We start from the raw sequence: 288,358 nt of genomic DNA on the forward strand, positions 1-288,358 counted from the left end.
AACGATCGCTACGTAGCCTCACCAAAAAGCTCTTCTTACCCATTTCCAAGATGGAGGAAAAGCAAAAGACATTTTTTCTGTCATGCTGTCACTACAGGAAAATTCCAAACACCAGATAAATCCTTTTTGTCTTCCCACGTAATCGTAGGTAAACCAAGGGGAAAAAAAGATAATCAGTTGCTTGTAACAGAGGTACAACAGTTATTGGTGGGGAAGGGGTTCTCCACAGTCACAAAGACCTTTGGCCTCATCTTTCTTGTTTCTGCAGCTTGTGTCAGTAACTGCACCAATGGAAACAGTGTACGAAATGCTACTTTTCTAACAGGAATTAGAGTCTGTCCCCCTTGTGCATGAAGCGTGAAATGATGAAAAATGGATAACTTGTTATAATTGCTCATATGGCGGGGTGGAAAAATACAATGCTGTTACATGGTCTGCAGTCCCACGGTTCATGGAACCTCTCAATGTTAAATGCCATCATTCTCACAAGCAAGAAAGGCAATAGTACCATTCTTCATTTAATGATGGCAAACCAAGAAAAGAAGTGATGTGAAAAAACACAGAAATGAAGTGATTCATCTTTGTAAAGTCCTTGGCAGAGCAAGGAATTAAACCCACCGGTTGAAGCCCTGAACACCAAGTCATCCCATCTTAGTAAAGTCTCCAACCATGGTCACAAGATTACCCCTCCTATGCTCTTCCCCTTATTGTCTGCATGTCCTTGCTCAGCAAAATACAATTATGTTTTTTTCAGGTAAGATCTCATGAGATACTGATTCATATGCTTGTTAAAATCCAGACCCATTATACCTCTTTTTACTTTCATTCACTAATTTTATTGTCCTATAAAATAAAAGATTTTCTGGTGAGATACATTCACTGTGCCGCCACTACTGCTAAAGGCACAGAGCTGCCATCATCTTCCGGAAACAGGCTTGTTTAGTTCATAAATCCTCATTTCAGTATTTTGCTAAATACAAAAATTATGCGTACAGGATAATAAATTCCAGGATCATTCTTTCTTAGGATTTGACAAATAGAACTGCAGTTCTTTCCCCAGACCTGAGGTACCTCTTTTAAAGAGCAGTTGGCAACCTGATAACTTTAGATAAACCGTTTAATTTCCAGAAGGAGCCTTGTCTGTATACACATAGTCCATTGGGTGTTCTCCTGTTCTCCCTGATTGCTCTCTTTTGGGAAGCAGAGGCTTTGGGTGAGTAAACTGGCAGCCTCTGCTTTCTGCATCACAAAGTCGTCTCATTCAAAATTTAAGAATTGCTTTCACGAGCCACAAGAAACTGTGTTACATACCTCAGCTGCAATACAAGTCTGCTGTTCTTCAGTTCCACAATCCAGGAGAAGAGACTTAATTTTTTTACCAATGCTTTATTTGTACAAAACTAAGAGAGAAAGTGGGAAATAAAGATAGAATAAAAAATTACAAAGATCGTGAGGAACTGGTGCAGGAGAGAAAACAATGAAATAGTGAAAAAGCTATGCAGCTTTGATTCATGTTTAAATGCTCCAAGAAAGGAAAATAACTTAGAGGTAAATCCAATTGGTAGAACAAAAAAAGAAGGAAGGAAGTTAACAGCCAAATTCAACTAGATCACTAGGAAGAGCCTCCAAGCAGTGTCATTCTTTATGCCATGGTTAATCTTGCCAAGGAAAGGGAGAGAATTCACATTTAAAAGCAACTTAGATAAAAGAAACTAGAGGTGTGCTTACCATACATGAGCACACATAAACTACCTTTACTCTAGCTAAAGCTTACACACTGATAGCAGCAAAGGCATGGACAGCACACCTCAGTGCAAACTGATCATTGGCATCTCCACAACTCCAAACAGAAGCAGCCCTTTGCAATACACACATTTCTCTGAGAGCTCTGTCCAGTGAAATGCATGGAAGAGCAAACATGTCCAAAGGTGACAGAACTACAGGATGTCAAAATTTATCTCTTTTTAACCATCTAATTCTCTTCCAGGCTTGCCCTAGGGCTGAGCACAAGAATGAGCCCTCCCCATGGTGTGCAGGACAGCCCTTCCCACCCACACCTCTTGTGTTCCCTCAGGAAATTTCACAAGGGTAAATCAGCCTTTTTGCACAAGTGCTGCAGCACACGCGTGTCCCACTAATGTGGAGTTGCTGATCATCCCACCTGGAAAGCCAGTCACCTGGGGAAGGGCTTGCACCATTTGGGTTTGCACTGGGGCCCCTTTGCATGGCATACAGATCCTCCACAGACAGCAACTCACTGCCAGTGATAGGAGGGCAGCAGAATTTCTGAGGGCATGAATTTGTCATAATGGCAAAGATGCTTCCTTTTGTCCAGCCAAAGCTCTCTAGAAACAGCCAGTGTTAAAAAGTGCAGAGTAAGACTACCTAAAACCTCCTATCTGTAATCTAGGGACTACTCATCAAGAACATCAATGCTCTTGCACAAAAATATTGTGAGATTTTGTTGTCTGTACTTTTTTACGTATCCTGGGGTAAGGATTTCACCACACTGTTCTCATAGCAGCTAACAGTACTGAACTCCTGAGGAGGAATGGTCACAGAGTGAAGACCCTGACTGCAGAGATTTTACAGTCTTTTTCAAATCAATGACTACAGACACACCAGGCTAATCCTGATTAGTAACAAACACCTTCACTGTGATTACATTGATAATAACCACTTAAGGCTTCTTATGTCAGGTGGACTAAATTTCATTCTCACAGTTGTGTCTGATATTTTAGCCAATTCTCCATTCTTTTTCTCTTTTGTCCATTCTTCCACATACTTTATAATTCAGGGGGAAAAAAAAACCAGGAAAAAAGCTAGGAGCAATTATCAGAATAGTAGACTCCCACTACTGCTACTTCTCTCTCCAACTGAGGATTGCATTCCTGTTGGCTCTCCCTTTCCTTAGCTGAGCTTGGAAGTGCTAAGCCACCCTTAAAATCTTCCTTGTTAGAACAGGCCTATCATGTTGTCTAGGATAGAATAGGGTAAAAACAAAAACCACCAAGGCTAAGTTGCCTAGAGAATGGTGCTATGTAAACATTTCAGGTACCTGCACTGCACAGGTATTTGAACACCTTATGGTCTGCTCCCAGAGACAACAACCCCTGGCTAAGTGCCATTATACAAGCAGTGAGACAGCAGCTAGGCAGGATGAGCAGTATGGTGAGTATGCAAGCACTCAGCCAGACGTCATGGGATAGCAATGGAAAGGGCTGGCATACACAGAGCATCAGTTTTTTGGGAACAGAGACAACTCCTTGGCTGTGCTAAAGCATGCCATACCTCAGTGAGCCCATTTGCAAGGTAGCTTTCATCATATGCAGTACAGCAACGTCAAATCCCAAGAAACATTTCACTCATCTGCAACATACTGTAATGTGAGAGAACACAGAGGTTACTTGCAACAGACAACAAGCATAAAGAAGTATCTGTTTTAACCAGCTGTCCTTTTTGTTAGAAAAGGTCTTACGTCAGAGCTGAGATGACTGAAGGTCAGCCAAGTTAGTCACTGGGCCAGAGCAGGGTATCCTGGCTCCTATTCCCTGCTTGGAAGGGTGCTTTTGTCTCTTAAAAGCAGGTGAACCAGGTTCCTGGTTCAATAGTGACTCACTGCATAACCTTGAACAAGATGCTACACCACACCTTCCCCACGTGGAAATGGTATAATTTACCCATTTCCCCATGCCTGTGTGCATGGTGCAATTGGTGCCCATAAGGTACTTTCAGGTCACTGGCTCAAGGGTGCCAGGCAACCTGGATGTTGTAATATGTCCTGGGCTTATTCCACTCAATGTTAGAGCCCAGGTCAATGTACATGAATTTTTTCCAGCACTCCATGAGTTCTTCTGTATAGCAAAGTTAAAGCAAGCGAGAGAGAGAGGGGGAGAGAGAGAGAGAGACATTCCCTTTTGATTGGCTGTGACTAGCTGCAATTAAAAACTATAATTTATTACCCTGGATTACGAGTATAATTTCAATGCAGAGAATTAAGGTTTTCTTCTGAGATGGAAATAAAGATTAATTTTTAATTTCCTTTCTCACTGCACATTTAAGAGCAATAGACTCCATAGAAAACTACAGGTCAAAATAGTTTTATGGAGGAATGACAATGTTCCATTGCCGAATAATTTAATGCTCTTGCTGCCTTTTTAATATTTGACTGCAGCTCCCTCATGCGAAACAGCGGCAGCAGACGCTGTACACGTTCACTGCAGCACTCAGGTCAAAGTGACTTTGAAACAACAAAGTTTCACTGCTCAGGACTTGGGCAGCTCTTGGAGTTCCCTGATGCAGGCAGCTGCCTTCCCCAAGAAGGGCACAGGCAGCCCTTCCATCAGGGCAGGCAGCTGGTCTGGGGATGGGAAGAGCAAGGATGGAATTAAAGCTTGAGGGAAGAGAAGGAGACCAGAATGGACCGGAGCCTGGGTGGAATAGGTGCACAGCATGTGCATCCTAGCTCAGACATGGACAGGCACAATCTGATAAAGCAGGAGAAGCATTTCCACCCAGGAGTAGGACAGTAGGACTCTGTGGTTTTGCTTGCAGACAGTGTTATTCCAGTTTCCACAGCTCATCAGCAGAACACAAGGGAAAACTGAGAAGCATGAGGTCATGAATTCACTTGGTCCTGGACCAAGACTAGGTCATGGCTTGCCACAACTGCTCCCAGCCCCTGGAGAAAACAGCCTGGGAAAAGCTGGGAAATCCACACCATCACACAGTGCTCCTGTAAAGGAGAATCTAACACAAGAGAGATCTGTGTGCATCCACTCTTCCCAGAACAAGCACCTTTCAGGGTAGGATTTTCTGTTGGTGTTCACAGCAAGATGATGCCAGCACATGGCTTAAGCCCAGTATTTGATCCTGGGCAACTGGCAGTGAACAGAAACATCACTGAAATTCAGGAAGGCTTTAAATAGTTGCTTTGGTAGTAGAAATAAATGAAAAACAACAAACAAACAAACAAAAATCACACCAAGAAAACCCACCCACCAAAATCCCAACTACTTGGATCCCAATTAATTGAACAACCCTTCACTGACAGAACTGCATCCTCGATGGTCTAATAACAGGCCTTTCCATTGCAGAGTTTTGAAAATTTATTTGCATCTTGTAACTGCCATCTTGGGTTATAAATGGAATTATGTGCCTAAGTGATACAACTGCTGCTCACATGAGGGGTTAAGCTGAGCAGAAGGAACATCACCCTCCCCCAGGGATATAGTGGTGACATTGCTTTCAGTGTGGACCAGACCCTCTGAGTACCAAACATCCCCACCTCTCTGTGGCTTTTAGATGAAATCTGTTTAAGGTGGGGAAAGAAGATTTTTTTCTCCTATGTGGTGAAATCCATTCACATAGGGATCTCAGAGGAGATTCAAACAGAATAATGAAGACAGTTCTCGAAGTTTCAGCAGCTCTGCTCCCTCAGGACTCCTAGGAGGCATTTAAAGTACATCCATTTTCAGTGTAGAACATCAGCACAATTAGGAGCCCAGTTTAGGACAAGCCCACACCTGTCTGCTACTGGTATCCTGGCTTATAGACTGATCCTGTGTAAAATGGCAGTTCCATGAGGAATCTCCTCAAAAAAGAGGCAAAAAGTCAAACGATACCACTTGCTCCCTGCAGTCTCTCCATTCCAATATTGACATATTTTCTCATCTCCTCCAAGGCTAACTGAACCAGCCTCCCATCAGGTTGAGACAGAGCTACAGACTAATATCATAAGTTATGAAATGGAGGTTTTATGGGATTAAAGGACCTCGGAAGGTTGCTCTAGGTGGGTAGCATGCAGTGAAGACATGTTTCATCACAGGCCAGGAGAACAAGACAAGCATTTTTCAAGTTGCCACTGTTCAACTTGAGGAATCAGCTCCTTGCTGAGGAATTGAGCCTTTTCCAGGGTGTGAAGGTTTGTTAGATGAATTTATTTCCCTAGTTGGCCAGGAGAAGGCAAAAGCTTGATTGCTTCCTGCCAGATTGGGAATGTCAGAAATCATACAAGCAAAATGTATTCAGACATATTACAATGCCTCCAAAGAAAGCCAGAAGTCTCTACACAAACTATATCTCAACCTTTTCAAGTTAAGTCTCAAAACAGAAAATATAGCTTCCCATAACCCTTGCTGCCCAGGCAGTATGACTGCTCTGAGTCTGCTGCTTCTACAGGGACAGCTCTAGCCTTTTGATGTATATCTGCTCATAGCAACTCAGGGAAAGACTTCTCAAAGCTCATAGGCAAAAGGAAGATGAGTAGTTATTTGGGAGCCCTCTAAAGAAAACTTAAAAGATTAAAAAATTAGGGTAACAGAATAGAGAGTGCTTCTTCCTTCTAGTCAGGACTGGTCTCCAAAGCAAGCCTCTTAGTGTGAGAGCTTAGAAAGGAACTCCAGCCAACTACAGTCACTGGAGCTGCCCCAGCACTTCTTGCAGCAGGGGTGCTAAGTAACACCTGGACTGATTTCTACCTCAGGCATTTATCACATCCTGACACCTTACAGAATTCTCTGCAGATTTCCTTCACTGTCTGTCCTAAACAATTGTGTCCAGACATTGTTCACTTTAATCAATCAAATTTCTATTCCCTTGTGGCTGCCTTTCAGCAGTGACTGAAGCACTCACTAGCTACAACAAGTTTTCTTCTGATGGCTGATGACTCGCAAATCCTGCAAAGGGGATACACACCTCTCTGGATGCAACCAGACTTTGGGAGGGCCCAGTTTTATTCAGCCCAGAGCACACTGCATTTTGGTGGGTTTTTCAGAAGTACTTGACCCTCCACTGCTGGGATGCTTGTGGCCACTTTTGCCAAATATCCCAGATCTTTGGACAGCTTGGAAAGTCTGGGCTCCAGTTTTAGAGCCCCATGGAAGCAAAGAAGACACAGAACCACCAGCTACAATGGAGCATCTTTGTCACAAGACATTCAGCATCAGCCCTGCCTCTAGTTGCCCACCCTGGTATAACCATCTTGAGTGCAAAGACTGGTATGTGTCTCCGGAAATGGAGTTTAGATGTTTGTCTTATCTGAACAAGTTCAGTGACTGAACATGCTGCACAAAGAGCGTGAGCAACCCCGACAAAGCAACTGCCGCCTCCTTATCACAGTCTCCAAAAGGACTGAAAAGAATCAAGCGTCAGAGACTTATCTCTTGAGAGATGTTCAGCACCCATGCTTGGCTTACCAATCAGCTCTAACTCCCTTTTTCAGTAGAGTTCTTTTGCCTTGTTTTTGGCCACAAGGTACAGCCTTGCCACTTCCTGAGTGTGGAGGAGTTGCAAGGGGAAGGGGGGTGAGGAGGATGGGCCCTTTTGCCCATGCTATTGTCTTGTATTTCTGGACAATGGGATGTTTTTACCCATGACAGCTTTACCGTTGTGATAACCGTAACAAATGTCCATCCTAGTATCACAGAAAGTTTCTGAAGTTCTGTGTGATGACAATGAAAGGAAGGCCAAGGACAGGTTTCCTTGAAGCCACATTAACCTGGGGTCCTTCTAACAGCCTACCCATGCACTCAGAGCTCAATGTGGGGTCCTGCTGCCAGTGCCAGCTGTGTCAGGAAGAAGTGCTCACCTTGAAATGGGAGAGGGTTCTTGGTTGTGGCCTGCTGCCAACTCCATGTGAGCCTTTTGGGTTATGGTGTTACACAGCAAGAACAGAGGCATCAAAAGTGTCACTCCATGATAGTGGGACACATCTGTCAATTGGTCTTTCTACATTTTTGGTGCCTGGAAGCAATGGCTAAACTCAGGTCAGAAGCTGTAAAAAACAGGTTGAGGTTGGTCCCACACCAGCCCCATTCGAGATGCTGTTATGATGGTTATAATCCTCAACTGATCTCCTGACATTACCCATATTCAAGATGGTAGAAATTAAAATGCAGAAAACATCAGCTCTAGAGAAGGATGATTCTGACTTTTACACCCAAATCCTCAATCAAAGTATCCTAAACCAGGTCAGAATAGCCTGTATCTCCACTTACTATTGTATTTGATCTCCTTTCATTGCCTCATCCCAAGTTTTCAAGTTTCTACAAGCAAATATGTTGATTTATACAGAACCATAACCTAACATACATGCTTTTGAGGCCACTCTGAGCTTTGATATTTCTTAAACAAGAACTATTTTCTTAATGTGTCTGGCATCCTGAATGCAGAAAATATACATAATTATCATCATACTTTATTCTCAAAACCACCAGCACCTCTCTCCTCAAAAGCTCAAGGTCTAAGACCAGACATCATAAGAAAGATGGTAAAAATAGCAATATTATTGCTAGCTTGCAGGGCTATTCTTATTTGTCATTTGCCCACATAAGCCTCAGGTGACAGCAGTGTTTAAGGATTGGGCAGAGCTAGAAGACCTGCAGCCTGGCCCAGCTTTGTTCCTACCTTCTTGCACGCAGTCCTGAGCAGGTCACCTTAACCCTCATGCTCACCCTCCCTCTGCCCAGCTGTCTGCCATGGCTAGGACTGTCTCAGGCTATTTGCAGCAAGGTGTATTTCCCCAGGCATATTCTGTACCTTGCTCAGTGAAGCCCTACTATGACCTAAGGTCTCTAAGCACTTCTCTAAAACATATATTCAATAATTACATTAAATGGATGCTAACCAGTTGTGCAAATATCTCCTTTTCCCTATTAAAAACATCTTCCCTCCAGAAAACACACATAATCAACACATATATCTGCCTGTAATCATGTAAGGCTGTATTCACAGTAGATGATGTTCACCGAGAAGTCTCACTGAAGGAGCTTTGCACAGGTAAAGTTCCTTTATCAGACATTTCCCCCTCTCATGCTGCGCTCAGCTTAACATATACAACGGGGGTTGGAGGGCAGGTTTCAGCTGCCAGATAATAACTAATACTTGAACTCTGTCTTTCATGCTTCCAATTTTGGAGGTTTGGCACACCAGTCATCACGAGTTCAACGTAGCTCATGGCTTCACCTCAATCTGTACAGGACAGAGTGGAGCTCCACAACAGTTGCTCAAACCTCTCTAGCAACAGTACCAGAATTTAAGCTATGATAAAAACTTCCCAGCTATTTGTCATTAGGCTTTTTCTGTGGGAGGATATGGACAAGGACACATTGGTGAGACAGTGCTCCTCTCCATTGCTTCCCATTTAAATCACAGTCTGACATTTCTCACATTTGTCTGAAACAGAGTGACTTAAGGAACAACTCCAGACCCTCGCGCCCACAGGATCTATGCCCTAGAGCTTTATCCAGTAGCCTTTGCTGCAAGGCCTAACAATATTATTTAGAGATGGGGTAGCTGAGAACTCATTCCAAAAAAGGAAAAATGTAGCAGAGGGTATAGATAGTCCTGGCCGGCCACTGCCCACGGGGCACCCATGTTCCTTGGCAATCAACATGAGAAGAAACTTTATCACAGCTCAGACCCACTGAACAGAGCTCTGAAGAAAAGGACATTTTGTTTTCAAAGATTTTCCTCTAAGAGGCATTGAATGAAGAGCAAGAAAAAAAAAAACAACAAAAAAAAACAAGCTCTGATGAGAAAGATAAATTCTTAAAAACAGTGACAGACGCCCAGAGCAGATACCAGAGGAAAAATGCCACCAAGATCCGATTAACCCAATAAACGAACGCTGTGGACAGTATCTCTAAACCAAACTACTCTTCCCTTTTCCTCTCCCACAGTCGTCTTCCCATCATTGCAAAGTCCTCCCAGCCCAGTGTTCCTCTGCCCACCACTCACACACTTGAACTCTGACCGTGATGCCGTCAGCGCTGGCTCAGACAACGCTCTCTGTTGAAGCTGATGAGGTCAATGCTGGTGTAGGCACTGGGCCCTCAGCTTGGGATAGCTGCTCTCTCCACAAAGACGGGTTGCTGACCCCTGCTTCCAACTTACTGTTAGACTACATTTGGGACAATATCTGTGCCCAATGCAATTGAAAGGGATTGGGTTGGAACATAGGGGAAAAATCTTTATGTGAAGGATGAGAAATGTCTTTTTATCAAAGCAGGACACACAGTTATTAGGTGATGGTCTGATGCATTTTCAGCCCGGGTGCACTGCCTATTACCAACGCAGGTTTACCCCCCGGGGCTTTTTGAATTGTCTTAAGAAGAAAGAGATAAACCTTCTAGAAGGCTTCTTGGCTTCATGACCTTGGGGTCTGGAGGCTTGAGTGAAGAAGTATCCCATTCCCTGCTCCACTGATGTGGCCCTGTGTCAGCAACTACAGCTGAAGACATCATCAAGGTATCTCTATACATCCAGTCTGCCAGGGGCTGTGCACAAATGCATGGTTGTTGGTTGGATGAGGAACCTGTACTGAGCTCTACGAAGCCAGAGTACACAGGTGCGTTAGCTCAGGAAAAATCATGTGATTCAGCCACAGCTACACAGATGTACCTCAAGTGCCTTCCATCAGTTGAAGCAAGAGATTGAGCCAAGTGGTTGTGGAGAGGCTGCCTCTGCTCTCAGCCAGCATCCCTGGGACAAGGAAAAACTACAAAGGATGTGAAGGCAACTGAGGGAATACTGCTGTGTCAGAGCACTGAGTTTCTTCTTTTCCTATAGGCAGCAAATAACAGGCACAGTGAACCGTGGTAGTGATTAGAACAGCAGTCGTGAGAGGAAAAATTATCTCCAGAATAACCAACTGTGGTCAAAGAGTGAAGAGGCAGGAAGAGGAGTGGCAGGAGGATCCTGTCCTGATCTGACAGAGGAATTCAGTCAGGTTTTAGCTATTTACAATCCCCCTGCTAATTAACTAGCAGACCTTTCAGTGACTTTTCCCAGCAGTGAGACAGTTCCCATACTGTAAGCAGTGTCATATCAGTCCCGTGCCGGCCAGATCGAGTCATAGTTTCCAGACCAAAGGGGTATCACTTTGGTCTCTTCAAATTCAAGAGACAAACGCAGGAACAAAGCCTGGAGCAGACGAACACTGCAGCCTTGCCAAACCACTGGCAGCAACGTTACCATGTAAGCATAAAGTTAGCCTCTGTTTGCCAAACTGCAAGGGGGCTGCTCCAGCCCCCGTCCGCAGAGCGAGCCCAGTGCCACTAAGCACAGCAGCTCTCCCAGGCCTCCTTCTTCTTTGTTCTGGGGCCAGGATCAGCAATATCTCTATGGAAATAAGCTCTAATAGTTGCTTCAGGTCCAGCAGGAGGAGCTGGCTAAACACACATTTTTGTCTTAATGTAGGGCCTAAATAAACAGTCAAATAAGAACTCAATTTAAAAAATCCTGTAGTTTAAAGGATTCCCTCAATTCTCAGTATTCCTTTTATTCCCATGGCAACTGATATGACTCTGATCTACAGCCCAAGTATTTTCTCCTGCCTACTTTTCTAGTATAACTGAAAACACACACAAATTTGATGTTGGCTTGTACGGATTTTGCAAATACTGTAACACATTTATCCTAAGTAATTGGTGAAAACATATTGCATTCTTTAAAAATACACATCAACCCCATTGGATGTAGAGGCAGAACATCTACATAGCTGAGAGACAGAACTACTCAAAGGCTTCCTATCCAAAGCCTGCAGTGCAGGGACTCAGTTAACTGTTACTTTCCAGTCATGACAGAGCCCATTCATGCAGACAGTGGTGCACAGATCGGCCCCGTGGTTGCCCACACCAACTCAGCAGTAGCCCAGCTACTTCTACACACAGTTCAGCCAAATGTCACCAACCCCAACTTTTGTAATTATCATCCTCCTTTCAGGCCTTGCTGCTACAGCCACGTCATTTGGCACTCAGTGCTCTGGTCTAGTTGACAACGTGGTGATCAGTCAAAGGTTAGACTCCGTGAACTTAGAGGTCTTTTCCAACCTAAATGATTCTGTGATGTATCAGTTTCTGTTTATCCACAAACTGTTTTCTGGTCCTATGGCTACTGAAGTCCAAGTTCAACCACAATTCACTTGCTACACAGGAACTGGAAGCAAATGGAAAGGCCCTTTCTTTGGTTTAAACAGAGGTGTAGAAAACCATCATCTCAGTCTTCACATCTTCCCTCATGATTTTGTCATCTGCTGGCCAAACTGCCATGTTGAATTCTCTTGAACTCCTACCTTGTGGTAATAAGGAGCTTGCAGGACCAACTCTTTATCTGACGCACCGACCAAATTAATTAGCAGAGTTTGGATCACTTTTCAAAGGCTCCATGCTCCAGTCACCAAAATATACACTTCCTGAGACCCTTTAAAAACTTTGTAAAATATCTTGCTCAGCACCTCTATCCCTCGTGCAAGTTCCACATCCATTAAATAACAATAAAACAGCTTGTTCTCAGGTTGGGAGCATGCTCTTTCAGGGACTAGGAGGCAAGGATTTGTAAAATTGTCAGATATATGCACCTGCTCATGAGTGGATATTTTGTCCCATATTTTTGTAGTAGAAAAAGAAACCTGAGGTTTTACCTGACAGCTTCTTACAATCCGGTCAGTGTAAGGTATAATACAGTCTTTTTTTCCCTTGCTTCTCAGATCTCAGGAGCGTGTGCCAAAAGACTGTCAACTTGTTAAAAGTACATTAATGCAAATTCCAGAGCTTTCAGTTATGTTTATGCTAATAGAAAGCCTCCCGCTCTGTGACAGGCCCAAGTGAAGAGTCAGTAACAGGAAAATTAATTCCAGCTGTTGAAATTGATTTAAAACTAGCTTATTCATAATAATAGTAATAGGGGAGAAAAAAAGAATTCCTGAAATAAAAATAAAAAAGGGAAATACAGAAAGCACAAAATCATGTTTACTGCATGAAAGCAGAAAGGGCTTCTCCTGTTGGGAAGAAATCTTCCAAATTTAATCAAGCCTGGTTAGAAGAAAGCTCTAGCTTGTTATCGGGTTGTAAGTGTAGATTAACATGAAAAGAATTAGCTATGTGCACAGCCTGATTTTGCAAAGGAAACACAGGGGTTTTGTGCATGTATTTTGTTTTATATTCCTTATGTCTAATCCACAGGTAAGGAGACCAAATCCAGACTGCAATGGGACAGGTAGTATTTTAGAGGATAATAGCTGCGTACTGAGAGCACCAGAGCTCTGAGTGCGAAGATTAGCTACCCATGACCGCTGCATTTATTCAGTGCCTTTACATACATTTTTGCTGACTTGAGTTCTGAGCGATTTCCGTGTTTAGACAACCCCAGTCTTGGGATCACATACCCCAACTTTGCTGGTTTCAGAGTTCAAACCAAGATCTGGTGGTGAAACTGCTGGCTGCCCTGCCATTTCTAAAATGATCTCAAATGTCCGTATCCTTGATCTAAACATCCAAACTTTTTTATCTTAATTTTTCCTTTTAATTTCCCAACGATGATCCTCCTAAGTCCTTGACCGTGTGTATGTGTAGCCCTAAAAATGGAAAGAACATAACACCTTGCAAAATTTAGTTTTGACATGGAAGGGGAGGCAGTCTCTAAAAATTTGTTCAGAAATAGACTTTCAAGCATTCAGCATCTACAACTGGATTTGAAAATACACTGGTCTCTGCTGTAATCATCCCTGAGTATAGACTCTGTCCTTTTCCTAATGAGCATTTCTGAAAGACCCAAGGTCTTATTTAGGGTCCTGCTTAGATGCTAAGCCCTATCTTTTGCCACAGTGGTATCATCTTATTAGGACCACATTCCTTGTTGGTTTTGAAGGGACTGACATAAACACATAAACACATAAACCTCTCCATTGGCTCTGCAGACTTCATATCCAGCCTTAAGGCACAGTCTCGCATTTCATTATTGAAATGGCCTAAAAGACTCCACAGACTGTGTCTTCACTGTTCTCCTCTCTTAGTTCCTTATCCCTACCTTGTATATATTTACCTCCATGTTAAACACCACACAGTTTTTAACAGGCGTGGATGAAGGGGTAAAGATGAAGAGATGCCATGACTTACATGGATCCTAACCAACTAATGACACTGAGGAATTCACATGCGTGGGTGGACGTGAGGATAAAGTGTTGGACCAATTTCAACAAGAACCTTGAGAGAAGCCAAGTCAAACCCATGGTTATTCAGGAAGCTAACAAAGGATGCCAGCCCTAACTCTGTAAGAAAAGAAATGGGCTGGTGTGTCTGCAGGAGTTTGCTTCCTTTTGAGGGGGGAAAAGGGGAAGGAAGTTCCTCTAGAAATCCTGCTAGAATTTCAGAAATTTGCCCCTTTATTGTCAACTATAGAGAATGAAGATAAACCTTAGAGCGTGCCACAGCTCAGCTGAACAATGAAACGGGCAGATTAACTGCCAAAATGGAGACGCTGTCGGTCCAGAGACGGACAGTTCCCCTGACTCATGCCATCAGAGGAAGGAAAAAACAACAATAAAGAAAGCAGGGGCTATTTCTTAGAGTGCACCCCATGACTTCTGCTAGCTCATGCCGGGAAAGAAGGACACTGCACATTTTTAACTAGTGTGGGCAGCTAGAACCATAATTTGAACTCTAAAGGGCCATTCACAGCTTTATTTACCAACTACAGTTAATCATGTGGAGAAAAAATAGCATTTCAATTGAATGAAAACCTGATTTGTAAAGGAGAAGGAGGAGATATCCTTTGCAGGAGTGATACTTCTCTCCTGAAAAATGAGGGTTTATGTGTGGAAGCAGGAAGGATTTCTCTAAGGGCTGGTATTTCCCTCCACGGCACTCAGTCCTCGCTCACACCATTTTGCTGGCACTTGAACACCAGGCTTAACGGGGTCAGGGCATTTTCAAGCAAACTGCTGGGTTCTTGGTTCTCTGTTCTAATGCAAGTCAGGCTTCTACCTGCCTTCAGTTCCCTTGGCCCCAAATCAGCAATGCAAACCCAGGAATTCAAATACCATCAGTTTGGGGAGAGGGTAGTGGTGTTTGTTTTTAATAACAATCAGTTATGGGTTGTTTTTCTCTGCCTTCTGGATCCTGAGTCTTTCAGGTATAATCAAGTCACACTTTCAAATTATTGGGGGCTTGAGGGTGGGGTGTGGAGTTCACACAAACACAAGGACTAGAAATATGCCTTTGAAATGAAGCTAAAATTCTCAAGCAGTTATTTAATTCCCAAAGACCAGGCACTAAACAATAAAACAATATCACTATCCTCATTGGAAAAGACTGGTGGCTGCAAATCCCCTCCTCCTACATATTTCTTATTCACATAAAGGAAGTTTGACTTGAGAGCTGAGGAAAAGCAATCAGGATTTAGCCCTATGACTTAAAGAAACCATTACTATCCAATATCTGTAACAGAGAGCAAAATCACAAATCTATTTTCCCCAAACAAATGGGGTTTGCTTGAAGCAGGCAGGAATCATGTCGTGTAAAAATTCAGGAAAAAGTCTGGATCAAAGGCCCGAAGGAATACACACACACAGGCAAGGTTAAGAGGGCTTCTCTGCCTTGCCTTTGCAGGGCTTTTGAGCCCACCACTCTAGTCAGGATGATGATGAAACACAGGGATTTGAGAATGAAGGCAAAAAGTAACCACCACCTCAGCAGCATCCTGGCTGGACTAGTCTGAAGTGATCCTGCACCTGCGGGGGAGACCAGAACACGCTGGATCCCACACGCACAGGGTCGAGGTCAAATTCTCCGTGTGCTGCCCCTGTTCCACACCCTCCTGCAGAAGGCCGGGTTGGCCGAAAGAGCCGGAACGTTTCAAACAACCTTAGCTGTGGACAGTGCTAATCAGCTGTTTCCCCAAAGCCTCCTCAGGCTGAGCAGCACACATACACCTCCTGCTGGACCCGGCCTTCAGTTCAAAAAGCTGCGGCTACGGAAGAAAGGAGCTGAGTTCTTTTACAAGGCATTAAGTTTCATTTGCAATTACTTGGGATTTTATTGCACTACTGAATAGAACAGGTTAGTTAACTGGGCCAGCAACATTGTACCCATATGCCTTTTTAACAATGCTTTTCTGTTATTGTTTCCTTATTGGTCTTTTCCCTTTTGCTACATGCGACTGGATTTTACTGGCGTCCAGCTTGTGCAATAGGTCCCAGGTGGCTCCTCTAAGAAACTTATTTGTTAATTTGATGGCTGAACCACTGCACGAGGAATGAAAAATACTGAAATGCAATGCCCAAGATGCTACTTCACAGCAGTGGTAACAACCCAGGAAACGTTCCCCAGAGTAAGGCTGCTGGTTGAAGTGGAACCTTGTCCAGTTCATTCCTGGAAGCAAGACTCTCCTTGCTAACACACCTACTTTTCTCTGCACCCAACCATGACTCCAGCAGGACAGAAAGGAGCTGTAACAAATCGCCCCACGAGAGCCACAGTGTGCTGCAGGGGATGGAGTCACAGAGAGAAGACAGGGCTCCTACTCCTGCAAGTGCAAACTTCAGAGCCTGCAAGACCTCAGTGTGCCTCAGAGACAGTCAACAAGTAACCAAATTGGGCCCTAGATTTGACAAGCCACAGTGTTTCCATAGAGAACATAATTTTTTGGGGGCAAAACCTCAAAAAACAACCCTTGTTCAGTCCGACAACTTTCACTCAGAATGCAATGACCAGGTTTTCAAAAGAACTGAGCACCCACCAGTGACCACTCTGCTAACTGCTTGAGCTCCTTTGAAAACCTGGTTCCCTGAACAAGATACCTGTAACTGATGGTTGAACACAAAGGACATACGCTGTTCTCTTGCTCCTGCCTTGTTAAATAATGAATTTCTTTCTACAGTGGATAAGCACTGAAAAGCCTTGTGGAAGTAATACATCTGAAGGAGGGATTGGAACAGAGAGATAAGCCTATGGTGGAGAAGGAATTCTACTTACAGAATTCCATGTCAAGATTTTTTTCCCATGAAAAATACCCCACCTCTCATCAGAAATCTTAAATTATCATGAAGAAAATGTGTGTAAGAAAGGGTTGATTCTGACAGATACTCCTGACCTGGGGGAAAATGAGTGAAAGGTTTTAGGTTTTTGTTTGTCTTGACTCTTCATTTCAATGCTTTAATTTACACTTGGACAAGACTTGAAATAAAAATAGCAAAAATTGAAATTAGATGTTTTGGTTGTTCAGATCGTATGTCGCCTGGGGCTTTAGGTCTTATGGTGGGGAGGGCTATTTTCTTTTAAGATTTTTGAGTGAAGACATCACTATCCCAATTTAGGAGATTATTTGATTTTGGCTATTTTTCCTGTGCTGAGAAATTCTCCCGAGATGGGAAATCATGGTGAGCTCTGTTCTAGACCCAAGTACAAGGAACAATATCAAAAGGCATCACCACCCGAGAGTACTTCCTTTTGCTGAAACAGAATCCCAAAACATTTGCTTTGCCAAGAATAAGAGAAAGAATAGAAACAGGATGCTCTTGCTGGGGTTACAAGCCATCATTAACAAATGCAACCTCGTCATCTCCCAAAAGAGAGCATCTCATGCAGGCTTACTGATTTGAGGTTGCTCAATTTGAGCAGAAGATGCAATCCTGATAAACCACAGCAAAGCTGAGAAAACTTTACTTCTCCTCAGCACTTCTCCCCTCTTAGCTTCTCGAGTTCTGATACTCTCAGGCACATGGTGTGACTTGGGGATGCTCCTGTGCAGGGCTAAGAGTTGGACTCAGTGATGGGTCTCCTCCAACTCAGCATATTCTGTGATTCTGTGAAGTTTTTCCTTACATTGTATCACACAAAACAGTGAAACAGAAACAATGAAGCCCTGCCAAGACACATCCCCTCAGCCCTCCCAACAAAACCCCTTCATGTAACTCCTCACCTCATCCCAGGGGAATCCTGTCAGCACCTCCTCCACTGGCGCCCGGGACAGCTGAAGCGGTGCAGGTATCTCCACGTGCAATTCGGCACCAAATCTGAACCCTTCAGTGCTTTCTGGAACACCCAGAGTTATCTTCAGAATCCCAAACAAATACATTAATTGCTTTCAATTTATCAGCCTCAAATCATTCTGTCTAATTACCATTCATCTAGAGTTTGTGTTTTTTTAATGGTTTATGGGTATTGTTGGTAATCTTTTAATTTCTCATTAAAAACAATATCTTGTACGCACTATGTGTGAAAAGCCCTAATCCGATAAATCAAGCAAGAGTAACACAGTTAAAAGGAAATCAGTGGAACAATATTTGGGTTTATATATTTCTGCCAGTCAATTTGTAATTAAAAGTTGCTACTTTAAAAAACACAGTTGTTGCTGTGAAAGCCATTATCAGTCGGCATTTTCATATGAATACTGCTTTAATTAATTAGCAAAAGTAAATACATTATATATCAAAAACCGCTTTCCCACTGAACCCATGCGTTCCAGAACAAAAGGCTTAATAAACCATACAAAAGAGGGACAAATTAGCTGATCCCACCCTCCCTTTTCAGGTTTAGAGTCTTTTAAAGTTCTCCAAGGTTTTTTTCCCCCCACACTTGCCTTTTTTTTTTTCAATACATTGTTTGTTTTTCTTCAGAAGTGCGTATGAGGGAGAAGATGCTACACAAACACAAAACATGCCATTCAAACTAAATTATTTGGAAATCAGTTTAGCTGGTTCTTAGAAAACAGGAGTGTTTATGATTATTAAAACCCAAATGTAATTACGATCACACACAACACAGTCCCTTTGGAACAAATTATTTGCTGAACATTAAGGGGTTAGAGTTTGATTCACAAAAGGAAATGATGTGTCTGAAAAATTCTTTTGTCTAGGGGCATTCCAGAGACTGGAAACAGCAGAATAAAATTCTCCATTTTCATTACCAAGCTAGAGAGAAAGTGTGGATGAGTAGTGTTGTTTCAGACTAAAGCCTATAAGATAAGAACACCTTGAAACATCAATGGCATCTCTTATCTCATGGGCCTTTAACAAGAAACAAGGGTCCTGCCATCTGAGTAGCAAACAAATCACTCACCTCATCCTGGCCCTTTCCTGCTGAATTGCTGCAAGCAGGGCCCATTTGTGACTATGGAGCAGAGAGGAGGAAGCATTTTAGCTGATTGATGACTGTGGCCAGGCCTGGGCTCCCTCAAGACAGCAGACTGTGGAAAGGCAACCCAACGGTGGGACCACTCATACAGGTGTAGAATTTGACCTAAATAGAGAAATCTAACTCAGTAAGGTTCTGTCTTAATGGATAAGACAGACTAATTCCCCCAATTTATTCACACTTACCTACAGAGCTGGAGTTCACTGCACAGTGATGAACAGCAACCTCAGTAGGCTGAGCCTCACCACCTTTTCAACAGTATAAACACATATTGGTCAACACGTTAGGCCAAGGAGTGCAAATACCAGACTGAAAGAGTTCAAGATCAGGTTGGATAGGGGTCTGAGCAAGCTGGTCTAGTGGAAGGTATCCTTGTCCACAACAGGAGGGTTGTGACTACATGGTCCCTTCCAACTCAAACCATTCTATGATTCTATGAAGTACAAGAGAGTTCAGCAGAAAAAAGGAATTACCCAAAGGACAATTTTTTGCATCTCCTTTCCATGACAGTACTGGAGGTTTTCCACCAAAGGATAGCTCCAAAAATAAAGATCAGCACTAAGAAGATGAAGATATTGGACTGGTTAATTCTATGGCTACATTAAGAACCCATACAGGCATCCAAAGTTTCATTAACACAGGAAACCCAACAGTGCACTAATATAAAGACTATTTGCCGTCACCAACTCCAATACTCTCCACCAAATTTCCTCTCTTACCAGATATTTCTCTTCCCCCACTCAGTTCTGACTCCCAGCTATCTTCTCACTTGCACAAGGTACTCAGTCAGTGAGGTCTCATTAGGTAGGTACCATTAAATAAAGCCAGAATCCCCCCAGCAAAGGGCACATTTCAGCAGACACAGAGGTGTCTGTGCAATGTGCAGGGATGGGTGGGACACCACAAAAAGCACTGTGCTGAGGGATGTTTCAGCACAGAAAAGCATGTGCCTCATGCAGGCCCTTTAGCACAGGCATTCTTTCCCCTTCACATAACTGAATTGATTTTTATCATTGTTATATTTGGTTGAGCCGCCCATCTGGAAAGTTCTTGCCTCCCCCAGCCCCCATAAATAACCAAACCCAACTCTAACCAAAGGCAGTTGACAGAATCAGCCCCATTGCCCTTTGGCAGTTCTTCCAGGAATTTTTAGGGGTTTTACCAGTCAGGAAAAGGCTTTGATGCTTTAGAATCAGGATTTTATGAAGATCATTTTGTTGGGTTCAGCCAACTCATGAAGTGTCAAATGGGGGGCACTCTTTCATCTCATCACTGGATGGGGAAAAGATCCTCCCTCTTACCGGAATGAGGGCTGGAGAGGGGGGACACTGAGAGATGAAGGTTCATCCATAGAGGGGAGGGTTTCTTTTCTCCTGATAGAGTCCACCCACTGCATTCCCATCATACTGATTGCTGCAGTCCTATCTGTCTGCTCTCCAGGCTACATCAGATAAGCAGAAAACTGCTCGTTCACTCCAGTTCTGATGCTGTGCTGAGGGGCCTCCCAGCTGCAAGGCCAGGTTCTTCTTCATCTTTCTTTTCCAGCTGCTTTTTTCAATGACTGTTGCATCAGTAGGGATGCTGTCAGGGAACCTGCCACATGCAAAGAACGAGACAGTAATCAAGACCAGCCTAAGGAAATTTCATCATCCACTTTGCACTTACAAAAGCCCATCTAAAAAAACAGAGCAAGAAAATCCCTGTGCTTCCTCAAAATTTATGTACAAATTCCTATCCAGCCATGCCTAGGTCCTTAAGGGCTTGGTTGTCATTTCCCCCTGAACAAGTCCCACCATTCACACATATTGATGGGCTGTGTCTGAAGCAGCTCCATTGCCTCAGTAATTGCAAATATCACTTGTTCAGAAGCTGCAGCCACCAACTAATGTCTGTTTGGCAGAAGTTAGGCTTCTGCAGGGCTGTGAGCTACACAGTCCATCTTCATCTAGCAGCTGACATCATTCTACCTGGTTCAGAGCAGCACAACAATTGCTTGTGTCCTCTCCCATGGATGGGCATGGCTGCATTGCCCCAGTTTGCCCCAGTGAAAATACCAGCTTCTTTGTCTGGGTACTTTGCTCAGGTCAGACTACTCACAAACTATTCCTTCACTGGCTGTTCTGTTTGCTATGAACTGTCACTCATGGTCTTTGTGCATGGCAGGTCTACAGTCATGCATGTGAGATTTTCAAATGCCAATCCCTCTACCACCAAACCCATTGAAGACCATTCAGATCAGGGAAAACACTGAACTCAGATTCAGTTTACAAGATTGTTGCTCCAAATAAGATGACTCAGATCTAACCTGGAGAATCTCATAACCCCAGCAGCCAAGAAGGGTTTTTATCGGAGAAAGTCTGAGCAAGACAAAAAATCCAAGTTCTCCTGCTGGTGTACCCACTGGTTTAAGCTACATTCCAATCTAGCATGTTAATATGTACAGACATCTCTTCCTGCACCTATGGAGACTATCATGATGTATTAGACAAAACACTTCAGTTGCTTTTGATTTTTTACAGGAAGAGAGCAAGCAGTAGCACCACAGTGCTCTGGCAAACACACAGACACCAGATATGTGTACTAGGAGAGGAGTGAAAACAGCAAGCAGGACATTCTACATCCAGAGCTTCCACTCCTCTTCTGCAAAGTAGAAGCCAGTGTTAGCAACAGTTCCAGGGGAAATAACAGCAAAAAGGCTGACCCTGATGATACCCTTTATTTATCTTGCTTCATTCATGTTCACAACCAAATAGAGGCCAGACCAGGGTTCATCAAACTCAGAATCCAACACAAGGCACACAGACAGTGTGAACATGGACACTGATGGCACAGGAGACTGTATCTGCACAGTGTTGCTGAGGTCTAAGTGGGGAGACATGGCAGAAAATGTTTTAAGACAGTCACATACCTCCAACATACTGCTTTCCAGGGACATAGCCCCCACCACACCAGAGAACATGAAACAACTACTGAAAACAGCCAGCAGTCTCACAGCCATTTCCCAGCCAACAAAATACCAGTGAGTTTCACTGGGAAACTGCACTTTGGTGTTGTTGCACCAGATAGGTTTCTGTATATTATGTCTTTTGGGTCTACTAGTAAAGGTAGAAGACTCAGGTACTTGGAGTGCTGGAGTAAGTCTGCCTCCAGTTCCCAGTTCTGTATGTATGACCTTGAAAAAGTCATTCAACTTTCCAATGGCTGAGCTGTTCAACTGCAAAACAAGGCTTTTTCAGCTTTTGGCTGTCTTGTCTGTTTAGACTGTAAGCTCTTCAGGGCAGGGACTGTCTCCTATTAAACGATCATAACTCTCACTTAATTAGGGTCTTCTACACATCCAGGGCCCTCACAAAAATGTCATAAAACAAAAGCTTTCTAATAAATTCTGGGGGATTCCAGATTCTGATCCAAAACTGCTCAGTGGTTTTCCCTGCTGAATATGATGCTGAATCCCTTGTTAGTTTGTGTGTGTGAGGGGGGAGGAGGGAGACTATAATTTAAAGAGATTGCATAAAAGACCGTTTAAGTCCTTGTGGCTGTATATTTCTTTTAATTAGTTTATGCACAGTGCATTTGCATGGGAAGCTGCACAGCGTGTGGACAGACTTAATTAGGAGAACAATACGTTCCCTCTTAAGATAATGACTTGAGGATTATGAAAATTATTATTCCAGATCCATCCATGGGTCATTTGAGGTTCAGTATCCAGCGAACTTTTAAAATGCATTGAGGTCAGCAGTTTGGATACTGTCAGTAAAGTCACTTGATTTTACTGTTGCTTAAATGATTAATTATGAACAGTGGCTGCAGACATCCCCCAAGTTACACAATAGCCCGAGGACTTGCTGCATTTCACATATGCCATCAGCTACTCTGGAGGGACAGATGTACTGAACAGGGCTGTGAGCTACACTGTAGTCATCTGCCAGCAAAGTCTCTCTGAGAGCTCTTTCCTCAACCCCCAGCTCCCTTTTGCCCATCCTTTGCCTTTTTCTTCCTGGCTGGGGAGGCAAGAAATTTCTGTCTCCACTAATGAGTCTTTGTAGCTGGAGAACCAAGACAGTCAGGTGAGAGTTTTAGGACACAGGTCAGTACTCCATGTAAATGAAACACCACCCATGCCCTTTTAGAGCAAAGCACCATTGAAAGTTGAGCTGGAGACATAACCTAAGTGCACCTTAGCTTAACTCATAGTTTGGTGGGTCTCAGAAAAGGCATTTTTCTGCCTCTCTCCAAAGTTCAATCCACCCTGAGGAAAGCATGATTGTTTAAAAAGTGTTCCTGTATCTTATCATGACAGGAAAACAGTCCTCTTTGAAAGAGCTCCCACAGGGCCTGTATTTCACAGCCAACTCAGTTCAAATAATCTGAGCACCCATTCTGCTCCCTCTCTTGAAAAACAGTTGCCACTGGGGTAAACAGCCTCCTAACTGCAACAGGGCACTCTGGAACAGGGTAGCCCTCTATCCCCAAAGCTGGTCAACTCCAACTGTCAGGGCTATGGAAGCTACTGTCCTCAAATCTGAATCACCAGGTGCAGAACAGACAGCAATCCCATCTTTCACCTAGAAAGCAGAGCCACATACAAAGTTGATGAGGACAAGGTCACTCTTTCAGCATCAAAACCCATGACTCATTTAGGAATCACAGCAATTGCACCTTGAGTATCTATTCCTTCCTCTTCCCTACAATGATAAGGGAAGTTTTTCACTCAAATGCAATGACTGTGAATTAAATCAGGGTTTTTAGTAGCAGTGACAGCAAAAGCTTGGTGAAACCATTATATATGGCATTGTTTCCAGAGCTGAGAAAGGAGCAATTTTGGAGGGATGAGGACAAGACATCTTCAGTTGTGCCTCCCACATTGAAAACCTTTGATTTAGTGCAAGTAATTAAAAATCAACATTCATATCTGAGGGGGGTGGGGAGGGAGAGGTGGGTTTGAAGGAAAAAAAAAGAGAGAGACAGTGGAGGAAAGGAAATTTCAGAGGGTCAGTGATTAAATCCCTCCAAAAAAAAATCTTCTCCAAAACTTCAAACCAAGAGAAAGAATGAGATGGCATCTCTATGCTCACACAGGCAAAGGGAAAAATCTGTGACTGGTCTCATCAGCTCCCTGCATGTGGTCATCCCACAGCAGGGTGCTCCCTGAGATTTGTGCCAGGGGTGGCTTTCCAGAAGGGAAGATGCACACTTCTATCCTAAATTGCTCAGGTATTTGTCAAGCAAAGTCACAGATCCCTTTTAAGAACTGAGGCTGTGCCACAAAAAGCAACGCAGAAGCTCTCAGGAGCTTGTGAGAATTTTTCTTTACAAGAATACACCTAAAAAAGCAGATGCTCAGTCCCTTTCTGCAATAACACTCCTCTGTGGCAAACCAGTAGCAGTAGTGTGCAAGGGAGCTGAGTTTCTGGTGAAGACAAATTAGAGGAAACAAAAGGCCGGGCTAACAGTCTGCTGGCCTCCTGTGTTTGCTACCTTCACCATTTTAAGGCTTCCTGAAGCCTCAGAAGGCGCTCAAAGCCAACTACAGAGTACCACAGATGAGCCAGGGCAGCTCACACTGGCATCAAGACACAAAGCTGTGCACAGGCGAGGGGCACAAACCCCAAGAAACGGTTCGGCAGCAGGTCCATCCCATCACACTTATGGCCAGAGAGCCCAGCAAGGTCCAGTTACTATGGAGATGAGAAGAAGGGGAAAGAAAACAAAAACACTATTAATAACAGGATGAGGAGAGAACAGCTCCTCAACTCTGCAGGGTCAATAGACACACTTTGTGAGCATTACCCATTACTCAACCTCTGTTGTTGATAACATGGCACCCAAAGCATGCTAGGCACTGTACAGGGCAAACAAAGATGTCCCTGCCCCAAAGAGATTATAATCTAATTCTGATTTTACAGTCATATTTCAAAAGCACAGTGAGATCAAAGTCCTGCTCTCCTCCCTCAGGCAGTCATTCTCTCTGGTGGAATATATATCGATTCATAAATCAGAGAAGCAGCATGTCTCAGTGAATACTGCCATTCAGGACACAAAACAGAACACAGAGATGCCAAAGGTAGTCCTAACATCATGTTAGTGCTCAGGAGAGTAATCTGGGGGTGCAAGAGAAGGAGAAACACACAACAATTATTATTTTTCCATTACCAAAGCAGATGCTTGTCCAGCTGCAGCACAGACAGCAGTAACAGCGCATGACAATAATCCATGACACTCTAGAACAGAAAATGTAAAAAAGAGCTCATTCTAGAAATTAAGTGAAACTTCAGGAGATGTTAAGGGAGATGGTCTGAAAAAACCTTAAAAACTGAGACAAACATCAGAGTAGAGTAACAGTCATTTGGGAAAGGACACTGAATTAAATGAGCAATCCCAAAGGCAAATCCCAGTGTTCACTGTTTTCTTATTTATTCACAGATAGTACTAGCAGCATCAGGACACACTTAAGCACACAGGAATAAAGACAGTTGTCTCCCAAGCACTATCCCCAGCGCACCCTCTAAAGGTTTCCCCTCCAGAAAAATCTGCAATTCAAACACTAAATTTACCCCTGAACTGCTTAATCTGCAAGCTCCAGCAATCTCCCTGCAACGGGGTGCACAGGCAACAGATGTTCAGAAACCGAGCTGGCAGTTTGCACACCTGAACGTGTGACTGGGAGCAAGACAGAAAGGATGCACATTGCCTGGGAACATCTGATAACACCGTGCCCTTCAGAGCCTGCACAGCGCTGAAGGGGCAGGAGCGAGGCTTAGAAATAACCAGAAGCTTTCTTCTTCTTCCATGAGTCACTCCTGCTTCAAGGAGCTGCAGCTTTGATTATTAACTGGGCTAGTCAGCTAGATATTTAAATGATTCCCAAAAGTCATTAAGAGCCCAATCAGATATGCAGTGCTTGACTCTAGCACAGGAATGCAGAGAGGGAATTATTTGCATAAACTATGCTTTAGAGAAAACCTCCATGTATTTTATATTTCAGGGTATGGGGGAATCTGATTTAACTGAGCTAAAGAGAAGAAAAAGAAGCTTAAGCAATTTAAGGGACCACATTAAACATGGAAGAGAGAAAAAATATAAAATAAAAACATCAGCTACCTCAGGGATTAGTAATAACTAAACACAATGTCAAAGTGCTCTTCCTCTCTATTCTCTAAGCAACAGGCAGCTCCCTTAGATTTCCTCTGACTTTTCAGAGAGAAAATTTAGCCTTGAAGTCAAAGCACTGCCAAAAGATGCATGCCTGATCGGGAGATCTCATAACCCTTCCATCCTCTGTCCCAGACTGACATCACAGATGTGAGCTGATGCAAGAAGTGAATGGATGAACAGACACAGAAAGCTACGTTTACTTAAATGTAGCTTTGTGTTCACCTAGCCTTCACACCAGAGCTATGACACGTAGTCTCCCCCAGCAAAAACTTAAAGCAAATCTTTAGAAGATTTTCCCAAATCTTCTGTGGAATTGTTCTTATAGGAAATACGGGGTGGCAAGAAACCCACAAGGTTTGGTACCAGAAAACTATACCAGAACAGAAAGCAGTACCAGAGCAGGGGCCATCCTCAGAGAAAGGCAGAGGGTCACCTAACCTGGCTGCACCTTTTCTGGTGGTTTGTAACTCACCTCACATCTCAGTCACACCCAACCTAGTGGGTAGTTACTGCCACATCTTGCATGAAATCCAGGTCTTGGGATGGGGAAGCAGCACAGGGCACTGTGCAGGGGCTCATTCAGAGGAATCATATCTAGTACATTCCACCCTTCCTGCTTTAGGTTAAAATCAGAGCCATGGCAAGCAAATCTCTCCCATATCTGCAAAACAAAACCAGATTCAGGGTGACTGGAAAGATGGACTAAGCTCAGAATTTGTAATGAAACAAGAAGGTAAGACAAAAGTGGTTCTTACAAAGTTCTGTGGGGGATTATCTCTTGAGAAACAAAGAACAATCAGCAACTCATTTCCTAGCCCTGCTTTTCAGGTTGAAAACTGTGTTCTCACAAGAAGTTAGTAATCACGATAACCTGAGGCTGGTCACAGAAACTTTTACCCATCAGTTCCCCCATCTGTACAATGGGGGTTAAAGTATTTTACTTTCTTCTCTCCATCAGGAAATGGGAGCTGACAGACTAAACACACTCGTGCCTACAAAACCTTCTTCAGAAAGAAACTGCCATAAGGAGGGTAAAAACATATTGTTACTGCGATTAGAAACCAAAGTCCTCCTGTGCAGTTATTTAATTAAACCATAAATACAAACGGATAAGTGACTAATGAGTCAGCTCTACACAGTGTATTTATATTCCTCTGAAAAAGAACAATGCTTAAACTAGTTGCAAATAATAGTCCTCTCTCCCAGCCTGGTTTTCCCTGCAATCAGGAATCAGGCCGCACAGTAGTTTGCTGACAAATTGGTTCATGTTATGAAGATAATGAAGGCATCAAATTACTTTGCACTCCTTCCCCCTGGAAGCAGTGAGGCTCTCGCAGAAAGCGATTGCCAGGGTTTTATTTGTGCATGCATGTGTGTGTCATTTGTGAGCAGACAAGCCCCAGAGGCCTGTCAGCCGAGGCAGGATGGCTCCTGCCGTCGCTTCCTGGCAAACTCCCGGTGTTGCACTGTGACCTTCTGGCTGTGCACTTGCCAGCGTCGCCAGGGAGGTGACTGTGACAAAGAGCCACAGCCCCTGGAAGGTGTTTCCTTCCTCCAATGCCCACAGAGATGCTCCAAGTTGTTCTACGAGAGCTTGCAAGGGTACCAGAACCATTTAGTGATGTCAGGGCAGCTTTTCTCTAGGTCTGATACACTCTGCTTTCCAGGAACAAAGCCTAAAGCAGCAGATCCAGCAAAGCACTTAACCAAGGAGTTGAGCAAGGTCATCTCCAGAAGAAATAAAGTACTTGGCTGGATCACAACCCTTCTGGATGCTGGCTCTGGAAGTTTTTCCTCTTTCTCCTTCATTTTCTGCCCAGTAAAAGGAGGTTTAACTACTTCTTTGGAGATGATTCCTGAAACTTGGATGTAGAAGGATAGCAGAGAAAAAAAAATACTCCCATCCTGAGCTGGTATTAATAAATATATAAATAAATTCAGAACAGGTAAGATTTCAGTAAACTGGATCCAAACAGCTTTTTAAAGCCCCTCCAGCCACTACGAGCATCAACAAGCCGAGCAAAGCTCTTTAGTGATCATAACAAATGTGTCAGGCTTTACCCTGCAATTGATTCGCTTTTGGGAACATAAGTTAAGCTTTAAATCTATATTTCATATATAATCAAGCAGCCAAATCGGCCTTCTGATATAAAACCCAGACCAGCCACTGTGTCTTTATCTCAGAAAGCAGGAGGCCCAACAAAGCTACAGCCAGAGAAGTGACAGTTCTTCATTATTATCCTCCCTGATCGTGCCCATCTTCTCATCTCCCCTATCAAATTTCTGGGCCTTTTTGATAAAAAATAATTTAAGAGTGCGCTCCACAGGAAGCACACGAAGGTTACAGATTGAGCAATGCCTGGGAACCCCTCTTTAAAAGGTGCAACCAGAAAAAGGGCCTGAGAACAGGAACTGCATGCAGCCCCTGCCAGCAGCACAAGAGCAATGCCAGACTCAGACATTCCAGGAGAGTTCTCCTTCCTTCATGGTCACCAACATCAGCTTCTGTTGACAGAACCTAAACGAGGAAGGGTTTTTAAGCCTCACTGCCTAGGCACTCGTCAGTCTTGCTTGTTTTCTTCCCTCTCTCTCCCTCCTGCATTGCAAGCTTCCCAAAATAGCCCCCTTCCGCACTGTTGGGTCAGGCAGAAGAACACTTATGAAAAAGAACACTGTTTCTTATGAAAAAGGACTTAGTTTGAGTTGGTTTTTGGTTTGTTTTTGGTTTCTTGGTGGATCTTTTTTTCTGACCCAAGTACTCTCTTCAGTAAAGCAGTTTGCCCCGTTGTTTTGTATTTTTTTTTTCTTTAAACTGTTTACATAATAGTTCTCTCCTGTTTTGTTGGGGTTACAGTTTCATGTTAGAAATTTGGTGGCAATTCCAGTTTTGGGGGTTCCCTTCTGACTGCCTCTGTCCTGCAGTGTGCAATCCCCCTCCACGTGCTGCTGCAGTGGTCCATGACATCAGTCTGACAGGAAACACGCAGGACACACAAAAGCAGGATTTTTTCTTTTTCTTCTGCAGTCGTATCAGTTCCCTGAGATATTCCACCACATCACCTTACAAAACCACATGGTCAGCATCAAGGGGATGGTTGCTGCAGGCTGGGAATGCCCCCGAACCGTGATGCCAGTAAGAGTTCTTCAGATGAAAGCAGGGTTTGTCTTGGCTGGCTCATGTCTCACTTCATTCTTCTGCAAGTAACTAGAGTGTATTGTCTTTGGCTCAGTAATTATATTTAATTATAAAGAGCTTATAAAACACAGCCATTTTGATAAATCTAGGTTTTTCCTTTAGATGTCCCTTGTGGGACATCTCAGATTTAAGCTTCCCACAAGGAGCAAAGAAATTTGAGGATTTGGCTTAGATGTGTTTCATAGCCAGCCACAGAAATGACAAAGGATTACAGCCATCTATGAAAGATAAAATGGATTTATGTCCAAATTCACTGTTTAGCCCTCTGTGAATGCTCCACAAATCAATGTGTTTTTCACTTGCACAAATAACCCACAAATCAACATGCAACAGGAAATTTAGTGTTGAGGCTGGCACCTCCATCCATAATTTGCGCTGTCAAGGGGGAAGAATAGGAGGAAAAGACCTAAAGGGCATATTTTGTGTATCTGGAAAAAATTGGACAGAAGGTTCTGCCAGTCATTCACAACCTTATTCCACATGGGCCACGTCTCTGTTACGGACCAACACACTACAGCATTTGTATTCAATGGGCTGCTTTCACAAATGCCAGTCCCTGAAAGCCACACCAGCAGAAAGACATGGATTTCTGAGCTTATCTATTACCTCTCATGCCAATTTCCCATCACTGCAATTTGCTTCCAGGCCAGCACTTAAAAAGTTGTGTTACTTTACAAACTTTTTACCTTAGAATAACTATGCAGTGCTGGAATTAACATTTCTCCTTGAGATACCAGGTGGCAACACTATAACGCCTTTCCCCTGTGTTGCAGTGTCCCACCATGAAGGTATAAGAAAAATGTATTTTTCCCTCTATGAGAAATAGTTTAATTCCAGATTATTATGTTGCAGAGGAACTACACTACAGTTTGAGCATTGCCAGATTCAGCCCAGATTCTTTAGTTAAACAATTTCACAAGATGTGACAATTTCAGCACTTCCTATGCCTGGAGCAAAACTTCCTAACCTGATATTCACAAAGGAGTGGACTTTGCTTGGCTGTTGAAGGTTTTCAGAGCTTTGTTTTGGTTTGGGCTTTTTAAGCATATTTTTAAGCTCTGCCTTGAAGTACCTTGGAAATGGGTAGTTTGGCTGATGGCTAACACCTGTGAGAAGGTGGTGGCTCTGAGGTTTCTCCAGTTCAATCTAAAAGATATAAGCCATGATGATTACAAATGTATGGAGTCATTTAGCAATGTACAATTTTCTCAAGTGAGCTGGGATTTGGGGAATCTCCATTTTTAGGTTACTAATTTCAAACATTTTAAAATAACCTAGTTGCTTATAAGGGATATTTTATGGCACCCTCGGAAAGGCACCCCATAGCAAGAACCTAAAAACTGATCAAGTTCCCAAAATCCCTAATAATTGCTTAGACTCTCAGAATGGTTCCAGGGGAGATTTTGTTTTCTTTTTGAAATAGGTAGTACTTATGGCCCATATATTTGTATTTCCAGTGATTCTACACATCCACTCAATGCACTTCCATACTGTCCCTGCAGGATATTTCACTTTTTCAGCCCCTGCAGCCTCCCCCCACTGCACTAGCACTGTTTCAGGTCAGGTATATTCATGAAAAAGTCTGTCAAGTCCCTGGGAGCAGGACACTGAGGGGTTTTTGCAATGTGCCCAGTAGGGTCTATCACCATATAAAACCATGAAGTTCACTTCAGCTGAAATAAAATAAGAAAAGCTTGACCTTGAGGCTGCCAACAGCAAAACAGGCAGGGGAAACAAACAAACAAAGTGACAAAAACTAAAAGCAAATATTACTTGCTTGGTCTTGCTGTTTACATGTAACCAGCACAGGACTGCTCTGCTCATGCTTTGTTGGAGACTTTCTGAAAGAGCTGAGTGCTCAGAATCATTATACATTGCATTTAGTCCAGCATTAATTCCTCTCCTACGTGGACGATTAAAAGGTACAAAGGCCATTTAATTAGCACCTCATGTCATGCCCTGTAACTTGCAGCACTCATCTGGTAGCAACCAGACAGAGCCACAAATGTGCGTACACATATACCCACAGAGGCACCCCCCCCAGGAACATGAGTTCCTCCTATGCAATTATAGCTGGGTGCCCCCTAATTCTGATCTCTTGAGCATTTAATGCGTTTGCTCTGGGGTCTACACAATCCTGCTCTAATTTTGCCAGGGGCCTTTGTATCAAAGGCCTGAGCTGTGTGAAAGGTGATTTAGCAGAGATGGTGTCGGTGATTATTTTCAAAGGAACTGCTGCAGCCCCACCACGAGGGACACTGCAGCCTCCAGATAGGGGGCCCTTATCATATTTTCTATTCTCAGATAAGATTATGTTTCCTTTTTTCATCCTCCTTCCTGAATCTTCTTGATAACAATTGGGGGCCAGTTTAATCACGGAGGTTGAAATAACCAAAAGGGTTCCTAGGGTGGTGGCAGGGAGGGCAGGGAACAGGGCCAGGTGGGTGGGGAGGAGGGAGAAGCCTCACTGGTCAGAAAAGTTGGGTAAGAGCAACTGAGAAATCAAGCCAGCAGAAATGGGGTTATTTCAAAGGGAACAGCTGTTAAACTGCAACCAAACAAAAAGCACATGCAGCCAATGTTCTTGTGGTTGCCCATCAAAAACAAAAACAAAATGAGTTGTTCACGTGCCCATTCTGTGGTCTGAACAAATTAGAGTGAAGATGGGACCAGGACAGGGAGATGGATGACCTCAAAACAATGGAGACAGGCTCTTTGTTAAACAGTCCTTTCTGCTGCTGGTAGGGGGTTTCTAAACACTAATAATATCTTTGTGATAAGATGAATCACTTGGGCATGATGTGAATTGGTTCCAGGGAGCTGACCTCAACCCCTGGTGTTTGAATCTACTTGGAATGAGCATCAGAGACAGAAGAGAGCAGTGAGCGTCCTGTGTTACTGCCCCAAAAAAGGATTCAGACATGGATTTGGAGGGGTGCAAGGAACTCTGTAGCTCTGGCCAAGACTGCCCATTCCAGGACAACAAAGTAATATTACAGCATGGAGAATTCCCTGGCAAATGTTCCAGGTCACATCGGTCAGTACTTGAATGAGTCTGTCTAAGAAACACCAGGCTGAGCTATTCCACAGTGACACCATGTCCTTCAAGTCCATTCTGAATCAGCACTCTAAATGTTGCATCAGAAGGTGCCAGGCTTAGAGAGTGGCAGTTAAAGGGCAGGAGGTGGGATGGGGAGATAACATGTTTCAGATGGGTTATGAATCAGAACCGTTCATCGCCTGTTGCTGTTAAGCACCCCCCTCCCATCTTTCTCTGTTGCAAAAAAACTGAAAAATCCCATTCTGCCTCAGCAGCATTTCTCCCAAACAACCCTTCAATCACCAGTGTCTGTTGTGTCAGTGCTAACATCCCCACATGCCAAACCACAGGGACTGTTGGCCCATGCCTGTGCAAAAGGAAACCGTTCCGCCCTCACGGACCCTTTGCAGTGAGAGTTAAAGTGTATCTAAGACACCAAAGAAACTCTAGAGGCATGTCCTGATTTCCTGCGTTTGGAATCTTTCCCTGGTGGCAGCCTGGAAAAGATGAAACCCTTGAGACATTACCACCCCAATATGACACAAAAGGACTGGGCCAGCAAGAGCTATTCTGGCCCTGAGCCCTGCTCAGACCTAACAAAAATGTCTGCATTTCCAACTGCACCATTTGGAGGCACCTAGACCTGCCTATGGATTGGGTCATACATGAGGTTCCCAAACACCAGTGTTGGTTGGTTTGTGACATCCATTCTCCAAGTCAAGCAAGGCTGGGTTGCAGGTACCCATTGACCAGCTTTTGGCCACTCATGCCAAAGGTATGTTCTCTCCTGAGCCTGGTCCTTGAGACTGGAAACAAACCATGGACCCACCTTCTTCCAGTGACAACCAGTCCCAACTGAGCTACCAGAGCAGAGCACTTGTTCTCGAAGACACTCCAATGCAGAGTTCAAAGCCAGGCCTCTCTGACTGCAAGGCAGTGGATGGCAGCTTACCACAGAGTTCCTGGTAATAAAGTCTATTTGAAGACTCTCAGTGAAAAGTGTGTTCCTAATAGAGGATAACATTTCATGGTCATTATGCGATACACTTAACTTTAAAAGGAACAAAAATGCTGAGAAAGTCATTTTCTGAAAAGGGCTCTCGGATTTCATTACTATGGGTCAAGTGCCTGGGGAGAAGAATTAAAGAAAAACACGAACTTGTGCACAAATTAATTAAAGATATTTCCACTAATAAATTGTCCCCATATCCCAAGGCAGAGCCTTCAGTTTGCGAAATGTGGTAATATTCAAGTTGTGGTTTTCTCCACCAGGCAAGCGGTTCAGCAACATTTAAAATCAAATGGATAGAGTTGGGGATGTGGAGTTTGGGAATGGGAGGGGGTTGCTTTCTACTTCAGCCCATATAAAATTTACGGTATTTTAGTACATTTCTAAGAAAAAGAAAAAATGCATTGTTATCCCCCAAGACCCCAAAATCGTGATGACCTTTTATATTCTCATTTTCCTTGATGCAGTCAATTTCTCCAAACAAGATCCCCTCCTCCACATTCTTCCACCAAAATTGTGAAGGATTGCTCTTTTTGATGCAAAGACAGTGCCAGTTGCTGTAATATGAGGAAATTGCAGCATAAGGAGAAAGAAAACAAAACAAAAATCCCAGAAGGAGAAACAGAATTCATTGTCAGCAGCTTTGAGGAGTGGGCCGGGTACAGCCCAGTGTTAATGACCCTTTCCAGCTGCAGGAGAGGCTGTATTTAAGCAGCTAAGAGCAACAGTGGGGTGGCAGCTGAGCACCCTGGCTCTGTGCAGTTTGCAGTACATGGCCAAAGCTTTTTGCTTGTCTTGAGAGGCTTAATAATATACAAGTCCACTTTCAGGGCAAGGCACCTCCAGCTGAAGGTCCTGGGTTGTGCTGAAGCTGGAATGCATCACTGCATGGAAATTGTTGGCTTGTAAGGGTGGCTCACACAAGGGGTAACAGCTGCATGCTCAGGCCTCTCTTCTCACTGTTCCTGTAACAACTGAAGAAAACCGAAGCTGAACCTAATTTAATTTTATTCCTACTCTCCCATTTTGTGGTGTTTTTCACTCAGAGGAAAGGGAGGTGGGAAGATTTGCAATCCTTTTGCAGCCCACCTTCTGCAAAGACTTAGATCACTATTGGTCTAGTGGTAGATGGGAAGAATTCGCTCTCCAAAGAAGGTAAGCAACAAATCAAAAGAATGAATCTCCCAGATACACAAATACGGCTACATATTCCTGCTCTAAGAGCTAGGATAGTTTGTTTGGTTTGTATTGACCTGATCCCATTTGAACATCCCTGTTCTCACACTGATCAGGGGCTGAAACGGAAGGAAACAGCTTCAAGCTTCTCTTTTCCTCTATTTTTTTTTCCCCCCTCTCCCCTCCCTACCACTTAAATTTCACAGGCACCTGAATCTGATCACAACTTCCTCTGTCCAGTGTAAAGTTTAGTCTGAGAGAGTGCACATACCACAATACGTTGGGATAATATTAATGTATAGTATTTGAAGCCCCAGGGCCTGTATGTTTCATTAATTTCCTCCCCATTAAAGTAAAATGAGGATATCCTGTAGAGAATTGCAGTGAACCATTCGGACTGTGAAACTCGTCCTGACCCTGCTAAGAAAAACAGACAGAAGAGGAAAGAGCAGCTGATCGCAATATACAGTCACCCAAACGAAACACAGGGGTTCCTTGCTCAGCCCTCTCTGCACTACTACCGTGCAAATATTTAGCTTAACAGGATGTGAAGAGCTGGTCAGCAAGCATTAAAAAAATACGCACTGATTTTTATTTGTTTAAAATGCGAAACATTTCCCCTACATTCTTTGCAGTGCGTTAACCTCAGGCGCAATTTCCACTCTGGGATTGAGCAAGCCAGGGACCCTGGGTTGCACACGAATAATTCAGATTACTGCATCTGTTTGTGTGTGGTTGGGGCATGCATACCGATCCTTGCTCATTAACCCAGTGCATCCAAGCTCTGCCAAACCCTCGAGGGCTGGCACCCTAAAGAAACCGACTCTTCTAACACAACTGGCCGTTGTGGTGCTTGATGCCAGATTGTGAATGGCTCGGTCAGGTTTACAACAGATCCAGCAGAGCCCAAGGCCTTCAAAAACACAGTGACATACACCCTCCTCTCTGTCTTGGTTTTGTTCTTCACCTGGACCCGTCTGACACCCTCTGTCCTTGGTCCTCACGCCCCACCACAGCTCACCCTTCCCCCAGCTCACACAGGAATGATTAAAGGAGAAAATTTTCCATTTTGGACTTAAAGCACAGGTGTAAGCACGTGGATTTTATAAGCAGGAATGATTTCTTTGCAGAGGACAAGAGCAGCCATTCAGCCATAGTTCAAGTTCTACCAGTTTCCTTTTTTCAGCTGTTTCAACCAGCTCTGCCCAAATGCCTGAGCTCCACTGCTCCATGGCAGCTGGCGCGACAGGCAAGGTGGGAGGCAAAGCTGTAACTGCTCTGAATGTCCCTGAACAAGTGAAGAGACCCAAACAGAGCTTGCTCCCTTCATTCTTTGGCAGGTGCCTACCTTGTTCTGCAGGTTTTCCTATTTGTCCAGCAATCTTCAAGTCATGCCTGAAGTGATCCCCAGGAAGGCAGGGTGAAGCACTGGGAGCCTGGGGACCAGCCCTGCTTGGGATACCTGCCACAGACCGCACAGCCAAGGAACTTGCACATAAACTTGCTGTTTTTCTGGGAAACCAAGCACCCAGATTGGTCTAAATTACCTTCTGCTGACATGAGACATGCTTCAAAAACACAGCTGGAAAACGAATTTCCTCTCTGTAGTCCCTTCCAACACCAACCCTTTGAAGACCTAATTTCAGTCCCAAGAAACAGCATTGTCCTGGTCCTAAGGCTGCAGGTTAAAAAGCATATTTTGGAGGAAGTGTGTGTCCTGCCCTGGGGGAAGGGGCAGTTTGAATTACCTCGCACCAGCCACTCTGGACTGCTAACAGACCTGCATGGCCAGGTTGCAGAGGATGTCCTGCCCGTGCCTGGGAGCACAGGGGTTTTGTGATGCTTGGTATGGGGTGAACCCAGATATGGGCAAATCCCAGCAGGACTGGGAAGGTGTCCCCTGCCCTCCCTATGAAAAAATAACTAAAATTCCTCTCCATGCTTCTGCCTGTGCATCGTGGTACAGTCCCAGAGAACTTAACCTCTGTATAAATTTACAAATGGTGCTGAGACTCAGGAGCACAGAGGTGACAGGACTGCAGGGTAAGATGTTCCTCCAAGCCAACAGCCAGTTAAAATAATCCCCAGTATGCACCACCCTGAGATAAAAATCAAGACTCATCCTGACAGGATGACTAGACAATTTGGTTGACTGCCCTCCAAAATCTTTAGCTCAGCACCTCACATCCTCCCCACAAAGCCCTAACTCTAACTGATGGCCTTTACTTGCAAAACCCTTTGCCAATGTACCCTAGAAACACCTTTTTCTTACCCATTGCCCAGCACACAACTCAAATGCTCCCTTAAATTAGAGATGAGTCTGAAGAATGAAGGTCAAATCCAGATGTTGCAATGCTTCTGAGCCATTTGGCTTCCCAGGCAGCCATTTGGGCCTGTCTCTGCTTCTAATGCCCTGAACTACATGAAGAATTTGGCCTCTGGGCATTACAGGAATGCCTATAATAATAAATCACAAAAGGCTCCAAGCACCATATACATGCCAGTGATCCCCTTTGCACCATTTAGTCTTGAAACAAGGAGTTTTATGCTCATATTAGCTTGTAAAGTGCCAAACCCCCATTTGAGACTGTGTACGTATCATTTTCCCATTCTGCACAGACACATGCCTTCAGCCAGCTCTCATCAGGGTGGGAGCAGGGGAGGGGGGGACATAATCATGACATAATATGCAATAGCCTGATGATTACTAGTATTTCTTAATAAAAAAGCATATATTAAAATAAAAAACCCCACACTAAAAAAACACAGCCTCCAGCTCATTATTTGAATAAGGAGGAGGGAAGAAGGTGTGGGGGGGAAATTGTCTTAATTAAAATTCTCCCTTTCATCCTGGTAATTACATTCAAACAGGAGACAGCAGCATCGCTGTTTGTCACTGTGCCAAAAAAAGAAATTGATTTGATCACCGGGACATCGTGTTGCATAAAATAAAATTCTTAAAAATCTGCCAGCATTTTTTTTTTCATAAACTGTAATTACTTCTAGAACACTGCAAAGAAGGGTGAAAACAGAGAGAAAAGAGAAGAGGAGGAGGAGGAAGAAGGGGACCCAGTGGCAGATAATACGCCAGTAATGATGGAAACACCTGTAAGCCAGTGGAGATCTAGCAGCTATCAGCTCTGGCTGCATTCCATATCCATTAGCTACAAGAGGCTGCTTGGGCTCCAGGAAAGGAGGGTGTTAGCTCTGACAACTGGTGAAAAGCTGATGAAAACGTACCAAAGGGGCAGTCACGGCGCTGCCATTTGATAAAGAGGAAAAAAAAAAAAAGAGAGAGGAAAGGGAGAAGGAAAAAAAAAAAGCCAGGAGTAAATCAGTCTAATTAATGGCTTTGCTCATTTATCAGGGGCAAATGCTAATTATTCTTTTTAATCACTTTTCTGCCACAGTTGCTCATTCTCTCTGATTTTTTTTTTCCCTGCCAGTTCTGCTTAGTGAGAGAGTCTGGAGAAAAGCAATCCAAACCTCAGGCTTATAAATAAGGAAAGCACAAGAGAAAATGAAAGAATGGATAAAATCATTCCATGAAATCCTACCAGGCTTGCCTCCATCTGGAAACTCCCAGCACCCTTGTTGGTCTTCTACCTCCCTTCATGACCTACAGGCTAAAAAACAAAATGAAGAGCAGTCCTTGACAGAGACGCTGAAAGATCCTGGAGATAGCTTTTAAAACCAGCCATCCAAACTCTGAATTCCTGCTCACATAAAGCATATTTCTGTCCCTTATTATTCCCCAATACCTGCATGGACAGCTTTTGTTCATACCAGTCTATAGGAAGCAACTCTCTACTGTTAACCCAAGAGCCCAAATGTGTGAGTATCAGTGTTTAACTTTCCCTTCTGTTGTTTTATCCGCAATGTTCAGGGCAGGGCTCCCAAAAGCATTGAGCAGTGATGTTTGCACACCTCCAGAAGCCTCAAGAGCTTGGCTTTGAGAAGGCAGCAAACACACCACTTTCTCAAGCCTCTTCAAGCTGGTTACCCAAAAAAGTAACTAATTGCCACCACAAATCTTGTTCTCATTTATCAAGTGGTGAGCAGGCTTAGGGTTTGGTGACCAAACAGACCATAAACACAGAGACTAAATCTGAAACAAACCCACAGACTTGAAACAATTCGACAAAACCGCCCAGCAAATTGTCAAAAGAAGTAAAACCAAAAGCCTGCATGCAGAAGTAAAAGCCAGTTCGCAAACATCTCTCAACAGAATAAGGCTCCATTCAAGGCTTTCTGTTTGGACTAAGACGTGATGAGCATCCACAAAGAGACAAAGATGAAACACGACTGTCAGACAAGACAGACAGTATTTGGGAGTGTATGTGAGCGGTGCTGCTCTGCCAACACAGCCAAGACCTGAGATCCTGGTTTTCCTTACCTTTAATTTGCAGAAGGAAACAAGTTACTCCCCCCAATGAGCTAGGAGTATCTGCCTAATCTCCCCTCCCATTAAGAGCAACAGTACCCATGGCAGCAGGACCAGGAGGGCATGGATGAGCTGTTAGAGGAAACTCCATCAGCACAGCAGCTTTCTTCAGTCACGATTTAAAGGCCTCCAAAAAGAATTTAATTCAACAATTCAGTTACCGCATAGTAAATCCCCTGAGTACTAGATGTGTGTCTTGATAGCTGCTAAACCTCAGTAAACAAGTCTTTAATCATCCATTGGTAATTAATTAGCAAACAAGAACTAATTGCAACTAGATAGCTTCTTAGATTCAAGACAGTTGTTCTACATTAATTAAATATAGAGGTCTGTGAGTTACACAGATACGTTCTAACCAACATACATGCAGGATTCTAAAATGCATTTGGTTTCTGATAAACCAAACCCCATGAAAAGTGTCCAAAGGAAGCAAATTTCACAGTGGTGCAAATAACTGGCACCTGTGATAGGCGCCCACAAGCACCAATGTGCTCACCCAGCTAAGAGCAGGGACACCACAACGAGGGATAAGCAAGCTCAGGAAATCAGGGCCCAGAGCCTACCACTTGGTGAAAGGCTGAAAAAGAGAAATTATAAATACATGAAGAATTTGTGCTCTCCTACATTTATAGCCTGTTCCATGTAAAATTACTCCTTGAAAAATTTTTTGCCTGACTTTGATGCCAGTCCTAACGGCATTAAGTCAGACTTCTGTCATCAGCTTTGAAAAGAACCCAAGTTTTTACCCTATGAGTCTCTTTTCCAGACCTGACTTTATAACCCCTTAAAACAAGCAAAACCCTGTACCAAGCTGAAGAGAACTGACTACAACAAGAGAAATCAAAGGCCCAATTCGGCATAGCCCCACCAAAATTTGGTGTAATCACATAAAAATTTGCGTTTCTTGCTCTCCCACATTGCTATTCTGCAGCATTAGAGGTTTCCCCTTTGCTGTCTTCCCTAGATTATCACTGCAGCATGACAAATCTTCATCTTGCTCCCTCCACTTCCCTGTCACAACTACTTGCATGGCTCAGATGGCTGGGGCTGCAGCATAGGGGTTCGTGGGCAGGGAGAGACAAGAAAGGACAGATGACTCCTCACTGAAGAGGTACAAAAGAGAGAGATGAAGCCAGGTAGATAAAATTCAACAATTTTGATGCAAACACACAACTGAAAAACAGCAACCAAGTGGTCTGTGATCCAAGTCACAGATGCTGCAGCTCTTCGCTGTGAGGAGAGTGTGTCATGGCCTTCCCAGACACTGTACTACGCACGGTTGCAAGATAATTTCATCCAAATGTGCAAATATGCAAAACAGACCATCCAAAGGGCTTGAGCTGAAATGCATTAATGACTGTGACATCCCAAACTCCCCCTGTGCGTCTCAACCGACAGAACTTTGCTGCCCAAACTCCTCCAAGGGGCTGGCACACAACTCCTTTTTCGTATCAGAGGATGAGGGAGGCAAAAATCTATGCTACACTGCAACCTCTTACCTGCTCACATTTACCCACCCAGCAAGAGCTGGACTTGAATGGAAGTGGAGGGATGGAAGGTGAGATTTTTCATCTCAACTGGCAGATTTCATCTCACTCAGCAGCCTCTTAGCTAAGTAACACATCACTTTTAGGGGTCCTCCCCCAAAACACATGCACCAAGTGTGTGTTTACAGACACACCATTTATATAAACATGTCAAATGCTCAGAGACAGACAACATGGGAGGAAAGAGATTTAAATGAAAAATATGTCTTTCTCCATATACTGTATGTTCCTGTGGTCTTTTCATTTCATTCTGCGTTATCTATCAAAAATATATTAACCCAAAAGCCTGTTTCCATCAAAGTCTCGATTCCATGAACATTTAAAGATAAGCCTTATCTTATTACTGGTGCATTAACAACAGAAATCTAAAGGGCTACTGTCAATCATCTCCTTTTCTCTTTCTTTTTCCTCTCTCCTCAAAACAGTTTTACAGAGCACAACTGGGACCTCACAGGGGTTCTGGCAGACACAAGTATACATAAACACCAACAAGCACAAAAACACCACCCCTGCCCCGGTGAAAAGTACCATGGAAAGACCTGAGGGTTTGAGCGGGGCCAAGCATGCACACATGGAAAAGGAAAGAGAGCAGCAGCAGGCAGCACCCACCCAAACCCACATGAATTTCTACAGATACATACCTTGGTGCAGAGCCTGACGGCAGATGATGTCAAAGCAATTTTCAAAAAGTTTGCATCGGAGAAACGAATCACTCAAAAAATCCAAGGTCATAGAGGTCATCTGCACTTCTAAGCCCATTCTATCTATTGTTTTATTACAGTTACAATTTTTTACCTTTGCCATCCTTGACTACTACTTTCTCCTGGTATGTCATCCTCCCCACATCATGTACGTAAATTTTAAATGGTTCTTATTAGGACATTTGCATCAGTCTCAGGCAGCACCCAAATATCTAGGCAGAGATGCTTGTTTGAGCTTTTAAAATTAAAAGGTTCTAGATTACTTATGGGAAACAGTGATCATTTTCTACAGTGATCTTCTGGGGCAGACCAAACTTTGCAGTGGACTGCAATTCCATGCCTCTGGGGCAATTAAAATATCCACCTTAATTTTGCAGCAATGTGTTTTCCTTCCCTTGCATTTTTTTTTTTTTTTTTTGCTTTCTAATTAGAAGTTTTAATTTTGCAATGAGTGTCACTAAGAGCCTGAGCCAAAAATAACACAGCCTGTTCCAAAGGCCCTTTGAAAAGCTTTTATTTTTAAAAGCCAGAACAAGACAGATGATCCAAGAGCGATAAATCTAAGGTTTCTGAAAAGAGCTGAGGATAGCAGGAGGGCAGAGAGACAGCTAGGGATGAACAGCATGCACAATGCAGCTCGTAGTAAAAACAAACTTCTTCTCACAGACAAAACTGTCAACTGTGCATGTAAGTCTCTACCAGAGATCTTACCAAGCCTTGTTACATGCTTAAATAGTTGTCACTGAGGACTTTCAGGCTCAAAGCCTGATCCCCTCTCACATCAGCAGCCCCTGAACCGGGTTTGCCATCTTCTTTCCCTGCTGTAGGAGAAAGCACAAACTTTGAAGGTCTTTGCCAGGAGGTCTGTCCCCTAAGCAATGTGGGAGAGCAGGTACCCTCCTGTGGTGAAAGGGAGTACTATCCCGGAAACACGGCTCTGGGACACTCAGCCATGTCCCTCCAGTAAGGTGAGTGCAGTGAAATCTCTGCATATGATCAGTAATTTCCCAGTCATGCATGTTGGATCAGTTCTATCTTCACAGGCCCAGCACAGAGAATCCACCACAGCCAGGGTAGCACCACAGATGTTTGGGACTGCCCAGCACTGCACACAGGTGGAACCTGGAACCAGATCGCAATGGCTACAGATGATGCCTCTAGAAGAGTTTCACTGCACCTTCTGTTCACACCTTTTCCAGCAAGTCATCTGTTGTATTCCCTCAGTTCCTGAAAACTACTGGTCTTTAGGTAAAAAATCATACTGTAGGAGCCTACAAAGAGAAGCAGCAATTAAAACATTATCTAAGGATGGTGCTAGAGCACACTTTTGGCCTTCCACATAATTCTTACAAATTCACTCATATTACTTAGGTCCATATCATCTTTTCCCAAGGACTTGCAGTTTGTATTTTTTCAGAGCCTGAGAGGTGCATAGTTGGATTTTCACATCAAGGGAATCAGCTTCCAAACAGCCCTAAAAAGAAGCATGATGTTTGCAGAAGATCCTTGTACTTCAGCTGTTCTGTGGCAGAATCAGAGGCCAACTCCAAAGCTGAAGAGCTCACAGGAGAAAAACTAACAGCTTCTAATGCCTCCCTTTTAAGCTACAGAAATTTCTGGATGAACACACTTGATTTCAACTATGGCTGCACACAATCTAACACTGAGTGATTCACAGAATCAACTCAGATTAGTAAAGATATTGGGAAACCATCTAGCACCAGCCTCTGCTGAAAGCAAAGGTAGTTCAGACCTGGTTGCTCAGGGCTTTATCCAGTTGGGTCTTGAAAAATTTGCAAGAATAGAGATTCCAGAATTTTAAATGATAGCCTGGTCCTACCCTATATGGCTTTCTAGACTGAAGCACTGTCCTTTCCCTCAAGTGTATTGAAGGGGAGAGACAGGCTAAATTGTGTAAAATGGTTTAACAGTTCACTGCTAGAAAGAGAAAAGCATTTAAGTATTTCTCTGAAGTATTGTTTATTAGATCACATAAATTTGCACTCAGATAAACTTGCCCACAGCAGCAATCAGGCCACAGCCAGCAGCTCAAAGAATTAAAACCAAGTTATATGTTATGGATGGTGGGAAAATATAAGAATGAACTGTGAGTCTTCCAAAAATACTGCTCAGGGACACAAAATTTTAACCAGGAAAACACATCAGATGTTTATGCATGTTAGGTGTTTATTTTTCAATCAGGTACATGTACCCAGATCGTGACAGGATGTTTGAACTGTGCACATCAGGTCTTTCACCCACTGTTTATATGAATGTCATTCACTATCAGGCCTCTGCGGAAGATAAACAGATTGAAGAGAGATGTGGACATATCAGAGTTTTGCATTGCTTCCGCCTCTAACTCTGCTCCTGGTGCTCTAAGAAACAGAACCTCTTGACCAGAAGCATGTCAGAAAAGACAGGGAATGGAAAAAAGTATTGGTCACAAACAAGGAGGCAGAGAACAGTGCAAACCAAAGGCATCTACCAAAATGCTTTTAGAGCAATTTTTCTGGAGCCTGAAGATCAGATACACAAAGTAGCTAAAACCAAGACCAAAAAGACATATTATCCACTTACCTGGCAGGAAAATATTTAACATCACGCCAGAGAGACTTCCTAAGGGGTCTGCAGAACTGCCAAATCCTTGCTGCCATTCAGATCATTGGGGTTTTTTCCCAATCTAACCCCTCAGAAGCCATGAAGCCAAGCAGTAGGCTTGGACCTATGCATGCAGGGAGAAGGGCTTTGAGGTTGAAGTTAATCACGAACTACACCAAAAGTGCCTGTATAGTTTTGCTGCTTCCCATTCCTAGCACCCTCTTTACTAGAAACCTTCATACTCATTTGAGGAACACCTACAAAAAGTTAAGACCTTAAGCATTCACCGCTTCCCAGGTTAACCAAGGAATGCAGGGAGGACTCTGAAATCTTCAAGACTTCTGCATGTACCAGTAAAGCAAATCCACAAATCCTTTAGCAAGATTCAACATGAAACTGCTTTGGATTATTCTTTGGTACAGTGCAACATCATGGTCAAATTAACATAAAACATGGGCACAAGCTCTAAGCCAGAAGTACTTTTTTGTGGACCCATCCTTGCCCCATTTTTGCAGTGGATTATCTTGAGGTTTCACACACTGTTATAACTAAAAGACAATATCCAAATGCATTCAGTGGTCTGGGCTCATGGCCTACATCCCCCAGATGTTTTCCCTTCCTTATTCCCCTCCTCTGCAGGAGTACCAGAGTTTACTGTGTATGTGAGATCTGGAGACTATCGAACAGGCCGAGTATGTCCTACACATAAGAGATTAAATCCCTGTAATTCAGGGGAAAATGCTCTAATTCTGTTGGAGGTCAACCCAGGTCACACATGCAAGCCATACAGTATAGCAACTTGGTTTGGGCCCTTGGCTGCATGCTGTGGGCACACTTCCCCCTGAAGTTAGCCATAAAAATCACTTTGACTGTTGCAAGAGTAGTTTAGGGCTACTGCTTCCAAAAATCCCATTCACAGGATACCACCTTTACCTTCAAAAGGTAATTAGAATGATGATTCTACCTATGCACCCATCACAGGGTGGAAAGCTAAGAGCAAAAGGATATTTGCAGCATTCATTTCTATGTTCAAGCTTTTAGAGCACAAACTACTATCTTAGCTGTTATCTAAAGGTCACTCACTGACTAGAGATTAAGATGAACAAAAGGCAGCTGATACAGGGAACTCTCCCTTTACACACTTTATAACACTTCCTGACTGAAGTAAAAAGTAAAAGTTGCTATGCACAAAACCCCAACAACCCCAAGACTCCAGTGTTACTGTTGTGCTCCAGTACAACACTGTTGTTGTACAACCCCAACACTCCAGAGGACTGTTCATATACCCAGACTGCAAAAGAAAACAGCAAGTAACAAAACAGCAGCATTTAGTAACAAAACAAGGCCTTAAGCCTGTGACAAACAGCAACTTGCTCGCTGTACGCAAGTGCTCTGCTGATAAAAACAGTTGGTGGAACAAAGGGACAGAGAAGCAGCAAGGATGGGGTAAAGATAACTTCTTCTGCATGGGAGAACCAAAGAATATACCACTCAAATATCTGCAAATTCAGACTGGAAAGACCACTTCCCTTGCATTTGTACTATCATGCATTTCCCTTCAAACTCTGATACCATCAAAGCCCAGTGTACTTCCTGTGTGGTACGCTGTCCCTTGTCTGAAGGGTTGTCTTTTCAGAAGACAAAACCATTAAATTCTATGTATTTCACATGAATCATCCCTGATCCCACGTGCTTGAGGTACAATCTAATCCTGCTGCAACATGGGAACAAAGATACATATACCTCTACATTCTGCTTTGTGAGCAACCAGAGCATCAAGGCATCATTTGAGCAGTCACATTTACTGCAAGATAATGCTACAGCCTCCTTGGGGTGGGTGAAAGGGTAGTAGGCTGCTGCTTAAGGCATTAATCTGTGGGCACGGTTGAAAGAGTAGACACTATAACAGACTATTGTCCTCATCGACTTTGGGAGTGGTAACTTACCCATACCATCCCCGAGGTTTCGGAATGAAGATTTTCAGATGCACACACCCCATGTCACCACCTGGGGCCCACACCAGCACCATGTATTATTCCCCATTCCTATAGATGAGCCCCAACCCTCACTTAATGTGTGGCACTGGGTGCATTTCCCACATGGCCCCTGAAAGGCAACCTTGTGTCCCTACTCCTCCTGGCTCCGACAGCTGCAGGGTAAGAGCACCGAGTCCCAGTTTCAAGCTTTTTGTTTCAGAGTCTCATCATTTCCCATCACGAGCTGGGTGGGGGGAGATAAAGGCCGTCAGTCTGTCTGCAGAACAGGCTGGCTCTGTTTGCCCCGTGCCCCAGCGAACAGAGGTTGTCAACTTTTAATGGAGCACTCAGGTTTCCACTGATGCCAGCTGCAGATAGAACGGCCCAGCAGCAAACAAATTCAGGTCTCTGGGGGCCGCTCAGATTCTCCTCTTATTTGTTAGTTTACCTGTAAAATACAGTTGGGCTAATTCACCCTTGCGTGGTTGCAAAGATAGTTTCCCTCCTCTTTGGAGCTACTATGGGGGAAAACACTGAGCAAGTGCAGCGAGGCTAATGGAGTAAGAGAGCATTTCCCATGGCTTAGGCAATAGCAGGCATTTTCTGCTGGGGATTGTTTTCTGAACACCCTGTGCAGAGGTGAAGTTGTGCAGCACTTTATAATAACTAAGACCCATTCATTACACACAAAGGTGCAGGAGGCGTCCTAATATCTACATGTTCAGATGGGCTTAAATCCAATAGCTCCTCACGACGTCAGCTGTTGAATTTATTATATGCTTATTACAAGGCCAAGAAAGGAGAAGGAATTATCAGAAAATGTTCTTATTTGATTTCTAAATGTTAACAAAAACATTTTAATCACACCTGAAAGCACTGTGATACTAAAATGGGCCAGAATGCTCACCTGCAATTCAAATCCTCACTTATTCCATACATGAAAATGAGCCTGAATGTCTCCTCAGACTCTTTTTAGGATTCACCCTGTCACCAAAGTGTTGTTCAATTCAGCTGCAAAATTTGCTGCTTCTTAGCCCCAAAAGACTTACAGCTGTGATTCAGACAGGAGTCATGAGAGAGAAAAGCTGCAGTACTGAAACTGGGTCCAGGCTGGGTTTGAATACTTGGCACCCATGTTCTTGATGACAGCTCTGATTTAGGCTTGTGAGTACAGCCTACTTAAATCATAGGCTGTGAACACAGTCTTGCAAGGTCAAGATTGAAGTGCACCTACAGAAACAGGAAAACTTGCATATCACCTGCATACATATTTTGCAACAAAGTAGTCCACATTCCTGAGCATCCTCTCACATAATAAAAAAAAATTTAACTTTTCTCTGAAAAATGGATTCTAGTAAAAACCAAAAATAAGCACATGCCTTGGGACAGCAGGTTCCACACAGATCCAGTTTTGCAGCTTAAGCCAAATGAAATAAGAGTGAAAAAACATCACCTAGAATATAGGTGTAGATAGCCTGCTTTAGAAAAAAAATTTCTGACAGTTTTTCACAAGACATTTGTATAAGTAAGCTAGGGAAAAGTCACCTAGAGAAACTCATTATAGGCTGAGCATGATACTGTTTGGAGAACACTAAGAGAATAGTTATCAATGGTACACTGTTTGGGAAGATGTATTAAGCATGGTTCACAGAGGTCTGACCTTGAGCTAATTCTATTTTCAGTATTTCCATTAATGATCTCGATGACTGGATAGATCAGGTGGGAATGAGTATGTTGGAGGAAAGGACTGGAATTTAAGTAATCCCAGCAAACTGGGAAAGTAGTCTGAAAAATAAGAAGCTATTTAAGAGGGGATGTTGAAATGTGTAAGTACAGAATGAATAATGAAAGCCCATATAACAGACCTACAGAGAGGTTCCATGATCTGAGCTCACACATTAACTCGAGGCAATAAACTCCTGATTCTGCAAAACCCACAGATGGGGAAGCAGAAACAGGAAGACATTCTGAGACCTCCAAAGTTAAAATCCTGCTTTAATCACTCAGTACCCATGAGGCCTTAGCTAGAGAACTGCCTGGCTGAGAGAAATGCTCTTAAGGAAAGACAATGACCACTTGGAGAAACTCAGAAAGACAGAAACAACCCCAGATCTACCAAACACAGCCCCTAAGGGGAGAGACTGTACCAACAAAGAACATTTTTAGTCCAGAGAAAAGAAGATTGAGCATGGATGCGATACATAAAGAACATTGCAGAGTGAAAAGGAATAGTCTGTTCTCTGTATCACAGTGGATAGGGATAAAAAAAAATATAAATAGGCTTACACTGCAACACGAAAGATAAAAGTAAGATACTGGGAGAAAAAACCCATTCCCTTGCCCTCTCAAACAAGCCTAATGATAGTGAAATTCTGTGACCGCTAGCGACAAAAATCTCTAAAAAACAAGTCAGCTGGACACTGCAAAAGAAAAACATGCACACAGTTGATCCTTCCTTTGGGTAGGGAGAGGGACAAGATGACTTTAGGATTTCCTTCAAGACACAAGAGTTCCTGTCATTCTATATATGATCTAAGAGATGACACTGAAAAGGTGCAGAGAAATGCTTATCAATGACAGATTCTGAAGAGATCTTGCTAACAGAGAGAACAAAAGAGGGTTTGCTTTCCTTAATATTTTTATATTGATTCTAAATTGGATACAGTTGCTCCAAGACTCAGTGACTAGTTTTAAAACAACTGCTTCTCTTTTTTGCATCACTGCTAAGTTCCCATAACAAAGTAAGCCACGGGACTCCAAGGCAAAAACACAGATGTCAGAAACAGAGTGGAAGCTCAGTATACATCTGATCTGGTACAATCTTCGACATTATCATATTGTCCTCCAAATGATACATGTAACAGAGCTCCTCCTCTTCACACACCAATGCCACAAGGAATGGACATGGCAGTACTGCTCTGTGACTCGCTGTGCTGTTGCTGACCACCCTCCAAGAAAGGCTGCACTCCTGGAGTTAAGGAAGGAATTCTCCTGCCTCATATAGTGCATAATCACTTACCTGGATTTGATATTTTGAGCTCAGAGTGACAGAAACTCTGGTACCCCAAGCACAAACAGAAAGACACCTAATTTGCAAGCCAGGAGCCACAGGCTGTTTACACCAGAGCGTCTCAGCCATAAACATTTAATTAAATCAGCCTTTTTTCAATCATGGCATATTTTCTACATCACTGCTCATTTTCAACTTGTTGCAAAGCCTCTTCTGATGTTCCTTTTTTTCAGGCACTGAAATGCTGGACTCAAAGTTACTGCTACAGGCAGAAGTCAGGAGTAGCCAAGTGCAGAATGGTGACACTGGGTTTGCTCAGCCCCCTCCTCAGGGGTTGCCCACCAACATTCACGATACCTGCAAAAGTCCTTCCAGCAAAAACTCATTCCATGATGCTTTCTGACAGTGCTAGCTTAAAGTTCATATGAATAATGAAAATTTCAGCTTTACTAATTTAAAACAGAATCTGCTTTCACAATTAGGTGACAAACTCTGGAATTTTTGGGGATGCCTGATCCAGTTTTGTGATCAATTCTGAACTAGAACTGCTCATCGAAAAGTGGAGATGCTTGATAACATTCATTAATTATCAGCTGTTGATTTAGGTTATTGTACTTCTGTATGGCAAAAAGAACCCCCAACCAAACAAAACCCAACAGGAACACACTTCTGAACTACATTAAGACTCTTTCTCTTATTTAGTTGGGTTTTTTTTAAGTAGCCAGGGTACCCTTAGTCACTTCCATTGATTAGTATAAAAATGACAAGTCCACTAAGTAACTGCATAATCAGCAGAAAATTAGAAAATGCATCACTGATTATTGACAGGATTATTAAATGATTTATACACTAAGAGACATGCATGTCTTAACCACAGTCAATTACCAATGTTATCATTTTCGTTAAAGGAGAACTTACAAGTTCTCCAGGGAATTACAGACCAGTGTGAGCTTACCTCAATGCCAGATAAAACCATGAGGCAACAATCAAACCCAGGCTGGTCAATCATCCTGATAAATGTCATTCATTAAGCACCAGAAAACAAAGAAAAACTGTGCACCTCTCCTATACTGGAATTATCCACACAGCTTCATAAACCATTGGCTTACCAAAGACATTCTGCAAAGCAAAGAAGGAAAAGGACAGAAGTAAAGTAAGAATCTGGCTTTCAGCAAATGAAAGATTAAACAAGTGCTAAAAAACTCCACACTAACTCAGTGTTGTTTAACTAGTGACCTTCCAGAAAGGGAAGAATTACAACTGGACAAGATTTGCAAATAGCAGAAAGTTAATTTAGCTGGCAGGAATAGAAGGAGGAAGAACTTAAGTACCACCAAAGCTAGGCTGAAATTCAGTATTGACAAGTGAAAGTTAACCACAAAGGACGTACAAATTGAACTACACTGATACATTAACAGAAGGCTCCAAGATAAAAGATTTGGGCATCACTGTGAACAGCTCAATAGAACACAGATCCTGCACAGCAGGACTCTACTTAAGAAAAGGGACAGATATTATCCAAATTATTAAAATGCTACTGATGAATCTTCATTTTGAAGAGCATATAGATTTACTAAAACTATTAGAAGCACGGGTAGTTTTCTATATCAACAGAGGTTGCAAAGACTTGCACTTCCAAAGAGAGATGACATCTGATAAACAAATTAGCAGCAGGAAGGAAGGGAAATCATGACTTCTGTTCCATCAGAACATGAAATCAATTCAAAATAGCAAATTATAATTGCAGTTTCATAATTAGCTTGTGGGTTATAGTGCTACAAGATATCTTGGAAAATGCATTTCAGCAGTTTTTTAAATGATTGTGTATTTGTCTGGCTAACAGAAAAACCCACACTTACTCTAGACAGAACAAAAATACAAGTTTTCAGGCTCAAAGGACACAAGATATCCTCGAAGTGTGAGGAGTCTGGGGAAACAGTTCCCATAAGTAGGTTATTCCATAATTATCCATGGCAGAAGTTTTTGTACTTTCCAAGCGTGTGATGCTGGAAACATTAAATGCTAATGTTTTAGAATCTATGTATCCCTATCTTCCCTTGAATCTGCTTGAAAGCAGGAGAGAAGAAAAATGAGGTAAGGGAGCCTGAGCAACTCAAAATACATCAGCCCGCAAGGCTCCCTCACACCCAGCGACTCGCTGTGCATGGAGTGTTACAGACAGCTGAGATCAGCAGATCAGAGATGGGGAAACCTCTTCAGGCAGCTCTTCATTTCTAGGCAGGACTGAGAACTGGAGCTGCAGAAGTGCCAAACTTAGTAACTGATCTCCAAAGACAAGGACAGGGAACCTTCCTGCACTGGCAGCATCACAAGAGGAGTAATTGGATAAAGGGGCAAGGCTGACACACCATGGTGAAACAGTCCAACAATTCCCCTATTTGTCATTCAGTTCTGAGATTCTGTCTTTACACCTCATGTATGATCCGTGAATCTGTAGCTCTCCCCTAAACTCAGGCCCCTCGGAACAGACAAGGTCTGATCAGGAAGATGAATGCTACCTACCTGGAGGAACATTTTCTGATGATCCGACTCAAGTAAAACATACCTGCAGGCAGGAGGGTGCGAGCTAATCCCTGTTGTGCTGCAGCCCCACAGAGGCAGCTGATCCTTCTGCAATTCCAAACTGCCAGTCAAAGCTTTAACATCTTAATACACAGCATGCTCTAATTAAAAATTTTAATTAAGGGGGAAAAAACCCACACACACTAACTAGCAAAACTAATGTTGCAAATTAGCAAGAATGACTTACAAACTGAAGGTGGTCTTTACTGCTCTTTCATAGATCACATTAATGTTAGTATTTTAAGCAAATAACTGTGGACAAAGGTACTACAAGTTCACTTCTGCCCATTTTAGTAGTGGGACACCAGTACCATTTCCTAGACGAGTCTCCTTTTTAGGGCACGTGGCACACCACAGACAATCCATCTTAGCATCTGTCTTTGGAAGGCGGACCAAATCGAAAATGGACCTCATGGACAAACTCTGTCTGCATTGCCTCAACGAAAGATGAAGTTATCTCAAACTTCCTCTTTTGCCTCAGGAAAGAAAGGAAAAGTTCTGAGGAGTCTGGACAAACTACCCTCAAGGCTAGCAACAGCAGACTTGGAAGTGGCCTTTGCAAGGGAAATGTGGGAAGAGAAGCAGCAGGACCTACAGTCTGAAGGCTCTGCTCCACCTCTGCAGCATCTCACATGTGACAGGAGACAACTCACTAAAGTCACACTCCCACGTCTGTACCCATCAGTTGGGCAAGGATTCACTGCAGACACATCACTGAGAGTTGTATGTAATGTTTTTGAAATACATTATATATCAAGGGAAAATATTGTCAAATACTGTCAGCATTTGGAACTGATGAAATGCTTTGCAAGAGCTTTTCTTGCAGCAGCTTCAGCTTTAAAAGAGACTGTATATGTTAAAAACCTGTGATACTTAAACATTTATATACCAACAGAATTACTAAATAAATGTGCTCAGATACTGTTATTACAGCAGTTCTAGGTCTCTACAAATACATTTCAGCCTAAACCTGTCCCTCTCAGTTTTGTTTCTTGACTGCTCTATTTTCATTCCAATCTGGCAAACCTCTGTGCTCTTGCACTGTTCTAAATCCAGATCTCTTGCTGAAACTGCCATGCTTTGACATGAGATTTACAACTCAACTTAGAACTGTGTGGAGACCAAACTGTCTATTTACCCAGTGGGGTTTTAAGCACAGATTAATTTTCACAGTTAAAAACAACACAACCTCATACACAGACTGAAGTATAAAAGAATTTGCATTTTTCTCCAAACAAAATGCTTCTCTTACCAGAGCTCTCCAACCACCTTTTTAAAAAGACAAGATGACATAATATCATCCCTTCCTTTTCCCTGCCACATTCATTAGCAATGAAACCTTATTTGTTTCGGTTTTAGATGAACTAAGATGTACATGAGAAAACGCATCTTGTGCTCTTAACTTTCTGCCCTCGTGCCAGAACACTGTTTATACCATCCCACCTTTCCCTTCAGCTGCCATAGGTTACAATAGGTAGCTGAACACTTGCCAAGGAAATCAGCCAACAGTCTGACATCCTTCTTGTATCTTAAGATGTAAAGTGAAGTGAAAAAAACTTTCCAGCAAGAATTCGTGAGTAGTCCAACATTTCAAATCTTTTCCATGGGTATACTCCTCTACATTAACCTTTGTAAGGAAATAAGTGATGATGAGACTTAAGAAACATGGGTTTTGATGCACAGAACAACACTTGGATCTGAATTAGTGTCTCACTCTTACATTAAAACTATATTACACACAGAACATCAACTCTATGTCTAAATCTCAAGGTATAAAAAACCCCAAAAAAACAGCTAAAGAGAATAAAAGCATGCTTGCTCACCCTCCTGCATGAGCTGCATTCTGCTTTGGGGGTATGTGCACTCCCCATGTAAAACCCCCTTTTGAAGGGAACCTTCTGAGCCATGCACACAGCACAGGTCACCAAACACCCTCTCCCTCTTTTCTCAGTACCTCAGTTCAAGTACTTAAATGCTCAGACAGGACAACTCTCAGATTCTTTCACTACAAATAATGCAAAAGCTACATGGCAAGGAGATCCAGAAAAATCAGACACAACTAAGTAAGTGGGTAACAAAGGCAAACAAGCTTCAAAACAGATAAGTGCAAATTAATGCATATAGGCTTAGAACTGGGAGTGTTAACTTAGAAAAGAGACTTTGGAAAATTCACTTGATTCTCTACAATCACTGGCTCAGTGTGTGGTGACAACCAAGAAATCAATCACCAGAAAGGATATCATTGACAAGACAGAAATCATTCCTATGCTATCATATAAAAATGGGTATTTCTGTAATAAGAAATAGGAAGTCAAAGAATACACACAGACAATGAAAACATCTCAGATGCCTAATTTTTTGGGGGGAATAATTTTGGTTATTTCCAATTCCTGCACAGTAAGCAACTAAGTACTCCATCTGCATTTCTAATGCCCTCATAGAGAGTATGATCAGCATTCTGTAGAAAAAAAATCCCATACCCATTAAAAGGAGTGGGCACCAGTGTAGATATTTCAGTAACTTCACAGTTACTAGGAGAGCTTCTGAAAGATCTTGATCTTTCCAGGTAACAAAACAGTGTTCTCACAGAGGGTGCAGAGTTCAGCTGAGCTTTGGTTGAAGTGAAGTTTAAGACAGAAAACTAGATGAGAGATCACTTATTTTGCAAAGAAGAAATTTAGGCAAAACCACTCTGTGGGGTTTAAGTTTCAGCTTGTCCCTATGGAATGTTGTTTCAGGAATAATTCACCATGAGGGCAGGGATTCCTCCTAACTGTCAGAGTGAAGTTATAGGCACTAAAATATCACTTTTCACAGAAAATAGCATAAAAGAACTGGTTCCTACACATCTGAATGGGGGTCTCATACAGCCTAATAAAAGCAATTTTGCAGTCTAAAAGGGATGGACTCTGATTGACATGAATGAGGCCCTTGAGAAATCTAAGCATGATCAATCCAAACACAGGAAGACTGCATGACTTCCAATCAAAGGAGAAGAAACTGATGTAAACAGAACATGCTAGAGCTGATGATTAGACTAGATTTCTTAAAGGATCAAAAGTAATCAGATCAGTTTAGCCAAAATGCCAATGCAAGAGTGTTAGCAGGCACCTCAGTCACTACACCACAGTTGTCAGCTTAGCAGCACTGGATCTAGACCTCAAATTACCTTTTGGTTAAGAAATATAAACTAGAACAGGCAGGACTGGCAAGGACTCAATAGTCAAAAAGACAGTCATGTTATCAAGAATGAGCCTTGTAAAGCAGTATAGGGCTCAGATGTACCAAAGATCTTGCAGGATTTATAATTCTGGTCAGTGAGTTCCTTTCACAGTTGACCCTGAGCTACAAAAAGAGAAGAATCTGATAGATTCCCTCTCCTGTCATTTACTGGGAAAAGCATACAAATGCATATCAGAAACGTGTGCTCCTGAGACAAAAGTGTCCTGTAGAGGACTCACCTCTGACAAGCAACAGTCACCTTGAGGGGGAAGATGATCTGAGCATTGCACACTGATTATACCACCTTTGAAAAGCATTCATATCAGACCCACAAATAAAAACAAAGAACTGTCATACTTACCAAGGAATGAAAAATCCGTTTTACCCTAAATTATAAGTCCACTAACAACTGGAACTAAAACCAGCCCAGTAGGCAGCAGGTGCAGGAAAGACTCCATATTCTGACCTTGGAAGCAGGAAATAAGCAGATCCACTGTACTCTTTCTCCTCCTACATATTGTCTACAGTAGACCTATAACTGTGTCAAATGATGTTTTTAACCTATTTTTGCACAGAACAGCAGGAGGATTTGCGGGGAATCCCAGAAGACTGCCAATATCTTGCTTAAACACAACTCCCCCAAACCCCTGGATTCTTTCTGGATGCCCATCATCTAGCAAAACTGGCCTTACAAACTGAAGTCCTACCGTTCTTTCCCTTCTCCCAGGCTTGGCAAGTTAGCTCACAGTGCTAGGTTCTATCTTAAAATTATTCTCTCTATATCCTCAGTAAGTTTGTTTAAAACTCATGTGTTTGTACGTGAAGAGCTTTCCAGCTCACTGCAGATATTAAACTACAGGGAAAACACGAAGAGCTTTTGAAACTGTTAATAAGGTAGCATTCCTCTGCTGCCTTTAATCCTTTATTTCACAAGATCCCAGAGCACTTTACAGATGTAAACACAGAGCTGCTCACCCAGCAGTCCTGGGGTGGACCGTGGCTGCTCTAGGACATAACTGCACCGTTTTAGTTCTCAGCCACACTGGGCTCTCCCTCTTGCTCTGCCACCCCGTGGCTGTTCAACTGTTCAACAGGCAGGGAAAGTGCCCAATGCCCAGAAAGAGAGGTCTCGTACACACCAGGAACTTCACTGGTGGAGGTGGCTCATTTTTCCATAGGCAGGTACTTGCAACCAATTAAAACTGGATTTAAGAAACAAAGCTGTTTTCAACAGAACCAGAGAGACACACCTAGAAAGGACACTGGTACCTCAGGGTTTGGTCAACAGATTGGAGCTGATGGTTCTGTCCTAGTCATTAAATTGTCTAAATCTCAAGGTATGAGATATTCTCAAGTTTCTATTTTAATAGAAGCTGTTCTTTGAGAGCTGGGTTGCAAGCCTGATTCAAACCCTTCATTCTCAGTTCCAGTGCATACCCCCTTTTTTAAGTGGGGAGACTCAGCTTTGATTCCAAGCAAAGGATGCCACCTACTGAATCCTTGCTACCACGAACACAGCTTTGACCCTAATGGCTCCAGACCTCTGGCATGATCACAAGCCAGACTGCAGTCCCAAAATAAATTCCAAGGAAAAGTAGAAAACAGGCTTGTAAAAACAAAGCTTTTTTCCCTTCTACTGTCCCCTCAACCCAAAGATGTATTACTCACACCAAACATCTGCACAGCCGTAATAATTCCTAGTTTTGCAACACTGACAACCTTAGCAGTATTAAAAAACACTCCTTACATCTTTATTCCATTTTGGATTCATTATAATAGAGTCTGACAATGTATCCTAGTACAGTACATTCTGCAACATTTAACCCATGTTCCCAGTTGCCGTTCTTAACTTCATGGCTTAATAACACAGAGTCAGTAGATCACAATATGACCCTGTTAATATTTTTTTAATGCCATTTTTACAAATTACAGCATAATGCACTGATTATGAGGATGAAAGGAAAGTCTCCACGTCTGTCTGGAAACCAAATAAAAGAATGTTTGAACATCTGTTCATCCTGCAAATGTCTTTAAAAGCTTTGATTTTCCCATAATCATTTTGTTCCACCATTTCACCCTTTTTCAAATGTGTATCCAACAGCCTCAGGACAGCAGCCAGAGATCTGCAGTAATAGCACATTATAATCAAAGTTCTTAGGCACACTTAAGTTCTCCTTTTGGAATTCTATATTGGGAAAAACACAAAACCAAACCCCAATCTTCAACAGATTCCTCTCCAGCTCTCCATTGCACACAAACCTCTGCAAGGGGAACAAAATGAGAGGATGGGGCTTTGCAACAGGGGCAGAGCAGAAGGACAGGATACAGCAGCAACTGAAGGGACTCATGTCAGGCACAGCACACACCCCTCAGCACAGCTCCTGTGGGTCTGTGGTAGCTGTCCAGGAGACACTGCCCAAGTCACAGCCTGAACAGAGGCAGCTACTGAACACACATAGGGGCTGCTGTGAGCTGAAGGGCAAGAACCTTCCCCACCATGCTGGGCTCCCACAGCAGGCTGGGAGTCCTGCCAGCACCCAAATTTACATCTCCTTCTCCAGAGGCAAAAGTAGAGGCAGAGCAAGAAGAATCAATGATAGGAAACAGAAGGACTGAGGAGGAGGGTAAGTCTTGGACTGAGAGGATGGAAGGAAAATGCAGAGTTAGTATACTAGTCTGGAAATGAGATGGAACATAAGGGGAAGATTTTAAAAGTATGGTTACAAGAAACTGGACAAGAAAAGGATAGAGGTCCAACTCTGGAAGTTGTTGCTGTTCCCTCCCTTGAAGTATCCCAAGCAAATAAACCATGGGACCCTCAGCACCAGGAGTCCTTTCAGCCAAGCAGAGGGTTGCAAACCTACTGTTCAGGGTTAATGAGTTTTCAAAGGGATCAAGTTCCATAACAGCAGACTCACTGGCCAATCCACAGTGCAGGGGGGTAAAACATTAATTACATAGTCCTTTGCAAAAATACACATTCCCATTTACACTGACAGTCTCTTCTCCAGAAATAGTCAAAAATGCCTTAGAAATGAGGAAGACAAAACCCTGTAACTGCAAGGCTAACAACTCTGGAAGCACCTCTCCTGATCGCTCTCCTTTTCTTCCCAATACTCCAGAGTTGGCAGAATTTAGCAACCTATTTAAAATTTGGCATTGACACTAGAACTACACAGATACAAATAGAAGTTTCTTAACAATTCATTTCAATTTTTTTTATGAGAAGGTTTTTTTTCTACTAATAAATCTTAGACTAACCTGGGATGATAATAACACCATTCCTTCTATGTCATCTGTTTCTCTGTGTTCCATCACTGCAGCATCTTAGGCAGAGGTAACAGTGCAGAGTACAAAACAGGATTTGATAAAGGCTTGAAAGAAAGATACTATTATAAATGTTCTTTCCAATGACTGCCTTTGGGGGTGTCTGGAAAGAAGTGAGAAATGGGGAAGGAGAGGTGACAGGGGTGTGAAATGCATTTTTTCCATTACAGAAGGATACATTTTCCAGCAAGGCTGGCAGGGCAAGTCACGTTAAGCCACAGCTGAAGTTGCCTGCCTAATTCCTCTGGGATCACACTGAAAGCATACCCCATAATCTTAAGGGATGTGCTAAAGCTTTGCTGGGACTCACTCAGCAGAAACTGTTTGGGATTATTACACAAAGCACTAATTCTGTTCTGATTTAAAGGGGCACCATGAACCTAGTTTAGACACCAGACTTGCCCTGCCTCTTGACTGTCCAGCTGTAAATATCCTCTCAATACCTGATAGTTTTGCCATTTGTATCCACTGTGGTTACCTGGAAATTAAAAGGAAAAGATTGAAAAAAATCAGGATCGTGTTAGCATGATGGACTCATGCCCATCAATGGATATAATAACGATTAACGAGTGTAGTGATTTATTAGTTATTTACTTCCACGTGCAACTAATGCACTTACATTATACACACAGTCACTGTCCATGGCTGACTTCAGTGAGTGGGTCAGAAGCTGCTACTGAGCATCAAGAGGTACACTTTTTGTTCAAAAGGCAGGAACTAACATTTTCCACGCTGATAAGCCCAAGTCCGATTTCTGTTCCACATCACAGCTTTTGTACCTGTAGAATCGTTGTTAGTCTTCATGTTAAGGTGTCTGTGCTTTGTACGTAAAAAAGAAAGAATATTACCAGTGCTCTCCTTTTTATGAGCCTAGGACACAAAATTGAGAGGAAGAACTAAAGCAGCCATGAAATCCCTATTAAACAACTAATGGTTTCTAAAGCATCTTGGAGATATTCATTTTACAAGGCTTATGCAGCAATCTTCTATCATTATTTTAATGAAATAAAGCCCTTGACTATTTCCAGAGGCAACTTTTTCTTTCACACACAAAAGATATTGTGGTTACAAAAAAAAAAAAAAGAAAACAGTTCTGGAATAGGATTCACTGGAGAACAGGCAGCAAATTCAGAAAAGTTATATAAAATACCACTGAAGATAGGTTCTGAACCTTTGGAACAGCAAACAGAATAATTAAGACTCTCTCAGTCACACACATTATTATGTTTAATATGAAAAACATTTCTAGATATAAATCATATTTATAAAAAACATCCATACCATCTCTCAGATAGCATCTTACATAGCTGCAGCTGAAGGAATGTGAAACATCCATTTTAGGTTTCACCTATTAAACTGTGCGTTTTCTGTCTCCTGTGTTGCTCAGGGAAGTAAGTCTAGAATAATCAGCTTCCCTTTGTGGGTCACATGAAATTCACATCCTGACTTGATTTAGATTTATACTGGTGGTAAACTTCTAAATCAAGAGAAACTTCAACACAATTCTCCAGAAAAACAGTGCAATTACAATGTACACCCAAATGTGCTCATCTGGCAGGTGACATTATCTGAGATGCCATAAAGATTCACATCACAAAGATGACAAAATAAGCAAATTCTAACAAACAATATGAGATGGCAAAGATCGTGGAAGGGGGCATATAATCAGCAGAAGCTTCCAGGCTCTGTTGGTGAAGAAGCAACAAGTCTAATGTGTCCAGAAAAGAAATACATTCCACCTCAAATCATTTCAGTCTGGACTTTCAGGTGCTATTAGAGGCCTCCATTACTTTCTCAGGATTGAATCATTTTCTTCTGCGTGTCAAAGACGTATCTCTTAAAGCTAAGAGAGATAGTAACAGGTTGGGCTGAATCATTCTTGCTGCTTTCATCTTCCTTGGTCATATCCCCCTTCCCTCCCTTAGATTTCTTCTTGGAGGCAACAGTAAGAAGCATCTTGGTATCTGGCTTCAGCCCATCTGTAAAAGAACAGGAGCACACATCATAAACACATTCAACATCATATTTCAGTATAGCTAGAAAAAGTAAGCAGCCAAGTTTACATCTGAAATCAACCAAGGAAAATAAGAAGGTAAATCAAATGCATTAGGAAAGTCATATTTCTGCATCAGACTTTTAGAATATGGTAACTTACATCAAAAATAAGAGAAGTCTTTAAACATAAATTACTAAAGTTCACAAAAGTGGTATCCCCAAATCCAGTGCAGTATCCTGAATCTTTCTGTTTCCATCTACAGATTTTAAACTATTAAACACAGGCAAGAATTTAAACAACCCAGACCAATTTGCCTGATCTAAGCCTTTTACTTAGCAGGTCTTTCCTATTATTTACACCCAAAGTTTACATACCCGAAGTTTCTTGTCATCACTAAGAATATTTATAAAAATAGAGGTCATGACTAAAAAACAACCAGTAAAATACTAAAATTATGTACAATCATAAGAGTCAGAAGGTTCTAGAATTTCTTTAAGTCTATTTCCGAGATTTACCAGAAGCACACTGCTTTATTTTGTAATTTGCACTCTGCAAGTTACACAGTTTTGTGTTTGTTTAGGGAGGTTGTTCCTTTGGTTTTGTTTGCTGGGTCTTTTGTTTTGTTAAAACACAGTATTTGTTTATTAGAACAAATAGCACTGTTTATTGGAACTAGAATTAACCTGCACAGAATTCCACAGATCTAACTTGAGTCTTTCTCCAGACATTTGTGCCGAACAGAAATATTTGCCCTTTTCTTCCTAAACGGCCAGGGTTTATAGTAAGTTCCAACGTGTTGGAGACATTTTAGATAAGAAATGCAGGATAGCAAAGTCCAAAGAAACAAGAGAGATGCAGCTCCTAAAGGACCACTCCTGAAAGCTGCTTGTACAAAGCAGAAGACAGCAAACTCCTCGGAAGCTTTTCAGTGCCACCTGAATACGGTGCAATGTGGTTCTCAGGCATTTGGCCAAAATCAGTTCAGATATTTTTAACCTATGGTGTCACATAACCTTATCTCAAACACTTAATCAGCCTCTCTCCCCTCATATTGAAATTCAGATGCGGATTCTCATATCACGGCCTGACAAAAAGATTGAGATGCTTATGATTTACTGGAGACAGGAGGTCTACAGGCACAGGTGATTTGCTCCAGCTCAGACACGTCCAGAGGCACTCACAGCTGATTGCAGGGGGATGTGGCCCCAGAGCCCACCTTCTCATCTTGCTGTGTCAGAGAGCAAATTGTTCCAAGCGGCATTCCCACCACATAGGCAAGGGAAAGGAAGAAACGAGGAAGTGCTGAAGCAAAACCAGGAAACTGCCCATTTGCCATCTCATAACCAGATGCTGTAAACCAGCCCTAAGGCCCTGCACTGCAGCCACAGGGATACTTTTGGAGAGAAAGGGATCAGTCTTGCTTTCTTGGAAAGAAAAATAAAAATAAAAACAATATATAAAATGCAAGCACCCAAAAGAGGAGAAAAGCAGGACGTTTTGTATTTAACTAAATAAATTACAGCCTACATTAAGGCTGCAGGAGTCCAGCATCAAGCAGAATCAACTTTGTACAGTTCTGCAAGATCTTGCATTTCACAGTCATGGCAGCTGCTGTTTTCTCTTTCCAGATGGAAGAACACAAAAAAAGCAATGATTATTTCATTGTGAAAATAATTGAGACTGTTCCTCCTTGATGGCTGAGAAGTCTGATAATGACTATCTTTGCACGTGTAAGGTTCAATTAATCAAACTAGGTAATATGGGGTGGTGGGACCACATATTTATTATAGGATTTTATTACATTGTATAGTCATGTTTGATGCAACTGTTTCAATTTTTTAATTGGGTGCTTTCATATAAATCCCATTAATATCATTACCCTTACAATCATTCCAACTTCACTGTGAAAAATAATTTATCACTACATAAAAAGCAACTTATTTCCTATTTGGAAAGCTCTGAGAACATCTTGGGTCCTGCCAGAAAAAAAACCAGCAAGTCAAAACAGAGGAAAACAAAATAAAGCCAGCAAAAAGAGTGATCTCACACAGCGTCGCTCTATACCTTTGCAGGATTTATTTCATATTTTATGTTTTCTACTGTTTTGATCAACCTAATTGTAAGTTTTCCTGCATGGGGTTTCCTCCACTTTCTTGGGAAGACCATTTATTTTTTGGACAAAGAAACATTTCATTTTGCCTTCTAGTTGGTTTCCCTTTCTGAGTCTTATCACTATTACTAATGTTGCTGTTACTGGCACAGTACTGTTTAAGAAAGATGTTTAACTAAATCCTTTCAGAAAGACACACTTTAATTAAAGCAAACAAATCCTAAAACACTTTTATTTATATTAGCAGGCTTTGCTAGGCTCTAATTTTCAAAAAATGCTAATTGGCGGAAAGGAGAGAGGAAGGGAGGAGATGTGGCATTAAAATTGCAGCCAAAATTTTCCCTTATGGGTATATGAGGTGAGGCACCCAGGTTGTCACTGCAAACCCTTGCCCACAGCAGTGATCCCCCCAAGGAGGGTCAGCCTCTCACCCCAGAGAGACATTCGGTTGCAGCAGCAAGTCGGGAAAGTCTCAGCCATGAGGGTGAAACAACCACTTTGGGTAAACCGAGCTTCAAAAACTGCCAGTGACATCAGTGAGACAGCCTGACATCTGAAACCTGGCACAGCACGTTCAGTGTTCAAACAAAGCATCTCACGTTTGAAAATTTTCATTTTTAAGAAAAAGTGATGTGTTGCACGTGGAACTCTACTGGGGAAAATGTATTGAAAACTGCACAATCTCACCTCCTCCACTCTATCGCCAACTTCCACATAGGAGAAGTAAAGGTATATACCTCACCTGCAGCCCTTAACACCTACTGGGGCTAAATGAGGTATTACAGGTAAGAAGTTTGCAGGAGAAATGGAAGAACGTGGTAGTTCCTACCAGTGAAATGACGGGCTGACAGCCAAAGGCAGCTCAGGTATTATTAAACTCAAGGTATCTAAATTACCTAATCAGATCCCGTGGCCCTCATTCTGCAAACAGATTAGGTGGCTGGCATCGTACCCTGACAAATGGCATTTTCTGTTTTTCTGCTCTGGTGCCAGGAGGTCTCAGGGCTGAGGAGGCTCTGTGACAGGGAGCAGCACAAAGGAGCAGGCAGGGAGAGACAGGCACAATCGGGGTTTCATCTACCTCCGCGGAGCTCTCGCGTTACACACAATGCATACTTTACATTTTACAAAACCAAGGAAATGAAGGGGAATATATCTGTCACCGAAGAAGACATCAGACCTTTAATAGCTGAAATGACGGATATTTTTAGATGGAGGTCTAGTTTAACTTACTTACATTAAGGGTCTAATCTCTCCTGAACAATAGCTATGTTAGCTTGAACACATAGTGAGAAATCTGTTCCATTAATTAAGTGCTGCCTGTACTACTCGGATTTGTAGCAAATGTTAATAGATTTTTTTTTTCTTCCTCTGTTGGACAATTACTTTATTTTGCCAAGTTGCTAATGGATTAAATTGAAAAGGCCCATGTGTTAAAAAGAAAAAGACTTCAGCTTCAAAGTTCTAAGAAATGCTTTGCATACAACAATGGAAAATACCTATATATTAATATTATTAATGGGCCATCCTCAAAGGCACATAAAGCTTAGCAAATTTATTCCCACCTATCAAAACCATGTCTGTAACAAGAAGTGCCCAGACAAGGTCTTATGCAAAATGTACTTTTAGCAGCAACTAACCCAGGTTAGACATGAAAATCTAATTGTAAAACAGTTTAATCTACTTCATTCTTTTTGTTTCAACTATTGTTAATAATTAAGAAATAAAAATATGGACTCTTTAATATCCTTTGTTTCAGCATGGTCTGAAGGATTTAGTCTAAACTGATCAATTTATAAATAATAGTAAAATAAGTGAATTTTCAAATTCAGATGAAAAGCAATACCACATCAGGAAAAATTTTCTAAGTCTAAGAAAAATGTCACATGCACAAAAGAAAGGATAAAACACAATATTTTACAGAATTTTCACAAATAAAAAGCTAGCAGCTTAGTGATTTGCTGCATCTTACATAGTTAAGCCCATTGGAGTCTCGAGTTTTATAATTATTCATGCAAAAAATTTGCATAGAGACATGCAGATTTCAGTAATTTCAAATGGAAATTTCACATTGTAGAATTCTGGACCCCTCCCTGTGTATAAATACAGAAAATTAATTTAACTCCCCTCCTTCCTCCCCCCCCAGTGAAGATACTCCCAGGTTTTAGGTTTCTATAAACCTTTGTTTTGTCCTTACGTTAATCCAGACACCAGAACAGGGCGATGAACACCCTCCTGTGGATCCCGTGGGACAGTGTCCACACCAGCCTCGCCGGGAGCGCCGACCAGGACACAAATCACAACACACACACATGGCCACAGCCAGCAGGGTTTGCTTTTGCTTTGTTTTTACTACTTCTTCACTGAAAGGAGGACGAAAGCTGATACAGTATCTGCTCCTTTAACTCCTTTGCAGGGTGAGGGAGCACCACCCTGCTTTTTGCCCATATACATTTTTATTTCAACTGTTACCTGTTAATGTGGATTCTACTTTACCTTTTACATAACTTCCCCACTTCACATCCTCCTTCACTTAATGCTGTAATTCCTTATCAACATCCTCTGTCAATTTGTTGACTTTTTTCTACTATTAGCCTTCTGCTCTCCTGCTCCTTCAAAGGTCTCTAAGGGTGGTCTCTGCTACTTCTTTCTAATTTTCAGCTCCTCCTTCCTTGACTCCCAAATTGCACTTGCTATTCAGCCCTTCAGGAGTTTTATTTCTCTCTCTCCTTTTCCAACTCTCTTTTTCAAATTTTCCATTTCCATATTTCCATTTCCTATTTTCACAGATCTCTTCAATATTTAGGAATAGTCCTGCCTCCATCAAAGCTAATGAAACGTTGTGTTTGAACGGAAGATTCTAAAGACTGAACGCCAGACACATTTTAGATGAGAAGCAAGATAATACAGTATCTCCTTGTAGCCCAGCCAGAGACAGTAGTAATTTTTAAGCAACTAATAAACCCATCATTGAAAACAGGTGTAATAATATAGGTGCAGGGCATGCTCTCCAGCACAGCCAGGGAGAATAATTTATTTTGCTGAACTTCAACAACTCCCTTCTCATACGCACACTTGTAAAAAAAGTTTATTGCTAACTATCCCAGTGAGCACCAATGGACATCACAGTATTTGCATGGATGATTACACAGGTTTTTTTACAGCATCAAAAATTGGAATGGGGAAAAAAAAAAATCATGTTAAAAGATTTCGAGTCTCCCAATTAATGAGAACTTTCTTTTCAAGCCAAAATTAAAAGCCCATCCTACCAACAGGAAAATTTGCAAATGCATTACACCACCTCCCTACGCTGGTACTTGCCATGGTTTGCTGGAAAAGCATTGGCTCAGGATTCTTATGACACTGTTAAGAAAAAGCACACTAAGGCTACACCAGCAGCTACCACAGGAAGAGAAACTATTCCTTTTTGCATTACATATTAAGAAATTGCTAGACTATTCTTAACTTGCTAATATTATTGCCAAGCCTTCCATTCCATTCAGGAATTTGCGAGCAGACTTTCAGTGGGAAACTGAACTCGCTTTGCCTTCTGTGAACTAAATGTCCTATTCACTTTTTTTTGAACGCTGCAGGTAGAAGACTCGGCTACCTGCAACCTCCTGTCTCCTGCCAACAGTCAAATGTTAACAATTGACTGAACATCAGAGAATGAGTGAACATAGTACATTTGATGTTGGAAATAATTTTTATCCGAGGCAAATGTAACCTTTTAATATGACAGGCAGACATTTTTCTTTCTTCCCGAGGGAAGGAAAAAAAAAAAAAGAGCAAAACTTGAAAGAGGTAAAGGGTTGGGGATAATCCTCACTCACAATGGATTATTCGTAACAGCTGGTTTTCACAATTTCAGGATTTCCTTAAATTGAACCCTCAGAACCTGAACCCTAATTACACAGTTAGAGAGTGTGTGCCTGCATCAACTCTCCTGCTAACAGAGAGTACAAAAGCCGGTTGACCTGAAAAATCAGAAATAATTAGAGCCCCAGATGGAGACATCCATGCCACAGTCTGATGCAGAGGGGCTGCACTGAGAGTGGACGAAGACCAGCCTCTCCCCCACCTTACTGCAATGATGGAATGGAAATAGAAACTTTTTGCCAGTACTGCAGGACTTGAAAATCCTGTACTTTAGCACAACACAATTACAAATTAATTCCTTTTTTTTTCTTGCAACATCTATGTATACTCATCCAAGACTTAAACTTATTTACCAACGTCAAAAGAGATTCAAATAAAGCAGCACTCCTATCTGTTTCAGATTGTGATTAACTTTAAAACAAGACTAATAAATTGATCATTGGTTTCCCGCAAAATAAATAGAAATACCAGAGGTATAAGAGCTGGTTCCCATGCAATACAATATCAAGCACAAGTTACTTTTCCACTTAGTCCCAAAACATGCCAGCAGTTCTACAAAACAGTTATCTGTGTTCTAAAATCATGAAAAGTTCATGCAATATCCCAAAAGTAACATTCTGGAATTTTGATTCAAACAAAAAGCAGAAGCATCCCAAAATAAGAGGATCAGCTTGCCCAGACCTCCTGTTACAGTTACCTATACAGTCAGGCAGAAAGCGTGCAAGAATAACAGAAAATGTAGCATCCCATTGCTTCAACCCTTTATATTGAGCTATCAGTTAGCAACTCTGCTCCTCTGCTAAAGATACCCAACAATCCTACCTTTTGATTTTATTCAAGCTAAAGGTGGTCATTTTTCACCATCAATATCCCAGCAAAAAAACACCCCAAAACCAAAAAAAAAACCTCCCACACCAAAAAACCAAACCAAAATCACAAAAAAACCCAAACTAATCAGGAAAAATGAGATCTTTATGAGCCTTCCAAGCACAAAAAAACCTGTGTTACTCTACCCATAAACACTATACCAGGAACATCAGATACACCACACCATATCTAGCAGACTGGATCACTGGTCATCTAGAGACTGGTCCTATCTAGCTTGGCATCCCATCTCCCTGTCAGTAACACATGTTGCTTCAGAAAGAGCAGGGCTGAAACTGTGTCCTGAACTAACTGGAGCCTGGGATCAGGCAGGAATTCTCTCCCTGACATCATGGTCATTATGTCAACACCTATGAACTTTCTCTAGGCAAAGTATTTAAGTACAGGAGCCAATCTACTCTGTTCCCAGGTGTTCATCACCATGATGAACAAGCACAATACGATTACCAAGACAATTTCAATGCAACAGTTGACCAGAGATTCACTAAAGAAACAAGGAATACTACTTTCCTTACTACCCTCAGGAGCTCAGGATTTGAGCTGCAATTACTTTCACAGATCAGGCAGTGAATTTTACTTATGTAAATCCCTTCGCAATTCTCCAGTAATTCTCTTTTGAATGCACACCACCTTTCCCACATCTCTTGTCAGCTCTCTCAAATACTCTGCTAGAGTTCCAAACTCCACAGTAGATTCATTTTTCTCTTCTGGCTAGTAGAAGATCAGCTATTACCACCTCGCCTGGTTTGTGAATATTAATTAGACTACAGTACGAAGTTGGTCAGAGAGTAACCAGCCTCCAAGGAGACCAGAAAGGAGACTCCTTCCTTCCAGATGAGAATCATACTAATGCCTCAGCGTGGTGTTTGGGATCTATGCAAAACATACATAATTCATTGTCTGATGACAGAGGCAAGAAAAAAAACACAACCAAAAACATTTTACGGCCATTTTGAGCAGAAGTAGACTGCCCCATGTCCCAACCAAACACTGTTGTGACAGCCAGTCTGCATCAGCAGAGCTATTCTCGCAGTCTCAGCTTGGCAGACTGTTTGGAAATCCTTAACTAATAAAACATTTTCCCATAAATTGGGGAACAGCTGCCCCGTACCACATCAGAGAAGGCTGCAGTTCAGTGGTGAGCAGAATTGAGTCTTGTGTATCAATTTGTTAAGTTTATACAGGCTTTTGGACCGAAAGACATTATTATAAGAGCTGGTACTACTGGAAATAACATGGATTTCATTATGGGCTCCTTCTTAGCAGGGAAAGAGCTAATCTTCCTTGATGAGGAAGACAGAAGCTGTTTTAATTCAAGAGGTTGACCTAGGTGAAGTTCAGGCCAAAGCTGTATTTGGAAAACTCTCACATCAAGCGGACACAACCCTTTCAAGCTCGGTGCCAATTCTACACAATGGCTTGAGCTGCGCTCTCCGGCAGTCCTTAAAGGCACATTTTGTATCTTGGCTTTTGCTGCAAGCAATCAAGAAAGAATGCAAGAAAACAAAACTGTTTCCCAAGCACTGTTTGCTGGTGCCATAATTAATATAATCAAACAATTCCACAAATTGCTTCCAATTGCTGGCGTCACTTTCATGTGCAGAGCCAGACTTTCAAAGAAGGGCCCTTCTTGTCCTATATCCTTACGCTGGTAACCCTCGCTTCACACAATAGTAAACAAGACCTCACTAAATAGTAGAGGGTAATTTGTACTGTAATAGGTCCCCAAGGCACCATGGACACAATTTGAAATGCCATCTAATTTTTCTTTTTAATTAAAAAAGCAGTTACTATATTTAAACAACAACACAAAAAAGTTCAGAGGGGACAGACTGGAGTTTCCCACAGCTCTCTGGGAGTTTTCTCAAGGTCAGGAAGAGTTTTATAGGTTCAACTGGTACACATTTTTTTCTTTAATTAGTCTGCCATACCCTCTGCATGAAGTCAGCGTCTTGATTTTCAGTCTGATATTTTTCATATTGCTAAATGGAGCACAGACTCCATTACCACACTATATCTATTGGTGGCTGAATGGGTATCAATAGTGTCCTTCCCTGTGCATGCCTTGCCTGCCACTTCCTTCTCCTCCCTCTTGTCATCTACACTGAGGAGACCCAGCAAACCACGTTGCATTGAGGATGCCATTTGTTCAGTTTTATACTTCACTTTCAGCAAGATGACCAGGATATATTATTTGATTTCCCAAATTTACAGAACACAACCACATTTTAACCTTCTTTTTTGGCAGAAATAAAATGTCATTATTGAACATCAGAGTAAATGGAGCACTGTCATCCTAAGCCATGTAGCAGGATAGATTTCTGCACTTGAAAAATCCCCACCATGTATCATACCACTGCTCTGCAGCCATGTCATTATTTAAGTAAGTCTACACAAGCCAACACACACTTTAGAAGGATATTTGCAGTTACCACAGTGGGTTTTCCGAAATGTACCCTAATCCAACATGCCCTTCAGCCCCGGAAATGAAGTGACATACTTAAGGTCTTCATTTCTTGGCTAGTTGGCCATACTTCAAAATTGGTTGACAGTACAAAAATTGACCTCATTTCATAGACCAACACACCTTTCAGCTGCCATTACACAGTGTGTCACAACCATCTGTTGGCAAAGTCCTCCTAGGGCAACTCCCCTAAAGAGCAGATGGATTTATACCTTGCACTCCTGGACCACAACTATTACTTGTATGCTCTACTCAGCTTTGTGCTTTTCTGTATGCCAGAGACTAACTCAGTACACGTTACACAGGATACTCCCGTGCACCACAGACTATGTCCAGGCTACACAAATTAAGTGTCCACAAAACACAATGGATCAACTGTCAGAGCTAAAAGACAACCACTACGGTAATATTTCTGGCCTCAAATCCAACACTGTTCCAGTAGCCTAAAGGAAATTTTCAAATTGATTTCTGCATGGGCTTTCAGTACAGTAACAAGGTTGCAATTATGCCAGTTGATATATCACACCAGTAATTATTAAAACTCTGTTTTCACTTGATGGTCACTCAAGGTCCATGCAGTCATTGAGATGGTGCCTAAGTACTGTACTCATTCTCCCAGCATACTTGCAGGGAGAGGCACCTCTCATACTGATGCTGTGATTTTTGTCTACATGTTCTTCAAGCTCCCTGAAGCAAAACCTGAGCACGTGGAAAATGCCCAGTGCACAACAGGAGCAACTGTGAAAAAAAAAATGGAACTAATAAGGGCATCAAATTATTAACACAAATATATGCAATGTAGTTGGAACCCTGGGGATACCAACAGGCTGTTGTTACAATTCAACAATAGAAAAATTACAGGCAGGTCTGCGTGAAATATCTAAGACCATTCGTAACAGTCAAAGCCAAAACAGTATCTTAAAATCACAGCTACTGTCACTGGACCTCTTAAGAAGTTCTCTCCCTTCCTGGGAGACTACTAAAGAAACATGCAGATGTCAACACAATGAGTAAAATTTGGAGGAGTCTATGACAACTGTAGTACAGGACAAGTTTTATTGTTGAGGTAGTCTTTGCTGATTAAATTCTCAAATCAAGAGGAACAATATGACAAACATGTCCACAAAGAGTACAGTTAGGTATGCAAAAACAGATCAAGGAATTAGTAAGCACAGGAGCTTTCATAATTTTAAAGCCCATGTCATATCTCTGCCACTAAGTTTCTCTCCAGGGAGGGAGCTCCCAACCCACTCTGAAGTGGGCCAGAAGATACTTTTGACTGTGTTTTTGTCAACACTCCAGTACCTATAGAACAGTAAATAAACGAAACCAACAATGCTCGTGTTGTGTGCACCAAGGTGAGCAGAAACAACTGAAAACAGGTTTTGCATTCAACACAAGGGGCTAAAACTTTATCAGCCTAGTGAAAAGGGAACAACAACAACAAAATCAGCACCAATACCCAATCTCTCCTACAGCAGCCTTTCAGAAATGTATACAATGTGGAAAAAGTTCAGGTTAGCAGATCTGACACACAATCAAAGGCAATTCATTACAAAGCAGCCTCAAATCAAAGTGCTGGATCCACAGGCCTGTCTGTAATCCTCCCATCTTGCCTGCAAAACTCTTGATGTGGAGTAGGCACTGCAGAAGCCAGTTAAGCTGGACCAACTCTGCTGACATATCCCAGGCATCTAGTGCTCAGCACTGGTCCACAGTTTAAGTTTGGTGATATTCATCTTCCCCTGGGCTGCCTTTATAAAGCAATCCTGAACAATGGGACTTCAGAATAAAGAATAAAACATTTAAATTTTTTTTTTAAACTTCTAGGCTAGGGCCTTTAATGCGATTAGAAGGGGAGGGGGATTGGATAGCAGCTTTTTCTTTTTCATGTTATGTATATTGTGTGTAAACAAATATGCAATTTGCTTTAAAAAGATAAGGTGATTAAATTTTTATCGGGCTTGTACTCTGTTGTCACCACAACAAAGAGAATTAGGAGGAGGAAAGAAAGGCCTTTTTATTTGAATTATGCTCTTACCAGAGGTTCTCTACAGCACAGCTGTAAAGCCACTCAATGTTCTCCAAACAGGCCCTTTGATTGCATTTTATTCAACTTGTTTGCATTTGGAGCAATCGAAAGGAAAAGAACGCTCCACATTTTGATGTCTTAATGTTCCTTAATACCTTCTTTAATTTATATTAAGCTTCTTAACTAGGGTGATGAATTCTTCAAAAACAATAAAGACCTAGTGCAGAAATCTTTCACACACCATGAAAATTGAAATTATAATGTATTCATGGCTTTTTTTTTTGTTATAAAAAACATTATTTAGAAGAAAGACTTAAAGCATATAAAAAAAAATCCTGAAGTTGTACGAAAATTACTTGATCCAGAGAAATAGAGGAAAGTTCAAACTAATTATTAGAAGAGAAATAAAATGTTGTGGGAGGTGGAAAGAATAAACAGCATGAGAATGCTGGGTTACTACAAAGTTTTCAGTCTTAATAACCTGTAAATTCCTCCTCTATGGTTTTGTACAAAAAAAAAAAGGGGACACTAAAGATTTGTATAATTTTGTTTTACCAAGACAAATTAAAATGTTTGCCAGTTCTTCCTTATTATTCATACACTTCTTCCCTAAAAACAGCACTTCACAGCTCCACAGTGTTTTTCCCTCCTAGTGTCTTTCACAGTCTGCCAAGACCAAGAGCACACACTGAACTTGGTGAAGATCATAAAGGAGCCCTCAAATGCTCACAGATGGAGCAGCTCCACGGGGCACACACATGTTCCTTGGTGAGGTTCTCAGATTCAAACACCATTCACAGGTGGATGGAGCTCAGTCAAACAGGAGGGCAGGCTGCATGAGAAAAGCAAGGGTCATAGAACAAGAAGAGGTCTTTCAAGGGACAAGACTGGACAGGTTTGCTTTTGCAGAGATGTTGTTTTCCAGCTATAGTTGATGCTCGAACACTAATTATCTGGCTCATGTAACAAAACTCACTCTCAACGATTCCAGTGTTCTTTAAAAGTCTCTTCTACAAAAAATGAACACAGTGAAGTCCATTATGTACTTTTATGTAAAAATTATGGACATTATATACAAAGCAGCCTTAGCAAGGAACATCGAAAAGAGTGTATTCAGCTTTGCTTCCCAATTTGTCTACTATTTTACCTTACCTTTTTTTTTCACTTAAAAATTTTACATTCCAATGCAACTTCAAGTTCTCAGCAGTACATATGCATGTGCACATGAATGGCTACAAACACCTCACCTTGCTCCCTCTTTCCTCTGCCAAGAAAGTCCAGAGGAAAAAAGGCACAGCTGGTACTTCTCAGAACACCAACATGGTGCCTAGAGCTGTGCTACAGTGACTGGTTACTGCAGCAGCAGAGAGATGAGCTTCCCAAGAAAATCCTGAAATACGTAAAATCAAAATATTCTTGAGATAATATATTTGAAAGAGGACACACATTTTGATCTGGAACAACTGTCATTTTCTGTTGACATGCACTGACTGCTCACCTACCTCCCCCGAGTCATGTTTTTAAGCAAATTCCAGGAAAGCACAAATTGAAACTTCACAATAAAGCCTGCCACATTTACAAAATGCTTGTGGAAAAGCTCACTTAGCTGTACCAGCAATCAACTGGCCACAATAATTAAAACAATTAAAAAAAATTCACATGCTGCATTTACCATGGAATAAAACAATGCTGATCCTAATCTAATACCGATGTACCCTGGGTGAAATGACACCTTCCCCTCCTGAACAGGGTTCACACCACACCAGCACAGAGCAACAGAACCTAAGAATTCAAGAGCAAGCATGGATCACTACAGCAAAACTGAAAAACCTCTCAGTAACTACACAGAAATTGCAGACTACACCAAAGGCAGCACAAAACATCTTTACAAAGCACGTTGTTGCCCTCTGCCATGGTGGGATGTTTTCTTCACATCTGTCCTGCAAACAAGTTGTTACTTTAGCAGGAAATGAGAGAGAGATGAAGCAATGCTAAAATAAACAGTTATTCAAACACAATAATTATCGTATAACAGGTAATCCCTGCTGTATCCCAGCTATTAAAACTTTCATCTGCATTTTTTTAAGGGAGTAAGTACAAAATTTACATATCCAAACCAGTATTTATGTATGTAACCAGTTAAGTCTTAACTGTTGTATCTACAAAAGCTTGTGCCTTTAAGCAGAAATGATTCATGAATTTTAATTTGTTTTAAATGTTGAAAAATTCCATCCAAGTAAATTGAGTCAACAAGCCAAAGGATGAAGACATGTATCTGGCTTTTATTTAAAAAATAAAAAACTCAAGTCTATAAATTCTTAGTCACCCACAAATCCTCTAGCAGTGAAAAATACTTTCCAATAACTAAGTTTCCTGCATTTCTTTTAATTAAGACACTATGCTTTTCCCCATTCAGCACATGCTGGCTGAACACTATTGAGCCTTAACTGATTCTCTTTGTATTATTTAACTACTAATATTTTTAAACATTCTTACAGAAATTAATTAGCCAATGACTATCAGAAAGGGGAAGATTTGCATAACGGGACTCTCTGAAGGCTGCTTCAATACTGTTATTTCAAAAATGCAAAGTCATCAGTCCACTCTCCAAATAAAACCACCTAAAATTAATATAAGCATTATTTTAAAGGGCATAATTTACTTATGAATCTCCTCCTCAATATCAAAACTTTTAGTTCATTATTCTCATGCTTTTTCTCAGTAAACACAAAGACCATAAATAAACCTTTGAATGTAAAGTTAATGTTTTCTAGTAATTACTTTATAGTACTTGGGCTCCAAATAAACAGCGAAGCCAACAGAGTCGAACACAAGTCAGACTTTAAATGAGACAGCAAAGCTGCAGAGGCACAGTGACACAGACCTAGCACATATTAATAACTTAATACCTCTATCCATGCCACAGCAATACTTCCATTTTTCTAGGCAAGCACCCAAGGGCTGGGTTTCCTTCCTCATTACACTCTTCCTGGGGCACAGACTGTTCTAAAACGTAGTCAAGTAAAATATCAGAAAACACAGGTACAGCCTCTCTGTCCAAGTCTAGGGAAGCAGATCACATTTAGGCTGAAGGAGATTAGCTTTTCGGAGCCATCCCCCCAAAAGACTCTCTCCATCCTTCTGAAATTTCCAGGTACTGATGATGCTGTTCAGAAATAAGATGTGGGCAATTCTCAGGGAACTGATGCAGAAATTAATAACTAGTGTTCTGATGCCAAGTGGCTGGAACAGAACAAATTATAGTATCCAAATTTACAAGATTCCCACCTACCACTCCCAAGCTGTTTGAGTGTCTGGGTACAAATCTGGCAGTGAAAGGGAAAAGGTTCACAACTGGTATTGCAGGGTGTTATGACAGCCAACACAGCTCTGTGGAACAACGATCTGAACTGAAGATCCACTGGACATTTCCAACACACCAACTCACTTTGACTTGCACTGTAAAAGAATCCAACCCCCACAAATAAATTTGGTGTGTCTAGGGAGTGCAGTAAAAGGCAGCATTGAAGGAGAGGAAAATTAAATTACAGAAGATGTAATATGACCAGCCAAAATATACAAACAAGTTAAGAATAAATTAGCCCCATTACCAAAACCACAAAGGCAGCATCTTGTGTGATGACTGTTGATTTCACTAAGTTTAGGTTCTAGTACAGCCCATTTCAGGACCAAGAATTCTCACGTCTCAAGATTTACTTTTCTTCACAGATAATTGTTAGACATTTGCTTGTACTAACACATCAACGTTCATGATATCCTAAAATTACTCAAAAACAACACAGGAACATATTTAGCCTATCAACATAAATGACTTGTAGAGTGACCCTATCAAAGCATGGAATATCTTTTGCCTGTTGAGTTTTCCTAGAATACTAGATTTTTGAAAGGTGGGGAGGATAATATAAATTCAAATTACATTTTCTCTGATAGCTCCTCTACATTTTCCTTGTTGTGATATTGCTCCAGTCAACTCTGCACTTCACAGCATCTGAAAAGTCATCCAGTAAAAGGAAACAGTGTCCCTTCCAATACCCATCTGTGCCTGTGTTCTCTATTTAGAGCCCTGCCTCAGGGTTTTAATTCCCTCCACCCTTACCCTCTAGCTCGCCTCAGTGGTCCTGATGTCTCCAGTTATTGCTCAGGGCAGAGCTGATCAACAGCAGGTTCTGTGACGGCAACCAAGAAGCCATTTACAATTCCAACAGCTGTTACTGATTTTGCAGCAGAATCATGGCAAATCTGTGGTTCAAACCCTCCCTCCTTACAAGGAGGGGGAAACAACAAGAGCAAAAAAAAAAAAAAAAAAAGGAAAAGGGAAGGACTGGGGGAGTGTCATGGATAAAGGGCACAGCCCTGGCCAATAACCACTTTGCACAAAGCTCGCAACAGAGACTATGACTGTTAAGTCAAGACCCACGTCCTATCTTATCCAGGTTCCTTCCTTACCAGCAGGCAGCAGAGGAGGGAGAAGTCTGCAGCACACCACAGTATTAAGCCTTATTCTCTATTTAAAGACCTACGTGCCCTGTGGACTGTGGCACAGTGCAGGGTATCACACAAGGGAATGGTCCAGCAGGGAATCAGCTCTCCGTGCAGGTTAATATGCCAGCACACAGCACCTCCCGCTTCACTGAGCTACATTCAGCTTTCAGGGATCAAAATGGAATCAGCAGCATTCCCTCATCTATGATGATCCATCTATATGGAACTACAGAAAGTTTAGGTTAATACTTCCACTGCTAAAATTCAAGCTCTAAGTAAAAACTCAGAGCAGAAAGAAAAATCTGAGTTCTTACAAAAACTACCAGATGCACACCCTTCCAAGTAGGTTTAAACAATAAGTCTTGACAAGATTTTCCTCAGGACAGTTATCCTTTTATCCTTAGAAGAAATATGGGATACTATAAGGAAGACAGGAGCCTATCTCTTTGGAAGGTAACTAAGTAGTTTGCCCAAGAGACAATGCAGGTGAGTAGAATAAAGCAGCATCTTCAACTCCTTCCCTCTCAAGCAAAATCAGCCTCCATGTCTTAAATGCCCATAATTCAGAGAACTCATAATGAACCTGAGGCTGCTTGAGGTTCAAGAGAAATGATCAGTCTGTAGACAGAAATGAACCAGTCTTATTTCCTGTGGTGGGCAAAATGGAGTTCACCCAGGTCATTTTAGCAGAGAGTCACAAGCATAAAGAAATTACTTTAGCATTTTGCTTCATGTTTACATGCAACAGCTTTGACCTAACAAATTTTTATCAAAAAAAGGGCAGCAGAAATAAAACAAATGTCCAAGTACAACCCGCATAACTCAAAACTCCAAAAGTATACTTCTAGTGAACTTCATCATAACAAAAAATATAATTAAATAAAACAGCCTTAATGTCAGAATAGTCTCTCAGTCAGCTGTGCTGACTTCAAATGAAGGTTAGTCTGTGTTCTGCAATCTAAAATTATAATGGACAGGTAACTCTATTCCCAGCTTTTATTCAGTCCTATTTTACTACTCCAAATATATACTACCTAAATTTGTATACTCTTTAACAGTAGTTAATCTTCAATTAAAATACCTAGAGCAGAAACTAAGATAACTGGTTTAAAAGGTAAAAGCTTATTGACAAAAACGTATTCTTCATATTGCCTTTTTTTTTTTAATTCTGCATATTAAAAATGCCATTTTTATGACTTGAAAAAAATCTTCAGGAATAATGAAGGCTAACAAAAGACTGAAGAGCAGTAATTTAAAAAGCTCCATATGCAGCATCCTGATTACTGTATCAGTCCCATTTCCATAACGAAGGGAGAAGTCACCAAACTGCTGCCTGTCCTTTCTGGTGACAAGGAAAGGGCGAAGCGGACAGTGTGCTTTCAAGACATCATCCTTCAGGCTCTAAGGGAAGAACAAGAAGTCTCCTGCAGTACAAGACGTGGGTGTCAGTGTCCAGCACTTTTCTGGAATACGGTAACCCCAGCTTTGGTGGTCCCTGCACATGTACTTAATTTGGAAGCAGCTGGGTTCAAAAGTTTATCCTCCCTTTTTGACCTGCAAAGGTTTAGTGTGTGGGCGTGCACAAGTGTGTACATCATACCACACAAGCTGAAGATGTGCAGCCACAATATACACAGGGTGAGAGTGTTTATGCGTATGGGTTTGCACACAGAACGTTCTGCATATTCTTAAATAGCAACACATTATCCAGTATACACCGGAGTGATGTGCAATGGATGCAGCACTCAGCCACCCCAAGGCAAACACAGCCAGTCTGCATTTCAAAAAGCTTCTGGAACTTTTGGGCATAATTTTGAAAGGACAGATTAATGAAAGAATTTATTAATATCAATACTGCCCCTTTATATATAATAGATTCACCATGCTCCAGAGAAAGTACAACAACCAGTTCTGCAAGACCTGCCAGATTAACATCACTAACATGCCCACCACAGGTACACCCAAGTAATGGATTCAACAGCCAAGGAACTGCCTTCGTATTTATAGTGCTTTTCATCACAGATACTGGAGGACAAAAGTCTAAGCAAAGGAGAGGTTAAGTAAGAGAGGCAGGAACACTAGAAAACATGAGGAGGCTGGGAATCTCTGAGCACAGTGAGTTTGAGTATCAGTGACAAAAGTAGAGTCACAGACTGGTGGAACAGTCACAACTCGGAAGAATGAATGTATTTTCCAGCCAACATCTGAATATTTTCTTGAATTGCTCTAAAGCCCTCTACAACTGCAGGCAGAAATCTCTGATCTTGGCACAAAGGATATATTTTTCAACCATTTCTCATTTCACAGCTCAGACACAGAAGCAAGTTAGTGCCTATCAGCCGAGCTTCGGTAACAGCGAATATGCTCCTCAGCACATCACATGCACGACAGAACATCTTCACTGGGATTTAAAGAGAGATCTAAGGTTATGAATTTATAGCACATTTGTGATGGGGTTTGAGCACTCAGACAGTCACTATCACTGAGATAACAAACAGTAACTCATTAATCCATGGAAATGTGACAGTATAGTTGAGTGCAGCAGTTTTCTCAGCACTTGTGTTATTTTGAAATCTTGAATCAATTGTTTACAGAAGCTCTTCACTTGTGTTCACAGCAGTAAGTGCTCTACATACCAGTGAATCTTTAATACTTCCTAACGTACAGCATGTATGAAATAGTGGTTTCTTTTATTTAAAAGATAAAAACCAGCACATAATTAATAAATAGTTCATGATGAGTGGAAAACACAAATTTTCAAACAGAACAAGCACTTTGTGTTTGTTGATAAAGCTGTAACTTTCAGCCAGAATTACACAACAGTGATTCTATTACAAACCAGTTCCAAACACAACAAGGGGAAAACACTCTGTATGCAACACAAATCAAGTAAAGTATGTAGGCATAATGGCACAGAAAATAAAAGTTATTTAACAGAAGAGCCCATACATCAGCAACAAACTGGGAATTAAAACACAAGATGGTGCCCCAGGGGGAACACTTAACACAAAGACACTACAGACAGCTAGTCCATCAAGACCAGACTGCTTGACCAATGCCAAAAAATGCAAGTCTCCCTTCAAAAGTTCCAGGGACAAAGTGAAAAGTTAATGTTCAGAGCTATTGTGTATTTCAAACTTTCTTGTGACCTAAAAACCTCTCCAGTTTTACAGGGAAATTTCTAGTTTTCAACGAAGGTGTTTTCTACACGGCTCTAGCATCAGATCTGATCCCTTAAAATGTGAAAAATGAAGGTAAAAGCCCTCCAAGAAAACAAAAATTGTACTTTCATTGTTATACACTAATCATAACATTTAGTGAAAAAGTCAAAGAAAACATTTCCTATTTTTGTTTCAACACAGTAGTATCCAACTACTTTAAAAAAAACCCAAACAAATGAAATAATAATAAATAATAACAACTCCAACATATTACTAAAGTGGACAAATAAAACAAAACTCACAAAGCAATAAAAGAGAGAAGAATAAGTTCTCCAATGCCATCCAAGCCCTTGGGCTGACAGCTCTATGCAAGGATACCAGAGCTTCCTGCTGTGTGTAGCAGGGATACATGTTTATTCTCTCATAAGTAAACTGGATTTATCTGTTTTCTAAGTATAAATGGGGGATAACTCCAGACATTCTGTGGTTGAAATGGGAGTACAGTTGAACCAATAACTCTTGCTCAGAAAAACAAAAACAGAGATACAGGTACTGCCTTAGAGAAGCCCCCCAACTTTTGTACAACTTGCTCTCAAATTTTTACAGCCCTAATGAACAGACATTTAAACTGGCAATTAAGAAACCCAGGCCTAGGCAGTTTTGGTTCCTTGGCTTCTATCAGTTCACAATATTATTTCACCTCTGTCTCAGCTTCCCCACTTATAAAACAGGGTTATTAATGCTACAGTTCTTTATACAATACCTTGGAATACAGAGTCCTTTTTTAACCTGAAGAAAAGCTACACATTATGTATGGGTTTACAAAGTGTCATTGTTGATGAAACAGCCTGTTCCTTTCAATTCCATGTTTAAACAACTCCACTGAGGTCTGAAGATGTTGATTTATTTCTGATTTTACAAATTTTAAAAAAGGCTTTCCGTGAAGATGTAATTCATGAGTTTAACATTTCATCAAATATGCTTTTGTTAAGTGTGGTTAAGCAGGCACATTACTCAAGGTCATAAACTTTAAGTCAAATCACAGGCAACTGAGCAGCTCCTGTGCTTTTTCTATGGTCTCTGTGCCTTCACAGAAGGCTAATTATTTTACAACAAAACTTGAGAAGTGTATTTTTCCCCCTAAAGCCATATTTGTTCCTTGTTCCACTATTTCTGTTTCCAGAGCAGGAACCCTTTTCTGCAGTTCATATTTTCCCATCAGAACCACAGTCATTGAACCATCCACACAGCAGCAAGAAGAATCATGTTGGAGGTAAATTACATCCTTAAGAAGCATGTGAAACTTAACAATGTGAAATTTAAACTACAACAAAAGAAAACACAGATACAGAGTTCCAAAGTCAAATAAGAATCAGAAGTATCTCTCAACTTGCCTAGGTTGTGGGTCTTTCAAGGTTGCTAGTAAAAAAAACAACCAAGCAAACAAAAAAGTCCAAAAACCCCCACCACTAGCTCTCTAAATCCTTTATATTTTCTAGCAAATTACGAATGTCTACTACCAATTTCTGTACCTAGACCCTCATTATGACTATTTTTTAGTCCACAGTACATTGAGAAAGTAATTAACAGCTACCTCTACCCATTTCTTCTATTTACTACCTTTTTTCTGTTACTTTGGAAAAGAGTCTGTAAGAATCCCTGGTATACATACATTCACAATTCCAACATTTTCCTCCAAAATCATTAACAAGGATGATAAAATCCTGCCACTAGTTCTTTTTTTTTTTTTTTTTTTTGAGATAGCTGAGAAACACAGTACCTGTGACTAAATGGCAGCACACCAAGAGCAGGAGAGACTGCAAACCTCCTACATCATCTCAGAAAACAAGTGTGAGTTATGCATGTTATGCACAGACAAATTAGTGAAAGAAAGGACAGTCTACAGAACATCTTCCTCAGCACAGTATCTTGCTGCGGCAGGAACACTGATGTGTATCAAATGTTTTGGAACGGGAAAAGTCACGTCACAACATGATCAGAAGGTTCCAGACAGGAAAAGTGGAAAAAATCAAAAACTAGTAAGTTGTATTTGCTAAAAATTTGATCTTTTTGTGTCCTTACAACTGTAATATGCTAGAAATTATGGAGAATTATTACATCATCCAGGGAACATCTCAATCTAAGATAGGCTATTTCCTGAAAGTACATTTTTAGTTACCTTACCAGACTATTTTACCAATCTTACGCATTAGATAACAACTAGTTTTCTTCAGAACATTAATCCCCAATGGAGAATGAACACAGTGGATCAAACACACCACTATGAAAGTGATTTTTTTTTTAAATTACCAACAATCAATGGCAACAGGCTGCTGGCTGACCTGATAACTAACCTGAAATAGAACACACTGCAAAAGCTCCAGAAGATGATCTTATACCAGTGGCAAACCAGAACTCCAGAGTCCCTTCTACTGTAATGCCATAAATCTGCTGGCAACTTATTTAATCTTCCTAGATCTCTGTTCTACCATCTTTCTAGGGGAAAAAAAAGAATAAACTCCATCTGATGCAAAACATGCAAGCACTAGCTGGGGACTACCACTACCAAATGCCAGGGAAAAGGACTTGAAACAGTTACTACCATTGTCCTTGTATCACATAACGGATATAGCAATAAAATTCATATATGAAAATATAAAAAATTCAAACTGTCCAGCTTCACTCATAATTTTGCCAGACAAGAACTCTGCATATAATGTGCACATTGCTGGAACTCAACAGTTTTCTGCAAAAAACCCTCATGCCTTAACCTCTTTGCATGTATTGAGATTGTGCTGAGTTATTTAAGCATATAAGCTGTTTGAATTCATCTTTACGTTGAATTCAATTTACATTCTTCACTCCTATGTTTTTTTCTTTGTCAGTGTAACATTTGCAAAAAAATAATCCTGCAAAAGTAAACCGTTTCATAATCTAAGCAACAAATCAGATGGCTATGATATCCAGAAAACCATGATTACTGTATCAGTTCCATTTTTAGGACAAGTCCCAAGATGTGCTGACTTAAAAAACAGAAGTCATGGAAATATAGAAACAAAAGTCTCAGGGTATTGTTTTGTACAAAAATAGATATTCCTATTTTTAGAAGAAAAAAAATAAACCAGCAAATGTATTGCTGAACTGTGAGTGGTCTGGAAAAGGGAGTTCTCTGACTATATAACTTGTCAACCTCTCCCAAAATAAAGCAAGTGGGGTTGGTTGTTTTTAAAAATCTGTTAGGACCAAGTGACCCTCTTAAGGGAGTTAAAGTTGATTTTAGTCTCTTCGGTTGTCCTGAAGCTCCTATTTTATCTTTGTCACTTCTACAGTCTAAGTCTTGCACAAGAACCTTTGAACTCAACCTTTAAGTCGTTTCCTACCCCAAGCATTTCTTCTGAGTATGTCTGAGGGACCAGTAATCACATGTTGGAAAAGGGGTTCCACCACAGAAAAAGCATCACACCCTAAAAAAACTCGGGATGAGACAAAGGATGCCACAATACAATACCATGTGTCAGAAGATTGCTATTCAGGAAACCAGTCTTTGAAAGCTGTGTCCCAATACACAGATGAGCAAATAAAAAAAAGAAGTAGCACACTTTTCTTTCAGGTGCTACAACTGTCTCTGGTAAGAAAAGAGGAGAGATCAGTAACTGCACAGGGATACAAAGAAACAGTAATATGTAGTAGTGTTCCAGGTGCTAAAAACATTCACTTTTCAGGAGCTGGAACACACAGGGATCATACACTGCTCTCCCAAGAGCAGCCAAAATGCACACACTGTCTCGACTCAGTGTTGAGCAAAAGCCTGTGCTGAAATTCATGAAACCTCTTTGGACACAACACAGTGAAATCAAATGACACAGATGCTCAAACTGCAGCTCCATCTTCCTCTAAGCACTACATACAGCATTGCTTTGTACAGCCTTGGCTGTAAGCCCACTGGTTTCCCCACTTAATGCTGAGACACTCTGTAAAGCTTTTGTATTTGTGGAAGCACAGAGAAAGTGCCTGAAAAGTGCCAGTACGTGCCTGAAATGCCACCAGCCTGTACCATCTTAAAATCCCGTACAGCATTAAGACTGATAATCAAGATGTAAATAAAACACGTCTAACAAACCCAATTTAATAAAGAAAATAAATTTATAACTACTGCAGTCTCTCCATCCACGATGACCAAATACGGTACACTGGATCAGCTTTCAGCAAGGCTGGGGAAAGACTCATTTAACAGTTGGTCACATTTAGTAATATAAAACTAGAAGGAGGCGAAAGGGTAATAATTTAGTGATGAAGAAACTCCAAAGACCTAGAAAAGCCACCAGCCTCCAGAGATGGGGTTTGCCAAAAGGCTGTTTTGGGGATGGATAGGGCTACAAAGCTGCTATTAAGCTTCAATCCTTAAAATAAGCCCATAAACTCAGAAAATATTTATCTGTAAGGGTGGCAGCCCAATAAAAGTTTTATGAATGTTTTAAAACTGCCCTGTCAAGGGGCTAGTTGCTCAGTCACCTCCCTCCCTCCTGAAAAACAACACAAGCAAGAAAGTAGGTCCATGTGTCAGGTTCCCAAGCAGGAATGACAAGGCGGCCTGAAAAATGGCTCTGCACCTCCTGCATCCCCTCATGAAGCACAAACCTCCCTGCTGGGGAATGGGGCCCTGCCACAGCCCTCCCTCAGCTACCACAGGAGACGAGCGTGTCTATGCCATCACCCACCTCTATACATTTTCTCCAAATGTGTGTGGGGAGAGGGAATATTAGTATATATAAATAAGGAATACCACATACAATGTGGAAATACAAACCCAATCTGGTTTTAAAGTTTGATTTCTAAAAGTGTCATGAATCCAGAGGTTGTAAGAACGTATGGTGCATGCTGTCCAAATGAATTGGTCACTGTTAATTTGGCACTGGCTTGGAGATGGACAGCAGGTCAAGTGTAAAGAAGAAAGAAAAGTCTACTTTGGGCTTTCAAGTGTCCCATTTTTGCCAACACCTAAAGTTTAAGGTAAAAAACAAGCAGAAGTAATGCAGACAAAAAGAGTGAATTCAAGTAAAAGAACATAAAATTCATTTATGAAACTTTGTGTGAAGCCTGGAAACAACAGAGAGAAGAGTGATGCTGCTTCTCCCTCCCAACACACGTTATTTCCTTTCCTATTCCCCACCATCATCAAACCTAAAACTCCATACAAAGCTTGGCCAAAGGAAGCTTTGCATCTCCCACAATATCCAAGGGGAGGAATAACCACAGGCAGCAAAATCAAAATGGGATGGAAGATCAGAACAACCAGACTCTCACCACTCACATGCGGAATTGCTGCAACAATAATTAGGTCCAATCCAAAACAGTTTTCAGAAAAATGAACTTCCATTTGTTCACACTCATCCTTCCCTTCCTAAGCAGCACCATCCTAGGTGGTTTCTTCAATTTCTTTTTGAAGTAACACACTTTTAGACTTAAAACCGATACAAATCCCGCAAAGAAGAATAACCCAAACCTCTGTGTCAGAATAGAGCCACCCACTCGAGGCTGAGGGTCTGACACACACACGCAATGGAGCACACACAGCTCCCAGGCTGGAGGTGCAGTGTGAGGCTGTGGCCAGCACAGGGATGGTTGGCAAGGCAGATGTTTCCTGTCACCAGTGTCATGTTTGCGTTGTTACAGATTTTTATTTTTTTTAATGTATTGTGTTACTCCATCTATCTTCGTGAATTGTCCATCTTGTAAAATTCTAATTATAATATTTTCTTCTTGTTATCTGCATTATCTAAAATTATTTATACTATTATAACCTTCATTTCAAACACTGGCTATAAACATTGTTACAACAGTTATTAGGTTGGGATTTGCACACATACACACACACAGATGAATAATTTACTTTACGACTGCTCTGAAATGCTGGAACATGATTTTGTTTCCCCAACGTGCTTTTCTGCCAAACAGGGGAAAAAAAAAAAGACTAGATGGACAAGATCCAATCAGTTTTCCCTGGGATTTCAAAGTAGCAGTTTTCCTGAAGATGGTACGACATTGTCTGTATTTGAAGCCTTGTTGGCCACTTCTTTCTGGGGGAGTGGAGCAGTTGCTGAGCCAGAGTTTGGCAGGAGTAAGTGCTCTGTTAGATTAAGTTTCAGCATAATGTTCTTGATAGGAATCGGAGCACCATCCCGAAAGTGCAGCGGGAGGGTAAAACGCCAGCCATCAAGATAGATGGTTTGTTTTTATTTTTATAGAGATTTTCTAAACCTCAACTTTCACCTCTTAGCCCCCTCCCCCCTCCTGTTCGCAGTCACCTCCAATAGCCCATCTGTCTGCTTCATTTAATAGAAACCTATATTTCCTAGCTAATGGATGCATTTGGCTAAGAAGATAATCTCTTTGTGTTCGCTCCAGTTGTCACATTCCTGTTATCATATTAATACTGATTAAATACGAAACCCAACATTTAAGTCAGACCCCACACGTTATTTAAAAGCGACAAGATGTTCATATTTTGGCACTCTGAAAACTTTGAGAACTCAGTCAGCATGGAAGTGGCCTCCCACTCTGAACACCTTTCAGCTGGGATGCCACCCATATGGATCTGTACAGGACAGGGTATTTTAGGAGCATCGTCCTACTTGTGATCACCACATAAAGTTCAGGTTTCCTGAAAAGCTCTAGGACTGGCACAAACTGATCCCAAGAAAACAGTGACATCACAGGTCAAGCAGCAGAACGCTGGGGGTTCCAAGATAGGAAAGATCAGTACAGAACTCTGCCCTCTTAGGAATCTCCAGTGGCAATTCACAGCCCATGTCTGTGCCTCAGTTTCCCCATCTGTGAGGATATTTCACAAGCCATGCCGTAGGTGTGCAGCCAGTTTACTAATTTCTGTTTGGGTCTGCATGGTTACAGCCTGGAGGTGCTGCAGAAAAATGAAGTATGAATAGCCAGACATCAAATCAGCAAAAACTAATTCAACAAATTCTGGGATTTAAGCCAACTTCATAACATGTCACATTTTAAAAGCAGCCAGTCACACACGTGATAAAGCACACTTCTAACCCAGAGCAAAGTCATCCTCAAATTCCAGAACAACTCCACTTGTCAGAACTACACTGCAATAAGACCCAGATGAAACTGCACCATTAATTTCTCACTTCTCATGTGACCATCACCACCCTTTGCGGAGGAGGAAAACTGGGATATAATAGCTAAGGAAGTGAACCTCATGAGATGCATGCTTTAACTCCCTGTATTGTTCAACATGGAACCATCACTAATTTTAAAATAAAAAGTTAACATGGCTACTTATTTATTCAAGGTTTATTCTATTAAATTTAATGGTCTACCACTGCCAACTCAATACAAGCACAAATTAGTAGGACTTAACCTCAAAGTTCTGATGAAATTATTCATGCATGTCACTGATTTCTCAGAACTGCAATTCAGTAAGAGCCTGAGTTTTATGTTCTAGTCATCTTTGTGTGCAAATACCAAGTCTGAGAATGAAAGCACAGCAGTTACACACCATGTGCAAATTATTTATGAGTTTCTGAAGACAGACCCAGTGTTCCAACCACTCTGATTACATCCACCTTTCCTAGAGACTCCATACAAGCTGCACACTCTGCTCAGCCAGTACCTTTCCTAAAAGGCGATGTGACACCTCCTGAGCAACTTTGGAGCAGATGAGGTTATACCATGGTCAGGAAAGCTCCCCGGGGATGTCAAGAAGGCTAACCTAACCTTCTGAGATCCGTATAAACAAACAACTGAACATGGAGAGCCTTGAACCGAGGGACTGCTGTTTACCTAACCCCTGAACTGCAAAAGACATCAATCCCTGCCTTATTAAAGAAATGCATACGCTAGCCAGGCATGCCTGCTTGATCAGCTCTCTCCCATTCACAGCTTCTCCGGGGTCGGAGGAAGTTCCAACAGGCCCTGTTCCATAAATAAAATCCTTCTGGCTGGTGATAACTAAATTGTATTAAGACTGGCTCAGACAGCTTCAATTAGAAATAATCGGCAGGGGTGGACTGAAATACCCTCCATCAATTTGCTTACAGCTGGTCTTTTCCCCCTTTTCCTCCCCAGACCAATTCTAACTACCTGGTTCAATGAAAGCACCAGTGAACCCATAACATTATTCTACTTGTTACATGTGTAATCCACATGTATGTGTGTCCTGACATAAAAACCGAATATCTAATATAAAAGCTTTAAATCAACAGGTCTTTAACAGAAAATTCCCAACCAGGAAACTTCAGAGTCTGAGTAACACATACGCTTCCCCCTTACATGTTTACAAGATTTCTCTTGCTTCTTAACCTCCCAAAAAGCAATCATTTGTGTATATTACAAATCCATCCTTTCTTTACAAAGATTAGAGAAAATAAGGTTATTCAACCAAACTCATTTGCAAAACTCTATAGCACAGTCTTCTTACAAGTATCAGTATTTATTAGAGCTCAAAATCTTACAGAAAAAAAGACATTTAAAATCTGTTGTTAATCTACCCATAATTTTTTCCAAATGTCAAATAAAACTAATTTTTTCCTATGCTTATAAGAAATAAGTTCTAAAAGAGAATCACTCCTGCTTTTGCTTCAGCATACATTTACTCTGAAACATAATCATATATTTAAGAGTAAATACTAGTGAATTTCACAATGATCAACTGGACAGAAATAGTCAAGTTATTATATTTTCACAGAAATGAGAAATTAATTTGATTTTTCATAGGACTAAATTGCCAAATATTAGAAGTTACACATATTTTAGTATTCTCTTAAAAACTTTTATTTCTATTTGACCTTCATATGGTATGGTCAATGGAAAAGGGTTCTTAAAAATACTCAACTTCTCTTAAAAGGAAGAGAGAAGCTCAACACAGCCTGGGTCAATAAACCCCAGATTAAATTTCACTTCAAGCAAAAAACAAAAAAATTGCTGATAATTTACTTAATAAATCAATCCTGCTCTGAATGTGCACAATTTCAAGACAGAAAAATAAAACTCACAACTAAATCCAATTACATTATGTCCTCAAACTACTTAAGATAATAACAAGAGAAACATAAAGAAAAACTAGCGGAAAAAGCCAGGGATTGGGGAAGCAGGCATCAATTTCCACATCAACTCCAGAGGGACTATAATCTTAGTACATCTTCTGAGGAGGTACTTGTGAGAACAGTGGATTGTAATGAGCCATGAAAAGAAAATTCCCAGTCCATGATATAGAGCCTGCTCTCATGTCAGCAGGAACTTGCATTCTTTAGCACATTTTCAGCCCTCGAAAACATCTCCTTTCTCTCGTGCCTGTAGTGTTACCTGGCACACACTGCTTGGCACAGCCCACGTCACCATTGTGCTGGCTTGAAAAGATAATTCATTGCAATCATAAAGAAAAAAAATGCATATTCTTCGTGCTGTATTCATATTTTAATACCAATCCTGATGAGCTGATACTTCAGGAAGATGCAGGCAAACAGTCCCTTGCCTAACACACCGTAGATCAACTGGTCAGACTAGGGAGAGAGGATGTTGTTCTTTCACAGATGGAAAACTGAGAAGGTAAACAAATATAGTCAGGAGCAAATACATACCTGGTAGCAAATCCATGTACTGGATTAAAATCCTCAGGTGCACAGCAAAAGGTGCACCACACAGTGTTCTTCATTTACATACAATGACACATTTGAGGGTGAAGCAACAAGTAATTGAAGGGATGGCACAGGTCCATTTTCTCAGGTCAGGTTTATGTAGTTAATATATTTACCTTATAAAAAAATCTAAAAAGCATCTAAGGCTGCTCAGGGTTGCATGGGCAAGGACAGTTGGCAGAGGAAGGGGCTGCAGGAGTAAGAAAAGGTAAATGGTTAAATAAAGAGAAGGAATTGAGTGGGGAGGGGAGAATAGAGAGAGATGGGGTAAAACATAAGAAAAATTAAACTGGGTAACTCATCATTTGTAACAGGAAAGAATAGGTTCTCCAAATTATCAAATTGTCTTCATTTCCTAATCTATAATAATTGATGGGATGGGGGGAATTGAGGGCTCAGAGGTTTAACAAAAATATTATTATAAAACATGTAGCACTAAAGCATGCAATATGCAATTCCTGTGACTGAAGTTACAACCTCAGATATTACAAGAAAGACTTCTCTAAGTAGGATGATGGTCTTCTCTACTTTACCTATAACTTTTATTCTAGGTATTAAGTACTTTTAAAAATATTTTCTGCAACTCTTTTTTTAAAATGTAGTAATACTGTAGCTACAGGCAGGAAATGCTTTTGTTGCTTATGTATAACATTATACAAAATCATGTTACAGCAGAGCCCCCTCCTATCAAAACAGGTCTATTGAAGCTCCAGTTATTTCCTATTCTTTATTAAACACTCAAATCCCTTTGTGAAAACACAAACCAAAGGCTGCTTTACACAAACTTCCTTGAAATCAATGCCCACTATTAAGAACAACTATTTTTTTTGTCCCCAAACTCAAAACATGGATCAGCCTCTCAAGGTTAACGTCCTTGTCACACGACAGTTCTCAACCACTAAGCACTGGCCACTGTTGAGAGTCAATACTTCAAATAGCCTAGAATTTGCAAACCACAAAGCTCTGTGCCTCCAGGAAGCCCCCATGGTGTATGTTTTTACTCAGACTTCAAAAAGCTATCAGAACAAACACTGGTGGAAAGGGAAGGTGAAAGGCCCAGGGAATGAACGATCAAAATCAAGTAAATGAGCACAGTTTACAAAAAGGGAGAGAAATTTCATTGCAAGAGGGCAATCTGAATGCGTGAGCAACCATTGTGGAGACTTTTAATAAGATCAAAGTTATACTAAAGGCTTAAAATTTAAGTATTTTCCACCCAAATACTGCAAAACCATGAGTGAGAACTGTAACATCCAAAACCAGTAGCATCCCATTTTGTGCATAAGAAAGCAGAAATAAAGACGAGAAAATAATTTCTTCTTTGGTATTGCATAAATAAACTACTGACCTGGGAACATGATCTAGACTACATGGCTTCCACCTCCTTGCTCTACATGAACAAGAGGACTCTTACAGAAAACTGCACACTACAAGTAGGACAGAGCGAGTTTGTCCTGAACAGGTCACCCCAAAATCCTTGCTCCACCAGTGCACAGAGTATTTCAGTCATCTCTCACCAAAAAAAGTAGCCCTTTAAAGTAAAATTCCACCTTAAACATCTAAAGAAGCAATTATAAATCAGGTAAGTCCCCTGCATGTTTTTTTGGAGAATTTAACAATCAGTTCAAAATGTACCATGTTTAGGCAGTTCAGTCCCATACCTGAATCCACAAGGATCCTCTGAACCCCTCACACTTAGCTGTACTGACATCAACCAAGTCCTTAGCAAGAAAAATGACCTTTTCTTCTCAGAAGGACAATGCTTGACTGAGCAGCAGTAAAACAACAGAAATTTTTATGATATCTATATTTTGTTACTCTTCAGAACAAACTGTACTTTGTCCCTTTAGTACTTTTTTCAAGGGACACACTGAAGCATCCCAAACCTGCAGGGGCAAATATAGTAGAATTAAATTAAAAAAATAAAAAGGTATTCCCATTTGTTCTAGGAGATACAAGGTATTACTGAATTACTGTATTTTTGATGCTCTACAGTTGCTCAGCCAAACTCTACAGACACATAATAAAAACCACTGTTAGCTATATTCTTTGTCAGGAGAAAAATGTTTTCACACTTGAAATCACTGCAAGAGTGTATTGAATGTGCAAAATGAAACACCTAAAAAGAACAACAAAAAACCCAAACAAAAGGTAACACGTGCATCCTTGTGTGTAGGATGTGTGGTACACTAAATTTCTGTAGTATTTCATGGAAGTAAGAGTGATGGTGTTGTTCCATGCCATGTTCTTCTAATCCAAATTGTTTGCAATTTCAGGAGCATAAACCCAGTGACATCAAAATTAAATGCAGAACTTGCTCTCTAAGGAACAAGATACTTGGTTTGTAGTGTTTGCAGCAATGCACCTCCACTTATAAAATGACAATGCAGCAGAAATTTTGAAACTTGAATATAGTTCTACTCTGCAATTGTGAGTTTATGGAACTTTACAACCATCACACATGCAAAACGGTAGGACTGCTTTAACATGGGAAATAAACTTGTCCATTTCCTCATTTTGAATATTTAATTTTGCCACCCACCAACCTGTTGTGTTTTTTTGTTTGTTTTTCCCTTTTTCCTTACAAAAGGTAACCTTCAGTAAAGGAATCCCATTGAACAAAGGATTTCCTAAGCATGTGAGTCTTGCCTCACGACAGCCTGACAGAGCAGTTTACATAACGGGAGCATGGAGCCAGGAGGCATTAGATAATTTGGAAATGGTCACCAAGCAAGTTAGTGGTGACGTGATGGCAAATATGAGCACAGAACACAGCAGCCTCTTGGCCACATCCACTGCAGACATGTCCTGCCAGTGAGCTGGACTCTGCAATAGGGTCCAAGAGCTTACAGCTGCTGTTGTAATTATTCAAAATTCAGCAAAGTAACAGTCCTAAATATGCAAGATGCTTCTTTTCTCCCAGGGAATGCAACTTTCCACAATAACTACATCCCCCCAAAATAACAAAGCCTGGATTAACTGGAAAGACTTATGACCACAAGAGACTCTCCACAGAAGCAAGGTTATTATACACAGCAGCACTTCCAGCTCTCAGTTTTACCACAAATCTCTAGATAAGTGCCCCTCTTTCGAAATCCCAGATCCTAAACACATGTAACCAAGTGCAAATCTCAGTTTGTTTAATTTATGTATCTAGCTCTTGTGGCTTAGAAGAATCTTATATATATATATGACCTGAGTTTATCTAAGGAAAGAAACAATCTTTACAAACTTTTTTTTTTTTTATGAAAGGAAAATCATTCTTTGGGGGCTTACTATCATGAGTACTTTGGACAGCTGACTACCAATGTCACTGCCAACTGAAACAACAACTGTTCAGTTTCAAAATACTTGTAAAAACCCACAGTCATCCCCCAAGCTCTCCCCACACTATCAGATCCACATTTTATCCTCAAATTAAGATAAACAAATTCTATTATAGCATCTTTCTATTTTGCAACAGGGATTTGAAATTTAACTTTAGGATAACTGGTAGAGCAATTGCTGTTCTTGGAGGCAAAAAAGGAAACTTAATTAGAATGCACTTGGAGCAGACTATTTTGGCAGCCTAATTCCCAACAGCCTCCATCTGCAGAGGGCAATCTCAGGCACAGAGCTAGACTGGATTTTCCCTTCAGCCCTTCCTCTTTCAAGAGCTCACAATACAACAATACTAGAACATCCACAGGTCAGAAAAATCCCCTCTACCTTGCACACCCCTACAGCAGCCTGAAAATGTGGGTAGAAATATTTGAGGGCAAAAAAAGCTGGCACACAACTTCAGAGACCAAGAAAGACGGGCAGGGGGGACAGCAGCAGTAGCAAACTGGAATAAAGAACAGAAGTAAATGGAAGAGAGGTAAGAGCATCAGCAGAAACTTAGTCAAAGTGGAAGGAGGCTCGATGGAGACTGGAAGCTAATATTAAGGAAATAGAATGTATGTAAGTGATTGACAGGTTGTGGGTTGTTTGTTTTGTTTTATTTTTTCCCAAGTGGAAAGATTTTCTAGAAGTAAGGATACCCTATGGTCAAACAAAACCCATCTGCTGGAATTCTTTTTATTTTCTTAATAGGATTTTTTTTTCCATAAATAGCACAAATAATTGATTTCATGTTTACAGCAGGACTCCAGTGAAGTGCAAAAAAATAAAAAAGAATTAATTATGCAGTGAGGAGAAAAAAGAATTCAGTACAGGACAACAGGTCAATTACAAAGCATTACCCAAAGCCATCAAAGTTTTTTGTGTGTGCCAGTGTGGGGAATATGCAATCACTTAACTGGAACTGGTATCAGAACACATCTTACAACGGAGAGATATTTAAGATATTCTATATTCTATTAAGATATTCTATATTCTAAAGTTTTAAATGCTTAACTTCACCACCATAATACTCTTGTCTTTTCAAAGTAATTTTCTTTATAGATTGAGGCAGCACCTACATCCTTACTGCTTTCCACATGCAAACAAAAAGTTCAGAAAAACATGCTCTACAGAGTAGAATAGAAATAACAAACTAAACAGGAACACAATAGCCAGCAAAGCCCAGAGCGAAAGCTCAGTTTGCTTTGAGGCTCAGCTCACACTCGTGCAAGTGTAAGGTGCTTTGCTACTCAGGGTAGCAAAAAGAGGTCAGTACACACTGTTCTTCACCACCATCAAAGGACTGGTTAGAGAGCAACAGGACTTCTTCCTGAAGGCCACCCGTAGCCCTGCCTTCAAAGGGTGTGTGATGGTCACTGGTGTAATGTGATGAGTAGGAATGAAACACTGATTACATTATATGGTGTAGAACCACCAATGGTCCTTCCATTGCATTAATGACACTTTCATGAAGCTCTTCTTGCACAAGAATAAAAAGGGCGTGCGGGAGTAAAACAAAAGGCTCCATTTAACTCTTTTCAATTACCCAGAAGATCACTGTGGTAGCCTACACTGTACCCAACACAAGGGCTTATACAAGAGTTGGACTTTATTTTTTCCCATAGAAGCACTCAAATGTTGCTACATCACCTGATACCTGATAATTCTCTAATCCACATCTGCTTGATCCCAGAAGAACAACTTGTTGGACAAACACTCCAATGGAAACTTCAGCTCCAAAGAACAGTCTTAGCCTCCCCTGAGCACAGCATCTGCTGTAGTGTGCAATGACCATCTGCCTCTGAACCCGATCTTGCAATGAACACATCACCCCTCCAGAGCTCTGAGTTTACAGACTTCATCCTGCAATTCTGTCATTACAGTCAGGACCAGAATCTCCCAAAACTAGCGTGAATGAGGCAGACAGCCAGTTAATAAGTTAACACTTCCTTGACTTCTGTTTTCATTCAGAAGGAATATGTACAAATCTTGACTTTGATTCCACGAGAACACTCTAAGGTCAATAAACCTGGATATTCAGTTCCAAAGGTCAATATGGGCTTACACGATGCCACCACTTAAAACGTAGGGATTGATTCTTTCAGGCCAACCTTTTTGTGTAAGTGCAGTACAAATTCCTAGTTCCTATGTGGTCACCAGGACTTCCACATCACTACCGTTTAATCTGCTCAAGAGGGGATCATAAAAGGAAGTGATGCCTCCCTGGCAACAATCCTCTTCTAGCCTCTGTCCATACAACACCAGCCAACTTTCACAAAAAGGAGAGAAGGAGATTTATGCTTGAAGTACCCCTCAAGGATTTTAGGTTTTGTTTGTTTTAGAGGGCTGGGGGAAAGAGACTGTGAAAGAACAAGCAGAGCTAATCTCCAGCTTTTAAATAAAACACAGCTACACAGATTTCTTCGCCCTTGGGCTTTTGTTTTTCCTCTTGACTGAAATCCTGCTCAGCCTCACCTGATACTGACAGGGATGGCAACCCACCAGACCCTTGCAGCCAACAGTTTTTTACTTTCCTTTATTAAAACAGGAGCCAGGCTGGGAAAACAAGGACATTAAATGTGCCTAAATTCCATTTGGCCTAAGAGAAGATTATCCTATTCTACTGCAACACAAGCAAAGAATTCCAAATGTCAAGATCTCCCACAAAAAATATGCTGCTTAGTGACAGGATGTTTAATTATTCTCAGTGCAATGAAAAGGTTTAGACTGCCCCATTCCTGCTGATGTCAGTAAGGAGTGTCCTCCAAATTACAAAGTTGGGAATATGACATTTATCTACAGTCAACCATTTAAAGTTTGTCTCCTACAGTTCTTAAAAAAACCCCTCAAACCCCTAAAAGTAATATTCCACAAATGCCAGCTACGTTGGTGTGTTGAGACCTACCTGAACAAACTGAGATATGCCTTTAATAATAACAAAAAAAGCAAACATAAAAAACCTCAATTAAGATAGTTCTTAAGGGGAAAGTTTGAGAAGCCAATGTGATACAAAAATTATTTTACTGTTGCATTTTTCTATCTTTGCATAACTTTCATCTCCCTCATGCTATTTCACCTCTAGTCGACCTGCTTGCTTAAGTGAAGTGCTGAAAAATACTTAAAAAAATTTGAATCCTACTTTTAAATCCTCAGTTTTTACTGAAATTATGCTGAGCAGTGCTGTTCATGTACATCTCTTACATCAAGGCTTTCCCACTATGTCATTAACTAATTTGCAAGCCAGTGTGGGATCTCATCCAATGAAAAGTGGCAAAACAAAAACACCAAGGATGCGCCACTTCCACAACACGCCAAGAAAAAACCCACACATTCAGCACTTCCAGCCTTAATTTCACACTTAAGAATATGAAGGATTCTCAAGAATAAGGCACATTGCTTAATTCTCACCACTTTATGTCATCTTATACCAGCACACTGTGTCCTGAGTTCGGGAGCACATCCGTGCTATTACTTCAGAATAGGCTTCTAAGGCACATTCAATCCCTCTGCCATGACAAGCAGGGTAAACAGTGAGACACTGGTCCTCTCATATACAAGAAACACACATAAATGCAAGGCAAAAAGCTACAGGCAACAAAAGACAAGGTCACAAACAAGTTCATCTTCACCTATTCTAAGAAACTTAAAACTACTGTTATCCTGTATGGGTAAAAAGAACAGCAAAGCCAAAAAGCCTGTCTTCCAATATTCTCATTTTTACCTCTTCTTATGAAAAATATGTCCTTTATTATATTTAAATTTCCTCAATTGAGAAATGTGTTCAGCTCTTACGAGTGTTAGATATGCACTGCTTCTTTCGCATTAAGAAATAAGGTAGCTTTTAACTCTAGTCATGTATAACAATTTTTAGTCAAAAAGAGAAGAGGAGAATTGCAGTCAAACACACTGCAGTGCCTCCGAAAGGATGAACAATTCACTAGACAGTAAAGACACAGGAAAGTGAACTGTGCCTGACATATCACATATGCTCCAATCAGATTTAAAAAGTCACCACATTTTACAATAACCAAGCACAAGACAAATGCAATGTGCCCAAACCAATGAAATGGGCACATCTAGAGTCAATCTTTCAAGATGTCATGACATACCTCAACAGATCATGATTTTACAAACCAAGCAGAGTTTTACAGGGTCAGTTCTTGGGTGAGAGACAGTTACACAAAATCTACAATGAGCACTAAGTTATTCAAGTGATTCACTGAACTTTCCTCTGAGTTTCTCATCAACTGGCATGACATTCCTTGGTGCAAGGTATGTTGAAATAAGCATTTTCCAAATCCTGTCACTGTTAGCTTTTATCTTCTTTAGAATAAGACACTTAAACATACAGTTCCTGCCTCTCCAAACTTGTTCTTGAACAATACTTTTCACTCACTTACCTTATGCAGTGTTCCATTTACAACTAAAGCAGCTGCCACGTATCACCCACCTCAGCCAAGAGCACTCCATCAGTAGCTCCCTCCCTCATCCACACACACACCAACATAACTTTAAAAGCAGTGTATTTTAAATTGCCTTTCAAATCCTGTTTGTTTTTTAAGCAGCTTGTTAAATTAGGTAAAACTCTTGTGATTTAGAGATTATGTCCTCCTTTTTATGCATTTGATCAACAACAAGTCTAGAAAAGAAGCATCATCCTGTCAATTAACAGGCCTTGAAACTGTCCTCAGTTGAAGCACGAACAGCTCCACAACCAAGTCCTACAGAATAGCAGGTCAGCCAGCAAATACTTAAAAAACCCCACAAAATTAGATGCTGCTGTAAACATTCTAGAAAGTAGGTTATATCTTGGCCTTCAAGCAACAAAAGCATGCCTGGACACAGAACTAGAAGTGAGATGAAAGTACATGGTTCTTCCACTCACCACGCTGCTGCCTGTCTGCTTTACCCTGACACCAGCACTTAGCAAACATCCAGGCAAACTGCACACGACTGTTCTCAACATGGAATACATCATCTTCCTGTGCAAAGATGATTTGGCAGAGCAAGAAATCTCTGCTAAATAACATCTCTCAATACTCAAGCTACACTTTGCTTTATTTCATGCTATTAGCTTTGCTTCCACCTCCTTGGACCACCCTAAGGGATTCTTCTCCGTTATGTTCTTCAAATACTTGCAGATAATCATATCTCCCACTTAGACAACATTTAGCCAAGCTTCAAGCATTTCTTTTCATCTTCCTTCCCTCATAAATCAATCCCTTCAGTCTCTCCAGCATTCTTGCTGCTCTTCCCTGAATTTCTTCCAAACTACTGACATCTTTCAGCAACTAAAGAACTTCCAATTGCATGCTGTACTCTAGATGTGCTTTTTTGTACTCTAAAGAAAGATAATTAAGCCTTTTCAAGAAATACTAATGCTCCAAGCCTGGAGTAAATCTAAATCAGAGATTACATTATTTTGTTTTTTTCCAGAATGGATAGTAATTATCCCCATTTCACAGAGCAGAAGAGCAGAGAGAAATATCTGACTTATTGCTGCACACAAGCAGTGCCAGAATAAGAAACAGATCCACGTTCTGCCATTCCCAGTCGTGGTCTGCCAAGTTTCAGCCCACAGACGACGTAAGACAACGTTCCCAGGCTGTGATCTACAGGCAAACACAAGTCATTTCCAAGTGAGTCTGGAACAACACTTGGGGAGCCCAACACTTGCTCACATGAATGGACATGGTGCTGGAGGCTGCTGACACCAGTGCGATCATGACACACCCTACAACCTGCCATGGTCTGTAATCACCTTCAGTAGTCAGGACACAAAGTTCTGATATATCTACTTGATTTTTATTGCTATGTAGAGGTTTGTTTCTAAAACCAGGCGTCAGCTATCATCAGGTTAACTACCCAAACCAGCAACTCAGTTCCAGAGGTTTTAAATAAGAGGACTGACTTACTGCCAGTCTGAGGCAGTACAAAGCAATTTTCAACTTGGGCATTTCCTTTCCTCCTACTCCCAGATACATTTGTGAAGGAATCATGGAGAAATAACTTCAGAAAAATTAAAAAGAAATCTTCACAAAATAAATCTGTAAGAGAATGTACAAAGGAAAGCAAGGATGAAGAATGGGGGGGAAGGGAGAGAAAAGCCTGAGCAGTTAAATTTAAAAAATAAAGCAAAAACACCAAAACCCCACAAACAGGATGCAGACACATTAAAAAAGCAACACTGATCTAACAAAGGAATGTGAACTGCAGTTGACTTAAACAGCATCACAGTAACAGCCCTCCCCCCCTACACACAGATCTCTGCAACTCTTAAAGACATGGGGTTTTAGGCTCTTCCAAATTCTGTGTTTCTTTCCCATTGCTTGATACTCTTAGCTTAAGTTAACTTACTGCCTTTTCTTTCCAGACAACAAGAGTACCCAAGTTTGACCCAGACTAAAGCAAAGCAAACTAAGTTGTATTATTCTGCCTACTTTAGAGAGGTATTAAATTCTAACATTCTGGTATATATTCTTCTCACTGAAAGAACAAACTATAAAGGACCCTCTGTTTCGAAGTCTCCTGTTAAGCATCTGAAGAGTGTAACCAAGATTAGATAATGAACACCTCTGTGAAAGGTATCATTTCTTCCCACAAACTCAATCTACAGAGCTAAATGCCATTCTCTAAGTCTATATACAATTTTCTTAATGTAACTGCTGGTTCACAATTACAGTTCCTGTTTACATCCTCAATAGTGGCAGAGACTACTTATGAGGCTTCTCCCTGTCCCAGGAAGAACCATTTCCTCCATCCAAAATGTGGAAATGGCAATGTAAGTGCCATCCTCCTGTTCTTCTCTTTCATCAAACTTTTTCAGCCAGAAGAGAAAAACTACAAAGAACATTACATTTTTAAGCAAGATATTATCTTGATTTTCAGCATTAAGGCCGTTTACAAATCATTTCACCACCTACCTAAAGGTACCTATGTCAGTGAACCCTTACAAGCATTTTTATGCTAGAAAACTAAAACCATACATGTATCTGGTTAGGGTTACTTTAAATATTATTCTTTAAATATGCACTGTGCTGACTAATTAGGGTCTCAGACCTATTTGCAAAGTCTAGCATTTGGTGACAAAACTGGAATTACAGCTAGGATAGAATACAGACTTTTTTTATCTAGTCAGAAATTCTTATCTTGTGATAGGAAGAAGAAAGGAAATTTGCAGAGGGTCAAAATTAGTGCAGTTGCATCATGCCCCAAGTTAAATAGAAAAACAGTCCCTCTTCAGCAGGGAATCAGGAAACTTTACCTTTCTCTGTAGATCAATTGCTATGTGATTGTTTGCTGTCATAGAATATTAGAACTTTTTTCCTCCACTTGTATAATAGAAGTAATCTCACTCATCTCTCTAAAGAGGGCAGGGAATTAACTAGTGACAAATAGGCTGAAGACACTACAGAAATACAAAAAGCACTCCCAGTATCGTTAAAATCTTATCCCACAATCTGAGTAAAACGCAGCACCTATTACTGCCTTTTGAAAAGGCTCAGAACTACTCGCCTGCCTTAAAAGAAGGAGGAAAAACCCCCAGTAATGACACTTATAAACTCTAGCACCCATCAGTTCCCATGCTCTAACCTAAGGAGGAATAAATCCTTCCTGTAATTCACCAAGGATGAAAAATACAGTCATATCATAAAACCAGGAGACACAAGCAATAAAAAAAACCTCTCAAGATGTCCAAAAAGCCATTTATCAAGTAGTTTTTGCTTGAGGCAAGTTAGGTAATAACATGCAGAACAGAGCCAATTTAAGGAACTCACATCCAATATACTATATTTAATAAGTAGCTACAGGTAAAAATGATTGCAGGTTTGCTTTCCTTTATTTGTTCAGAGGGCTCTGGTGCAAATCATACATACATTAAGAGAGGAGAGATTACCACAAACCTTCCTGGGCACAGCATGATTTCTATGTTACTGCCACTTAACGAGAAGTCATTTTGAGACCCTAGTTTGTTGACTCAGGAGATGTGGCTTCAGGCCATTCAGCCTCACAATGTAAGTCATAGTCACCATCATTCAATTAGAAGAGGTACCCACTGTATCATGGTCCAACTGGGTATGAGCAGATTTCAGAACTTCAGGAGAATACTGGTAACACTTGGACTTGCAATACGGAAAGATCATCTACACTCGACATAGATTTGTATTTGTTAACTGATAAGCACCTACCTGGAATTCGGATTTTAAATTTACCACTTTGTCCAAACCCACCATCTATTATTCCATCTTCTCCTGTAGATAGTTTCACTTTCAGACCCACAAAAATTTGGATGTTTGTTTCCTTTTTAAACAACGAACGACCAATCACACTGTAGTCGTCCATCACCTGCAAAAGAAATAGGGATTCATGAGTCTACAGTCTAAAGTGACAAGAAATTATTTGTGATACACTCTGAGTTTGGTGACTTCCACCACCCTTTAAAAACCATTTACCCCCAAATGAACAAAACCCTAGACAAGTCATCTAAACTGTTGAGTTTAAGGCAATTTGTTTCTAAAACCATAGATGACTGTACAAAGTAACATATTCCTGCTTTTACCTCTCTTCTCAAAACACAGGAAGAACAAAATATGATGTAAAGATCAGTTAATTAAAATCTTTCTTCTGCTTTGAAACCTTTCCATGAAAGTCACTTAAGTACCTATGCTCACAAAAAGTTTATTCCATTACTTATCCTACAGCTAAGAACATTATCACCTGCATGAACATTCTTTCTCTCAGCTCCAGATCTGCACTCCAACAGCTACACTTCCAAAGAAATGACAGTTTCTAAATAGAACCTTTTAAATATTCACCTTTACATACATATTGATTTGTTAAACTAAAAGCCTTATGACCATTGTATCAAATTTTAATTTCAAGGTTTGTAACCCAGTGGGAAGAACCATTCCAAGTTGAATTCTTAATTAAGCTATCAGGAACAAGAGGCAGCAATGTTGGTGGGTAAGGCAAGATAAACAACCCTCCCTTAGGCATTACAAAGTATAAGGTGCAGTCAAGTGAGCCTAATCCTGTAGGTGTGAATATCCTTGTATACCTAAAGCCTGGAGTTACTCTACCTTGTAGACATGGAAAGAACATTTATTTATCAGAAAAAAAAAAGGGGATATTACTTAAATCTTTCCAAGATTATTTTCTGTGGCAAAAGTTGCAGCTCTTCTTCATATCTTAGGAGTCATTTTTAGCTACACCTAAGGGGTGTAGATCAAAGTGACTTAGAACAGTGAAGAACTATAACCAGTTTTGAACATTCCCCTTTATTCAGTTTAAACAGTGACTCACAGTACTGCCGGTTTATTAAGCAACTATCCTTCCCTGAAGTCTTCTCCATAAACTGTAATGCATATACAGACTCAAATCCCTATGATTGCTATTATTTTGTTACATATATACACCTCTATTTTAATGCCAAGCTCAGTAGGGTAGTAAACCTAGCATCAGAAATTTAATTTTTTTTTTATTTTAAACAGAGCTTACTAGCTCAGCTATAAACAGCCTTGAAAGGGTTTTGCAATATTGCAGAGCACTGGCAGGACCTCTCCCTATTCCAGATCACATCCAGGATGAGAAATATCCAGAGTCCCTCTTCCTTCTTTCATGTGGAGATGACAAGAGGACAGACAGCTCCACTCCCAGCTGGGCACAGTCAAACCTGCAGGCAACAGCACTCAGACGCCTCAACAACATTCTCTGCTCAAACATCCACTCCTCATCTTTTCCCAAAAGGTCACATTTGTATTTTTTTTAATCATGTCTGTCCTCTCCTATTGCTTCAAAATAGCTGGTGAACCACTAATGGCAGTATCACTGCTTGGCAACCTCTGGCTTAAATTTAAAACTGAATAATGTCTTTTACTAAAGCCCCGGATAATAGGTGGCAGTAGAGGTGGAAGATAAGCTTTCAGGCACACTCGCCTTTCTTTTGGTCTGAAACAGAAGACTAGCATAAAAAGAAGCTGTTAATTCCAACCTGAAGAAGCACTTACATTCTCTAAACCTTCTTCCTTTTTTCCAGTTGCATTAGCTGGAGAAGTAAAAAAATTACTTTTTCCTATAAACCTTTTATTCCTAAAACAAGAATTTCAAAACTCCATCCCTATTCTCCACCACCAGCCATGTGCTTCTTTCCCCCGCGTTTGAAACACATATGGTTTCTTACACTCCACTGAGGATCTTCCATATAACTATGATTTTCGTAGTTATCTCTCAAAATGGCACAGGAAGCCAACTGTAAAGGCCACATAAAGATCTTTTATTTTTCCAAGAGCACTTCAAAGTTCTCTTTAACTTAATTAAAAATGGAATTACAGGGTGAGCAATCATACTGGACTAGCATAGTTAAGTTTAGAGCCTCCCCAGCAAGGAGGAGGCTCCCCAGCAACTCAAATGATTTCTGTGAACAAGTGTCACAGGCATCATGGACCTTTGAGTAAAACACTAATGATAACCTATAATTGCTGATTAGAACAGCAACAGAATCTATTACCATTTAGTTATGCCACACTCTCTTAAAACCTTTGATTTAAAAAAAACCCTTATCTTTTATAAGGAAATGTGCTTTTTAGGATCTTGCTCTTGTACATTCAGTTTAGGAAACAGACCAAGGGCTCCAGCTGCACTGCTCTTTTCACTTTAATGGTCAACTCATTAAAACAAAAAACCCTCCTTTAAGTGGTCAATATGTTCTGCTGGTATCACCACCATTCCTTGGACATCTCTATAGGCCATTAGAAACAAAACTGCTTTAGTGGTGCTGAGATAATAAGTGATCAGTGACTTGCCTGAGTGGCTGTTTGGAATAAAACCTTTATGACCTGAAGTCTCAATCTCATGCACTGAATACTGTACACCCCATCCTATGCTGTCCATCCCCTCCAGTTATCCTATCATCAATTTATCCCTGACAAAGACTAAATAACATGCGAATGCCTGCTGTAACAGGAACTAAGATAACTTGATCAGTCTTTGCATTGAAATAAATGAGTGTTGGAGAGAATTACTATGAAGGAAAGCTCATTTTCTCAGCTTTAAGATTACGTTAGAAAAATTTAGAAAAATTAATTTTTTGGTCTAGCCTTGTTTTGTAAAAAGGCAGAGAAATGCATGTTGTTCTCTCCAAGTGAAATGCCACACTTCCAATTACTTTACCAGCAATTTACCTCCGATCGTGGGATTTTAAGTTAATCCCCTTTGAGTTCTCAGAACATCTACAATGCCAATCATTTGGCCTATTAGCTGAACAGCCTTTTGGGAGAGCTTTCTGATTTTCTCTCTTTTTTTTTTTTTGGTATAAAATATTATGAACTTACAAAGCCAAACACCGCGAAGACAGTAAGGGATACGCAGTCTGCTCTGAAGCAGCAGCAAGGGGCCTAGCAACGAGGGCAGACTAATTTTATTAACTTCAGGGAAACTTCAAAAAGCTTTAGGGCTTTAATGCCAGACAGAGACGACCCCAAAAGTCAGTTTAAGTGCTGCATAAACAAAGGATTAGGGCAAGAAAAAGCTGAAGGCTCCTTGCATTTCTTGTTTATATTGTCATATGACCTAGTAGGAGTGGGAGAGGGCTGCCTCTCTGACTTTAATCCCCCATGGTGTACAGTGGCGTTTCAGTTCACTGACCTACATTACGATAATATTTTTTTAAATTTATGGGCAGAGGTGCAGCATCAAACTCACTTAAGGACCTTAAAAAAAGAAAAGGGGTGGGAAGGGAAAAATACCCAGAAGAGAAATTTTCTGGCTGGTATAGTCTCCCCCTCTCACTTAGGTTAGATCAGCAGCTTAGAAAGGGATTTCAAGTTCAAAGGGAACGTCTCTGTTACTCTTGTTTTATGGCTTAGACCAGAGGACACAATAGCACTGAGTTTATGAAATATCCCTTCCCACTTGGCTTTTGTGTTTGCACAAAAAAAGTAAACAGGGTTTTATAACCATAGGTGAAGTATGTGCATCTCTGGCACATAACCCTTGTGCTAACACCAAGAAGTTCACAGTAAAAAAAATAACCAACTCTCACTCCCCATCTCAGCACTGCTTACCCGACCATACACTTTTTGCAAAACCACAGTTCATCTTACATGTGTTGGCATTCAGTGCAAACCATAGTATAATTCCAAGGAAAACCAATTTTGTGATTACCCTTTGAGCAGGACAGCAAGTTATACTGTCCAGACTGTTAACCACCCTCCTGTTTAAGATAACCTAAAAATGAGTGTCATCTGAACACCCTCTCAAACAATCCATCACACATTTTGAGAGCAAATAACTCCCATCTCTTAAAAATATCTGTAGGGGAAAAAGTAAAAAAGCATATCAAAATAGAAACACACAGGAGGAAACAAAGTGGTGCCAGAATGAGACGGAAATAAGGAAAGGTTTGAGACAGATAAAGTAGAAGCACTGAATATTAAATAGTAAAAAAGATACACAGAGAAAGAATAACCTTTTCTGATTTAATAAAAAATTATATGGGTTTAAAAAGAAATAACTTTTTAAACAAAGATGGAAACAAGCCTAAGGATTATTCTCAGCAAACTGATAAATGGTCCATTGAAACCAAAACAGAAAAACAACAGGAGAGGAAAAAGAACAAAAAGAATCTATGACTAACACTGAAAATACAAAGTATTTTTATTACTTTTTTGTACCTTAGAAAAAGTACACTTGAGACATCTTCATCATGATCAGTGACAGCTCATTTATTTCTAGAAAATAGTTTCAAGCACTTTCCATTTCTGTGTCAGAAATGAGAATATTCTGGAGACTGCAAATTCTCGTTCTTTTTTAAAACAGTTTCATGCGTTGAGAAGATGACGGCACATGAGGCCATAAAAAGGGTGAAGGAGAAAGAAACTGAGAGGATTTCACCAACGATCAAGCTTCCAGCTTTTCTGACTATACAAAGACTTGTAGCTTGTAGATGGTTACTGAAAATCAGGTGAACAACTTTGGTACAAAGAAAGAATGACTTGGTCAGCAACAGCTTTTCCTCAAGGGTTTCCTTACAGCAGCATAAAGACCTTTCTTTCTGCACTTCCCTCCAGCACTAGAAGCTTTTGCCTGTTTGTTGGGTTCCAAAGACCTTCTTTCTCACTGTCCTCTAAGCAAACAACAAACTTCTGCCTCTGAACATCCATCCATGAGCAAGGAATGGAAATGAAATGTATTCATGTCTCATTACTGCTGTTCTACTAGAGCAAGAAGCCATCACAAACATTTCTTCCTAGCCTTAACTTGTTTTTCAGATGTTTGCCCCACCTCTCCCCAGCCTACCTTCCTTGTATCCAACATACATTTTGCTTTCTCTGCCTTTCTGAATAAGGGGACAATTGCACTTGAGAGTATCTAACAAGCAGCCATAAAATGCCCTTCTCTTTGCTGAGTATCCTGCTATCACTATAGCCTTGTAAACCCAGTACATAGCAGAAAAGGAGTCATGAACACTGATTCAGGACGATGAGTGGGAAGAGCACAACCCAAACGCTTTAGGTTTTAAAAGCTCTGTACCCACCAATCAGCATTCTTCAGGCATGCATAGGGTACCCAGATGGCACTAACTTAATTATACACCTTCATAGTGCAAGTTTCCTTCACCTCTATTTAAAATTTAGAAGGTTTGAATTAAAAAAAACCCCATAAGCACTAAATTCCTGACACTGTCTGAATGAACATAATAATTTTACCAAGTGAGAAGAGACTGGTTGATGTCATGATTTTATTTTTTATTAATCTATGCTGCCTTCTCTTTATGTAGGAAAAGCAACATCAACAGATATGGAAGAGAGTAGGCTAAAGGACTGTTACTACACTATCCATCTCCAGACCAGACAGCCCTGGCTTGCTATACAGACTAAAAACACTGTGATGATTACTATTCAAGAAAAATAAAACAAAACAAGACACAGGCTGTTCTGTAGACAAGATGATCTGTAGATGCAGAGGTCTTGACCTGGCCTCAAAAACAGGACACAGAGAGGACTGCCAAGCTGAAGAGAGCTCTGAACAGCCAAGAAGACTCTCGTGAATCTCTAGGACACACAGGCACTTCCTTCACTATTTTAAAATATTTTAACTGTGGTGATCTCAGGTTCCGAGATCCTACAACATCCAAAAGGGGGGACCTGGTAAATTTAATTTGGAACAGTGCATAGACCTGGCACACAGCAGGAGGTCAAGTATAGCAACAGTAAATTAATTTGTTTCTAAAGGAAACTGCCCACAAATAGCTTGGGGAGGGCAGGGGGGAACAAAGAGCAGAGGCTTACAAAACCCTCACTGGAAATTAAGCAGGCAACAAGGACAGGACAGGCCTGGAAAGAGCTGCCTGAAGCAACTGATGCTGAGGGAGAGGAGAGAGCTGACTGACTCTGGACACAGACTCGCATTCCCTTCTGAAAACGTCACATGGACACACGAACATCTCAAGTCCGTCCCCTCCCCTAATGATCTTTAACTCCAGGGTGCGGATCTGCTGCCCAGACCCACCATCTCTTTTGGGTAACAGTTCCTTCTGCCATTTGGCAACAAAGTTTGTGGAAGAAAGCAATACAAGCCTGTGCTACACTATTGAATATTTGTGACTCAAACCCACGGAGGGTGTACAGTAGAGGGATGGCTACAGTTCAGCAGTATGGAGGTTTAGCTTTACTTTATCTTTTTACTTTAAAAATGCCTAGGAAATTACATTTATATAAAACCTAAGTTATTTAAGCTGCAGAATTGGGCACTTAAGAAGTTAAGAAATGCCAGATGTCCATACAACCTTATTCCTGTCCCTCTTTGATATGCCCCACGATATACTCTTTACATGACTACATGCAAAAAAATTTCAGAGGAACCCTGCCTTATTAAGTGCACAGGGTAGAGGCACAGGGGAACAGAATTAATGTTGCACAGGCAACTGTAAATCTGGTATTTCCTAACTTTCGAGTTCTTGATTTTGCAACCTAAGTAACATTCTTAATTTATTTTTGTATCCAATAAATAAAATGGTGTATTGCTTGCCTTGCTGACAAACTGATTCCCCCACAGGTGACTCTTACACAACCTCAGAAAAATCAAGACCAGCTGTCCACACGCTTGCAAGACTCAAAAGCATGTCTGCATTTTAAATTTAATAATATAAATAATAACCATAGGTGTTACTCAAACCTTGCAAAATTCTACTATCCAGTCATTGGAACGAGTCATTCTTTTGCTGGTTAGTGCACAAAACACTAATTTTTTCATATGGACACAGACCCAAGCAAGCAGGTTCTCTGATTTAGCTGGTACACTTACGACAAATTTATTGTACTGTGCTAATCCATATGCTGTGTCAGTCAGCAAACATCACCATTCTTTTTTCAGCACTGTTCAACAGAAATAGTATTTCTGTTTAATGAGCAGACAGTTCTCCCTTCCCCCTTTCCCCACTAAGCTTCTCAAACTCTTTTACTCAAAAACTAAACAAGAGCCAATAAATAAATGCATCTTTTATATTCCTATTTTACAGTGCATTTTAACTAGTGAATGTGCTGTGCACTTTTATTCACCTGACTGCCTTCATCTCTGTATTATTACTGTATTTAGCATACCATCAGCAGCCAAGCAGAACCAAACAAACTCAGGTTCAGACTTCAAAGCAGGAAAAATATTAATTGTGGCGTCTGCATGTTTACAGTAGATGATGGAATGACATCCACCACTTCTCCCAGCAAGAGTCACAGAAGGTTCTGCAGACAGCCCAGGTCACTGCCTGTGCCTGCAGGCTGCACTCATCAGATTTCACAGTTTGGCCTTGTTCCTCACTTTGTGCCCAGATCAGTCTGCACACCGTGGCAGTCACCCAGAAAGCTGATGCATCATTACCTGGCTGATGCAGAGTTTTACCTGTTATCCTGCTGGAACTGCACTGTCACTGTAAGGAAACAGCAGATGCAACAGTAGTCCTAGTAAGCCAATGAAGCCTTCTTTCTTAGAAATATGTTAGATGGAAGAATCTAACTATCCAACCAGGATATAATTTAAATTCCTTTTATTCCTAGCAGCACTGCAACCATGTAACAGAAAACTCAAGGAACAGTATTTCTGTGGTAAATATTTTAAACACAGTGTATAGGCACAACTCTGTGAAACAAATTCTGGTGTTACTCATGTGTGGAAAGGATTCAGTGAAAAAAGTACCAGTGTTGCTTATAAACAATCCACTACTCGGAATCTTTCCAGACAGGAATACTTTGGCACTTTCATATTAACTTACTGCCTCCCCAAGCAATGGCAGCTTCCCCAGAAGTCTGGTCCCATTCCTTTATGAACCACATTGCATGTTCCTATTCACTCATGAGCAAGTTCATTTTTCCTCCTTTGTATCCTCCTTCAGCAATCCGGTTAAGTGTGTGGCTGAGCTACTACAAACTTGACACGTGCTCAGTAACTAAATCCTGGTGTTTTCATTCATAAAAAAACACAAGGAATTAAAATACAAAATATGGCTCATAATTGTTTTTCGCAACTGCTGCTTTTGAAAATGTCTAGCTCCCTAAGAGACAGTGTAAGTCATGGCTGGTCATCAACAACCTTAATAGCATTTTCTCAAACTCCCTGCAATTGCTTACTAGCACTCCACAACATCTCATCCTTCTTCTGAAAGGCCAGAAAGATCTGTGAAGGTGACAAAGACCTTCCATTTGACCACTCAGGTAATGCACTTGCTCTAACAAAGCTCTTGCTATCCCACTAAGAAGAGAAAAACCCTAACACTTTCAAAAGATGCTGAAAGATAAGCTTTCTGTCTTCCATTCAAGCTTCAGAAGAGATGTCCTGATAAAGATCTTGATAACTTACCCTGCTTTCACATCTCGGTCCTGCAACAATACATTTCTCCTTGGGGACACTTAGATCACACCAATATTCAAACAATTAGTAACATGCTGTTATTAAGTAATAAGCAATTCTTCCATCCCCTAGAAACTAAGCCTGCTGGCTACGTGATGGCCTCAGTCCCCACGAGAATGAGTTCAACAAGAAAACTTACTACTCAGCAATGCACAAAACTTGTGAACAGAGTGGCTATGAACAAAACCAGGACATCCCACAGCTGTGACATATGAAAGGAAACTGCTGAAGAAACAAGTGCAACATCATTACTTTCAAGTAAAGCCTAAGAGCAGGGCAAATAATGAGAGATACATTGAAAACTTTGAAATAGAGAAAATTAATTCTTCTTAATGTCAGAGAAACACAGAGAAAGTATCTTTAGGAAGAACAAGCCCATTCTGATAGGAAAACATTCTGCTATGCTTAAAATGGGAAACCATCACCGGCAACACATGTATATTTTTCACTAGACAAGCTTGAAAATGCAGAAGGTACAGCTCACTCTATGCAAGTAAGGTAGAGACTTTTCCTTCTCCTTTTGTTTCTGCCAAAGAACTACTGATTTACGATTACCCTTGACAATAGGACCCTGTGGCAACCATCCTAAGATAAATCCCGCTTGTGCAAACACTTCCAAAACAGTCAGAATATCTGAGTCATGCAGGAAAGTACGATGCACTTCTACAGTTCACCTTTCAGTTGAAACTCTCTGCACTAAACCTGCATGTCCGTGGAAGCCAAACAGCAAATAAAGTGACAAATATAAAGGATTTATCCCAGGAACTGAGTAACTGCTTCATGAGTCAGGCTGGAATTAGTCTGCAATGCTGCATAGAGGTTAAATTTAGAGAGGCAGGTATTTCAGAGATGGTACTAGGGTTAATGCAAGTCTCTTTGCCCACAGAATTATGAAGAGCTGAATGGTGAGCAGGTTGTCTCCAGAAGCACAAGATGAAGGACAACAGTTGCTGTTTATCTTCACAATTCGCTTGTCTCCAACTTCAGGAGCTGCTGACCTGTCACAATTCAGCAAGCCCACATCCACAGCCAGCTCTGTATGACAAATCAGAGGGACAAACCTCTTTCACAGCATCTCATTTGCCCTTTTTTCCCACCAAGATTCCCACATCACACTCCTTAAGGCCACACTGGTGTTCACAATAGCACTCTCAGCTGCCTTTTACCTTTTTATCAGGACAAGCCACTTGTTGTCAGCCTAGCTTTTTCCTGTTGAAAGTAAATTTGTCAGGCAGCCAAGGGTTTGCAAAAACAAAGTGTCCAGAGGGCGACAGTCTCTGCCTCCACATAACCACACCAGAAAGATGCTCTTGACAGAAACTTCCTTCCACTGAACTTCTCTCCCCTCTCTCAAGTCCACTTTGCAAGAGAAAACTGGACTAGTATTTCACACTGCTTTAAAATCATCAAGTTAAGCAAATACAAACCTCTGTCAGTGCCCTCTTAGTTCTGAGGGAACAATGTATTTTGATTTTTCTTAAAACTAAGCCATGAACTTACTCTAACATAAAAAAAAAGTCTAAAGCAAAACAGGAACATTCACACATTTCCAGAACAGTTCAAGAATATAAAATAATATAATCAGATAAAAATCATGACTCCAGTTGAATCATGCAACCTTTTTATAACTGAAACCTCAGTTTGATGTATTCTGCAGCACCTCAGAAAAGACTAACTTCTAATGTACCACAGTAATACATATTCCTCCTTCCCTCTCCCCTCCCCAAAAAAACCAACCCCAAAACCCAGAAGATAAACAAGTAAGGATGAAAAAAAAAAAAAAAAAGAGACTCAAGGATGTGCTGCAGACAGGTAAGTTCAAAGATTTTTAGTGAACAACACTAGTCAGGTTTGACTCTTTCCCTCCCAGTCCTTCACTCAATCTTAGCATTAGGGAGGCAAGATACCAAAAGAAAAGAGCGAGCAGTACAAAATGCAGTGCAGGGGTACTTGATTTTTCATATAAAATTTACCATCACTTAAGCAGATGAGAAACACCAGGAAGCTTAGACGTGAAATTTCAGTAAAATATACAATTGAAGACTGTTGGTTAGTTCAAGTATGATTTTTTACTTTAAGATATAGTGCAGTGAATACCATATTTTCCATGAATTTGATTTCTATGTGAAACAGGAAAACCATCAGGTTTGCTCATAGAAAGCCAAAAGCTCTCTGAGAATAAGTGTTCTTCTTTTATTAAAAAAATTAACCTTAAAATCCAGGAGGGTGCTGTGCACCAGGGGCACACGAGAAAAATATTGTGATGCGGAAACTTAATGAATTTACAGTTCTTACCATTCCATCAGTGCTCTGAAAGTAATCAGAATAGGAACAAAAAGCCAAACCATAAATGCCTGATTTCTCCTGGGTAAACTGGTAGTTAAACTGCAGGGAATTAATTTTAATTCTAGCAACAAGTAGGGGGGCTTGGGAGAGCCCACATCAGATTAACAGCAACATTTTACAAACAGGCACTATTGAATTCCACTACAACTCCATTATGGGAGTATGTTTCTACCCTGTCCCAAACCTGGGAAGGCGAATGTTCTGTGCCCCTGCCTCCCTCTCTCCCAGCCAGCCTTTCAGGAAGCTATGAAGCTAATTTTCCCCAGCAGTATTCTCTGAAGGAAAAGTTCACTTCTTGTGAAGGTAGCATGTATTTTTTAATTATTATTATTTTATGCCTCCCCAGGGAAGGTGAGGAGGGGGGAGCTTCCTTGCTCAACAGAGAAAGAAATTTTCCTGTATCAGTGCCAAGAATAGACACCCTAAATTCAGCGATCCTAATCTCCAGCCATCCATCAGCAGCAGGGTGGGACCAGTGGATTCAGATTTTCTATTAGCTAGTGACTTTGTGTGCTAAAATAAGTCCCTGTACCACCCAATTGTTCCTGCTGCTCTCTGTTCTGCAAAAGCACAGATTTAGCCATAGCTACCTCGACTGTAAGTACTCCCCCTCCAGCAGGCCCTTTATACCTGGCACGATCCTCTTCCCACCAACTCTCCAAGTCCCTGCGTGCCCCTTTGACTCTACATCATGAGCATTTCTTAAATTTCCTCCACCATCCTTCCAGCATGCACCAGGGAAAATGCCAGCTCCAAGTATCCACACTACCCTGGGAGGCAGAGTCTGGGTAGAAACCTAACCTGCAAACAGACAATGGAAACTGTTCCTCTACAGGGCCAATTATTTTCCATACACACAATGACCAAGGCCCATATTTAGGGCACACTGTGTGACAGATGAAGACAGAATAAAATAATAAACCTCCCAGCTCTACATTTTTAAAGAGTATGGGAAGATATCAAAACAGTTCACTGATGTATCAGCCTAATAAATTACTCTGTTGGTCAAATATTCAATAACTCACATTAAATGGTTATTTTCTGGACCAGAAAAAAACCCCAACGTGTAATTGATTAACATTATTCCATTATTTACACAGTAAAATCAATAGCAGAATACATAAACTGGCAGTTCGAAAATAACACTAAATAAAAACAATTAAAAACGCACAACCAAGGCTAACAGCAAACTCTGAAACTCTGTTAACCCCATCAGACAACTCACACAGTTGGTACTCTGCAAGTTTTCAAGTCCCATAGACTAGTGCCATTTATTGGGAGTAAAAATATAGAAATAATCTGAGATCAGTTAATCTCTAATTAAAGAAAAGCACCTGTCTCCATGGGTCACACAAAGTCAAATTCATATTCCTGCAGCCACAGAGAAACAAAATGAGTTGATAAGCCAGGTCTTGCTGGATCCTGGCAGCACAGGCCACGCACAAGGGAGTGAAGTTTTAGCCAAGATAAAGGCAAATGTTTCACAAGTTCAGAAAGCTCTGGAGTGCCAGAAGAACAAGCATCCAGACACACACATTTGGTCTAGAGCTTCTCTGCAACTCAGAGGACAGAATACTTTCAACTCCTACTTTTAGTTCAGCATCAGACAAAGAGAAAAGTAGACAGTCATGTCAAACAAAGGAGACAATTCACCTGAAGAGTGACTGCTGATTTTGGTGTCCCATATAACCCATAATAATGGAAATAAAATTTTCAGAAAGCTACAGATACCCTCCTAACTACCTTCCCTCTTAGTGTCAAAACTGGCATCCAAAAAAAAAAAAAAAATCAACACAATACCACAGGTCTGCAGTTCCTTTGAAAAAAAAAAAAAAAAGGCCTTCAAAGTCAGTGGAAATTCAAAGGAGAAACTTGTATTTTCTTTTTTTTTTTTTTAAGCCAAAAATGCCACAAAAACCTCAGAAAAAAAAAAGAGAGAAATATGAATTGCCCATTTGATCAATTAATGTACATGAGGCATTTTGAAGAACCTCACTAACTCAAAATCATGCCCAGGTAGGGATCTTCGTAGTATTAAATCAGTAAAGTAAACAAACAATAGTCAAGAAGTCTGCACTGTACATTGCAAACATGGCATGGTATGCCAAGTGTATAGTCTCCTATACCAAAGGAAGGAGAGATTATGCAGTCCTCAACTCAGCTTTACAGATTTTTGAGAAGAAGAAAACTAAATGGTTTTTACAAACAATCAAGTTTTGAATTAGGCAAATAAAAATTAATAGTTCTTTACATGAAAGTTAATAGAACACCCATCACACTAATACATCAAGTAAATATTTTCTGAAGTTTGCATCAACTCTGTTCATCAAGGGGTAAGCAATTAAGTTATTTATATATTGTACCTCTCCACCTAAACCATTCATAATGAAAAATTCCATGATGTGATGTATAAACAAATGATTCTCCACTGTTGACTGGAAGGTAAGCACCACTGAGACTGAACTTATGCCAGCAATGCAGTACCAACCACCACAGACAGTGGTTGTCAGACAGTGCCTCCACACTGATGGGACGGTAAAAGCAAATCCCAATTAATTTTTACTTTAGGTGTTAACTCCTCCAAAAACACCTATCTTCTGCCACACTGAGGTGGATCAAGTACATACACTACAGCAGACTAACACGTGTGTGACACAGAAACAACGTGCAAAGCATGGCTCAAGTTCTTCATGTTACAAACTTGATTCCAACTTCAGCATGCCATAGCTCCCTAAGGCATCCTGTATATTTCTTTTAGCCTACTAAAATAAATGTTCTTATTTATTACAATGTGAAAATGCAAAAAAGAATTAGTGTCCTTTGTGTTATTTAATCTAACTCATAATTTAATCCTTCTTGTTTACACTGTTTTTACATTTCCAGTGTACTGCAGACTGTGTAAAATATGTCAACGGCAAGCTGGAAGTTTTGTCACTTAGGGAGGTACACAAAGCAAATCTCCGGGAAGAACACACTGATTAGACATCAAGTTACTCAACACTGCATGGCACTGAACAAACAAGTCACTTTAAACAAGGATTTCTGACTGTTTGCAAGTAGACCACACGTAATACACTAGGTATACAAACATAAGAAAATGTTAGACTCTGGAACATAGCAGTGAAAATTCTGCAGCCCACCAATATATGTACTTACACAAAACAAATATTTCCAGTTCCCAAACAAAGCGTTAAAGAGACAGCTTACCCTTTCCACTTGTCCTTCTTTGTGCTTCAGTTTGTACACTTTCAGCTTTGGAAGGAAAGTCTCTGTGTAATTCTTGTCCTCCATGCCTTGGAGCAGCACCCCATGGAATGCCAGCCTGCAGGTATTTGCATGAATATCTGTATCCAGCTTGGAGCCGATCACAAGGCACAGTTTAGGACAAGTGACTGGTTTTTCAAACTCCAGCAAAGCCCACTGTTGTTTTGGGAGCTGGACTTCTCCTGTCTGGTCGTTTTCTTTGTTCTCCTCTGACGAAACTGAGTCCTTGGACAAATATTGCTCTTGATAAAGATAATCTTTTTCAAAATCAAAAACATTTTCTTGAATTTCTTCATTGAAGTCAGCAGGGGCTGGACTGAAAAACATCACTCTTCCCATAACTGTTTCATGACCAACTGTGATGTGGAACTTGGCCTTGGTCTGAAGAGTTCCTCGAAAATACTGGATTTTCTTCAAGGAAATTATTGCAGCATGGATGGTGTGAAGTGAATCTGGGGTGCAAATCAGGCCTCTTTCCAGCAGTTTGGGATCAAACTGGGTTACACAGATACCTACTCTGTCACCCTGCATAGCATAAGTCACAGGAGTATGGAACATCTGCATGGACTTGACTTTCTTTGTCACCTGTTGAGGAAAGGGGAGGAAAAAGAATGAAGTAATTAATTGTACATGAGTGCATCATGAACGCTCATATCATTATATGCTTATATCACATGATATATGCTTACATTGTGATGTATCAGCCACCCAGAAGGGAACAAATTGCAGAAACTGAGATCAAAATAGAGGACCAGATGAAAAGTCTAAGGCTGAACTAAAACCTTCAGTAACTGGAATATAAAGAGCTCTCAAAATAAGTCATCAAAAAGTGGTCACAGCTAACAAACAGAAAGCTGATTTAAAAAAAAAAAAAAGGAAAAAATCTAGCAGCTATACATCTTCTGGAAAACAACAAAAAAACCTGTATTGCTTTTGGAAAAGCATATTTATACAAATAACAATGCCAAGGAGCTTCACCACTATGAATATTGTTTGGGTTCCCTGAATCTCTGGCTGCTAACCAAAACCAAAAGAAATGCCCTTTTACAGATTATAATGTTATTATTACAACGTTTTGCAAAATAAATGCCACATCAGTGCCTGTGAATTCTTGAAGAATCCACAAAATATTATGAGAAAGGAGATCAAGAAGTGTGATCATGTAAGAGAAAACCCCCTCACTAAAAAGCCTGGACCAAAAGAGTTTGTCAAGATCTTAACTAATGTCAAAACAGACTTAAAAGGCCATTGTAAATACTCAGCAGAGTTTCAGTTTCAAGCATTTTTGTACTCAAATATACATTCATTACCCCTTTAGCTAAGTCTCCTAGACAGTGCTACCTATCTAGATAAATTGGAGAGAAACAATTTAGTGTTTACCTCCAGCTCTCTATTCACTTCCAAGATTGTACTTTTGGAGGCTGAAAGTACAGCGGCTGGAATCAAACTCTTCCCAAACCCTCCCTTCTTTCATTCACTACCTGTCCCTCTCCAGTTTCAATCCATGTTATAGTTGCAACACTGGTGATACATACGATGTTTAAGGACTTAAAAATAAAAAGAAAAATAAATAGGGTTGTTTTAAATGTGTTTCAAAGATATAAACAAGCACTACAAGAATGAAACTGCCATGAGAAGTACCAGCTCAAATCATTTTGAAAGACTTTTGTGACTTCACATATGATAACACTGGCAGTAAATCTTTGCTCTTGTACAACCATGGACAGATTGTAGAATAAACTGACAAGAACCAAGGAATCTTCCAGCATTGTCACTCCTCAAACCAAAACTGGAACTGGAAGATGCACAAGAGATCTGTCCAGTTGTCTATTTTAAATAGCAGATTACCTGTGCTACCCCCAACTCTCTCACAGGAGGCAAGTCCTGCACATCCTGAGCTTTAAGAATTGAGATCCTCTCAATCTTGAATCCAAAACCACCCACAAACTGTATGTAAACATTTAAAAAATTCCAGAAGGAACAAACTACTGGGCAGAACCAGAGCAGAGGGGAAGGAGTGCCCAGAGCTTTCAGAATCACCTGATTTATTTGGAGCTGGGTATGGCTTTCAGACAGGTTTGTTTGTCCTCAGACACAAGGAGGAAAACACACTGCATTACACAACCTACTGAAAATCATCACTTCATGCTGATCTATCCAGTACCTTGTAGATGATTTAATCAGTCCATTTATATTTGTTTTAAGTAGTATCTATTACTGTATGTAAAGTTCCCCTAGATATATCAGAGGATGGAAGTAAATGGGAAGGACACATTTGAGCCCACCACATGCTCTCAGCACCAGAACTGTAAAAGGAGCAATACAGCAGTATCTTAACTGACCATAACCTCTGTTCCAAGAGCATAACATTTGTAGGAATTAGAATCTGACCAGAACAATGCCAGAGTGTGCATAAGTGATTAGAGGGTAGATTAGATCACCCAAACTGAGTTGGAATTGCATCTCCTTCAAAAGGTCAGACATGGAACCAGCAGAGAAGTGAATCAGGGAGTTGGTCTGCACCCACTGGATCAAATAACAAGAGCCAGAGTAGCTTTAAATCACTGATTTCCTGTTTGCTGAATAGACCATGGACATCAGTACAGTATTTCATTCCATTTCACTCTGACCCCAACTGACAGAGATATTTGCCCATGGTTTAAAATACTCCAAATGTAGGGGGTTTCTTCAAGAGACTCAAGTACATAACTAAAATTCATCTTTGTTTTGACTGACCTTAAAATACAAACCCAGGAGCACTGAAAAGGATGCAACTGACCCTCAGTATTAAATTCATTTCTCTTTTGCATATCTAGTTTCTCTACGTAAGGGATCCCTACAAATTATAACAGTTCTAAGGTTTCACACACTTTCTTTAGCTTTACAGCAAAGGATTTTTCAAGTAGGGAGCTGGACCACCCAGTCCACCCATCTACCAACAGAATGATGTAAAATACTTCAGAGCACTCTGTCCTGATCAACAGGAATTTGTAACCAAGACCAGCTATGACAAACAACTTTGGCATTTCTTTGCACTTATTTTAAGCCCCCATTTTAGTCCTCAAACTCCTGTCTGTAAAACGAGTTCTATTAAAACATTGCCCATGAAAATAGTGCAAGGCCCATTTTAGCAATCTATTCAACAGAGCAGGGAAATCAGGCCTTCAGACACATAAAGGGAACAATATTCAGTGAAATTTGAAAGTGATGGACTTTACTGCATGTGAACCATGTAAGTAAACATGGAGAACTTGGATACCATTATAAAACTTTGCTAAGAAATTCACTCACATTTTGCTTTCTAGTTGTGGTACAGGGGAATTGATTATATCTCATCATATAAATCCAGAGCCACGTTTTGAAATCTTACATCATTTGCAAAGATATTTGCTTCTCTTAAAATTTTATTTGTATAATCACATTAGTGTTCCTAAAGCATTATGTAAAGGTCCACAAAGAGAGTGAGAAAGAAGTTTGTGTTCAAATGCAGATTAAAAAATGCAAAACAGAAATCAAAAGCACCCAAACAGTTCAGCCCTTGAGATAAACAAATGTATTTAATATAAAAGAACCCGTTATTTGAAGACCAAAGGAAAAGCCCAGCAAGATTTTCAAAGCCATTTACTGCAGATTAATAGAAAACAGGATACAGAAGAAGTCCACTAATGACTTTTGGCCCTGATATGTCAGAGTTTCTTTTCCTTTATTTATCCAACCACCATTAAGTTATCAGCCACATGCCATTGCTCAGAGCTTCTTTAGATAAAAACCAAGCCATCCCACTGCCTCCCAATGCTGGGAGTGCATCTTTCTGATATCAAAGATACAGCAACCATATTTGCCTGTAATAGTGATGAGAAACTGCAAAGTTAAAGTAATTAGTCTCAATGATATATTAGAGAAAATACTGATTAAAAATGCAATATTTATAAAAGGACTATTACATATGTATTATAAAAACAGACCCCACTTCAAATGCAGAGGACTCCAACCAGATTAAAAATAAAGACCACACCTCAGAGCCCAGATGAGCCGCATCTTTAACTGAAGAAAGTACCATTTCAGCCCAGAAGTTTAAAAATACACCAAGTGCAAGCCTGTCTGAATCAGCACCCAAAGAAGAAAAAAAAGCAAAACAACACTCTTGAGAAGTATAAACTGGCCATACTTTGCAGCAAAGTGCCAAATACAAGAAACACCATCTTAGTATCATCTAGAAGAAATGGAGCAGCAAACTGAGGCCCAACTGCATGACTAAAATGCTTTTGAAAGCAAGGACTGCCTTCCTCCCTTTTGCTCTGCTACAAATCCAAATAAAGAATAAGGTATCCCATCTTCCTGTTTCTAGTATCATTTTTTGGTGGTCAGAAGATATCAAGCTACATTGGCAAAAAGGCTACCACAATTCTTAGCTTTCAGCCAGCCCATGTCTAAGCACATAAACTGAAACTGTAATTCAGATACAAGACTGCTCCCTACACATAAGCAGCTCTTTTCATAAATTCCCTTCTAAACATGAAGAATGCTGAATTCTTTGCCTTATGAGGGATGACAAAGGTGAACCCTGCAGATGAGGAAGCAGCCATGTGTTCAGTGAAGCCAGCAAACCACTCCTGCTCAGAAGCAGTGAAAGGACATGTAGGCTGCGAAGGTACAAGACAGCAACAACGAGCAATCAGAAATCAAAAGTAAAGGCCTCTCCTCCATCCACGTAACAAAAATTATTTTAAGAAATAAGGTATGAAATAATTTCTAAATTCTCTTAGATGCCTTTGTGGATCATGTCATAACTCATTAGTTCCAAAACTTTAGCCAGAATCTTGAAACAGCATAAAATGGCAATAAACCAGGAGCTGTCAATAATACATCATTGAACAGGAAATCACACAATGCAAACTTTGCCCACTGCTCAGGTTGTGGAGAACTTTCTCTTCTGAGCCAACATCACAACAGCAGCTAGGATCAAATACAAAGAGCAGAAACCTCAAAGAGTCAGAAGTAATTCAAGGTTTGCAGTTTCCAGCAGATCATGTGGCTTAGTAACAATATTCTGAAAGATCTTGAATATTTCTAGAATCTATTATTTATCCATGGCCTCACCTCCATGTGGCAAAGGAACATAGCATCTGGAGGAAAAACTATTTCACATAGAACAATTCTTTTAACTTAATTTTTTTTAAAGTGAGGTTTATAAGGGCATTCACCATATGACCACTTATGCAACACCACACACATGCTATCAGATTTATTTAATATACTCCTCCTACTGATAAAATAACACCATAGCCTGCACTGCAACACTGGAATACAAAGCAATATAAAAGGGGATAATAAAATCCATTTAGTTTATTTCCTTTCTCAGCATCTAAAATATGCACTCAATAAATAAAAGAAGCAGGTCGATGATCTTCCTTCTGCTTTAGTACCATAATTTTAATTTAAATTACATGTATACTATATTCATGCACACAATCACAAACCAAAAATTAGCAAGTGTTAAGATTAAGATTTTGCAGGTAAAGTTAAGTGACCTTCTGTGCCTACGCAGTCTCCTGTAGCCTTTAAGTATATTATCTCAAGTTTTTTCAACAGAACCTAATCCATCCCATGTACTGGCTGGACAAATCTCACTGAATAAGAAAACTATCCTCCATTTATTTTCTTCTCACGATTGAACTTCCCCGAATTCGTTATATGTTGTAACTCATCAAATTCACACTGTATTACATGTATGCTATCTTACTGGACTAGTTATTTGGTAAACTCCAGTAATCTTGTCACCCCTGTGATATAACACTGGCATTACACCTCAGTGCAGATAAACTCAACTGCAGCATTTGTCACTAACCAAATTCTCAAGAAAAACCCACTGTCTAGTTGTTGAGACCAAAAAGCTGAGTTTGCAGAATTATTATAATGTCATAGCAATTTTCTTCATTCACAGCAAAGCTTCCAACTTCAGGTAATTTTTAACTTGCACCAAACCCCCTAAATCCACTCCACACCTCTCCAGGTGCCACAGAAGAATGCTGTGAGAGATGCTGCTGAAGCCTCACTAAAATCATGACTCTTCCTGTCTCTACATTCAGCCCCAGAAGCCAATCAGGCTGCTCGAGTATGATTTGCCCTTGTAGCATCTCCCAGTAGCACATGTTCCTAAATATGCTCCTTGGTTCCCACCTTTTACCTCTACCTGGGATTCACCAAGAGCACCAATCCCCACTGCACTTCTATTTTCTCTCTGCCTTGTCTCTTCTAGATTTGGGTGAATCTATTCACACAGGGGAGAACCACACTCTGTTTTAGTCCTCTGGCCAAAAGTGCCTGGCAGCCATACACATCAAATATCTGGGGAATATGTAGGGAATAGATGCCCACCTCCAGGATGTGTGGAAGGATGCAGAAGGCAGACACCTACCATACATTCTTTCATCTCAAAATGACTAAAATATCTCAATTTCTTTTTTTAAACAAAAAAAGGAATAAGATGTCCAGTATCCCAAATTAAGTGGTACTGCTTATCACTACAGATGACAAAGTATGCATTTTAAAAGCACAGTATAATGGCAATGAGTTTAGGTAGCAAGTATCTAAGCAGAGAATGTCAGACCCATAGTAAAACTATGACACAGAAGCAGCTTAACATTTACATACCAATTAAAATTTCTGCAACTTATCAAAAATATTTCAATAAAACATTTTTCAAAGAAAAAATCCAAAAAGAAGTCAAAACCAATGCAAAATGATAGGTTAAAGAAAGGCTGTCTGGAATTTTCTTCTTCCAACAGAACGAACTGAGTTATTTTTTCCAAATAGATTTAGGTTTAGAACAATAATAATACTTTTATCTGAAGACTTCAAAGTCACATGCAAGAGAATATATCACAGTAAACACAGGGTTGAAGGTTTTATAGAAGAACTTCTACTGGCATTTTTTCCTTCTTCTTTAAAAGAAATTTGTTTACTATCAGTCTTTGAAAAGCATAAAAGAAAGCAAACTATAGGGTAAAGAAGTAAAACTTTTACATGTAAGGAACATTTGGAGCTTTGTGAGAAGGCTGGTTTTGGTAGAATATGCGACATGTAGCCCAATGTGAGTAATATTATATCTCAAATAAAAATCAGCCCATGAATATACATAATCCAAAAGGTAATTCTCCCAATCTCTGAAATGTAATGGAGCCACTCTAGATCACTGAGGCATGAATATTTACCGTATTCAGGCTTTACTGCTCTCGATCTGGGTTCAATTTTGCAAATTAAAATGAAGGCTCTGTGGATAGAGAGATTAAAGAAGAGCATCCCAAAGCCTGCCTGTTTCCTTGGTGTGGCAGCAGTGATCTGGTTACCCTTCTGTTAGGTTATTTCTTTTTACTTAATGGAGTAGGTCAAAAGCAATTGAGAGTGGAAAGAGGAGGTCATTATTGGGTCACAACCTTGGAGTTAAAGGCTCACTAAGGAAAACAAACATAGAGTGAACATAAAGCTGCATTTAAAAATAAAACCTGTAATGAAAAATAATATTTTCAACTCTTTTTGCTTCTATTTTGACAGGTCAAGGGGAAAAATAAGAACAAAGTTCTTTTGCTCATTTCTTTCTCGTGAACCAAGTTCTCCTGTCCTTTCTCTGAAGAAAGTTTGTTAATAGAAGCCATGATTTATACAAAATGAAACAAAGGTGATGAATAATTACTGAGAGATCTGGTAGGTTTCATTAGCTGTGGCAAACGTTAACATTAATTGTGATGATTTGTACATTTTCTAGGAAATGCCTGGAATATAAATACAGCAGTACTCCAGTGCAATGCAGCAAACAAGTAAACACAAGCGTGCACATCAGTACAAGTCAAATGATACAGTACTACTCCTAGTGAATTCCTTGTACTAATTACAACCAAAACAAAGGCTACCTCTGCTACGGGAAGAAAAGAAAAAGGAATTAATTACTATCAGACAAGTATTTTTTGCAATACTTTTTCATTTATGAAATAAAAAACAACTGGCATACAAAACCTTTATAGTTTTCCCTTGAGGCAGGAATTTTTTAGTGGCAAATTTTAAAGAGTTCAACTGGTAAGCAATTTTCTATTACAAGTCATAACAGTGATTAAGATTAGATGAGTAAATTTATATCCTCTGGATTCTATGATATTTGCAAAATCTAAGCAGTTAACTCTAGAGTAAAGAACAAATGGATTTATCCCTACCACCTTAGCAAATAATACTAAGCTACTAAAGGAACAAAGCAGTGCAAAGTTTGATGCAGCAAAGCCAAATTCTAATGCAAAGATACATTGTACAAAAAAACCATCAGGTTTACAGCAATGATTCTGATTAATCCATTCAAATGCAGCCAGGGGAAGAAGGGGGCAAAAAGTCAGAAAAACCAGGGAAAGGATGAAGATAATGCATCATATGAAAATGGAAATCAACCCAAAAGGTAGTGGTCATCAACTAGAAAAAACCCAGCATTTACCATACAGAGGTGCCATGTCATAGCTTATGAAATGAGAAATTCACACTCTTTTGCCTTTGAGCTACATCCTGGTAGCAAAGGGTTACTGTGCTTTAAAACCTTCACCAACAGCCTTACTAAACATTTAATATTTTTCTTTCTGCTTTCTTAAAGGCCCCAGATGTGTTCTTGCAGATCAAAAGAGACCAACTTATAAAGTTAAACGAAATCAAGGGCTTTTGTTCCGAGGCATCGTTGCTGAACTAATTATTCCTGGATGTTGTTTAATGAAATAGCGGTGCCATATATTAAAACAGTTAACAGGATGAGTTGCCTGAGTTATAGGAAAGGTCTGATCTGGGATTATAAATTTTAAGTTTTCTTCAAAGGAGATGAAACAAACTACTCAAAACTCCCCAGTCCTTTCTGTCACTGAAAGACTGAAATAAAGGAACCCAAAAATGTATGAAAGTTGAAATATCATTCTACATATTTATTCTTCCCTGAATGATAGAGAACTAAAGATGGGGGAGTTCAAAAACCTCCCGAAATTCTTTGAGATGGGGAAATCAAGATCTAAGTTATCCTGTCTATTCCCTGAATGCTAGAAAGCACAAGTTAAAATAAACATTGGCAAGTCTTAGAGGAAACTTCATTTTAGATGTACATACACAAAACAAGAAAGGACTCCCATCTCAAGAGTAATTATTAAGTATTTTTATTAACAGAGGAAAAAGATAGGGGCACAGGTAATCAAAGAGCTATTCCAACATTGAATTATTTGCAGAATTGGATCTTTTATGTTATTCTGCAGCTCCCAATTGCATTAATATTTTTGCTAAAATGCATATTTAACCATACATTTACCCTACTGAGAGAAACAAAAAACTCCTATGATCCCTAAGGATATCTCAGGCTAGGAAGGCAACTTTTCACTCTTACACATTCAGACAATAAACACTTAACTTCCCTACCGATAGCCTCTTCTGTGTTTGTATTTTACAGCCTGACACAGGCCAACCCAACACTTGACACCTAATTAACAGACCAAGGAGCTGGAGGTCCGTATATTGATCACAGTAAATGGGATTAGTGTGAAATAAAAAGTTCAAAGGGTCTTGACCAAACTTCAGCACAGCCCAGCTGTGACAGCTGCTATGAATTTGTGTATCCAGTGCCCCACGTTTTTATTAAGAGGGGTCTGGCACACGAGAGTTTGCAGTAGCGTATGAGATCACGAAGGTTCACCTAACAATGTCAGGCTCTGTAACTGTAGTGACTGACTGAAGAAAAAAATCCTCTTGCATGTTTGCATAGGTCTTTTTGATTAACTCATGGAAAGGGTCCCTCACCTCTGATACAACAAGCATTTACAACAGACGTAGAGTTGTGACTTCTTTGCCTCTCAAGGATTTGTTAACTTGCTGTGGAAGAGCTGTCCAATTCAAAAAACCCTAGGTTTGACTATAAAAGAAAGAATTCCTGATACATGCTGCAAGCATACCTAGTATATTCTGACAATGACAGCCAGGAGCAGTATTCAAATAACAGAAGTACAAACTATCTTTTAAACACTTCTAATCTTCTATTATCTTTCTATTTCCCTAAACCTTTCAGCTGTCATCAGGTGAATAAATATTTCTACATTTTACACCCAGATACTTCCTGGTTCTAGTCCTACTGACATGATTTTTAAAACCTTCATCAAGATCCAAAGAAATTACAACAATCACCAGCATATTTTAGTATTTCTGAGTACCTGTACAAATTCATGTCTTTCAGACAAGCAGTCTCATTTTCCAGTATCAAGTATCACAGACACCTGTAACAGAAACACGGGATATGGGAAACCTACTGCAACTCAGGGAAGGGAACAAGCCCGTTGTGCAGAGATGTGCAAGTACCACTGAGGCACAGTGAATGATCAAGAGGATTCTCTTGGTTAATGGGATGTTTACCAAAATATTCAGGATAAACTACAAACAAAATGCAATTTTGCTTTTGTTGTTGTTTTTAATTATTGATTTGTTTTAGGACACACTGCCAGAATATTTTCTAAAACATCTGAGAAATGTCTGTCCTGGGAATTTATATATCAGTGATAAAGAAACAGCCGTCAGTCAGGAGAAAGCTGATAAACAGTTTTCAATTTATAAATAATTTTAATCCATTATGGGTCTTTTAAAAGGAAGCTAGATGTGGTCCACGAGGGAACCTTAAAAATAGGCTCACTGAGGTTGCAACGTGCACGTTTAACAGAAGAGGCAGCACTAGAGCCATCACACAAACACCTGACAGCAGAACACCAACAACAGAACCTAGGTATAAGTAAGGGGAGCAACAAGAAGCCTATGAAAGAAGAGTAGACTGTTAATGCTAGCATGTAAAGATATTTCAAATAGTTAAGAACCATCTTTATACAGTATTGCAGCACACAAAAAAACAGCTTTTCATTTATCTCTTTTTTTTTTCCTTCTGTGTTTCTCTCTCCTGCTTGATTTCTTTCCTCACAGAATCTTTCACTTCCTGTCCTTTGGGTCTCAGGGCTGTAGCTGCCCAGTCACACCTGCTGAGACAACCTCCCCAAAACGGCCAATGGCATTTCAAAGTACCACAATTAGGCTTCAAAATTAACATTCCAAGACTGGAAGAGGATTTTACATGTGTCTGCTCTGTCTGCAGTCAGGACTGAAAACTACAAACTGTCACTCCCTCCAAGCCCTGCATGTCAAAACCTTTTCTTTTTAATTTAAAGTTGAAACTACATGTAATCCAAAGTGTGCAGACCACAAGAAATTCTTTGAGATGACTGAATCCAGTCCAAAAAAGGTTTATCTGGCCTATCCAGCAATGGGCAAAATTTTTCATTATTCTCTATATTATTTAGGTTAGAATTGGGTGCTTGGTGGTTTGGGGTTTTTTTCTGTTTTTTTTTTTTTTTTTTTCTTTTTTTTTGGCAGTGTATTTTTAAAAATTCCACCAGATTTTTTTAGAAGTACTTTTTCATAATCAGGTTGCCTTATTTGCAGATTTCTTTCACCATAGTCACCAGCTCTCACTGCTCCAATATAGCAAAAAGCACTGTGTCTTCTTGTGTTACCAGTTTATTTTCTCTTTATATTAAAAGACGCATTAATATCCTCCTACAGTAGATATTAACATAGAAGATACTCATATCACAGTGAGACTGCAAGATTTGGTTACTTTAGGGGACTGCACAATAATATAATTTGGGATGCACCCTCCCAGTCCTGTATGAGTTTTTTAGCACAATGCAAATGGCTTGAAAAGAAAATATAATTTTATTGGATGTGAGTGAGTACGTATAGGAAGAAAACTGTCTAACAAAAAAAGCCTATAAGTAAGTCTGGAGTGAATCTGAAACTAAAAACTGACTATATCACCCAAAAGAAAAACATTAACGTGAGAAACTTCTGCTACTACAGCCTATGCTCATTAAAGGAAATTAAGTCAGCAATTTGGTGCAACTGGTGGAAGTTTTATCACAGTCTATCAACAGGAGAAGTGGGGAAAGATATTTTAAACAGAGATGAGGCCAAAGATAAACAGAAAAATAAGAAAAGCTTTTAACTTGGTCAGTAAGCCAACTTTCTGAAGTCCCTCTAAGGAGATCCTTGCTTCAAACTAAAGCGACTGAGCTTCAAGAATCAGTAAAAAACTGAGAAAAAAAATAGAAAAGCAATACTTAAGCATATATTTATATCCCACTTCCTCTATATTCTATGTGTAACATATGTACATTTTTATATTCCTCCAGAAGATTAGAGGAGAAAGAATTTTTTACATAAAGTTTAATAGACAAAACCACTGTCGTTAGTCACTCAACATTTTCATTTTTCTGCCTTTATTTAAAGGCAAAACAATACTGTACCATTGGAATATTCTCTGCTCAGCCATCATAATTTTTTGCATGCCCATTGTATATAATATTTTTTAACTATGGCAGTTTTCTTCTCCCTTTTCCTGAAAAAGGTAGGTACCACCTATTGTGTTTGAGTTTTTTTATTTTATTAAAGTGGGATAAATTGCACACCTTTTGGAGAACACTCCAACCCCTTACTTTTCTGAAAATATTATTTATAATCCCAAAAGGATTAAAAAAAAAAATTAACAAAAGTATTTAATGAAAGCATAGGGTTAGCCTATTAGAATATCAAGTCTGACATGTTACTTAAGGCAAAGGCTCATTTCAGTCATTTCAGAAGAAAAACATGAAACCCCAGTACATTACCAACCACGTAACAATGAAAATGAGGTTGCTATGAATTCCAATCTAACCCTCAATAGTGGATTCCAATCACCATGCTCACAGGAGAAGGAAAAATATTGACAAAATATAATACCATTTTTTCTGGTAAGTGGTGAACACCGCTGCAGAAACCGTTCCACAGATGTAAATCTACAAAGAAAACCAGGTTCCCACTCAACTTCACTCTTTTTAGTCTTCCTAGACTCTGGGTACATGAAGGGGTGAGCTCTCACTCTGCACAGAGACAAGGGAATGAAAAAAGGATGATACAATGAGGTTTAGCAGCAAATAAATAGTTTTGCTGTTATAAATTTTAGTAGAAACATTATTAATTAAACTTAGTGGGCTTTGTGGTTTCATATACATTCAGCACAAGTAATTTTTCTACAAGCCTTTGGCTCCATCTGCTGACTTTAATATTAAAAATAATTGATGAGGTTGAAAACATTCACAGCTTTTGGAATACTGAAGTCCTCTACATTTTTGTAAGTGTGGTTCAAAAGGTATAACTAAATACCCCAGGTGTGTGGTCTAGTAATTTTGTTACTTAAAATTATCTTGAAACAACAACATACCAGCTCTGAGAAGAAGGTACCTGAGTGAGCCTTGGATGTACAAGGGGTAAACAAAACTTACTTGGAAGACTGGCTGGAATCAGATTTTAACAGATATACATCTGGATGTTTATGCCACAGAATCACCCAGCAATTAAGTCCAAATTGGAGAAGTGAGATTCTGAGCAGACTAATAAAAAGAATCAAAGATCTATAACACAACCCTTGTGAGAGCTCATAGGAGACATTTGCTCAACACCTGCCTGCACTGGTTTCAGCTTCTCCCATTTTCACCAAGATGTCTGCTTCAAAGAAACTAAAGCTTGTTGTAGTCATGAACAAATAAAAAAAAAAGATACAAAATAATCCTGCAGGTTCAAAAGCCCAAATATTTGCCTGTTCCAACTGTGATTTATTTTTCATTATTGCAGAATTCTGATCATTATCAGAGCGCTACAAACTCAAACTAGATAAAATTTGCACACAAAAAATTGCATATGAGAAACACATCTATATGCTCTTTAAATATAACAGGGTAAAGTACTGGCTACAAAAATAAAACACATTTACAATACTCCATTGGTCACTTCTTACAGTTAAAAACTAAATCTATCATTAAATCAAAGTCTGATTTGCATGAACACTGAACTCTTGTGACTGCAAATTATTTGAGTGGTAACTGGGATAATCAACATCTCTGACAATCTGTTTTTCTTTACAACTCTAACTTTTAGTACCTGTATTAAAAAAAAAAAAATCTAATAACCACACCCACACAACCAACACCCTGCTCACCCCGACCCCCCCAAAAAAAAGCCCAAACCCCAACACACTCAACTTTCAAAACTTGCTGTGCCATCTCTGTGCACTCTGAAAAGTGGTTTCCTCTTACTCTCAGTGTAGCAGACACGTTCAGCCTCTCAAATCAAATTCCACTTGTTGCAATTTTATGTATTGGGGAAGAAAGATTTTTTTTAAATCATGCTTCTATAACAACATACTCGAGTCTTAGTATCTGACTTACAAACACAGGTAAAAAAACAGTATACGGAATAAATTATTTTGGCAAGGGGATTTAAACACAGAATGAAGTCTTAACTGTGTTAAAGCTAAGATTAAACAGAATCTGAACCAGACCCTAAAGCTCACTCTTTATCACAAAAAAGCTCATCTTCATGGTTTTATAGAAAAAAACCCCTGCTCTTCTGAAATGAAAATATAAAAAGTCCTCATACATACAGCACATACCACAGATAATGTAGTTTCCAAAAAGCTTCTTTTAAAACTATTAAATGTTTATAACGTCTCCTTCAGAGCTGAGACTGAACCTAAGGAATCCACTACAAAAGCCAATATTTTCAGAAACTTAAAACAAAACACAGGAACCCAAATACTGAATAAAGACTCCTTATAACTGTTAACAGTAGGAAAATACAAGACTCCTTTCTACATGGTCATGCTCAGATACAGGTATGGGTTCAATAGGGTCAAAGCTACACTTACACAGAAGTTCACATTGGGGAAAATTATCACCACACAATTTGAGATTAAGAGAGACGTTAAGAAAAAGTTAAATATAATCACATTTAAACACAAATCTAACCTGCCAATTTGTTTTTTCATGTATAGAAAAAAGCAAGAAAAGCAATAAGTGCATTGTAAAGCACTGTGCATAACCACTTAAAATTTAAATCACATCAATGCATTCTCTGTCGAAGTCTATCTAAATCCTGACTCCAGTGTCAGCTTCACTAGATGACACAGAACAAATGAAAGGCAGGATTAAAACTTCACTTCTGAGCTGATCAGAAGGGACCTTGTCCATCAGGGACAACAATGTAACGTAAAAGAAAAAGCAATAATACAACGTTTGATTTGCGGAGTTACACTCACTGTGCCAGAAAACGTTAACGTTACGGATTCAAAATAAAGTTAACTCAGCCCACTCCTCATCGTGGATATCTAATGGCATGTTTTTACAACTGTTTGTAATGTACATGTCAGATGGACTAAGGCTTTCTTGTGAGTCACACTGTAACCACAAATCCATGCCTGAACGTCAACTCTGCCTTCTCCCCCACCCCATTCAAGTCTGACGTAAAAACTACTTTGCCCAACTCTCTTCCCATATATGAATCTTCGAAACACCTTGCCAATATTTAATTAACATATGCAACCCTCAGACAAGAATTAGAATCACGCTTACTTAAATAAACAAAACGAACAAGCAAAAAACACACCAGAAATTTATTATGTTTTTGCTTTTTCTAATTGAAATTAAGACAAGAAACTTGCATAAAAAAATTTCATCAAAACCAAAAAAATCTCAAAGCCCCTGAAAAGTAAAAAAAACCACCTCAAAATCCAAAAAACCCCCCACAAAACCAGTGACTAGAACCCTTATTTTCACATTCTGATTTGTGTGTTTTTACTAGAAAATTAGTGTTGTTTTTTAGAAATACTGTATAGTTTCCTACCAAAAACATCCCTTTAAAAAAATTAAAAACAAAACAAAACACCTCAATATTTCTGGTAATCCCCCAAATCAGTTCAGTGTACATATGTTTTGAAGTGGTAGAGGTTACTGGAGCCACAGTTGTCTTCCCTAAACATGTTGTCCTTACTCTTATTACCCCTATTATGTCTATTCCTAACAGTGAATTTGAAGTTGGCAAAGAATTTCCATCCCCCCAAAACTTTAAAATCTCCAAGAACCTCTCTGAAAGGGCAGCAAGAGACTCTGATCTCAGCTCTGACAACCACTGATGTGCTGTCTGCATGTATTAGGCATCTGAAAAGCAGATTTAAAGATGGGAGTTCAACCACCTCCACAGGTAAGATGGGTGGGCAGTAAAATTGAAGATAAAAACAAACAAGGATACAAGTAAAAGGAAAGACTTGGGGAAAAAAAAAAAAAGAATTTTGTTCTACAAAAAAGTGTTTGACCACAACCGCATCTTAGAATTTGCTGCAAGATAGAAAAGCAGACACACCGTGATTTTTCTACCAACTCAGGAGTTTTCTACCATCTTCCCACTACTTAGGGAAACGCATGCCTGAAAAATATTAAGACATCAGAATAAATTATGCTGAATTTCAATCTTAGGTAGCATCTCAGATCCACCAAAGGGCTCAGAACAAGTTAGGGCCTTGCTCTGTACCACCATGTTGGAGAACTTCCTCCATCTCCACCCATAACAGATTAAAGACCTACCTGGGAGTGAAGATACTTGATAATCTCCCTCCTCTAGCACCCAAGCAATCAAGCAACCTTTGACAAGACTGGAAAGAAGCATTAATATGAGTGTCCTTGCCACCTTAATATACTTTGTACAAACAACTGTTTTTCCCCAAATAGGAGCATCATGTCAACAACAGAAATGGAACATCTGAAATAGAAACATATGTACAAAACATTTTTATTCAATCACCACTTGACTCCAACTCTCTCCTAATACTCAATGCAAAGCAGTTCACAGTGGATTTTGTGTTTTATTTCACTTTTTCAAAGATTTGCATTTAGACTAAACTGACTGGTATTGCTTTGCGCTGACTTAAGGCCAAACTGGATATTTATTTTAGTCTTATTAGGCATTTATTTCAATCCTTTAGTAAAAATACGTATTTTTCAAGTTTCCCCTCTTTTCTGTGGTTTTGTTTGGAGTGTTTGTGGTATACCTGCATATTCCTCAGACCCTGAAGACTTCAAATTATTGTCAGCTAATCTCCACAAGGAGGATCAATGTCTTCAACGAGGCAAAGAAAATACCACATGAATAATACCCACATTTCAAAACTGAACTGATTCACAATATTACATATTTTTTCCCTAAGCCACCATTTAACTTGTTGCAGTCCTATGTACAAGGTGGCACACACCAGACTAAAACCTCTTCTAGGGATGCTTAGTATAACAGGCTACTGAAATTCATTATATAATGAAAATAATGTTAAGAAAAAGCAACTACAACATAGTAATTGAAATGAAGAAAAATGAACCAAGTAAGTTAGATGAATATCAAGAAAGAGCAGAAAAACTTCAAGAGGTTCTGAAGGCTCAGACAAACTTACATGACAAATTTCTGAATCATTTTCCACACCTGTATCCCTTTTCTGTTAAAGAACAGCTTTGCCATCTATATATACACCAGGATCATTGCTTCCAATGAGTTAATCTGTTCTCATGGCTGATTTCTGCCACTAAATTGAACAAGGATTAAGGCCACTTCTACCATTCTCTGGCAGAATCTATTACACACCTTTTATATATATATATATATATATATATATATATAGGGAGAGACTATATCTTACAAAGAAGTTGCCTACAGAGAAACAGTTCAACTACTAAATCTAACTTTCACAAAGGCCTGATAGTTTTCAAGTTCTACAATTTTAATATTTAAAGATATATTAGCTACAGAGACTCTTTAAAAAGCTATTTGACCTTTCCTTGTTATTCCTAAAGTGTGAAATGTTTATTCTTGATTATTTATTCATTAGAGGAGAAAGCAAGAGAAGCCAATTTTATGTCATATGCTTTGAAGCTAATCTTTACAACCATGAAGAGCCTGGGAGTTTGTAGCTTTCATTTCAGACAGTTGCAAATGAAAATCTGTATCTAGGCATTCATATCATGTTCATCACAGTACTATCTGGGCAGCTAACCTAATTATATTATTCCAGCTGATACTGTAAATATTGGCACTCTCTAGTATTACTTTTCCAATTCAAGCTGCATCAGCTATTATAACAAAGTTATGGAAATACTTTAGTGAGGAGATGCATCTTACATTTAGTTTCAACAATACATGTCACTGTCACAGGCATGTGACCACAGACTCAGGTGATGAACTGAACAAACATTTAAAGAGCAAAGTCAATTCTCATGTAATTTTCATAGTAGTATCCAAGAATAACATTTAGAGTTCGGTAAGTGGGTTCATCTCAAACACACAGACACAAAATGACAACCAAAGGACTCACTATGGTGTTACAGTAATACTTCAAGGAAATACTCCGGTAATAAGAGTAATTACAGATTCCTTATGCACTAGTTCATTTTTTTTGTTATTTGGTCAAATTTGTCTTCAGCAATATTGGTTAAATAATGTTTTCAATTTTCAGATCCTTTCTTTGCCAGTGGCCAGAACTGAGCAGAACTTTTATAACAGACAGACCGTGGCTTAGTTAATGCAGCACTTGCCGAGTTGTTCTGCTTCTAAAAGCCTGATCAAATGAGGAATTGTGCTGTATATGGATGACCAAGGAAGAACAAAAAGTGACATTCCCTTCCTTCCTTCATTCTGGTTACTGAAATCTTGCCAAAGCCTCCAGTACTTGAATTTAAATATTTAAAACATGATAGTTACCCTCTGCCCTAACAAAGTCTATTCGTACTAATGTTATATTCACAGCAGGAATGCAATGTGAAGCTGTGTTTACCATACAGGAGGTTACCTTCCCAATTACTATTCAAGCATTCCACTAAGATTCCTGCTCAAGCGATATGTGTACGTGCATGAGGGTCTGTTTTCAATTGAACTGGATGGAGAACAATTCTACCTGATAAATTAAAAGAAATAAAGTTAATGACCTGGCAGCAGCAATGCTTAAGCAAACAAGTTATGCAAACACAATCCAGCCATTCTTCGCTTTAAGAAGTTATCATAAAGTTTAAACAAAGAGGCATTTGGATGAAATTTTCTGATTACTATAGAAATGTCCATTAGCTTAGTTTCAAACTGATCTTGAACCCCAGGGTACATAAACCCAAGGACACAACACCTGATCCCTGGAGCTGTAACTGTTCAACAGGAAAGACTTTACCTACTAAGCCTCAGAATAACGTGTGTCTTCTTGTTCAGTTGCATCTGAATCGTGGCTCAAGTCAACTTGAAACCTTTCTCTTCCTGTACACTGAATCATTGCTTAGAGTAACCACTTTAGACAGCTCCAGGACTCCTTTACAAATTATAAATGCAAGACATTTAGCCCTACCAATACAATGTTCTGTAGAGGAAGTATCAGAATCTGCCCTTGAGAGGATAACACCACTCAATGTTTATCAGGTCTTGTCTTTTCTTTCAGACCCCACTCTAGCTTCAACCTATGAAAACAGACTCAAGAACACCATCCCAATATTTCTCATCTGACCCTGACTGATGCTGGTTTCAAACACCAGAGGTTTTAAGTCAACATGTACTCGAGGGGATGAAAGCATACACAACTGCACTGTTACTCAAAATTGCAACAGCAGCTGAGAAAACGGAGAGAGAAAAAAGTTTCTTTAATCTATGGTTTAAGTGGAAAAGATCAGCCAAGAGCAAACCCAGACTAGAAAGGAAGCTAGAGATGGAGAAAAAGGAAATAGGCAGGAGGAAAAGCAAAATGAGCAGATAAAGGAAGTTAAAACAATAGAGAAAAATCTAGATGCCAGGTGTCATGTTAATAACTTATTACGTTTAGTTTTCTTTTCAACTTTGTTTTGGAGTCACAAACCTAAATATTTGTTTATCCACAAACGTGTTGCCATACCAGAGCCAAACTGCTCACTGATACACAGGAACATATTTCACTTTTCCCATGGGTGCCATGCTTTTGCACTGGGATACGGAGCTTCTTCCATTCGACCCAGCACATTCCAAAAGAGTTATAGAACACTGAGCATCATAGACTGTGCATGGAAGTCACATCTGCCAGCAGCCTAAAAGAGACAGGAGAGGACACTAACATGGCACAGTAGTAAGGACAATGCTGACATACAGGGGAGAGCACACAGAGTCACCTGTGGAACTGTTACACTGCAGTGCCAGGACCAACAACTCTACCTGTATATTTTCCTGTCAGTACAATGGTTCCCGCTTCTTCAGCTCAGTTTCTTTCCCACCTTTTATTTCCGTAAGAACTTTCTTCATCTTTTCTAACAGATCTCATGGGACAAGTTATTTACTGAAAGCTAGACACAAAAGATGTTATTTATCTAAGAAAATCAGTCATTATATCTAATCAAAGTATGACATTCATGTCACACGGTACTTTCATCTACTCAGAGTTAAGATGATGCTGTATTATTTTTTCATTTTGAGCCCATCTGAACCATGTACCAGTTTTTAGGCAATAACTCTCTGCACTTTCTAACTGTTAAGGCAAAATTACCTGCATGGGAGTGGCACTAAATACACACTTCAACCTATCTCACACATTAACCACTACCAGTCAGCATTGCAGATAAGCACAAACAAGTACTGTCAGGGAACTACTGCAGAAGTTAAAATCTACTTTGGAGACCAGTATTGTTTCCAGAAATGCTGCACTTCCACGTGAAGCCTTGATCCTAAGTCATTTCAAGATGGTTTGAGTGGATAGAAGCAAGGCATAAGTTACAATTCTCTTCCTTTTCAGATTTACTGTAGGAAAAAACTTGTATACCATGGGTAATTTTTCTCATCCATTAGAATGCAATCTGTATCCCAACTGTTTCTATCTGGCAGGGAGCACAGAGCACATCTAGATCTCAAAAAAAAAAAAAAAAAGGATGAATTTCAGTATTTGAAGAGTTAATTGGCCAGCACGGACTAGGCCATTTCTCTGCCTACAGAGATCACATTAGACACACAAGCTCCAAAAATACAGTGTATGGTTTGGATTAGCACTGCTCAGGTTGGCTGCTCTCCCCTGGCTTCCTTCCCTTCTGCTCTGACCAAGCACAAAAAATTTGAAAACCTCACGATATGTATCAAGATCCTTTTCTATTAGTATTATCTCTGGTCCTAAATAAAACTTATGGCATAAAGTCCTTTATCTTGCTCCCCCTTTTTACTGTACCTACATGATACTTACTAAAAATTGCCAGCAACTAAATTGCCAAGACCTAAAACACTATACTTCAAGAACAGGTAGCGAAAGAATAGCAACGTAGAAATCTCTTCCTGAGCATTTTTATTCCTGAGGGGTTTTTTTTTTTAAAGTCTAAAGTTAACTAGATTTTTTTTTTAATGGATTTTTAATAAAAAAAATAAAATTGATTCTGTGCTTCGTGGTCTTGAGGTTTTGGGGGTTTGGGGTTTTTTTAAGTGCGAACTAAAACAGAAATAAAAAACAAAACCAAAAAACCACACAGTAAAAAGTTACACAACCATACTTGAAAATGAGGGAACTGATCTTTAGAAAAAGATCAGCATCTGCTATTCTTATTCTGTTAAGAGATTGAGCCAAAAGATTTGAGAAGTTTTTATTGCCAGATCTAAATTTCATTCCACAGGCACTGGATCAGGTCTTTAATCCTTTACTTAACCACAAGGAACTGTGCTGAGGAGTTTAGTTCTTCCAAAACAACTGATAATATCCTAAATGTTGAAAGCGAAGTACTTTCCAGTATAAGCCAAATCCTGCATGTTTTGCTTTTAAGTAATGCCATAGCAGATGCAAAACCAGTAGGATTCACACTGATGTTTTCTAGGAAAGGAGAAAATCTCCAAAAAACACAACCCATGCTTTAGAAGAGGCAGACGAATAAAGAAGCAGTTTAATTCTTGTAGTGAATTAAACCGCATGTATAACATTATGTTTATTTTTTTAATTTATTGATTTAGGATTTAGAATTCTTTTATTTTTTTCACCCACATATTTTAACATGTACTGTGAACTGCCATTTCACAATTTTATCACTTACATTTAGTTGATTCCCCCCAACCCAATTTTCTGAACTGTTCTTCTTTACAGCATTTCAATGAAAAGAAAAAACACTCAAGGTAAGCAAGATTCCTTCCCCAGCAGAGGAACTGTAGCATTTTAAAGGCTGTTTGTATCAGCATTGGGCAAAAATAATCCAAGCAGCACTGGAAAAAACAGATGTAGAAACAGTATTCAGATATACTCTCAGAAAATTCAGCAAGGGTTCTATCTATTTGCAAGGCAAAAAACAGTTGACATTGTCTGAAATCTGGAAGGGGTATATTAGGAGGCCCAAAGAACTCAAAAAGATAGAAGTAAAAACTTATTTAAGATTTCACCATCTAAGTCCACATACAAATGTCTTTGTGATCCAATTCAGAGGGGTTTGATCCAACTTAATTTTCTGAGATTTAAATGCCCTGTCACAAAGCTTAACTGTGCAATTCTGATTGTGCAAAAGCCCTTAAATAAGCTAAAGTTAGTTCTCACTACATGTATATACTAAAGCTCACTAATCACAGGTCTTGGGATAGACTGAAATACTCACATGGACAAAAGCTGATCTCTCTGTTATGATTTTAATAGCTACACTAGTTTGAAGGAAATAGTCTTGCAAATACAATTTGAGTTATTCTATCAGACAGCAGAGAATTTTTTTGTTGTACGAGCCAGAAAAACTACAAAATCTTTGCCAAAACAAAGTCCAAGTTATCTAGACAACAAAAAAAAAATCTTAGAAAACATCTCTTTTCATATGGTGAAAGTGTATGAAGCTATGAAGCTTCTCAGTATCACACTTACAAAACAATGCTTCTAAGAAGTTCATGAAGTCAATATAATTTGACAGCAAATAGGTCCCTGCCAAACAGAATTCACTGCTGGTTTAAACCCACACTCTCATTTACTAGTAGACTTGACTAGATAAACAGAAGCAAGTTTCTCACATTTTTCATATTTGACATCTCACACGACCTCTTGAAAGCTCACCAAAGTACTGAAACACCCGGATGACTGTTCTCCAACTACAAGGGAAGCATTTCATAAACGTGTTTGCAACTTTTGAGACCGAAATGCTCAACACTAATATGGCAATTGGCTACTGCAAACCTCTGGGATGGTGAAGTTTACCCGGTATGAATATTTCTCCTTCCCTTTAATGACAACAGCTCAAGCACACGTAGCAGATCAAAAACCTGACAACGTCTCAAGAGGCACTTCCCAAGGTCAGTCCAAAGACTGGATGTCCACATGATTTATTACACAAGAAATAACTTTGTACCGTACAACACAAGATACATTATTCAGCTGCAGCATGCAGCAAAATTCCCCACATGATCCCCTACAGAAAAACATGAACATAACTGCTCCGCATTAACAGATACTCAGCCTTCAAGACACTCTCAACTTCTGACACACAGTACAAAGTGGGAGCACACTGTACCTTATGTGGGCTCCAACACAGCTCTGAACCCCCACCAGCCACTCAGCTTGCACCAACTTGCTCAAGCATTTGTCAGCAATTACATTAAACAGGACAGACAGGAACCTGACTATAAAGAAAGAATGAAAGTTTCTACTTCTTAGAATTTCTGAAAAAACCCAAATGCAACAGTGGTCTTTGTACTCGGCTGCCACGGACGTGCCCTGTGGTTTCTGCAGCCCCTGATCACAGGGAAGGCAATGCTGAGTGGACACTTTCAGGATGGCCAGGTTTATATCCATTAGCTGTGTACATCTACCTCTGCCTCCTCACTCAATTCAGACTTGACCTCTTCTATGATCTTTCACAACTCTTAAGACAGAGTGATTCTTACTAACCAATCTGGGATATTTTTTATGCCCTAAAGTATCTTTATAGCATATTAACATATTATCCGTTTTATCCAATTGGCCAGTATTTCTAATGTGCTTGCAACTGTGAAATCCAAACCTAGAATCACTAACACCATGATTTCCCCCTCTCACTCAGATCAGGAAGGCAAAGATACCTTTGCTCCGCTTAAAAAAAACCCACCCAAAACCAAACAACAAACCACACAACACTTTCCTTTTTCATTTAAAGTGTGCTATAAAAAGACACAGCAGCACTAAAATTTGACATTCATCCTCACTTAAACTAAAATTACATTAGATATACCTAACATCAGTAAAATCAAAACCTATCAAATACAATAAAACTAAATTGAAAAAAATCCTTATTCTTCAAATTCCAGAAACTTTTATAAAAGCAGAAATAAAAATGTCACAAGTTGTTACAGTTTATAAATTGAAAGACTGTAGAGATTGAAAGACCACTGAAATAATCTTAAAGGACATTCAATTCTGCCAACACTACATTTTTGCTGCAGAAATCCTAGGTTCATTCTCTTCAAGGTGGATTTCAAGTGCTAGGAAGCAAACAGTACTAACTCAATTGGATGGTGAACTGTTTTGCTGTGTCAAAGCTTTTTGCCCAACACATATATATAATTTTTCTTTTCACTATATGGATAATCAACCCCAGATGGCAATTTACATAGGCAAAGCATAAAGGAATCCACGCACTGCTGGTGCTCTCAGCCTCAATCAGAGCAAGCATGGGCGTTTGAGAATGTCACTGTTTATTTTTAATTGCTGTGTCCCTCCTTTGTGCAGGTTCAAGCGGTCAAAGATGTCGAAGCCCATTAGTAGAACTGGAAGGTGATGCCACTTCATTTGGTGAGAGGGTTCTTCAAATTTAAAAAAAGCAGCTGGTTTGTAATGTCCCCAAATGCCCAGCGGGTACCAGCTGTCAATCTCAGTTACCACTGGGTCAGGGCAAAAAAAGGTCAGAGAGAGTCATAAACCACAATGTGTTGTGAAATGTGCTTCCTCCGTTACCTTGTAGGCCTGAGAAAGGTTTGACCTTTTATAGGTATCCTAACCCAGCTCTGCATGATGCTGGCAGGGGTAAGTACAACACACAGCTCAAACTTACAAAAGTTGCTTCCTTTTACTGCGCTCTTGGGTTCCATACCTGTACAACGTGAACGTGAATATTCACAAGTTGTTAGTGGCAAAAACCCAAAACTTTGCCCACCACTATTATCACTCAGAGGTACGAACACATCTATTTCACACACAGCAGTGGAAGGATTAATTCATTAACACCAAATGTAAAAATAACTAAAACTTGGAGGGAAGTTGTTAATGCCATAACAGCCTAGCAATCTGGCTTCTCTTTGCAAATGACCTGTTTATCTGCTAAGTTGGCTGTCACTTCAGTGACTACTCTCCCAGTCATTTGGGTGGGAAGAAAGCATCTTTTCAAGTCCCATTTAAGGCTTTTCCTACTCTCCATTTGCAAGCTATTCACTATGTTTTTGTTGTTTCCTCCTTCACACAGATTCTCAAAAAGCAGTCTTATTCCTAAATATATTTCTTCAAAATGTTCTTGGACTACACATGAAAAGCTCAATGGTCATTTCTAGATATAATCTAGTGATGCATTCTTTCTTTGCAAGAAATAATTGCTCTGTCTCACCCCCATCTCCCAGAGCAGAAAATGACAGGAAGTTTGGCCAGTGCTATGCCAAAAGGAAAGCAGCAAACCCTCCGTGCAAGGCCCTGTTTGGGCAGAAGCCATGTCACACTCATCAGCCTTGCACTCCTAACTACTTATCCCTCTTCGGACCCTGAGCACAGGCAGGCCCAGGATTGTGAACAGGACACAGAAAAGGGAAGGAACAGCAAGGAAAAAGCAGGAGAGGTTGAAACCAGAGCTGCAATTCCAGCAAGCATGTTCCCAGAAGGAATTGAAAGCACAGCTCCCAAAATGGTCTGCATGCTGCACAGGAGAATATGGGCAATGAACAACTCGGAAGCAGACATGACAGAGCACTTTTCATGCAAATCACTTCTATGCAAAGGACAATATGATATAAACTAGATGGCCACAGGTATCACAGAAGAGGCTGGCCAGGAACTGATTGTCAGCTGACAATATATTTCAGGTGAAATTAGAATGCCTCACTTAGTCCTTCACTTGTCCACAAAGCACAGTCAAAAATGAGAAAGCAGTATGTTCACTCAATGAAAGAATAGGGTCCTTATAGTAATGACTTGAAGATAATACAACATGAAAAGGAGTCAATCCAGGCTTGTTGAGCCCAAACTTTCCCATACCCAGAATGTTACTGGTTGGGTCCATTTTTAAGTGGTAGCTGCAAAATACTCCTCAGTCATAACTTATTTTGGTAAAGCCAGTGCAAATCAGCATCCGTGGAATAGACTTCACCTGTTCCTAGCATAAAATCACCTTGTTCTCTTTTAAAGGATGAATATCTTTTAAGGTAATTAAATAGTAAAAACAGTTCAGCAGTTCAAAGGCCATTGAAAAGCCCCTGTGACTTTCTACAAGCTCTCCAAAGATCCCAATGGCAGCAAGCCACCTACTGCATTCCAGCAGTTCTCCCAGAACATGCTGACATCAATTAAAGCCTCAGCAAACAAAGAGAATGTATTTCAAGCATTTCAATGCCCTCTCCTTGTCATTTCCTTTGCTTGCAGACATTTCTAGAAGCCTACCTGCTCAGATTCTTTTGCAAGCCTTCTCACTGCAGCATGTCTCACATTCAAACCTTGTTCAGTCCTTGGGCACATCCTACCTTGGAAACATGCCCACCTTGCTTTTCTGAATTTGAAAGTCTAACATGCTAATCTAGGTCAGTCTTTTCTCCTCTTCACCCAACTAAATTACTGAGCAGGTAACTTTACTGACTGCCTTTTTTAAAAATTGCTATGTCTCTTCCTGTTATAATATGGGTTATAGTAGAGTACAAAAAAACCCGTGAAAATAATTGAATAATTTCAGATGGGAAGAGAACACTCTCTTCTTTGTTGAGTGTCTCTTTCTATCAGGAAAAATGGGGGGAGTGAAAATGAGAGACTCACCTTCAGGGCAGGAATCTCCACACTGTCACCAAGGCTAACAGAGCCAGAAAGAATAGTCCCTGTCATCACTGTGCCTTGACCCTTGATAGAGAAACAGTGGTCGACTGCCATAAGGAAGTGTCCTGAGGGGTCTCTTGATGGCAGGTAAGCCTGAGACTTCAAGACCTGAAAAAAAAAAAAAAAAAAAAGATAAAAGCAGCACCATGCCTGGGTGAAAAGTCATGACAGCCACCCAGCAAAAGGAAGGCAAGCGGATGACTGATTGAACAAGCTTGCAATTTTACTGATTCCAGGCATCTCCCAATGAGCTTAGAACGCACCAATGTCAAATTAACTGTGTGTGCCATAGAGGAGACGCACACTTAGCAGCAGGAACAGTTCGATTTTCTGCCTTAGAAAGATTTGGTGCTGCACATTTAGCTTGGTTAGCAAAACCGCACTGGTGATAAAGTTGCTGCCAAACTCAATATAAACACTGCAGCAAAGAGGGGAAAAAAAAGCCCTGTACGTGTCATTCTGCCTCTCACCACCCCCAACCCCCAAAAGTACAATTTTACAGTGCATTTTGCTACTTCAGCTTTTTTGGATTTTCTGAAAATGAACTTATATACAGATATTAGTGCCCCATAAAGTCTATCTCTGTCTCCCTTCCTAGAGAAACTATTACACTGGGTTAAGTTTTCAAAGTCAACTTCTCCTTCAGATTTCTGTTAACACTTCTTGGAGGATCAAACCACTAAGAAAAACAGCTACCTAAGTACCATTTTCTAGAGAAATTCTCTAGAAAAGAGATTAGCATTTCTCTTTTGCTGACAAATACTATGTTTCTTAAAATGCATCATCACAGACAGAAGATTTTAATAAGGCAGTCATGTACCCAACAGTGTTCAGATGAACTGGTTTGCTCCTGTCTCAAATTACTTTTGATCTCTTATTCTCTTATAACACCAGCATATACACTTGGCACTGCCTTTAATGTCAGTTTTTAAGGTCAAACTGCAGATTAAGCCCAAATTGTAATGGCAGAACAATGGAGAGAGTCTCTTATGAAGGACAGAAAGAATAATACCTTAAAGCTCAATGGCAGGGCTCACAAAGCATTTACCAGTTCTTTTAATATTAGGTCTCAGAGTTGACAGAAACAGCTACAACATTGGTATTTCCTTCAAAGGCTTTAACCCTGGGGAACGTTCCAGTAAAGATACCAGGAACCAGATGAAGGCAGAAGTAAGGACTTGCACATCTCCTCTCTAGACATTTCTGTGAGTAGACTGGTTCTTACTAAGTCTGTTCTAACATTATCCTACATCCCATCCCCATTCCCATCTCGGGTCACACGAGCCTGGGAGCTGATACAGTATTCACTGCTCAGCAGTTCTGTGGAATGTCCTGCCTTTATACAAGCCAGGCTGCCCTGGGTCAGATGATCGATGCTGCACCTTAACTTAGCAATTTACAGTTTTAAGTTTGGCAGCATCCAAATCAGAATCTGACAAGTCCTCAAAGAATAATGCCTCTGTTTAAGAACTACTTTTGGCTGTCTGCAAACAACAGCAGCATCCCTCCAGGACAAAGATGCTGCTTTTGCCTAAAGCTAATTCACAGAAAGGATGGCAAGTCTACTACAAGCTACAAACTCCCCTCAGTTATTTTAAGCATCCTGCCCTTCACAGTATATGCTCCATGCCATATAATTTAAGGTTTTGAACATCTGAGAAGGTATTCTTCCTCCCCCACCCCCCCAGAAAAACCAAAGAAACAAAACACCACAACCAAACAACAACCCACATCGCTGGAACTGAGGATATCTGTGAGGCAACAGTTTGCTTAAAGTCTTCTTTTGTTCATATGGGTCTGATATAATGTTAGTTGCACAATCATACAGTTTTTCCCAGGCCCTATCACATTCAGGACACAGGGTAAATCCAGGCCATGCTTTTTATCTTTTGCAGATGTGTAAGACATGCAGTAAGCAAGGCAGGGTATCAGAGAAGAAGATGATTTCATCATGAAGGCAGGCAGTGTTTCTTTAGAGAATGGATTCTGTACTTAGGGTAGAACTCCCACGTATTGTCATTCTCACAAAAATGAAATTTCTACAGGTAATCACTGACTATACACCTCAGACTGCCCAAACAGAAACCCCAAAGCTTAACAGAAGTGCTAAGCACTCATAACTGAAATCAGAATTGGCAGGTACTATGATCTGAACACAAGCATGTCCCAAAATAGCTCCTAGTTTCCTTAAATTTGGCAATTAAAATTAGTAAACTCAGTGGACTTAGCTCCTTTGTGCCTCAACTTTCCAATCTAAATATGGATTAAAGTCACCTCTACAGTCCCCATAGGTGTTTTGGAAGTAAATTTAACTGTTTGCCAAGTACTCAAGACCACAGTGATGTGTGCCAAGAAAACTCCACGAGGAAATTAATTACTCTGAATGCAGAGCAGTATTTGAATGGAGTCATGAGGCCACACAGAGAATAATGAGAATTAAAATAAAATATGGACTACCTGCTCACTAGTTGAGTCCAGTCCATCCTGTGCAAGAAGTAAGGTAGGGGTGGTTTATAATAAAGAATCATGCAATTAAACACTGGACCACAATATACACATGGAGGAAGGAGACAATTCCCAATGTGTAACTTTTGAGTGCCTGACTTTACAACTTTCCTGTTTTCTTAACTATGGTACAACTATAAAACAACACCTACCACAGATTTGGCAGAATTTTAAAGCTATTTTTTATTCACTATGCTTCCTAACTCTTTACAACTTTAAAGACAATTTCAGCACACTTGTGGATAGTCATTTCTTAAGATACAACTATTCAAAGGCTTTGTAGCCTAGTAGTTGAAAAAGGAGATCCACTTTTGGGGCATGTAACTTCAACTTCTCAATTCACTGAAAGCAATCCCTAAAGAACCAGGTTGCTTAAAACTGGAATTAATGCAGGAGTTCCTCAATTCCAGATACTAATACACTGTACTCAAAAGGACTTAAGAGAAAAGTTTGAGCATGTTTTATGTTACTATGATGTTCTTCAGCAGGTACCTCAATCAATTCAGAAACACCCAGTGGATTCTCAGACTCTGGGGCTTCTGGTCCACCCGGCTTTGCTGCAACAGCAACAATAGGACACCCACAGAACCTGAAAGAGAGAAAGACTCCCACCATTAGACCACACATCTCCCATATGTGTCAATATAAAGTAGTTCCAGGCTCATCTGAAGGCTAGAAGTTCCCTGAAATCCCAGTTTCTCCGCTCTTCCTCACAGTCAGTGACAACTTACTAGTATCAAACTATTCAAATATACAACAGTTACTTTCCTCTGCCTATTTTTTTTTTCCACCTTCTATAGAATTTCCTGACAACACCACAATAATTTTCCCAGCATTGATGGCAACACCTACTCCACAGCTGCAACAGACCTCAGTTTTGCTTACTGCTGTGGAATTGTACATGCATGCCTGTATGTGTAGTGAAATTATTATCAACAAATAAACTATTTAAAAAAAGCCAACCAAAAAAAACCTCATTGCCAAGTGTCTGGGTTCAGTGGCAGCTGTCAAATGGTCTCAGCATATGTCTGGTTCACAAGAGTAGTTTAGAAACGAAAAAAGCAGTTAAAAACCATGCATTTGAGATTCAAAGCCAAGTGGTAAAGAGGTTTCCAAGAAACACCCCACGCCTGAGATACAACAGGACAAGCACTTTGCAATCACAGCCAGGTCAGCAGTGCTTTCAAAGCACCACAAAGCACAGACAGCACACGCACAAACTGAATTTTTGTTCTCTCCTCTGTTCACTGAATCCTGTTCCTTAGATTCTTCCAATCAAAATGTGACTCAACAGTTATGTCACCTTACATCCCCGACCAAAGCAAAGCTGTGCTTCAGTCTGTGTAACCACTAAATAAATATTTTATTTTCGCACTTCAAAAACAGCCACAATTCCACTCATGAACCTCACTACACTTCACTCATTATGTACCTCAACTAATGTACTGAAATAGGGCTGACAAATACTGTCCCAGCCAGAGTCACATTACATTATATAAAGTTCCATCATTCTGCTATCTCTAATTGGTGCAATCACAGCTTTCATCCTCATTTAAGGATATTTCCTAACACTTCCATTTCCTGTGGAGTGAAACAGACTTGCAGATCATAACAAAAGTTGCAAGCCCAAAGGCTAAAAAAACCAAACAAAACAACAAAACCAAAAACAATAGGAAAAAAAAAACCACCAGAAAACAAACAAAACCCCACACACAAACAAAGAAACCACCAAATAGAAAGAAAAAACAAAACCACAGGGTAAAAGGAAAAAACAAAACCACAAAAAACCCCCCAACACACCCAAAAAACACCTATCCCCACAACAAACAAAATCAACCAAACAGACCCAAAACTTTTTACCTGGGTATTCTTTGTGTTATTAAACCAAAAAGCTTAATTACAGGAAAATACTTCTCTACAAATGATACTTGCACATGTGAATTTGGAATGGCACTTGAGTTTCCAGCAATCTTTTCACTCTCTTCTCATTATCTCTGCTAGATGTCTCAGTATGCTTAGAAGCACATTGGAAGGGAAATGCTGGTATTTTTGCTAAACATTTTGTTACAAGTCAGGTGTTAATATCACTGTTCGCTTACTTAGTATTTTCCAAGGTCTTCTGCATTTTCTTAGTCATCTTCTCAATGGCACTTTGTCTCTTTTCCTCTGGAAGGAGATCTATTTTGTTCAGAACCACCACCATCTTCTGGCAGGCAATTTGCCCAATTACCAAGCACTCTGCTGACTGTGTCTGCATCCCTTTTGTCACATCTATTACAAGCATCATCAAATCGATAATCTGGGCACCTGGAGGAGAATTCACAGTCAGTATGGCAGCAGCATAAAAAAAGATTAAGGATCATTTTCTCAAATAGTTACCATAAAAAATGTCAGCAGATGTACAAATACCCAGAAAGACAAACAAAACACAAGTCAAAGTACGCACTGACTGCATGGCTCTTTTGAAATTAAGACCTCAGGAATTTAAGTTGTTATATGCTACCATAAGATCATAAAAAAAATACTGAAGAATGTGGTAGTTTACATATTCCCCCACACTGATAGTTCAAGTCTAAGGCTGTTATCACTGTCTTTAAAAAAAGTGCTAAGAAAATTAACCTTGCAGCAACACAAGCATGACTTTTGCCTCAATTAAAAATTATAATCTAAGAAGCTAAGTAGGAATATGATAGAGTTGAAGAAACACAGTAACACTGCAGAGAGTTGCACGCTCAGAGCAACCCCAACAAGAGCCAACCACGTGCCCCATAACTACATCAACAATCCTCAAGTCCCTACCTGCTTCCTACCATTTTTCTTTCAAAGCCCAAAATTTGATAAAAGTGAAAACAAAGTGATCACCACCAGAGGCAAGTTTATCCCAAGTCTAAAGAAATTCCTACAATCCCTCAACATGAGGAAGAGGTGATTAATAAACCTGCACTATATTGCCACTTACTCCCAATTCACATCCAGATAACTTGAACATGTAATCTCAAACACAGGCAACAAAGATCTGATTCTTAGATCCCTTCGTCAAAAAGCTCCTAAATTTTACACTGAAGTTACCTATCATGCTTATGGATTACTTTGATTTTTCAAAGTATTGTTGTCATGAACCCTTAATCTTTTGATTGAAGCAACCTGAATTTCACGGATTTAAATTCGTTTTCAAGGAAGCTTTTGACGAATGTTGGGCCTTCCACTAATTATATTCCGAATTTTCTTGTTTCATTCCAGGTAACTGAAATACTCTGAATATCAAAATAGTAAAGTGCAACAGACCTTAATATTGACAAAGTTTAAATATAAAAAACTAAAACAAAATTTAAAGCTGAACTACCAGAAAATTATATGTCAAAAAAAGCACATTTTGAAAGATGGCAGAAGCCAGAAATCACATAAAACTGCAGCATTCTGAACTTAAGTACTTTTTATATTTGCCTTAAATGAGAAGAACAAGAAATCAATACAACTGTTCCTTGTTCCTTCACCCTCTCCAGCTTTCCTCCTGCCTTTTTTTTTTTTTTAAGGCTTTTACAATGGCTATGACAACAGCTACCCTTGTTCCTAATTCCCATGAACTCAGGATAGGAAATCAGTTCAAGGTTGAAGTGCAGGGGTGAATGAGCGGGTGGGAACTACAACAGGAGAAAAAAAAATTACGTTTACAAATGACTATTTTCAACCTACCAGAGCTTTCATCTTATAATAATGAATGCTTAACCCTTCAGAGCACTAGTGGGATAATTATGACATTTCCAATGTTTCATCAGAATTTTCACTAATAGTTTCAAATATCTCACCCTAACAAACTTTGGATGGATGTTATATCTTCAAAAGTAGTTTGTATTTTTATTGTTTCAAGAATTGTATTGATTTAGAACTTGCTTAAATTACAACACAAAAGTCATCAAGGCTGTACAAAAGGATCAGACTATACACCACACAAGTGCAGACCTAAAAGGTCAGGAAGCAAGGAGAACAAACAGCATGAAAATAGTTTTGAGTAGGACAAAACAGTTAATAATCAAAATAGATCCACTTTTACAAGTACATACAGCAGAGCTTTTTTACACTTAACACACGTTTTGTATTACACTGTACCACACAGTAATTCTCACTACACAGGTGTCATCCTTAAAATGAATGGGAATTAATAATTAAAGCTAAACCATCAAGTCCAATGGATTATTAATACTATTAAAAGGACATCTAGTAAAAAATTGATGCTGCAGCTTGAGCCTTAGATAACTGTACTATGACTACTAAAGCATAGCAACCCTCACGATCTAAAGTTAAGTCAAAGTAACCAGACCCAAACCAGGCCTTGAAAAGGGTGGATGATAAGATCCATTATATATTGTGTATATAATGGGTATCTCCTCATTTCAACAGGAGACAAAATCTGCACTGAACTGTTATATGCAGTTTCTGTACAAGGGCCATTTTATCTTGGAACACTAAATTAACTGCTTTGAATACATTTGCTATAAAACAAATGCTTACAATTGTTGTATGTATGAATCTATTAGCAACACTTTAAAAGAGCCACAAAAATCATCAGCCCAGTTGCTAGAAGGGCAAGAATGTCTACTCGGGGCATTTCATAGCAAAGACAAGATGAACAAAGGAAAAATAACTGTACAGTCCATGGAAAAACTCCAGAAACCCCAGAAAACACACCAGGACACTCCAGACAAAAAAAATATTACAAGTCAAGGAAACAGCAGCAAACACAAGTTCACAAACATTGTCGGCACAGCTACTGTGTCTCCTGCAAAGACTTAACGTGCTGACTGGCCACAGTTTGTAAGAGATGGCACAAGATGGAAGAGAAGACACGGCAGGCAGAGAACTGGCACACAGGCAGGGTGGGAAGCTGCTGCCCTTCAACAGAGCCATGGAACCAAGGGAAAGATCGGGACAGCATTGACAGAAATACTTTTGACTGCATTCTCCCCAAGGCATCAGGATGTTTTGTACATGTTTACTCATGCACATCAAGGTACGAGTGCTCAAGTTTACAGAACCCTCGGGTAACAAAGCAAAAAACTAATGCTAAGATCTAGTTCCTTAACTTTCCTCTTTGAGCCATCTTTAACAGTTCACCTTCTTCCCAATCCTTCAGTCTTCTCCTACACAGTTTTATATTTTGTTTTATTCAAGAACCCATTTTCTTAGTTGCCCATCATCCATGCATAGAGTCCATTAAATACTCGAAGAAAATCTAGAGAAGTCAAAATACAGTGAACAGAGATTCACAAATGTAACATTTCCAATCAGGAAAGTTGGCAGGTCATTTGACAAAACTGTAACTGTCCCCCATTTAACATAGAACATCTCGTTCAGTACACTTGCTCTAATAGCATGCAAGTGGTAACAGCAGACCTAGAATATGTTTAACTTCATAGTCACTACTTATATCATCTCTAGCACACTAGTAAACAGTCAGCTCACGATCATATCAGAGTTCAGTCAATGAAAGAAACAATATTTCTGAATAATTCTCTACAGCAGAGTAAGATTTAACTAGGAACAGTGAAGTGAGGATGGATTATATGAGTATTCTCAAGTAATCCAATCTCACTTGTAAAGATAAAATAAATACAGCCATACCAAGTGGAGACTCCAAAAATAGCAACAAGAATAAAACATGGTGAAAATATCACTCAATAAACCTGCACTATCTGACTACAGAATGCCAGCCATGTGGTCTTGTGTGAAATGGAACAGAGAACTGAAACACTCAGCTTTTGCTCAAAAAAGGAGACAGGATATGGTCCCACACAGTTAAGAAGAGTGATCTGGAAGAGATTATAGAAGAGTTGAGTGTTCCTCGAGCCTTCAAAGAAGGCAAATGGTTTGAAATTACTCTGAACAAAGTAGAGACACATGCAAAGGACAGGTCTGTGTATAAGGAAGTACAGCAATCAAAAACATTTTATCTGCATATAGGTCATATAGAAGGTCATATAGAATCAGTGACAAAGTTAAACTAAGGTACTCAAATTATTTCTTCTACAGAAAAAACAGGGGTGTGACCCTTCATTTGCCACTTCATCTATGAAAGAAGTGTTCAAGAACATTCAGACAGATAAATCCCAGTGACTGATTTCTCACTTTGCTTGAAAATGAAAGATCAACTATTGGAGTACCCTTTGTGTGATGACACAAGGCTCAGATGAAGCCCTGCAAAAAACCAAATGAAACAAACTAGTTGTCATCAGAAAACACAAGAAGGTGGGAAAAGATGGGGATTATATGGCAAAGATAAGCAGCTAAACCACAGCAAAAATAAAGTAAAGTAGATAGTCTGAGTGAAGGAAAACAAACAAGAAAGATAAAACGTGAACTGAGAGAATCTGGATGACAGCCAGATACAGGCAAAACACAAGACCAGCAGCATAGTATCACAAAAACTGCAAGTACCAGCTAAACCTGGAGGTAGCAGCACTCACTTGTACCACAAAAGTGACAGGGAACACTGAACTCAGATAATAAGAAAAACACCTTCACAGACAAGATAAAGTCTAGCTACTGCTTTGAACAGTCACAAGCCACTCTTGCTCCTGAATTTTGGGGAGTATCTGATTAAAAACAGTCATTGGGGAAGTAATTTATTACTCTCTATTCATGACACTAGTTGAATCACAGAGGTCACGGATTATGACAAGTTTCAAAAGCACAGAAGGCAGCAACTCAAGTTTCCCTAAACTGTCAATTGGCTCAATTTCTCCAAGGGAAGAGCAAAATGATACCACTTGCACCACATCATTCCTAGCTAGCTCTCACCCTTGGAGCCTGAAAGAACTCACCAGCTACTGCCTGAGTACAAGGAAAAAGAATAGTATGCATTAAAAAAGGATGTATTGATGAACTTTTAACCTTTAGGATGAAATGCACTGCATTCTCTGCATTTGCATTATTTTGTATAATATATCTTCAAACCTTTACTGAAATAGGAAGAAAGGCCTACTCAGAGTTCCAGGCAACAAGGCTTCAGACCTTCATCCCCTGCATTAAACCCACTCCTCGTAAACACGTTTAGTGTTGCACCCACCTTTGATTTCCACACAATAAGTAAAGCACACTTGATCTTGCTCACTGAAGCTAAAGTAGACAAGCTCTGCAATGTTTACATGCTACTGTGTCACATCCTTACACTAAAACATGCAATTAATAAACCCCACATTTGCTACACCAGTATTCACAGGGTAACACCAATGGGAGTACCCAAGCTACAGGCTGCATTTTTAGAAACCATAAAGCACTATAACAGCCATGTTTAATTTTGGAACAGAACATTACATCTTAAATAAAAATTATCCTTCAACCTTGATCACAGAGGTTGTTTCAGTGATACAGAAATACCTTCTGTTTGTGCAACCTGTTGCATGCTTGTAAATGATACACCCAAACTGTCAGACTGAGCTGTGGTAGTACCACGGTGTAACATTTACAGTAAGGTAGAAAAAAAGGACATTATTAGGTCTAGGAAAAAAAAAACCAACAAACAAACCCAAACAAACAAGACCCCAAACATTTCAGCCTCTTGTATTACTTTATCAGTTCCAAAAATTTATTACTCTTTTATTATACATACACTGAGTCCACTTTCAGAACCACTCCATTATAACCTCCAAGCACTTAACTAGATACTCATTCCATCCTTACTGAGAAGGAAATCCAAAAGGCATTTTCAGTAAATAGGCAGATTCTCAATTGTTTTCTCTTTACCAAATACACATCAAGAATATAAGAGCATTTACAAATTGTACTGTTTTGGCAAGCAGATTCCCCATAATCCATCAATATAAAGCTGATTTGGCTCTGAAAGGTAAAACCTGGGCTAGTGGAGGGAAGAAGAAAAGAGGTCAGGTCCCTCTTGAATGAGGGGGAGGTTTTGCACACCACACAATAATGGAACATAGACAGAGATTCTGACTCAGGGCTTCTTTAAACTACTGTGTCCTGTTTGTGGTAATCTTTTTAGCTGACTTTAGTCAAACAGTACAACTCCTGTTCACAGGCACCAAAAGGAAGCAGAAAATGGAATTTGAAATGTAAAAATAAAATAATTGTGGGCCATGGGCTATAATTTGATTTCATGCTTTACAAGGAAATGAAAGAGGACTTCCTTAAACATACTTTTTTTTTTTTTAAATATGCTTTTTACCATGTTAGGATTTCCTTTACTGTAGAAGAGAAAATAGGATTGTAGAAAATGTACTGTTCTCAAGTATCATTGCTACTCAGGGGCAAACCTCTGTTTTAATGTGCACTTCCCATTCTAGGGAAGAGGAAATTCTTCAATTAATAAACCGGGTGGACTGAGGCGAGTTTTTAAGGTTTAATCAATTTCATCTGCACACGGGATAAAAAGACCAACTATTCTACCATTTTTGCCTCCCCTATTCCACTTTCAAAAAAAAATAATAAAGTCGATGTTTTATTTTAAATTCTTTGAGGTTAGTATCTCCTGTCGCAGGAAATATTGTCTATATCATGCAGTGAGTATGCAACTTCCCCCTTCCCAACCCCCTTCTCTGTTTTTTTTGTTAAGAAACTTTATTCAGAAACAACTAAATTATTCCCTGTTCTCATATAGAGTAACACCTTGGGAGATGCTACAAGTCACACAGGATTTTGCCAGTTACCTTAGGAGAGGCACTGTGATGAATAAGGAAAATGTTTGACGGGATACGAAATCTCCCAAAATTCAAACAGAAATAAGGAGGTGTGAGGGGGCAGAAGAGACGTGCACACAACTGGAAAGCATGAATTACACATGAAGAAACCCTCTGCAAAGCAATGCAAATCACGGATCAAAACTGATACAACTCCTGTTAGGAAACACTTTGAAAAGAAAAGGAACTCATGGAGTTCAGGCATCCCACCACCATATCCAAAGCAGGCCGTTCTTAAGGATGTCAGTAAGTTCAAACAAAGAGCTGTGCAGCTTCAGACTCTGGATAGTTTGGAATATCTCTGATAGCAAGCATCCGACTGGCAACTCACTTCTTTCTGAAGGCACAGTAAAGCTCACAATTAGAAGCATTATGTTATTGCACAAATTCTCTTTAGATGAAAATCAACCACTATGGTTGGTCTTAAACTGAGAGTTAGAAAGGGAAACCAGTATGGAAATAAGGGCATAATGGCAAGAAGTGCATTTCTTATACACAAATAACTCCTCTCTTACTTTTTATTTATTTTATTTTTTCATTTTAACCTGTTATTTATTTGTAAACATGAGTTCAACTATGTTCTTTCGCAAAAGACCTCACCCAAGAATCCCCTCGGAATATACTTTATACTTTTATCTCCCAGATGAAACAGTGTGTCAATGTTGTTCTGAAGAGCATAAAAACAGTGAAGGCCTCTACACTCTCCTCTGTCAAGTCATCCAAGGATCCATCTTGTTTGAATAAGTTCTAACTTATTTGTGTCATAAACAATTTTGTTCTTCAAAAGGAGGAAATGTCTACAGTGATTAGAGCTTGACTGGTCATGCTGAGTAGCTGTTAAGACCTTTATGAAGGTCATGCTAAGAAAGACTGAGGAACATCTTACAATAATTTACTATTGTATGCTGGTCTAGTTATTGCAATATTGCACATAGGAGTTACAGAAAAAAAAAAACCTCACACAAACAAACTTTAAAATGAAAATGCACTCAAACAAAGCATTACAACACAGGAAGAAAGAAGATTATCAAAAGATCCTTCACAAGGATGTAAGGAGTCCCACATTGTCTTTAGCCTCTTCAGAGAAAGCCTCTTGTGAGGAAAACCAAGAGCACCAGTCTGAGAAACATCTGAACACTTCTGTCATTTCCACTACTACAGAAGAGAGACTATTCCAAAACAAGGCAAACCCAGGAAGCCTTCATTGCAATCTGACTAAATTCACTGGATAAACACAAATCAAAATTACATGTAGTTTTGTAAAAATTACATACAATTAAAGAGAATCCTTCCTCCAAAGACTCACAAATAGAAATCACTAGTGGTTTTTAACCAGGGCAATCACACGCTTTACTTGGTTATTGCACTGATCTCCATCACGATCTGTACATAGTCAGGTACACCTAGAAGCACTTGTCAGTGAAGTGGAGCAGTGAAAAGGCATTTGCTCTGGCACCTGGTCATGGAGACTGCAGTTCCTTGAGTTGGGAAGTTCCTACTGTGCTTATTCAGGTCTCCCACAGCTCAGAGAGGATCAGATGAACGGCAAAAGTTGAAGCTTAGACCAGTCAGTTCAACTCAGCCACACCAGACAGCTCTCCCTGAGGCTGACAAGGTGACCCAGCTGCTGCAGCACCCCGGGACAGCCAGAGGAGGCACAGGGGAGGCAGCAGGACCAAACAGCCGAGAGCTGCAAAGGGAAAAGAGGAAAGAGCAAAGCAAACCTGCCATTTCTAGGGGAGGGACACTGCTGCAGGACAAGCTGTCCTTGAAAAACCAGCTTGAGGAATTCCAGAGAAACTTAAAGCTGAATGAACAGTATTGTTAGGAAGCACTGGAAGAAATCTAAGTACACATGTATATACACAAAACTAGTGCCACTACTTCAGAAAATTATGAAATGACATTCAATGCAAAATTGCTTTATGTGTAGGAGCAGCCAAAGAAGGTAAAGTATTAGACGACCTATATACAGTGTAATACTGAAACAAAATACTGCATTTAGAGCTAGTCACTTTCTGGAAAAGAAAACTTAAAAGATTCCTTAAAGAAAAAAGGAAACAAGACAAACACAATTAAGTCCTTCAAAAACAACTTCACTTACAAAGAAAAATCCATGTTAACAGCATGCAATGACAAAAGCAAGTGAAGTTGAACAAGAGAAAGGGAAATAACACACCTCCATTAAAAGAGCACAATCAATTATGTGACAGTAAATAGCACAACAACCCAAACTCAGTGCTGCTACATACCATTTGTCTTTAGACAAATAAAAATACAGCTTTGATATTCACATTAGTAAGATTTTTAAAGCTACATCCAGTTGGATGAAATTTCATTGTTTATAAAACATTTATGATTTTATCCTGTGTAAAAGATACTAAAATTAAATTTAAAGCAAGGGACACTTCATTCCATCACTGACTTTCTTGCTTTAACCCTCCAAAATATTCGCTTTGACTGTTTCCAAAGAAAATGTAACAAACCAGGTAAGTGACTACTAGGGTCTGGCATTTAAATTCCTGTTCTTCAAAATACTTCTGAAGAAAACCAGAAAACCACCCAAAATGAGAATCCTATAGACAGTGAGGGCACAGTAAAGCAAACAATCCTTGCCTTGTAACAAGAAATGCCATGTAATACATAGCATGTATAAAAATGGAGGTAAAGCACCATACCAGAGAAGGTATCATCTTTCCTCCACATGTAGTAAAGTTCTTCTCTGTAATGCTACCTGTTAGTAGATCTGAATTTCTATATGGACAAGGTACAAACTGGACAAAATCCAGAAGAGACCTCTACTTATTTTAATGCTGAAAACATTAACTGTGGCAGGGTTTAAAAAAGCCTACATACCTTGGAAAAGCAACAATCATTCCGAGTAGACGCAGATGACTGCTACAAAAGAAGGTAGCATTTGCTGAATTGCACAACGCTGTGGTATTTCAACTGCTTTAATTTCTTTCTTGGCTTGAAGTCGAAAATGCATAAATTGTGAATTAATTAGCAAACATTAACTTTTTAATGTGTCATTCATATATATGTATATGCAAATACAGACAGCAGTGAAGCTGAGAAGTTAAATATTTAGAATACTGAAAAAAACTAAAGTTACTTAACATTTTAGACTGAATGTCATTATACAGCTCATCAGCCTTGGAGTACAGTCTATGGCATATAGTAGCAAAAATTATTATTTTGTACACTTGAAAGCAAGAGAAAGCACAGAAGATATCAATTGGGTTATTACAATTCAGGTTGCAAATCTGGTTTGTTTGGGTTTTTCTGGTGGGGTTTTGTTTGTTTGTGTTTTGCACTACATGTCTATATTACACCTAGCACAAAAAGGTTCAGTTTCATAATTTGGCATCCAGACTATAAAATATTTTAACAAGAAGTCATGTCCCGTTTCCAGCACCTGTAATTCCACTGATTCACATCAAACCCAAAGTTAGAGGTTTGCAGTGAAGTTCCTTCTGCATAGGAGTTGTTGAGTTCATAAAACAAGGTTTTTGAAACAAATGTGACAGTAAATCAATGTTCCCGCTTCAGGAAAAAGAAAGGTGCAAAGTATAAAAAATGGATACTTGTAAAACCCCACTTTGACCTCCTCAGAATATATTGTGTGCTTAAGGTTCTAGCAAGTTTTCCTAGAGCCTAATGAGTGGTTAGTTCAAGTTTCAGACTTGTTATTCAGAGGTATTTTGTTTTGGTATCAAGGCCACATGTGTTTTTGCACTGCTCTGAAGAGTTAAATATAAGGTAACACAACACTTGGGTCTTACAAAGTGACCATAAATGGTCCCTGATGGTCCATAAAGTCTTTACTGTAAACACTGAAAAGTAAACAGGTCAAAAGGAACAAGACTAAAAAAAAATACCCTTCTTATAGTCTTGACCCATATCAGCTTTACATTTCTTCTCTACAAGATCCCATCCTAAGTTTCAAGTTAAAAAAAAATAATTATATTTGCATATGATAATGCTAAATATGTTGCAAAAAATATGACTTACAAGTGTGATCATTCTGCCCACTCCATCCCCCAGGGAATACAGACAGATACCATCTTCGAAGCTATCTCCAAGATCAGAAAGAGAAAATAGTGGCTAAACAGTATAAAAAGAATCAAGCATCCAGAAGTATAAAAGCACCAAACCTGCACAAACGAGGACATGAGTTCATCTCCAGTTCTGACAGATTTCTACATATCTGGAGTCTTCTGCTCCATCTCTAAGGACCCAGTTCACACCAGACAGAAATGACGTTCCCAGCTTCAGCAATGTCACATCTGAGGTTCCTCTACTAATAATAAACACTGGAGTGTGGAGGCAAATAGTGAGCAAAAGCCTCTGGTACCTACAAAGATGAAAATTCCTGCTACCTCCCCAATACTACAGGATCTTCTGGGCTCAGCCTATAGCAGGCTGTACCTGTATACCTTTCATTATGAATGATAAATCATACAAAACCAGGTTTTTACAGGAAGGAGCAAAGTAGTACAATTAAAAATTACTGCAATAATTTGATAGATTTTCCAAGACCAAACGAATGAGCTGCTTCAGGCAGTGAACTCCTGTATTAGCTTTTTAGACAACTGAACACTCTGCTTTCCAAGAACAGCACAACTGAAATGTTTCCTAATCAATGTGTCCATATTTCTGTATTTGAATCTACTATTACATCAAGGCCCAGTACTGGATTCGGAGGTGGGGAGCAGGAGGGGGAAAGACAGTTGAACAATATCTACTATGTTTCTATAAATTCTGTTCTCTATCAGTGCTATTTCACGCTCAGCTCTTCATCTTTTCAAGTTCTTTTAACATTTGTACAAGATGATATCTTTCCATTTGCATATCTAGGATTTGATCACATCCATGCCCCCACGCTGTAATACAAAGAACTAGAGCATCTCAGAAATCCTTACACAAGCAATACACAACTTGATGATCTGAGGATAAAAAGAATGTGCTATGCCTAATGACCAACTAGTTGCTTTTTTCCTTCCCAGAAGACTGGAGAATTGTTACTACAGAGCATCTATTGCCTCCCTCTGGTGCTTTGGAGAATGACTGAATTATGAACATCTTGGAACATCTGTTAGAATTTCTTTAAGTATATTTTAGTCAGTTTAATATTAGATGACAGGAAGATTTTCTTGCTATCTTTTGTGTTAATTTCTTTAAAGTCCTGCCTAGCCAAAGGATACCTCACTGTAAATTCTTGTTCATTCTTCTACCATATCTTCAAAAGATCAGTCTAACAAGAAGTTCCATACAGCAGTCATAGGAGATAAGAACCATCACAAAAGTGTAGCTAGACAGACCTGAATATACATTTAGATATGCAACTCTGAACTTCCAAAACCTATAAACAGCAGATTGAACACAGTCAAGAAGAGGTATAGATACAAAAGTTGTACCTTAGAGATACTGCTGAACCACCTTGAAATTCTCAACTTCATTAAACTTCACTTAAATTTAATGCTTTAGGTCTACTACCCTGAAAATCATGAAATGCACTGGAATCCCCAAGAAACTAGCTACTAGATTCTCCTCTCTCCATCCTGTCAATTCAAGGACATCAATCCTGTACCTGCAGCTTTAGATAGGCTCAAACACCTCCAACAAAAAATTGATTTAATACCTTGTACAGATCAAGAGTATATTTCTACAAGACTAACAAATAAATTTTCTTAAACAATTCTACAAGTCACCAGTCCAAAAGTAAAACTCTTAACTCATCAGATTCTAAATCATTCTTCTACAAAAAAAAGAAGACCAAGTTCCATACAAAGCTGGAAATAAATTCATGTGATTCTACTCTAAAATCATTACTAGCCCTAAGCTACCTTGTCTCTGCCTTTGAAATAAAGTAAGCAAAGGTCATGCACTCCACACCAAGCAGCTTGTTTTGTAGCATAATCCAGCCCTATTATGCTTTTTACAACACTGCATGCAACACTCTGTCCTAACAGATGAGTTATGGTAGGCTATGGGAAGATTCCTGCACAGCTCTCAGGTATTTTCCATCTGAGAACGCTAAACAAGATTTTCTTTAAAAACAATGAGAGTCCAGATTTTGCTGCTTCTTTTTTCCCTCCCCTCTCCTCAAAAATAATTTAAAAAAAAAATTTTTTTAAAAAACTGAAGACTGCTGGGGGCAAAGAAAAGAGTGTTCTTTAATTTTCTCTTCACCCTCCACAATACTGAAATAACATCAGTCAGGGTTATAAACATCTGTAATTGCCAGGGGAATGTACAATACATTCAGAAACTCCAGGCCCACATATCCTGTAGCTCTGCACTTCACAAACAAAAGGTTGGGGAAAGAAAGAGGGGGTGGGGTACAGGGAATAAAGGCTTAAAGATTAAAGTCACAGGCAGAGACAGACGGCTCCGTTTTTTAATAACTGAAAACACGAGTTGTGCCTGAATGTGCTCATTGTTTTATGGCAGGGGGGAGAGGCTACACACTCTGGACTGGCTGGCGACAGAACTGCCTTTGCATCAAAAATAAGATTTACAAAAAGAAAAAAAAGACACCAAACCCATGCCCTAATTTTCCCTCTTGCAACGGTTAATGATGCATTCAGGTAGAAATCGACAAATTATCCCACCTTACCTTTATTAAATAGGGGAAAACTTCATGACTACAAGTAGTACCTGATGGAATCAGCCTAACAGAGACTGCAGAGATGTCTGAAGGCTTTACACTGTGAGGAAACAGACTATGACAACAGCAGTTGTACATAAGGAACAGGCACGTCTATGAAACAACGAGCTTATAAATCAATTTATATTTTGCACAATAAAACTACAGCTGCAAGGCTAAATTATGTGATCTAAGCAGATTTCTATATGAATTCAAGAAGTTTAGCTGTCATGAGAAAGTTCTTAAGGTCTTACTTTTTAAAAGTATCAGCTACATCTTCAGTGAATGAAAAGGTTCATGAGTTGGGTCCACTTCAGTCAGTACAAAAAAAAATAGTTAGCTTAAAATGTTGCACTAGAGCTTTAAAAAAGTATTTCTTTTAGGTTTTAAAACAATTTTTCTCTCAAAGATCTAGGAGTACAAGCACTTAGGGCTACTCAATATCCATGATTACATATGTGCATTATGTTAAAATTCCATAATATACACTTTTCTAATCTAAACAATCTGATACTTATCACAATTTATTTCAGTGAATAAACTTCTGTGGGTTAGATCCCACCAGTGCTCAGGAACCCATCCAAAGTCAAATAAGGCCAGTTCCACAGCCAGGTGCCAATGGACTACAGGTAAACACGCAGCCTGAGCAAACACATGAAAATAAAAAAATATTAGATTGATCTTTCAGTTTTATTCTAATCTAGCCCAAGATGCTACTATAACAGAGCTTTTGTTTTACTGTATTTTTTTTTTACCTGCCAACTTTGCTTTAAATATAGACAGAAAGGAGATAATTCAACAAGACAACAGGCTCTTTCATCTAAAACCATGAAACTTCCAGTCATAACTTCTTGGGGAAGCCTAAAATAAGGAGGAGGGAGGCACACAACAGGAGTCAATGAAAAGTAGTCTCCTGCCCAAAGCAAGCATGCTGTGCAGGGAGGAATCAGTGGCCACAATGCACAGCTCCTTGGCCAAAAATGTCAGACCTGGAATGCTCCAAGCTATCATCCCCTTTGTTGATGTAACACTTTTGCATCATCAGCCGCTGGACATCTTGTTGAGATTAAAAATATTGTGGAGAGTTACTGTCTGTTTAGCAAAGAAAAAAAGACAGAGTCCATGTCAGAAAGGGAGGGGAAAGGAAAAGCCGAAACATGAGCTCATAAGCCTGTTACGGGGGATAAAGGCAGGCTTTGTTTTACTTTATTCATACCAAGTACGAACAAGAGGCTCATCACTGTTTTGAGCTTGAACTGCAAAATTTCTTTTGTATGCAGCATCACCAACTTTTCTCCTCGTGTAACTAAACTACCCCTCTTTCTCAAAAAGAGCTTCTGCTGATGCTCTCATCAAACATTTAAGCCTAGATGAAACCTGTATAACAGCAGAGTCATTTTCCCCATGCTAGACATTCTGACACTTGGAAGCACCTACGAAGGCATTCTCATATAGGAAAGACCAGCCTTGGTTATGCTACTGATGGTGTCCTAAAGTTCTCACATAAACAGAGAAGTAAATAAAATAAAAATATAAGAATATTTTAAAAAAATAAAAATAATTTGGAGGACACATTGGCTATACAGTCACACTAAGAGTTAGGCAACAGTTATTAAATTGGAGATACTTCTTTGGACAAGTAGCAATTCTTCCTAAACTTTCAAATGCAGAATTCAATCCAAAAGTACAATACAATGTTAAAAATGGAGATTAGAGAAAAAAAAAACACTAGGAAAAAAAAGGTCTGTCATCTGACAGAAATACTACCCACCAGTGCTGTCTCTAAAATAGCTCAAGGGCAATAGTAAAAGGTAGCAAGAGAAAGCAGAGTCTGGATTCTACTTTCTTGCTCTTAGGAAAAGGCAAAGAGGGTGGTAATTTACTGTGTACAACCAAATTGTATATGAAAGTTTAAAACCAGCCAATTAAAGCTAACATTATGGAATGGAACCGAGGGTCCGAGTGGAACGCGTTAGACACGCATTCCAGACAACGGCTCCAGAGTCCGCCTGCGAGGCGGGTACTGTACAAAGTACAAAGGGTCAAGAAGTTCTCCTCAAAGAGAACCCCAGCTTGGACCAGGAGTCATGACAGATGTGGTGCCCAGCTGCAGAATGACATCAAGGCTGTAAAGTCAAATAACACTCGGTCATCACCTGCACTGACAGAATGCCATGGACAGAGTTTGAAAACTTATCAATCGAGCAACAGCAAATCTCAATACAATTGAGAATCAAATGGAGCTGGACAACAAAGAACAAAGAACCACCCCCTTACAGCTAACAGTAATAAACACGACTATTTCAGTTTACATCTTTATATCTTTCATACACTCAACTAGAGCTTTGCTTCTCTTAAGCAGGTTAATCTATAATGAGTAAAAGACTTACTAAGACCTAGTGGGAAGTTAGAAAAGGAAGACAACTACCTCAGGTTATGATGACTATATTACATTTTGCCTTCAGAGTATTCTGTACTTTGGAGCACAGTGAACTGCCATTTTGATGCAAGTTTCTTGATTTCTGTGACAGTAATGCAGCAAACTGTTACTCCTACTGCAGCAAATAACCAAGTGGAAATATAAAGAGGGAATAATTATACTACTCCTTGTCATTTACATCAACATACAACTCCATACACGTTCAAACTGGCAAATTAATCCAATGTCACGATACTCAATTCTATGAGACTTCTACAACACTAACTTTCAAACCTTCACCATCTCCAAACACCAACAATAATTATAACCCTTACAAGAACAGCAGAGTTGAGTAAAAAAAGTGAGGTTGTTCTCAAGAAGGACACCCCGCAACCAATCTCAGCTTTTATGTCAAGCTTTATTTCAAGCACCTGCATTACTACACAGCTGTAGCAGTACAGTGCACGAATGAAAGAAATCTCTGAAACCAATCAGTCCCAAACAAATTAAAGATGCCAGCTCTGAGAAATAAGATACTTTCATTCTCTACACTGTGCACAGATTTGTCAGAGCCAAAGTAAACAGCAATATTTTGGAAAAGAAATCTTTCCGGACACAGTCTAGGCAGCAGTCAGTTAACCTACCCTGCTGCCATGCTAGATATTGGGTGCTTTGCTAACTTACAAATTACAGATGAAGAGTAGCTGAAGAGTTAACGTTGCCATTAAATCACTCTTGCTAAGGTTTTAAGAGTTAATACTGCACTACCAAGGAAAGTGCTTATATGCAAAAAATCACCACAAACTCATCAACTGAAAATCAAGCTCGAAGCAGTGATCTATTAGTTTATTCTCAGTTCACCTGGAGTTTCCAACATTCACAAAGGCTGTACCTTCCGTTTGTTTTAAATTTTAATTTTGATTCCCCACTCAGATTTTGCTAGAGTTATTTTGTACTCATTTCTCTGCCCTTCAGTCCATGGCAGACATCAGGCCCAGCCTAACAATTCGCTACGAAATCATGAAAATAACAAGTATTTTGCATAGTTTGTCATTCCCCTAAGTCACATCACAGAAACCCTTCCAAACTGAGGAGGCCATTATCGAGCACGTGGTACTATTTCATACCTCCTGCCAGGCCAACACCAGGGCTTCTGACAGTGTATTTATTTTTTTTTAAATTTTTGCTGACTAGGACTGCACAAGATACACACTTCATTTCAGAGCAGCCCCAAGGGGTTAACAGTCCTGTAAATCTCACATCCCAGTACTTTAGGACAAAACAAACTATATCATGTGGATACACGATCTAAATTGCCAAGGCTACAAAGCACTCCACATATTGCAGAGTGTATAGCATTTGTGTCTCACATTAACACATTCTCCATATAATTAATAAAAGCCCACCATAATATAAAAGGTGATGTTCACTGTAAAGGAGGAAAGCAGTGCAGAGTTTAATTACTAAATAAAACTAGATACAATAGTTACCAAGATTAGAATTTATACTGCAGTAAGCGGGGATGGAATTTAATGATCTATAACCACACAGAGATAAGAGACCATAGCAATGCTTGAACAAATGTTTTCAACAGTACCAATAGAAGCCAAGGTGAAAAATCTAAGGTATCATGGTTGATAACCAGATGACCTCTTCAAAAAAATTTTACAGCAGAGAGTAAGTGCCATAAAAAGATATTCCAAATTTCACCAGCAGAGTATTTGTCTAAAAATAAGTATTTTAAATGTTTTGAATTATATTCTTTACTATGTCAAATTAGGTATTCATGTGAATTAAACTGAGCAGCCAACTAAGGAACAAAATACAGACCTGGTTTGAGTTTGTATTGGTTTGGACCTTAAATCCTGCAGGCTCCCTGAGTTCATTCCTAGGAGGCTGCATGGGTGCAAAACACCCAACCTGGGTCTACGAAGCTGCAAGTGTGCATGGCACTTCAGAGATAAACACAAAACCAGGTTTAGAAAGCTCACAAACTAAATTTAGACCAGTTGCTCCCTAGAATAATGAAAATATTTTAATCTCTGACACAACCAGGTTATTTTACTGTTTCAAGTTTTACACTTTGAAAAGCATAGATCCTGTGAGGTGAACATACAGTAACCATCAACATACAAAACCAGGCCCCTTATCTCTAAAAGCCCTCATAAATAAAGAAAAAAGTTTCCTATTAGGTATTTTGAAGAACCTCAAAAAGTGAAATTGTTCAACATAACCCTGCAACAGAAATTTCATAATACCTCTCAAATACTACATAAACCAAAACATGACTATCTAATGAGATATTTCAGTATAATCCTGAGCAAGTTCTTCCACATTTTCCCTAGGATGAATGAATCACTGAATAAAATACAAGTGTTGACACAAATATTTTTACATTTTACAAGCAGTAGTGGCAGTTTGTATAAACTGAGTTTGTGAGCAGTAACATCTGTCAGTTAAGCAAAACATCACTCAAAACCTTCATCAAGACCAGAACTGTGCTTCTGTGACCAGGGAGGGTCATCATAAGCAAAGTACAGCAGGTCTTCCAGCTCTGCATCCCACACTCATCCTCCTGGTTCACTGATCCTTAAAAAACACTTCCCCCAAATCGAAATCTAAACTTTCAAGCTAAAACAGAGGCTGACAACATCCCCAGGGAAGTGGGATGAAAGCCTACAGAAAACAAAGTCTGCTCAGAACACACATTGCTCTGCCAGGCTCATGTGACCAGCTCTTAGGAATGCTGGCACTGCTCAAGTTATTCAATGGAAATATGCAACAAACAGACCAAGAATCCTGGATAAACAAGAAAATAATACAGAGTGCAAAGCACCAATACTTCTACTCTGAAGCTGCATCTGTAAATTTGCATTCAACTGTACATTTCAAGAGAATACTTCTCACAGCAAAAATTCAAAGAGCAGCAACAGCAGGCACTGAGCCATCACTCTCTCACTGGGATGGGATTCTAGAAAAGAAGTGCCCAGAAGTCCAAAATCATCTGTGTTAGCTAATCCAACCTCCGTGACTAAGAAATTCCTAAGCAAGAACACAAAACAGGATCAAAAGTATATCAAGTATACAAAGAACACCTAAGGAATACACACGTCTCTTTCACAAAACCCATTCTTAGATGCTTTTGCCTCATAGGAGCCTTTTTTATATTTTTAATTACTGCTTTTCACGTTTTGTTAGGTCTTGTTTCCCATTCACATCTTCTGGTCTCAGAGAGCACAATAGATTCTAAATTGAACTTCCTGACAGTAAGAACTAGAATTACAGAATAAGGGATGGGAAACTCAGAATGAGAATTTAATTTCAAATGAACTTAAGTAAATATATTTCATTTGTTATCTGGGCACTTCAGTCTTTGCATCAAACGATGGAGACAACTGCTGTTGAAGAATCATATCATAATAACGGAAGAGAAATACAATGGAACTTTATTAAGTATATTCTTACTGACAATTTACTATAGACTTAAATTAAATTTGGGTAAAGGATTTCCTTAAAGTACTTCCAATAAATTATTTTTATAAATTATGTTTAAAATGTCAGAGTTAATTTGCTTTTGAGGGAAAAATTATCTTGCCATTTGGTAAAAATGTAACATTGAAATAAAGTGTATGAAGAGGAAAAAAGGTAAGTAATGTAGGTAAAGAAAATGAAATAGTATTTAATGACAGAAGCAAAAAAACCCCATGAAATAAAAACCATATAAATGGATATTTAATTCTTTTCCTCCCTTAATAAAGTAATAGTAACATCCATTTACATGGGTTTTTTCCCTCTAGTGTCCTTTAAGCAAGGTACACATTGGGGTTGAGAGGAGAACTGAGACATCATGAGGGTAAAAAAAATTTAGAATAGTTCTCATTTGTATTCACCATGTTTTAAACACACCCAGTGATGTTGTTACTCAAACAATCAAAGAAGATTTGCCTCTCTCCAACAGCTAGATTCTGTTGGTCCACAGAAAATTGAATTACAACATCTGAGTACACAAGCTTTAGGATGGGTTCTACTGGTGAAATGAAAGCTTTTAAGTTTTCAGTCCCAAGAGAGCAGCAACAATCTCTTCTCTCTGCAGCAGCACTGGGCAGGCAGAGAAGCCTATTTCACTGCAGTTCTCTTAATAAACTAGAACTCAAGTTCAGATGCTGTTAAATCTGGAGGCAAACTGAATAGATAATTTTAAAAGCTAGAAACAGAAAACATGAAACAAACAGAAGTGAAGCAAAGGTGGGTTATCAGCGACCCAACTCCCCCACCACAAACCATCGTACCTCACAGTCCAACTGTGCCAACTCAAACTTAATCCTTATCCAGTTATGATACAAAATGAACAAGGGCAGTTTTTAGTAGTACTGAGATTCTTTTCTCCTCCCTCTTACTCAGACTGCAAAGGACACCATACAAACATCAAGAAACTGGTTTTCAACCCCATTTCCCACATACATTTTTCCTCCTCTTTTTCTTCTTCCCTGACATTCCTTAAGATTTTTTTTTTTAATTCATTTGTGGAACTGCCAGCTTATGAACATAGGGAAAAATCTATTCCAACCACAAGCTTCAAGACCAGCCTCCTACATAGCTTATCACTGTGCACCTGAAAGAGGCACACCATGAGCCATGGATGTCCAACAGACAAAAGTAAAGCCTTTGGACTTCAGAATGGAATATCTGGAAGTTCTAAGAGGGGGAATCCAAGCAAATTAAAAAAAAAACCCAACAAAACAAATATTTTTTTCCTTCCCCCCCCCCATAAAAATCAGATAAGATTATCATTTAAAACAATGCCAAGGCTATGAACCCCTCCCTAGTGCTTTCTTGCATGTTCTTACATGGCAGGAAAAAAAAAAATCTGCTGAAATTGCTAGGGATCAGCCAAATTCAATAAACCAACACTATCTCTAACTGTAAATGCATCACTAAGATAAATGAATGCATAATTGCAGAGTACTAATCACTGCTTAATGAAATGCTGAAATCACCAAGAAAGAATACAGCCTTAGTGATTAGAGCTCAATTTTTTTGGTTGCTCAGAGTTAACAGAAATAGAAAGAGAGATTACAACTCAAGGCATTATTTTGCATTGATCATTACCACTTAGCAGAAAACCACAATTTCCAGAATATATTTAATTTTCAAAAACTAGTTTGATGGGCTATTTTGCTGACCTCCTACAAAGTCATGTTTGCCCCCTACAAACTAGTGCCTGAGCATCCAGTATTTCAACGACTGTTACCCACACAACTCTGCAGCTTATGACAAGTTCTCACACGTGAACTGCTTTAGCTGAGCTCAGCTTGCCTGCTTTTACCACATTTAAACTGTCTTCTGACCTCTAAATGAATTTATTATTGTTAGAGAACAGACTCCACTTTAGCATCCTCTTCACAAGAAACACATATCTCATTCACAGACATTATTTATTCCACTTCTGATCAAACAGTGCATAAAGGGGAACCAGGACAAAAGTACAAATCTTTCATAGGAAGTATAACAACTTCTAAATAGAATAACAACATCCCCAAAATGGGTGTATTTTGATGATTTTATCCTGGCATCTTGAAAATTTTTGGCATCTAATAAAACCAGTAAATACAGTTGCACTTGAGATGCTATAAAGTTGTTAGCTCTGCAATAAAAAGTGAAACTATCATATGTTACTAAAATAAATATTGGATAGCTAAGTTACAAGAATGTTTGAAGTTATTTTGTTCCAATTGTTCTTACATGAGCTCATAAGTTACTGCAAAGAAAATTAAAACAGTAGGGTTCAAAAGGATACTGCCAACTTATTTGAATTTCACAATACTCAATTTTGGTTTTACCTAGGATTGACTCAATTATACGCAAGGATACAGCAAAAAAATTCCATAAACCTGACATCACTTTTTATGTGGTCTACTGTTTTACTAGCCACACTCTACCTTTTTCTGAATGGGGCAAAAATAAACATCTCTACAATGCATAGGAAAAAGAAACAAGTACAGTAACCAAAAATAACTTCCAACCACTGTATCAATTCGATTGCAAGTCTAAAAAACCCAGTGATCTTTTCCATAGTAAGTTAAGGAGTCGCTGGTTTCTCAGTGCAGGGTAAGTAAAGAAACTGACAGTTAAATTTATCTTCACTTTGATTTGGCTTTAAAATACAACAAAGAAAACATTAAAGCCCACAAAAGCAGTGCTGGACATTACTAAAATAAGGAACTATTTCATACAGTAAATAAAGCTTCAAAACAAAAAAAAGAAAACACATTTACGGACACACGATGAAAGAACAGCCAAACACACACCACCTACACACAACTTGTAAATGAACACAGTTCAGTAATGAAAACACATCTGAGACAACTTTCTTAAAGACTGGATTTTCAGCCATTGGTTTTGAGGGTTTTTGCAATAGAATTTAGCTTCAGTTCAAAACTCTTCTGTTCCCTTAACTAGAAAAGTATTTTCTCCACATAAAGTTTAGTATAATCTGATTTAATCAAATACACTTTTTTTTTTACTGTCCCTAGAAGCACTATAAAGAATCACAGACAGGTGAATCTCTTCCCACAAAAGACTCCAGTTAACCACCCATTTTGTACAGAAAAAGCATTGCTGGATGTCAGAATACACAGCAGGGAGAGCAAAGGGAGAGCTCAATTACAAACACATGGGAAACACCACCAGCCACCACAACTTTATCAAAGCACTTGAAATAATGGGAGAATCCTCAGTTGTTACTCAGGTGAAAAGTCTACTTAGGGAAAGAAATATTATTCATGCTGGTCCGTCCCACAGGGTGAAAAGCTATCACACAGCAAGCAATCCAGAAAACAAAATTACTTCCTTAAACACCTTTCTTAGGGATGCTAGACTTGTGACTTTTGAATTTTTAGCCATACACAAGGATAAATATCATCAAATAAGAAAAACATTGAAATAATTGTTATTTTATTTATACATATATAAACAAAGAGTTATAATTTAGGTGTAAAAACTTGCTTTTCAGGTTTTTTAAATGAGGCATATTATCATATTATTTGAAGCTATGACATAGCCAGACATAGACCAAAGTTTCAGTGTTAAATGCCCAACACTGGTCCCTTAGGTGAACAGCACTGTTGACACTTGTGGGGCATTTTGCTGATAAACATTTTAATACTCTAAACTGAATATTCATCATCTCACTGAGATCAGGGAAAGATTCCAGTGTTGAATGCTTTTAAGAATGACAATGTTTTGAGGTTTCCTTAGTCTCTTAAAACAGCCCTGACACCCAAAATTAAGTACAATTTGAACCATTTTCCTTATTCTTGGATGAAATGTCTCTTGGTCAGTTGTTCTGATGTCTTTAAAGGATACTTCATAAATTTGAGTACAAACTCAATGTTTTGTACTTAATGCACAGTACACGATTTTTTCATAAATCTTCAAAAAAGTTAGGGGTCAGTACAGTCCCAAAATTGTGTACACACAGAACTGCACAATGAAGACAAACAGCACAAAATATCTGAATATTTCCACCACACAGCAAAACTGACACACACATATATTCCAGTTGTGCAGGACCAGGCAATCTACCTCTATAAAACTGTCTGCAGTGTTTGTCATATCCACATTCACAGACACGCTTATGTTGGGTTCCTGCCCAGCCAGCACCACCACACTGGGGCAGCCCTTCAAGATGCTGAACACCTTCAATAAACTCTGAGCTATGAGGGTTCACAGCAACACTTGCTGATGAGTCCCAAGCCCTCTACGATTTGGGCGAGCCAAGTCCAGCACTATGTCACTCACGGCTGCACTAGGTTAGGAGTTTACCCTTGAAGTAGATCATTCCCAGAAACCTACCTCGACCTACAGCTACTACTTCTCCTTCTCTCCTATTCCAGCAGATGCCCAACACACCAGAGCTGCTGCCGCTCCCCTGACCGGGTGACAGCCCAAGGAGAGAGCAGCACAACCCCAGCAAGGACCAAGCCGCACCACACCAGTACTTTGCACGTGTGCGCTAAGCCACACTTTAAATCACTTCACACACCAGAATGTCAGCGTGGATAACCACTGCCAGAACACGACACAGAATCCCCTGAAGTCAACCACAGGTTCAGGTAATCATGACCTCTCTTTTTACAGCATAAATGCATAATTTCCGCACCACTCTTTGATGAAGGGACCACAGACTTAAAAAGAGGAAACAATTACAGTCATTAGAATTTCACCCAAGCATGAGATTTAATCTCAGGCCATGGTCTTGCCAATGGCTGTGGGGGTCTCAATGGAGACAAAATTGCTCTGTGGGAGAAAAAAAATGCCTTGATGATGACATTAGTCAGCAAGAGAGACCGAGCTTTGTCTTCCATCCAACAGCACGGTCAAATACAAGGAAACCATTTTCCCTCCTCCTCTTCTTCATTCTTAAAAAAAAAAAAACAAAACCCAACAAAAAAAAAAAAAAAAAACCAGCTGCAATTTTGTTTCTCTCTCTGAAATGCAGTTTTTGGAGTATGCTTTGGAAAACTTTCTTCCCAAAAGCAACACTGCTGGAGGGGTAGTCTTTAATATTAGAAAAGTAGATTTAAGTATGGATAAGCATCTATGACAAAAGACATTTCCCACGCCTATCCTTGTTAATATAATTGGACAGTTCTATCAACAATTCTCAAACACTTCTACAGCTTTTCTTAACCCAACATGTTCTCAAAGACCATTTCAAATTCTACATACACAGGAATCACATCTAAAAGATGCTCATTTTGTCTACAATGCATTTAATAGAAATAAGACAGGCGAAACTTGGCTGAAAAAAACTGAGGCAAAGTTTGACAATGCAAGAGCTCCTGAGATCCAAGAGTACCAGCTCCTCTCATATACCAATCTTATGTTGCATCCCAACTAAGACACAAAACAAAGGAAAACTTTAGCACAGAAGACAAGAAAGCACTACAGGTGATTGTACTAAAATCAATATTCCAGTACTGCAGAAAAGGCAGATCTGCAGTGGACAAAACTGTCTTCATGATCCTTCTACAGTCTGAAGTAAAAGAAAAAGGAGTCTCTCAACCAAACTGTAAGCCCAAATGTATCATCTCTTCCTTGGAACTTGGGGTGAGGGACCTGGATTCTTACCCAGATCAACTTCTATAAATCTCAATTCAAATGCTGATTTTTATTCCCCCTTATCATTTTTTACCTCTACAATGCCTTTGAATACAATTTATTCATTTTTATTTAAGTTACCCTTCCTATTCCATTTCCTTTCACTATTCACCAACTCATTCTGCTGTTACATTAAACATATATACATATATATAAACACACACAAGTATTTGTTTGTCTTCTCACAACCACCCCTAGTGCTGGTAATTTCAATCTAATGTAGAATTAATCAGTTTTAAGTTTGAAACAGAGATTGTAATTCAATTTGGAAGTCAACACTAACCATTTCATGCTCACTTGAAGAGATCAGATAGACTGCACAAGAACATTTTGGTAAAATAACTGATAAGGAGATGGGAAATAAGAATTATTGGTATTTACTTAGCCTGCAACACTTTTTGGAAGCAAACAGTTTAAAGGAAGCACTTCAGAATAGCTATTAATCTGAATTTTACAGATAGCACAGAGTATATATTCTCACAGAGTGCACAGGATCTCTGCAATCACAGCTATCGTACGAGCTGTTCAAGTCACCCAATTTTGCTCCGTTATGAGCTGTGACCCAAAGAACACAACGTGTTCAAGAATCCATCTAGAAATTACAACCACAGAATATCTGTCCTTGCTCTTCAGCTTGCCAGGCCAACCTTAGGGTTCCCAGACAGAAAACAACTCGCTGCCACACAGAGAAACAACTTTTTATTCCACTTAACAGACTTCACCACTGACAGTGCAGGGGTTTGGTTTGCTCACTTAGCTCGAAGATCTGTTGCACATCTGCTTTACAATTATAACCTAAATTTTTCCATCTGCATTTGGTTTTCCTAGAGGTTTTTATAAACAGTACTTTACAGTAGTCATCTAAGAACCTACATTATTATTTCTAGTACAAAAAAAAAAAACCACATTGAGAAATACATTAAGGAAGCTCAGTTCATGGCTCCATCAAGCAAAACTAGCTATTAAAAATGGGTTTATACATAAGCAATGTATCATTGAACTTAGCTCTAGCATCTACTAATTGAAGACAACTTTTAAATCAAGATGCAGAACAAATACAGTAGATCCTTATAAGTCCAGTTTGTCAATTAGCAGGCCACTGAATTGCTAAACTGGACTATTTAGCAAGCAAACATATCCATCATCAGTAAAAATGCTACTCTGAAAAATGTGCTTTAAATTTATTTTGACAAGGGTAATTTTAACTATAAACATGCTCCATATTTTATAGTAAGCTATTCTAAATTTTATGCAGTTATTTATAAGACTTCACTACATTAGCTAATATTTTAAAACATCTAAAAATTGATTAAGCTTTTAATTGATTGATTAAGCTTTCCCACTCTTCCAAACAGCTTAAAAAATAATTTCCAGCAAGGAGAAACATGAAGCAAAAGTGAAATGAAAGGGCATGCGGTTACTTGATGAATGCTTGCACACAGTACAACGGAACAAAGAAATTCTGTTTTTAAATCAATAGGAAAAATGATCAAACAGACTCAAACAGCACCATTACAGTGCTTGGTTATGTTTTCTTGAGAAGCTGTCATGTTTTTGTGTCAAATAACCAAGTGTGAATTAGCACAATTTTGTTGTACACAAGCAAACACAAACACAACCACTCAGAAGCTTTGTAGGAAAACTGTCCTAGCAAGGGGTAATTTAACATTGAAACAAGCCACTCCTAGTTAAAAATCTACACTTAAGATTAAAATTCAATTATAAATCAGGTCTTCTGAATAAAAAATACACAACTTTTTTTTTAAATTGAACACAGAAAACAGTACATTTCTGACAGGATTCTAACAAGAGGCCGAAGAGAATGTGATTATTCACTACAACTTTTGATATCAGGAGATGATGGCTCTCCTGCTCCTTGTAAACTTTTCAATCCATAAAAGGAACAGAAACCTCATCCTAATATTACTGAAGAGTTGATGTACAGTTTAGGAACTTGTTGAACATGTGTAGCTTTAATAGGCAATTCAGCTTCAAGTCAAAATAGCAGAAAAGAACACAGAACATAAATAGTAGCAGCCAAGTAGCCCAGTCCCACTGTCACATCACTCAAAAATGCACAGATGAGGAGCAATGCATAACACATGGAAAGCTAAATCCACTACAGTTATGGCACAGATATATACAAAAATTCCACAAGACCACTGTTTTAAAGTACCCTTGGTACACGCTCCAAGTTTAATTCTACTCAATCTCACACAACAAACCCTGATATCACACAGAAGTGGTTCAGTATAGATTTCACATAACTAGCTTTCTTTTGCCCAGTTATTACACAACGTGGGGAAATGGGGAAGTAAATAAAAACTGTGTCCACTAAATTTCATGGTTCCCACATCAAGGCAGTTGTTACCTGTGTCTTATGTCATGTGTAAGACAACACTCCATAAGTTTTTATTGCTTAAGGTATAAAAAGCACTATCCCAATTATAGATGAAAAAGCCCAAACTTCCTTAAAACACAGAGGATGTTTTCTTTAAGAATGAGAAAATTAAGCCACAGTTGCGTTCCAAATCTGCTTAATTCTGTTTCGATTCACAGTAAGGTCACTCCACCCACGTTGACCTGTTACCCCGAGTACTTATCACTAAGATCCTACATTGTAAGCAAACACTGCCCTCTTGTGCACTGCAACATCCAGGAGACAAAGTTCCGCTTCGGGAGTTGGGGAGAGGGGCATTCCAGACCAACAAAATTTTTACACCGATTGATTTTTCTTCATGCACAGCTCCTTAATTAAAAATTTTTACAATTTTAAAATTAATTTTAAAATTTCAATTAAAAAACCCTTTTGTCAGGCAAGTACCTGGCACCAGCCATAATTTAGGTGAATTTAAAAAAGACACTTTTTCAATTTCAAGAAGTGTTTTCATTTGCAGAAATAAAGTTTATTTGCATTTTTAATACAAAGCAATATCAGCAATTTACAAGCACCATGAACCTGAAGAGTCTAATAGCATTTAGAAAACATTCACACTAGTGTAAATTGAACTCTCTTGGCTGAATAGTACTTCCATGACATCAACCACTACAACAAGGCTCATGGATATGAATTACACTATACAAGAGTTGTATTTTAATATTTTTTTCACCAGAACAAAGTTCATTATTATGTTATTCTCACTTCAAGCTGACAGCCAAAGTTCTCAAGACTCTCCAGTGACTTCTCTCTGACCAGAATGGTATCCACTAAACAACACAAGGCACTCTTTCCTCCACAGAAGAGGTTTTCCTTCATTCAGCACAAGCACTCAAGAGCAAGTCATCCATATATACATCTATAACTATAAAACCCTACTTGCTCACTCACCTAGAATGAAAAAAAAACATTAACTGTCACATCTTCACAAAGGTCTCAACAAACAAAAGCTCACATCAACAGAAGTGTGTTTTCATTGCAGTTAATGTAAAGGTAACCCCGAGTTTACAAATCCTCTTAAAAGCTTACAACAAACTCAGCAAAACAACTAATCTGTGATAAAAGGTGGGAGTTTTTTTGTGATATGTTAATCTTACAAATAATCTGCATCTGACTGAATTTGAATGCTGGTAGCAAGACCACATTTCCCTTGATCTCCCAAGCCTGTTTTCATTGTACTCATTTGCATCAGCAAGACATGCTTTTGCTATGCTCATTTCCCCCTCCCCAAGCTCTTGTGCAAGTTCAAAAGTCTTGGTCCCTCCAATGTATCAGGTATGAATTAATACCCTTCCTCAGCAGAACACAGCAGCAAAGTGGAAACAGACACTTGCAAGGCAGTTTTCTTTGAAAGGAACTGCAGGGACAAATGGTGACAATGAAGCTCTAGTTATAAAGTAAAAAGGTCAAAGGTTCAGACAGGCATAAGGATTACAAAACTACAAGTTCGTCAGAATTCCCCACACCCCAAGTTTAGACAACCAGGGTCAAGCAGCAGCTTTCCAATTAAAACCCTATAAGGATACTCTGTCCTTTGAACTTCTTAGGGAGAAGAAAAAAAAAAAGATAATTTTCTGTTTTAGAATTTCTTTTGAGGACCCATCTCGAAATCAAACAGATAAAGGGCATCTGACAACAGCTCACCTAAAACAAACACTGCAATATCCCTTCACTGCCTGTGTGGGGGAAGCTGGGATGAGGTAATCATGTTCTTCTGTATTAGTGTGCTGACCCTTTGTAGGGCATGAAATTAACCATCAGCAAGTAAAAAATCTGCTACTGGTTAAACTACTTTGCTACGCAAAGTGGTCTTAAAATGAAATATGGGGATTGAATTTCTTCTGGCAGATTAACTTGTATAACCTCTCTGCAGGCATCCCTTCCTGCTGAACTCATTTCAGAAACCATTCCAGACCCTACTGGATGCACAGGTCTGCAACAAACAAATATAAAAGCAACTCTTATTTTACTTGGACAACATTAACATCAGCTTTGTGGAAGACCAGGAGCTGAACTGCAGCAAAAGAACAGAAGCTTAAAAAACCACATAGCACTGTGACGGAAACTACCCCACCTCAGTGTGAAATTTTACCAGAAATACCACCCTAAATATCTACAGCAACAGAAGAAAAATAACAGTATTGCATCTTGCAGTCATTCCTTCAGTGCAGAAAGGGAGTCAGTCAGTGCAGTCATTCCTTCAGTCCTTCAGTGCAGAGAGGGAGTGTAAGGTTGATGTGGGTTCTTCTTACTGCTCGTGGCAAGCCAAGAATTGACCCTTAAAATTGGTTACTGAGGTTTGTTTTCTCTGCTTAGCAAGTCACAAATGGCTGTAAATGCTATATTTGTTGCAATGCTTGAGACAAAAGCCTCCTAAAGCACAGGAAATGTCTGAAATTATTTTACATAAAGAGTTTTTTATTTTAAATAAAGAGTTCCGTTCTTCTTGTTTAAGACAAGAAGAAATACAAAACAGTTCAAGCCATACAGCTACCAACAATAGCTTAATACCTTCCTGCCACAGACATACAAGAGCCTGATGTTGAAGAATATAAACCAGCATGATGAAAGGCATGATGTAGTACATCAAGTGACTATTATTTATTCCATTCCAACCTTGACTATCACCTTCCACCTAAAACTTTAAGAAAGCATCTTGGGTGGAACTGACTGCAAGATTTCCAATTCCCAGCATGCAGGTTAAAAAAAAAAAAAAAAAACACAAAAAACCCACAAAAAACCCCACAAAAAACAAACTTTTGATTTAACATTTGATATGTTTTGTTTTCAAGGACAAGCTTCGCAAGAAAAATGTAGCCACACAGAATGAAATACGACTTCCATTTTCCATTCCATTCGGTTACTGCTCAAATATTCTGCATTCATTTAATCCTAAGGTACTGTGTCTAAATAAGCACCTTGTGAGTGACTGTGACAAGTATTTACAAGGTCGAGCACTGCCTGGCATAGCATGAACCCTCATATCCAGCTCCCTTGCCCACAGCCATCCTGTCTCTAGCTTTCCTATTTTTTTAGGAAATACACATATTTCCTAAAATATGTGTATTTTAGGTTAATACACATATACAGCTACCCCAGGACTTAATACCATAAAAGCAGTATTTTAAACAGGTATGAGAGATCTGAGATGCAGAATAAAACACAGAAAGATAAAGTACTTTGCACTTAAGTTTTATTTTAAAACCATATATAGAGAAAACGTGTAGTAACAGGGAAATCACTGATTCCATCAGAAAGAAAAAAGTAGTGGCATTCCTACTCAGAATGTTGCAGACAAAATGTTTGGAACAGTGAACCCTTAACACTCAACAACAAGGAAGTAGACCAAAATAATCTAAATTTTTCAAGTGTCATTTCTGAAGTGGTGAAAAAGTTGGCAATTTGAAATACTCAAACACCAAAGAATGTATCCTGTTACACAAGATATGCTATACTTCAGTTTGAGTTTCACCAAAACACGCTAAACCTGTAAGCACCTAAGTAGTCCCACAGGCACAGATCAGGTTTTATCATCATGGTCTCACCCTCCAAACTTGGTAGGGGGAAAAAAAAAGGGGGGGGCATACACCATCAAGATACACGTTATCAAGCAGAAAACTGAATTTTTTTAACCCTTTAAACTATTAACACAACACTGCATTTCCCTACAACCCTTTCTTAATACACAGAATTGCAGTAGTCATATTAGCAAATGTTTTAACTAATATACATAATATGGTATAACTAGAACTAAGTGAGTTTGATGTGCTTATGCGTCTGAACTGACGCCTGTGAAGAACCGTTTCTGCTGGGAAGAAAACTTGATCATGCCCTCTACCCTAGTCCACATCTTTGCTTCTCCCTTCATAGTTTATCAATAAAGAAATCTGAATAACTTATTCAGCCAATGTGGAGAGTTGTGACTAAATACTTTGAAGATGTTCATAAAAACAAAAGGAAGCAACAAGACGTTTGTGTATTAAACAATCACCCCAAACAAGTATTAAAGGTATATTAAAAAAAAAACGGTTAAAGCAGTTTTCTAAGTTTTCCCATGTCCTCTTCATGAGAAAGTTTACAGCGCTCAGATTAGTTGCTTCTGGCAGAAAGGAATGTCTGACTACAAGTCACTCGAGTACATCCAAGAAACGTTTGCCAAAGTAAACTTTGTTCTTGAGAAGCTAATCAGGTGCTTACAATTACTGAAGAGTGACAGTGGGTTGTCAAGTACCAGAGACTACTAAAAGACCACAAGTTTCTGTTATTTAGCACCCGGCCACTCCTCCCCTGCAGCTCCGGAGCACGTGAATGGCACTGGAGGGCGGTGACACAGACACGTAAGTAAATATTTACCCCCAAAGAAGTGCAAACAACACGATGCAGTTACTACTACTGCAGTTTAGAAATAACACATCTGCTCAAAAGGGGATTAAAATCGTTCATCGTGAGAAGTAACTCGGTCTGAACCTTAGTCTAGCCAAGAACAAACACATTCTATGGCAAATCTACCACAAAGCTGACACTAGAGAGAGACTGGCAGAGGAAACGCATAGGAACTGAATCTACTGATGCGACTACTTTAAGCAGCCTGCAGCTGCCACTCCGTCACATCCTTAATCGAGCACCAACCACCTCTTAGCTCTTTTCAGAAGAGATGGAGGGGGGAGACAGAACAGAGTGAACTAATTCTAACGCAAACCGGATTAACCTTCCAGTATCATCTACAAAGACTAAAATGAAAAGCTACTAAAATCCACAAAATTATTTCTAAGCATAAGATTATCATGTGAGAACTCCCTGGTCCCTCCAAGACAAAAGTTCAGCAAGGGGATGTCCCGCCAAGTACAGCACAGCTCTCAACCCAGGCAACAGCAAACTCTGACAGCTTTAACAAGTGACAAAACAGAACTCAATAGGACTGTAATATGCCATTAATAAGGTCTCCATACACAGTAAAGAAAACTTTTTACCCAAATAAGTAAGGAACCTGAGCAGGCCTGACTGTTCAGAGGAACTCTAATTTGCAAACCCCTTTCCTGTGAGCACTGGCACTTTATTTGAGGGGCAACTACGAAGAAGCGTCACAGAGTCACAGCGCCCATGAAGAACCCGGCACCGCACCCCCGCCTGCCCTCGGGGAGCCCCCGGCTCGCACCAGCCGAGCTCCCACCGCGGCCCCCCCGCGCCCCCCTTACCGCCGATGATGGTGCGGATGAGGGAGGCGTGCCCGGGGCAGTCGACCAGCGTGAACTGCAGCTCTCCGGGCCCCGGGCCCAGCTGCGGCGGCAGCGCGGTGCGCAGGCAGGAGAAGCCCAGGTCCAGCGTGATGCCCCGCGCGCGGCTCTGCGGCGCCCGGTCGAAGGCGGCGGTGGAGCCGGTGGTGCTGAGCGCCCGCGCCAGCGCCGTCTTGCCGCTGTCGATGTGCCCCAGCACCCCCACGTTCACGTTCAGCGGACGGGCGGCCATGGCGGAGCTGCGCCCGCACGGTCCGTCCCCACAGCGCCCCTGCGGCAACGCGGCGCCCGCCGCCGCCGTTCCGGCCCGGGCGGAGGGTGACCCGCAGGGGCGAAGGTTGGGCAAATCCAGCGCTACCGCGGGGATGGAAACCGCCGGCCGCGGCAAGCAGCACCTCTGCAGCCTCCCCTGCCCGCACCCCGCCCCTGCCGGGCGCCCTCTCCCAGCAGAGGCAGTTTAAGCAGGTGACTGTGATGGCCACACACCCAACAGCTGGGCCCTTGCACAGGTGTGTGCCCGGCCCGATGGCAGCAGGAGGGGGCGACAGCCCTGGGAGAGCGTCTCTGTCACCACCCCTGCCCTGGGGCATCCGCGCCTGGCTCTCCTCTCGCCCACGCTGATCAGTGGCTGTAGGGCTGCTCAGCTCAGCCCGTGCTCGCTGTTACATCACACCCTTCATTCTGCCCCCCTGGACGCCCCATCCTGGTGCTGCTGGAATTACCGCGGCCCAAGTTTGCTTTCAAAGTCGCGTGGACATTGCAAACCCGCGCGTGAAACAGCAGGTCACGTTTGGATCGTTTGCTGTCCTTACGCTTAATAAATTCTAGCCTTGCGTAAGTCGCTTTCATGTAAAAGTATATTTATGTTGGATAAGATGCTACCTAAAAATCACACCTTTAATGGATTAAGAATCATCAAGATTATTCACAGCTCTCCTGCAAACTCAGGTAGATGAGCATTGGAGAGGCCTGAGAGCGGCTCAGAGGCTAAGGGCAGGACCACACTTCCCTGATTTAAGTCACTTGGCTTTGCTGACAACCCGGGAAGCACACGGGACCAAATGCATTACAGGATAAAGCTTAACACGTGTGCTCAGCATTTCAATAGTGACTACTAAGTGGCCCAAAGTACCACTTCGAATCATAACAGCTGTTTACAAGCCAAGAAGCCAATACTGTGTTATGGACATCCCACAGGTGTCAAAGCAGACTAGACTTGCTCTGTATTCTATATTTTATTTTCTTCAAGAGCAGTGCTGTTGCTTTTCTGCTCACCCTATGCAGTAATACATATTGCTAATGGTATTAGCATTCACATCTGAATAACTAATGAACGAGCCAGAAGTGTAAAATGACTTGCCTAAGGCTATTGTCAATATCATGGATTTAGTTTTTAGGCTTTGACTCCAAACTCCAGGCTTTTTTTCCTTACAAAGAATGCTGCTTTACATAACAACACTTCCAGTATGAAGAATTTGGTTTAAAGCTGGATACAAATTATTCCTCCTTCACAAACACATGGAAGACAAGCTGACAGAATCAATGACTCAGTGAAAAGGGGCAGGGGGGAATAGCTTTCCTTCCTAGTACTCAATGCTATTTGAGAGACAACTGTCTCCCTAAAGGAAAGACATGAACTCATGAGGAATATTGCAATGCACTGAGCTAGCCTGGCTAATTGGCTTCTCGAGTAGAATAGTTCAGCTTGATGGGAGCTCTGTCTTGAGAGCCAAATTAAGCATAATGTCACTTTTCAGACCAAGTTCCCAGGCTTTGAATAGTTTCCTGTTAAATCATAAGGCTCATATACACTTCATCGTGCTGAACGTCTCAATGTGTTATATTGATACGTACTTCCAAAGGGAAGGGAAAGTTTACATCAATTCCCATAGTTATAATCCACAAAGATATCCCTGTATCATATTACCTACCATTTACTCCTTTTTTTAGCATTGTTAGATGAGTTCAGAAGAGGTGGGAAAAAGTCTGATTCCTAACCAGAGGAGGCATTATCCAGAAGTCCTCCCAAAACATCTAAAATAACTGCCATTTTCAACAAGCTTTGACAAAGTAGAAAGGCCTAAAAGTTTCTACAACTCTTGAGAAAACTGGCAGTGAGGTCAAGGAGGTCCCATTTCAATGACTCACAGTGCAAGAGGCTGCAGCCAGATCAGGTGTGGTCTATTTTGGTCTGCCAGCTTAGCAATGAAACAAAGCGCTGCATTTTGCTCAGACAGTATTTAATGGGGTACTGGATAGAACTCCTGGGATGAAAAAAAAAAAAGATAATTCTCTCTGTTAAGGACATCAAAATAAGGATGATAAAAATCCATTAGAAAATGTATTTAATTCCACCGCTCACATGAAAATAGTGGCACTTCTTTTACTCATGAGTGACGTCCAAGGAGAGCTGTCAGGTAGAAAAGTGTTTTCTTCCTTTAGACACCAAAGAGATTTGCAACTCTCTAGACAGAGGAGCCAGTTGTCCTTGGGTAAAGGGAAGGAAAAAAGCCCAATGTGTACAGCTTTGTTGTTACCACTCAGCTCTGTCTCCAGGATTTTAGAGTTCTGGTTTTGCCATGTGTCACTTGAGGAAATATCAGAGTGCACACTGTATCTGTGAAATGAATAACTTACATGACCAATATCAAGGAGGAGAAATCTGATAAAGAGAGACATAAGCACTTTTATTCAGCATTTAGAGAGGTCCATTCTGTGAGCTTACAAAGTTTCAGAATTAGTTACAAATTTGGAAAGGAATTAGGTAAGATTCATCACTCCTATTGCTTTGAAGAGTAGCAAAAAAATCAGCTTTTTTGTGGGAAACAAAATGGAACATACCCCTCACCCCCTCATCACTTCCCCCACACACCCACACACAGAGGTCTTGATATTACTAAGATGGAGAAGGGAACCTGGCAAAAATGAAAGAATTCCAAATTCTCCAGATTTTTCTATATCTTCCATGAAGTTGTAACATTTAGATGTATTCCTTATTTTCCCCTTAATAATACATCATTCCTCTTTCCACTCGTTCTCTCCTATACTGAATTTCTTCCTTAAAAAGTGTTCATTTTAATGGCTAAAGTTTATGGACTCATGGGAGAAAGGGCAGGAAGTCAGACTTTTGGGATAGGGTAAAAATGTAAAGGTCATTCACACACTCACACACACGTACTCTCTCTCACTCCAAAAATAATACACTATTTGACAGTTTCAGGATTCAGCATGTCCCATTGAAATTTGAAAGCTTATGTGAAACTAGGCCACGTCCTGTAACCTCAAACATTTAGTCTAGGAAAACAGCTCTCAAGTCTCCAGCTCCCACATCGGGTATCGCATGACGTCTGTGCCAAATAGGAGACCTCGAACCAGGGGGCAAAAGAAACGTTGGTAAAATGAGTTGATTAAACCTGGGGAATAACAGTTCAGACTCTTAGTGACAGGTATTATTTTTTCTGGTTAGCTGGCTAGTGAATATTAAATTATACTCAAGGCATCTATAACATGAGCTGGGCAGAATGGTCGCACAACCTACTTGTGTTCCACCTGGTGGCAGGGACAAAGGAGAAAGAAGACTCATGCTTTGCAATGAAATTATTTTATCCTCCCCCTCTAATATGTTAACTATTAAAAATCACAAAAATCATGTAAAAATTGAGACTCAATATTTCCTCATACTGATGCACCACAACACGAGACACCAATTATAAAAGATCGTTTACGCCACTGAAGTTCAGTTCTGAACTTTCCAGTAGTTCCACTTGTGCTCTGCTCTTTCTGGGGAATAAACAATTAATCCTGTGTGGCCTAAAGGATTACTGTTTATTTTTCCTCACCCAAATGTCCTCTTTTGCCCCTCTTTAACTGCAATTTCAGGACAATGCTCAAAGAACATATGGAATGAGTAAAATAATGAATACAATGAGCGACACCAAACCTGGCACAGCTTATGGATGATTGCAAACCCTGTTAATTAATACTCATGTGAGCAAATAAGAGGGAGAAACCAGCCTCACATCTATCATGCAAACAATTCTTCACTGATTCTTTTTTATATTGAAGCATCCTCTTCTACTATAAACCCAAATCCAAATAACTTTAACAACATTTTCTGCAGGTCAATACTAAAATTGTACCTTCATTGTGGCAGCAGATTTTACTTACTGAACAGCAATGGTCACTACCAGACAGATGTTTTAGGCTCTAAATTCTGCTTTTGAGATGTCATATTGCTGTAGACAAACAATTAACACTCTGTTTGTTACCCACTTTTATCAGGAAAAATCTCTAATTGAATTAGTATTTCCAAAGCTCAAGAACCTGATGTAGCATATCTGATTTTTACAGATATGGAATATTTATCTCCTTCCTCTAAATTACACTGAAGATTAACAGCAATTCTTGATTCCTGCCATCTACATTCCTATATATTGAATTTCACAAAAACATAAATAAACAAGTACTATTAAATAGACTTTGAAATGCCATAACCTCAAAAATAGGTCTAGCTGCAACATCAGACAGGATAACATGGACCACATGGAAAGGTTTCAGTGTAAGTTAACAAACTATTATGTATTTCACCCATTGCTAGCTCTTTTGAAAAGGAGGGTCGTAGCTAGTCTGGACCCCTTGATAACAACATCACTGCCTTCAGAGCTCTTACCAGACTTGCTAATTATTCTTCCAGGACTGGCAGAAACTTGAACTCTGACCAGACTTACCCACAACACTTGCGGCAGTTTAATGCACTGGAGAAATCAAAGTTGTATATTTGCTCTTTTACAAAGAGAAAAGTCTGCTCTCAGTACACATTAGGCACTTGTATTCTGTGACTAATATGACCCTGAGAGGATGTACAGAGTCTAATAGCATACACACTTTTCCAATTATTTAAAGAATAGCTCATGATTGTTAGATTCAAAAGTTCTTAGCTGAACAGTTGTATAAGAAGACGCCCTTACAAAGGTGTTGAACTACACATGTGTGCAATTATATTGTAGTTATAGAGTATGTAAATATAAGCTGACAGAACAATTAACAGAAAAAGAAAGCAACAAATAATGAAGTCTTTCCTTTGCCAAATCATATTTATAACAAAACTAACAGAAGCTCTTAAACAAAAAGGGAATGAATACCCTCTGTATGGTTCACTGGGCTTCTGCAAACTGAACCATAACTGCCATTCTCCCTAAAACTGCTCTCCCAGCTTGTGCTATCACATGACTGCTTTTGCAATTCCCCTGGCAGTGACAGGAAAGCCGAGATGGCACCAGACATCAGTCCTGCCTCACACTGCAATAATCCCTTGGCCTTCAACATTGCAGACACAGCCATAGTTTTATAATGGCAGAAAACTATATATCTATGGGAGGAGTCCCCTGTCTTTTCCTGACAGAGATCCCAATACCTACAAACAAGGAAAACTCACTGGAACTGCAGGTTCCCAGATCCCATCTAAAATTTCACTGTGAGTGATCTCCATCTCAAGCATTTAAACACTTCATAAAAGGTGCAGCAGAATTACCCCTGAACCACACTCAGGAGCTGTAACAGCCTGCGAGCTTTAGGATCACAGACCTGATGAAACAAGGGCAATGTCTGTGAGGCCATGAAACTACCTGCTGAGAATCTGGAGTGTTGGTATCCATTTCCGTAGGTCAAAGCTCATGTAGAACATATGCTGTATATTACAACCTCAGCTGCTGACATGAAGGCTTTGGACACATGGAACAGAATTATTTTGCAGTTACACTGAACACTAGAAGTTAGTGAGCAAAGCTGAGCATGTAGGAGACCACCCTTTCCTTGGCAATGGGGTGGACTGGACGGTCTCCAGAGATCCCTTCCAAACTGAACGATTCTGTGATTCTTTGACCAAGATTTAGAAAACACCCTTGGAAAGCCTCAGCTTACTTTTGTGAGCTAAACACCACAGAGGTTTTGATAAAGCTCACGTTCCTGGCCCCCTGTCACCTGGCTGTGGGGAAGGGGCTCCCAGGACGGGGAGGGGGCTCCCTCAGCCCCACGACGAGATGGGGACACTCGGGGACTCCCTCAGCCCCGGGAGGGGGGAAGACCTGGCTTCAAGTATTCACGGAAGGCAGGTGTTTATGTCGCTGTAGGAACAAGAAACCTGCGGACAAGAACGAGCCAGTTTCCCCCTCCAGGAGGGCTCCGCTCGCCCACTCCCCCAAACCGCCCCCAGCCCGGGCTCGGCCTCTACCGATTTAACAGAATCAACTAGGTTGCAGAAGACCTCTGAGATCGTCGAGCCCAACCCATGACCGAGCACGCCATGCCAACCAGACCACGGCACCAAGTGCCAGGCCCAGCTTTCCCCCGAGCCCCTCCGCGGCCGGTGACTCCCCCGCCTCCCTCCCCGCGCGGCCCGGCCCGACTCCTGCGCAGCACCCGCGCCCGGCCGGACTCTCCGCGCGCGCCACACACGCGGAAGCGCGGCGGGCGGACCCTAAAAACCTGCGCTCCCTGCGCAGGGTGACGGGCGGGGGCCGCGCCCAATGAACGCCGGGAGCGGCGCCGCGGCGGCCAATGGCGCGGCGGGGAGGGCGGGGCGGGACGGGGCCCGGCGGGCGCGCGCCGGAGCCCTGGTAACGCGCGGTCCGCGTGCGAGGAGCGCGCGGCGGCCCGTCCCGGCCCAGCCCCGCCATGAAGATCGAGGAGGTGAAGAGCACCTCCAAAACACAGCGCATCGCCGCCCACAGCCATGTCAAGGGGCTGGGGCTGGACGAGAGCGGCGCCGCCAAGCCGGCGGGGGCCGGGCTGGTCGGGCAGGAGAACGCGCGGGAGGTGAGCGCGGGGCTGGGCCGGGGGGGGTCTGACGGGTCCCGGCCGTGAGGGGAAGCCCTGCCCGGGCTCCTGCGAGTCGCTGCTGCCGTGTGAGGTGCGATGGGGGCTGTCGGGGCTGTCCGTGTGCCGCTCTCGCTTCCGTGCAATCCCCCGAGGGTGAAGAGTAGAAATTGGGGTGTCAAAGGCAGCGAAACCGGCCAAAAGTCAGGAGATTTGCTGCAAGCGGGGATTGGAGCTGCCCCAGCGCGGGCCCGGCCCCCGGCGGGTGCTGTATCGTGGAATCATCGTAAAATCGTAGAATAGTTTGTGTTGGAAGGGGAGCTTGAGGATCATCCAGTTCCACCCCCTGCTGTGGGCAGGGACACCTTCACTTGACCAGGTTGCTTCGAGCCCCGTTCAGCCTGGCTTTGGAAGAGGATCTGTAGCCGATCGGCGTCTCAGGCAGCCGAGCATTGATTTCCTGCTCTGCTTTCAAACCTCTCCGTGTGCGTGGGACGGCGGGAGGGGCAACGGATCGGGACTCCCGGGTTGAGTTTTGTTTGTGATTTTTAACGTTTGTGTCACGTAAACCGACTGTAGGAAGTAGGTTTTTCTGGTCTTGAATCTCTTTCGGTGTGCATGAAATCGAGATCTTCCTTATTTGTAGTGGGATCGCAAAACACACTAAACAGTTCTAGTAATGTTGGAGCAAAAGATATTAAAGCTTGTGTATAGATGTTATAACTTGTGTTAATAGTGTGAATACTTATTTAACTTATAGGCATGTGGGGTCATAGTGGAGCTGATCAAAAGCAAGAAAATGGCTGGCAGAGCTGTACTGTTGGCAGGACCTCCTGGAACTGGCAAGGTATTATTTTTCTTTTTTGGTATGAAATAAAGTATTCACAAATCTATTTTATTTTCATTTGTTGTGAAAACCACTTTAGGGTAGTAGTTACATAAAATTTTAGTGTACTGGATTTTTTTTCATCATTGTATTGATGTGATTTCCTGCTTTATATTTTGATTTTTGCCGTGTCATCAACATTGGCAGTACCTAGTGGTGTGTTCAGCATTGTTAATGTGAAACCACCTCTTCAGGTTACCAAACACATGGATAACATGGGCTCTAAGAAAAAGTCTTAGAAGTTAATTTTGTGTTAAAACCTGAGTAGTTTTTGCATTCTTTATTTTGTTCCTCTTGCTATTTAAGGCTTTTTCCATTTGTATCAGATGTCAAATTGGAATGCACAGTATTGTGTCTTTAAGGGTTCTGTGAGTCTTTGGCTGAAGTCATGTGTTTTGGGGGAGGGTTGTTATATGTGAGAAATACATGTCAGACAGAATAGTCTTAACATTAAATTGATAGTTGATATATGAAAGGTGATATGATGAGAAAAGTTAACTGCAGAAAGAACCCTTTGTCAGTTCTCATCGAAATTAATGTGTGAGTTTTGGGGTTTGTTTTTTTGTTTTTCTTTCAAAGACTGCTTTGGCTTTAGCCATTGCTCAGGAACTGGGAAGCAAAGTTCCCTTTTGTCCTATGGTTGGAAGTGAGGTCTATTCCACTGAGATCAAGAAAACAGAAGTTCTGATGGAAAACTTCCGGCGTGCAATTGGTAAGTTTCAGGAAAACAGAAGAATTAAGTATTTGCATGATACGTATTTGCTTTTTTCCAGTCATCTGAAAAGCAAAAGCTTTTCAGTGGTCATGGTGTTCTCAGATTATTTTATACCTATTTTCTTCATCGCTGATCTTAATTTAGTGAATCTCTTCCACACTCAGTGCAGTCAGGTTTTCTGTTTGTAAACCATAATTTAATTACTGTATTATGGTTTATTCTGCTTCCCCAAATTCTCCTCTCGTATTCCACATTCACCTCCTGGTTCTGCCTGTGACTCTGAATAAAGCTGAAAGAAAAATGATTTTTAGTTTCTTATGTTAGCAGAAATACTTGTAGACAGAGAAATGCTCTCTCCTTTTTTCCTGTAGTGAGTTCACCCTGCTAAACAAACGGTCTTAATCAGGGGCTCCCAAATGGCAGCATTAACCTGACTTACTGTTCCAGCAAGCACAAAGAAAGTTCCATATCTGCAAAATAAACCCTTTCACTCAGTGTCTTCCTCAGTTCTGGAGTGTGTTTACAAGTCTGATGTGAATTGGTTTAATTTGTGACACACCCTCAGTGACAATCTAAAATCTCATACGATCACTGCTGCCAGCTGATAAATGCAGATAAATGTGGCCCTTTTCTGTGTGAGGATTGGTTTAAGACAGCCCAGCTGATTTTAGTCCTGAACATATTAACAGTTGATTTTCCTGCCTCTGTACCATGTTTCCTCTTGGACTTTGTCTGGGTATTTGGCAGCAGGAAGGTGAAGAAGACACTCAGCTCTCCAGTGAAACAAAAGTATTCCACTGACTTTTAGAAGAAAGCAACTGTCAGTAGTCTCTGGTCTTTGAGTTACCATGAATCTGGCAGGGCCTGGGGGAGGGAAGCCAGAGACTCAGAAGTCTGCAAAATTTCCTTGATGTGATGAAGTTCCCTGTCAGAGGTTTGGAAACCTGAACCAGCAGATGAAACTTATGCCATCCATGTTGTCATTTCTAGAGATAGCAGTATTTTAACCCTCTGAGGTTTAACAGCCAGCTACATTGTTAGTTCCCTGCATTCCCTGAATGTCAACAGAGACACTTCTAAACAAATATTAGTGTTAATGAAAGATGGAACTTCTTTAATTCCTTTCTGTTGAATTCCATGTCACATTTTCATAACACAACCTTTATTGAATATTTTTATCTGTATTAAAAAAAAAATCTCTGAAGTATTTCAAAGGACTAGTAACCAGCATTTCTCATAATGTAATATGTTCCAGTTGGGTTTTAATCTCATGTAGGTTTTAGCTTTCCTGCTTGGTAAAGAAATAATTTACAAGGGTTCACTTTTTTAAAAAAATGATTTTGTACACACAGTGCAGTGTCACCTGTGAGTGGGTGCAAGAGTAGCTCCAGCTCATCAGTACATAAAGTATTAATTTAAGGGGCTTTTTGTGTTTTGTTTGTATGTTTCCTTAGCAGGTTCTGTATACATCATTTACTGCTGATATAATGCATTCTGCTTTCAGGGAGTTTAGCCACCTCAATTTTTAAAAATTACCAGAGATGTTAACATCAATTTTTTTACTCAATGGTTGGTTTGGTTTTTTTCTTGGAAACTACAGAGTCTGACTGGTTTGGACCCATCAATGTAGAAGGAAGCAGGAGTGACTCTGAGTTTACAGAATTTTTATTGTTGAGAGTTATTTAATAAAAGACTTGACCTAGTCTCATGGTCACGTAGTGTTTGGGATATAGTTGAGGGTTTATAATGTGTGAGAAATATAAAAGGTCAGAGTGGGAAATGAGAACATGGAATTGTTGTGTGGGTTAAAAGAAAGTTAACCTGAGGCAGAGATTAATCCAGTCTAGAGCTCATTAGCAGCGGGTGAGGATGATGAGAGCAGCTAATGTTAGAGCTCAGGTGCAGTAAAAAATAACTGCTGGAATAGCCACTTAAATGGCAAAACTGCTCCTTGTGTCTCCAAGCTGTAACTGCCAGTGAATCAAACAAGCACTGTTTAACTCCATGGAGTGCTGTTGAACCAAAACATGAAGTAGCCCACAATTGCTGCCTTGGGCTCGTGTCTGATTTGGGAGTAGTAGATGTCCCTGTTTAAGATGTCTTTTGAGAATGAAGTTCTTAGTCAATACATGCAGATTGATTTGAAGGCAAAGGATATTTAGCAAGTTCAAAGCATCACTTACCTTTGTTCAACATCTGTAAATATTTTCTACAGACACCTCTCTACGAGCACATTAATCTGGCTTAAAGGCAGGCTTCAGAAGCAAATCCCTGAGTTGTCCTCACTGACTCGGCTTTGGCTTGTGTCATGGAACAGACTGATCATATGGACTGGATTCTTTTCAGATGAAATGAAACTGGAAGATGTGCTTTAGCAACATACAAAACATACTCCAAACACAAACAGGCTTCCAGTTTTTCAAAGCAGAATAGAGCTTGTCCTAAAAATTTAAAAGCAAAGCAAAAAGGACAAGCAAACCTGTGAATGTCCAGTTTTTGTGGCACCACCAGTTACATTATATAGATTCCCATATTGCTTCACATTCCTTACATATGAACTTACGTGATGCAGCCTTGTCTAGGTCTGTTTTATAACTCAGAGGTTCATCAGGTTTTTGTCTGATGTTTCAGCATACCTGAAAAACAATTTTAAAAATTACTGAAATTAACTTTATGTACAACTTTATATGTAATCCTAAATCAGAGAAAGCAAACATTTCTTACCAAGAAATTGTCACGTTATCCACAGTTAACTTAGGTTTTGCATTTCAAATACTGCTCTGAATTTGGGCCCAGTAGAGGGAGACAGACTCGTATATGTCAGTTCTTTATAGCCCCTATCAGCAGCTCAGGATTATCGGTGAAGTGTCTGATCTATTTCAAAGCAAAAGGAAAAGTTACGGAACAAGGAAAGTTTTATAAAGTCCTGATAGCCTCAGACTGGGCAGGATGACTTCCTTATATCTTGTTACAGTCCATTCATTATTTTTGGTATGGCATGTGTGTCTCATAAAATACTTTATAGAGTCTCTTCAGATGTGGGTTCTTTGAACTTCTGTGTAGTTAGAACATATACGTAATTGTAGTGGTGGTGGTGAAGATAGTGGTTTTTCTCTGGAACAGTCTAACTGTAAAACTCTTCAGCTCTGTATTGTTCATCAGTTTAAAATAACAGCTAATTACAATAGTTGTGATTAGAAGATACTCGGATACAATGATGATTACTTGGCTGTCTGAAAAATAACAAAGTAAGGATGTCACTGTCAGCTATTTTGAAATAGTTTTAAATTTTCATTATAGCAATTTCTGCTAAATTTTATCTAGCTCACCTTTTGCTATTAACTTGAAAAATACTTTAAATGATACATTAACTATTTCATAATTTTATGGTGTTCTAACACAATACATGTCAACTAATTTTTGTTATTTTTAACTCAGTTGCTAAAATAAACCTTTTTATGAAGTTACCTTTTTCTTCTGTCTTTTTGTTAACTTTGCAGGGTTTTATCTAATGGTACAAAATTGTGTAAAACTTGCAGTTATATTAATGTCACTACTTTTCAGAAGATGATCTGTGTCTCTGGCTTTAGCATAGGGTTACAAATCAAGCAAATCCCCTCTTCAGGATAGGGAAAAGGGAGAGAGACCTGACATTTGCTTCAGGAGCTAATAATAATGAACAGAAGAAAACAATTTCTAAGAGTTTAATAAACTTCTTTGCTGGTCAGAATAAGCTTTCATTCTGATAACACAGGATGAATATTCTCACTTAATATTGAAGAAGAGAACAATATTTTATCTTTCTACCTTTAGAAGTAAAATATTACCATGAAATTGGTGCAGCCTAACAATATGTTACATTTTGTTGATAGTAAAGCAGCAGACTCCTGAGTGTATATGGCCATTGGTTTGTGTACTGAAACTATTTTAAACAATCTCTTGCAGGGTTGAGGATTAAAGAGACCAAGGAGGTTTATGAAGGAGAAGTCACAGAACTAACTCCATGTGAGACTGAAAATCCTATGGGAGGGTATGGCAAAACCATCAGCCATGTAATTATAGGACTCAAAACTGCAAAGGGAACCAAACAGTTGAAGGTATGTGTGGTAGAGTCTCAAAAATTAAGTTTATTTCAGGTTTACATCTTCTATTTTTAGCACTTCTTATTTCTATTTCAAGCTCTTGATCCCCATCTCTACAGAGTGGGGAAGTCAGGAGGCTCTTTTCTTTTGCTAGACAACTTTATCCTGACTGTACATGTTTATCTACTTTGTGTAGGATATTTAGATATTAGTCTTGTCTCCTACTAATTGAAATTTTGGATAAACCCATTGCTTGGTTAGCAGCCCGTTATTTTTCTGTTCAGCAGCACACACTGTATGTCTTCAACAATTTAAAGGTGAGTTTAAGCAGGAAGAGATCTCTAGTTTTGTAGATCTCTAGTACCATAAAAAATGGGCTGAGTTGGGAATCTGAACCTTTTCTCAGTCTGTGATACCCTCACTCGGCCCCTGGCTATAAATTCATGTTCATGATAATAAGCATAGGAGAAAGCTCTTGTTTGGTTTTGTTTTCCTAATTCTCAACCAAATTTTTGAGGATGGTTTTTGGAAATCTTGCCTGTTTCAGAATAAATTGTTCTTTTTGTCACATCCCTTCTTTTTACATGGAGAGATGTGCTCTAGTGAATATTTGATAAGAGAACTGAGAATTGAGCTGGTGTGCTGCCAGCTCAGGCCCACTTTCCCTTTGTTTCCTTGTACAAGTGTCCATTCCATTTCCCTGTCAGACTGGGAGAAAACTGAAAGCTGTCTCTGTTGTTAAGTATCATCTTGCATTTGTTCACTTTGAAAGCAAAATGAAGAGCAAAAGTGAATAAACATGTACCTAGAGAAACAAAAGCATCTAATATATTCCACACCCACTCTCCCTCACGCAGCTTTACAGAGGGTAAGGACTCAAGAAATCAAGTAACATAATTCAGTGCTATAGCCAGATTTTTTATAAAAGTTTTGTTAGAAAGCCAGAGAAGTGCTGCTTCCTAAGTATAAATATATTGTCACTTTACACAAAGGTATATTTTGTAATAGTAACTGGTATCATTATGTTTCTGGCACTGTCACTTCCTTCAGATAGCAGAGTCTTTTGGTAAGACAGTAAGTTCTGTGCGTCCTTCAGATTTATTCTCTGTCCCCACTCCAAGTGTTACAGCTTTATAAAATCCTAGAGGTATTGTTGGGATGAGCTGCAGTTTAATTTTGTTTGATGGGAGTGAGCTTCAGACTAAATTTCTTTACCTTAATTTCCATAACAATATGGAACTGTTCTGACCAACTGTGCTGTTTTCTTGCCTCCAGCTGGACCCAAGCATCTTTGAAAGCTTGCAGAAGGAGCGAGTGGAAACTGGTGATGTTATTTATATCGAAGCAAACAGTGGAGCCGTCAAGGTAAGAGAAAAGTTCTGGACTTTTATGCAGGTGTATGTTTCTTGCAGACCTTTCTCTGCCTTTTTCAGAAGGCTCTCTGATTTATTAACCTTAACTGACATGAAGTGGTTACATGGAAATTTTAAAAAGAGCCCATTGCTTTCCTTATCTGGGGAGAAAAGTCTTTTTGCACTGAAAGAACGTGGTGATCTGGTTCACAATTAAGGTCATCTGGCAAGGAAGCTATCACTGATGCTGTCTGGATGAGTTTTCTTCTCTGTAAGATCAAGACATCTTTAGGGGAAGAGGGATAAAAACCAAGCAACTTTAGTCATTTTCAGGCTGACACGTGCAGCGTATTTAATCTTTCTTTTATCGCTCTGGTATTTTCTCCACAAGATATATACATGTAGAAGGGAATACTGCATTAGTTAGCATTCTTTTCATATCTGATTTAGAAAGTAGTCTACAGTGATACTTGCTGTTTAATGGATGAGCATAATATTTTGTATCATATAATAAATCACCCACCTACAAAAGAGTCTTGAACAGTTCTCCCAATCTCTAGTTAATCTGCTGGATTTGTCCTTTAGCAAGAATTGCATACGGTTAAAAGAAGGGGAGAGAGGAGTGGAATATTCTTGCCACTGAAAATATCAGGTGTTTTTCAACAGAGTTTTTGAGCTTTGATCAGTAGATAGGGTATGCCTGTTGCTAAGCAGGGAGTGGGACGTCCGAATTGTCAGATGAGGCTTGTCAGAATTGGAATTGTGAACTAAGCCCTTTATCAAATTTGTGTCACTCAAGGTTTGGGCACTGAAATTAGTTCTCTACCTGGTTTTCTCTCCTTTGCTTTTCCTCAGAGGCAAGGCAGGTGTGATATCTATGCTACAGAATTTGACCTTGAAGCTGAAGAGTATGTTCCCTTGCCAAAAGGTGATGTGCACAAGAAAAAGGAAATTATTCAGGATGTCACCCTCCATGACTTGGATGTGGCCAATGCTCGACCTCAGGTATCTGACTTCCCAGATGAAGTCCTTGCAGAAAAATTATTTGATATAAATGCAGTGGTTACAAGAATAATGGAGATGTAGAAAGTTGAGCTGTCCTAACTCACCCTCAAAGATTCCACTAAAGGAAAAGCAGGAGTTGCTACACCTTTAAGGCCAGTCTACCTTTCCTCAGGGAGGTGATGCTGCAGCAGGTTACCTGTTAAAGAGACAGTTGCTACATTAGTGTTTGTATACCTGATCATGGAATATTTGCCAGAATACCTTTCCTAGCACTACAGAGAACAGTCTTAGAGCCATAGCAGAACTTCCACACAGGTATTTGGGATCTGTTACCTTCACAGTTAAATGTACAATCTAGACCTAGCTCTCCTTCCCTCCACCACTGTGCCCCATTCCGTGCAGAAATCATAAACTTTGACAGATTATCAAAGTCTGTTGTTATATCAAGGTAGCTGTAGGAAACAACTTTAACCAATTCCTGAATTATGATATTCTCAAGTTATGTGCTCACTACATGACCTCATGGCTGATCTGTAACTTTTGTTTCCTAGGGAGGGCAAGACATCCTTTCTATGATGGGACAGTTGATGAAGCCTAAGAAAACTGAAATTACCGGTATGAATCCTGCATGGTGTTTGCCAGTTAGGAAAGGATTAAAAATCATGTTACTGCTGCAGCATCTGATTCATAAACATTGAGATTTCAAAAAGCAGTGATACAGCTGCTAGAATTGCAATAGCTGGAGACAGTACAGCGAGTTGTTGGTTCATGCACGTAGTGGTAAAATACATACCATGCTCTGCTCCCATATCCTGGGGAGAGAGGTCAGAATGCCATTGCCATCCCACTTCTCATAACATTCCTGCCACAGAGTGTGAGTTCACACTCAACAAAGAGCCAAACTGAACAGCAGTAATACACAAAATATAAAAAATGTTGTTAGGGTGTATTTTTATGTGAAGCAACCATCCTGAATTTCAGTGGAGTAGAGAAATGGCCCCTGGGTAGCAGCTCTCTACAGACTTGATGCTCCATGTGCACAGCTGCTCTTCCTACCTACAGATCATTGGAGGAAACAGTATCTACAGAGATCTGTTCTCCTTTTCCCTTGAAAGAAATGATGTTTCACTAAGTAACTGTCTAAATTTAGGTCAAAATCTGTTTCAGTACCTAATTGAATGGTAGTCTTTCAAAGTATTTTGTCTGTCCCAGAGATTGCTTTGCTTATCCTAATATCAGATTTATCAGTGTAAGATCTTGCATAGTTTTGAGATCCATATGTTCATAGAAACGTCTATAGCTGTTTTGTTTTTCTTTTTTGGTTAAATGCAACTTCTTTGCTGAGATACAGTAGCAGGATTTCATTCTTTCAGTGACATTCTTTTCAGCCACGCTTGGAAACTTCAGTAGGTTTTAAACTGAGGTTTGACTGACTCCTCCACCTCTACCAAACTCCCCAAATCCACAACAGTCAATTTTTCACAAGCCTTGTGAGAAGACAGACCACCCCAGTTAAGTGAGAGAAGTTCAGTTTAGAAATATTTTATTGCACAGATGTCTCCCCAATAAGAGTGCTAAATGCCACAGAATTTTAGTGTCACAGAGATTTTCTTTGTGGCAGTAAAATACCAAACTATGAAAATATTCAGGGAGAATTTTCCTTGCTTTAAGTCTGACCTACTGACCTATAGTTCACTAACAAAACAACTAACAGTTTCTTTTTTTTCTCAGACAAACTTCGAGGAGAGATAAATAAGGTGGTGAACAAATACATTGATCAAGGCATTGCAGAGCTGGTCCCAGGTGTGCTCTTTGTGGATGAGGTTCACATGCTGGATATTGAATGTTTCACGTACCTGCACCGAGCATTGGAATCTTCTATTTCCCCCATTGTCATCTTTGCTTCGAACAGAGGAAACTGCATCATCAGGTATGATGTCTACACTTGAATTTTCCAGTTTGCATTGGTTCATAAGCCTTGGAATTCGCTGTGTCAGTCGAGTAACAATCTCTGAAGGCTTTTGTCTGTGACACTGACACCTGTGATAATCCCCTTCATGGGCTGCAAGCTCCATCAGTGCTCAAAAACTGCTAGTGAGCTTCATGATGGAACAAGCATTTAATGCCAGGCTGAGTTAAAGCAGAATGGAATGCCTCCTTTTATTTTCACTAACACATCTCCTTCTCTAACAGGTTCTGCATTGTCTTACATCTTGGGTGATCTGTGACAGATTTGTACCATTCTCATTGTATACCTCAATATATCTGTTGCCTGCACATTAGAGACATCAAAAGCACCAGAGCTACAAACTTCTACTATTTTAGTTTCCTGCTGCTTCTGGATTATTTTGCTGTTTGCTATCCTAGTTGCATCAGACTTCAGCTTCTTGTTCTTCCTGTTAAAGCATGTTGCAGATCAGCCTGTCCCTTTTTCTGCTATATTGGTCTGGCTTTTTGTGTTTCTTCAATCTCACCAACTACCTTGTTTTTCATCTCCACTCCGTGCTTCCACTTTGATATTTTGCACCCACACAATGCATTCTTTACATGTTCAGTAAAAGTGCTCTCCCCTTTCAGAGTCTTCTGTAAGTTCTATTGCTAATTTGTGGTCTAGGTCTAATTATATCTAAACAAGCTGTCATTAGCTATGATTGCTACTCTTTAAATTAATTTAATTCAGCTGTGTAACCAGCTTTTCCTTTCCCTCATAGTGGCTCATCTGGTATTAATCTTTCTCTGTTTGCATTGCTTAGAAGTAAAGGTGATAAGCCCTTCAAAAATGTTTAAGGTGGACATTGCAGCATTCTCTTTGCAAAGGCGTAAAAAAAAGTACTTGTAAAAGTACTACTTTACTTGTAAAAGTAGAGGAAGTAGAGGTCTGTCAGCATGGATTCACTGCAGAACTTCTTATGAAGAAACTGATTTAAGAAAGGAAGTTTTCCTTATAATACTGGTATCTAATAGAGGAGGACCAGGGCCTAAAGGAGAACTGATGCCTAAATTCTAGCACGGAACTTTAGAAATGTAGTTCTTTAGCAGCACTTTACTGTTTTTACTGCAATCTCTGTAATTCTCATTAAATCTGGCTGTCTTTCACTCTTGACTTCACAGCAAATTGTGGTGCTCTTGGAAAACCAAGAGTACCTGTGTCTGCAGGCTTTGCTGTTGGGTGTTGTACTCAAACAAATGAAGTGATGGGGATTTAGATCCTGCTCTCTCCTTCACACACAGACCTCCACTTCTCAGTTTGCTCAACTGCAGGCACGGGATGTAAAACACTGAAGTATTCACTGGAACAGAGTAATGGCTTGCTCAGTTAGAGAGGATGTTCTCAAATAGACAATAGTGTATATAATTTCTGATACTGCTAAACAACTAAGAATGATTTGTTCCTTGCTGGAAGACAACTTGGAACATTAGATATTGTGATATAGGAAAGCATGAAGGAAAGCACCTCTAACTGCATATAAGTGGCATGTGTAAGAGCTCCAGAAATAGTATTTGTTTCCCTTGGGCTATCCAGTATGAACTTCAGACTGAAATGTTCCTGTCCCTGTCCAGGGAGTGTGTGTGTCTCACACAGACACACAACAGTTGTAAACTGGTAGATGTGTAGTCACTTTTTACTGATTCTAGTCAAGTCAGTTTACTGAACTCAGAATAGTATCTGACCTCTCTCTGTTTGGTTTCTCCTTTAGGGGCACAGAGGATATCGTGTCTCCTCATGGAATACCATTGGACCTGCTGGATAGAGTGATGATTATCCGAACCATGCTGTATACACCCCAAGAAATGAAGCAGGTACATGCAGCATTTTAAAGAACTTGTAACAAATCCCCAGAGTTCTGCTCAGTTTCTACCCATTCTGTTACTATAGAGTTGTTTGTGGTCACCAGGGCTTGTGCCAGAAAGCTTTCCACTTCCTAAGTGCCTGCTGCTTTAGGAACCATTACAGTGAGGTCCTTAAAACTGGGCATCTTCTCTGTCTGATTCCCACTGAGGAGTTGCTAAGCATTTCTAGAGCTGAGACACCTCACTTGAATGAAATGGCATGAATTTTTAGCTGAAGTTACCTCTTGCACAAATGTGCTTTCCATACTTGGCAGGTTCCAGCAGGTAGTGCTTTTTCAGTTGGTATGAGATGAAGTGTTGCATCTTGGGACCTTCAGCCTCAGTTCTCAGGCTTTTCCCTCACAAGAGAGATGAGAGGGATTGAGAAGTGCAACTTCATGAACTGCGTTTTTGCCTCTATTCCCTGTACTGTAGCTTTAACCTACTGGGGCTGTCTCCTGAAACTGGGAGGGTTTTCATGCTCCTAGTCAAGTTTGGAAATGTAAGCACAGCAAGTGTTGCAGAGATATGCTTCCAAATGCCTGGAACTTTTCCTGTGGGGCCATCACAATGTATTGTGTATCGATTATAATGCTTGGTGCCATTATGATGCATTGTGTCAAAGATCCCCCCTCATTAGCCTCTCAATGCTCTGAAGTGACACAATGCAGAAGACATTAGGGTTTACCATGTCAATTCTTTGTATTATTTAAGAGATACTGTCAATGGAGGAGAGCCTTGTCACAAGATAATAGTCTCCTGCTGCTGGATAAGTGCCAAGGTGAAGCCGAGGCATTTATCGAACATAAATGTAGAGGCAAAGCTTCATTTCATTTGGTTTGAGGAGCTTTTCACAGATGCTGTTGTGAGCTGTTCTCAGGATGATTTTTTTATACCTAGAAGGACACTTTAAGGCATCGTGGTGTAGATTGCAGTAGAAGCAGCCCAATGATTTAACAATACAATTAGGTTTGGTCTGTATACAAAACAAATTTTAAAGTGTGACTTTTACTCAGTCTGGGATACTAAAGACTGTCTGGACTTCCCTGTACTGTAAGTGAATTCTGTGTCGTTAGTGCTGTATTACTGTGCAGAAATAAAACTGCTGAAGAGCTTGTTTCTGAGCTGCTGATTTTTAAAGAGCTGTGTAAGTCCTGTGATTTCCACCGTCCCCAGGGGTGAAGAAAAGGAAGTGTTTACAGTAGCATTTCCTAAAGCTAAAAATAGAGTCCAGACATTATGTCCCATAAATCATGTTCCCATAGTCAGATAATCTCATCTTGCCTTAAATTAAGGCTTTTGAATGACGATTTCTCATGGGAAAAGAGGAGGAGCTATTACACTTAACTTTGGTTTCTAACTAAATACAGTTGTGGGGGTGTTTAAAAATAAGATGTCCATGAATTTAGTTCTCTATTTTTGCTCCCATTTTTCTTTTGTGTTAGGAAGAAATTTCTGCCACTGATATTTCTGTGTAAGACTCTTTGCCTTGGCCTTTCTCAATTGATTTCTTTATCTGCGCAGAATCTGTTCATGGATGTACTGAAAGTTTGTTCATAACCAGTTCAAAATGTGTCTTTTTGTGTTGATAAAGTAGAAATCCCATTGCGTAGCTCTGCTCCGAGAGGAAGACCCACAGTTACCTTAGTGCAACCAGAATAGGGAAAAAAATAAATTTTTATGCATATTCTAGTCAAATGTAATCAGACATTTTGCATCTGTGTCTGCTGTTAGATATTAGAGGTTATAACTGAGACATTTTGTTCCTAATGTATTTTACCTGATAAATAGTTATTTTCCTATTCCAGTAAATGCATATATAAGCAAGCTCCTGGGTTAGTGGCTTGGGCCCCAATCTTTCTGTAAGGTTCTGCCAGGTTGCTAGATAAAAAGTTATTTTAAAAAGGTTGTTAAAGATGTGGCATTCAAGATGTTTCTAGCAGAAGAACAAAGCAACAATGCTTGAATGAAGGGAAGGTGATGTTCAGGTGATCTAAAAGTAAAAAATCTTCAGTCTGAAATTGCAATTTGCAGCAGCATTGGCAATATTCAGTATTAATATCTTAGCACAAACTTCCTTCCATCCCATGCCCCTCTCTTCCCTGCCCTGGCTTCCTGAGCGCATTTTTATGGCTTTAATTTAAACGAGTGCTTCTTGATATCTTGTTTACAAAGCTGCCAAAGTGAAAAATACCTGTATTATATGAGGCTTGCAGTTCCAGAGTTATCTCAGCACTACAACACAACATCATTATCCAGTCTGCCCCTTATCACTCAGCTGGTAATACGGACTACCGAGAGACTTGTGCCACTTTTGTTACAGCTTTATATGCTCAGGCTTATTGGTGATATCTTCCTCTCCAACTTTGTAAAGATCTTCCAACTGGTACAAGCCTGAGACTGTTCTTGAAAGATTAGATTCTTCGTAGTGATTTTTTTTTTTCTTCTTGCAGGAATAGGTGAATCACAGAAAGTAACTTTTTGATTTATTTTACTATCTTCTTGTCAATTGAATAAAAAGTGTGTTGTGAGCTGCTAAGGAAAGAGTGTAGCTTTCTGTAGGGCTCTTTGGAGGGCTCTGCTGTACAGCAGCAGTGATACACTGCAGAATTCAGTTAACTGTGGTGCCTCCCCACAAGACTCCAGCTGCTACTTAATTCCCACATACATTTTCCATTTTCTTGTGTAAGTTCTCATATTCTGCTTCTTTTCAGTAGATAGACTTTACTAATCATGCAGAGTTACCATGAAGGGTTAGCAGTCCAGATGTATAGCTTTACCTGCCTTCTGTGATTATAGTTTTTTCAATATTATATTTGCCTGTTCAAAGACTTAAAATTCTATAAATTCTGGTTTAGTGGTAAGTTACACCAGAGTAACTTCACATCATCTTGTTTTATAGCCTGTCTCATCTCTGAGGTGACGGTTTCCAGATACTAAGCTAAGTAGTTTAGCATGTTAATTGGTACCTCACTTATTCTTCCCAACAGATCACAAAACTTCGTGCTCAGACAGAAGGAATTAATATCAGTGAAGAGGCTTTAAACCACTTAGGGGATATTGGTACCAAGACAACCTTAAGGTAAGTTGGGCACAGTTTTTTCCTAAGCATGACTGGGTCTAAAAACACTCACTGTAGAATAAATCACTCGTGTGAGACAAACCTCTCCCTTACAATAATGTGGTCTGTTAAGAACAGTGCTAACATAAGAGAGTGGTAATCCTCACCTTTCCTCCTTTAAGGAATGTATGTGCTGGAGGGCTTGCTGACTTTTCATACTGCTCATAGAGCTGTGCATTTCCTGACAAATGTCCCACCCCTACATGGCTTCAGTTCACTGGGATGCACTGAGTTGTGATTACTCATCTGCCTCTGTTTGATCACAGGTACGCTGTGCAGTTGCTGACCCCAGCTAACCTCCTTGCCAAGATTAATGGGAAAGACAGCATTGAGAAAGAGCATATTGAAGAAATAAATGAACTTTTCTATGATGCTAAATCCTCAGCAAAAATCTTGGCTGATCAACAGGAGAAGTACATGAAATGAAAAGCTTATCATGTTAGATGCTTTGAAGTGGCTTTAAGCCTTAACCAGGGCTGGCTTAGTTATTGAATGAGAAATGTTAATGGTTTGTCTCTTTTGGGACTGAAAAAATATTTAAATGTTGGACTGCTGTGTCAGGACAGAATTAACTATCAAGTGTTCCCATTTCGTTATCAACCATCAGATGCTCCATGATGTGTGTGTAACATCTTAGTCTCCCTTTTATGAGTATATATGAAATTAATAGCTCTTGACCCTTTGGTTTTGTCTTTAGATTTCATTACTGAAGAGCTCTAACTGAAGTTGATACTTAAGAACAGTCTATTTTCCTTATGAGTGTTGTTTTAAAATAGTTTCCTTTTACAGATGAGAACTTTTTTTTTGAATCAAAGTTTGTCTGAAGTGCTTTATAATAAAAATGTCAAGAATATTTGAAGTGTGCATATGTTCGCTCTGGGTCTTGACCTGCCTAAAGAAACAGTCAAAATAAGTTGGAATTAACAAAGCTAAATATGAATTAAATGGATCTGCAACAAAGGGAGAAAATAGTAATGAGACCTTCTAAAAGTGTTTACTTTTTGTAGGTTTTGGGTTTTATTTTCAGAAGATTTCCTTGGAGAATGGAGAAATACATAATAGCAATTATCCTGGCCCTATTTAAAGCCTCTTCCCCAGAGTAACTTACACTTTCTTTGTGTTTTCTTACAGCAGATTAAATAAAAATTGCTTTCCATCACAATTACCTGTTTTTTCCACTATCACCACTTCCTTGATCACCTAGAATCAGGAAAAAGTTTCAAAGTGAAAATGAAATCCTGCTCTACGCAGACTTTGTATGAGTTTGCCGTAGTCTCATGTTCACAAACTGTGCTTCTTGTTTTGTAAAGCATGGATACCTGATTGCTTCACAGCACTCTGAGGATAAATGATTTAAAGATTTAGATCTTTCTAACACAGAAATACAAATCTCTGTAACCACATCAATGGTTGAATTGGGAAAAACGTAGAAGCTTTATAAAGTGACTAACCTCACATTCCTTATTAGAACCTTTAGGGATTTATAACACTCTATGTACACTTAATTAAATAAGCACAGTTCTTGCGGTGGGGTGGGAAGGGAAGAAATAATAACTTGTCACAAGAGCCCAGTTTTACATATCATTTTTAGCATCTGCAAATGCAAGGGGTAAATTTTCAATTAATACTTCTGGCTTATCAAAAATTTTAATCTGTGTCTCTAAATGAGACACTTTCTTAAAAGTACCAAGCATAGAGCTACTCAGCCTTCCATGAATCCTTCACAGCAAGTCATTGGTTCCTCACGGGGAGAATCTCAGCAGTATTAACATTAGGCAGACATGGGCAATTGGCTTTTTTGTTGCTGTTTTTTAAAGGTGAAAACCAACTGTCTTATTCACTTTGCTTTCCCAAGAGGTTTTCTTCTAGGACTTTGTGGTAGTTAGAGAAGCTGAAATGATCACAAAGCCATAGTATGCCTGTTTGTATAAAAAACATGGCTCAATTGCTAGGTATCAAATGTAACAAAGCTTCATTGTTAAATCAGAGAATTCTGACTTCTAAAACATGCGTAGGCTCAGTCATCATCCTTTTGGGGAAGGAGTCCAGCTGCTAAAAACCTCTGTCCTCACTCCTTTATGCTCTAGAGACTTGTCTATTTCTTGTGCTGAAGTGCTTTAGTGGAAATTGCTAATGATTTTTCAGCTCCAAAAACTAGACTGGACAGCGGAGACTGCTGGGAAAAGAAAAAAAGAGCTGGAAGGAAGCTGAATGGTTTGGATTTAATAATGTTTTGATCACATTCTACCATCTCAGTCATGTAAAACCTGTCCCATTCTTCAAAGTAAAATTCAGTACTCTGTCAGCCAACCCTAATTAGCTTTTGTACTTTAAATAATCTATCTACCCCTTTCTCCACATCTGCAACTAAACAATAGTGACAGGGAGATTTAATGAATGATTTTTGGTTTATCTGTGACTATTTTTGGCCAAGGAGCATTCCTGCTTTCAAACCTAGAAGTCCTCTCTCTTGCTGACTCCAAATGAATGAAGACTGCAATTATACCATCAGACTAATTTTCTCTTTTTGCTGGAGCTGGATGGCACATTCTGTTTAGTGATATAGCAGGATAGAAAGAGAAACAGTGAATTAAGCTGCTGCCGCATACTCAGAATTGAACCTTTCTTTTTTTCTGTTGCAGTTTGCCAGTCTTTCTTGGCAATAATGAATGTAGTTGTTTAAGAATATAAGTACCATTTCTCTTTGAGTTTTCTGAAATATCTAACTGATCAGTTTAGAAAGAAGTTTGAATAAGCCCTAAATAATTCTGAATGCCAGAGCAGCTGAAAGGCCCAATCAACATTTGATGGTATTGACATTTTACTGGTAAATTCATCTCTGTTCACTTGTCAGCAAAAAACTTACTGGGGCAGCGAAGAGTGATGCCTCCCAGAATACTGAAATCTTAAGACTACTGTTCCCACTTGCCTACCATCAGCAGGAAAGGGCAGAAACTCATTTCTCCTTTACCAAACCAATTGTTTCTTTGCTTACAAAGTGTTCTTTATAAAAATTCAAGCTCTGTAAAACTGGGGAGAAATATCTGTTCTCACAAGTAGTAAAACAAGTGATTCTCTGTAAAACTCGAGCTGGGTAGCCTACCAGACCTCAGATACAAGCAAAGACCTGGGAAGAAGTGAACTGTGTGCCACACACTGAAAATAAGCAGTTCCATCTGACCCCGGTTTCATAGCAGACTCCATGACTGATGGTCCCTGTCACTTGAGACTGACTGCGGGTACAGAAGTGTACTTCAGGAAGAAAACAAGATCTCAAAGTACACCCGGGAGGAAAGCAGCAGCAATCAATCTAAATCAGCCTTTTTCCCAAACCTTGAGCAATTTAAAAAACCCACATCATTACATCATCAGGTAAGATCATCCTTACATCTGCCAAGTCAACCACAGCCGCTGCTCTGCCGCAGAGCTGATCCCAAACAATCCCAGAAAGGAGCAAGGACCCTTCTAACGGGCAACAGCAGAACTGGGTGCAGGGTGTGCTCAGGAGGGGGTGCTGTTATCTACTGGTGTGGTCCATCTAGAAGGGCCTTGCTTTTCCATTCTACATGTTAATGTTTGTACAGCAAACAAGCCCCTGCCCGGGCTCTGCAGAGCCCTCGCCCCACAGTGCCACCTCTCTGATGGCCATTAAGTGTCTAAGGAAGACATAGAGCTGTGATAGAAAGGGAAAATCCTTCCACGCTAAATGGTGAGCCAATGTTTATCTAACCTATTAAGTGACGTCCAGCAGACTTATTGGTGTCAAAGCTTTGCCCATGAAAAAAAGTCTTTCATATTACCGATAAAAATAGTTCTGTTGAAAGAATCACTGCACCACATACAATAGCTGCTGCTGAAAGATCTTTAGAAAAATAGAAATACTCTTGACACAAAGCTGCCCCTTGAAGGAGGAAGGCACATGGCAGCAAGGAACGTTCCCACCGAATAAGTTTGGTTATTAATATTAAACATGAAAGAACAAACTATTATTTTAATTCTTTTCCTCCTATTTTCCACAAAGGTTGCACTTAATGCATTAATCTTCTCAGCGAAGTTTTTACGACCGATTGCCTACACACTATGAGAAGTTTCTCCATCCATTACTCGCAGGGAAACAGGCCCTGCTGTGTAGGAAAATATTTGTTACATCTTATCAGGGTGACACATAATCTAACAACAATTACAGCAAGCCCATATTTTGTACTATTTCGGTTTCAACGTGAAAAATAGTTCCAATATTAAACCTGGGGTGGGTGGGGGTTATAGTAACCAGTTGAATATTATAAGCTGTGATTTCCTTTCTACATGGAGTGGTGCCACACTCGGATCCTGCTCTGAGACAGTGGATACACATAAATCCAGTGTACGTGCCTCCTATGCAGATGCCATGGTGTGGTACTTACTACCTGAAAGTTGATTCCCCTTCCTTATACACACCAAGGTCAGAAATTGCCATGTCTTCCATGTGGCCAGAAGCATTTAAAACACAATTAACCTTTATGAGAAAAATAGGAGATACTCTGAAAACTGACCCAGCTGTGAGACCACTGCTGTGGTCAAGAAAACTCAAAGACTCTACACATCCTGAAAACTTTCCATCTTGAAAATTGATCCAGATGCCCTAATGGAAAAAAACTTTGATTCCCTGCTTTCAGTGGCTTTTACCATTTGAAACTGGGGTACCCACAAAGAGCAGCATGAGGCTGAATGCAGCTGCTCACAGCAGGGTAAGGGCTTTGCTGCTGGTCAGCAGGCATGAGACACACATACAACCTTGCTTCAGGCTGCAGGATGGCCAGAGGATGTTACACTAGTGACCTGTTTTACACCTGCATCCTCATTACCGAGCAGGACCAGCAAAACACACATTTGGGAAGCTCTTCCTCTGCACTGATGCCTGCACACATTTAGGGTGTGAGGTATATCAGTGTTCCTCAGGGTGGGAAACACTCCAGAGAGGTGAAAATGATGATGCTTTTTATTTCTTTAGGTAGAAGATACCCTGGTAATCAAGAGCCATTTTACCAGCTGGAGTTTAAAATAAACTCCATTGTTTTTATCCAGCCTCAGAATGCCCAGAAGCAAACGGGAGCTTTTCCTGCCTAACGTTTTGATATCCTTAAAATGAACAAATGCAGGTACCCTGCTCTGTGCCAGCTCTGGGAGCTGGTTATAAACACACTTTGGGCTCTCAGTTCACTGTCTGTATCTCCTCTGCTGATTAATAGCTTTGGTGCCTGTGCATCAATGTACATATTTTAATTGCGCACATCCCAGCGAGTCATTGACATCAGCAAAGCGACAGCACCGATATCCTGGGAGTTACAGCCACAAAATTTATTTAGTGGGAACATTCTGATAAAGTGAGCAAGCCAGGGAAAGCGTAGATTTTTTTGTCCTCTAATCACTAAAAATTAAGAACTAGTTTATTTTTATTACAAAACATTTTCAATAGCCTTCACTTCGTTTTTTGGGGGTTTTTTTGGGTACCTACTAAAAATTTCCAAAGAGTAGAGGACATAATGCTGCTTACTTGACCTTGTAACTGCAGCCACTTCTGGGCTCCCAGCCCTGATTTCCAAACCTGGCACCAGCCTCCCAGCTCTGCCACTGCTCATCTCCACTGGCCGACAGACCCACAAATCTGAGGGAGCTTGTGACAGTTTTCTGGTGTAAAACCAGCCAAACAAGGAGAAAGAGGAGAGATTTGAACATGTTTCAGATCAGAAACCAGGTATAAGAAGGAGTGCAAGGACGATGAGGAAGCAAAGAGCACGCTCACATCTGCTTCTCAGCATCTGCAGCAGATGCTTGATTTCTTTCCCAAAGAGAGCTCACATTCCTGAGTCTGCAATGAGAAGTGGGAAAACTGCACAACCTGAGGTTTTACTGCCTGCTCGCCATGGCCCCTGATCCACAGTCCCATGCAGCTCCTGTCTCCTGTGGGAAGGTGGAATCCACAGGGCTTGTTGAAGGCAGCTGTGATAAAGACACGTTGGTGTCTCAACTTCCACACTAAGCTCAAACAGCACAGCAGACAGCGAGGCTGGCTGGGGGCTCCTGTGCTTTGGGATAACCTCCCTGGTTAGGCTTCATGCAGGGACCAGTTGTTTGGTGCAATACTTCAGAGTTCAAGTTAGCAAGATATTAACCACACACCAGGAAAGCATTTTGAAAACTGTTTCATTTTACAGTTCACCAGATTTACATTATAAATGGAGCCCTGGCTCCACTTAGGTCATTACAAACCTGTCCCAGTCTCAGGGAGGCTGCTGGGGATCAGAACAGAGAAGATGGACTTCATGTAATGTCATTTTGTCCAGTTTTAACTGAGGCCGTTGTGCCTGTCTCAGCCTCCCACACACCTGCCCAAACAATACAATATTAAATAACAGTTTTCTCAGCAGGCAGGTTGCACTCTATGTGCTGCATGTCAACATCATCATATATCTTAGGACTGCAGGTTTGGGGGTCATTCATAAAGGGGATGGGGCAGTTTCCCCAGCACCATGTAGGATGTTTGTGCAGGATTCCCTAACAGATGGGGGTTTAGTCCCAAAAGGTTGGTATTCAGGCCAAGAACTTGTTCCCCAGGTTTCCATTGATTTGGATGCAGTCACCTGGCAGAGGTTTGTTGCCAGTTCTGCATCTCCCAGCTTGTAAGCCTCTGTAGATGCAGTAACTCTGGAGATACAGAGGATTATTCATTATAAGTTCTAAAATTATGAATCCAAACCTGTGTCTCACATAAAGTACGTCCTTCCACCAGAGAAGTAACGGCAGAAATGAATTCAGGAGTCATATCCTGATTTCCCAAGACCCGATTCTAAACCTATTCCTGATTTACAGTGCAGTCTTCAACGACTCATTACCTGAGCTAACAGTTTCCCAACATCCATTATTCTGGACACATGTTTTAGAGATTATAGGCACACAAGAGTTAAAAATGCACAGTATCTCTTCTAATACAAGCTCCAGCTGTACAGGTGCTCTCAGGCTAAGGCTGATAGCACAGTAGAAATTCAGGAATGTAGGTTTTGGGTTCACTTTTTCCCATACCATGGTGTGGTACTACCTGAAAGTTGATTCCCCCTCTTTATACACACCAAGGTGAGAAATCACCCTGTCTTCCATGTGGCCAGAAGCATTTAAAAAACAATTAACCTGTTGAGCATCTCAACATCTAGGAATCCAAGGCTCAGTGAAACTCAGGGTTTGTTTGTTCAGTTTTCAAAATCATCTCAGGCATTTGAGTTAGAGATCCCTGCTCTTACAGCTCCAGGTCATGGACTGCAGAAAATGTTACCAGGTAAAAGCATTATTTCCTCATTTTAGCACTAGCAAAACGTATCTGAATCATCTTTGCAGAGGATATGTGAAGAGCTCATCCCTTTAGGCTTCCTCTGAAACTCCTGCACAAACAGACCAAACCAACTGTCCAGGACCCATTTCCCCCCCTGTATGTTCTTGATAAGGAGACCTGTACAGAGACCAGAGCTTGACTTCCCTACATGAGCTGTGCTCATCCATTCTGGGTTCAACTGTTCTGTATGGATGAGGGAAACATTCCTCAAAGACTGCTCTCTCTACCCCTTATTACCAACATTTATCCCAGCCATATGGTTCACACACCCATCAACCACTGTCTGCAGAAGTTATCTGCTTCCATGGAGAAAGCAGGAAGTAATCACCATTCAATTTTTGGAAGCCATATAGAGCAAACTACTTTTTTTAGAGATGCTGCCTAACCCTCCCTGCTTTCCTTCTGATCCCCTGGGATTTGAGACTGTGGGTTGCAGAGACCAGCACCCTTGATTTTACAGACAAACCTGTTTGATCCAGATCTTAATATAATCCCCCCTTTTATTAAGATAAAAAAAAAAAAACAGATGCAGATTAGCAAATCAATTGTAGGTACAAGAGAACAAATATGCAGAATGAGAGAACTGACTGCCAAATGCTAATGCTAAAGAATTCAAGCCCAAGGGCTTCATCCCAGGGAGGGACTGACAACTGCAGAGCAGAGCTGGGCAGCTTGGAAAGCTGCTAAAAACCACAGGAGATAACCATGTTCGAGGACGCTGCCGCTTACCCCTTAAATTAAAATAGACACCTTTCTTAAATACAACAAACATGAGCCCCCTCAGTGCCTCACGCAATGCAGGCGCCTGCTGCTCTCCCCAGCCCCCAGCACAGGGCTGCCAGCGTGTCTTTTATGTCTGGGGTGGAATATACTCCTCCAAACTTCCTCAGCTGTCCCAGAAACATGGAATTGCTTGGAGGGCTGAGGGGTGTGCGGTGCTGGGCACCTGCAATGGGAGTCCTTGGCCCCTCCTGCAGTGGCCACGGGCACAGCAATGCAGGACCCTGTGCTGATGTACTCGTGGACAGTGGCTCCAAGCAGCACAAAGCTGCAGCTTGGGCCATAATCAGGGCTTGAGAGTTTTTGCACAAGGGTTTGGGCTTTGGGGGTTTTGATCTTATAGCTATAAGAGCACCTGGGCCAGGGGCAGCCACGCTGCAGCTTGGAGAAAACAGCATCATGCTCTGGAAGGCAGAACTCTTCCTTTGAGGAAATAAGGAGCTTTTGCACAGTGCTGCTAAGGATGGGACTGGGGATCAAGTGCGGCTGAATCCAAAGGATGGATCAGAGAAGGGCACAGATAGAGCCCTGCTGCAGGGAAACTCACAGGACTTGTAACCACACATTTCTTCCTCCAGGTGGAAGAGGCGAAGAGAGATCCCTGTCCAACGGTAAATCCATTGTATACTGTGGAGCCGTGCTGGTTTACACTGAGGACTCCCAGCACAGGGGGCTACTCCCCAGTCCCTCCCATCATGACCAGGTCTGCTGTGCAGGAGGATGGTGACTTTCAAAGTTGTTCCTCTCCCAGAGTGGGCAAAGGCTCCCTCTCCGCCCACCAAGGGGGCCTCAAGGCACTGTGGGCCAGAAAACACGACAGCAGCTTCAAACCCACTGCTGGCTCCCTGTTGGAGGCACGGGCGCCTCAAGCAGCCGGCATCACCTCCAACTTCACTTTTTGATTAATGTTCTTCCAAACTTTCCCTGGCTCCCCGCGCTCCCACTTTCTGTCACCCTTCTCATTACAGATGTATCTTTGCATCGAGGAAAGCGGGAGGAAAAATTGTTCTTTCAGGGTGACAGCTGAGCGAGGGCTATATTATTAAAGGTACCAATCATAGGTGCCGAGCTATCATCGCACGATGAATGCACTTGTCAGGAGCCCGCGGCGGCCGGGGGAGAGAGGGAGGGAGAGAGGTGGTGGGACGGCAGCACTCGCTTCCTCACTCCTCTCCTCCCACCCCCCGCTCTCCCTCTCCTTTAATGTTGGCCACCTCTGCTCGCCTGAACTTGGACCTTCAGCGGCGACAATTTCTCTGGCCTCGACAGCACGATTAATTTCTCCTGCCCTCGGCGGGGCCTCCGAGTGCGGTGGAAGTCCAGCTGGCCTGCTGCTGATAAGATGTACCTTTTGATTTGTTTTGTCTTTGATTGCCTTTTCTGTCACCTACAATGGCTGGCCGCCTGGAGACCTCCACATCGCCTGACTGACGGATCTATTTATCTATAGGCTGCTCCCTGGCTTCTCCTCCCCCTCGTTCCCCTCCTCCCCCAAACCACCACCTTGTACCACTGAAGTCCCAGTCTAATAGAAGCCGTGAAGGCTCATCCACTATAAAATACATCTGCCATCCTCCTTCTCTCCAAGATAAAAGCCTGTCAGTGTTACTTTCCAATTCCAGGCAGCTTGATTAATGGTGAAAAGCCACTGCAAGATCGACTTCTGGTTTTTACAAGCGCTGTCAGCCAGCCCAGGGTTATGCGAAACACACTCGTAGAAAACAAAACAAAATGAGAAAAGGTTGGGTGGGGAGGGAGGAGAGGGATTGGAAGGAGGGGGTGAGGGTAACCAAATCATATTAGGCTCAAGACTAAATAAAATAGGAACCTGGAGCCATCAAATACCTGTCACTCGGGTGCAGAAATACACTCTGCAGCTCATTGTACCAAGGCAAATTATGGCAATAATAAATCATTGTTGAAGGAAGATTGTTGATAAATTTTTTTTTTGGATGGTGGCATTCAATAGGAGTGCTGGGACACCTGCCACTGGGCTTGGAGCGAGAGCCAGAGCAGGTTATTAGCCTGTCACTCAGCCCTCCTCCTCACACCCCACAGGGATCGCGGGCAGTGGGGCTGGAATAAAAAGTCTGGAAAGAGAGATACTAAAAAAAAAAAATAATTAAATAGCTGAAATACTCCTACAGGAAAAATAAAAAAAGGGAAAGGGAGAGTGTCAAAAGAACTACAGCACTCTTTGCAAGGCTCATTTTTGATAAAGAATATTTTACAATGGCCCAGCCTAGCAGTCCTTCAACTACTCCATTTTCCACTGAGCAGCCCTCTCTGGGGTGAGATGTGACTCTGACGGAGCAGAATAGTGCAACACACTCTGGAAAAGTCTGGAAAAATATACAGCCCAAAAAAGAAAATATGGAATATTTCTGAACCACCAAGGCTGTGCTTGAATGGTCATAGGCTCAATCCTATGACAAGTGACACCAAGTGTGGAGGTGTGAGTGGTGTGATGTTGGATCCCAACTGGCCCACAGAACTGCAGGACCCTCACTGCTATACAGGACTATTGTCCACGTTCAACAGGAACGAAGACTGTCCTCAGATAAATCATTCATCTGGATGAGCTCAGCAGGATGATGCTTCTTGAACAAATTAAGGAACCAGGTCCCCACCAGGGATACAGCACTGGGAGGATAAGGAGAGGGGTAGAAAGAACTGAAGGAAAGGGGTTGATAAGCAAGAAGCAGACATTGCAAGAGAGGATGGTAAACCAGAGAGGGACAAGGAAAAAGAGAATGGAAAATAAAGTTTCCCCACACAGGAGAAGAAAGTGTGAGGAAGAAGAAGGAAAGTCAATCAGAGGGGAGGTATAAACCGTATGTATAGAGGATGCAATCCCAAAGAAAGCAAGAGTAGAAGCACAAGAGAGATGGGGTGTTTAAAAGAAGGTTGTGCATTACAAGAGAAGGGAAAGAGACAGAGGAAGAGTAGAAAGATGAAATGGAGAAGGCAAGAAAAAGACAGGACTCCCGTGAGGATGCAGCAGGCTCCCTGGCAACCCTGTTCCCCAGAAGATGATGCCAGGAAAAGAAAAGGGAGAATTAAAAAAAAAAAGTATTGAGTAGAGAAGTGAATCCACCAAAACCCCAGGCACAGGTTGTACCTCAAGTTATGAATTAAACCAGGTATTCAGTTTGTATTAGAGACACTTCCACAGCCACATGCTTTCCAAATCTGTGTGCATGGGGGACCTCAAATCCTGCACCTCCTTCTATCATACTGTTTGCTCAAAAACCTTGGTTCTCCTCAAATATGTCATCAGCCAGAAGCCATCACAATTGACAATTCACTCCCACCGAAGCTGAGACAACTTCCCTCCAACAACTCATCCGGATCAGACCTGCAGCATCCGGCCCATGGACTGCCAGGTCCCGGGAATTCGGGGTCCTGGCTATGGTAGGGCAGGCTCGTTCCCCCAGCCAGGGTGCAGAAACCCGGGAACAATGTGCCCATTGTCCGAGCGCTCCTTGATCTTCCCGATGCGCGTATCGACACCGAGAGAGCCCCGGCAAGAGCCGTCAGCGGGGCCGGCCCCGCGCAGATGAGAGGGACGGCAAAGGAGAGGTGACAGAGGGGACCAGCGGAGCGGGCACAGCGGAACCGGGGGAAGGAGCCAGAAGGTCGGTGAGTGGCAGAGGGCTGGGCCACCACAGCCTGCGTTCATCACAGGGAGGAAGCCACCACAGGCTCCCTTTGGAGCAGGAGCACAAGACAATTTTTGCATCTGGCTGAAGGTAATGACTTCCACACTTCAGCTCTTGCCATCAGCCAGTCTGTTAAGGGGATGCATTCAAAGCCTGCAGAGATCACAGGGAGACACGGGCTCCTGTTCTCACTCCTGTCCTACTTGCACCCAGACACAGGGGCTGCACCCAGGCAGCAGCTCTTCCCAGTGCCCCAGCTGGGAGCTCTGCCTTGGCATTGTCACCAGCTCCAGCAACTCCTGCTGCCCGTGCAACTCTTGCTGCCCGTGCTCCACAGGCACCACTCACACCCTGGTTTCTAAAGATTCCTAGACCCAGCATAGCTGGAGCTTCTGCACCACCATGTGCAAGGCTGAGTCCCTGGATCCAGCCAGATGACAGGATTGGGAAGGGGAGGTGTCAGAAACAGGGAAGGCTCAACTTGAAAAAAATCCCCAAATTTAGGAAAACATGGTAATATCCTTTCCCACACGTTAATTTTTAAAGTGATAACGTTACTTCTGTGTTCCATTACTTCGGGAAAAAAAAAAAGCTTTCTATAAAATGAATAAGTATTTCAACTTGAGTTAAAACAGTAGGTAGCTATAGTTCCCATTTATTGCTGGCCAACTTTACTGTCACTCCCTAATACTGCACTCTGTTAACTACATTATAAAGAATCTATATTGAAATCTCACATCTTTTTTTTTCCCAGCTAGTTCTTCAAAACAGAAGTTTTTGTGTATCTTCATTATTATGGTTGGATTTAAGTTCTACTTCAGAGCCACAAGATATAACCTTTTCTATATACACATCAGCAATATTGATGCTTTTTATTTTCAATATCTTATTCCCTCCTATTTTAGGGATAAAAGTATTTAATTTTTCTGTCAGTGCAAGAATTTTGTATGAAATGCAATTTCATTTTGAACATGGGCTGTATTTTGACTATGACACAGTAAAAGAAATAACGAGTATTTCAGAAACATGGTTATTTTCCATAATTGCACCAAACATCATTTTTCATCATTAGACAAGCAGACAAAGTTTAGCTAGAACAACTACAGGAGATATTTCACTTTTCCTATGAAAAACACCAGGGTTTTCTTCCAGGAATAAGATTTTTTCTACTCAATACTTGGCCTCATTTTTTGAAAAAAAAATTTACAAAATTCAGCACCTTTGTCTGTGATAATCTTTCTCCCATGCAGAGCTTGAATGTCACAAGCATTCAAACCTGGCAGACTCTTCCCCACTAAACTAGACCATGGAAGCAAGATCACCATCAGCTTTGAACCTGACAGCAAGTCACACACTGCATGGTATTCACACCCTGATTCACATATGCAAGTGGTGAGAAAAGAGAAGGGATCTGCACATTCTATCACACCTTCTTTCCTCCCAGTGAGCACAACTTGCTGTGCCAGCCTGATGTAGTGCAGCGGCTTAGCAGCATCACTATGACCACAAACTGGCTGTCTCGAGAGGCAGACAGAGATGGATAGCAAGGACTGCCTGATCAATGGACCTTTTGTCAAACCCTTTATCACAAACAATAGGAGCTGCAACAATCCAAAATATATTCAGGTAAATACTGGGAACTAGCAAGCCAAATGCTGCTGTAGAGGCCAAAGACAATTCCCCAGCACCAGAGACACATCTTTTCTGGGTCCCAGGTGGTGATTGTCAGGATCCTCAACCCTGCTTCAGCCTGTCCATTCTTTTATCCTCCCAAATTCTCTCCAGATCTGAGAGTTGCATGTAGTTTTCCAGACCACTGACCGCAGGAGTGATGTGCTCAAATTCACTGTTAATGCGAAGAACTATAGTAGCAGCTTTATTGAATGCCTCCAGCCCCTCTGGACATCTGTATTGTGCAACTTGGATACAGGTGATAGGCACCTAAGATTAGAGAGACTGATAACTATATATTCCTAAAGGGTCCTGTCCCTCTGGATAGATTTTTTCAGAGGATGAATTTGCTTTGTCCAATCCAGAAGGTAGGATCCTGCCAGGACTATCCACACATATCATCACTTGCCTTCAGAAACACCAGCTACCTTCCCTCACACAGAATCAGAGCAGGGCAACCCCATCCCACCCATGCTGGGACAGGAAGTAACCACGACAGCATCTAAAGACCCATGGAACACAGACATTGGAGAAGGTGAGAAAATAAAAAATTTACATCCAAGAGCTGCTAAGCCTTTTAGACAGAAACACAGAAATGTAGTTTTACATGGTCAAGTGCTCTTGTTGTCGTAAGATGAAAACAAGTTGTGTGAAGCTCATCTCACACCCATTAAAAGGCTGTGTTGGACAAAGCTCACGTGGGTATGTGAGGTTTGGATAGCCTAAGGATCACTTCCACAGAGGGATTGAAGTTCTGACATGAGAAATACCTGTTTTGTGCAAGAACCTCCCACCACAGATCTACTTGTGGAACACAAGAAAATAGGATGGTAGCTTTTACTCAGGTCTTCAAGCTGTGGGCTGGATTTTGAACTTTCATTTCACAAAAACGAAAACCCTTCTAGTTTATTTGCTCTACAGCTAAAGCTCTTCTCTTTCCACATGTGAGATACCCCTGAGACCATTCAAGTTTAAAGGATCATGTAAGCTTCCAGTTATTCACCACAAAAAGGTGGATACCTGTGTTTAAAGTTAAATAAAAATTACTTCAATGTACCTCAATTGCAGAAAGTAGTGTCAGAACCCCCTGGCTTGTGTTACTGTATTCCATCATTAAATTAGATAAGCCTTATCCCAAATGTTGGCTTGCTTCCACCAGCCAGTACTGCTTAAGAAATGGGAGGCATTGAGATAAGAGGCAGCTCTTTTCTACCTACTTAAAGAAGTTAACATGTTCCCCCCATAAATCTCTTCTCCTTTCAAGAGATACTCAAAGCAAGGGGGGATAGGTTAAAAAAAAGCTCTTCTAATAACTTAAAAATCAACAGTCCAAGCTTCATCCTCAAACATCCAAGATAAAAGTGCTTAGAAAAGGAATTATTTTAACAAACACACTTCCCTATCTTACAAGTTTCTACATCTGTGGAACACAAAGAAAACTTTGTATGGTGCAAAGGGAACACCAGGTCAGGCTGGGATACCAAGGTTAAACAAATCATTGATTTCTATAGCACAGAGGTGTTCTGGGTTTGTCTTGCAGGGGAGATCCAGCAGGCAGCTGCCCCTTTGCATTTTAATCACCATCCCCAACCGCACAACACACTCACAGTTTGTTGTCAGCAGTCTTCAAAACCCTGGAGCTTGAGAGCATTCTCAGATGCTCTCAAATACAGGCCCATCATACACCACCACATCCCAACTTCACAAGGGTACATCTCCTCACTGCCTTGGCTCCTGCACTATTTCCTCCCACAATTCCTTCATGGCTTCTCACCACACACCCACCAGTTACTCTCTGCAGCTGAGCTCTGCAATCCCAAATCATTGTGTAAATGACCCCATTTGTGGTCACAGGGGGCCCTTCCTCTATATGCATTAGGTGTAATTCTGCACCCCTTGGGAATCCAGCAGCAGCAGCAGCAGCAACATTCTGGGTTCTTGCATTGCCAAAAGATAAAGCTATTTGAACAAAAATAAAATTCACACTTATATAGTGAAGTTAATCAGGCAAAATATTCTGTTTGCTGTTCCCTGCTTGCTGCTGCATTTTTCTTTTATAAATCTTCACACCACAGGTACACAGAAGAGACACATCAGAACTGTAAGAACATCAGAGGGCTTCAGACACACTGAAGATTAAAGTGGATAATACTCATCTGAGATTTCAGATAGCTAATATTCTCCCAAGCCCCAGCTCACACCAGTTTTGGAACCATCCACTTTAGCCTTAATATCTAAGAAGGGGAATCTGGGGTTTTGTATATATGTCATGTATCCTGATTTTCTCCAAAGCAATATAAAAATGTCTGAAACAGTTTCTTAAAAAAATTATATCTTTGCTGTTCTCTTGTTTTATTTGTTCCCTCTGTTTTAAGCTCTCAGGTATTCCTATTACTGGAAAATTGACTGGCCCAGTCTTCTTGTTCTCCAACAAGAAATATCTCAGAGCTGGCATCTCATCTCTGACCTTGACAGCCCCCTCTGTGATGACAAAGTGTATCATGTCTGTGCTCATTCAGTCTCCAACCCCTCTGATACAGCTGCCAAAGGAGGTGCCAATTGTCAGGGTATTTCCTTTCTGCCAAGCACTGCCAGCTTGGCTGGCATCACATTGGCAATAGCCAGAGGATTGCTACAACTTGGCCCACAGAAGAGTTTCAATTTTAGCAGATCCATCCAGTGCCATATTATAAACCAGCAGCTTAAAGTCTAGCTGCCTAATTAGGTCCTCAGCTTAGAATATTGATTTTCCTTTTAAATGCTTCTTTTTTTGTCCTTTTTCCAATCCCATGGACTGTCTCAGTCTAGGCTTAAGTGGCAGACTAAAAGGCTGTAACAGCAACTGCCCCTTGACACCTAGCATGCTTGAAAAATATTAGAAAATATTATAAATGTTATGAACTCCCTAAAAGATTATTTTCAGCATTTCAGCTTAAAACAACCTCAATCCTGGCCCCAGCTCTAGGAAATACAAATAAATATTGGCGAACTTCTCTCCCAACTTCTTACTTTGTACGACGCCCATCGGCGTAGCAGGGAAGGAAAAGAAAGAACACACATTTGGAACAAATTTAACGTGCAGTTCCCTGATCCAAATTGCCTCGGAGCCGGTGCCTGGAATCGCAGTGTAACATTGCCACCCGGCGGGCAGACGCTCCCCGTGCCCGGCTCTGTCCTCCGGGGTTTTTGGCAGCCGCAGCCCCCGGATGAGCCGGCGTTGTTTGAACACCTGCGGGCCGGGGCCGGCGGAGCCGCTCGTCCCTGGCCGCGCTTCAAACCGCGACCTTTTCGGGCAGGCAGCCGGCGAAGGCTGGGGTTTCGTGGCAGAAAGCTGGCAGAGGAGCCGAGGGCCGGCCGAAATACCGAGCAAACCAGAGTGTCAGAGCTGTCACTGCTGTCCCTCCCTGCACGCTTTCGCCGACAGCGCCCTTCTCCAGTGGCGATAACACCCCGCAGCCAGCACGGACCTGGACAGACTCGCTGCGAGAAGGATTCCAGGCTGCCGTCAGCACCAGCGACACATCGGGAGCACCTTCACTAGTCCAGGGAGCAGGTTAACTAGTCCAGGTTCATTGCAGACCTCACAGCATGTCCCACCACGTCTGTAAACAAGCAGCTCACAGAAACCTGAGAGAGACTCCTCAGAGCTGCGGTAAAACTGAAGGCCACCTAAAGCTTGTTATTCCTTGCTGCAAGAGGGGACAAGCAGGGAAAGCAGTTACCAAGTCACTCGGCTTCCTCCTTTACTGAAAGCTGGTTGAGAAATCTGCCTCACAAATCAGTGTGTTTACAGTAGGACAGGGTTATCCCCTGGAGAAATCATGGGAGCACAGCCATATAATGCTTAGAGTAAAGCAACAACCTTTAAAGTTGCAGCCAAAGGTAATTTATTTATTTATTTATTTATTTATTTTTAAATGTAAAAAACCCCAACAAAACAACAACAAGCAAAATGCTTGAGAAATCAGGAAAAAAAGTCCATTTGTTTGCCATCACAAAATTATATGGAGATGGGCCCCAGGAGTAAGTGAACTAGAATAAAACAGATGATTTTTAAGGCTTCCTGAATAATGGCAAAAGGGACAAAAATCAAACACCCAGCAGTTAAATGCTACAGGAAAAGCTTTTGCATGAAACCTGCAGTGCAGAAGAAAAGGCCATGCCAAGAATTTTGCACTTAAAATGCCACCAGCAGAAAGAGGATCTCAGGCTTTGCCCTGGTGTTGGTGTCTCCTTCAGCTCTTGCAGGTAACTCATCACATCCACGGTGACCCCAGTTAGTTCTGTGATCATGGGTGATGACATAATATTCCTACAGCAACCACAGTTATTAATGCAAGTTTCCTGGTGAAAAATAAAACAGCAAGGGAGAAATCAAGCTGCTGTTTAGAATGACAACCAAAATCTTGGCTGAACTTCTTGCATCCAGTACCACTATTTTAAGCAAATTTGCTTTAAAGTACTGGGATATTTCTATTCAGAAGGAAGTCAAAATTTTCCCTTACTCTAAGTTTAGGAACTCAGAGGGCATATTGGGAATATCAGCAGCTTTGCATTGTTTCAATTAACATCCTATTACTACTATCATACTACAAAATGACTGGCACTGTATCTCCAATGGAAACAGTTTTTGTTAAACTGATACATCATGGCCCCACTCTCCCACTATTTACTTGTGCAGCGCCATTTGAATTGCAACTCAGGAAAAAAAACCCAACAAACCAAGCATTAGCTCCAAAGATGTACTTTATTTCATTATAAAGCAGATTTTTTTAGGCATTATTTCTTTTTGTGAACATCCACTGTATGACCAGAAGGTCCTGCTTTGAGGACATAGCTGCCTCATAGTAGACAAAGATTTTACCACTAGACAACAAAAATACAGATGCACAGAACAAGTGCTGCTTAGACACTGAAGAGAGAACAGTCTAAACTGCAATCAGTTCAAATAGATGATATGACCAAAAATACAAGTACAGCTCCAGCCCAGCCAGAGCTTCATGCCCAAAAAGTGGAGTCTTTTATATCAAAACGAAGTTTGCATTGGGCTTCCTGGAAAAACAACAACAACAAAAATCCCCAAAGCAGAACCACACCACGCTCCTTCCCTCTCCTTTTAAAGTCACTCTTTAACTGTCCCCATGTCACATCACAGTTGTGCTGTGGTGCACTAGTACTTTATGAAAAACAGAAAAATGATAGAACGTAGTGTGAAGTAATAGTGAATGGTTGACAGTGAGAATTTCATGGATCCTCTATCCCAATACTTTTATTCCTTTTCCATTTGTGATCCTCACCCCAGGAGTTTGACTTCTGTTGATAGGTGCATCTCACTCCACATTTGCAGATTCCTCAGGTATTTGGTACCTGAGCTCAGGGCATTAACAAGGGCTTCTGGATGTCATCTGTGCTCCTTGGGTCCATAACAGTCCCACCACTCCCAGCAGGAACAGTGACTCATGTACTGTCAGCCCAACATGCAAAAACACACAGAAGGCATGTTGATGCAGTGTAGAGAAATATCCCAGCATTACAACTCCTCATTTTGGTTTCCATGTTGTCAAATACTGATTGAGGAAAAGTGTATTTACAAGACTCGTACACAAATATTTGCATTTGGTCCTAGGCACCTGATTAGTACTGACAATCTAAATTTAAATGGAAAATTAAATATTATTCTGGTCCATTAAAGCCTTTGCTGTAACCTCCCCAATTTGAAGGTGTGATCTTCAAAAAAAGGAGGAGCCCCAATACCTTCTGAGAAAGTATTTTTCTATGTACCACTCAAATCCATGAGATTACAGGATGGAAAAGCCCTCTACATAAGCCCCTTAGTGGGGTTATCTAACAAGGGTCTCATATCTAGATCTATAGAAACAGACAAGTAACATACATTCTTTCCACGGTCCTTTGTGGTAATGAGACTCAAAATTCACTAGATATGAGTACTCAGATAACATCCCCATCACTACAAGACCAGAATTCATTATCAAGGAGAGAAACTGTGCTCTAGCAAAGAGCACAAGCAGATTTGCATCTAAGCAGCCATAACACCCATTTTTTTCAGCCAGCATCAGAACCAGCAGTACCGCCACTAATGGCAATGAAAACTAAGCAGAAGGCTTTACAAAGCTGCCAGTTTGACCAAGTTTCAAAGCAGCAACTCTTAGGCACAGGCTCTGGCAGAATCGAGATTGACCTGAGTTTTCTGCTTATGGAGGAGAGGTGGTGGGAAAGGACACATTCCTTTCTTATTCAGAAACTTGACAACAGTCTCAAGCCAATACTCAACATCTGACAAGGTCTAGTGTAGTAATTACAAGACATTTGGAATTAGAGATATCACTTAGTAAAAAGAAACAACTGCCTTCCAAATCTGCCATACTGAAAAAATATCCAAACACATTAAACACTGTTTGTGCTTACAACCATAATCATGGAAACTCGAGCATTAGATGGAGAGATTTCTCTCACCATTACTGCAAAGGAGCTGCAAAAACAAGTTAAATGGAAAAAAATCCCTTCCAAACATTCATTTAACAAATATTTATTAAAACCTGCAAAGGCTTCTGGTTACTAAATTTGAAAGGGGCTCAAAAAAATCCCAAGAATTGTTGAACTAAATCCAAGTCAGAAAGCTGACTCTCCTGACACATAATTAAAAAACAATTTTCTTAAGAAAAAATTTTTTGCACATTTTCCTCATCAATTTATAAAATGCAAACCGTATGCTAGAAAAGTTTGAACATAAGGGAATGTGCTTTGGAAACATTATTAAAATATGTGTTTCTATAGAACAACCTTATCAAGTTTATGATACTTCTTTTCACCTGACTGGCTACCCTTTTGAGAATGTCCCTCCCCTCTTTCCTGGGTCCATGAGAAGCTAGGTTTAGAAAAGAAGAGCTCCCATACTGCCAACTTCACTCTGTTCCTTTACAAAAATTTCAAAGTACTGATAAATGATAGTGACAGCGAGCAAAATTCCAGTTCCAGACCCAATTGCCCCAAGGAAGTCTGCCAGCACAGAGAGGGCACCGATACAGAGCCCACCAAATGCAGCAGCTGTGGGGATGTACCTGCAAAACACGAAACAAGAACAGAAAAGGGGCCATTAGAGTTTGTTCAGGATAGTAACAAATACAGGGGGTTAGTCACACGTGGGATCTATGGAAAGTAACTATATCAGAGGCAGGATTTTTCTAGAAAAGCAATCCCACTGAGAACAGAAAGACCACTACAGAGATAATCTAACCAGGTGGTTAAGAAAACAAGAGTGAAACTACAGGAATGGAAAAAAAGTCAAGGGCAGAATACTCTCTTCTCTTACAGGTCTACAGTCCAAGGCAAGGAACATGCAACAATGCCAGTACACTGGGTGAGGAAATGAAAAGCTCAACCTGACTGGAGGGGAAAAGAATGTTATGCTAAGGGAGAAGGTATTAATTACAGGCTACCATGCAACTAAGCAGAGTGATTAAGCTGGTGGCTACCCTGAAAAAATTATATAAATGAAAATAATTTAACAAAAGGAAAATACAAGCTCCGGAACTTAAGGCTAATTCTAATTGTAAGGTAAGAATAAGCTGTACTGCACAAGTCTTCCATTAATGAGACAATATTCTATGCCTCATGCATGCAACATTGAAGCTGAAAGAACATCTATGTTCTAGGATCTAGAAAATGGAAGTCAAAGCAAAATTTGCCACGTGTTTGCCCATAACACTTTGCATGAACAGCCAGTGAAATGTGCAGCTCACCTGTTGAGTTCATGTACCATTGAAGTTTCTCTGTGGCCTCGCATTACCATTTGTTGTTCTTTCAATTGCTTGGCAACCTGTATTGAATCAAGGAATGGAGCAACTAAGTTTAGTGCCATTTGTCAGGGTCAGGGAATGCAGTGCTATGAGGAAACAGAACCAAGACATTGCAGTAAATGGTGGTGGGCTTGGGTTTTTTTTGTATTGTTTTGGGGTTTGGATTATTTTCTGCATTATTCATCTGAGCTTAAAATATCCACTATTTTAACTTCAGACTGACTGTAGTCACAGGCACTTTTCTACCTGTTAATTACACAAAGCTTTTTCGATAATTCCAGTGCTATTGAGAAGAGGAAAATTTGGACATTGGTAGGCTCTCATACATATAATTCAATCTGTGTTTTGCCACTTACTCTTCTCCTGAACAGGGTCTAGTAGATGTTAGTGAAACCATTCTATGAAGTGTCTACTCAGTTTCAGTTTCCACATTCAGAGGAGTTATTTGTGGGGCCATACTAGAAACCAGACTTTAGAAACCTTTCTTCAAACATTATTCTTAAATTGGATTTCTGCAATTATACAGGGTTACAGTGGAACCCTGCAAACATTTTACTGACAACTGCAGGTAACAAACTCTAGCAGGAGAATTTCTGAAGGTGCTCCTCACTGATTCCATGTACTGAAAAAACACACTTTCAGATGAATAAGCTGCCAGTTTTCCACTATATAGTGAATATTTACAGAAAGATTTATCAACTTTTATTTCTGACCTTGTTTACATGAACTTAAAATAATTTTACTTAGTATCAGGGAAGTATATTAAAGTGTTAAAAAACGTACATTGGCTTATTCTGACATAAAATCCTGACTATACATGGCTGCAAGTGCATCCCTGCATGCCTTGACAAGCAGCAAGATGCAAGTCCAAAACAAGAGTGTTCATGCTGTTACAGTAACTGTGCAACTATTACATATTTGTTAAAGAATGGATTAAACCATTCCATATGGCTGCCAAACTTGATTTCCTACACAAAACCACACAATACAAACACACCATGATGACAGCTATTTTCTGTCTTGTTTTCCAATTCTAATTTCAGAATGATTTAGTTCCTGAATACTAAATATCCTGTAGCAAATGGAAATTGTGAGAAGCTAGGCTCAGGCACATTAATGCACTGCACTATATTCTCCATTATCAGCACTCTCAAGATAAAAATAAAAACCTGTAGTTAATCTTCCCACAAAAGAAGCTCAGAACTCTCTATCCCATTGGCTATTTCAGCTTTACCTGCAAGTTCTTTAGTGGCAACTGCCTTCTACATGGTGTACCTGCCATGTGGCACTGAAGGAGTTCTACCTCTCCTGTTACCTTGCCTGCTCTCACACTGATCAGATGTTTCTAAGTTCTAAATTCCCTAATGCCAGTGAAAGCAACTATTTGAGTTTTGATGTTGTTTTTGAAAAAGCAGTAAAGAAACCATCTTACAAGAAAGACACAGTCCCTGTTTACACAAATGATAAATATTACCAACAATATTATCAGCAGAACAGCTATTTCAGCAGAAAGTCTTATTCTTGCAACACTCCACCTGTTTTCATCAGGTAAGTTGACATAATTTGCCATTTTAAACTTACATCTTTGGCAGAGGAGCCAGAGACTTCAATCCATGTCTTAGAGAAGAAAGCACAGGAGCCCAACATAAATACAATATAAACAACTGCATGTACAGGGTCTTCCAACACTGAAGAAAAGGACTCTGGAGGTGATAGATAATAACAGAGTCCACCAACTGGATAAGCACGAGCAGGGCCTCCAGATGATGTGTCCTGGAAGAAGGAAGAAAGAAGTCACCAACCTTCTCACTCACCAACCTTCTCACTATTTCTTAGACATTAAGCTAAGCCTGGGTTTGTATCACCTTTGTGCCACTGTGTATCATTAGTACTGCAGCAGCACACAAAGACTCAACTTCATTAACACAAGTAGTTTGTCTAAGCAGAAATGCAATAATGAACAGAAAAAATACTTCTGACAGCAAAGAACAGCCCAAGGAAAAAGGTAAATGAAAACCTAACTTCTACATTCATCACAGCAGGTCTCATACACTACCATTAATTTAAACAAATTACTAATTTAGGAGTTTAGTGTGCATGACCACCCGCAGAAGTGTGTCCTAATATTCAGAGAACATCTTTTCAACCACACATTTTAATGGAGCTTTATAAAGCTGTATGCAAGATTAGAAGGGATACTCACAGACCAAGTGCCCAGCAGGCTGACCAGTAAGTTGCCACTGAAGCGAGCAGAGAGCATCTGGGAGATGACATACAAGTTTGACACCAGGGCAGACTGAAGAATAATGGGAATGTTGGAAGTGTAGAACAGCTTGATAGGGTAGGTGTTGTACTGGCCACGGTAGCGAGCAGATTTGATAGGAAGATCCACTCTGAAGCCCTGAAAAGTTTTCAAAAGAAAATCCCCTATTACATCTGGGCATGAACCCACATCAAAGGCCATAAACTGCAAGTGCAAGGCCTCGACAGCAACAGAAAAAAGCTGCAATCATTTTGTGCAAGTAGACATACTCCTTCCAGAGGGCTTCCAGGGGAACTCTTCTGCAAAGGGCCTGCAATCCTGCAGGATTGTCTAAACACACACACATAAGAAGGGATGAAAGATGAAACTTTAGATTTCTTCTGATGTCTACAAGAAGACTGAACAAAAGCATCCAGGAAAAGAAACATTAAAACTTCCAATATTCTTCAACAGATATATTTGCTGCAACAAACAGTAAGAGACACACAGGCCTAGAGACTTTAAAGTATTCTCCAGTAAAAAGCAATAGCAGTTGGGTTAGACAATATCACATGTGCATTTTCGTCTGGGTTTTTCTTTGTTTTTTGGTTTCTTTTTTCAGAGACCAAAGTAGGTCTCAAGTCTTTTGTGTGGCTACAGCAAGTGTGGGAACTGATTAAGAAAAGGCAGAGCATAATGAACAACCAGATGTTGCAGGTAAAAAAATTAGTCTTGTGAAAATATAGAGGTGAAATGTAGAAGGAAGTGGATCTACTTCCATACAGTTTTACAACCCTTGTCACTCCAACTGACCTGGAAATAAATGACAATTGCAAAGACGAAGATGGTGGCGATCAGATTCATGAGGTTGGGGAGGTTCTGACGGTAAAAGGCCTCACGAAGAGCTCTGACTTTGTCTGTACGAGTAGCGAGAAGATGAAACAGAGCAATGATGGCTCCCTCAAATTCCATGCCTTGGAAAAGAAAAGGAAAAACAAATTAGAGGTGAGCTGTGATTATCTCCAAATTTCGGTGCTTTGTTGCATTAGGGATACTTTGGTACTACAGGATTCAGAATGGGATTGCTCCAATTCAAGTTCAGTAAATATCTTGTGTGATACCATAAATTGAGAAGGAAATGTCTTTGTGCTTGGACTTTGCACAGCAGCACTTACTGCCTTAGCAAGATTCACTACATGTCAACCACACAGCTCAGATGCCAGTAACAGCATTTGCCATTCTGCTAACAAAGTGGGGAAAAAAAAAAAAGATATTGCCTTTTTGTACAAAATTTTTGTAAAGAACATGGTCTACACCACATTACCTCGCCCTGTGTTCACAGTGGTGGGGCTGAATGCTTTCCACACAATAGTCTCACAGATATTGGTAGCAATGAAGAGAGAGATGCCAGAACCAAGACCATATCCTTTCTGGAGGAGCTCATCCAAGAGCAGAACTATCAATCCAGCAACAAAAAGCTGCAGTAGAAAAAGGAATACAGCATTAGTTTCAGGTCTTTCTCATTTTGTTAAAAAAATTATGCATATTAAAAGATAAGAAAAGACCATATGAAGAAGAAGATACACTTGGATCCTTTTTTTTCCTCTGCATGTGGGGCAAGCTGCCCATAAGGTTAATTTTTTGGCCCTTTCAGGGGAAGAAAAAGTAGAGAAGACCAGAAATTACCTGGATTGTGATAAGCAGGCAGATACCAGCACCCATCTCTGATGGGTCTCCGTACATTCCAGTCATTACATAGACAATAGACTGTCCAATGGTAATGATCATTCCAAACACTGCAGAATAAAACCAAAAAAGTATGTATTTGTTCTGGAGTTTATGACAATTAGAGTCCCACTAGAGGGAGAGTGAGCAAGTGTCTTGTGTGATACTTAGTTGCCAGCCAGAGTTAAACCACAACAGTTGGGAAGGGATGCAGAGGTCACAAGATATTTAAAATCAAGGACAAGTTAAGTTTGTGATCTGAAATCTGGCACGGAAAATAGAAATACATAAAAAAACTTCAGAAACAAATATACTTAGAAGCAAGTGGGTTTGGTTACCAAAGACTGCTTTAGATACTGAAAACTCTGAGGGTGTTAAGATACTACCTTAGCAATTTATGATTCTATTTTCCAGTAAATAGATCAGTTAGAAGTGTGGTACAGCATTAAATAGCTAAAGAACACTTATTTTTTTCTAAAAGTCATTACCAACTGAGCACAGAGACTCCTTATTGCTGAGAAAGAACCATGCTTGAAACTGCAAAGTATAAGCAGCTACAACAAACATCTTAATCACCATGAACTTTTTTTAGGTTAATGCTGACCATCACAGTTCAAAAGTTGAGTCCCCACAGTCTATATATTGCTTTGCTTATCCAGGGAGATTATGGTAGCAAAGCCAATTGCACAGATACTTTTCCTTTTCACACCTTTCTGAACCTTAACAGCCAACAAGCCAGAGAGCAGTCAGTAAAAGACTGATGAAGTACAGACATCTGTAGCAGAACACGAACACAGCACAGCAGAAAACCACATTTCTGACTCCACCATTCATCACACATTAAATTCACAATTTCTACCGCTGGGAACAGAAACTCTAAACCACAATATGAGCTGTTACTCACATTTCTGGGCTCCGTTGAAGAGAGCTCTGTCTTTTGGGGTGTCACCAACTTCAATTATCTTAGCACCTGCCAAGAGCTGCATGATGAGCCCAGAAGTGACAATGGGTGAAATGCCCAGTTCCATCAACGTGCCTGCCAGACACAGGAAGAACAATGAAAGAAAATATTGGGGTGTATCATACCCAAGCACTTTTGAAGTTCAAAGTTTTTTTTCCCATCCTTTACATCATGATGGAGAAGATCTAAAACTCCAAATTTCCATATATGTAAAAGGTATCAATGATAACATAAGCTTGTTAGAAGTCAGTCTTGTATGCAGTACCTGCTCAGTACCTCAAAAACTGTGTCCACTAAAAAAGCCTTTTGCTGTCAAGAACAGATTTAGTCTGCATAAAACAAGGTATGATATAGACTGATAAGACAGCCCAAATAATAAAGAATGACAAAGTGAACTCAGGAAACTGCCACCATTCTTAATTTATACCTGCATCAGAAAGCTTCCTCAAGAAACTGAAATCTATATAAACTACAATGCATTTCAATCTTCTGTGAGACAGACTCAAAGATGTTGCCCAGGAAACTGCAGCACACACATAATATGATTTGAAACACAAATCACAAACCTTGGAATATTTACAGAAGATTGCAACAGCAGCAATGCAGGTAATTAGGAACTGTCTCTTCCCTAACCATTTCCCTCAAAAAATGCTCAAGTTTTATGCATATAATAGAGTGCACACAGCCAACCAGAAACTCATTTTGTAAGTTGTGCCTTTCCCAATGCCACACTGGTTTATGATTTTACAGAATATAAAAAATTACTTTTCCCTCTCTACTTCAGTTTTTATCTTCATTAAAATGGAGTGCAATGTAAGAACAAGTCCAAAACCATTTTCATTCAAGTTAAAAAAAAAATGCCCTCCTGAAAGACTGACCATACCTCTATTTGATGCCAAAATCACTCTCATCCAGTAGAAAGGATCTGCCGAGTCTGATGACATGATGCCAAACAAGGGGATCTGCATTTCCAAGCAGAGATTAAGTCAGAGACTTCATAGCATGCTTTAAACATTTCAGCTCTTCCTTAAAAAGAGGAGAAGGAAACATACCTGGCAGCATACTAGGAAGATGAAGAGTGTGATAGCTGTCCATAGTACCTTTTCCTTAAACTGAATCTAAAGGGAAAAAAACCACAAAACCAAAATCCAACACCAGATGATAAAGCTGTCAAGATAACAAGACCTAGTCAATCAAGTAAACTTTCAGAGTAGCACATTTGATTTTCTTGTAAAGGGACAAAGTACAGGACATCCTAAAGAAAATAACTTACAGTTCATCCCTTTTATCCCACATAAGACCAAGGAAAATTACAAAGCTTTATTGAAAATTTAATCCAAATAAACAAGCTTATGTCAATGGAAGGTAATTCTAGTCCTTCCACAGAAACAAGTCTTACATTTTTATTAGAAAGAGCTTATGATGAGAAAGAAACAATAATACAGAGCAGCTTATCTTAGCAAATAATCTTAGATAAGAACTTATGAAGAAAAGATTTTCAAGTATTGCTGTTTTAACCTAATCTAGTTTACACTCTGTACTGCTTCCAACATCTCACCACACACTGTTGTGGCAAAACCAAATCTGCACAACTGCATTTACCAACAAATATATTCTTGTACAGCCCCATCCACAACACAGGATGCACCAGATAAGCACTTCACTAAAAACAATTGTGCCAAAAACTGCCATTCTCCCAGCAGGGAGAAGAAACCCCAAATCCCACAAATGCAACCTGTAAACATTTTACATTACACAAATACAAACCTAGGAAGAAAATTTTATGAACTTACCTTCCGTTCTGGCTTTTGGATTTCAGGTAAGATAACACAGAAGGGCTTGATCACTTCAAGAAATTTTACTGTATGGAAATTAGTTAAAAGACAAAGTGAACACAGAGATACAAGGAATACTGGGAAAAGCTCAAGCAAAATTCAACTTGGAGATGTACATTACATATTAAAAAGCCCAGTTCTGGGGATTTTTTCTTGACTGTTTGGTTTGTGGTTTGAGTTTTCCGTATTATTAAATTCTTATCTGTTCTAGATAGGCAGAGATTCAGCTAGTACATTTTAAGTACAGTATGAACTGGAAGAAGAACTACTAAAAAAAGTCAAGAGTTTTCCTATTTCACTGTATAGGTTGAGAGCACCAAAAGCTCTGGTCATTGCTTTGCATGAGTTTATCAATACCTTTGAACTTTTGCTTCACAGTAGCTTCTCCTTGAGCCTGATATTTGAGAAAAAAGTACCTTGGATATTGTATATATATTACTTGTGGGCCACACAGCTTAAAAATTCCTACACACTGTTCACAAGCATCAGTTCAAGTTACTTTACAGAACGTCTCGTGCCACAACTCCCTCCCAGCCAAAAAGACACATCCTTAGATCAGAAAAGTCTGTCTTAGAATAAGTCTATAAATGAAGAGAGTATTTGCAAAGTCACAAGTTCTCCCATGAGCAGAGAGATCTGATTTTAAACAGAGTTAATGGTAGCCTGGTTAAGACACATCTAAGACTGCACTCATATTTTGGACTGATTTGAACTAAAAAGAACACGACAGCACAGAAGAACCGAAACTACTGGTGGCTTCCATTTCTTCATAGCAGGCTGCAACTTCGGTGGTAACTTGGTAACAGTTCAAGACCAGCCCACAAAAGATATACACTTATTTTCAAGCGATTATGCCTGAAAGGTTACACTGGATCGCGGTTTTCAACTTAAAGCAAACCAAGATTCTCTCCTACATCTACAACAATATTCCAGTCGGCTACGACGCTTTTCAAGCAGCTTTTCCTCAAGGTGAGGGACTCTGCAGACTCCCACTGACTCGGATCACTCCGGGCTGCAGACACAGTTTATAGGTTACTCTGGCAATGCCCCTGGCAGCGCTGTGCCCCCTGCCCGACGTGACACCCCCGTCCCGGCACCTCAGCCTGGCACGGCACACAATGCGAGCTCTTTCCCCGGGATCAGCTGCCATCCCCAGGAGGGGAGACGCAACAACCCAGCGGGAGCCGCCAAACCAGAGGGGTCCCGCCGCCCCTCAGCGCGTGTGGGGGGGGGGCGCGGGGGAACGGGCCAGTGTGGTGCCCGTGAGGGGGGCGTGCCGTGGGCGAGCTCCCTGTGCGAGGGGACCCACCCTTGTCCCGCACGCCCCTTGTCGCCCCCGCCCGGCCCCCGAGCCCCCCGTGCCCCCGGTACTCACTGCCCATGGCGGCCCCGGCGAGCAGCGAGCGGCGGCCGCGGAGGGACACGTCAGGCTCCGAGCGCGCCCGCCCCCTTCCGCTTCCTGCCACGCGCCGCGTCCGCCGCCGCCGCGCACGCGCGCCCGCGGCACCGCCCACCCCTGTCGCGGTGCGCCTACAACTCCCATCATGCACTGCGGCACAGCCAATGACATCCCCGCGGGGTGGGCTCTAGGTTGTCGCGCGGCTTGCTGGGAGTTGTAGTCCTGCCCCCAGCCGACCGCCATCATGGCGCGGTGAGAGACCGTGGCTCCTGAGCGTCCTTAGGGGCGTGGGTTGTGTGGAGGGACGCGTGGTTTGGTTACCAGAATTCGTACGGCTGCTTTAAGAGGTTTCAACTGATATATGGATAAACAAGTGAATACATAAATAAACAACTTTTTTTTTCTGGTTTTGTATTTTCGTAGCAGAACATTTCAGGTCTTTCTCTCCCGTAAGAACATCCTTGCGTGCCCCACCCTCTCCCCCAACACCGGTGACCTCCTGGTGTCACATGTCAGATGGTAGAAAGGGTGATGTGCCTTTACCTTAATAGCTCATCTGCTTCTAGGCGTTTTAGAAGTCAGGTACGCAGATAGTTGTCTGGACTCTCTGTGGCCAATGGAGGTACAAGTGGACACCTCTGGAGAAATACTCTACCTGTCTTACATGTCTGTTTTCAGATTAGATGAACCATCCTCCAGAGATGTTCATCTCTACTGATTATAGAGGTAGCTAAGGTGACAACTTCAGACTAGATACCTATATTTAGGCATCTGATGATGGACACCTCCTGGTGTCACACGGTCCCTGCGTGCCTGAGGCTGCATTTAATGCACCCAGATCCCACTGGTCTTCAATAAGATATGAACACTGGTGCAAATGTGAAGCACTGGACTCTGTGTCAATGAAGTCACGGTACATCAAGATGTCACTGTGTCACCTGGCAGCACCAACAGGGGAAACATGCTCACAATGGCTGATTGTTTGAGGTGGTTCTTTCTGACAGTGACACCATGTCCTGTGTGCTTTCCAGGCCTTTACAGGGGGAGTTATCAGTGGTCTGAAAGGAAAAGGTAAACAGAAGTCAGAGGAAAGATTAAAGCAAATAGAGATGTTAATACAAAGCAATTAAAGGCAGTGTATACACTCTATAAAATGCATAATGGCTTCCACAAATCTCCCTGATATTTTCTAGGTGCTTAGGTATGCTTTGTTTGATTATTTGATCCCCAGTTTTCTGAGATTAATTTAAAAGACTAGCCTCATTCCCATTTAATTTTTTTTCTTTTACTTTTTTGTTGGTGGACAATATATTTGCTCTTCTCCCGGCTTCTGAAACCATGCATCTCATCTGTGAGTTATTGAAGACATCTGCCAATAGGTCGGAGAATATTTAATTTTATCCATAGTTGCTCATTTCAAAACATCCAGTTTATTGAAACTGGTTTTAACCCACACACTTCTAATTAGAGATAAAGGAGCTGCTTTCCAACTGACACGCTGTCTGGCAGAGTTGGTTTGATAAGATTGTTTTGACCTACTAATGTCAGCACTGTGCTGGTTTACCAGAGCTGATAAAGAAGGGAGAACCAGGAGTGGTTTTGTGGAAGTCTGGACAAGGAAGCACAGCAGTGATTAGAGATCAGTGGTAGAAGCATGCAATGAGATGCCAGAATTTGCACAGTCACACATGCTCTTTCAATAGTAACCTTTGTCTGTGCCACAAGAATAGGGAAAAATATTTAATAGTCTGTTATTCTTTGAACAGCCCACCTGTCAGTCTTCTTGTGTTCCCAGGTTTTTTAAAATTAATTTAGACAATAAAACAATTTTGTTTTCTACTGTAAAAAAATAAACCTTATCATTACATAGAATTGACTACTTAGACATGGAGGATGAAGATTCATTAGATTTTGCTGACATTTGTATTTTGTCCATCCTGGATCTGAACAACTTCACATTTTGGATGAAGTGGGTACAGTCCTACAGCTGAAATTTGCCATTGAAGTTCAGTTCTAGGTGGCAAAACATTTTTGATGAAAGCAAGCTTTCTTCAGACCTTACAGCAAAAAAAGGAACTGTTTTGCCAACTGCAGTAGAAAACTACATAGAGAGGAGACAAGTTCAGCTCCTTTAAATAATCAGGTGTCACTCTGCAGAACTGAAGAGCAAAAGAAACTGAAGATACAATTCTTGGGGCATTATTATAGTAAAGCCATGTGAGACACCAAGTCAAATTTTGGCCTGATATGACTCGTGATTTTGACAGTTTATCTTAGAGTACTATTTTGGCAGCCAACTGCAGCCTGTGTGACAAGAATGGAATTTTATACACTAGGGCTGATTTTTATACTGTTTTGGAAGCACCTACTACTGCAAGAGGACTCCGTGCAGAGTGGTGCCAGCTGGTACAACTGGAATGATGATGAGGAGGAGGAGGAGGATAGCATGTAATTTATAAACTGCTCTTTAGAGAACACAAACATCTGAGAAACAGACGTAGGTTTTAAACAGCCTGTTCTTTTCATGTTTTGCTATTCTTCTTTGAACCAAATCAGTCCCTCTTATATAACCAAGCTAATCCTGCTTCAGAAATAATGTAATTTAGGACCATTAAAAACATTAGTATTCATTTAGTGGCACTGGAGTTTATTAGCCAGTGTGTTCCACTGTTTCACACAGTGCAAATCTTCAGCATTTACTGCAAAATTATATGTCTCAATATACCTCTATTGCATTAGTGCAAAACTGATGTTTAATTACTGCTTTTAAAATCAAGTTTTGCTCTGTGGCAACTGACTACAGATGCTGGACCCAATTGTGCTGAATTTTCACCCTGATGCAAACAGTGAAGACTACATGATTGCTTCAATAGCCAAAGGTAAAAAGCAGAAAATAGAGGCAGAGAGAAGAAATGGGGAGAGAAGCACAGATATATTTTCACTCCCTCTAAAGAGTTCCTTTTTATTCTAGTGTCATTGCTTGCAGAAATCAGTTACAGTCTCTCTCTGAAGAGATCACATTTTTCTCATCTATGACATGCTCACACCCTGTTCCCACACCAGTACATTTTACCAGGGTGTCAAAGTTTGGCTGTTGCACTGAGTCGAGGCCTCTCCTTACTGAGGAGGACGAAGGAGCTGCTGTTACCCAGGTCTCATAGCCCCTGTGGGCTGGGATCGCCAGAGGGCATTACAAAGCTGTTTGTGTGTACACGTGTCTGTAAATACATACATGCAGACAGATGTGCACTTTGCAAAACGTGGCTAGTTAATACCTGTAGCATCAGTCTGCAAGAGGGGTCCTGCAATGTGTGCTTGGTCTGTTTAACATCAGTGTTCATATGCAGTCTGATTTTTGATGTACAGGTTCTGCTAGTAGTAGTCTCTCTAACCACAAGGTGGAAGAACTGCTTTACTTATGATGTCTCCCTCAGCTTGTATGAGATGTACACAGCAGTGCAGGCAAGTTTTGTTAGTCATTATTTAATTGTTACAGTGCATCAATGCCCAAGGGCCACGTTCAGGACCAGAAGTCCTCGTGTTAAGTGCAATGTAACACAGTCCATAGTCCTGCACGGAGCTCCTGTAAATAGATCCCAGGGCCCCATAGAGTGCTCGGGTCTGCAATGCTCCAGAAGATCACTGTGACCTCTTTCTCTGCACAGCACAGCTATACTGTGAGAGATCCCTTCACTTCAGTGAGTTCCCCGAAGAGACCAGCACGTGGGGAGCTCCATGTGATCATGCTCAAATGTAGCAGCTGCATCTCCAATGCTCTGACAGAGCATTCCAGGGAACAACCACAACTGTGACATGCTTTACCTCCCCTTTGCCTGCCACCCCCATGCTGTCTCTCAGGCTGCTTGACAGGTGCTTGTCAGATGTCCTTACTGATTTATTCATGCAGGTAGATGGGCTCTAGAGGTAGTAGCATGAGTGAAACAAGGTCATAAGTAGAAGCTTATGGTCTGAATGACAGCTGAGCACAGACACATAAGGATGACCTTCAGGAAACCCTGAGTAGACAACATTCCTAAAGCAAATTGTTTACAATGCTACTAACCTAAGAGAAACTTAACTGCTAGCTCCTTTAAGCCAACAGCCCAACTCCACTAATTTCATCACAGCTAGAGTTTCCCTTGTAGTCTGTAATCAGGAGACAATCTCCCAGCTTGCCTGAGAAATCTGAGGCAGTGTACCAGTCACAAGTGGTGTGTTCCCCAGGGCTCAGTATTGGAGCTAGTTATGTTTAATTTCTTCATCAAAGATTTGGACAAGGGGATCAAGGGCAGCCTCAGTGAGTTTGGTGGGAGTGTTGATCTGCTGGAGAAGACTCTGTAGAGGGGTCTGGACAGGCTGGACCGATGGGCAGAGGCCAATTGTATGAGGTTCAACAAGGTGAAGTGCCAGGTCCTGCATTTGGCTGTTTCATAGCTTTGGCTATTTGCAAAAAAATTTCCAAATTCGATATCTAAAGTGAGATACCCAAACCACTGATTAAGCAGAATATATCAAAAGAAGTATGCTTAACTTCCCTGCCAGGCATAAGTCTAATATTGCAATGCACAAAAGCATTTCCAACGTCATTAGCAGGACATGAGAGGTTAACTGAATGTCTTTCTACTGCTTTGCATGAAATGTTTTGAATCCTGAACTCCTGTTATGACTCACACCCCCATTTCTCAAATTTGTTCACCCAGGTGCTCCTAGAACATCACTTTATTCCGTGCATTGATGACAATACTTAATAAGGTATCTAAAATACTGTATAACACTGTACCTTTAATGAGCTGTGCTCCCAGCTGGCAGTATTACAGCACTGCTTTCTCAATAACTAGGATCCTGATTTCTGGCTCTGATAAAAGAGGTATTCTATATAACACACACTTTATGTAACACAAAGAGTTGGTGGCTAAACCCTGATCCTGTCAAAGAACAACAACAAAACTCCAACAGGACCAGCATTTCATCCCGCATCTTCGGGATGAAAGTAGAAACAAATCGTAACATGTAGTTTTGCAATGAGGGCAGCGCTATTGATTCAGAAAAAGCTCAGTAATAAAGCTACCTTCTGTTTGCTAAATTATGCCACAAGGAGAGATTATAAAAATTATGGTAAAATTATGCAGATCAGCAAACAAGGTCAGGCAGATACTTGCAATTGTCAGTAAATGCGGTTGAAATATATGCAAGAAGAGTGAAGAGGTTTTACATCCTTCCCTGAGGGAGTGCAGTGTTGGCTAATGCTGGCCACAGCATCAATGCAGACCAGATTGATAAAGGCTGGTTCTCAGCTGACAGCCTACAAATTGTACCTGGTCATGGTGAACCAACAGGTGAGTATTTCAGCAAGACTGGAAGGCCCACAGCTAATACAAGGTTTAAGTCTTTTTACCATCTAAATGCTTCCCACATGTTCTTTTCCTGCTTTTTTTTAAGGTTTCTGAAGTCTTCAATATGGTTTTTATGTAAGAAAAAACAACCCATACATTGGGTAATTTTCATGCCCTGCTTGTTTTACTGTGGCTTATCTAACTGGATTCTGTAAAATAACTAGCTAGCTAACCCAAACATGTTATATTTCTAGGGCATTAAGAACTAGTTTTCACTTATATGATCTGTTCTTTAATCCTCAAACTATTAACTTGGAATCGTTGTTTAGAGACAAAAAAACCCAAAGCAAAACCAACAAACAACAGGGTTTGGAACATTAAGAAAAAGAGTGCTTGCCTTGGAAATACTGATGCCAATTTCCCTTAAGGGCCTATAGACTAGTAACCAGATACATACAGCTCTGATAATGGACTCATTTACATAAAAACCACTGCCTGCTTGATTGGAACAGTCACCCTGTGGAAATCAGCCAGGACTAGAATCATCCCTATTAACCTGAGAGCCTTTACACCTTTACAGAGACAGCTTTTGGCACAGAGCACTAATTTCACCTAGAACTTTATGAGTCATTAGCAAAAATACCTTTCATAATAAAAACACATTGGACCTATATTTGTGAATGGAAAAATACCAGTAAGAGGAGGCTCTCTGGTTTACAAGTCAGCAAATCTTAAATGACACTGTCATTTAAGTCCTCTTGGAAAGTTCTGACAGTAGCAAAAAAAATAACAACGTGAACATTGGATTTCTGCATCAGCTGTCGTTTTTCAAATCAATGTTTGGATATTGAATTTGAATAGCCTCGTGCACACAGTGACATGGAGTTACACTCCTCACTTGTACATGAAGCAGTTCTGTTGGGGTGCACACAGAGTGGGGCTGAGCTCTGATAGTAGTTGCATAACTTTTTCGTGCAAATGAAACATGTAATACATTAACATTTTTGCATGCAGTAATTATCATATGCATACTTGAAAATAAAATGCTGCACATGCAAAATTCTGCTTTTGATCCTGGAATAGAAGTGATTTCTGTTTAATTTATGGATATTTGCAGCTTGCTGAATAATTCTGTGAGTCTTTCCATTTTGATCTCTTGACAACATCAGCTTTTAAATACAAACTGTTTGTAAACTACCTTTTGAGTTACTGTCTTCCTCTTTTTTTTTTTTTTTTGAATTCTGAGCAGCAGCAGAAATTCATCAAGTAAATTATCTTCCTGGCTTTAAAACCAAAGCTGAAACCTGGGCTGTTCCGTTTGATATGTAGTGAAAGAGCTTTGATTTGATTTTTATTGTATTTCGTTCAAACTTTATTATAAAACATCTCCCAGGGACACTTGCATGAGAAACACTTTGCAAGTAAAAACAGCATTGCATTTCCAGTCTCCCACTTATAAAGGTTATTATAACATTTTTATCATGCTTGCTTATCTCCATAATATACCACTGTATGGAAGACAACTGCAGCAGTTAGGTCATAGAGCTAGATGTCTCTATAGGTTTTTCTAATGGATTTTCTTTTCCCATACAACAAAAGGGGTTTCAGTGTGTCATTAACCCAGTGACCAGTGCTTCTGCAGTTGGACTGTGGGCTGTCCCCAGGCAGCTATATTTCCGGTGTTCTCTGACTCCAGTTTTGTCTCCACTGTTTTACCGACACGAAACTTGGTGTAAATTTGTAACAAATGCCCCTCAAAAACCTACAATAATTTAAATAGAGAAGATTACCTTTGTGGGTGACTCTTTATGAGTGGGTTTTATGTTGATCCCAATAGCTGGTTCCTTCTCTAGAATTGATCCACCCATATTTTTCGGTGGAACAATAGTGACTTTCAGCAGCTAGATACTTTCAGGCTTGTATTCAGGTTGAGCATACAAAGTACTTACCAGATAACTCTTTCCTTCTAAAAATTGCAGTTTAAATCCAAACTAGATATAAATTACAACGTGTCACATCTTTTTATCAACTTTTGATTACTATTTATCTCTCAGTCTCAGAGAAAGCTTTTTAAAATACTAACAGGATGACAGGCTTGGGTTGATCCTGCTCCTATTACAATCATTTGCCAAAAATCCTACTGGGTCATAGCCTCTGAGTGGATCACATCCCTGTGGATCTCCTAATGCACTTTATAAAATGTATCCAGTAAATCCCGTAACAACAGAAATATGATTAAACACACAGAGCACAGATGGTTCCAAAAAACCCCAAGCTATAGCTCCACTTTGAATTTTTACTTATAAAGATTTACTTTCCTTATAAAAGTAGGCCGTAGAAGTATTTTTCAATATTTATCTAGCTCAGCTAGGGAAATAAAACAGTAACTACATGCTGATCTGTGCAATATCATAGAAATGCAAACACATTAAAGTCCTCCTTAAATGCAAGCGAGCAGGCCCCTGGCCAACTGGGAAGAGCAAGAGAACAGCTAACACGGCTGAGTTTTATAGACATGCCAAGTGGCTTAGCAGCCTTTGCTGAATGCTGCTATTACAGCGGCTTGCCTGAAATAAGAAACAAAGAAATCAGATTAAAGACTGAGCTGCTTAGGACAGCAGCATTAGTACAGCAAATTTCCTGGCAAGAGAGCTGTGATTTTGGGCATCAGATGAGTGCTCCATGCTGCAGTGCTGAGCGGGGGTGGATTCTTAACTCATTTTGAAAAATACTGAATGAAAACCTTTAGGAAGGTTTTATCAGCTGTGAATACTGGAAAGAGGGTGAGCTTCCTATCCTGTGGTTTTGTTCATATGCTATTTGGCATCTTTGTGTAAGAGCCTGAGAAGCCATCAAGCAGTAAGCTGTTAATGCACCAGTCGCAACAAGGCTTTGGAGCAATTATCAATCTCTGTGTAGTCTTTGACTGTTTGTCCTCTTAGACCACTCTGAAGAGCCAGTTTTACAGTGGGCTTACTCCAGAGCTGAGGTGAATGCTGGTGCATCAAGGCACAGTTTGATGAGTGAATTTTCAACTGGCAGTGCTGGCACAAGTGCTGGCACATTCCACACGCCTGTTAGTGAGCACTTGTTCCCTGTGCCTCTCTCTGTGCTGTGCCAGTATAAGCAATTTGTAGCTTCATGACAACATGGACTACAAAATGATCTGGCTGCAAAAGACTTTTTCAAGTCCTGCAGCTGAATTACAGAGTTAGTCTTTTTCATACTCCTTTAGGAGTTCCTACTGCAACATGAGTGAATACCTTAGTTATCTGCAGTTGAGCCTGAAATTAATGAGAGCAGCGAGCATGTAACAGCTTGGGCTTCACGATGGGCTGTCCAAGCCAGCTAAAGATCACACTGAATTGCTACAACAGCTGGCACCTGGACTATTGAATCTTCACATGCTAATCACTACATCACATCACATCTGGCTTGGGTACATCTATTCAGCTTAAAATCACCTCTCACAACAGCAAGATGACTATAGCTATAGCTTTCTTAAGCGCAGGTGTGTCCCAGCTGACAGAAAAGAGGGGCTAGAATATATCAGAAACCTTTGAAGAACACTTTTCTTCTTATTTTTTTATCTTCTTACCTTTCCTTATACATTTTGTAATCTACCTGTAGAGTGTTTAAGTAGTTAAGTGGGCAACACAACCTTACAAGGTGTCATCACGGAAGGATGGTCAAGGAATGAGCAAATTAAGAAGCCTTAAAGTTTTACTTAGTTTTACTCAGTTCTGTAACTGAGCAAGTAGATGCCCCATTGTTTACACTTCAGCAATATCCTAAAACCCTTTTATGCATATTCTGTAGGTGATTCCTTGGATGCAGCAGTGCCTTTTAGTGGCTAGTTAATGCATCACAGGTTTGTTACAGAACTCCCTGGAGAGCTGAAGCTTTCCTATCAAAGATGTGGTAGATCATCTAAATTCAGGTCTCAGTTACCCAGTAAATCTACTACACTTCTGCAAAGCACCTTCTCTTTCTTTGCTTCATAGCAACTGTGGCTATCTAAGTGGAATAATTTATTAAATCAAATCTGCCTTGAGAAAAATACAGTTCATTCATCTTTCTAATTACTACTGTTCAAATTTAGCCTCAATTAGTGACCTCTCAATTCACTGAGATTAGTTCTGCCTGTGTACAAGCGAGACTAGCTATGAAGGCACATGTAATAAGCCCTACATTTCTTCTACTTAATGTATCACAGGATTAGATATCTGTTGTTGATTTTCTATGAAGCAGTAAACAAAATGCCCTTGTTAGCTGCAAACATCTCCTTTCCCAGGAAGGCTCAATTTCTGAATGCTGGACAAAAACCCTTATGTTATGTTACCAAAAATCAGGGAGATGACAGCAGTGTAACAATGTTATTGTTCTACCATCGTATAACACTTTTTAATATCTGGATCTTAACATAACATCACAGGCACGTGAGCCACTCCCTCTAAAAACACAGCAAGGCAGACCTACAAAATGAGTAGAGGTGTATTATACTAACTATTTTACATGGGTGAACCTAGGAGGGGAGACCAAATGCCCAAGGCTAGTAAATGGAGTCATTGAACTGAAAACACACTCCAGAGGTTCAAATTTCCAATCTGTGCTCTAGTTACAAGACATCCCCCTGTGATCCTCCTCCTCCTACTGGAAATCCTGGAGAAAACCTATTGAATGGCTATCATAGCTTTTTATGTTTGGATTCAGCAGTTGTTTCAGCCACATTCGAAAGGAATGAGTCAGAAATCTGTGTATGTGGGAAGTGGTTTCCTCTCACAGTACTGCATGTATGGATGAAATACATTTCCTCTACTATGAAGTTGCTGAAAGAGAAAATAAAGTAGTGCAGCTGACTGGCATTTTAGTGGTTGTACTTCGACCCTGATAATGAAAAGCCAGCGGCCTCGGGAGGCCAGTTTGGATAATGCATTCCATAGGAAAGCTGATGAAGTCACTTGCATTATTATGAAAGATGACTAGAATAGGACAAAGTGGAGAAAAAATACCAATATTAAAACCAGATAAATTAGAGACTCAGTTCTTTAGTGAAACCTGGCCTGGCTGAAAATGCAGGAGGAAGTCAGGCTTTAAGACATGAGCTGTAGTGAGATAATGAAGACACCTCCCTCTGTGCTTCAGTCAGTTTTTCTAGCAACTAGTGTTCAGAAATCAGAGATAATGATAATGGCTTGTGCCTGCAGTCATTACAGCTCTGGCACGCACAGTATGCAAGGCATTTAATGTCAAACTTACCAGCACCACGCAGGGAGACAGCGGCAGGGCTAAGTAGAACACAGGTCACCTGCCTTCCAGCCCCAGCTGTAATCAGAGGACCAGTGACACTGCAGAGCAGGCAGGTTTTATTTGGTATGAGAATGAACAGCAGAATTTGGCCTGGGGCTAGAACCTGCCCAAAGATGGATGTCCTCCAATCCCAGGGGCTGGTGTGATCTTTCTTCTGTCCTTCAAAGATGATTTGATCCTGGAGCGATAAGTTTTTGTAAGGTCTGGAGCCTGGTGAACACCTCGGGTGGCTGTCCCTAACTCTGGGGAACTAAAGGGGAAACAAAGGAGTTCAAGGGCTGGTCAGGCAAGTGGGCTGAGGCAGAAATGGGATTAAGGGAAGAGAAACAGAAGAGTCTTGCACAAAGCTTTCAAAAGAACTCTGAGCTTCTGAGGGGAGAGCTACATCCAGCAAAAAATTGAAGAAGAAGGAAGACATAGAGGAGTAATAAAAGATTTCCCCATTTGTTCCTTACCTCAGCAGGGAATTTAAGATTCTTTTTGACATGAAGCCCAGAATTGTTCCAATTATTTAAAGACCAGCAGCACCTTTTTAAAGTATTTTGATGAGCTATGCAGAAGACACAGTTGCTAGGTATGTTTTATAAAAAAGGATCTTACTGCTGTCAGTAAAGAACTTCTAAAACTGACCTTACACATGTGTATATAAAACACATAGGAGTGCACATCATGGGACACTTAAATGCATTTTTGTTTGAAGGTAATTCCTTATGGCAAGGCAGGCCAGTCTGTCAGGAGCCACAGCTCCACACCACGCTGGGTCCCTCTGCTCTGGCAGCACAAACACGTGGCCCCAGCCTGATCTGTGCTATGGTTGCAGTCATGGGTGATTAGTAAATCATTCCATCAGACACCAGGCAGGGCAGTACACACCGAGGGACATTCACAAGAAAGAAGGGAAGTGCACTTCCGGGTGCTTTTTATGTATATTTTAGCCATTTTCCAATATTTCCTTTGCTTTCAACCTCTGCATGTCAAATGATAGCAAATTGCAAATGTACTAGTTCCAGCTGAGCACAACTGGGGGTGAAATAGCTTTTCTTTGAAGCTGGAGCTAGAGTCCACTTGAAAAGCTGTAGGGAGAGGCACAGACATTTGCAAATGAGTAACTGAATTTCTGACCAGGTGATTTTTCAAAGCATTGTGATTCATGGAACATATTTTCAGAGGAGCTGCATAATCCATTAGGAAAGCAACCTGTGAAAGGGATCATCCCCATAGCTAAGACAGCAATCACTAGGTAAACAGCTTATTAAAAGAATGTCATCATCTACCAAATCAGCAGAAAAGCAACATAGATCTTTATGAAAATATTTTAACACAAAAAGAAATTATAGCATTTTCCCCATTGATTTTCGTATGATCATGGATCTCATTACACATTTCAAGCAGATTTAAAAGTACAGGATAAGGATCCAGGGCCAAATCCTTTTACATCTGAACCATGCCTAGGAGGAGATGGGGAGGATCATTCATCCCACCTTGGCTCCACTGCGTCTTGTAACACTCTGGGAGCACTTCTCATGTCTTGTTGCTGGTCTCAGTTTTGATACTCCCTCAGTTTCTTACCTGGAGCATATCTGGGAGTGCTGGTAGAGGAGCTGACAGCTCTGTGTGCACAAAGGCAATTTTCTTTTGGCAATCAAGGCTTTCCAAGCGCAGTGTGTGTCTGCTGGAGCACAATGCAGACACTGCCCCATAAATTTCGATATTGCACACGTGCAAAATGTGTGTGTGTTTGCCTGGCACGGGCAAGGACTGAGGCAAAGGCAATCCCAGCAGTGGTGTGTGAGGGCGGGTAGTCAGATGCCTGATGGTTTACATATGTGGGCAGTTCCTGTGACCATACATATGAAAACAGAGATGAGAAATCTGTAGGGATCCTTATGCAATCAGTTATATATGTACAATTTCAAAATAAAGTATTAGCTGGGGATAAAAATGAAGAGCTTCGATTAGCTTTTTATAGCACTTCTTTTTTGGCTTTACTCCCTGCATGCCACACAAACAGCTATCTCTCCAAAATTTTTCTTCATATTTGGGAACCAGTGATGTAACTTCAGCACTTCAGGTGAAACTTGTATATGCCTTTGCTTCATAACCCCTCATTCATTTAAACAGCTAGTAGCTTCCAGCACTGCTTTATTTATATTTTAGAGTTATGGGTGATGTCAAATCAGCCGTGATGAAACCCTCAGCTAACTGCTGCTCAGACAGAAAAGGGCTGCAGTAAAGCATTATTTCAGTGAAACCCACAAGCTTGGAGAATGTATATTCTGTAATTATTTAATAATTTTTCTTGCATCAGGTTTTGTCATAAAAGAAATTAAGACTCTTAAGGACTTTACCAGCAATGCGAGATTATCCATGGACACAGCAGACCTGCAGTATTCTTATGGTCTCAGAAGGATTTTGGTTGAGATCTATACTTCTCAGTAAGTGTGCTTTCTTCCTCTTCCTTCCTCAGCCAAGCTACATTTCCAAATATTGGTTTAGAAATTGTAGTCACCCCAAGGAGAACCCGTGAACTACATAGGGATAACATAAAATTAAGAAGTTAGTGCCCCCATTTTAGATTTAATAAAAAAAAAAAATTCTCCTGCTTTACATACAGCGCTAGACATTCCAACTTGGGCAGAAACTGAGAGGCACACACAAGTGAGAGTCCCCACTGACAGTCAGACCCTGTGGGCAGCAGGAGAGGTGATGCTCGGTGCACAAAGGGGGAAGGTCACTCACCAGTGCTGCATGAAAAATAAACCTGTTAATTGCCCACTACAGCTCAAGATCACTGATTGCAAGGTCAGTATTTAAAATATGTCATTACTCTCCTCAGTTATTAAGTCAGACCTTCTCAGAGTACATACTTTCCTTTCATCCAGCTCATTAAATATCAGTCAAAAAAGCAAAACATATGAAGTGGGAAAGAAACAGCCAGCTCACTACTGGAATAAAAGTTTAATAGAGGAGTGTCAGCTGCATTTCACATACATGGTCAAATATGACTAGTGAAAGCCTACAAATGTCTTCCTTCTCCCCTTCAAATATTACAAGTAGACTGTCTTTCAGAGAGTAAAATCAAGTAGATTAGCCCAGGCTTTAAACCTCAGGAACCATAAGTAATAGACCATAAAGCAGAGACCAAAGAAAAAAACCCACCCTTTTAAACATTCTTCCTTAAAGCAAAATGGTGAAAGAAGCAAAAGCACTACCTACAGCCACAGAATTTCACAAGGAAACACTTAACATATGCTCAAGAACATTGCTTCCAGCTGCCCTAAGAACCTTATAGAGAAGTTAGAACAAGATTACCTTTACTTCACAGTAACAACAAAAGCCAAAGAGTTTCCAATATTGGATGGTTATCAATTGGGAGAATTTTCCATTGAGTTTGTTTAAAAACCTATTAAAGTAGAGTTTGCCTCCTTGATCTCATGCCTACAACTGCACTTAGCAACCAGAGGGGTTAAGATTGTAGGAACTGGCCACTGATTTGTACTGCTGAAGTTCATGCTTGTCACAGCTCTGTTCTAGGCAGATGATGACCTACATATGAGCAAGAGAAAGAAAAAAGAATGGCTGGATAATACAGAAATTAGACAAACACAAGAGTTTAGGCTGTCACACTCATTCTGCTTGGGAAACATAAGGAGAGACAAGTGATTATCTACTCACAGATTTACTTCTTTTCTACATGTTTTCCTTAGTTTCTTCCCCCCAGCTCCCTTATTATCTGAGCACTTCTCAGTGTCCTACTAGTGTTATCAAATAAGATTTAGTGACATTCATGCTAGTAATTTTTACATGACAGCTTAATACTCCCACTGGGTATTTTAGAGAATAGTTCATAAATCAGAAAAGTCAGAATTGGGAAAGGGCTTTTGGGTCATCCTCTCCATCCCTCTCTGCCATAAGCATTTCAAGCAAAAAAAACTCCAACCAAAAAAAAATAGCTGATACTTTTGCAGCCTAAAATAGGACTGAAAAAGAAAATACAGATGCTCTGAAGCGCAATCCTGCAAATAACTATGGATGAACTACCTGATGGGTTCCCTCATTTCATTGCGAGTTCTTTCCTTTTAGTTTTGTTGCTGCTTTTGTGGGATCAAAAGCAACTTCTTGTTGACAATGATCATGACAACAATTATTCTCATATTGTCTCATAAAGTATGATATATCATACTTTACTCAGTGTTTGTCTCTGACTTTCATTGCAGCATACTGTCACTTGCAATTGTGGCCCAAGAGCACAACTGAGATTTCCAATTCCTTTGTCTGTACTGCCCAGGCAGTGACAGACAGATACACTGTAAGGTAGGCACCAGAGAACTGATGAATAGCTATTGGTAATTTAAATGGGATGGTGGTACTATAAACAATTTTCTCTCTAACCTACTGTCTTCAAGCTCTACAAAGGCTAACTATGCCTTCAGAAGCACTGTTTGAATTATTCCTCTTCCCTGTGATTATAGCCAATTCTGTTGGTAGAGAATTTACCTTATGCTACTTCATTAAAGCTATTCCTATTATATAAAAATTTATTGTTTAGTATGTCTAGCCTTTCCCTGTAGCTGCAAAGCTGATATGCAGATAATACTGATCTGCTTTGTTATTTTGCATCCTCTTCTCCATCTCTCAAAGGGAGTTTCCTACCAGAGCTACAAGATCTTGGTCAAAAAAGGCCTTATAACAGATAGGCTCTATGTGAAAATTTAGGATTCTTCTTGTCTTTGGTGCAGACTGACTGACCTTGCTGGAAGACTTTCTTGTGACTTGTTGCCAAAAGACTAGTTTTCTACTAGCACAGGTTCAGCTCTACTGGCAAAGACAGGACCTCTTGACTGTCCTGTCTGTGGGTTAGATAATGTTTGCTGTAGGTTGTGTACTTGGCTAATGAACCTTGGCTAATGAGTTTTTGTTTAAAACAAACAAAGGCTTGTCTGTGTTTTCCCTTTGCATCAGTCAACTGTGGTCTGGCACTTATTTTCATCAGTTGACTTCATATATTTCTTAGCTTCCTGGGTAGCTTAGTAGAACCACCTGTGATGAACAGCAAAGGAGGGTTTTCTGTGGCTAAAGCTTTCTGTCATATGTCACGCTCTGCTGTGAAATGAGCCCTGGGCTGCCCCTTGCCTGTGAGGCAAAGGGTCCCAGCAGCCCATGTTGTGCCCAGCACTGAAGCTTGTGCAGCCAGACTGAAGATGAGAAGCCACACACAAAGGCTGGACAACCTTGACTTTCAATCACAGAAGTGCAGAGTACCAGTACTAGCAAATAAAGCATCGTCCAAGAAGCACAGCCCAAAGGCAATTCTGTCCTTAAGCACATGTTGCCATTTCCTCTCTGTGGCACTCAGCTCTCACCCAGAGCCAATGCAGCATTTGTCTCTCCACATTCTTCAGTTTCTGCAGAATCTGGAAGCACTGAGAGTCACTGAACTTCTATTGGTCCACTAAATCTGGGGGAGGAGGGATAAGATCCCGTGGGTTCAGCCGGGCAACAAGGCAAACATCATAACTGTCGTGCATGAGGACATTGGTGGCCACCACATTCCACTGGTTCTCCCATGTATCCAGCTCAAGGATCTCTTTGGTGATAACCTCATGACGAGCTGAAAGACAGAGGCAACAACAGCAGGCATCAGGAGGCAAGTCAAACAGGATCAAAGAGGTTTTTGCAGTTGTTATTACGACCCTTCTGAAAGGGGGCAATAAAAAGGTAATTTCTGTGGTATGAATGACTGCACTGTGTGAGGAGCACACAAGTTGTCAACGTACAGCAAATGAAATAGTGCAGATGGAGATCTGTGCAGTGCAGTCAGTCCTCACCCTCTGGGCTCCAGGGGCAGCTGCAAGGACAAAAGCATCAGGTGCTCCATCTTGGCACAAGTATGCAGGTGGCATTTCAGCCTGCAGTCAATTGTCAAATGTTCATCTTTTTGAGGCAGAGTACTGCCTCTTGTTCACAAGTATGCCTACATGCAGTATATTGTCTTTTCTTTGCCCTGACTAAAATGCAGTTCTCAGACTGCTGGAAGCACTCCAAGACTATTTTTTCCTTGGGTGCAAAGTCTGGACATCCTGTGATTTAGGAGAAATAAAAAACCTCCAAGGCTTTAAATGTACTTTAGATGGTCTGAAGTGCTGAGGAATTTGTCATGAACAGTCAGGTTAGAAGAATGCCATTAAATCACAGCCAATCTCCAGACAAGAAGCTTTTTACAGAGACTAACAAAAAATGAAAGAATCTCCATGCAGCAGAGAACCATAGCTGTCAACCAGCAGTGCTATATTAAACTTCTTACAAGACCACAAGCCCTTTCTCTGCTGACAACAGTCCTGAACTCTGCATCAATTGTTACTCAAACCCAAGTTCTCTCCTAAAAATAAAAAGTATCTTTCATTTCTGCTCACTTTTTCTTTTCATCTTAAAGTTGCTTTCTCACAGTAAGTAACCTTAGCCTAAACTTTTCTTACTTGGAGCTGAGGACATGCACGTGCTTTGCTGTCAGATGAGTTTCTGGAGAGATGCAAGAGAACAGACACTCCACAAATATCAGGATAAGAACCATAATAGCAAAAAAACATTGAATACTCCATGCTGTTTTATTGAGTCATAAGAGACTGGTGACAGGATAAACTTTATAGAGTTCAGACTGAGGTTCCCATTCAGCTATCCCTTATAGAAAGCTTTTTTCTAAAATAAAAAACCAAACCAACAACAAAAACCTCCCACCACCGCCAACGCTGTCTCATGTCTATCAACTGCACCTCATTGTTTGGGCACTGCCTTTATGTGGAACTGGCAGCAAAGGATTGGAGATGGGGGAAAGAGTGAAAAGCAGAAGAACATTCAGAGACATATATTGTTTCCCTTGTTGGAAACAGACAACATATTTTTCCAGAGGACAACAACCCAGGGGATTTAGTGCCCCCAAACCAGTGCTGTCATGGTTTAGGTTCCATGCAAAATTGGTGTTGGTGTTATGATGATGATGTGTGGTGGGATGTAAAATACCTCTAAGGCTCCTCTGTGAGGAGGAATTTCAGGATGTGGGGAGGTCACATGGAAACAAGACTTCTCCTCCTCCCGAGATTGGCTTCCTTACTGAGTGCATACAGGAGATCTCTGTTTTCTGCAGGTCCTGCACATGCACAAGATCTGTGGATGTTGCAGTTTTATGAACATTTCTGCACGTTTTTGTCATGTTTATCTAAGGAAACCACTCACAACCTTTCACCATCTCTGCCCCCTCTGATAAAGAAGGGCAGCACATTGTTTCTACCCCACCATCCACAGCCTGTACTCATTTTGCCCTTAGTTGTGTCACAATTAGTTGTGATACAATTTTTGTTGGTCCAAACTCAGACCTCTGAGACTCTCACAGATCTCTAGGAGCTTGCTTGAGTAAAATTTGAGTAGGATTTCATGATATAGTCACACCTGAGTAGTTTTGTTCTCTTCCATTCTGTGAAACAAGTTATGATGGTTTGCTTATTGAATCTGGATATTAAAGGAGAATAATAATAATAATCCATAGGAAGGGTACAGCCATTCAAGATAGAAGACAGCAAACTGCTAAAAAAACCCAGTTACATGTGAAGAGAGAAGGCATGACTGACAAACATCAAACAAATAACCAGCCAGTTACCAGTACCAGCAAAGAGCTCACTTCTATATGACTCTGCAAGAGTGAAGAGGTTTTTCCTAGGAGGAAAATACAGACACAAACAGACCTAACCTGTGACATGGGAGGCTCCAGTCGCTGTATTTTTTTATTAGATCATCTCTTTTATACAATAAATTTTTATGCCTGGGTTTTCTTTGGCATGGATGATGACAAAAATAAGACAATTAGAGGAAAAATAATCAAACGTTGGAACCAAGACATTCTGTGAGTGATTGCAGCACTTCAGAAAAAAAAAACATAATTAAAACATCAAAGGCTTATTCAGCAACCCTTCCTTACAAGCCTTGCTGTGTTTTTTCCTGACCCTGGTGACTCCCCACCTTTGGTGTCCCATGTTTCCCTTTTCTGTGAGATGTTGTAACTGGTTTTGTTCCAGTCTACAAATTCTGCTTTCCAGCACATGGAGTGGTAGTTAACTCTTAACCCTTGAGAGATAAAAAGAGTATGTTTTTTAAATAAGGGAAGCAATAATTTCTCTAGTCTTATCTTGTTTAATATGAAAGGAAACAGCACTCTTTAGATGAGAAAGTTCATGTGAGGAAAGGCACTGCTCAAAATGGTCATACTTGAGAAAAAAAAATACATCTTTTCTTTTTAAAAGAGAAATTAGTTAAAGCATCTCAGCCTTTTTTTAAATTATTTTTTAATTTTTCCTGGTAAAACCAATAGAAAAGGTGATGCTTTTCAAAGAGAATAGCACCTTTGACTTCAGGCTCTAATGCTGGATTTCAGCTTTAAAGTTTTAAGCTTGAAGGTGCAAATAATTCACGATTCTGCTTCATTGATTCATCTTATTTAATTGTAATTTATTTTTTTAAAGGTAATATGTTAGCAGCCAATTTGCTTACAAGAGAATCATGGAACACCCACAAAAATAAATTGGCTGTATTACAGAACTTAAAAATTTACCTACTTAAAAAGCCACCCCACACAACTCCCTGTCATCATAGCATTATTCTGCCTCACTTACCAGATGACCACCTTACCTAATGAATGGATTTCACTAATTTTTTCTACAAAACCAGGCAGTATTTTTCTACACTTTCTTGTTTAACCATGAGAAGTTTTAAGAAACTGTTTTACACTGTGTTTTTCTGCAAAGGAGTTAAAGTGAGAATTATTCTGGTTGTACAAACCTAACTCTAGTGCAGATACTTTTCCAGTAGTAAAATTGTGCTTATAACAGTATGATTTATTCATACTCAGGAAAGGAAAATGCTAAACCAGCATAGGGAACATTAATCATAAATTTATCCGCACCAGAAACTATGGTATATTAAAAAGAGAACACTTTTGGTACAGTTATGCCTTTTTGATGTGCAAGTGCAGACTGAAGCTACACTGAGCCTACAAACTTATCTTTTCCCAGTGTCAAGACTTGAGTTTATACCTGAAAACATTTACTATATAAACATTAAAATTGTATTTCATATATGCAAACACAATAGTCAAAGCAAAATGAATCTAATCTTTAAATTATCTTTTATATTCTCATCTGTAAACACAAAACTTTCCTGCAATTTTTCATGTCACTATTTTCTTTGAAAGTGCAGAAGAAGAACAAAAATATTAATTTTCAGTAAGTGCCTGCCTGCACTCCCTATACACAGTCATGCTTTTTCTTTAAAAGATTTTTATGATTCACTCCCCGAGTATGGCCAGACTTCATTTTATGATGTAAGTTTTCTCATGTCGTTTGAATGTTTGATGAACGATTCTTGGAAAGGCCCCCAGTATGACTGCAGGCAACATAAATATTTGATCTGCTTTTTCTTCTGGTTTTTTTTTTCTTTTTTTTCTTTTTTTTTTAAACCACATTCCATTTGTGATTCGGAGGTTGAGGGGAGGAAGAACTTTCCATGTGACAATGGCATTTATTAGCACTTTTGTCCTTTTTTTTGACCTTGCTTTCTCTTTCCTATTCATAAGCAAAAATTCAGATACAATTATTAGGGTTTGGATTGTGAGGCTTAAAGGGAGGCAGATGTAGAAGAATTAAGCAATATGCTTAACAGGTAGAAAATCCATAGTTCATCCAGGATTATTAATCATGCAGCTATTATGTTTGTAAGCCAAGAAAAATAAATTCACTGTGCTGTAGCCTGCTTAGTGTCCAGAGGACTAAACTCAAAAAATGTCATGCTGAAATTCCATTCACTGGAGCTAAATCTATGGCAAGTTTGCTAAAATGTGGTCAATATTTCATTATTTCTTCCAGAATTCCATTGACATCAGCTCATATATTTGCTCCAGTTTATGAATGAGGAAGCAGAGTTATGGAGATGGTGAGAGCATGTGTCAAGTCACGAGTCACGGTGCCTCTGCATCAGTGCAGGGCACAGACATCCAAAGTAGTTTGGGGACAAGCTCACCTGCCCACTAGCAGTGACAGAACCACATTGACACACTGTTGGATGGCCAGCAGCACCTTAGCAACTTTATCCACAGTAGGCCAGCATAGAACCAGAACCTCAGCACAGAGCTACCTTGTGTGGTGGGAGTAGTCTCAATGTCACATCTGTCCTTGAGCTCTGTGCCCTGGGACATCCTCACACAGGCCACTCACCTGAGGTCCTCCTGACGTTGTCCTCAGGTTGTCATAGCACCTTTTCCTTTCCAGTTTGCAGTTTCCTAATATGCTCTGTCTTCTTTTGCATAAATCAACAGTCCTCGAAATGCTTACTCAGGTGTTTCTTTCACTGGTTTCCCCAGTTCTTGACACATAAAGCCACCCCAGAGTTGCCTTGAAGCAGTTCAGCCTCCACTATTCATTTGTACCTGTTTTTTCATGCCATTATCTGTACCAAAGAATGATTTCAAACATATGGGACTAGCCTCTGCTACTTATCTTTCTCACCACTAATAGCTGCTTTCATAATTACAAGATGCAGAGTTAGGTGACCTGGGAATTCATGTTTGTGTTGCAATGGGATAAAAGTGCATTTAGATCATTACCACCAGATGTCCTGGCTCCTCGTTTGCAGTAGGAAAAATAATAAGTTCATCAAGTCTGTGGCCTTCAATCCCATTTGTGTATGTGAGCTGCCCCCAAACTCCACCAGTGTAACACAGGCAGCACCCCTCGTGGGGTCAAGGACATCCATCATCTGTGCCTGTGGGCAGAAGAAGGCAGAGAATACACAGGAGAGGGAACTTGGCTTGGCTGTTTAACATGCTGGCCAGCCTTCGTGATGTGAAGTACCAAGGCAGTGTATCCCACCAGACACAGCCAAAACTGGGAGGACGGTTACTGTTTTCAGAGCACCTGCATGGAGTAAGGTAAGATATTCACTCTCATAGAGAGGTCCTCTATCCTCCTGCTCTGCTGTGTAATTCTTCAGGATCATAGTTTCATGATCCACCCATTTACTCACAAATCAGTGGTTTAAAAAACATATATAAAGAACTGGATGGTCTATGAAAGGAAACTTCTAATTCAGTTACTTCAACTGTTTTTCTTGATTGATTGATCCAGCTACCTCAGCTTTTAAAATCCTTCCAGATTTTGCCTGCAGTTCATAATCAAGGCCCCTTTTAGACAATCTTACAAGCTGGTCCTGCTTGCACTGCAGGTGATAGCAGGATCACAGGTTACAGAGGCAGCGGGGTCTGTGCTCTGGAAGTCAATGCACCATTTGTAGAGTGAAAGCTGCAGGATCAGAATAAGAACTACTGGGCCCAGCCCATCCTGAGATACTGTTTCTAAATGCCTTACAATGAGTTAATACATTATTTATAGATGATATAAAGCATGTTTAGACTGTATGCATGACAGGCAGTTATGAACACAATAGAAGATGTCATACATGGCTACAAGCCATGTTTCTAAACAACCTATTGACCTCTTCAGCAATTAATTAAAATGCATTAAAATATCTATTAATCATTCATTAACCCTTTATAAACTATAAATGAGATGTAGCAAGAAGCAGGGCTGAATTGCTAATACCATGCTGCCAGAGAGTGGGTCAAATTTAGATGTGGAACGAGCAGGTGCTGCTCCCCAGCAATTCCCCTGACCCGATTTGGCCTCATTTATGGCAGCACACTTCCAGCTAATGAGCGGGGTAGATGGGCAGCCCTCCCTGGGCAGGCAGCCTGGTGCAGAGATCCCTCCCAGTCCCAGCAGCTCACGCTGGTGCTGGGGGAGAATTCGGTGAAAGGTCAAGCAGCACTTTTTGGGGGTGGAGAGCCGTGGCAATGCCTGTGGCACAGCGGCCGGCCAGGAGCACGTTTCTGTGCTGAGCAAAACACGGGGGCCCTGAACCCCTTCCACTGGTGGGAATATTTATTCAAATGGTAACAACTGTGGGTAGGAGAGCTTTAATTATTCATCAGTGCTCAGTAAATTTTAACAGAGGGAAACGAACAGTGCTGCAGATAGGCAGCCCGGGGTTTGCACCTCTGCTTTATTTAGCTGGGAACATGGGAAGGTGCTGGAGAAACAGGTTTTGTTCCAATCTCTCAACCCTCAAACTTCACAAGTGCAGTATTTACTGCGCCAGACTCCTTAATATGTCTATATTTAATTTGATTCCAGTAATGTTCCATAACCACTATAATAAAAAACAAGCACTAGAACAATTCTCCATCTAAATCACATAATGGAGGAGACTAAGGGGAACAGCTTTTATAGGAGATTAGTCAAAAGAAATAACTATTAAGCTAGTCCACTGTCAGGAGTGCATGGTGTGGCGATGCAAACTCATTAGCTCAGCTGGAACACAGTAATTACTACACAGTTCTGCACTGCTGCAAGCAGAGCTGCTTCTATTCCAATGCATGGATTGCAGTTTATGTAAATGAGGCAGAAAATGCTAGAAAACTAATCCAGGGTAACTTTTTTTTTTTTTTTAAGAATCAGAATTACACAGTTAGTAGGACCCAGTATCACTATCTTGGCTAACAGTTGCAAACACAAAATTGAGATTCTTGCATAGATAATTTTTACCTTTACCCTTCCTCTGACTGTAACAACACTTAAATGAAAAATTAATTACTACTTGATATCAGTAAGTAAATAACAAAATGGAGTTGAGCAGCTCTTGTCCTATGGCTTGTTGCTTGGGAGAAGAGACCAAAGCCCACCTGCCTACGATCTTCTTTCAGGTAGTTGTAGAGAGTGAGAAGGCCCCTCCTGAGCCTCCTTTGCTCCAAGCTAAGCAGCCCCAGTTCCCTCAGTCACTTCTCATCAGATTTGTGCTTCAGCCCCTTCCCCAGCTCCATTGCCCTTCTCTGGACATATTCCAGCACCTCCACGTGTGTCTTGTTGTGAACACAGAATTCAAGGTGCTGCCTCACCGGCGCAGGGGGGCAGTCTCTGTCCTGGTCCTACTGGCCATACTACAGCTGATACAAACCAGGATGCATCAAGTTAAAAAAAAATAAAAATCCAAGTCTGGATTTCAATTTCTTACTTCAAATCTGTGAGACAAGCAGTTGTACTGACCTCCATAATCTGAAACTAAAGCTACAACCCCGAAACACAGGCTATGAGATCTGTATTTGTGCAGCAACAACAGAAAGTCAACAAACATCTGCCTCGGCAAGTGACAGTGACAGCAGATGACATGGTCCCAGCAAACAGGCACACACTCTTGCCTTCATTATTTTCACCAGAAAAAAAAGATTTATAATGCTCAGAAGCAGTCCAAAAGAAAGGGAACCCAATATGGTAGGCATTTTATAAGGGTGTAATTCTGCATACCTGAAGAGCTGCTCCCCCCCTCCTTCAGGGAGCCACACTAATGAGGCTCCTTCTGCCAGGCATAGAGTAACATGAGTAGCTGTCAGCCTGTGCAGGTGACAGGTTTTAGTTCGATGCAAAGGAAATCAAACATGTCAACAAAAACACTGTACAGTCAGACTGCAAAGGCTGGTTTAAAATCCATAGTTAGAGCAGGAAATGTGGCAGTGTATTTTAGCAGTTAGTGGAAAGCTGCTGGCCGTTTGCACACTGAACCCTGCTGAGTACTCATATTAGGGATAATGTTTCCACTCTCTACAACACTAGAAACTAATCGACAAAATCAGTCATTTAAAACATGTCTGATTATCCTGATGAATGCTACAACATTGCTGAAAAATGACAACATTCACGACACAATGCTACATGAGCTGGAGCTGAGACAAGCAGATTAATGGTTCCTGTTTGACATAGCAGTTTTAGTAGAAAATGAGCTAATTTGTATAAACCACTGGCTAACAGATGAAGTTTTGCAAGTCTTGCTAAGGAGAAAAATTCAGAACAAGAATTGCTCTTTTTGGGTAGTTATAGTGACTGTAAGAGCATACAACATTCATCAGCTAGTGATACAACACAGGGGTCTCAGGGGTGTTTATACCATCAAACCATAGACACCAACATCCTGACGTGTTTGGCTTAGGTAAGCCAGGTTAGAACCCCTCATACTCTGATCAAAACACAAAGCTTTAAGAGACAGGAGAGCTCCTCAGGGTTCTGAATTGCCTTCTGGTCTTTCAGAGCAGATGTAAAGCACCAAGGACCTGAATCTCTCTCTGAAGTGTCTGTTCTTCTCCATCTGCTACAGGAAGCCTGGGGTCACTAAGGTCTTAGTGTAGGCACTGCAGAGAAGTGTCTAAGCTTCAGCTGAATCAAACCCCTTTCCTCTTTCATGGGCAGGCTTTGAGCAAACTTCTAACTTGAGGAAGCCTTACAAGCTTTACCAACACGCCTCAACATTGAACAACAGTTCAGAGGAAGCTTGAGCGTACTTTGGAGCTCACTTATCTTTTAGAAAGACTGCTATTGCTACTTTCAGCTGGCCAAGCTGACTTTCCTCTTGAGTAGCTGCAGGTTTTCTTTTCCTCTGCTCACAGGAGGACTGTTCAGGCTGCACCACTTGTCCTCCCTTCAAGCAGACAAAGATTTGTGAGAGGCAGTATATACAGAATGGGAATCCTGCCATCACAAGAATTCAGTTGTCACATGAGACTCAGAAAAGATGGTAGCTCAGCAGTATTGACCTTATCATCCAAATTTAAGGCCCTTTGAGCAGTTGACAGCTGCCTTTCAGCTTTGTGGACTTGGCTGCTCTTGGGAGCCAATCAGGCGAGCAAGGGGTGTTGCCAGGCCCAGTTGAGGGTAATTTAAATAGCTCAAGGGAGCGCTGGGAACAGGAGCGGGCAGGCAGGGGGATAGAACGGCAGTTTGCAGGGCAGTTGGCACGGCAGTTTGCCCGTCAGTTCGCGCAGGCACGGCAAGCAGGAAGGGCACGGCCATTCTGCCAGCTCTTGCTGGTGGGTTTTGTGATAGGTGTGCGTGGGGTTTTCGTGCTTTTTTGTTTGGCTCGTTTGGTTTTTTGGGTTTTGTTGTCCCCCCCCCCCCCGACTCGATTAGATCCAGCGATGGTTTACAAATGATCAAAAGCCATTGCTGCAGCTGCTGCCAGCAGGAGTGTGCTGACCCAGGCAGAGCCCCCAGTAAGGACACAGCAGTCCAGGTCACCGGCTGCAGGGAGTGTCTGAGCCTGGCATTAGCACCAGAGGACAGTGCAAAAGACACCCTCGTAAGGTGTGATCAGGTGAACAATCTGCTCTGTTCAGTGGCAGAGCCTACAGAAAAAGTGGAAAGGCTGAGGAGCATTAGGGAGAGTGAAAGGGCACAGTCTTAAGCTGTGCCAGGGGAGGTTTAGGTTAGACATTAGGAAGATGTTCTTTACAGAGGGAGTGACTGGGCGTTGGAATGGGCTGCCCAGGGATGCGGTAGGGTCACCGTCCCTGGAGGTATTTGAGAAGAGACTGGATGTGGCACTCAGTGCTGTGGTCTAGTAGACAAGATGATGTTAGGTGAAAGGTTGGACTTGATCTCAAAGGTCTTTTCCAACCTAGTTGATTCTTTGATTTAAGTCTATAGCCATGCAGAAAGGCATATAGATCATGATACATACCAGTAAAATTAAGACGCAACAATGTCTTTTGCAGGCTAAATTTCACATTGCTGGATCAAGAGTGGGTTTAAGCAAATGCAGAGGCAAATTGAGGCTGAAGAATTTGGAACAGATCTATAGTATACAAGGGGTTGGTTTCAGCCCCTTGGGCTAAGACTTTTCACTGCAGCAATAATTTTGGCTTATTTGCTCTTGTTTGCTTTTGCTTGTTTGGTTTTTTTTTTCCTCTGAAGCACTTTTTCTTGAATGTTCCCAGCAGCCCTTTAGCGTTCAGCAGGCAGAAAACCCAAAGACTACAGCTGTGCTTTCAGCTTGTTCCAAGAACTCCACTTGGTTGAAGCTAAATTACAATGTTTTGTAAAACTGGAATATCCTCTCTTGGTTGCATTCCTCATAAAAACCAAAGTGACATGCCAAGAAGCCCAAAAGACTAAAACCAAACAAGCACATTCTAAAATAACCCTGTCTGCTACTGAAGCAGTAGCAGCACATGCTGTTCTGTACCTTGAAGCTGCTGAGCAGCTGTAATTGTGAAAATGCAGAATCAAGCCACCCTTTCCAAGCTCCCATATGACAGTAACAACCACCTCTCACTCCACCCTTCATCCCTAAAGAACACATCAGGCAAGAGCCCTTTCTTACCACACAAAGTAGATGGGGTCAGGAAGAGAGGCCAGCTAGGTAACCTCTTCAGGTTCAACATATGGCCTGCACTCATCTTTTTCTTCGTGATGGTAGCTAGAACCTGCTACTGGTGTCAAAATTTAGAAAGCCCTTTTCCTTTAATAACTAGTCACATTAAGAAGCCCATCTTTAAGGCGCAGGTTTCTCTCAACTCCTCAAATATGTGGTTATACCTGATTTACAGTTGACAGTGAGAATCTTATTTTGGCTCCCCTGTTAATAGGCATCATAACATCTAACAACACAATCATATGCTACTTCTTTACAGGTTTACAGAACACACATATAGGGGGTCAGAATTCAGGTTGCACGGGTAACTGCAAAACTGCCATTTTCTAACTTTGACTTCCTGTTTTTCAATCTAAATAACAGTATTAGTGCAGGAGAGTTCTATACATAATTATATAGATTGTAATAGTAGAGTGAGGAATCGGACCCCATTGAGCTGGCATTATTCAAACATACAAAAGATAGCCTTCCTGAAATCCACAGGAGGACTTTCAAACTCTCCCAGAACAACCACTGTTTATACATGACTCAGTGACAGAACATGGTGGTATTGTACAGAAAATGTTTTTATGGCTCTGAAGCTTCCCTAGTCAGAAAAATCTCATATTAATCTCTTAGTCATCTTGAACAAAATTGTTTAATTTCTCAATGGTAATGATCATAGAGTCATAGAATTGTTTAGGGTGGAAAAGATCTTTAAGACCATCCAGTCCAACCACTAACCTGGTGCTGCCAAGCCCACCACTAAACCATGTGCCTAAGATCCACATCCACACATCTTTTATATCCCTCCAGGGATGATGACTCAACCACTTCCCTTTATCAGCCTTTTGAGATTTGTACCCACTAACTTTAGGCTTTTTCATAATATTGCTGAGAAAAAGGCAACTATGGTGGCACTATGGAAACACAGTGATGTGTCATAGCCATAACTGCTCTGAAGTCACACAACTTCTATCAGAGATGACAGGAGAACAAGCCTGTTACAGGCTGCCAAACAATTGTTTTCAGGAAGCAGCTTCCTCAAACAGAAGCCAATAAAGGGGTTAGAAAGCAAGATGTGAACTAGCTGATGAAAATCATAATTCTAAAATAACAGTGGCTTTATGTTTAGAGGTTGTTATACAAGTCAATGCAACTGGAATCAGTGCACTAGGAAGACATGTCACCCAGTGATACCACATGACCATTCCTGGGCAACAGTGAGCCTGACATGACATTTATTAGTAGTGGATAATGCATCTGTGCTATTCCTTTCTCCTAGAAAGATATTAGGGTAGCAGCTCTATGTAGCAGACGAGTTTAAGTGTGTTTGTTTTGCGACTCTTTGCATTCATAATGAAAAAAAAGTAACGGTTATAAGCACTGGAGATTTAGAAAGAGCTGAGCACAGCTGGAAGGAAGAAGAAAAAAGAAGAAAGTTGTCCAGGAGGCTAGGATTATTTAAAATCACCAGATCTGGAACTTTAGTCTGCTTGTATCTCAATTCCCTACACAGAGTACTCGTTAAATACAGTCTTTTTCAACACCGGTAACAAAAAACATGTAAGTAAATAGTCAGAGATAGAATGGCAAAGGACAGATGGACAGGGCCTTAACATTCAACAAATATGCCCAAGTTCTTTAATGTCCATGAAACACTAAGCTCCTGATCTGTAGCTCTGGATATAAATCCAGAATAATTCTACTGAGGTTTTAGATTTGGAGAGGTTTGGTGCATATTGGAAACATCCTTAAATGTTCGTGCTTTGTTAAGGAAAAAAGCAAAGGTTAAACAGAACACAATTCATATTGACATTAGGGGTTGGCAGTCCAAAGGGCAGAATCATGTTTGTGATTCCAGGGCATGCCAGTGCCACCTGATAGGGTTGATCAGTCATCAGATCAGTCTGTATCCTGTGAAAGTGATTTTAACTACACAAGGAATATCGGACTCATTTTAGTACCTGCTCCATGAAATCCTCCACAAAGGTACAGCTTCCCTTCCACACAACCTGCACTGGTAGAGTTTGTTCGTAAGGAGAGAAGAGGAGAAGGCATAGGAGGTCCATCTCTCCAAAAGTCTCCATCAGGGTTATAAATCTCCACCGCATCAAGACATTTCCGTGTCTGTCCTCTGTCATAACCAAGGCACCCAATTCCTCCTGCAAAATATATGTAGGTCAAATGTAGTCCCACGTTCTTCTGAAAAATACATTGCTGGCTGCATTTTCTGTTTACGTGTTCTTATCTCCCTCTCTTTTCCTTTTGCAGCTCCAGAAGTTTGTGAGGAAGTAAACTCAAAGCAGAAGCTACTGCATATTATCTACAGACACCGAAGCAAGATCCTTTCTGAAGTCTTGTATCCAAATAAGGACAAGCAGCATGTCTTCAAAACACAAAGGTATTTTGTTTTGTTTTTTCCCCATATAGTAGAAATTGTCATAATTACTTGTTCTGTTTGCTGGACAAATTGTAATGGATCAAAAACTATTTTTCAAATACCTTCAGTGGATTTGACCCTCACACATGTTAACCAACAATCATTTCTGTTTGTTGGTTAGTTTTCCTCAATAAAAGAAAAATGTAACACTTATTTCTTAAGGCAAATCAATTTCCAGAAACAAACCCATCCTATACACAGGAATGTCAACCAAGTTATATGCAACAGTATTACTGTGGAAGGGTTAATTAGGGTGCTTGAAGGCAGTGTGCAGGATTAAAACAGATCCCAGTTTTCTTTGGCTGGGCCATACTGCAACAGGCTGCAGATATACCTGAGATATCAATGCGTGCTGGAAACACTAAAAATCAGTGTAAACGCTGCCTTCCCAAATCCCTTCAAGTGATCAAATCCAGATTTTGAATTCACAGCCTTTGGTTCTCCAGAATTAATATGCTGACGTACCCACACAGGTTTTCCATCTGTGCCAATGGACACAATACCCGTAATGAGCACTGATGGCATGCTGAAGGGGTTCTTTTGTGCATGTGTGTGTATGTGACCACTTTTAAATATAAAATGACTGCAATATGCAAGCAATTTCCACATGAAGGCTGGCATCCCAGATACACATGTAGGACTGCTCAGTTGTGGAAATCCAAAGTGCATTGTGTGGCATGTAATTATGCCCTTGCATATGCAAAAGGAAACGACTGCAAGTGCAACCTGTGCAAGGCTGGTGCAGCTGCTTTTAAAATATATTGTCCCTAGAATGCTGTTAAGCTGGTCTGTCAGAGAAAACAGCCCCTAGTGGTGCTCCAAGTTTTACTTGCATATGGTTTTCCCTCTACATCTTAAAACTGTGTTATTTTTTATAACCTTTTTGCATTCTCCAAAGGTGTTTGCAAGAGGGAACTACATATAAATGGGGACCATAATGCTCCAAACACTGTATTTCTGATCTGTATTTTAGAGTCAGGTAAAGATAAAATCAGTTAACCCTCAATCGGAGCAGCAAAAGTAAAACCAAATTCAGTATTCTTTATCATCAGCAGGAAGTTTTCCTCTGGCTGAAGTTAGCAATATTTGATTTTGTTCAATATTTGAATTTGGAAACCTTAACTGAGTTGGGTTTTGAGCTCCTTTTCCATGCACATAAAATCTTTACTTGCCTCAATACCTACCAGCAAGGTCCTAGCAGTTTGGTACCCCTTAGTGTTTACTTGAACTAGGCTGGCATCCATATGCATTTGGTATTAGCTTAACACCCTCAACTAAGCAGTATTCGCTCTGATGGGCTCCTGCTCTGAGGCTTGATTCACCTAAGAGACCTGAGGTAGGGATTAATTGTGGTCATGGAATTTTGCTAATCATTTCCATGCCAAAAAGGGAAACATCACTCCACTTAGCCTTTCTCATGATGGAGTCTCACTGAGCTGTTCCTTGGGGCTATTTAGAAACAAAAATAATTTTCAGACTTCAGATGTTTACTTATTGTATTGTTCTCTATGAAAAAAGCATTATCCTCTTCTATGTAGTATTTTCCACTACTCCTTAATGACTTATAAGAGAGGTGCCACTCTTAGGACACTATTCCCCTAAATTTATCAAGGAAACTTTTGAGAGCTAATAAAAATGTTTAACTGAAAAGTATTTAATTGATTGCTTATCTTATAGGCTTTCTGATTCTACAGCATCCATTGGTATAATCAAAGATTACAGAACGCAAGACAATTTGCTACCAGGGCATGTACAGTCCACAGAGTGCAGTGTAACGCAGAGAGAGATTCTCAAGGCAGTTTTAACTGGGAACTAATAGTATTAAAGCTCCCCACAGGCTAATTTGACCCCTTCAAAAGACAGCTTTGTGGTGCCAAAACCAGATTGCTGCTGGTTATCAAGCTGGGTTTTTTAAAATTAGCCCAGGTGTTACTGTACCCCACTGAAGCATATGCACTCACCCACAAGAAAAGTCTTCATTTGAAAAATGAAAGAGCTTCTTGTTCAATCAAAGGAATGAATGGCACCAGTTAGGGAATGCATGCAGCGTGTCAAAAAACAATAGCTCTGCTGATTGCCTCAATATTTCAGCTGGGAGGGGAAGGTGAACAAAATAGCCCAGAACTCTTCTAGGGGGATAATAGCTGCTTATTTCTTCATGTATTTTTATTGTAATTTTCTAAATAGAGTAACTATAGGGCAAGGTAACTTCAGAAAGAACACAAATAATCAGGTACAAAACTGATACAGCAGTCAGTGCCTTTTTGCAAAAAAAAAAATCCCAACTGTTACCTGTAAATGAAGACATTCAGCTGCCAGTCCAGGGCAGCCACCAGCAAACATTTTTCATATATAGCTATTAGGAAAGTAATTTTCCAGGGCCTATTAAAGCATCTTTTAAAAAATTTCAGAGCTACCATATTCTCAAGCACTTATAAAACCTTCATTGGATAGTTTAAGCAACTTATATTTAACCTCCTTTAATCCTGTCATTATCAGAGACAGCCCTGAATATACAAAATATCTTCCTTTTATGTAAACCCTGCACAGCTATTTCAGCTAAATCAAATCTTATATTCAATTTACAAGGGCAAAGCTAAGTTCTCAGAAAAAAAAAAGAAAAAAAAAGGAAAAATCAGAGCAGAATAAAGTTTAATTTTCAAGCTTAGAAAAAGAGCATTCTGAAAAACAAGAAATCAAGAACTTCAACCTCCTCTCCTAAAGCAATTCTAACATTAAAATATTGTTCACAAGGAATCTGAGGATATTAGGTTCTATGAGCTCTGTTTTGCTGTGTTCCCAAATGCACTAGCTGAGAAATGCTCCTCTGAAACAGTATAGTTTTTCCTCTATGGAGTCTGATGTCTCAAGACTCTTTCCAAAGAAATTAATACACAAATCAGAAAAAAAAAAATCTCAAATTTAAATCAATTCACATCGACAACCAACTGGAGGAATATCACTTTTACCAGGCCATTCATCATGTACAATGTTGAATTTAAATTGGCAGAAAAAAAAAGTTTTCTGTGTCAGACAACTCAGGCCACTTTCTGATCCATCACTGCAGACTGCAGATCACCCTGTCCCAGAGGCTTCTTCATTTAGATTTAGGAAACCATTAGGAGGGAAAGTGGAGACATAGGGAATTACAGTTAAGACCACTAAGATTGTCTTTATCTCATATTCTCTGGGTAAAGCAGCAGAACAACTGACTCATACTCCTACAGGAACCTCTACATGAAACAGGGATAAGCTTTAGGAAGCTAAGGCAGGGTGCAGAAAGAGGACAGAGGTGCTTAGGTCATCTGAGGAAGACTCTTGTACCAAATGACCTGTCAGCAGTGCGTGGTGTACTTGCAATTGTACCTTAAACCACCCAGAGCTATAGATGGGGTCATTAAAACACACCTGCTGTTGTCACAGCCTCCTGAGAGCCCCAGCAGGTGTGCCAAGGGCAGCAGTGGCTATTTCCATGCCCATGGTCTGGAATTTATGCTGGGGAGGGTCCTTCATTAACCCACACACACAAACAGAGCAGGTGCATTCAACCCCACCTGGCTTAGCTCCCTGCATAAAGCCCAATTACTTGTCTTTCGTGCAGGGGAGGTGGATTTCTCACTTGGAGTTTCAAACATTTTTGTCATTTTCACATTGATCACACAAGAGGATTTAATCACAGAGCTTAGACTTCTCCTCCTGTCCCTTCCAAATGCACCCTTTCAACACTTTAGGCTTTTTACATTATGCATTTTCCCTAGGAGATATTTCAGATGCCACCGAAGGACTAAAAAAGCCAGTGAAGCCACCTTTGTGTTCCCAAATCCATTAATGCTTGAGAGCTTTCTATACCACGCTTGGATGAGTCTGCAATCCAACATACTTTCAAGGGCACTCTGTAAGCAGTGATTCTAATGGACTTTAAATTTAACATGAAGCTCCATTAGTAAAATAAATATATAAATAAAATACATGATCTTTATTAAGAAATCAGGATTGAGAAGACAAGTCTTTGATGCAGGAAGGCAAGGCGGGGTAGGTGATGTGATTAGTACATCTTCAGAATCTCAATGAGGCACAGTTCTGTGCCGTGCTCTGCCCACACACTGCTCATAGCTGGCTGAAGGCAAAGCACACAGCTTTGGCTCAGGTCAGCTGCCTCCCTGGCCCCGTGCTCGTCTGAGAAGACCAAATGCAATTTGAGCCACATCAGCTCTAATAACAGCACACCCTTCCAGCACTTAAGGGGAAATGTCCATAAAGGATGGCGAAGTGGTAAAGAGTCACTGGTAATGATTAGTTCAGCAGGTGCAAAGGCAATATTTCTATAGGAGTGAGCCTGACATGCAGTTGAGTTACAACTTATATGGAACATTCCTACCTACGTGCACCCAGTGACTTCACCCATGTCACTGATACTTGTAAAAGCCGACACTGACACAGAGCAATTGCACTTCTAAGGCACATCCACACCAGACTCTTTTGCAATTAAATTTCCCAGGCAGCTGGGTGCAACAAGGATAATTTTCTTTCCTACAGGAAAACCACACAGCTTCAAGTCTAGATTGCTCTTTGCATAGACAGAACAGCTGACCAAAAGTACACCTACAGGGTGGTTTGGGGTCCAGACAGAACTGGAAAGAGCTCTCCATTGAGACTTGGCAGCAGATTTCATATCACTTTATTTGGTTCCCCCACTAACAGGCACCTGAAGTTAGACATAAAGTAGTCTCTCAGCCAGAGCAGTATATCAGGGAACAACTAGAGCAAAGCTGTTTTCAAAAGGAAGGTGACCCAGGTAACAAGCTCACCATCAGGGCACAGCTCTGCAGAACCAGGGACAGGCAACTGCAGAAGGTCCCACCAGCAGCTGTCAGGCACATACGAGGTTACAAGGAAGGACTGACTTCCCAGGCCTGTGTTTAAATGGTGCTCCTGGACCTATGGGCAGAGGGTGTGGATGGAGGCCCCAGGTGATGCTGATCAAGATGATCAAGACCTATTAGTGCCCTCAGGGCACTGACATTGTTATTCTGTATCACATAGTCAAGTCCTCAGATCATAATAACAAGGAATGTGTGTTCTTACTACTGCCTCTGAATTTTTATCAAAGGAACCTGGGGAATGGATAAAAAAAAAACAAAACAAAAAGGAGTAATTCTCCAACAAGCAAATGAAATCCAACTTTGCCTCCTGTAAAATAATTCACTATTAAATCGATCTCTGGAATGCACAATGGATTTAATGGTGCTAATCTCTTAGGTAACGTTTCCCTTCATTAACAGCACTCAAGCTGAGTCTCAGCAGTTACGTTTCTCTTTCTCTCTCTCTGCAAAGCAGGGCTGCATAGCTGGTTTCTCAGAGAAATGAGGGAGCCATAAAGCCCTGGCAGGCACATCCAAAGATGAAACGGGGGAGCACTGTCATTCTTTACTAACCCAGAGCACAGCAGATGAGGTAATGCAGCTTGTAGAAGACATGAGGGCAAAAGATTGATTAGAAGCAGGGCTGAAAAAAAACCAGATGATTGTCTTCCTAAACATGGTCAGTGTTTCGGATCCAGCTCCATTTCTCATGAATTGCCTTTTTCTGATTTCTTTTGATAATCCCAAAGGGTGTAGAGAGCATTTCTGATCTATTCTATCAGACCAATTTTTTGCCTGTTTTTGTTCCCCCCTGCACGCTAAGGAGGCTGTTGCACAGGTATAACAGAGCAGAATCAGGCCCATAAGCTGCTACTTGTCACAAGCCCAAAGCATATTTATAAATAGACAGGTTTATTTTAGAAGAAGTTGTTATTCAAATGCACAGTTAATACTCAAGCATGAAAGCTAAAATGTCTCCTTCCAGCCCCTCCCACACACACTTTCTTTTCCAGAGAAACCCCAAAGTACATATTCAAATAAGCATTTTATGATTGAGACATTCAGTATTTAATTGAACTTCATGTGACTGCTTAAAATTTTTGAAAGAAGCTCACAACGAGAACTCAGGGAGAAAAAAACAAGTTGTAAGAGGTGGGATGCCAGGCTGAGGAGGATAACTGAAAATTCTTTGGTTTCTAAATCTTCCCTAATAGGATTTCTCATTTAAATCCTTCTATACATTCTTATTTATAAGGTAGAAATTATATAATGATAAAAGCAACATATGGTTAAGGATGTCATGGTGATACATCTTTTACCAGTGACCTGTATTTCAGAGACAATAGTTCTACTGAGTGTGTTTTAACATAAAGTAATGAATATGGCATTCAGATAGATTCATTTGGATAAATTTTCCTAATTTGTATGTTGGCTGTGATAAGTTTTCAGAGACCTAGCTGGAAAGGATATTTTTTTTAAGTGAGAGATTAAAATGCATGACCTTAAATAAAGTCCTCCCATCTGGTTTTCTTCCAAAAGTGTCTCAATTGCCTCTGTCATTAAGAACACAATACTGCTCTTTCTTGGGCTTTCTGATGAATATAGTTATGTTCCTGGGAAAATATGGACAGAAAGAGCTGAGACCAGTCAAATGAGATGAATAGGAGAAAGGATTTTGAGGCTTAGGAAATGCTGTTCATTTACTTATGAGGATTATGTATGGTGTATAAATAGCATGAGATTCTCTAGGAACATTACACAACAAACAGACAATTACATTGCAGGACTGCTGATTAAGACACACGGTACAGGTTCCTGAACAATGTTATTACTCAGACCAAAAACTCTAATCTATCTCTCATTTTCCTTCCATCAGTGTGACTCTGGAATAATTCCATTTAAGTCCTTAGGGTTTTACATGCTGGAGCTGCAATTAGGCTGGGAAGAGGTTTTGGACAGTGACTACATACTCTCTGTTCTGTGCCAATAGGACTTCTCAGAAATTAACACTTCAAAGGCTAAGCATCAGATTCTGATCTGGGTTAGAATAAAATGAGCCTGACACAACACAGTTGACATTAGCAGACTACTTAGTACAGATTTACACCTGCATGCATGCAAAAATTGGACTTGTCTGTCAAAGAAACTGCTACTGCACCTTATTCAAAGCTAGCATTACGTATCTTCTTTCTGCTTCATATTTATGATAGAAATTACTTTCATACATCAGGGATTTTAGAGAGGATCAACTTTCTCTGCAGTGATTTTTTGTTTCTGCTCTAGAGTCCTCAATGTGCTGACACCTGTATAACTTACACAGAAAGACAGAGATCCTGCTGGAAAGAGCTGACACACTTACATCACTTAACAACTTCGTTTTCAAGACTTGCTGGAAAAAATTCTCGTCTCTCTGCAACACTGCTTTATAAACCCAGCTAGAGCTATTTCTTTATTTCATGTTTTTATTTCTGGGAAGCAGGGCTTGGTCCTGAAGACATACTGAAGATATCTCACTTCTACCCTTTTACCTGTTTCTTTTTAGCCTCTCCCTTTCCCCCCTCTGTCCCCAGCAGCCTCCAGTGGATCTTCTTAGCTGGGTGCAGACTGCAGGAGGCCCGTGGAGACAGTGCACCCCATGAGGAACAAGTATGATATGAGAAGTGGGGGATGCTTGTGGGGATGCCATTCTATGCTTCTGAATGGCCCCTTCACTGAGTGTCCCCTCAGTGGGGACATTAGATGTTCAAGTTCTGTGCATACAGATTTCACCATGGGGAACCCGCATTTTGAGCGAGGAGGGGGATCAATAGCAGTGGTAGAGACTCCACAAAAGTCTCCCTCTCATCTAGAGCACAAAAGCTTAGTCATTATGCCTGAGTACAGACATCTCTGAGCCACTACATGAGAACAACCTCTCCTCTTCAGAATGTGTCTTTTTGCACAAATCACCCCTGACAGCATCCTTCTAGACTCCCAGAGTGCTCAACACCCTTTATGAAGCAGGGTGATGTCCAAGGAATCCACAGCTTTGAGGAGCCTGCTACGCTTTTACTGCCCTCATGACAGTTGCTATTCTTTGCTCTGTCACTGTCAACCTCTGTTCTTTCCATTTCCATTCTCTCCTGAATGTCATCTGCATGATCAAGTAGCACATCAGCCAGATTAAGAATATTTTCACTGCCTTCCTTTCAATGTCATGAATCTCCCATTCACCTGGCCGGGGTTACCATCACAATTCTTTCCAAAGGAAAACTGGACCCATGTGACAGCCCAGCAGCCTGACAACTCACAGGGTAACAAGAACTTGTCACCATGGATAAACTGTGGAATGCTGCTTTTCTGTGTGAGGTTCTAATTACAGTTGGCAAGTGTGAGTTTACAGCTGGATATGAGGCCATGTGTGATAGCAGCAGAGTAAGATGTCAATGTCCTGACTGTATCAGTGTTGGAAATTGCTCCATCATTTTGAGAGGCCTTGGAAAATGCTTTAATGTCTTCCACAGAGTTTTCAGATCATGATGGTTAACATTTACCAACTACATTGTCTTCTTAATTTTAACAGATAAATCTCCATTTCCACCCATACTCTTAGAGATGGATTTAAATCAGAATATTCAAAGACAGAATTTGTTGAAAAATCATTTTTGGCTCAGTGTCAGGCATGTTTTTCAATTAAAAATGTAGTTGTAATATTATTTGATTTCATAAGAAAACAAGACTTATGCAATTATCCTCACTACAGGTGTGTTCTCTATCTGCACTTTCATTAGTTTCTTTGCCTTTCATAGCTTTTGTGCCAGTTGCCCAGTTTCAACTAAATTTTGCAGATTGATGGATGTTGAAGTCCTCACGAGGTCTGTGAAAACAGGCAATCAGGAGTTTGCAAAAGCAGCCCAGACCTAGGTCAAAATGTCTTCTCTGCAATTGATATTCCTGCTACCTGATGGTAACTCATTCGTGTCTGCACATGCTGCAGTTACACCTTGAGAAGATGGAGCATGAGAAGGGAGGCAGGCTCAGAAATGTAACGGTAAAAATAGCCCAATCTTTCTCAAAAATCTGCTCCCTGGAGCAGCGTGTGAGCTTAGTTACCCTTGGTATAAATCACAAGCAAGTTTGTCCATTACAGTGAAATTACCCCAGATTTACACTGTCAAAACTGAGAACAAACATTGCCTTTATGAATGCTTAACTAGATTTAGTGGCAAGAGTGAAGGGTCCACTGCAGCAAACTGTTAACCTCAGCATTAAGTGCGTTGGTTCCCTTAGGAATAGGCTGGAATAAGGAGTGCCATGGGAAGGTATGTGAACCAACAAAGTGATGGAGACAGATCAAGAGCCTGTTACAGCCCATGTGCAGATTTGATCATTAGCAAAGATTCTCTCACACATACACAAAAAATTATTGGTATTGGCTAGCATGTAAGAAAAAATTCAAGTCAGCGTTCAGCTCCCTGAATACAGCAACACTGCCAGCTATAGATACAAAAACAAGGCTTTTTATTTTTTTAACATTAGCAAAATGCTTTTGCGGGTCTGTGAGACCATGAACTTGCCTCAATGCCATTTGAACAGGCACTTTTCAGATTTAATGCTGTGCTTTGTGTTTAATCTGTATATTTCATTACTGTAATTGTTCAGATATGCTTCTTGCTTTGTGAGATTTGAGAGAAGAAAATGGATGCAGTTTTCCCTATTAGCCACTCCTTTTCCTTGTCTCAGTGTCAGGCTTGCTGTGAAGAAGACTGTCAATTTGTTTTATCACATGCATCCCAAGGCGGCTCCTTTTTTTGCTCCCTGACTCTCTTGTGTCATCACAGTGTTCAAGGTCTTGATCTTGGAGCACTGTCCTACTGAAATGCATGAATGCAGCCTTTCTCTTCCCAACTATTCCAGCTGCTTCTTCTGCCCCATTAGAGCATCAATGTCAGTATAAATAATTATATATATTTAACCTTTTACAAAGGATGGAGTTTTCACATTTCTGAAGCACCTTTGAACCTGGGCAGCCAACACTCTTATTATTTAACAGCACACTGACATTCTCTATCACTAACCTTTGACAATAATGATATGATTTTCTGGTTGCCAAACTCTCTTTTCCATATGGGCTCCTTTCACCCTTCCTGCTGGTTGTGACTATGGGCCTCTCTCAAGTCACTTAAGAGAAAGAAGTTTCTCTAAAAGAAGACATGCAGCATTAAAGCCACTTTCTTCTTCTACTTCAAAGATGCTTTTCTTACATACACCCCCTGCAAAACACTTTCTGTATTATATGCAGGGAACAAGCTCTGCTTTATCCACATTATATAACAACCCAGACAAAAACAGAACACCCCGATGCAGGAGGTGTATTATGTTGATAAGACTGTATTTTTTGTTCACTTTGATAAGCTTGCAAGCAGGAATAGTTTGAAGTAGAAGGGATTGAAATGTCCCAAGGTACTGATGAGATTGCTGCCTTCTTCATGTGTGATGCTGCCCATGAGACCACAGGAGCATGGAAGGGTGTGAATCACTCACAACCCACTTGTGGATTACTCGACTGTATGAGTTTTTTCCTCACTTCTCCAAGAACTTTCCAGTCACACATGTGCCTATAATCCTTCTCTCTGTTACTTGGACACCTCTCTGACTCCTATTCCCCTTCTAAGATGCCCCTTTTAACTTTTTCCCAATATCTGCAACGCCTTTCTTCTATAACTGTCTTTCCCTGGCTTTTGTCTTTGTTTTCTCTTCAGAAAAATCCCTTGCTTGCCGCCTTCTGAGCTGTTTGCCAGTGTTCAGAAACAGGTGATGTTCTCTCTGTTAGCCTGTACATAGGCTGGGATGGGACCATGAAGAATGGTCTTTGGGAAAAGGGTCCTTTTATGGATTTACTGCAGAACTGAGGAACATGGGTGGGAATCATTTGGGACAAAAGATTTTGGGGTAGGAGATTGTTGAACTTTTTCACACAAATCAATTCTTTTGGTCAAAATTCTGTTTTGAAACAAAAAAATTGAAAAGATTCAGTAAAAAAATGACAAAATGAGAGAATTAAGTTTTCAAAAGAATACACTCCGTTGAGGTGGGTGGAAAAGAAAGATTCGTTGAGTTTTATCAGGATATAGAAATAATGTTGGTTTTGACTTGGAGATCCAAATTTTTTTTATCCTTATGCCATTCTTTCATGGTGCTGGGTACTTTCCTTAGCTGTTCAGTGCTCACTTGTGAAATGGTCCTTACAAGGCTTCTCTACTCTCCTTTTAAAATTTATTACTATTTATAACACGCACTGATACCCTAAAGAAAAGTAGCTTAAAAAGTGGAGTATCTTTGTTTCATTTATCCAGAACACTAAATATTCACGTAATTTAATCTACCTAAATCAAGGAAGGAAGAAATAATGAGGGGAACAGACAACTTTAGAAAAATACCACCCATTTAGTCCAGCGTACTTTGTCCTACAGCACATAACAAAGGGTGAGATATTTCACTTCACAGAGGCAAACTGCTGGAAAGAAGAAAAAGTCATGGTACTATCTGTTAAAAATCTGTTTCCTCTTACCCAAGACATAAATCTCCCCGCTGACTACGGCTGTGCTGAAGCGGTACTTTGAGTACTTCATTGGAGCTCCTTCTGTCCATTTGTCTTGGCCCGGGTCGTACCGAAACGTTCTGTTACTTAATCGATCCGGCTCATCGTCAGGCAGATCCATCTGTATGAAATATGACAGCCATATAATAATACAACATTTGGAGCCCTCTGCACATGCCTGCATGCAATTAATCACGGCAGACAGCTCGGCAGATAAATAGCATAAACACATCAATTACAGCCGCAGGGGATTGTACTCCCCAGGGTTTAACAGCACCCGTGGCTTGTGGCTGGGAGTCCACTGTAGAAGGCAAAGGAATAAGTGGGCATCTATATTCTGCAGCAATAAAGCTGAGGATTTGGGTAATAACAATACATTCATGGTCCCAGCTCTGGAAGAACATACCCCTTTCACAAGGCTGCTGTATAGTCTTAATAATAATGAGGAAAACCAGTCAATCTGTCTTTTTTTTTTTTCTTGCTAAATGTTGAAATTTATTCCCACTGTTACTCAGACCATACCATGAGTCTCAGTGAAGTACTTTCCTGGGCTTTTTCAGGCCTGTATAGACACATAACTTATTCTAATAAACATTTGCATGTTTATTTAGTCAGTCTCATCACAGTAATGTTGTTCAACTACTGTAACTTTGATAGTTTTCATAATAAGCTCCTAACCCCCTGCAATATCTTTGCTGCCATAATACTTCTTTTATATTCACTCCTACTCCTCTTGTTCTCTCTAATCTTCTTCCCCCTTCTCTGCCTGTCTCATACGACGCAGGGAACTCAGATTATGTTTTCTGGGTACAACACCCTTGAATGTAAGCAGTGGGATGCAGGGGGAGGATCCAGAAATATTTTGGGTTGAAAGTTTTCACATAGAGAGAGTGAGAAGGAGAGAACTACTTTTGCTTGCTTGTGATGGTGTTATATGTGTTCCTGTTTTTCTTCTTATTTTTCTTTCCCAAAAGACCTTTCCAACACTAATGCCATGGACAAGATAGTAGGAGACAAACTACAAAGTAAATACTTGGTTACTCTCTGTAAGTGCCCAGGGCATGTTCATTCTCCATGGTTAGTGTGAAACACTAATTTATTCACTGAAAGGGGGTTAAGCTGTGTGTTTTCCACACAGACTAAGCATATACTTAGGAGCAGGCACCATTTGACATGCTGTAAATTCATGTCCAACCTCATTTTTTGTGGTAACGCCTCAGAGTGCACCCTGTGCTCTTTGCATACAGAAAACATAACTTTCAGCAGTCCTTCTCTGTGTCTCAAGGGTCTGGAACCTTCCTCTCAGCCTCACCGAATGCTTCCTTCTGCTTTAACAGCCTCCAGTTACCAACCCTGGAGTTGCTTGGGTTTCTAACTCTGCTGGCACCAATGAGGCCAGACCAAAGCTGAGCAGAGCAGTGCTAATGTGAGCAGAGCCCTTGCCCTCCTAAGTTGTCATTTGATGTCCTGGCTTGACTTTGTCTTGTCTTGTTTCAATTACAAAGCCTGAAAGGGAAGGGAACATGTATTTATCTCTGTCCTGTAATGGACACGTGCACTCAGGGCACTCTGTCAATGCTGCATCGTTAGTGTTTGTTCAGGATCGACAGAACATTCAGTGCTGTTCAAACAGAGGGACAACCCCTGCCTTGGAGAGCTCATTTGCTTTCCCAGTGCAGCTGTGGTATCCCCACATATACAATCGCTGCATCTGACAGGAGGAAGATATATAGTACCAGAAGAATTCAGCACTCTGCAGTGCTGGTCTTAAAGGACTTTTTTGAGAGCTTGAGCTAATTTATTCTGATTTGTTCTGGTACGCCCTAATCTTGCAAAGCTGTGGGTTTTAATCAATTACTGTTAATTTGCTCATCTCAAGCCTATTTATGTATAAACTCAGACTCCCATGCATTGTTACTGATAGTACTTGTAGGCAGGTATCCAATTTAGGTGGTTTTTTAAACCATTCTTGGCTCAATATTCCTGACTTTTGCTTCTAAGCCACTTTCCCCTCTCACAATCTGTTCTGGAAAAAAGCTTAACAAAGCTGGTTGTCTGACTTCAACACCTATCTTTGTTATATGACATATCTTTCAGTTCAAGTTGTTTTTTTTTACAGACAGACTATTTCTACATTAAGTGTTTTCATACTTTAATTCTTTAAATAGTGAAATACCCTTGCTCAGTTGCTTCTGTATCAGAAATACTCTCTGATCTTTCTGTTGTCTCCCTGGGGACTCCTGCACTCAAAATATCCAAAGAGATGGAATTCTTGTTAGCTGAATGCATCTCCCTTTTAAATACTTTAATTTATTTCAAGAGGATACAATCCATTGAATTGTGATGACAGTCTGAACGTATTGCTGTCAACAATGAGGATTACAGATTGTCAAGTAACTGTGGGACCTTATCCTGAACTCTCAAATTTAAACTGCACTGAGCAGTAAATAAAAATGGACTATGCTCTTAAAAAAGATCTTTTGCACTGGGAGCAACTGGAGAGGGCATGCACTGCTCCTGACATCGATCTTCCTTGTAGCACAGTTCTGTATATTCCCTGTACTACCAAACATGTTACCTGTGGCCCTGCAGAAAATTCCTGTAAAAACTTTACATGGCCAAGCAATACAACTGAAACAAATTAATGGTTTGCTTAAAGGACTCTGTTTTCCAGAGAATGCTTTGACTTTTCATTTAAAATGTAATATAATTAAAATCGAATAAATTAACTTTAGTTAACCAAGAAAGCTTCCTGAGAAATTGAGGTGAACTTTAAATGTCATGTATAAATCTGTCCCTGAAGTGTACCCGTGTACATGCTTTTTGAAGACAGGACACAGTTAAAGGTGCCTGTATAATTAAATACATAAATAAATTTATGATTTCTGGAAAAATTAAGAAGAGGGTAAATAAGGAATGGAAAGGCTGGAATCCATGATGACACAGGAGATGTATTTTAAACTCTTGCTCACTGTGCACATCTCTATAAATAAAGAACTGCCCTTCCTGAAGTTGGTATTTACATCAAGGATGTCACAGATAGATATTGTTCTTCCTCACCGTGTTTGGTTTTCCTGCAAAAGACCAAAGGAATGTGAGCAATTTATTCTTCTGTTATCACTGATGTACTTTTCCCATGCAAGAAGCACTGTAAAATGACACAACACTGCTTGTTAGTGCACGAACCAAACACAGTAACAGGCACATTTCTCAACCTGTGGTGTCCATCCACCCAGCACGTACAGCTTGTTCTTCACTGTCACCACCACATGGCATGCCAATGGTACTGGGAGAGGTGCCGTGCCTCTCCAGGTGCCTTGCTCCATGGAATACTTCTCCACACAGTTTGTGACCAGATACTGATTTTTCACTTTCATTTGCCCTCCTATTACGTAGAGGTCGTTGTGGACAGTGCCCAGTGCGTAGAGCTCACGGAGCTGAGTGGTGCACAGGCTGTGCCAAAACTGGTTTCCTCGCTGGTGGTATCTGTAGGAAAATCCAGAGTTGTAAATGCCCTGGTTCACCGAAGTCCCATCAGCTTGTTTGGAAGCATTACTCCCATAATCATCAGTGTTTGCTCAGACAATATCACAATGGCAAGAGGAGCTTTCTCCTTCACAGAGAAGTTATAAAATCGAGCCCAATGTTAGCAAGATCAAGCATTTTTAGTGTGAGGAACTGTAGGTGTCCTTTCAAAGATATTTGACCCTAATTAAGGTAAGAAGCCCCTTATTTCTGCGTGTGGTGCTCAATCACAATTTCCACTGAAGTTAGTGGGAAGAGAGAGCTCAACTCTGCTGAAAATAAGGCTACTTCAGCTGACTCAGTATGGATTTATTTCCTTAAACTTAGGCATTTGTATTTGAAAATGCTGCCACCATTTTAAAGTTTTGTCTTTAATCCAGAAAATGTCTGGTTTTCTTTAAAATAGATGCATCTGAAAAAGACATGAGTAAAAACAGAATGAGGGTTTAGAGATATCAATCATTATCTTTAATCTATGAAGTGCTATAATCAACATTAACAGAGAATTAAGTTTTCTCTGTCTTACTGGACTCATTGGGTCATTTGCTTGCCTCATTTCCCCCTGACAGCGACCTAGAAAAGAAGTATCCTTGGAAAATATTGAGATTTGAGTAAGGAGAATATAAAATCCACATGCATTGATCTAATCAAGCTCATTTAAACAGAGAGAGAAAGAGTAAAGAATAAATCCCCCATCTTTCAGGAGAAAATGCATCAAGATTTGGTTGTATGTATATAATTCAGTGATACAAAAATAAATTGTGACAGACTGATTAAGGTAATCAAAATCTCTGGGAAAAATAATTTCAAGGAAAGAACGCTTTGTCTAATGGCTTTTTTTTTTTTTTTTTGTCCCCAGAAACATTATTTAGATTTAAAATTTTTAAATAATCTGGGATTTTCTGACAGAAGGTACACACCTATAAATTTCAATGTTCCTGGTCTTTTGTCTAGACATTTTGACGGCGCTTGCCTCTCCTGCCACAATGATATCATTTTTCTCAGTGACAACACCAGTACAAACACATCCTAAACCCTCTCCATACTTTGGAGAGGAAATGAAGTAAGTCTTCCGTGTTGCAGGAGCGTAACAAAAGCTGGCATCAGCATAACTACCATGTCTGGACCTAATACCAAGAGAATTGTTGCCGATGCAGAGCAAGAGATCAGTGGTTTCCATGCCATATCGCAGGCTGAGGGAAGGGTGGCTGGATAGTTTGATGGTTTTCAGTGCTTCCTCAAACATGTCATTGCATTCTGAATTGCACAGAATCATTGTGTTCCTTTTCCGGGCTTCCACAAGAAAGGAAGGGCTGATGAGCACCAGTCTCACTTGCTTGAGGAGCTCAATAAGGTGTTCTGAACGTGACTTTCTGCTGTGCTTGACCCATCTAATGACGAGGTCCAGAATGCTCTCCTCCCTGGAAATATTCAGATCGTCTGACTTTATGAGAGCCATCAGCTGCTGGAATTCAATCTCTAGTATTTCTTCCTGCAAGCTCACCTCAGCAAAATGCTGATACAAGTATTTCCGTGCTTGGTCACACAAGTCTTCTGCCCCGATGTGGTTCGCAAAGTAATAGATGCCCACGCAGTTGGAAGCATCCATGTGGTCCATCATGTACTTCTGACACATGTTGCAAACATCTTCCATCTGCATGAAATACGCAGCCAGTGCGACAGTCTGCACGTTGTGATCCGTGAGGAGCAAATCCGCACTGTACATGTAGTGGAGGATCGTGGACACGCTCTCTGCAGAGATGTCATACAGCACCACCTCTCTCTGCGTGCATTCAACCAAGCCACAGGTGAACATGGCCTTGAAATAGGGACTGAAGGCAGCCAGCACCACCTTATGGCAGGGGAATTTCTCACCTTCTGCAACGAGCACAACATCAATTATTTGTGTTGATTCCTTCATTCTCTTTACTTGTTCTAATAAAGTCAAGCTGTGGTGCTGCTTCCTTTTCTCCTCAGCCTTGTGATCCATGGTTGACCTTCAAACTTCCTCTCTTTAGATATCCTCAGAATTCAAGGTCTTCATTGGGAATGTTTCTAGAAATAGAAGCATAACACTGTTCAATAGGAACAAATTATTGGGCAAATGAATATTGCTGTTAATATCTAAAGATAGTCATTCTGTAGGGTGTGATATAAATCAGAAATGCACAAAAAGTATGTAAAATTATGGTGAGGTCTCAGGTTCAGTACCTCCAAGAAAAAATGTAAGAAAAATCAACACTTCTAATGACCTTCAGTGTTCAATACCTAGCCCCAAGTTTTGTGATTATTTAAAGACAATTATAGACTTCCTTTCAAAGCAGTCATTTTCAATTGCCTTCTCCCTCCTTTCACTGTTGCTGATCCAGAGCCTGTTAAAATTGAGGGAAAGATTTCCCCTGACTTTAATGAACTCTAGATCAGTCCATTAGTCCCTTGGCTATTCAAGTTTTGTCTCTTAGGCACCTGAAGAACATTAGTCCTTGCTTAGTGCTGAAAGTACCTCATGTTTCCAACAGGCCCTTGGGTGAGACTGCTGCAATGGGGCATTCTCAGTGTTCACAGCATCTCTCAAACTAGGAGTTATGTCTAAGCAGAGATTTCAGAAAAGGGTTTGACAAGATTAAAAAATGGAAAAACATTAGACTTGTTTCTCTCACTATTTTTCGCAGTGATCTACACCTCTGCAAAGCAGGTGGGAAATAAATAGTACCACCCAGTTCCCCGGCACTTCACAGAGCCGTGAGTAGATGTGTGGATATTTAATATTCTGCCTTACAGCAGGCTTGGGTACCAGTTTGCAGAACAGTTTTGATGCAAAAACCCTGTACTTACAGCCTTGCAAAGCAGTCAGGAAGCTGCTGACTCACTTTACCAATGGATTTGTCTGTGTCCCAATCACTCCTCACATCACCAGTAGCTTCTCCCCAGGCTCCAAGCTGAGAGAGCCAAGACAATGGTTTGGGCAGAGATAGCTTTCAGCCTTAAAGGATGGTGGCAAATTGGCAGGAAGCAACTTGGTCCCATTGGCCAGATTTCTTACTCTTTCACACCAAAGCATAGGTCACTGGTTTCTACAGAGTTGCTACTGGTTTCCTTTGGGATAAACAAAGGGTCAATAAATAGGGTCCAGCTTTTGAGCTGTACTCCTGCTTCTCAGTGGGATGTTTATGTGCTGCAGATTCACAGAGTTGTGGTTCTACTTCTGCAAGCTCAAAGGAGATTTTTTATAAAATTGTAATTATTCACATATTCCCTCCACTTTTATTTATGGGGAAAAAATAAGGAATTCCATGGCCCTATTTATGTTTGGTTTTTTTCTTTTTTGTTTGTTTTTTTGTTTGGTTTGTTTGTTTGTTTGTTTGTTTTTGGTGGTTTTTTTTTTTTTTTTTTTTTGAGTGGGAGATACTATGGTGAACCTCTTTGCCTTTCAGATAAGCAAGCTGCAGAATTTGAGGTACAGTGGTAGAGGTTCAGTGGGAGAATGACATTTACCCATCACTTGAGGGATACAAGTCCTTAGCACAGTTTTTGCATCTAATGTGGTCATGAGACAGTTCTGTTTTGGAAATGCATTAAGGACTCGTGTCATGAATCACCAATACTCAAACAAATCCTAAAGCTGTGACATAGTCATGTTTGAAACACATTGTAAACATGATATGAAGTGCTTAATGAGACTGTTGAAATGAATAACATTCCTCACCAGCTTAAATATTTGCAGGATCAGGGGCTCATATGGAGGATCCAACTGATTTTCTCAAATCCTGGCAGCACAAAGAGAAGTCTTAGTTTCATCAAAGAAATCTGTATTGACATAAAAAATAAGGATATGAAATTCTTTGAAATCCATCTAAATGTATTTTTAAAAACAGCCCAGATTTCTCTACAGATTTAGATAGATGTTTTTTTTAAAATATTATAGTTATTTCCCAGGTGAAAAGGAAATCTACATATCATCAAACTCAAACCTACTCTTTTAGCTGTTCAGTTGGGTTTGGAAGTAGTCATCATTCTGCAAATTACATAGATTCCTCATTTTGAGTGGTAAATTAAAAGCCAACTATGCTTGAAGGCTAGCATTTCCTTGATTTTATCAATTCTTTCCATATTCCAAATCTGGAACTAGAAGCAACAAATCTGAGAAATGAATCTGAGTTATTACCAGATTTTAAAAATGGAATTGGAAGACAAAACATTAACTTTATAGTCTGGATGTGGGCCAAGCTCTGATCTCTTCTTATGGTACTTTTAAAAACCAATCAAAGACAGGAAGTTGAGTACAAAAAATACAGTGATGGCATTTTGAAATCCAGATTTTTTTTTTGGTCTTTTTTTTTTTCCCTGGCTCCACTGAAATTAAATATTGCATGTGAGAAAATACAGGTCTTAATCCTGCATCAAATGCCTCTGGAGAAATCTTTACAGTCAGAAGAAGTCTTCTAGGAGATAGAAAATGTTCTTTTTTAAATCCTACATGATAATTAGATGTTTATTTTTTTCCCTTTGTGCTATTTTATCACCTTATAATATTTGACCTTCACTGCATTTTGATAAAGGAACCACACTATATCTCAAAGATCATAAGCACAGACACCCTAAAGAAGATGAGTTGTAGTGCCTTGAAACAGGTTGTTCACTCTCCAACTGTAAGAAAGCGTTAGTAACTACCAACAAGTCCCCAGTCCTGTTTTGCAATCTGACTAATCAGGACTTTTCCTCCAAAACTATCAACTTCTCTCCTTTCTCTTTTGTAATGTCAGATCATCACACATCCCCCAGTTTTTCCATAATGGTCAAAATGTGCATTTCTAATGTGAAGAACAAGTGAGATGATTAATCACCGTCATCTTTCCCAGACTTTTGTGCAGATCAGGAAGAAGCTGTGTGTAGAACTGAGTTATGATTTCATTTCCTTTGCTGGTCACCTTTAAGGGGTTTTTTTCACTGTTAATTTAGCTTTCTTAAGAGCAACACTTTGTCTTTGATTACACTGTTCATCAGATTTGTGAATTTTAAGTGTTCATACCAGCGATTAGCATATCTGGCACAACATGCTCGCAGCCGTTTTCTCCTCTCTTTCATCAGTAAGACATTAGCAATAGGAATCTTGAGGCACAGTGTAGCTCATGCCATTTATGTACTACTTTAGGTACTAATTATCTGATGGATAGGTCCTACACCCACTACCCAGGCAATGAAGGCACTGCCCATCTGCACCCAGGGCAGGTGAGCTCCTCAGCTGCCCACAAAGCTGCTGGGTTGGCTCTGGGCATCGTCCCCAGGAGCCGCAGCAGAACTATGTACAGCCTGGGAATGGTAGTTAGTGAGGCTCCTCTTCTCCTGGAATTGGTCCATACTCAACCATCACCTCATCCTTGGGCAGAATTGTGCAAGGAGGGTCCACCTTGCAGGTAGGATTGCCTGCAACCCTCCAACCTGTCTTCACCCACCTCATTAAACTCTGCAGAGCAATGCTGCTTCCCCAGACAGAGCTATAGGAAAAGCGTGGTTACCTCACACTTTCAAGAAGACAGTGTTTGCCTTTCCTTGTCAGAATGCACCTTCTTCATCTCTGTGCTTTGATAGCACAGCAAGCTCCTGGCTGAACTGTACTCAATAAAATCATGCTTTTGACTTGTATGTAAGTCTACTTTCTCCATCCAACAGCTGAGGAAACTGAAGTTAAAAGGTTAAAAAGAAAACAGGATTAAAACCCAGAGGTGAAATGCTTCCATTAACTTCAGAAATTCATCCCTGTACATTAGCTGCAAACTTGTCACTTCCCTCCTGGCTTTTAGCAGAGTTTAGGTGAGGTCACTGGAAGAATATTAATATTCTCCTTTATATCACTGGAAAGACTATTAAAGGGTAATAATGAAACAGTGCTGCTTTTCTTTCCCTCTGGGTTACAGAGGGGGAAAGATGGTACATTGATATTAAAAGAAAGGATAAATGTGGTACAAATATAATTTCCAGTGAGAGACTGCTTTGAGATTGTGCCAGAGGCTGGGTTGTCATTATAAAACCTCCAGCACAAGGTTCAAATCCTTGTAATGTCACCAGGAGCTGAAATCAGAGTTACCGTCTTATTCAGAGTTTTGGGATATTTTTTTCTTCTACTGTGAAAAATGGATTCAGGTGCAAATTTTCATTGGATGTTACTTTATTTCAGAGCCAGGCTATTAATTTTCCTCCAGTTCTGGCTGCTACTTTAATTGCTTTATCAACTGTTTTGTTAGTCTAATTTCACTTTTTCTTTTTTGCCTTTGTGCCATGGAAGAGCCATATATAATTTTATGCAGGAGCTCCAGCATACGCTTTGCAAGGCAGTAGGGTGCTGCATGAGCAGTTTAAAACATAAATAAGCACACTGCTGTGAGCTCAGCTCTACAGCTTTTATGAGGCTATCAAACTATAAATAAATGCTGTCCTCGATTCTCAGTTACATTGCAGCCTCTTTGAACTGCCCCAGCACAAAGGCACTGTAAACCAGATGGAAGTATCTCATCAGGAATTTCCCTCAACCTCTGGAAAAAAAAAAGCTACCTAGTAATTAGAGACATTATTTTGTCTGTATTTTTGTCTGGGACAAAGGTTTTTCTTGTATTTTCCCAAGGAATCTCCTCTTTCCGTGCCGTGGTGGGAGGGTGGGAGCTGCAGGACCTGGCTCGGGAGAGGTCACAGCACCCCGCGTGGGGGGCACCTCCTGCATCCTCCTCTTCCTCCTCTGCTTTTTTTTTCTTTTTTGTTTTTCTTTGCCTTAATGAGGCTGCCCTGCCTTCAGCCTGCCTCCCTTCAGGTGCTGAAAGGATCAGAGTTCAGTCACATCAAAGAACCGGTGCCTCTGCCTATGAATTATTTGTGCTTCCTTTGTTATCAGTAAGCTGAGAAGCAAATCTGTTAATTGTATGCATTATGACATTTGGCTGACAGCCACAGCAAGGCAGAAATCAGTACCCAGATGATAATAATGTTATAATCTCAGGGTTTAATTATAAAAGCCGTGCTGGCATTTAAGATCAAGATTTTAAACCGTTCAAAAGATCCCGCAGTTCTCTAAAAGGGCAAATAATAATGCTAATCTTGATACAAGGAAAAATATAATAAGAATAAGATATAAAAAGGAAGCTTGGGGGAATTATAGATGTTCCTGTATCTATAGGATAACAAAAATTATTCTCTTAATTCTGGTACCTGGAAAGATGCCAGAAGAAATTATTATGTGATTGAATTATAAGGATTTAGAGGGTAACAAGGTGATAAAAGCAGTTATAACACCTATTTATCAAGAACAAATTGTGTCAATCCAATCTAATTTTCTTCATTTTTTTCAGGAATAATAAGGGATAAATTAGATACTTTATCTTGAGTTACTGATATGGTCCTATGTGATAATATTGCAAACAAATTGTGATGAAATCAACAGACTAAATCAACATCAATTAGGTGCCCAACTGGCTGAAAAAACTGATTCAAAAAATAGTTATTTGTGGTCAGACTGGGAAGCATCTCTAGCCTGTGGCTGGAGATCTGTGCTGAAAAGGTCACTCACAGTTTCAGGGAACACTTACTTTCATGCTTTGATTCAGATATTATTTCTTGAATCAATTTCATCCATTCTGTCCAGAAAAAATACACAGTCTTGTGGCAGAGCATTAAGTGAGAGGATTCTTTTTAAGAAATTTATGTTTATATGAACATACAGGTAAAGTGTCTCTTGAAAATGGTTCTCTGTGACAATTAGACATGTAGTGCTTGGATGTGTTTCAAGTATCACCATAGCTACGAGCAGTCTCAGTACCTTTCCTGAAGTTTTGCATATTCTTCCAGCTGCCACTTACTTGGGGATTTAGGATTATCAGACTTCCAAAGGCATCTAATTAAGTTAAAAGTCCAGCTCCTACTTAAGCTCACTGTGCAATTTAGGGACTGAAGTGTCTGTATCACTTTTAAAGGTAAAACTTCAGCCTTAAGTAGTTTAGGCAGTCTTAAAGGGTTTGCCAGAAGATGGAATCTCCTTCCATAAAAGCCAGAGAAAGACACTCTTTGCTCAGCCCTCTCAGTCTCCCAGGATCAGCCCCATAACAGGTACAGTTCTGGTGATCTGAACTGATTTATTGCTGCCAGGGAAGGAGGAATTTTGAGGTTTTGAAGCTGTGAACACTTCAAATCAATTTATGTCATTGACCTACATAAGATAAAAGTTTAAATATCCTTCTGAGAGATATTTTAACTATTTTTCTCCCTCCATCCCTGTGGCACCTTATTTATTTTCACATGCCATCTGATACTGAGGAGCCTGAGTGAAGGCAGTCTGATGTCTCACTATATCCAAGCATGGCCAGGTCCTGCTGGGATGTGCTGCTAGGCAGACTCATGGGAGCTTTCTTAGCCAGGTACAGGCTGCAAGTGACGTAAAAGGAGACTTTCAGTGCAGAAAGACAGGCTGCTGACCTACAGGCTGCTCCTGTAGATGTAGGCTCCTATAGCTGTGGCAGTGTTGTGTTCCCCTGTGTGCATCCCACTGCCAGCAGAGCCTGCAGTTGTCTCCACTCAGACTGCTGTGGACACAGCCTGGCCTTCCTGCAGCAGCTTCGTTTATTTTCTTTCTCATTTCATTGCTCTTAATTTAAAATAACAATAAAATGGGACTCAACAAGACTCTCTGGGCTAGGAGAAACTTGGCACCTAACAGGGAGAATTTTGAAGCAGTCTGCAAAGCTCTAGAAACTGTGTTTGGGAGCATGATTGACCATTGGAGACCTGAAGATGCTTTGATCAGTTTTCAAAGCCTTTGGGTAGTTTCTGATTCCAGGAAGATTTGACAGTTTGAGCTCCGTTTACTGCCAAGACAGGGGCCTAGATGTGGGATTGGATTAATATTGATCATATCTCAGCAAATACCAGGCTCTTTTTTTTTTTAAAACTGTTATAGATTCATGAAAAAAATCAAAGCAGCTGGAAATGAAAGACCCTGTGGACCATCTTTTCAAATATGCCTTCACCTGACCTTAATTTTACTCTAATTCAAAGCTCAGTGAAGTCAGTCAAAAGAATCCCATGGTTTAAGTAGAAAATGGATGTAGCTCTGTTCACAAACAAATACCTACAAACAAAGACCAGTCTGAGCCAATTATGTGCACTAATTGCATGAGAACAATAGAAGCTAAAGATGTACATACAGAGCCCATTTCTTTTATAGTTCACATAAGCAGATCATTTTCTTACAAATAAAAACTAATTGAAATCATAAAGTATTAATTCAGAGAAGGAGGATGCACAAGTTTTTTACAATGACAGATGCCAGCAGAAGGAAAATGTATTTCTAAAATGCATCTCAGTAGCTCTTTAAGTAGCCTGGCAAAGGTCTTAGAGGTTTCTCTTTTTGCATTTCTCTAAATATACTGGAAAGTTTAGGAAAGGCCCACTTTCTGGAACAGTTATATCATACAGTGTAAATTGCACTGTATCATAATTAAAAGAAACATAATTTATTAAGTTGGTGCAAACTAGACTCTATTTGCATTTTTACAACAGAAAATATTGTGAACTCCTATTGCTAATATTTATATAACTCTGGAGCATGCATCCCTCTGGTGAGCAAATGCTAGTATGTAAAAACCTTAATATCCTCATCACTCAGCAGCAAAATTAGAATAAAGGGCAGATTGTAAATCCTTATAACTTGACATTAGCATTCCATTGATTACTGTTTGAATCCAGATTTCCCCTTAAATTTCTCAAGTTTCAATTTCAATCTCTATCAGGCAAATATCTGGGTATGTCCATATCCACAGAAACAAAAATTCAGAGCTACCCATGGCAACAACACAGCACCACCTCCAAAATGGCCCCTGCACTAACACACATATTTGACACCTTCTAAATCTGCAATCCCCACTGAACCCTCATATTGGAAATGTTCAGCCCCTTGACAGCAGGGATCAGTGCCAGGCACATAGAGACACCCTGACGGGAGAAGCAAGAGTTTCTCCAAGCTTCCTTTCTGGAAGCAAGTCCAGACGTTTGCAAGTTTGTGGAGTGTGCAAAGCTTCCCACCATGTACAGACCTCAGGCACTGACATTTCTGCATCCACAGGCTGATCCTGCTTCCACACTGCTGGAAAACCCCATATACCTGCAAACAGACCCCAAGTTTGATACTGTTCAGTGGTTCCTGTCCTAACTTCGTTATTAATCTCTTACATTTCCTCTACCAACTGGACAGTAGGACCTGTAAGGAACTGAGAGAGCCTCAGTTTTGGCACCACAAGTGTGTCCTACAGCCTCCTCCCCATGTCACTGCCTTGCAGCTGGCCCTGCATCACTGTATTTAGGCTCCCTCTCCAGGATCTTTAAGGGTTCCCCAAGACATACATTCAAGTGTTCCTGCCCACAGGTTTCCCATGCAATCAGCAACCTAAAGCAGCCTGGCCCTGGTGATTTCACACTGCCCATCTGTCCCAGCACTAAACTCCCTTCCTTTTCCCGTTCCGAGTGGTGAAAGGATTCAAATGTACCTTTCCGACGCTGGGAGCGGCAGGTGTCCGTGAGAGTGGGTGGGAGAGGAAACAGAGCTCTGACACAGCAGCACAGAGCTTCTGGTGAGCAGTGAGGTGCCAGGGCTATAAATAGCCTGTGCTGGGCTCCTGGTTGGGATGAGAAGCTGCTCCAATGTCAGGCATAGGGACACATTAGGACATAGCCGACTGGCACCAGTGCTGCTCTCCTTCCCCCTATCTGTGTGCTGCCTGCCCTGCTGCCTGCCCTGCAGCCTGCCAGGGCTAAGGAACAGCAGATTCCTCTTTGGGATGGCATGGCCACAGCTTGTGTTGGTGGCCCACCTCAGGAATTACGTCTCCCCACAGACCTTGCCACAGAACTGGGCACATCTCTGTGTGGCAGCTGTTCCTGGGTGGTTGGAGCAGTTCCAGCGTCTGTGATGCTCAGACTGACTCCCACCTCCTCTGAGGTCTGGGTACCAAACCAGAAGAGACACTGTTGCTCACTGACGCCATCCAAGTCACTCTCAAAGCCAAGGCCACTGGCTGTCTCCACAGCTGACAGAAATTTTCCCAAACTGTTTCTCTTCTACCCCTATTGCTCAATCACTAAGAGCAGAAGTTGTACATAAAAGGATTGCCAGCCAAGTGTTATCTGTATATTTTAAGGCCTGACTATCTTCTTGTTTCTGCTGGTGTAAATCAGAAACAGATCTACTAAATTGGTCCAGAATAGTGGGGCCACACTGATTTACATCAGCTGCAGATCTTGTACTCTGGAAATTAAAGGGGAACAGAGAGGGCCATAATACACTATTTATATCTCCATATGTTTAAGCAAAGATGGAAAAAAGATTAAGCAAAATTCAGGGTTATAAAATTGATTCATGTTGAGCCTATACTTTTAGTTGAGAAAGACATAAGGGGTTTTCAGAATGTTCTTTTTAAAATTGCATTAATTTATTTATTCGCAGTACTAATTGGTTGATTGATCATAATAGCTTCTGAGAAAATTGAAAATGAAATGTATTTCCTTCTCTAGATTTTTAGTCTGATGGTTTTATTACAGAGTTTTTCCAAAAGCCATAGAGGAAGTGTACAGAAACATTCAACTGTTAATAGCAGTTTGTTGGTTTTAGAGGGAAAATTAAAGTACATAATTTTAAAAGCATATTTCATACAATTTGTGAACAAAACTAGGAAAAAGATCAAAGTGATTAAAGTTTACTCATGTCAGAAAATTCAATAGATCAGATTACAAAGATATATATTGTCTAAACTCCCATATTGTTCTTATTAAAAGTTCAGTTTATCTTAGAAATAAAAATAGCCAATCTGATACCACAGCTTTAACAGAAGCCAAGATGGAACAGTGAACTGATGAAATGCCACAGCTGTGATAAAAATGGACCATATCCCCTAAATTGCCCTGTTCTCCTCTGACTTGGAACAATTTATAATATGGTGCTGGTTAACATGGAATGTTTATGTAATGAATTTTATTTATATGAAACCACTCCTCTACCATAATAATAATCATGTTTCCCTTATGGTGCGTTTCTTCAGGTAATTTCTGTAATGAGCCTGTTTCATAAAAATACTAATGCTTTTAAGGCAAATTTCCTTTTATTGCTCATGAAAGTCTGAATATTTCTCTTGCACATCACTGAATTAAGTGGGACACCCCATCTTGCAGTGGGGCAACCAACTGGGCAGCTCTCAGCAGCACTTTATGATGATACAAATGGAATGTGTGCCCCCTGTATTTTTGCTGAATTAAAAACTCTTGCTGCTGTAAGCCAAGCCTGTTTTCACCCTCGTGTGATTAAGTCATAATCCTTTTGTTCTGATATCATTATCTGTCGCCATGGTGATTTTAATTATAAAAATGAATGGCTGAGAAGTGGGCAAAGACAAAAGTTTTCCCTGAACTTTGTTAAGTTAATGGCAAAAGGAAGAGTATCTGTGGTAATTCAACAAATGTGTGATCTTTTTACACAATGTATTTTAAAACAGTGAAAAGGAGTAGGCACCAGAAACAGAAAAGGCTCATTTGATGTGAATATGTCCGTGTTTAGGAAATATGTGTTGAATTCAATGTTTTAGAACAATGTTTTCATGACACCAGTACATTCTGGCGCTGCATTAACAAATATTCCCTTCTAAATCTCAACTTCTAGCAATTCACCTACTGGGAAAATAGCCCTTTTTTTAGGAAAACATTTAACCAGTTTCCAAGAGCGTGTTTATACCAGTGCAGACTTTGGGAACCGCTACACTACAGTCACACTTCATCCAAAAGCAGGACACCTGTTCTGATGGGCGGGTGCACACAAACTGTCCATGGGTGAAGCTCTGCTGTGGTTTGCCATGAGCAGGACCATGAGCCACAGGCAGTTATAGCTGAACTTTAGAAGAGACCTACATCAGCTCAGTTAAACTCTGGTTGGCATCAGGATGTGGTTTTTCTTTGCTGTCACTGAAACATCGCAACCAAGGTGCTGAACTGAACTCATGTCCTCTGTCACTCTTGCCGTGGTCCAGAGCAGAACCTCATCCTCCACTGAAAAATACACCGTGTTACATGGTTGCATTGTTAAGTGGTGACACATCATCATAGCTCAGAAGAGACTCTCACAGTTGATTCTGTGAACCCAGGTGACTGCTCTGTGTGGCCACTGCTCTTCACATCTCCCATCTCAGCAGCTCCTCGAAGCTCCTCAGCCTCTTTTCCTGGAGAGCGAGACAGCCTCTGATTTGGCGACTGGTACCTCACATTTGCTTTACTTCCCACATGAGTAGTTCTGGCACGTTCATTCATCCACTTGGCACCAGCCATGCATGGAAGTGACTCCAGACTGGCTGCAGCAGGGATGGCACCGGCACCACTCACTGTCTCAGCTGCTCCCTCCTCCCAGTGCATCCTGCGTGGGCAGCTTTGGCATCCTCCTGTCTGGGCAGAGAGCTGGAGTGCCTTCAGGCCCTGATGGTGGGGTTGGACCACGTTACTCTGGGTGCTCTACAAATGGCGATTCTTCTATTTGTATTATGTCAGGACCAGTAATGATGTTTTGGTTATCAATACAGTGCCAGTTTGGATACATAGGGAGAGAAAAAAAAGCAGAAACACAGAGATTTCCAGTTTAATCCTGTTATCTCTTCTGTCAGTCCAGAGACAACATTGATTTTATTATTTTCTTTTCTTAGGGTAAATGTTGACCTTTAAAGCAGACCAAGGGCAATCTCGAGCTTGCCTGTGACCACCGGTCCAGGGGGCAGCACCCTGCAGCCCCTCTGAATTGAAATCTCTTTCTGGCTCTGTCAACTGATTCCCAGGTTGCCTGCCAGATAATGTGGCATGGCAGCCACCCGCTGCTTTTTCATTTAAATAAATGAGAAAGTTGTGGTTAAATTAACACTCCAGCAGAGGTAATAAGGACCGACTCAGCAGCTGCCATGATGTATGCAAATTGCAGTTTCACACATTAGGGGATAGATGTTGCTTAATTTGTAGGTCTTTCTGTCTTTTAAATGAAAGAGTCTCCATCAAGTTCAGACAATCTTAAAAAAAAAAAAAAGGCAAAAGAAACCCCCTGAAGTCAACTTACTCACAAGTGCTTCTAATTGCACCTACAGTCTTTCTTCTGGGGGTTCCCTCCTGAGCCCCGACAAGCAGTTATTGCTGAGTTACACTGCACTGCTTCTAGGCAAAATATCTGTTGATTTCCAAAGAACAGAGAGCCTGATTAGAGAGGTACTGCCAACCCTTCGGTATAAACAGAAA

At 40.5% G+C, this 288,358-nt stretch overlaps 5 protein-coding genes and 1 long non-coding RNA gene across 11 annotated transcripts in view; 3 read left to right on the plus strand and 3 right to left on the minus strand.

Annotated features, from left to right (window-relative positions):
• The first annotated feature begins 26,154 nt into the window (after positions 1-26,154).
• LOC113945709 lies at positions 26,155-27,823 on the plus strand. Its single transcript, XR_003527173.1, has 3 exons — positions 26,155-26,420; positions 26,689-26,799; positions 27,734-27,823. It is a non-coding gene; the product is annotated as an uncharacterized LOC113945709 (long non-coding RNA).
• A 31,046-nt stretch (positions 27,824-58,869) lies between these two features.
• EEFSEC (eukaryotic elongation factor, selenocysteine-tRNA specific) lies at positions 58,870-178,740 on the minus strand. Its single transcript, XM_027640197.1, has 7 exons — positions 178,446-178,740; positions 145,990-146,197; positions 144,383-144,479; positions 141,329-141,493; positions 114,406-115,047; positions 100,143-100,299; positions 58,870-59,877 (listed from the first exon to the last, which is right to left on the minus strand). Exons 1-7 carry the CDS (start codon positions 178,714-178,716, stop codon positions 59,693-59,695), a joined length of 1,725 nt encoding a protein of 574 aa, XP_027495998.1. The 5' UTR covers positions 178,717-178,740; the 3' UTR covers positions 58,870-59,692.
• A 6,323-nt stretch (positions 178,741-185,063) lies between these two features.
• RUVBL1 (RuvB like AAA ATPase 1) lies at positions 185,064-201,148 on the plus strand. The gene is made up of 11 exons (XM_027640517.1): positions 185,064-185,297; positions 186,058-186,144; positions 186,763-186,895; positions 190,844-190,995; positions 192,256-192,345; positions 193,188-193,337; positions 193,889-193,952; positions 195,069-195,267; positions 197,036-197,138; positions 200,159-200,250; positions 200,556-201,148. The coding sequence occupies exons 1-11, from the start codon at positions 185,157-185,159 to the stop codon at positions 200,713-200,715; spliced, it is 1,371 nt and encodes a 456-aa protein (XP_027496318.1). The 5' UTR covers positions 185,064-185,156; the 3' UTR covers positions 200,716-201,148.
• A 17,345-nt stretch (positions 201,149-218,493) lies between these two features.
• On the minus strand, positions 218,494-229,805 carry SEC61A1 (Sec61 translocon alpha 1 subunit). The gene is made up of 12 exons (XM_027640516.1): positions 229,721-229,805; positions 228,304-228,371; positions 227,563-227,628; positions 227,394-227,472; positions 226,454-226,585; positions 225,511-225,620; positions 225,149-225,302; positions 224,638-224,798; positions 223,786-223,983; positions 223,164-223,355; positions 221,526-221,602; positions 218,494-220,844 (listed from the first exon to the last, which is right to left on the minus strand). Exons 1-12 carry the CDS (start codon positions 229,725-229,727, stop codon positions 220,658-220,660), a joined length of 1,431 nt encoding a protein of 476 aa, XP_027496317.1. The 5' UTR covers positions 229,728-229,805; the 3' UTR covers positions 218,494-220,657.
• Positions 229,806-243,330: 13,525 nt separating this feature from the next.
• Positions 243,331-284,672, minus strand: KBTBD12 (kelch repeat and BTB domain containing 12). Of its 2 annotated transcripts, none has more exons than XM_027640348.1 (6): positions 284,593-284,672; positions 274,990-276,124; positions 273,760-274,030; positions 270,515-270,665; positions 258,627-258,824; positions 243,331-245,998 (listed from the first exon to the last, which is right to left on the minus strand). In XM_027640348.1, exons 2-6 carry the CDS (start codon positions 276,057-276,059, stop codon positions 245,829-245,831), a joined length of 1,860 nt encoding a protein of 619 aa, XP_027496149.1. In that variant the 5' UTR covers positions 276,060-276,124; positions 284,593-284,672; the 3' UTR covers positions 243,331-245,828. The 2 variants fall into 2 exon arrangements, with proteins under 2 accessions (XP_027496149.1, XP_027496151.1); XM_027640350.1 differs by lacking the exon at positions 284,593-284,672 and adding an exon at positions 281,644-281,935.
• MGLL (monoglyceride lipase) overlaps positions 255,266-288,358 on the plus strand; it is a 108,085-nt gene continuing 74,992 nt past the window's right edge. The window contains exons 1-2 of one of the 5 annotated variants that reach the window (XM_027640353.1): positions 255,266-255,337; positions 258,934-259,063. In XM_027640353.1, the coding sequence (XP_027496154.1) occupies positions 259,045-259,063 (19 nt within the window). In that variant the 5' untranslated portion in view covers positions 255,266-255,337; positions 258,934-259,044. Of the gene's footprint in view, positions 255,338-257,797; positions 257,883-258,516; positions 258,652-258,720; positions 258,838-258,933; positions 259,064-288,358 lie in introns of those variants that run through there. The other 4 variants (XM_027640356.1, XM_027640355.1, XM_027640354.1 and 1 more) reach the window with 4 other exon arrangements.

This window comes from Corapipo altera, unplaced genomic scaffold, assembly GCF_003945725.1.
Source record: "Corapipo altera isolate COAL_440 unplaced genomic scaffold, ASM394572v1 55, whole genome shotgun sequence".
NCBI lineage: Eukaryota > Metazoa > Chordata > Aves > Passeriformes > Pipridae > Corapipo > Corapipo altera.

Excerpts from the sequence above, each read along its gene's own strand:
- EEFSEC (XM_027640197.1), bottom strand. The coding sequence starts at position 178,716 with ATGGCCGCCCGTCCGCTGAACGTGAACGTGGGGGTGCTGGGGCACATC. Across the intron at positions 115,048-141,328 it reads TGGAGATTCCTGCCCTGAAG|GTGACAAAGAAAGTCAAGTC; the intron begins GTGAGTCTCTCA and ends TTTCCTCAACAG. Across the intron at positions 100,300-114,405 it reads AAGAAGGACAAGTGGAAAGG|GTGATGGACGACTACAGTGT; the intron begins GTAAGCTGTCTC and ends TTTCTTTTGCAG.
- RUVBL1 (XM_027640517.1), top strand. The coding sequence starts at position 185,157 with ATGAAGATCGAGGAGGTGAAGAGCACCTCCAAAACACAGCGCATCGCC. Across the intron at positions 190,996-192,255 it reads AGGGAACCAAACAGTTGAAG|CTGGACCCAAGCATCTTTGA; the intron begins GTATGTGTGGTA and ends TCTTGCCTCCAG. Across the intron at positions 197,139-200,158 it reads CACCCCAAGAAATGAAGCAG|ATCACAAAACTTCGTGCTCA; the intron begins GTACATGCAGCA and ends TCTTCCCAACAG.
- SEC61A1 (XM_027640516.1), bottom strand. Across the intron at positions 227,473-227,562 it reads TCTTCCTAGTATGCTGCCAG|ATCCCCTTGTTTGGCATCAT; the intron begins GTATGTTTCCTT and ends TTGGAAATGCAG. Across the intron at positions 226,586-227,393 it reads GATTTTGGCATCAAATAGAG|GCACGTTGATGGAACTGGGC; the intron begins GTATGGTCAGTC and ends TGTGTCTGGCAG.
- KBTBD12 (XM_027640348.1), bottom strand. The coding sequence starts at position 276,059 with ATGGATCACAAGGCTGAGGAGAAAAGGAAGCAGCACCACAGCTTGACT. Across the intron at positions 274,031-274,989 it reads AGGAACATTGAAATTTATAG|ATACCACCAGCGAGGAAACC; the intron begins GTGTGTACCTTC and ends ATTTTCCTACAG. Across the intron at positions 258,825-270,514 it reads CGGGGAGATTTATGTCTTGG|GAGGAATTGGGTGCCTTGGT; the intron begins GTAAGAGGAAAC and ends TATATTTTGCAG.